At 43.9% G+C, this 240788-nt stretch overlaps 3 protein-coding genes and 1 long non-coding RNA gene across 5 annotated transcripts; 3 read left to right on the top strand and 1 right to left on the bottom strand.

Annotated features, from left to right (window-relative positions):
• Positions 1 to 17904: 17904 nt before the first annotated feature.
• Positions 17905 to 30271, top strand: LOC120239049. The gene is made up of 3 exons (XR_005530347.1): positions 17905 to 17967; positions 29272 to 29378; positions 30122 to 30271. It is a non-coding gene; the product is annotated as an uncharacterized LOC120239049 (long non-coding RNA).
• Positions 30272 to 37607: 7336 nt separating this feature from the next.
• On the top strand, positions 37608 to 41874 carry LOC120239057 (40S ribosomal protein S25-like). The gene is made up of 3 exons (XM_039243156.1): positions 37608 to 37626; positions 40524 to 40593; positions 41484 to 41874. The coding sequence occupies exons 1-3, from the start codon at positions 37608 to 37610 to the stop codon at positions 41872 to 41874; spliced, it is 480 nt and encodes a 159-aa protein (XP_039099087.1).
• A 41469-nt stretch (positions 41875 to 83343) lies between these two features.
• Positions 83344 to 93566, bottom strand: LOC120239060 (phosphatase and actin regulator 4A-like). 2 transcript variants are annotated; one of them, XR_005530357.1, is made up of 3 exons: positions 93457 to 93566; positions 90049 to 91335; positions 83344 to 83371 (listed from the first exon to the last, which is right to left on the bottom strand). XR_005530357.1 is itself a non-coding variant. In XM_039243159.1 (2 exons), the coding sequence occupies exon 2, from the start codon at positions 91066 to 91068 to the stop codon at positions 90298 to 90300; it is 771 nt and encodes a 256-aa protein (XP_039099090.1). In that variant the 5' UTR covers positions 91069 to 91335; positions 93457 to 93566; the 3' UTR covers positions 89743 to 90297. The 2 variants fall into 2 exon arrangements, 1 of the variants encoding a protein (XP_039099090.1); XM_039243159.1 differs by lacking the exon at positions 83344 to 83371 and having other exon boundaries at positions 89743 to 91335.
• Positions 93567 to 94120: 554 nt separating this feature from the next.
• SPRED2 (sprouty related EVH1 domain containing 2) lies at positions 94121 to 205584 on the top strand. Its single transcript, XM_039243173.1, has 6 exons — positions 94121 to 94715; positions 173963 to 174140; positions 182466 to 182634; positions 184902 to 184966; positions 201153 to 201302; positions 202322 to 205584. Exons 1-6 carry the CDS (start codon positions 94690 to 94692, stop codon positions 202985 to 202987), a joined length of 1254 nt encoding a protein of 417 aa, XP_039099104.1. The 5' UTR covers positions 94121 to 94689; the 3' UTR covers positions 202988 to 205584.
• Positions 205585 to 240788: the final 35204 nt, after the last annotated feature.

The following is a 240788-nucleotide window of genomic DNA, read 5'->3' on the forward strand; positions in this document are numbered from 1 at the left end:
AAAGGGAAAACAGAAGGAGGGAGGGAGGAAGGAAGGAAGGAAGGAAGGACGGACAGAGGAAGGCAAAAAAATATATCCTGTGGTGTTTCAAGCCTTTCAGATTAGTATGTGAGAGAAGAAGCATTTAAGGACATTTAGGGACAAGAGGACCTTCCTAGAACCTCTCCCACTACTGGCACCAGTGATCACTCCCTTGCCTTCCCCCTTCCAGCTATGACTTCTTGTCAATTGATCCCACTCATCTGTTTTAAAAGCACCAAGGATTATGCTGATTTATCATCACAGAACCCAAGTCTCAGATATCACAAGGATGCTATACAAGAACAAGCTAAAAACAGAACTAAATTCTGTGTCTTCCCTCAAAATTCCTAAAATTGGGCAGCCACACACACATGCTTGCACTTTGCTCCTCTGGCCTCATTTGCCACTGTCACCAGCAATTCCCAAAGCCTGGCCTAGAGAGTTACCTACACATGGGGCTCCCTGGGGACCTACTGCAACCCCAGTATCTGTAGCTGAGCCCTGTGCCGCCCTGGGGCGCCCTACCAGGACAGAGAGGTGAGGAAAGGCATCCTCTGTTAATGTCATCTGTCCCAAGCCCTAGCTGGTACTCTACAAACAGCATTTAATCTTCCCAACAAGCCTGAAAAAATCCCTTTTTAACACATGAGAAAATTAAGGCTCAGAAAGACAAGGTACTTTGTTGAGAACACAACTAAAAATCTGTCTTTGAAACTACTGCTCTTTTTATGACACCCAACTCCCAACTCATCATTCTAATTTATTTCAAGCTGAAAACACATAGCTTTCCATTCTCCAAAATAAAATTGACTATATTTACTTTACATTGGATAATGAAAGCTTTAAAAAAATTGGTCACAAATAATATTAAAATTGCAAATTAAGGTGAGAAGTTCAAGGGCAAAGGCTAAGACTTTAATCTCAACGTAAAGTGGACCCACGCGGACAGAAGACTGAGCACTTCCACATATTCTCAGAAAGAGCCAGAATGTTATCCTTTATCAAAACCTGCAGTATCCCTGGTTCTCAGCAGGGAGAGAGCAGGCTAGTGTGGCATTAAGTCCTCCACGGTTTATAACAGCAGCCTCCCCACACTAGGCTGTGACTGCATCAGGCAGAGCATGGCAGAAGGAATATGAGAACCTGACAAAACCTCTCATTACCAACTAGAGCAGATTCAAGATTTCCTCCATATGGAAAGCATTCTTTCCCTCCAATGTGCTGCTCTGAGTGGGAGAAGAAAAAGGCACAGGGTAAGGGCAAAAGTTCTGGAGTTGGATATAACTTAGGGAATGCACATGGGGTGGACATCCATCAAATGTCTTGCTCATCAAAAATAAAAAGTTAACAGCCATTGACTCAAGAGATTCCTAGTGGATAAGGAAAGGACCACCCAGTGAATTTTTCACCTACTCAGTGATCCCAGAGATTCACTGAGGGGTTAGCAGGGCTGAAAGATAGTCTCATTCTAGTGAAAACCACCCAGCCTTGAGGGGACACCAGAATGCAAGTATATTAAGTTGCAGAGAGAAACTCAACTCCATGTATGCCCCAATATCCTGTGTTGGTGCCATCTGCATTATTCACTCTCCATGCCAGCTACTTGTGAAGCCAAACCCTAACCTGCGGCAATTTTTTTATTTGCCATGAGCCATCCACGTCACAAAGACCAGAAACACTCAAAATCTCTTTGATCAGCATTTTCCCTGTAGGAGCTCCAGGTGTGAAACCAAATTGCAGCAGAAGATGGACTGGTGAACAGGGCATCAGAGCAAAGGTGATTCGATGAATCAAAAGTTAAATGGCCTCACCCTGGGAAGAGCCTGGTGCAGGTCGATCGCTCAGAGATGTTTTGCCAAGGAGAACAACAACCCGTTTCCTTCCCACTCATGCAGCTCTATTGTAGCCAGTAGTCTGAGGGAGTTTCGTGAAATTCCTCTCCCTTGTGCAGAGCAAGGACACCACTGGCATTTGTCTTCCTCTATGGCTGACTAATCCTGCTTTGAGAACTACTCTTTCCCCAAATATGTGGTTGTTTGTTCTGGGTACAGTGAAGTCCTATGGGCCTATGCACCCTCTTGTCTCTCTCTAATAGCTTGTTTATCCCACTCTTATCCAACACCTGTGGTTCCCAGAGAGCTCATTTAACTTCCTAAAGGGGGGCTTGGGTGGCTCAGTCAGTTGAGCATCCGACTTTTTCTCAGGTCATGATCTCGTGGTTCTTGGGTTCAAGACCCGCATCGGGCTCTGTGCTGTCAGCCACCTCAGAGCCTGGAGCCTGTTTCAGATTCTGTGTCTCCCTCTCTCTCTGACCTTCCCCTACTCACACTGTCTCTCTCTCTCTCTCTCTCTCTCTCTGTCTGTCTCAGAAATAAATAAAACATTAAAAAATTTAGCTTCCTAAATTCAGGGTTCAGATTAGCCCCTCAGGTAGAATACTCTCACATAGAAGGAGAATCTGAAGCAACCTTTGAAAAATGTGTCTGGGACTTGATATGTCTAGATTATCAAAGCAAATCTCCTATAGTTTATCACCTTGGCTTGGTGGTGTCTTTAATGAAATGCTTCAGTGCTACATGAGTTAAACTACAGGCTTGGCTACTTCAGGAAAAAACCCGAGACAATCATGGTTTAAACAAGACAGAATGTCATTTCTCTTTTACGTAACAGTCTGAATATACACAATCTAGGTCTGACCCCATGGTGCCGTTTGGGACGAGGGCTTTTTATTTTGTTGTGATGCCAGTCATAGGCATAGTCTTTGTGGCACCATCTAGGATGTCCACGTCTCTGTCCACTACATCCTAGCTGCAGAGCACACTGGTCTTGCAGTAGCCTTTAGCTGAGCAGCCTTTTGCTCAGCTGAACACTATATATTTACGTAAAAATGAGACAATGGGTATTGTCTCTGCCCAGCTCCTATTATTTCTCCTTTCCTCATATCCATTTAAAGTCCCAGAACTTCTTAATGAGAAATGGTATAACCTACTGTATAAAATTAAATTAGAAATATGCTGGCTTATTGAGAACAAAGCTGTCACATGGGTTTGGACATTATTTTAATAAATCAAAATGCAGTGTCTGTACAGTATCATTCTAAAGTTTGAGCTAGAGGCATTCTTCAATTAACATGTGGGTGTGAGAAGCACGTTTGCTTGAGACATGGTTTCATGTCAGGGAAGAGAGTGAACAGGAAAAGGAGCTTGGAGTTCCACTGGGAAGGGCCTGCACGGACAGACTAAGGAGATTGCTTTCTGTCTTCATGCTGGATTTTCATCTTTGTGCACGTGTTCAGGTTTATAGAATTTCATTGTGTTTCTCTGTAAGTAACTGAGGGTACACAGCACTGGGTTCTCATAGAATCTTCAGATCACATTTGTTCCTGAATGAGGGTCAGCTCCATGCTCAGCTATCAGGGCCTACAGCCTTTAACCTGACTGCCTACTACAGGCCAGCTCCATTATCATGCTTTCTCCATCCTCCATCTATTATCAGTGAAATGTCCTGTCCTGTTTTTAGCTGAAAAGGCAATCTCTGAGCTCTTGAAAAATAAATGAAATGAAAATGAGATATAATTATGTATGGTTGCAACCATAACCACAGGGTTGGTCGGTATAAATGTTGCAATATTTTACTGGTCAGCTTCTGATCCACCACATGAAACATTTCTTAAAATTTCAAACACTTCTCCTCACGTCTATTGACTACATAATCATTCAAATAATTGTTCCCAATGGACAAGAGGTGTGTGTGTGTGTGTGTGTGTGTGTGTGTGCGTGTGTGTGTGTGTGTTTGCAGCATCCAGATAGAAGGGAGGGGGTTAATTAACATATCATTGCCTTCTGTTGAGGAAGGGGGGGCATTTATAGTCAGGTGCTTTAATATTAGTTCCAGCTCATTTTTCTTGCCTACAACACCTCACTTAATAATTAGCTCAACTCTCTGTGGCTTCATATATAAACATGCCACATTTCAAAGTACATGAAACAAGAGTAGTAAAACGTCTATGCAGTTTGAGGAAACTGAATTCCCAAATTTTATTCTCTGGGCCCAAGTGGGTTCCATTAGCCTCAGATTTTCTTTCAACAACAAAACAATCGTCCCTCCCCATTGTAAAATCCACCTAATAAAAATGTTTAACCAAAGAACAGAGAAAATGAGCTCCAGGAGAGAGAAAGAGAGATGTCTGGGTGGTTCAGTCCATTAAGTGTCCAACTTCCACTCAGATCAAGATCTCACAGTTTGTGAGTTCGAACCCTGTGTTAGGATCTCTGTCAGCGCAGAGCCCCCTTTGGATCCTCTGTCTCCCCTTCTCTCTGCCCATCTCCTGCTCATGTTCCTCTCTCTAAAAAATAAATAAACATCTTTAAATTTTTTGAGAAAGAAAGGAGGTAGGGAGGAAGAAATTGATGAGGTTCCCCATAAAAACCAAGCTTGAAGGCTCTCCATGTGAGTACAAATATCACCCTCCCCTCCCATAGTAGCTTCTGAAAATATCCACCTCTCTTTCAAATGCAAACTGTGCAGCCTTTCTTTCAAAAACGATTCCTCCACAAATAACACATGTGCTTGGAGTCAGTCAACAAAATAGATCATTTCTGGGTTGGCCAGCCCATATTTGAAGAATCTGCAGACTGGAAAGACCCTGGAGGCCTAAGGGGGTTACTTCTGCCCCAAGGAAAGACAGAACCCAAGCCAGGGATTCTTGGCCCCTTTTTAATAGCACATAGAAACCTCAGAGTGTTGGGAGGGAAAAGAAAACAAACAGCTGAAAAATTGGCTTTTTCTTTCCCCTCTTCAGAATTTTTTGAGTTAAAAAAAATCCTCCAGTGTTTTTTCATTGGAGTCGTTAGACCTCTAAACATACCACTTAATAATTTTATGAGCAAATCAACTTGCTTGTCACCCTGTAATATATTCTTAAACTAACAATGACATGTTGAAGCTGTAAACTAGAACTTTTTTTTTCATGTTGTGCACACTCAGATTTTCCTAAATTTTACACATCTAGTGATACCTCACATTGTGTCTAGTTATGCAACATCCACTCAATAAAAATGTATTGAGGTCCAGCACTGTGCCAGGTACCATGCCAGAGTGTGAGGATAACACAGTGATCTGCCCTCATAAAGCTTACAGTCAAACAGAAGAGAGGGGCTTTAAGCAATGATAGTTCGGAGAATTCCGGTGTATCTGCCACTGATCTCAAATCCCAAGTCAGTTTGAACGTCCCTGACTGCGAACACGTCACTGTCCCGGGAGACCTCTCTTAGGGAAGCTGCGCCTCTCCCGGGAATGCAGACACGCGAAGGTGTGGAGCAAGTGCGCTTGCGCAGAGCTGCAAGCCACACCCCTCTCCCTCTGCCCGCCATTTCAGGGCAGCCGCCCAACTCCCGCCGCCAACCGACACCTTCTCTGCCTCAAGGCTTCCCTGCCTGCTGTAGCTTGCCCTCCTAGATCAGGAACACCCAGCCCTGCCACCAGCAAAGGTCTTCAAGCAGTGACTGACAGGAGCTGGTGTACAAATACCCCCGCAACCTTGCCTCTTGGGTAGCTTCTGTAGAAGGTACATTTTCTGCGCTGGCCTCCACTGTTCCTGAGGGAGGTCTAGCTCCCTTGGCACATTCGAGCAGCTTGCTTGATAAAGCGCACGTGTTGGCTGCCTTCCCCCTCACATCTCCCTCCCTCCCTCTCCTATAGCCGTTTCCTAGAACCGTCTCCTCAGTAATGTACTTGCACTCAAGTCCCTGCTTCAGGGTCCGCCCTGAAGCAGTAGCAAAGAGCCTGCCTGAAGCATGCTGCGTTATTAAATTAGTCGGCACTTACCCGCAGCTTCTGAGCCCCGGCTGCTTCATGGTTCTTACTCAATTTACTAATTTTCAGTCTCTTTAAGGGAAGAAAGGTGGGAGAGTCTCCACATGGTGAGTCTTTTGAGTCAAGTGCATTTGTTCCTCTGAGCCACCATGTCATGAAGTTTGCCGTCCTGGGCACACAAAATCTCTTCTCTTTGTTCTGACACCTATTTCCTCCTGTTCTGTCCCTTGGTGAACAGAGGTCTGGAAGGGGGAGAAGGATGGGAATGGGGTGGAAAAGTCCCCTGGAGTGCCCTCTCAACAATAGGCAAGGGACTGATCAGTCCAAAAATAGCATTCTGGAGTGACACAGGAACAAAGTACTTTTCAGGAAGGCCATGTGGCATCAGCATTCTCCATTCCTGTTTGGAACTCTCAAGATCTAACAACATTTCTGTTGTTTGCATCCACCAAGAAGCCACCAAAGCCCTCTGCTCTGCTGTTTATTTCAGGATGTCTAAGTTAGCAAGAGTCAAACAATTTGATCAATTTAAGTCAGAGGACGGGGTTTAGGAAGGATGCAGGGGAGTCTGAGGAAATAGCCAAGCTGGGGAAGAGAAGAGACCCAGTTGGGCCTTGGGAGTGATAGAAACCCCTCACAATGGACTCTGCCCCTTTTTTATGCTGCTTTCTGTAAACCGACTTACAGCTTCTCTCCTTTAAAGACTATTTTTCTCCAGGTTTTCTCCCAATTGTTATAGGTAACAAATATATGGTTTCAGGAGACAGGGATGTTTGAAAGTGCCTAGCCGTCCTCAGACACTCAGCTCCCATGCACCCACATGGTCTTACTGGCTGCTCACTTCTGACTGGTCACAGCATCCACTCAGGTGGGGTCAGTGCCCAGCTATGCCACTTACATGGTAAGTGGTGAGCTCATCAAATCATTATGAATGTGGAGTGACAGGCTTTAGACTGAGCTTCCTAGAGCAACTCCCAGATCCCGGCAAAAGAGCAGACCTGATGTAGGAACTGCTACCCACCCCAGAGCCACTCTGGCTCCCGCATCCATCAGTGCCATCAAGATGGAGCCCACTTAGCCAAACTGCTTACTCATGTAATTCCTAAAGTTCCACACAGGATGATCCGGTCGGGATAATCTACACCACCAATTGTATACCCTTTCTGCAGAGGAAGCTAGGAAATGTAGTTTGGTTTGTTTGATCATGGTTTTTGGAACTTGCCTTGAGGTGGCAAGATTCATAAAATATGGCACATCAAAATGTGGAAATATTCACAAGATTTGGGCAGCCACACCTGACAGATGTCCATTATAACCCACAAGGCAGGAAAAAAAATCCCACAAATTATACAGCTTTTAGCATCAACCACCAAAGAAAGACTAGGCTATTTCCATTCTAGTCTCAAAATCCCAGGAAACAGATCATTGGCCCAAACCATCAAGGGCCCCTCTGAGACAGTCACAGGGCCATGGAAGAACATGACTGCTTCTGAGGGAACGATGTATTTAGTATATAAGGGGGTGACAGGGTCGGAGATGGACGAAGGACAGCATTCTGAAAAATAGAGGTTCGAGGTAATTCAAAATAATAAGTAATCACAAGATTAGTTGAATACTATATAAGGGGTTGTCAATGGATTCAAATTCAAAAATATTTCAGTAAACTGGGTGTCAACAAATATGAATCTCCCAATTAAAGGTGAACACTGGGGGATAGAACACAAATGAAAAATGAATACATGCTAAGAAGCTAATCATCATTAGGCATTAGGGAGATTCAGATTAAAGCCACAAGAAGACACCACTACACACCCATTAAAACAGCTAAGGTTAAAAAGCCAAATATTGGTGAGGTGGTGGAATAACAAACTGTCATACTTTGCTGGTGGGAGTACAGATACTTTAAAAAGCAATATGGTGTACAAACTCCCAGTTATAAAATAAATAAGTCACAGGGATGAAAAGGACCACACCAAGAATATAGTTAATAATGCAATAACTTTCATGTGATGACAGATGGTAACTACACTTACCATGGTGAACATTTCACAATGTGTGTTTAAGCGTCAAATCACTGTTACACACCGAAAATAAATATAACACTGTATGCCAACTACACTTCCATTAAAAACATAAATTAAAAAAAATTTTTTAATGTTTAACAATATGACTATTTCTCATGAATTTAAATATACACTCACCATGTGGCCTAACAATTCTACCCCCAAGAGAAATGAAAGCATATGTCCATACAAAAATGTATATGTGAATATGCATAGATACCAGCTTCACTCATGATAATCATAACTGGAAAGAATCCAGATGTCCACCATCTGGTGAAGTGATAAACAAACTGTGGTATGTCCATACTCCGGAGCACTACTCAGCAATGAAAAGGAATGAGCTACTGATATACACTGCAACATGAATGAATGAATCTCAAATGCATTATGCCAAATGAAAGAAGCCAGTCTCAAAGGCTACAAACTGCCTCCCTTTTGTATGGGATTCTTTTTAACAGGCAGAACTATGGTGACAGTGGTGGTCAGGGGCCATGAGGTGAGGGAAAGGGATGGACCACAAATGGGAAAGAAAAAACTTTAGGGAGTGATGGACATGCTCTATACCTTGATTTTGATGCTGGCTATGCAGGTGTGTATACATTTATCAAAACTCATTAAATTGTGCACCTGAGATGGGTAATTTTCATGTTATAAAAATTATACTTTTTAGTTTCCTGAGGAACCTCCACACTGTTTTCCAGAGGAGCTGTACCAGTTTACATTCCCACCAACAGTGTAGGAAGGTGCCCGTTTCTCCACATCCTCGCCAGCATCTAGAGTCCTCTGATTTGCTCATTTTGGCCACTCTGACTGGCGTGAGGTGGTATCTCAGTGTGGTTTTGATTTGTATTTCCCTGATGAGGAGGGATGCTGAGCATCGTTTCATGTGTCTGTTGGCCATCTGGATGTCCTCTTTGGAGAAGTGTCTGTTCATATCTTCTCCCCATTTCTTCACTGGGTTGTTTGTTTTTCGGGCGTGTAGTTTGGTGAGTCAAGAAGATGTGGTTTATCTATACCATGGAATACTACATGGCAATGAGAAAGAATGAAATCTGGCCATGTGTAGCAACATGGATGGACCCTGAGGGTGTTATGCTGAGCGAAATAAGTCAGGCAGAGAAGGACAAATATCATATGTTTGCACGTATAGGAGGATTAGGAGGAACTTGACAGAGGAACAAGGGGGAGAAGAAGGGCGGAAATGGTGGGGGAAAGGGAGAGAGGCAAACCATGAGAGACTCTTGAATGCTGACAAAAACTGAGGACTGGGGGGGGGGGGGGGGGGATGGGCATAGAGGAGGACACTTATGGGGATGAGCACTGAGTGTTATGTGGAAACTAACTTGACAATAAACTATTTGTAAAAAAAAAAATTATACTTTTTAAAAAATGTTTTACTTTTTTTTGAGAGAAAGCACACATGCAGGGAGGGGCAGAAAGAGAAAGGGGCAGTGGATCTGAAGGGGGCAGCTGACAGTGAGGAGCCTGACGTGGGGCTCAAACTCACGAATCTCAAGATCACAACCTGAGACACAGTCCAAAGCTCAGCTTACTGAGCCACCCAGGCATCCCCGTGTTATATAAATTATACTTCAAGAAAGCTGACAAAAACAAAAACAAAAACAAAAAAACCAAACTGCTCACCTTTTCCTGATCTTTCCAAAGTCCTCCTGTTCCTGCCTGTGCTTTGTATGCAGTATGGGGTATCCTTTTTTGAGTTGTGTTTTTTTCCAATTGTTATTCGAATCCTTAATCTTTCCAGCTAAAATGCAAATAACTCGGAGGGAGTTACTGAAACCTGACCTAAGCTAATTTGGTTGTACACAACATTGCTTGTTTTTCATGGAAACAGTAGCTACTGAAGAAGTCAGACGTGGGTGAGGATTCACAGCTTCCCCACACCGTCCCCATCCCGTTATGCTGATGGGAAACCTCAAACCAAACTCTGCCACATATACACACATTTACTAAAAAACACCTTAATTACAAACACAAAGCCTTTCATAAACCCTGTTCAATAAGCCCGGTGAAGTTAGCTTGCTACCCTTTGAAGTGCTTTGACCACCCCCTCACATGAAAGATTTATCTGAGAAAGACAAGACAGCATTTCAGAAGCAAGATTCTGATACCTGCACAGGTGGCATTAGGTAACCAGACATCCTCCTAAAGCAGTAGCTGGACATAAGACCATTTAAGGATCAAGCTCCTGTTGCCTGCTGTAAGGCTGCAGGCTGCAGGCTGTAATCAGTTTTTCTCCCCTGTTTATGCAAGTAGCTCTGAAACATTTTAGCCCATCTACACATGCACCTCAGATATATTCATTTCATCAAATTAAGGCCTACTTTTATTAGGTAGGCTACTAGCTACTACTTTCACCGATATAACCCCTTTTTGACATTCACTATGCTAATTAGTGAAGCATATGGTATTGAGCAAGGTATGTATAGTATTAGTGCTTTGGTAGCCGCCTGAGCTTCCTGACTGGGATGAACCTGGTTGCGTCCTGGACTGTGTGTTCTTTTTTCTTTCTTTTTCCTTCTAAGATTTTATCTAACTTCAAGTTAGTTAACATATAGTGTATTATTGGTTTCAGGAGTAGAATTTAGTGTTTCATCACTTACATACAATACCCAGTGCTCATCACAAGTGCCCTCCTTAGTACCATCACCCATTTAGCCCCCACCCCCACCCCACATCCCCATTTGCAACCTTTAATTTGTTCTCTATACTTAAAAGTCTCTTAATGGTTTGCCTCCCTCTCTGTTGTTATCTTATTTTTTCTTCCCTTCTACTATGTTCATCTGTATTTCTTAAATTCCACATATCAGTGAAATCATATGGTATTTGTCTTTCTCTAACTGACTTATTTCACTTAGCATAATATAGTCTAGTTCCATTCATGTCATGTATACACACACACACACACACACACACACACACACCAACCACCTCTTTTTTATTCATTCATCAGTTGATGGACATTTGGGCTTTACCCATAATTTAACTATTGTTGATAGTGCTACTATAAGCATTGGGGTGCATGTGCCCCTTCAAATCAGAATTTTTGCATCCTTTGGATAAATACCTAGTAGTGCAATTGCTGGGTCGTAGGGTAGTTCTATCTTTAACTTTCTGAGGAACCTCCATACTGTTTTCCAGAGTAGCCGCGCCAGTTTAAATTCTCAACAGTGTAAGAGGGCTCCCCTTTCTCCACATCTTTGCCAACATCTCTTGTTTCCTGAGTTGTTAATTTTAGCCATTCCGATGGGTATGAGGTGGTATCTCATTGTGGTTTTGCTTTGTAATTCCCTGTTGATGAATGATTTTGAGCATTTTTTCATGTGTCTATTAGCCACCTGGATGTCTTCTATGGACAAATATCTGTTCATGTCTTCTGCCCATTTCTTAACTGGATTATTTATCTTGGGGGTGCTGAGTTTAATAAGCTCTTTATAGATTTTAGATACTACCCTTTATCTATTATGTCATTTGCAAATATCTTCTCCCATTCCTTATGTTGCCTTTTAGTTTTGTTGATTGCTTCCTTCGCTCTGCAGGAGAGTTTTATTTTGGTGAAATCACAATAGTTCAACTTGCTTTTGTTTTTTCTTCTGGTGGAGACATGTCCAGTAAGAAGTTGCTATAGCCAAAGTCAAAAAGGTTTTTGCCTTTGTTTTCCTCTAGGATTTTGATGGTTTCCTGTCTCATATTTATGTCTTTCATCCATTTTGAGTTTATTTTTGTGTTTGGTGTAAGAAAGTGGTCTGCTTTCATTCTTCTGCATGTTGCTCTCCAGTTTTCCCAACACCATTTGTTGAAGAGACTTTTATCCATTGGATATTCTTTCCTGCTTTGTCAAAGATGAATTGACCATATAGTTGTAGGTCCCTTTCTGGGTTCTCTATTCTGTTCCATTGATCTATGTGTCTATTTTTGTGCCAATACCATACTGTCTTAATGACTACAGCTTTGTAATGTAGCTTAAAGTCTGGAATTGTGATGCCTCCTGCTTTGCTTTTCTTTTTCAACAGTACATCAGCCATTCAGGGTCTTTCTGATTCCATACAAATTTTAGAATTGTTTGTTCTAGCTCTGTGAAGAATACTGGTGTTATTTTGATAGGGGTTGCATTGAATGTGTAGATTGCTTTGGGTAGTATTGACATTTTAACAGTATTTGTTCTTACAACCCATGAGCATGGAATATTTTTCCATTTCTTTGTGTCATCTTTAATTTCTTTCATAAGTGTTCTATAGTTTTCAGAATCTAGATCTTTTGCCTCTTTGGTTAGGTTTATTCCTAGGTATGTTATAGTTTTTGGTGCATGGGATCAATGCTTGGATTTCTCTTCCTGCTTCTTCATTATTGGGGTATAGAAATGCCACAGATTTCCATATGTTGATTTTATATTCTGTGACTTTGCTGAATTCATGTGTCAATTCCAACAATTTTGGGGGTCTTTTAGGTTTTCTACATAGAGTGTCATGTCATCTGCAAATAGTCAAGTTTGACTTCTTCCTTGCCAATTTGTATGTCTCTTATTTCTTTTTGTTGTCTGATGTGGCTAGGGCTTCCAGTACTATGTTGAACAACACTGGTGAGAGTGGACATTCCTGTCATACTCCCGACCTTAAGGGGAAAACTCTCAGTTTTTCCCCATTGAGGATATTAGCTGTGGGTCTTTTGTTTATGGCTTTATGATGTTGAGGTATGTTCCTTCTTTCCCTACTTTCTTGAGGGCTTTTATCAAGAAAGGATGCTGTATTTTGTCAAACATTTTTTCTGCATCTGTTGAAAGTATCATGCGGTTTTTATCCTTTCTTTTATTAATGTGGTGTATCACGTTGATTGATTTGCAGATATTGAACTGTGCCTGCAACCCAGGAATAAATCCCACTAGTTTGTGGTGAATAATTAATTCTTTTAATGTACTATTGGATTCTATTTGCTAGTATCTTGTTGAGAATCTTTGCATCCATGTTCATCTGCTGTGAGCCTTGTATGTCTACCCTTATAGGTTAAGGATCTTTTGTCCGTAAGCTGCTTTCAGAATTCTCTCTTTATTTTTGTCTTTTGCATGTTATGAAAGCTTGTTACGTTTCCTGCTCCTGAGAGTAATGCTATATTAAGAAGGAGTCGTACACTGTCCAGGGCCTGGCACTTCAGCAAGTGTTTCCAGAGTGTGTTGCTGCACTCTGTTGTTGCGTCTTTGGCTACTTTTCTGACTACTTGCAGCGACGGTTTGGAGATCGGAAGAGCACACGGGGCCTGACACTTCAGGAAGTATTCCTGGTGTATACCGTGTGCACTCTGCTATTATGATTTGGCTGCTCTTCCCCCAGGTCAGTTCTCTGCAGAGTTCCTCCTTGCTTACAGTGGGGAGTGTTTGGACCTTTAACTAGGTGTGCTTTTATTTGTTTCTTAAAATAAGCCTGATTTAAATTTAAAAAAAGAGAGAGAAAAGGAAAAGGAACAAACAAAAAACCAGACAACCAAAAGAACAAAAACTATAAGCCTGATTAAAAAAAAAAAAAAAAAAAAGGAAAGAAGGAAAGAAAAGAAAAGAATTTTAAAAGCCTGGTCCTATTTCCACCAGAACTGAAGCTGATGCTTTGGAGCACTATATGATCAGTAGATGTGGTGTATGCAGGGTATCTGTGTTGGTGCTCTGGGGGCGAAGCCCCCTGCATTGGCTCACAGTCAGACCTGCCCTAGTAAAGATGCCCCTGCAGGGTGCAGAGGGTGGAGTTTGGTGTAAGTGGCTCCAGACTCCACTGGGGGCACTGTGTTGTTCAGTTAAGTCTCACCATTCTGTTGAGGGCCATGGGAAGATGGGCTCACCTAGCTTTCTCCCCGCTGGGGTGGGAGGATCAGACCAGCTGGTGGTCAGGAGACCCTCACAGACAGGTGAACAGTCTCCCCTCCTGTCTACTAGGTTTCCATCAGATCACTGTCCTCAATTTATCTGTGACCTGGCTGTGGACAAGGCAGGCACCACAGCTCTCCTGTGTTTTATCTCTGACAGGTGGCTGGGATTCAACACTCCAAATCTTGAAAAACCAGGCAGTGCACCAACTCACTCCCCACTATGGAGGAAAGGCTTGCAACACTCGCCCTGCTGCCATTCTCTCCCAGAAAAGCAGTCACACAGCTGCCTGGTGCCTGGAGTTTATGGTGAAGTGCAGCTAGAAGCTGTGACCAGGTTATCCACCCTCTGCATGTGCCTCTGTCTTTTGCTGTTGAATAGCTACTCAAAGGCACCAGCTGAGTCTTTTGTCCTTGGAGAGACAGTATACCCTCTTCCAAATGCTCTGCAGGAAAGGAACACCTCTCTCAGTGTGACCCAGGGGATCCCCACACCACACTGTCCACTGTTTGTCTGGGGCCTCCGCCCCCCTTCTCCCCAGGAGCACCACCGCCTGCCCTGATCAACTCCTGCAAATGGCACTAACTTCCAAAACCTCAGAATTTGAGCTTGCTGTTTACAAAAACTTGTGATAGTCCATTCCTCCAGATTCCCCAGTCAATGGTTTTGGGGAAGTGCTTTTCTTGCATGAACCCAACACAAATGTCTCTTTCCCCCTTTCTCCTCCTCTCCACAAAAAAGGCTCCCTACCCTCTGTGGCACCTTGCCTTTTCTCTCCCCCAATTTATCTCTCCACACTGTACTTTCTAGGTTCTCTCTCAAATTATGCAGATTGTTCTCTTAATCCTCAGGTGGATTTCCTAGGTGTTCAAAATGATTTGATGTTGAACTAGCTGTGTTGGAGGGAGCAGGCAAGCCCAGGGTCCCCCTACTACTCCACCATCTCAAATCCCCCCCTGAACTGCTCTGGACTGTGTGTTCTTGGCAAGAGCTGCTACCCTGGAAGTTGGAACTTAAAACAAATAGCACAGACTTAAGATTCTCTTGTCTATGCTGAGCTTTTTGGAAATAAATTATAGCCATCTTTCCAAAAACATATCCTCTCTTCCTTTAAACATTTCATAAAAATTTTTACTTCTAATAGATGCTTAGTAACTGCCAATGACTATAAGCCAAGCAAATTAAGAATGAAGGGCTTTTAAGTAGGAAGGCAGAAAGGCAGGGAGGCAGGAAAGAAGGAAGGAGGGAGGGAAGGAAGGAAGGAAGGAAGGAAGGAAGGAAGGAAGGAAGGAAGAAAGAAAGAAAGAAAGAAAGAAAGGAAGCCTTCTGGCCTCCAGCATCTCCTTGTCTTTGAAGGTGTAGACACTCAGCCCTGGGCTATGCTTCAGTTTCTAGTGTAGCTTTTTGGGAAGCTTTTGGGGCTGGTGGGTTTTTAAATATCCAAAAGTTAGGAGATGATGTGGTCTGTGAAAAGACTAAGTCATTCAGTGTAAATAAAACTGGGGAATTTCTGGAGTGAAAAATAATTTCCAGAGGCTGATTAACAGCCTAAAATTAGTCAGATTAGCCTTCAGAAGCAAGGCTCCTCCAGATCACTGAGTTTGCTGTTTCAAAGAAGCTCCACTCCCCCCACCCATCCCAGTCTCCCCCAAGTAATTTCTTCTACAAGACCAGTCCCAGTGGCCATGGAATTGGAGCCATGGGGGCGCTGAATTCAAAGGCAAGAAGTGATAATGTGACTAGACAGGGAGCCAGGCTTCTGAACCCAAGTACCACCCTGTGCCCTGCACTTCTGATCATTTCTAGTTTATCTTTTTTTTTTTTTTAATTTTTTTTTTTTTATTTATTTCTAGGAGACAGAGAGAGAGACAGCGTGAGCAGGGGAGGGTCAGAGAGAGAGGGAGTCACAGACTGAAACAGGCTCCAGGCTCTGAGCTGGCAGTCAGCACACAGCCCGACGCGGGGCTCGAACTCACGAACCGTGAGATCATGACCTAAGCGAAAGTCGGACGCTTAAGCGACTAAGCCACCCAGGCGCCCCTCTAGTTTATCTTTTTACAGCAGCAGGGCACAAGTTTTGGAATTCAAGTTGTGACCTACCACTCTCTAGGTCTCTAGTCTTGGGCAAATAATTTAGCCTCTGTGAATCTCAGGTTCCTCATGTGTAAAAAAACAAAAACAAAAAATAAACAATTAAAACAAAAAACAAGAAAACAGATAAATAAATAAACAAAGCCCAGTACCTACCTGTCTACAGTGGCCACTCGATATATTTCGTTGCCTGCTACCCATCCCCCTGCTTTAACAGCGTCCATTAATCTTTAGCAGAACAGCTCCTTACCACTCTTGGCCTATGTGGCTTTGATAAATCCACCACCATCGAACTGATTGTCACAGGTCAAGATCTGACCTATCAGCATATTCTATCCTGGTACTGCAGTGAACTTAGTTAGGAATTCATTACTCACTGAGACTCAGTCCTAAAACTTATGTTGGAACCATTGGACCTACATTCTCTCTCTTTGATGAACTTAAAGCTGATAATGATGTGGACCTAGTGGTGCTGGGGTCACCATGTGGAAAGAGGCTGCCTAAGAACAACCCAAACAAGAAAGAAGAGCACCAAATCCTGTTAGCTTGAGCACTTGAGTAGAGCAGGGTCTGAAGCAAGTCCTACCTAAGTACTGTTTGGCTCAAATCAGTTTGTTGTGGGTCCTTTATTATCTAAAAACCAAAATACCATAGACTCTGAATCCTAATGCCTGATTTGAAATTGTGGTTCTTTCTGTGACTCATTAGCTGTGGGAGTTTGGGTTGTTTACTTACTATCTGTGCCTCAATTTCCTCACTAATAAATGGAATTTTTTTAACATTTATTCATTTTTGAGAGAGAGAAAGAGATAGAATGCAAGTGGAGGAGGGGCAGAGAGAGAAAGAAACACACAGAATCCAAAGCAGGGTCCAGGCTCTGAGCTGTGAGCACAGAGCCTGATGCAGGGCTCAAACCCAGTGAGATCATGACCTGAGCTGAAGTCGGGCGCTTAACTTACTGAGACACCCAGGTGCCCCATAAATGGAATATTAAAACACCAACATCAAAGGTTATTGTGAGGATAAAATGAGTGACTACATATAAGGCATTTATAACAGTACCTGGCACAGGTATATTGAAAATATACTATTTTATTACTATAACAATTACCATTATTGCTATTATATAGTAATGACTATGACCATTATTATTTTTTTAAATTGTTATCTCATAGATTTATAGGGTTTGGAGAAATACGGCCAATGAGTTTGAGTGAAATTAAAAATTATCCTGGTTGGGGTGCCTGGCTGGCTCTGTCAGTAGAGTGTGCGACTCTTGACCTCAGGATTATGAGTTCAAGCCTCACACTAGGTGTAGAGATTACTTAAAAAGCGAGAGAGAGAATTCTCCTGGTTAAGGCTCACAGAAGGTAGGAGTCTTGAATTTTATCCAGCTCAACTTAAGTCCCATTTAGCCTTATTGTCTTTTTTACTAGACAGATCAAACTGCTAGAGCAAGGTCAGGCCATAGAGGCATTTAGGATATATCTTTTTTTTTTTTTAAGTGTTTTATTTATTTCTGAGAGAGATAGCATGAGGGGGGAAGGTCAGAGAGAGAGGGAGACACAGAATCTGATACAGCCTCCAGGCTCTGAGCTAGCTGTCAGCACAGAGCCCAATGGGGGACTCAAACCCACACACCATGAGATCATGACCTGAGCCGAAGTCGGATGCTTAACCAACTAAGCCACCCAGGCGCCCCTAGGAACTCTGGGTCAAGTTAGGCATCATACTTGACTAGCCAGGTAAACAAAACTTCAGTAAGAAAATAAGATTTGAGCATGGTTTGGAGTAGAGCCTTAGTCTTCCAGGAAGGGTTTCCTGGGGACAGGCAACAGCTAGTACAAAGGTCTTACCAGGCATTTTGGAGGGACAGCTGTATTAGCGTGGGTATTTGTAGGAGATGAGGGCAGAGAAGCAAAAGGGCCAGGTCATGTGGAAGCCATATTTACTCAGTTTTTTTTTTTTACTCACTGTGAAATAGGGACCCAAAGCAGGGTTTTGGGCAAAGGAGTGACATTTAACTTTTATTTTAAAGGTCACCACAGTTCCTATATTCAGAGAGCAAGAGTGGAAGCAGGGAGACAAGTCAAAGAGCTGTTCAATATCCAGGTGAGGGATAACGCACCTCTCAGGATGTTGGCCCTGTTCTCTCAGACCAGCTTTCTCCTGATGAAGAAACTGTGTCTGCTGGTGGCTTCAAGGCTTCCAACCTCACAGCTTGTGACCAGGGAGCAAAAGCCTCCTCTCCTTTCCTTCTCAATTGCCTTAAAATAAATAAGTAAAACCTAGAGAACACATGCACCTACTCTGCCTTCTACTTGCCACCCTTCCACAGGTCTAGCACACAGTTGGTCTTCACTGAATGCATTTTGGAAAGTAAGTAGTACAAAAACACACAGATCTGATACTTGATTGGTTTTATGGGATGGATTATAATGCACTGTTAGATCCTCTTGCTTTTTCCACCTTACAACCAATGGTCACATGTGCAAATTTACCAGATGAATTTCATAGGAATGGCCAATTACTCTGAGAAGTGTATAGCCATAGCCAGAAAACTGGATTCCTGGCCTTGTTAATGTCATCTTCTCATTGAATTATTCTTTCCTAGATAATGAGAAGAATATATAGTCTGAATCTTAGGCAATATATTTTGAATTTCAGGCAACAGTATGATACCAATGCAAGTAGGAAGCCACTTTCAAATATTTTATTAACATTTTTATTCAAAAGAATAAGGACAGAATCATCAAGTGAAGCATAGAATACATGGAAATGAAGAATACTTAAATCAGACCCTGCGAACCAGTAGCTCAAGAATATGGGGTGCTTGAGTGGCTCAGTCGCCTAAATGTCCGACTTTGTCTCAGGTTCTCACAGTTCCTGGGTTTGAGCCCCGTGTTGGGCTCTGTACTGACAGCTCAGAGCCTGGAGCCTGCTTTAGATTCTGTGTATCCCTCTCTCTCTGCCCCTCTTCCACTCATGCTCTGTTTCTGTCTCAGTCATAAATAATCATTTTTTAAAAAAAGAATCTGATATATATATACATATATATACATGTATATGTATATATATATATCTTACTTGGCCTGCACAGCAGTGGCCCACTCATTGACTTTAATTTTTTAAAATAGTGAGTTGATATGTAAAAGTATGGATTTTCATATGAAGTCAGATCTCTTTCCCATAGTTTAAAATACTAAACTATGTGGCAGTGTTGAGCCACAGTTCTCTCAAGGCCCTGATCAGCTGTGTTTCCTTGAGCAGGATTTATAACACTCTCCACACATGTTCTGTTTCTGAAATTTACCAAATTTCCTTAATGCTCCATTTTAAAAATGGAACTTGCAATCTCTAATTTTAAGAGTTTTTCTGAGGCCCTACACAAAGCAAACTCCAGAATAGTGTTCTAGAACTAACATGGAAAAAAAATTCAAACCATGAAATGTAGAACAGAGTAAGAACAGAGAAGTTTCAAATTGGGATAAAACAGGCTAATGTGTTCATTTTGGCACATCTTCCACAACTGGGGCCTTTAGCCATGCCAAATCACAGAGATAAATTTAGAATCATTCAAAACCATTAGGATTACTAGTTCCTACATAAGAAAAACAGGATTAATAAACTCCTGCTTAAGTAGAAATAAGTTCTTTGGCCTATGTCTGCTATTCTACACCAGAATTGCAAAATTCCTAGTGTGGATACATCATTGCCAGGAATTGGAGGTGACCCAAGCTATGAACCAAAAATTGGAAGGGATCACACTAATTTGTGAAACCCAGTACTGAACTAAAACCAAACTTTTTTTTAATTGTAGACTCACTCAGAAAGATTTCTATGAAAGTCAATAAAATCCAATTAACTAGTATGAACTATAACTGAACCAGTGTTTTCTAAAAACAGTAAAACCAGAATATTAGAATATTGTCTCAACCAAACCAGTGTTTTGTCTGTTTGCATATGAAATCAGGAAAGTATTTTTATTTTTTTAAATTTTTTAATGTTTATTTATTTTGAGAGACAGACAGACAGAGCACAAGAAGGGGAGGGCAGAGAGAGGGAGACACAGAAACTGAAGCAGGCTCCAGTCCCTGAGCTGTAGGCCCACAGCCTGATGCCAGATAGAACTCACGAACTGGGAGATCATGACCTGAGCCGAAGTCAGATGCTTAACCGACTGCACCACTAAGGCACTCCTCCTTGACTAAGTATCTTTAAAGGCAATCATACTTTGGTCCTGGCTACTGTGCACATCAAAACTACAGGAAACACATTTCAATCAGTTATGAACTCTTTCCAATTCTGGCAGACACTCCTAGTTGTCAACCAAATACCCATTCCTCCTATTTCTTTAACAAAACCCAGATTTAGTCAAGAAGACAATCTACCCAACTTCCTTTTCCTAGCCTCCTTTACAACCCAGTGTGCCCACATGTCTTTGTTTCAAACTATGAGATTTAAGCAGACATTATATGGCACTTCCAGGAAACCTTGTTGTCATGGACCCATTCTACATTCTTCCATCCTGGATTTCAGGTACATAGCTAGAGTTCTAATCATAAGACAAATTTATTATTTTTTATATTTATTTATTTGGGCAGGGAAGCACAAGCAGGGGTGGGGCCAAAAGGAGGGGACAGAGGATCCAAAGCAGACTCTGCACTGACAGGTTGACGGCAGCGAACCCAAAGTGGGGCTCAAACTTATGAACCATGAGATCATGACCTGACCAGAAGTTGGATGCACAACTCACTGAGCCACCCAGGCACCCCCTTAAGACAAATGTAAAGATGGAAGCTATACACTAAGGATGACAAAATGGAAATCAGGACATGGAGACATTGTTGATATCCTATGGGTCCTTTCCAGCTCCTGACTTCTTTCACATGAGAGTTAAATAAACTTGATTGTGTATGAGCCATTATTTTGATGGCTTTCTGTTATACATAGCTAAATCTAATCGTAACTTATAAATTAAGTATGCTACCATTATAGAAAATAACTCAGTACATCTTTTTATATAACAAATATTCGCTGAATACCTATTATGCATCATGCATTGGACTAAGGATACTGATATATTTCCAGTTCTCATGGAACACAGAGGAAAGAAAATTTGGCTAGGTGATTAAATCCTAGACTCATCTTCACTGTTGATTAATAAAGTCCTTGAGCTTGGAGAAGCCTCTCCAGTTCTCTAAGCTTCAGTTTCTTCATATGTAATATGATGGAGTTTGACTAAGTTTTTCTAAGGTCATTTCCACCTCTCCCATTGTATGATTCAGTTAGTTTCCACAAAAAGTCAATCATTTTCTCACCATCCAATAGAAACCTATCTCACCCTCAGTCCCAGAAGTCAGTAAATATGATCCTAATTGACCCCCTCCAACCACAGTGAATAAGCCCAAAGCTGGACAATTCTCCCTTCTGAAAATCTGAAATTGGAAGATTTCGACACTGAGTCAAGGCCATGTGGAATGGGGGTCAGAGTAGATGGCATGGCAAACCAGAATCATGTGTGAGCCAATGTGTGGGGAGCAGAGGCACATGAGGAAGCAGGAAAAGTTGCCTGCATAATGAAGCAGGAATCTGCAAAGGAAAAGCAGACGTGAAAATCCAAAAGTACCAAACTAGCAGCCTGATGAGGCAGATCTAGTCCTTAGTTGGCTCACAGCATTTTAAAAAATGTGTATTAGTTGTCAAGATCTTCAAAAGAGGAAGTTTTGCATAAAATTCTGAATTTCCAGCTTTCATGGCTACAAGAGACCAGAGCAGAGATCTCTAAACAAGGTGGTTTATGCCAGTGCCTCAACCTCCTCTTGTCTTGCACCTGTTCTCTGCCTTTGTTTCCTTCATTTCCCTTCCTCGCAGAGCCCTTGTTGGTATGTGAATTTGAGACTCTGTTCCAGGTAATGCAGCCTCATGATAAAATGGCAAGCTCAGCCATGATTATCAAATCTCAGTATCCCCTGTGTTGCCTCAGCTCTACTTTAGTAGTTCTCCTAGGATATTTATAAGATTCCAGAGCCAGCAGTGAGGAAATGGCACAGTGACACCTTAGAACTCCCCCAAAGGTTTAGAAACTGTCAGAACCAGGTACTTCTGAAGTGGAAGGTTAGGGTAAGACTAAAAGGAATATTGGTTGACACCCAGATTAAAAGCAGCCCACAGAGATGTCCACTTTGGCTAAGATGGAACAGCAAAGACCAGATTTACCCTCACAGCAGACAATTCACACAAAAAAATAGACACAATAGATGAAATAATTGTTCTCAAGATGTTGGATGTTAAGCAGCAAAGTACAGCCATCATGGAGAGACAGGAAATAAAGAAGATGTACTCTATGGCTATCCCAGCTTACTGTCTTGAGATAGTTTCTATTTCCACCCAACATTGGCAGAACACACATTCTTCTTTAATGCAAACAAGTCATATACCAAAATAGTCCATATTCTGGGCCGTAAAACAAGTCTGAAGGACTTAAGTCAAAGTATGTTCTGAGACCAAAATGAAATTAAAATAGAAACCAATAAGGAAAACATAGCTTACAAATCCCAAATATTTAAAAACCAAATAGTATGCTTCTTAACCCATGTGTCAAAGAAGAAATCAAAATTAAAAAGTATTTTGAACGGAAGAGAAATGAAAATACAATATCAGAATTTGTGGGATACAACTGAAGCAGAACTTAGAGGGAAATCTATAGCACCAAATGCCTAAATTAGGGAAAATAAAAACAAGTCTCAAATCAGCACCCTCAGCTTCCTTCCAACTTAAGAAACTAGAAAAAGAAGAGCAAATGAAACCCAAAGAGAACAGAAGAAAGGAAAGCATAATACCCAAAATTTTGAGAAATAATACTAATTCTACACACTCTGCAACCAAATTAAAGAGGAGGAAAGGAAACACATGAAGCCAGCCAAAGGCATTGTAAGAAAAGTATGCACCAGTGTTCCTTATGAACACAGATGCAAATTTCTTAAAACAAAATTTTAGAAAATTGATTCCGACAAAATATAAAAAGAATAATATATTATGACCAAGTGGTCTTTATCCCAGGATTGCAAAGCTGATTTAACATCTGTAAATCAATCCATATAATACATGACAGTAATATGTTACAAAACAAAAACCACGTAGCCATCTCAATAAGCAGGGGAAAAAAGCATTTAACAAAATCTACCTTTCATTTCATTTCAAAGTAGGAATAGATAGGAACTTCTGCAACCTGATAAAAAAAAAAAAAAAAAAAAAAAAAAAAAACTATGAAAACCCAACATAGTTGGTAGTGGTGAAAGACTGATTACCTTCCCCCTGACATCAGAACAAAGAAAGGCTGTCTGCTTTCACCTTATATTCAACATTGAACTGGAGGTTCTAGCCAGTGCAATAGGCAAGAGAAAGAAACAAAAGGTGTCCATACTGGAAAGAAAGAAGTAAAACTTTTTATTTACAGATGACATGATTGTCTGTGCAGAAAATCCTATGCAATCTATAAGAAAAGCTACTGGAATTAATAATTAATGAGTTTGACAAGGTACTTGGGTGGCTCAGTCAGTTAATATCCAACTCTTGATTTCAGCTCAGATCATGATCTCACAGTTTGTGAGACTGAACCCCGCACTGGGCTCTGCACTGAGAGTGTGGAACCTGCTTGAGATTCTCTCCTTCTCTCTCTGCCCCTCCGCCACTGGTTGTCACTCCTTCTCTCTCTCAAAATAAATAAATTAATTTTAAAAAGAGAGAAATAGAATTTAAAATATAATACCAGTTATAATGCCATCTAAAAATATGAAATTCTTAGGGATAAATAAGGTAACATATGTGCAATGAAAACTAAAAAACATCATGGGGAAAATTGAAAGAATAATTAAATAGAGATATACTGTTTTCTTGCATTGGAATATTCAGTATTTAAAATTTTTTTAAATGTTTTATTTATTTCTGAGAGAGAGAGACAGCGTGAGAAGGGGAGGATCAGAGAGAGAGGGAGACCCAGAATCTGAAGAAGGCTCCAGGCTCTGAGATAGCTGTCAGCACAGAGCCCAACGTGGAGCTCAAACCCACAAACCGTGAGATCATGACCTGAGCCAAAGTTGGACGCTTAACCAACTGAGCTACCCAGGCACCACTGGAATATTCAGTATTGCTAAGATGTACATTTTTTCCATCATCTATAGGTACAATACTATCCTGTCAAACTCCCAGCAAGATGTTTACATTATGCATTATGTTATACATATATATGTATACATTTACATATATACTACCTTTACATTTTATATTATATTGTTAGCTTTTATGTTAATAATATAAATATGTTTTAAATTAACAAGCTGATTCTATAATTCATTTGGAAATGAAAAAGACCTGGAACAGCCAATTCGACTTTGAAATGTGGAAGACTTACACTATCTAACTTCAACACTTAGTATATAATTATAAAAATCAAGACTGTGTGGTATTAAGTTCAAGATAGACAAGTAGACCAACAAAATAGAAGAGAGTATACCAAACAGACAAACAAAAAAACTTGCAAAAGTACAAAGGCAATTTGATGGGGAAATCAAAATCTTTTTCATAAATGGTCCTCAGACAGATATCCACCTACAAAAAAATGGAACTTTGACCCACGCCTCATACCATATAGAAAAAATTAACTCAAAATGTATCACAGAGGCGCCTGGGTAGCTCAGTCGGTTAAGCGTCCGACTTCAGCTCAGGTCATGATCTCACAGTTTGTGAATTCCACCCCCACGGCAGGCTGTGTGCTGACAGCATGGAGTCTGGAGCCCATTTCAAGTTCTGTGTCTCCTTCTCTCTCTGCACCTCCCCCTCCCCCTGCTCACATTGTCTCTCTCTCTCTCAAAAATAAAAAAATATTAAAAAATTTTTTAATGTATAATAGACCCAAATCTAAACAAGGCCCCAAAATATAAAACTTTTAGAAGAAAACAGGAGAAAGTCTTTGTGACTTTGTGACTTTAAGCAAGGATTTCTTAGGTACAACACCAAAAGCAAATAAAGTAATAAAAAAGTAATAAAAAAGTAATAAATTGGACTTCATCAAATTAAGAACATTTGCTCTTTGAAAGACATTGTTAAATAGACTGGGAGTAAATATATGTAAGTCACACATTTGAAAGAGGATTTGTATCTAAAATATATTAAGAAATCTTAAAACTCAGTAAGAAAACAAAGTAATCAAATTTCTTTTAAATGTTTTTATTTATTTCTAGGAGAGAGAGAGAGACAGCGTGAGCAGGGGAGGGTCAGAGAGAGAGGGAGTCACAGACTGAAACAGGCTCCAGGCTCCGAGCTGGCAGTCAGCACAGAGCCCGACGCGGGGCTCGAACCCACCAACCACGAGATCATGACCTAAGCGAAAGTCGGACGCTTAACCGACTAAGCCACCCAGGCGCCCCTCAAATTTTTTTTAAATGGGCAAAAGATCTGAACAGACAATTCACCAAAGAAGATATGCAGATGGCAAATAAGCACATTCGAAGATGCTCAACATCATTAGCCATTAGAAAATGCAAAATAGGGGTGCCTAGTGGCTCAGTTGCTTGAGCAACCGACTTCAGCTCAGGTCATGATCTCCTGGTCTGTGAGTTCAAGCCCCACATCAGGCTCCGTGTTGACAGCTCATAGCCTGGAGCCTGCTTTAGATTCTGTGTCTCCCTGTCTCTCTACCCTTCCCCTGCTCACACCCTGTCTCTCTCTCTCAAAAATAAACATTAAAATTTTTTTTAAAAATGCAAATTAAACCACAATAACATACTGCTATACACTTACTAAAATTTCTAAAATTTATTTTTTTAATTTTTTTAATGTTTATTTTTGACAGAGAGACAGAGAAAGAGACAGCATGAGTGGGGGATGGGCAGAGAGAGTGGGAGACATAGAATCTGAAGCAGCCTCCAGGCTCTGAGCTTTCAGCACAGAGCTCTACGCGGGGCACAAACTCACAAGCCGTGAGATCATGACCTGAGCTGAAGTTGGACGCTCAACTGACTGAGCCACCCAAGGACCCCTAGAATGTCTAAAATTTAAATGACTGACCAAATCATGTGTTGGCAAAGATGTTGAACAATTAGAACGTTCTCATTCATTGCTGTTGGGAATGTAAAATGGTGCAACCACTTTGGAAAATACGATAGCAGTTTCATTAAAAATTAAACATGCACCTACCCTGTGGCCCACCCAAGAAAAATGAAAAACTATGTCCACACAACAACTTGCATATGAACGTGCCTACCAGCTTTGTTTGTAATAACCCCAAACTGGACACAATCCAAATGCTCATCAACAAGTGAATGAATAAACAAATTGTGGCACATGAATATAGTGAGATACTTAGCAATTAAAAACATGAGCTATTGACATGCTCAACGACATGGATGAATCTCAAAATAATTATACTGAGTGAAAAAAGCCAGAACCCCTTCCCCCCCCACACACACAAAAGAGCACATAATGTTTGATTCAATTTATACAACATTTGAATAGAAAATGCAAAGTGATCTCTAGTAAAAGAAAGCAAATCAGTAGTTGTCTGGGGATGAGGAAGAAAGAGTAGGGGTAGTTAATATGTCCATTATCTTGGCTATGATGATTTCATGGGTGTATACATACTTATAAAATTGTACAGTGTAAATAAATGCTATTTATTTTATGACAATTACATCTTCATGAAAAAGTTTGATCCTTAGGTTCCTTTCCCAAGTCTATGCAGCTAGGCAACTGGTTTTCCATAAAACCCCGTCATTAGACTTAGGTTTCTTCTCTGGAGGAAGTTAACAGTCTGGGGACTAGAGGACAACAGGCACAAAAGATGGCAAGGGAATCTTTAAAACAAACAAACAGGAAAGTGTACATACTAAAGGCTGAGACTTTCAGCCCTCTAGCCCCACTTAGCTCCTGGAACCCCGGCAAGCAGGCTTATCTCTTCTAGGCAGAAGACTGGAAAACTCTTCCCTGGGCAACCTTAGTGGCTCAAGAGAGACAAACATTCTGACACTGCGGATTCCCTAAAAAACAGCATAGCCAGATAACCTACCGTGAAGCTTGTAACAAGCCCCACCTGCAACATCGGAGCTTCCGGTTGGCGTTTTAACATCCCACCCTCACACATGAGCAGACAACTAAAATTAGAATTTGTTCTGAAAACATGAAGGGTTAGAAAAGGTGTTTGAACAGGCCACTAAGAAGCATTATCAGAAAATGGAGAAATTATTGTATTCTTGAGGGAGTAGTCACTAGAAAATGCCAAAAACTTAAATTGCTCAAGAAATAACAATGTAAGCCCATTATTAGGACATGGAAAGATAAATATTAAAAGTAGTTGCCTCTTAGGGGCGCCTGGGTGGCTTAGTCGGTTAAGCGTCCGACTTTCGCTTAGGTCATGATCTCGCGGTTCGTGGGTTCGAGCCCCGCGTCGGGCTCTGTGCTGACAGCCAGCTCAGAGCCTGGAGCCTGTTTCAGTCTGTGACTCCCTCTCTCTCTGACCCTCCCCTGCTCACAGTGTCTCTCTCTCTCTCTCTCTCTCTCCTAGAAATAAATAAAAACACTTTTAAAAAATTAAAAAAATAAAAAAATAAAAAATAAAAGTAGTTGCCTCTTGGGAAGGGAAAGTTGGGAGAGATGAGGGAACTGCTGTAGCAATGAGGATGATATGACCCTTGAATTTATGTGCCTATATAACTTGTAAAAACTGTGGGAAGGAGGGAGTGAAGAAAATCAATTAGAGATGAATAAAGCTCTTGAAAAGTCAATGAATAGGATGACACATGTCCCTGTTTGCCAGAGATATTCCCAGTTTTCATCTATCTGTAGTGCTTGTTCACTCACCAAATGTCTCCATGTGGCTAACTTTATGTGTCAGGCTGATGCCTCCTGAATTCACTCATCAACTTTAACATCACCGTAGCATGAGCCATGGTGTCCTCCTCCTGTGATCCAATAGGAAATACACAGTACCACCTGTGAAATATCTTTGCCAAAGAAACAAATATGAACTTAAATCCCATCAAGTCTCTCACCTGGGTTTCTCAAAACACACATCTTGGAACAGATAGTTCTTTCTTGTGTGTATAGGATGTTTAGCAACATCCCTAGCCTCTCGCCTTTTGATGATAATGGCACCACCCTGTTGTGACAACCAAAAGATTCTCCACACATTGCCAAATGTCCTTGAGGTAAATGGGATTGGGGATCTCCCCCTCACGAAGAATCAACTGCTCTACATCTAACTACCAATTTACAAGGCATGGGATGAAATAATATGTTAAAGGGTACCAGCAGGACACACCCAGCCAAATTCAGAATGTGGGAAATTCTGAAGGACAGATGACCCAGCTTCTTCAACAAACACAAAGTGCCAGGGATGTATGAGAAGAGGGACTACCAGAGTTTCAAAGCCCTTTTTAAAAAATCAACAAATGCAACGTGTGGATTTGTTTGGATCCTGATATAAATTGCAAGAAAGATATTTTTGACACAATTGGAGAAAATTAAGGAGGAGTTAGGTATTATGACACCAAGAAATATTGTTAATTTTGTGAGTGTAGTAATAGTTCTGTGGTTACATTATGTTTTTAAAGCTTTCTGTTAAACATACATATTGCTATATTAATAAAGTGGTGTGAAGTCTGTCTGGTTGCAAAGGAAGAAGGTGGGGAATAGATTAAGCAAGAACATCAGAACAAGGACAATTATTGAAACTGAGCGGTAGGTACATGGGTATTCATGTACGGTTGTCCCCCCTTATCCACAGGGAAAATGTTTCACATCCCCCAGTGGATGCCTAAAACCATAGATAGTACTGAGCCCTAGTCATACATACCTATGATAAAGCGTAATTAATAAAATAGGCATAGTAAGAAATTAACAATAATTGCTAATAGAATAATTATAACACTATGCTATAATAAAACTATGTGAATGTGGTCTCTCTGACTCTCTCAGAACATCTCATTGCACTGTACTCACCCTTCTCGTGATGATGTGAGATGATGACGTGAATGACGCAGGCAGGTGAGGTAGCTTAGGCTACTACTCTTGACCTTCTGATGATTTATCAGGAGGGGCGTCCGCTTCCCACTGCAGTTGACCATGGATCAGTGAAACTGCCAAATCCAAACCACAGCTGGGTGGGGGCACTACTCTTCTTGGCTCTCTACTTTGTCTATGTTTGAAATTTTCCATAATAAAAACTTAAATGGGAGAAATAAAACCCAATAAATGAATAAGGTGTGGCTTAATGGGAAGCACATGGACCAGGAGTCTAGAGTCTGGGGTTTTATTCCCAGCTGCTCCACTAACCAATCTGGTCATTTTAAGCAGGGAAGTCGCTTCTCTGGCTTTTAGGATAAAGTTCATGAGTTAACAGATTTCTACGATCCCTTCCAGGTAAGGCTGTCAATGACTCCAGGACAAGACTTGAAAAAGTGAATTGAATAACAGCCCCAAGGACTCAGCAGTTTCAAAAGTCTGAATGTGCAATGAAGACACTGGCGGTGAGTTCTGTCCCCTGGATTTCCAGATTCCCTCCTAGGCCTCTTAAGTAGCTTAGAAGGAGCAAGATGAACTGCGTTGAAAGGTTGAAAACTTCTGAGTTAGCACCTGCTGAACAAGGCTTGCGTCAAACCCCCTCTTTAAGCAGCTGTGGCTGCAAGTTTGAGTAATTTGTCAGGGAAGTGTGAATTACAAGTCTGTATTACAAAAGTGTTTATTTTCAGCCTTTGCAGAAAACAGTGGGAGATAGAGGGAACCATGAATAATAAAGCAGCAGGCATCTGAGGCAAACAAAAGTTTGCTTTTCCGAGTCTTTAACCACAGGTCAATTTCCCTGCAAACTTGTGTGAAGCCCTCTGTAGGTTTGGGGAGGTAGAGCAAACAGGAAGAGGGCAGGTGGAGAGGGGCGGAGGAGCTCAGAGGGGCAAAGGAACAAAGGAAGACCTGGCCTCCCATTCCTCCCCCCACCCCCACCCAGGGCCAGGCCCTGCTGCAATGAAATGATTCACATGGGACTGACTTTGCAATGCCACAAAGGAAACCCTTATTAGAGAGCTCCCTGAAATACCCTTGGAAACAGCTCCCAAAGATCTTTCTGGCCTTGCTCTGAAGAATGCAGAAAACTTCCCTTGTCCCCATTTGTAGAGCATCGTCCATGGTAAAGGGGAGGGGGAAACTCACACCAGTCCCCCTCCCCTGTACCCCATCCTGGGCCCCAACCATAACATCAGCTTCTCTCCCTCAGCCTGTCACAAGGGGCTCCCAGCAGTCATTGGCCTCCAGGGTGGCCTTCCACCAAGCAAACCTGCCTAAGCCACTGAGCCTCCTCTTTCTGATATTTTCACAAGCCCCCCCTTGCTGTGGAGATGAAATCCAGTGTACAGGACCTCCAGGAGAAGTGGTGAGTACTAATGGTTTAAAAGCATCCTCAGGAATCTCAGGAGCTGCATGACTGCCCTGGATAGACCTAGAAGGAGCTTCTTTACAATATTCCAAGGTCATGCCTAGGGGCAGAACACAGGAATCCCACCCAGACGCTGGTGCTGTTTGCTTTAGGTCTGGACCTCCTGGCCTCTCCAACTCTGCATCTCTCCAGTCTCCCCAGACCTCTTTTGTTACCCAAGGGCAGCCACCCTGCAGAGAATGCTGTGGGAAGGGCAGCCCCAGACAGTGGATCCCCCAGGCTGAGGTGGGGAGAAGACACAGCAGCCCCGGGGGGGAGAAGGAGATATATTCCCCAAGTCTTGTCCGCCTGAGTCATCAATCAAAGCAGTTCAGCACGTAGTAGTGCCGAGGCAGAGGCAAGCAAGGATCCCCAAGGGTAGAGAGAGCCTTAGGTTGCCAGTAGAATGTGAACCAGATCAATTCTGGAGATGAAGTAAAAGGGACTGAGGTAGCATTACAAAAAGTGTTTAACTACACAAGTAGCACAGGAATAAATTCTCCTGAGAAAATGCTTAAACTATTTCAGATGAAGCTACTGGATTTGTTAGGATGAATTGAATTGTAACAGAATGTCCTGCTAACACTGGTGTAAGCAATAAAGGCATTTTAATATCTCAAGTAACCAGAAGTTTGAAGTAGAATAGTATCTGCCTTGGAACAGCAAGAAGATGTCAGGATGCTGGACTGATGTCTCCACAGTTCTCCTGGACTTTCTCTTGTGGTCATAAGATGGTTGTCACAGCTCCAAGCATCACATTTTCAAACAATATCACCCCAAGACAGACAGGAAGGGGAGAGGCAGAACTCAGTCCCACTCCACTCTCTGGTATTAGAGCAAACAAATCACCAGCTGACTGAGTCTCATGCCTACCTGTAGGCCAAACACAGGCAAGTGGAGTGACATGACTGTATTTGGTTTAGATCATGACTCGATGCCTAGACTACCTTCCCTAATCAAATGCTGCTCTTTGATACCTGAACATAATCTGAATTGTTAGCATGGAAGAGTTGGGAGGTGGGGGATGGAAGATGGCTACTAGTAGGCAACCAGCAATGTCTACCACTACTGAAATCCCCTTTGACTGTCTTCCCCAATTTGAACCTCCTCCCACCCTCCCCCCAGTGCAAACCACTATTAGCATTCCAGACTTTATGTGAATATACATATATATACACACAACACACATTAGACAACAGACTCAGGATATTTCATAGACTTGCGTGTGTGTGTGTGTGTGTGTGTGAGATAAACTTGCCATCCTCCTCCAGACATCTTTCTGCAATTTGCTTCGCCATTCAACAATACGTCTCAGTGATCCTTCCATGTCAATATTTATTGATCTATTTTTGCAACTGCCACATAGTGTTCCCTAGTGTACACATATCACAGTTTATTTAGATACTTCCCTATTGATAGCCTCTTGGTTGTAGCTTCTAAACACTTCCATGGATAGATGCACTGGATAGTCTCCATTTGCCCCTCCAGATCCATCCTTCTCTGCTCTGTGTTTGGATTGCTGATCACTGTAAATAGCATAAGCTGGCCCTCTTGCTCTCTGGCATCTGGTTGGGTGAAATCTCTGTGAGTGGCAGGAACCATATGAGAGAGAAGTTGGAGTGTTATTCCCCTGGTTTGCTTCCTGCCACGCTGCAGGTTGGCAGGGCCTATGTTCCTCTACCAAGGCCACAGCTCCTGTCCAGGGGATGCCCCACAGCTAAAGCTCTCAGGGGGTTCCAGTATCTGCTATCGTCCCCTTCCTGCTTCAGGCCCAAGGGTGGTAGCATCTCTCCCTGTTCTTGATAATCCCTCTCTAGTGCTCTTTCCTGTACTCCAACAGATTTCTTTTTTTTTTTTTTTTACAAATAGTTTATTGTCAAATTAGTTTCTACATAACACTCAGTGCTCATCCCCAAAGTGCCCTCCTCCATGCCCATCCCCCCCTCCCCCCCACATCCATCAGTCCTCAGTTTTTGTCAGCATTCAAGAGTCTCTCATGGTTTGTCTCTCTCCCTTTCCCCCACCATTTCCGCCCTTCTTCTCCCCCTTGTTCCTCCGTCAAGTTCCTCCTAATCCTCCTATACGTGCAAACATATGATATTTGTCCTTCTCTGCCTGACTTATTTCGCTCAGCATAACACCCTCAGGGTCCATCCATGTTGCTACACATGGCCAGATTTCATTCTTTCTCATTGCCATGTAGTATTCCATGGTATAGATAAACCACATCTTCTTGATCCATTCATCTGTTGATGGACACTTAGGCTCTTTCCATGTTTTAGCTATTGTGGAGAGTGCTGCTATGAACATTGGGGTACATGTGCTCCTATGCCTCAGCATTTCAGTATCCCTTGGGTAAATTCCTAGCAGTACTATTGCTGGGTCGTAAGGGAGTTCTATTGTTAGTTTCCTGAGGAACCTCCACACTGTTTTCCAGAGGGGCTGAACCAGTTTACATTCCCACCAACAGTGTAGGAGGGTGCCCGTTTCTCCACATCCTCGCCAGCATCTAGAGTTCTCTGATTTGCTCATTTTAGCCACTCTGACTGGCGTGAGGTGGTATCTCAGTGTGGTTTTGATTTGTATTTCCCTGATGAGGAGGGATGCTGAGCATCGTTTCATGTGTCTGTTGGCCATCTGGATGTCCTCTTTGGAGAAGTGTCTGTTCATGTCTTCTGCCCATTTCTTCACTGGGTTGTTTGTTTTTCGGGCGTGTAGTTTGGTGAGTTCCTTATAGATTCTGGATATTAACCCTTTATCTGATATGTCATTTGCAACTATCTTTTCCCATTCCGTTGGTTGCCTATTAATTTTCTGGGTTGTTTCCTTGGCTGTGCAGAAGCTTTTAATCTTGATGAGGTCCCAACAGTTTATTTTTGCTCTTGATTCCCTTGCTTTTGGGGATGTGTCAAGTAAGAAGTTGCTGCGGTGGAGGTCAAGGAGGTTGTTTCCTGCTTTCTCCTCTAGGGTGTTGATAGTTTCCTGTCTCACGTTCAGGTCCTTGATCCATTTTGAGTTTATTTTTGTGCCTGGTGTGAGAAAATGATCTAGTTTCATTCTTCTGCATGTTGCTGTCCAGTTCTCCCAACACCATCTGTTAAAAAGGCTGTCTTTTTTCCATTGGATATTCTTTCCTGCTTTGTCAAAGATCAGTTGGCTGTATACTTTTGGGTCCACTTCTGAGTTCTCAATTCTGTTCCATTGGTCTATGTGTCTGTTTTTGCGCCAATACCATACTGTCTTGAGGATGACAGCTTTGTAGTAGAGGCTGAAGTCTGGGATGGTGATACCTCCCGTCCTGTACTCCAACAGATTTCACTCACTACATTCATTTAAAAGAGCAAGAACCATGAAGACCCAGACTTTTCAATGCATGGCTCCATTTGTCCACTAATTTGCCTCACCGTTCCTCTCAGTCTCACTCCTTCCCAGCCTCTACTTTCATCTCGTCTCTGTCACTAGGTCCCTGTGTAAGCAGCATCCCAGATGACCCCCACCCCGATCTACCTGGCTCCTGGACTCTACTGTGTGTGTGCTCCCCTCCGAGCCCACTGGGTCCTCTGACTGGCCTGTCCTTGTGTGGGGAACCCACAAGATCTTTAACTGGCTGCTGCTTAATAGGAGCTGGAAACCATTCTCAATTCTCACAGCACAGGCCCAGGAGTGGGCACATGGTTCCCTATGACAGGAACATTCCCCCAGGGACATGACAAGAGTCCAAAGGCCCCCTGTCAGTCCTCTGAGCTCCCCCCTTACACCTCACACACCTCACCTCATGTTTCCTTTTATTTATTTATTTATTTTTTTTTTATTTCTAGGATAGAGAGAGACAGCATGAACAGGGGAGGGTCAGAGAGAGAGGGAGACACAGACTCTGAAACAGGCTCCAGGCTCTGAGCTGGCAGTCAGTACAGAGCCCGACGCGGGGCTCGAGCCCACGAACCATGAGATCATGACCTAAGCAAAAGTCGGACGCTTAACCGACTAAGCCACCCAGGCGCCCCTCATGTTTCCTTTTAAACTCAACACAAAGTTCTCTATGCTAGGCTCTGAGATGAGTTTAGAAACCAGTTAGCAAGGTAGAGCTTTCCAGAGCTCCTAGCAAAGTAAGTAGGCGTTGGGCTGTGAAATCCAATCTATTAAGGTTCAAAGTCTGATTCTGCTACTCAACAGCTGAGCCACCTTATTTAACTGCTAGTGCCTATGTTTCCTCGCTGTAAAATTGAAATTATAATATTACTTACCGCTTAGGATTGTTTTAAAGATACATAAATCTAAATATATACCTAAGAGGTTTTAACATAGAGCCTAGTCCAGGGAGAGCCCTCTATACGAGGATATTTTTCGCTCAGTACTATAAGTAAGTTGCCGTGGAGGTAAAAGAAGCCATGGTCCTACCCTCTGCAATCTACACTAGAAGATGAGAATATTCTCATCCTAATGAATGACACAGGTGACCCTGTATTTTTGAGGAGCAAGTTATATGGTGTAAGTTGCAGTGCAATAATTTGGGATGGTTCTTTCACATATCTGACTTTTCATGTTGCCTGACAGATTCTTGATTGTAAGCACCAGGCATTAATGCCTCTTGCATGCCCAGGGCGTGGCACACAATAGACATTCAAACACAGCCTGTCTAAATACCCAAGGAATGCTTAGACCACATGTTAGAACAAGCACCTTGTTCTTTACAAAGCACTTTGAAAATGAAGCACCATTTAATCCCCATAACAACCCTGTAAGATAGTTACTACTGTTATCATCTGGACTTTCCAAAATAAGGGAAGTGTGGCTCAAAAAGCTTAGCATCTTGATTGAGTCCCATAGTCAGTTTAAAGTAGGGTCGGTCTGGGACCCACGGTCTTAGACTGTAAATACAGAGCCTCCTTCTACAAGGGCTACAGAAGCCCATTAGCTGGAAAAGTTTATACTCTGCCAAATGTCTTTTTCTGGCCTCCAGGGTGCTGTCTTTCTAAACCTTTCTCTGCTCTCTCTAGCTGATGCTGGTTCCAGATTCTTCAGTCAGCTAAAGGGAATCCAATTTGTTAGGATTTCTTTTCAGGGAGGTAGAGACTCTCCTGTTTATCCAAGCCCCTATCAGACATATAAATGCATAATTTAGTCATTAAACTCTGAAATACATGACACAGTCATAACCGCACACAAGCTATTAAAAAGCTCATTACCTTCAGTGTGAGATACTCCCCATACTTATGACTCTGTCCTCACAGGGCCAGGACAGAACGTTAGCTCCCCAGTTAGGGCAAATGTTTTGTTTTGCCTAGGAATCCTTCTAAAAGCAGTTGTATTACTAATAAATCCTAGCTTATTTGTATGCTTTTGAATGCATCGGAAGGCAATTTAAAAAAAAAATTTTTTTTTGTATCACAAAAAAACACTGCATGCCCTTTGGGGGGAAAAATCAAGCAAAATGAAGTGTGTAAAGTAAAAAGTGAAAATGCTTAAGGAAATGAAAAGACAAGCCACATACTGGGAGAGAATTTTTGCAAAAGGCATATCTAATAAAGGACTGTTGTCTAAAATACACAAAAAACTCTTACAACTCAACAATAAGAAAATGAAAAACCTGATTCAAAAATGGGTAAAAGACCTGAACAGACATCTCACCAAAGTCAATATGCAGATGGAAAATAAACATATAAAAAAAAGATGTTCAACAACATATGTCATTAGGGGATTGCAAATTAAAATAATAATGAGATACCACTACATACCTATTAAAAAGGTCAGATCCAAAATGCTAACAGTACCACCAAATGCTGGCAGGAATCTGGAGCAATGGAAACTCTCATTTGTTGCTGATGGGAATGCAAAGTGGTACAGCCACTTTGAAAGACAATTTGGCAGCTTTCTACAAAACTATACTCTTACCATACAACCCAGCAATTGTGCCCTTTGGTATTTACCCAAATGAGTTGAAAACATGTCCACACAAAAACCTGCACATGGATGTTTATAGCAGCTTAATTCAAAACTTGGAAGCAAACCAAGATGTCCTTGCCAAAACTTGGAAGCAACCACGATATCCTTCCAATGTGGGTTCATCAACTGTAACAAATGTACCACTCTGGTAGGGGATGCTGGTAGTAGAGGAGGCTAGGGAGGGGTGAGGCAGGGGATATGTGGGGAATCCCTGCACCTTCCCTGCAGTTTTGCTGTTAAACTAAAAATGCTCTAAAAATTAGTCTATTTTTAAAAGTGACTCAGTTTGCCATGCCCTATCCCACTCCCTATGTGTAATTGTTGTCAAATGTTTAGTGTATTTTCTTCCAGTCTTTTTTCTCACGCACACATAATGAAAATGTGTATGAAAGAGCTTTTTTAAAGGTCACCACAAGCTATGGATATACAATCATAGCATCTTGTTATAATAGTAGAAATACTTAAAAGTACTTACTTGTTCAAAATAAGGAATACTCCATTAAACTATGACATTTGGTTAACTGAGCACTGTATAACGGAAACTACTTTGTACTGTAAGGTATTTAGAGGAGGAGGAGGAATGGTAGCAGTAACAGAGTAGTAGTGGTTTGGTATTGGTAACAGTAGTCATAGCTGTAGTAGTAGGAATAAAGCAGTAGTAGTATTTAGAGCAAGTAGAGGGGAGTAAAGTCATAGTAGCAGCAGCAAAAGCTGTAGCAGTAGTAACAGTGGTCATAGTCGTAATAGTATTAGTAGTTAGTATGAAGTAGTAGTAGTAGCAGTTAGCAGTAGTAGTGGTGGTAGTAGTGCTAGTGGTGGTGGTAGTAGTAGAGTCAAATAGAACTGGCTTTAAATTTCTGTCTTGCTATTAAACAATTACTGAGCACTTGCCAAACCTTAATTTTTCATCTGTGCCACCAAAATACTAGCACTTACTCAAAGGGTCGCTAATCAATTAAATTGAGAGAATGTATATAAAGTCCTCAGCAAAGTGTCTGGCACCTAATAGGTGCCCCTATCAGCCACAGTCCCTTCTCAAGGGTAGACCCTTGTCTTGGTGATCAAGCCTAGCACAATGTCATCAGTAAAATAAATGCTGGCTGAGTTGAACTTGAGTAAACCTTTTTAAAATCAATATTTAGAGACATGGTGTGAAATTTAGGATTTCAAGCAAGACAAGATTTAACAGAGAGAATAAAAGGCTGACACAACATTGAATGGTCTGCAGGAGTTGAGGTCAGGAAGTCTACGCTCCCCTGCACAAAGAGGAAGGACCATCACAGGTGATCTTAGTTGATCCCAATACCAAAGAGGCAAGTCCCAAGGAGATGCCCGAATCTGCAGCATGACTGTCCATCCCCCTGGTAACGGGGTTTTCTCTGTGCTGCTGTCACGGCTCTGTGTTGACTGAGTGAGAGAGAACCCAAACCTGTGCCAAAAAAAAAAAAAAAGTCAGAAAAGTAAGTTTTGATAGAAGAGAAGGAGAGAGTGAGCTCATGGCCAATCTATACAACACTGGAGAAACATTTTTTAAAACTAAAAACAACTTTAGTTTTATATTACAAACAAATATGTGTCTATTGTCAAGGAGAAAATCACCCACAATCTTACCAGCAAGTAAAGGCTCCTGTTAAAACCTTGGTCTTATTTCCTGTGGATCTTTTCCTATGCTGCAAACATATGTCATACATATATAATTTGTGTAAAATATATATGTGCGGTGTGTATTTTCCATATATGATATCCTTTTATCATGTCAAAAAACAGTCATCCATGACATCATTTTTAATGGCTGAATAGAATTCCAGTGTCTGGCTAACCCATGCTTTATGTAACCAATCATCCATTGTCAGACATTTGGGTCATTTCCAAAATCTTGCTATTATAAACAGAGCTGCCAGGAACTTCCTTAGAGCCATGCAGTGAACTTCTGATCCTCTTTCACAGAAGGATGAAAGAGAACAATGGGCTATTTGCGAGAGTTGACTTCAACTCCAAACCACCATCCCCTTTTCCCCACCCCTGGTGATACGCTGTCCTCCGGAGTCCAGCTGGAGGAATCCACGGTCAGGACCTTAGATTCTTGAGGATTTGCCCCACACCCAGAAAGAGTGTCTGAGCCTTTCTAAACTCATATAATTAGATGTGAGGGCCCTGAAACCAGGCCAGCACTAGCCCAAACTGGGAAGCAGATAAAAGAAGTCTTGGCTTCCCTTCAACTCCCTCTCAAGTGTTTCCTTTCCCTAGTACTGTCCAGTCCTCCCAAGAGGCAACTGTCCGGCGCCCCAAACCCCTGGGTCCTGCTCTCAGCATCTGATACCCTAATTTCTACAGCTATGACAGCAGCCATGATGGAAAGGACCACACCTTCTGGTGATATGTACTCTTCAAGAAGCAACCTTTAACATCTTGAGTCAACCACCATGCTTTGAGCTAAACCTGCAATAACAAGTGACACAGACTGGGGCGCTCCAAACAACAAGAAGGGATTATCTCACAGTTCTGGAGGCCACCAGTCAGAAATCAAGGTGTCAGCAGTCTTGTGCTCCCTCTGAAGGTTCTGGAAGAGATTCCTTCCTTGCCTTCTCCCACAACAGGCGGTTGCCAGCCATCTTTGGTTTTCATTGGCTTGTGTCAATACCTCTGCAATCTCTGCCTCTGCCCACCCGTGGCCCCCTTCCCTGCATATCTGTGCCTATGCATCCAAATTGCCTTCTTTTTACAAGACACCAGTCATACTGGATTTAGGCCCTACTCTGATTCTGTATGACCTCATCTTGACCAATTACATCTGCAAAGACCCAAGTTCCAAATATGGTCACATTCTGAGGTTCTGAGTGGACATGAATTCTGGAGGGAACCCTACTCACCACCGCCCCCCCAGTTCATGCTCTGATAGAGACAACAATGAATACTTAAAAAATAAAAACTGCAGGCATGAAATTACTATTACAGCTTTAAATGGACCAAGAGGGCTAAAATATGGGGGTATGGGCTTCCTAGGGGTGCCCTGCAAGCACCCCCAAGTCACCCTGTCTTGTACCTCCTAGTCTAGCTATGCCTATGAGCCAGACTTGCACCAGGTCCCCAAGGGACCCTCTCAAACTGCCTGTAGAATAAGAATACTTCTTGAATTCTCTCCAGCTCTGTTCAAAAGCCTGGTTTTTTTCCTTTCCCTTTCTTTTTTTTCCAAATGTTTATTTATTTTTGAGAGAGAGAAAGAGTGTTAGCAGGAGAGGTGCAGAGAAAGGGAGACACAGAATCCGAAACAGGCTCTAGGCACTGAGCTGTCAGCACAAAGTCTGATGCAGGGCTCGAACTCACAGACTGTGAGATCATGACCTGAGCCAAAGTCAGAAGTTTAACCTACTGAGCCACGCAGGTGCTCCTTTCCCCGCTTTTTTTTCTTTTTTCTTTTTCCTTTCATTTTGGAGAGAGAGAAGCAAAGCATGAGCAAGCAAGAGAGGCAAAGGGAGAAAGCAAGAATATCAAGCAGACTCCATGCTCAGCATGGACCTTGACACAAAGCTTGATCCCACGACCCTAGATTGAGCCAAAATCAAGAGTCGGACAGAAGCTCAACCAACTGAGCCACGCAGGCACCCCAAGCCCATTTTTTTTCCTGACCGTAAGTTCTGGAGACAGTTGTGTCAGGGAGAAGAGAGACTGTAATGAAGAACATATAAAGGCAAAACTGCAAATTTTTCCCAAAGTTACTGTGCTTTTTGTACATTTGTTTCCCCTTCCCTCTCAGGTTTAAGAAGTGGGAGGAGGTGCTTGAAGCAGCAGGAGCCGTTTTGAATAGTGAGCTAGCTCTCTCCTGCCTCTGCTGCCTGCTGCTAACACAGCAGGGCCACGGACTTCTGGTGAGACAATTAGCCTGAGCCTTTCTCATGGAGACCCTGGGCAGCAAGCAGTCTCTGCATTTCCAGAGCCGACCTTCAGTGCTGCCAGGATAGGGTGCGGCTGGGATTTGAGTGCCGCCCATCACAGCACATCCCTTGTACAGGCCACAAGGTTCTCTTCAGAGGCATTTGCCCCACAGCCCGATCTTCTCTTTAGACAGATTTAAGGGTAATTATTATGTTTCTCCACCAGCTCTCACAGATGACAAGAGTAACTCACAGCAAGTGTATTCATTGTTCATACCCCACCTACAGTCCCTACATGGTGTCCAGTGGAGACTCTGACCCTGTCTCCAGGCTGTCTTCTGTAGGCACCTTTCACTCTTAGCCTGAGAGTTTTCTTTGACTGCTCATAGAGAACAGGACGAAAGTGCAGGAGAGGTCGGCCTTTGGGAAAAACCCTCAAGCAATGACTAACAGGAGATGGTGAAAAATGCCCCAACTTTCTTGCCCTTGGGAGAAGGAGGGGCAACTCTGAGTTGTCTGTCACCCAGAGGTCCCAGCAGGGCTGAGCCCCAGTTGCCCACAGTGGTAACCTGTTCATTAAAGTATCATAGATTATCTCCCCTCCTCAGGCCCTTCCCTGCATTTCGTGACATCTCTTCCAAACTACTTGCACTCGAATTCATGTCTCCAGGTTGGCTTCTGGGCACTCAACTCAAGATACAGAGTTGCATTAGTGTGCATTTATTTCTCTGTTGGGTAATGAGCTCCCCAGGCAGGCACCATATCTTATTCCTGTAAGCACTCACCATTTGGTTCCTGACAAAGGTTTTATATACATTACTTCATCTCAACTGCATGATAACCCTTAGAGTCCAGCACTATCATCATTCTCATTTTACAAATTAGGAAAATGAAGCTCAGGGAGCTGAGTCACTTGTCCAAGGTCATACAGCCTAGAAGAGGGAGATGGGATTTGACTCAAAGTGGCCTGTTTTTGGAGTCTACACCATTAATGATGGCCATTAGGAATGGTATTCAAGAAATGTCTGTGGAAGAAACAAAGATGCTAGCAAGCAAGCCCTACAAGCATTGGTCCAAAGGGCACAGGACTGGCTAATTTCTTGAACATGTTTAAGACCTGGTAGAAATAGAGGCCATCAGAGTGTCCTTCCCCAAATTTTCATGATTCCTTTTTCTATTCATTTATTGATTCAAGGAGCATTTACTGATTCCTACTGTGTCTAAGGCACTGGACAAGGTTCTGTGCAGGTTACAGAGAAATACGAAGCAAATTCAAGGGGCTTTTATGTCTGACACCTTAGTGAGCCTGCAGTGAGGGCAGCTGTTCTCCGAGCTTCACTATGCTACAGGGACGACAAGAAGAAAGATGCTGGAAAGTCGCCCAAGAAAGACAAAGACCCAGTGAACAAATCTGAGGGCAAGGCCAAAAAGAAGAAGTGGTCCAGAGACAAAATTTGGGACAAGCTCAATGACCTAGTCTTATTTGACAAAGCGACATATAACCAACTCCATAAGGAAGTTCCCAACTATACACTTATAACCCCAGCTGTTGTCTCTGAGAGACTGGAGATTCAGGGCTCCCTGGCCTGGGCAGTCCTTTGGGAGCTCCTTAGTAAAGGACTTATTGAACCAGTTTCAAAGCACAGAGCTCAAGTCATTTACACCAGAAATACCAAGGGCAGAGATGTACCAGCTGCTGGTGAAGATGCATACACAGGTCCCACCAACTGTACATTGTGAAAAACAAAACTTTATTAAATAATAAATAAAGCAAATTCAAGGAGCTCATAATCTGCAGGGAGTGAGGGAGACAAAGATAAGGCAGAAAGAAAATAAATGACAAGACTAGAGCTGCCATTAGGCAGAAGTGATGCATGGCCAAGTGAGCTGAACAAAAAAATGCTATGTTTTCAAAGATGGGCTCTGGGAACTGGAGCAGACAGACAATTGAGCGAAAGTGGGGCTTCAAGGTACTGGATGTCTAGAAGTAGGAACAGGATGGGAGAATGACATGGCAAAGACATGTGAGCAAAGCCACAAAGCAAGGGGATTCCAATTTGCTTCGTCATTCTGCCCTGCCCCCTCCCCCAAGTCAAAGCTAATTGGGGAGGAAATAGTGATGCTTACCAGGAGCAAAACCAAAGTTTAAAAGACAACTGCTGAGGATTATGGATACACGGTCATTTGCAAGTGCTCTTCAAGCTAAGACATGCATAAAGGAATACAAATCACATACTAAGAGGTCACTTTTCTTCAGGTCTAAGGGCTGATTGAGTAAGTGTGACCGCCATGACTCCCGCTCCGAAAACTTGGCACCAGAGGACACTGCATAACTGACTGCTCTCTCTGTTGTGCTTGGATCATACTGCCTAGAGTCCAGAGTCACAAACTTTGGGGATTGAAGATATTTCCCTGAAGGCTTGGCAACCAAGACCTCATTTACAGCTCCTGTTCTGGGAGAGGATTGCTTCTTTGCTCACTTTCACCTTCTCCCCAGTGAAGGAGTGGGCAGGCCACATTGGCACATAGGATGAGAAATGGAAAGAGCCCCGCCAAGGACTCTGCACAATTTGGTAGAGATCAGGCATGGAAAGCATTGAAGACTCTGGGATACCATGGGCAGAACTTGCTCAAAAGGACCTTGCCCTTGGTGGAGCTAAGAGCACCCCCAAACTACAGTCTAAGTAGATGTAATGTCTGCTATGCAAACACAGCTTCAAGATCTACCACCAAGCCCCAACCAGGGCTGCCCCCAGGCCTCTTCCAAATAGAAATTCCACAGCCACCACTCTTGCCAGCTCACATGGGGCAGCTAGAGTTTTACAGTCATGGCAATAGGAAGACAAAGGCCAGATCCAAGCCCTAGGAGTTTCCAGAGAGCTTTGCCGCCTACTCCACAAGAGCCTGAAGCCCTTAAACTAACACTAGCTGTTGTTGAAATGACATTGTGTAGCCAATAGGCCCATGTGGGGTTCATATCCATGGCTTTCCCCACACTGCCACAGACACCAGGAGAGTGCAGGGGTATTAATGCCCATGGGGCTGCCCTTGCCCACTAGGGGCTGAGAGCAGAGGCATAAATGCTTCCCCATTTTCTCTCCCTCACCTCAGAATGTTCCTGAGATGCATTTGATAAAGCTACTCAGAAAGTGGCCAATTCAATAACACACCCTTTTATTGGCTCTTCCCCATTCCCTGTTTCACTCTCAGATAGGTAGCTCACATAGAAGCATTCCAGTCAGGGAAACTAATTTGACAATAAACTATTTGTAAAAAAAAAAAAAAAAAAGAAGAAGAAGAAGAAGCATTCCAGTCAGGTGCTGCTTTCAGGAGAACATGGGCTCAGGCACTCAGAAACCTCAAAAGATGTCACACTTGGCTTCTGAAAATGAGCCCAACAGACCATAGCAATGAGGGTTTTCTCGATCCTTGCTTATGCTTGTGTTGAATGTATAAGCAGTCCAGCATTAACTCTGAAAGAAGTTCTCAATACATCCACCCCAGAGAAGGAGAAAATGATCCCTCTACCTATATAAGAGAGGTGTGGCAGGTGAATTCTTTTCATTAAGTTTTGTTTCATTTTGTGGATTCACTACAACCCATGTTGTAGGAGAGCCAGTGATTTGTCACATAACAATGGAAAGAGCAGGGTCATTGGAAATGGGAAGATTCCCACACTGCTTACATGTACACATCAGGACACAAAGTCAGATGACATGGCTTAGCTGATGCCCTCGACTTGATATAGGGATTTTAACCAAACATATAGCAAGGAGGCTTCCATTTGAGAACCCAACTCCCTCTTCCAAAGCAGATAATGTGTAAAAAGAAGGGAGGAGACTAGGGAAGGGAGGAGAATGGATTAGAGTTAAAATAAACCTGAGAGGAAAGAGGAGACTTCTAGAGAGGAGGGAGAGAAAAACCTCACATATCCCGTTTGCATGCCAGTCTGACCAGAATTGCTTTCAGAGTGACATAGGAAACACCTAGTAAGTAATGTGAAAGGGTGAGTTTTGTTGGGGTGTGAGAACTAAGCTCACAAATAGTAAAAACAGTAGTGTTTAGTTTTTAGCACTTGTCACAGATTAAACATCATGTTTTTAGCTTAAGACTTTATTATGATTATAAAATCATTTTCTTCTATATTAAAAAATGTGAAGACTAGAACAAAAACAATTACTTCTGAGTTTTCTGAAAGGTTGAAAAAAAATCTTTTCTTTATGCCCTCACCCCCCAAAGGAGGGGCTGTGAACATATCTAGGGTCCCTAGCACCTCCGGGCCTGGTTAAAAGCATGGGCTACATGAGCCCATTCATAGGCATTAACCGAAGGGAAAGAAAAACTTTAGTTCACATGAGAACCTGTACACAGATGTTTATGAACACTTATCCATAATCTCCCCAAACTGGGCACCACCCAAATGCCCTTCAACTAGTGAATGGAAACAAACAGTGGTACATCCATACAATGTAACAGTGTTCATCACTAAAAAGGAACAAACAACAGATGTATGCAACCAAAGAAGAAGAATAGCTCTCAAATGCATTTTGCTAAGTGAAAGGAGCAAGTCTCAAAAGGCTACATAATTCCATTTATATGACATCCTTGAAAAGGCAAAACAGACGGATCCCTGAATGCCCAGGGCTGCAGGTGGGTGGAGGGAAGAGACGGACTACCAAAGGAAACAAGGGAATTTTTTAAAAATGTTCCTTTATTTTCGGAGAGTGAGAGAGAGAGAGAGAGAGAGTACAGGCAGAGGAGGATCAAAGAGAGAGAATACCAAGCGGGCTCCACACTGTCAGCTCAGAGCCTGATGCAGGGCTTGAACTCACAAAGCGTGAGATCATGACCTGAACCAAAATCACGAGTTGGATGTTTAACCAACTGAGCCATCCAGGTGCTCAGGATATTTTTGAGGATAATGAGACTGCTCTGTTGATGTGGTGGTAGTCATGTAATTGTATGCATTTGTCAGTGTTCATAGAGTTGTACACCACTGGGGTGCCTGGGTAGCTAAGTCAGTTAAGCATCTGACCAGCTTAGATCATGATCTCACGGTTCATGAGCCCTGGGCTGGGCTCTGTGCTAACAGCTCAGAGCCTGGAGTCTGCTTCAGATTCTGTGTCTCCCTGTCTCTCTGCCCCTCCCCCACTCACATTCTGTCTCTCTCTCTCAAAAAATGAATAAACATTAAAAAAAAATTTTAATTACAAAAAAAATGTACACCACTAACAAGAGTGAATTTTACTCTAAGTTATAACTCATTTTAAAAAAAACAAGAGAGATGGGCACCTGGGTGGCTCAGTCAGTTGAGGGTCCGACTTTGGCTCAGGTCATGATCTCACGGTTCGTGAGTTCGAGACTTGCGACAGGCTCTGTGCTGGCAGCTTAGAGCCTGGAGCCCACTTCAGATTCTGTGTCTTCCTCTCTCTCTGCTCCTCCCGCACTCATGCTCTGTCTCATTCTCTCTCTCAAAAATAAATAATAATACTTAAAATAAATTAAAAACAAAATAACAAAAACAAACAACAACAACAACAAAGAAACCAAGAGAGAGAGACATGAGCTGTGGAGTCCCTGGCCTGGGAAAGAACCTCACTCCACTACTTCTGTGTGACCTTAGACAAGTTACTTAATCTTTCTGCACCTTGGTTTCCTCATCTGTATTGGAGAGTTTAATAGCAACTACCTCACAGTTTTGTTACAAGGAGTCAATGAGTAATACAGTGCCTGACCACTCAGGTATGTCTTAATATGACCATCCAGCCAAGAATCACAGCATCAGTCCCCTCCCCAGGCAGTCTTGTTAATCTCTCTGCCCTGCACTCTACCACCTTCCCTCTGCCCAGCCCGGATTCCTGGGGAGAAATTGATGCAGTCCCTTGAGAACTCTGGTAAGGCTTAGAGCTTGGTGTTACTGAAACCTGGCTTTGAGTCCCAACAAATAAACTGGCATCTCTAGGGGTTTTTAAGTCTCTCTCATGCAGCCTCCAGCTGTGACCCTCAGCCTAGCCAGTAAGCTTATAAATGCCACACCAGGCAAGAGATGTGTACTCCTGTAGGGCTGTGATTTATCCATTCTTATTTCCTGGCACATAGCAGACAGTAGATAAATAAATAGGATGTACCACACCCAGGGCAACTAGCTTCTGGGCATTTTATTGAACTATGCTAAACATTGATGGCAGGGTCTCATTTTTTTCTTTCTTTTTAAAAAAATTTTTAATGTTCATTTTTTATTATTTTTAGAGAGAGAGACAGACAGAGAGAGCAAGTGGGGGTAGGGCAGAGAGAGAGGGAGACACAGAATCTGAAGCAGGCTCCAGGCTCTGAGCTCGCTGTCAGCACAGTGCTTGATGCAGGGTTTGAACTCATGAATCTCAAGATAATGACCTGAGCTAAAGTCGAATGATTAACCAGCTGAGCCACCCAAGCAAGCCTAATTTTTTTTTTCCTTCTTTAGGTGTGTATGTGTGTGTGTGTGTGTGTGTGTGTGTGTGTGTGTGTATGAGTGATTCTCTCCAAAAAGCTAACACTTTCTCTTGCATATTAATGAAAACCTACTGACCAACTGAAGTGTTTTAAAGATCCCAAGCAGACTTTTCTAGACTTAGGACGTTTTGTGAAAGATTCCATTCATTATTTTAAGTAACAAGGTGAATCCCTAGCAGATTTTTGCTGATTAGGTGGAAGTTCAGGGCATGAACTATATATGCACTATGGGCAGGATTTAGCTGCTCATTTGTTCATTAACAGAGGGAATCGTGCAACAGGTGGTTATGGAGCACGTCTCCTATGTTCAGATCCAGGCCAGGGGTGCTGGGGCCCTGGGGAGAGTCATGCCATTCCTTCCCAGCTTCTGTACTTGAGTGTGAGGTTTCACTATACAGACTTGTCACCTATTGGGGTCTTAGTTTTCTCATTGTAACTGTTAAGGCCATTTCAGACCCATTCCAGAACAATCTATGACTTGGAGGTTGTGTTGCAATTTACAGTAGTGGAGACATATTTTATTGCGACTGACGGTAATGGTCCTATTGAAGATAATGACGTTGCTCACCTGAAGAAGACGAAGAAGTTAAAGGGAATGTTTTAATGCTAGTAGCTAATTTACAAGCTTCTGTTTCTCTGACTGCTTTGAAACTACTTCTGATGGAATGAAAGATGCATAGCCCCTCCTATGGCGTAGAGAAATGGAGAGTGAGCACAAGAGGGCTTCAACTGATACTTGGAAGGTTCTATTCCTTAAAATTAAATAAAATTCAATAGGGCTTCATGTTAAATCAGGATGTTAGAAGAGTTCATACTTGTGAGTTATAATGTACTGTGCATTTCTTCATATGTTGAAAGATTTCTGGATAATTTTTTTTAAAGATACACTTCCTTCCTAAGTAATTTTAGAACTGTGTCGTGAGGCTTTTTTGTTTTTTAATCACAGAAAGGGTATTTCTGTACTTAACCTGAGTCATTAATCCTTCCTTGGGAATAACACCCTGCTGCCGACCCCCTCGCTCTGTCTCTCTGTCTCCCCTGTGACTGCTCTACTGGATCCCGCTGACCCGCTTGGATGAACAAACGGGCTGACTACTTAAATCATGACAGCTAAAAGCCCTGGCTGGGACTTCGGTTCCTTTAAACCCTTCCCACTGGCAGGTCTGCGCGTTCTTGCACTCCCGCCAAGGTGGAACAGACACCCTGCTGATGGGGCAGATCTGAGCTTGCTTTGCTCCAGGACAATGCAGGGGCAAACCGGGTGCCCAGGCCAGGCGGGGGCAAAAAGGATTCTGCATTTCAAAGGAATGAGCGAGAGGAGGGGTGGATCAGCCTCGCCTCAAAGACTGAAAATAATGTGGTTTTATAGACTTCTTCCAACTAGTCCACAGAAAAGGAAGAGGAGGAGAGGGTAGGATCTTTGCATCAGTCCTGCTAAACTTGTGCTCATCAGTAAAGAGTGAAGCTGGGAAGCTTCATCCCAGGTTCTCTCCCAAGTCCACATAGAACTAGAGCTCTCCACTCATCTCCTCCATAATAAAAATGTGATTAATAGGAACTAGGTGGGGTTCTGTCTCTGTTAAGAGGCAAGATCCAGCAGGTGGAAATCCAAGGTGGCCTCCCTGAGCCTGTATCCCCAGCATACCTGAGCCTTGGCATTTGGTCTCTCTGGGCAGAGACCCATCTCCGGAAAGGCTGTGGGGGCTGATTAAAAACCTTGCCTCTTGGGGTGCTGAAGCGGCTCAGTCGGCACCTGGGGTGCCGAAGTGTCTGACTTTGGCTCAGGTCATGATCTCACAGTTCGTGAGTTCAAGCCCAACATCGGGCTCTCTGCTGTCAGTCAGTGTGGAGACTGCTTCGGTTCCTCTGTCACCCCCTCTCTCTGTCCTTCCCCTGCTCTCTCTCCTTCTCTCAAAAAATAATTAAGCTAACACACACACACACACACACACACACACACACACACACACCACCTCTTCCCCTAGATGGTGTCTTAACAAAGGAGATACTAGAATGTGCCTTTAGCTTCCTTGAGGAAATCCAGTTGCTGTTCCAAACTACTTGTTTGGATGCTTCTTTTAGCTAAAACATATTTCTCTTTTCATTGTGTTTCCTTTATTCCTGGACTACAAATTCCCTCAGTAAGATAAGGACTTCTTACTGCATGGGATCCTTCTCCCTCAACCGCCACCCCCCCACTGACCCAAATCTGGGTGTTTGCCAACCTGTCTGAATTCTTTCTGCAGCAATGATTTCCTTCACAAAGGTTAAAGGCATCAAGGAAGCCCCACCAGCTGGATGGCACTGGGGAAAGTCAGACTTACAACGTTGGCAAAGATTCTTTGCTGGACCAAACTTCAGTCAACCTCCTGAAACTTCTCATAGGCCTCTCCATCCACTTCCTTGTAAAACCCACTTTTAGCAAAACCCCTGCTAAGTCAGTTTAACCAGAACCACCCTGCCTCAAGCTCAATATCTGCTCTTCCTCAGTCAGGTTCCTCCTCCTCCACAGCCCCCAGGTGATGTCTTATCACCCTGGCCGGCCTTCAGCAAGAATCCTGTGAGGGAGGTTTATCCAGATGCCCTCTTACCCCTGATGTTTCCTCTTAGTAATTTTCCATCCACTAACCCCACATCCCTTCTTGGCTATAAAGTCCCACTTGCGGTCAATCCTGAATAAGATCTGCCTTATCATTTTTAACAAGTGTTATTGAGTTTTTGTTTTCTTTAACATCCTCCTCCTGGGTCCTTGGGCTGGGCATCTTTCCTGGGAGCAGGAAGCAAAGAGTGAGATTCTGCACCAATAAGTAAGCAAACCAGTTCCCTAGAAACTAGTTGTTCTTCGGTACAATGACCTGTGTGTGGACTGTGGCTCCAGTAAGCCATCCTTCAACATAGAAATATGACTCAGCAGGGCCAATATAGCCAATTTTTCTTTTCTTGGTGAACACACCACCTCTCCCCACACACACTGGATTTAAGGTATATCAAGGACCCCACCCCTCTCCTCAACCCAGGTGTTATTACTAAGTATTTACCAAGCCCTCACATGCTGCAGAAACTTCAGCTTTTACATTGGGGTAGAGCTGAGTACAGACAGTTCCATGCAGCTTCTGAAGGAGGTAAGAAGGCCAACTGCCTGGTTGTGGACCCGAACAACGGTTCAGGTTCTGCGCCCTAAAATCCTAAAAGGCACTTCTTTGAATTAATTGTTAGAAGAAATATGAATACCTAACATCTTTTAAGGGATCACTTTCTGCCAGGCCTTGTGCTCAGGCTTTAAATAGAGCATATCATTTTGTCCCTACATTTACGCAGGCAGGGACTAAAGCTTTAATAGGTTGTGAAAAGTTCCACTGTTGCATAGCCAGTAAGAGGTGGAGCTGGGATTCTGACTCCGATCTGTGTCTCTCCATGCCCAGATCTCCTCACCATGGTTTTTAGAAGGGCCCTTATTGAGATGCCTAGTGGTCTAGTGTGGCAAGTGTATGACAACAGACTTTTTTTTTTTTTTGACATTTATTAACTTTTGAGAATGAGCACGAGCAGGTGAGGGGCAGAGAGAGGGAGAGAGAGAGAATCCAAAGCAGGCTCCATTATGTCAGTGCAAAGCCTGACATGGGGCTTGAACCCACAAACCATGAGATCATGACCCGAGCTGAAGTAGGACATTCAATCGACAGAGCCACCCAGGTGCCGTGGAAGATGTGTTCTTGAACCTCTTGGTCACCTAACTTTTTGTGTAACTGTGAAGAATAGTACAACCTCTCAGGGCCTCTGAGCTGCAAAAAAGGAAATAATGGTATTAGGTTGGTGTCTTTCACAAGAGTGGTTGGATGGGTTTTACTGCTAATCTCTAAAGGGAGACAGAAAGGAGATAAGCAAACTCACAAGAGGAAGTTACCAAGATTCCTCAGGCTTGCCACACTTCTTGGAAAGTATCCCTTCTCCTCCCTGAGCTCCCTTTAGATGGTATCAGGAACACAGACCCTGCCTTAGCCTTCTCTGGGTGTCAGTAGCTACCAGGGAGTTCTGGAAAACAACAAACAAAATGGGCCACTTTCCACTTTCAGTGCCCAGGTCTCAAGGGCTTCATTTACATCTCAAGGAAAGTGACAGGCCCCTTTTGTGGGTGCTGGAGGCCTTTGACAGGAAAAGATGTTTTAGGACCTGGCAACTTAGCCATTTTCATTGAAGTAGCTCCCAAAGCAGAAGAAAGATAAATGTCTAAGGCAGATCCCAAAGGGGTCCCCTAACAGGCAGCAAATCTTTGAAGTTTGATCTTCAGTAGTCCCCCCTTATCTATGGTTTCGGTTCCAGTTACTGCTGTCAGCTGTGGTCAGGAAACAGATGATCCTCCTTCCGACAAATGGGCCAATGCTATATCACATGCCTATGCTACCCCATCTCCCTTCATCTCCTCGCGCAGGCAGTTTATCATCTCTCATCATCACATGGAGAAGGGTGAGTACATCACAATATATTTCGAGACAGAGACCACCTTTAAATCACTTACTTGTATTATAGCATTTTGTTACAGTTGCTCTATTTTATAACTATTAATCTCTTACTGTGCCTAATTTATAAACTTTATCCTAGCTGTGTATGGATAGGAAAAAAGTATATATAGGGTTCAGTACTATCTGAGGTTTCAAGCATCTACTGGGGGTCTGAAATAGGAGACACAATTGTGTATCTTTTTAAATATATGCAAAGTTTTCATTCGAGTCCTATCCATGCCCATTTATTTTAATAACAACAACAACAAAACACCTTTTTATTGCTCACATTATCTTTCTCCCTAAAACTTTGAGTGATCAATTATAGTTACTTAGTGGACACAGCACTTGTTTTACAGACCTTGTCTCACTTTATATTCACCATCACCCTAATGTGTAGGTGCTGTGACCCCTTCCACTTTATAGATTGTTGACTATTCTCCAGCTCATTGCTGCCAGCACCATGGAGAGATGCTTAGCTTCTGGCTTCTCCCCACTTGGGTATTATAGATGAGTGCCCTCCCTTAATTAAGGTATATGAAAGAGTCTTTATCATTGTCATTTTTTAAAATATAAAATGATAGCAGTGGCTCAGTTGGTTGAGCATTTGACTTCAGTTCAGGTCATGATCTTGTGGTTCGTGAGTTCGAGCTCCACATCAGGCTTACTGCTGTCAGCATGAGGTCTGCTTCTGATCCTCTGTCCCACTCTCTCTCTCTCTGCACCTCCCCTGTAAAATAAATAAATAGTAAATATTATGATAAACCTAAATTCCTGAAACTATACACTTTTCCACAACTGAGAAGCCCTTCCCACCCCTTCTGAAAATGCCTGAAACAGAAATTTGCCTTGGGTGTTCCATTATTTCCAATAAAGACCCAGTTTAATGCAGTGATTAAGCTAGTTAGACTCAAAGCATGGGCTCAGAAGTTACAAATCCCCACTAAACCGTTTTCCCCTGATGTGATCTTGAGCTAATCACTTACTCTCTCAGCTTCAGTTACTCATCTATAAATTGGAAATAATAATAGGACCTACCCAGAGGTTGATTAGGAGGATTCAATGATCTAATGCATGTACAGCACCTATCACAAAGTTAAGTAATAAATGTCAAACACTTTTCTTATTAAAGAGATTTGGGATGGATATTGCTTTAAGCAACAGCTTTTAGTCAACAACACCTAATACCACATTTCCAAGGTTGAGAAAATGTTATTGATTGCAAATTCATCTTCAGATATTAGAGCAGGTATATTCTCATTTGGCTGTGAAAATGTGATCCCTAAGCAATGTCTTGGGTTCTGAGCAAGGGAAGGGGTATAAGGTAAAGTCTACTGATTCTTGCAATCGAACTGAATTTCTTTAGGGAACCAGTTAGCTAACATGGGGGTGATTCCTCCGAGACCCTGTCAGCACTGAGCCTTGCTGGCTGCAGATCTAATGAGATCACAGCCACCCTGCCCTGCTGGGAAGCAGCCCTAGTCACTCTCAACCCCAGCTGAGCTGACAATATCTGTTCTAACTCTGGGCTCCTCCTCACCTCTAGCCCCCACATTGTCCTCTCTCTGCACGATGAAGAACTCATAGAGACGGGACCCTGCAGTCTTCATATCCATACATCCTTTCCTGGCACACACTACCTGTTCTATAAATCTTTCTGGAATGAATTCATGGGAGGCTGTAAAATTCTCTCCCTCTTCTCTAGGGTATATCTGTGTAACCAGTGCCAGTCCTGTGGAATATCCATCTATCTTCTCTATCATCTATTTCAAAACACATGTCTTCCAGCCCTTGCAATCTTCCTATGCCAGACCTGGTACATATGGCTGCCCTTTCAGCTAAGTGTCACCTCAAAGAGTCATTCAGGCACAAATTGTATATTCTTCATATTTTAATTGCATGAGTACCTTGGTCTCCCTGGTATCTTTCCTAAAATTTCTTTTTTAATTTTTTTTTTTTTTCTGAGAGTGAGAGAGGGACAGCATGAGCAGGGGAGGGTCAGAGAGAGAGGGAGACACAGAATCTGAAACAGGCTCCAGGCTCTGAGCTGGCTGTCAGCATAGAGTGACTTGGGGTTCAAACCCATGAACTGTGAGATCAGGACCTAAGCCGAAGACGCTTAACTGACTGAGCTACCCAGGCGCCCTTTTCCTAAACATTTCTTAAGCTGGACTATTTTAGGGCAATGAAAAGCTAATCTATTTTATGTTGATTCCATTAGCTTTGGTTTCTTGACTTAGTAACTGAATTGGGAGAAATATGGGGAAGGGGGAACCTTCCTATAGCCTCCCAAACCTTGCCTAAAGAAAGGACGTAGGAGTTGTGGTTCCTCTCCCACACTCTCATTTGTGTGTGTCCTTATCTTCCCACCCCAGTCTGATATATGAACATGGCAGAGAAGTAACATACCTCAATAAACTTAATAAGAGTTTCTCCCCATGGACATCATGGAGCCTGGATCCCCTACCCGTAAATAGATTAGTCTGATGTCCTGGCAAGGACTCTAGATTTATAATCATTGGCCCTGCTTCTTGCTGGCTGTGACATTTTGGATAATCACTTAATCTCCCTAGGCCTCAATTTTTTATTTATAAAAGCAGAAGCAGCCTAGGATGTTTTTAGTGTTCTCTGTAACACTAAAAGCTAGATAGTACTAAACAAACATGAGGAATAATTAGTATTCCTGGAAAATGGCTTCCTTGCCCACAAGAGCTGGTGGAGGTTCTAAGAACAAAAGTCCCTCGGGAAAGGAAAACAAGTGCCAGCAGATCACATTCGGAACAAAAGAGAGGCTGCACAACCCCCAGACATATCTCATTTAGGTGGAATATCTCCCAGAACTTTTGTGGGGACATGTGACTCTCTGAAAGTTGCCTTCCCATGGGAATGAATGGAAATTGTCCTGTAGACATATCAGTGGAAGCTTTGGCTTGAACTAGAAGCTCCTAATATATTAACTGATACATTAACTGGCCCTTTTAGAGGACAAAATATGTCAAGAATTGCCTAAAGAACTAATAGAGCAACCCATCCAGGGCTATTTTGGGTTTTATAAACCATAAGCAATTAAAAAAAAAATCAATGCTCTCAACAACTGAAAGTCAATCAAGTTACTTAAGATTTCCCCCAACATATATAGCCATTGACTGTCCAGAGTCTGGCTATAGCACTTTGGGTCTTGTGCAGACACCAAGCTACTTAGCCAGCAGACAAAAATATAGGGAGTTCCAATCATCCAATCAAGAGATTATTAAAATATGGGTCATAAATCTCTAGTTCTGCCACACTTCACCAAAGACAACGTCTGGCAATCTTCCGGCCTTGCTAAGAGCTAATTCTGTGGAGCTGAGTCCCAGTTTTCTCCTCCTCTCTCTCTTAGCTGTATCCAAAGATTGGGGTGCACACATATCCTCAGGGATCTTTTGTTTTCTTGCCAGAAAAGGAGTCTGTTTTCCCCAAATGTACCTGGGAGTATTTCACCAGTTTAGTGCTTCAGCCTCAGCATTAATCCTAAGAAAATTTTTTGCCTCCAGGCTCCCTGTGCCTTTGTTCATGAGCAGGCTCCTGAGGTTGCCCCTGCAGTCCCACCCCTGCCTTTCAGAGCTGTGAGTGTCAGAGGACAGAGGAGCAGTGTCTGCTCCTGGATCTGAGCTCACTGAAGGTCTCTTCTAGGGCCAGGGCACCCTAGGGGCAACTGCTGGGGCTAGAGGAGGGCTCTGTTCTTCTCAGGAGGTGACTGGCAGGATGTTCCAGTCTTGGCATCACTGGGGCTAAGGGGATTGAAAACTCACTGCACATGAGCCATTCCAGCACACCAATTTAGAGGTCTGCTGTAGACCCTTTGATCTCTAAAGTGTGGTTTCCTCATCTGCAAAATGGGAGATTAATGCCAACCACACTGGTGATTCCTCCATGAGATTATCATGGACTCAGGTGCCCAGTACAGTGCCTGACACATAGCAGGCACACACCAATGCTGGTGCTTTCTCCACTTACATCTGAAATCCAACTGCTGAGGCCCATAAGAACCAACGGATTTTCTAACTCTTGAGGGATATGATCTATCAATATCCGAACATTGATAGAGAACTATGATGAAGATTTCCTTTCAACCTTTATTAAGAAAAATTATCTATTGCCCTTCTAACCTTGTATAAGACCATTTCTAACAAGCCCACCTGAGGGATATCTGATGCTCTACAATAGAGGTTTTCAAATTGTGGCATCTGGACCAGCATTTGCTCTTGTTAGAAAGAAAAATTCTTGGGGCACCTGGGTGGCTTAGTTGGTTAAGCATCTGACTTTGGCTCAGTCATGATCTTGTGGTTCGTGGATTTAAGCCCCACGTCAGACCCTGTGCTGACAGCTCAGAGCCTAGAGCCTGTTTCAGATTCTGTGTCTCCTTCTCTGTCTGCCCTCCCCTACTCGTTCTCTCTCTCTCTCTCTCAAAAATAAGCATTAGAAATACAAACTCTTGGGCTGCAACTCAGACCTACTGAATCAGAAACTCTGGAGTTGGGAACCTGTAATCTGTTTTATAAGCTGTCTGGGACTGGCCCACTGGTCTAAGGAAGTGTAACTTTTTGCTGACAGAAGTGCCTGACACAAAGGGCACCTGGGTGGCTCAATCAGTTGGGCATCTAACTTTAGCTCAGATCATGATCTCACAGTTTATGAGTTCGAACTCTGCATTGGGTTCTGTGCAGATCAGAACCTGGAGCAGAACCTGACAGATCAGAGCCTGGAGCTTGCTTTGGATTCTGCATCTCCTCTCTCTGCTCCTCCCCTACTCATGTTCTGTCTCTCTCTCTCAAAAATTAATAAACATTAAAAAACATTTTAAAAAAGAAGTCTTTGACACAAAGTAAATGTTATAAAGTGTTGGCTATCATCATAAATTAGCATACGTAAATATAAGATTGTGATGATATACACTTAGGAGCAAAAGGCACAGTTAGAGAACTGGAGAACTATGAGTGGTCCCTCAGGGGACCAAGAACAAGGCTATAATCAACCAGGCAGGCAGAAAACAGGAAACAGAGAACAGCACCAACTGTGTGTGGTTGATTAGCAGAGAGAAATTATAGGCAGGGTCATGGTAAGACAGACCCAGCTGGGATGAGGTCTGAAGATCATACCCAAGAAGGCTTTAAGCTGCCTGGGAACAACGTTAGCCTGTTAGTTAAAAAGACCTGGTCTTCATTGGTTGATGCTTAACTCTTCAAAGTTGCAGGCCCAACTGTCTATCCGGTTCTGTCTCTACCAGGTTATTGCTTGTGTCCCGTTTCTCATGATGGTGGCACAGTCATTTCCAGGAGTGCAGGCAGTCAAACTAGGGCAGGTGAAGCTGATCCTGGAGCCCAGCCACCATCCTCCTCAGATTTACCTTCCTGACCCCCACAGCCTCACAGGGTTAAGGTCATTTCCTTCTAAGTTCTGGGGCCAGACACCTAAGAACTGAGTTTTTAGTGAGGGCACTGATATTTATGTAAGAGATGACTGATTAAATGATTATCCAGACAGTAGAAATACAAACATGAAGCTTGTTCTCCATCTGCTGGTTTTTCCTGTGGTACTATGCCAGACACAAAAAATCTAGCCCACTCACGAGTGGGCCGATCCATTTACAAATGGCTGCTCAGGCAATAAAAGCTGAATTTGGGTCTCAACAATAAATTAAATTTTTAATGTGTATTCATTTTTGAGAGAGAATGTGTGTGTGAGCAGGGGCAGGGGAGGGAAAGAGAGAGGGAGACACAGAATCCAAAGCAGGCTCCAGGCTCCAAGCTGTCAGCACAGAGCCCAACGCAGGGCTTGAACACATGAACTGTGAGATCATGACCCAAACCAAAGTCAGATACTTAATCAACTAAGCCACCCAGGTCCCCCAACAATGAAATTCATTTTATAAATGCTTGGATTCTATTTGAAACATAAGTTTGAAGAGAAATCACATTAATAAGAGCCACTTTCTTAATGCTGTGAAAGCTCTGTGTTCATTATATTTCATATAATTTCCAATGAATGCAACAACGACAGTAGTGCTACTTTTAACTGACTTTACTGTTCTGTAGCCACTGAAAAGCATTTTTAAGTTTTTAATAATTTGTGTAAGGTACTGACTAGGCCAAGCTGGTAATATGGAAATGTGTTCTAGGTGGTGAGAAAGTGGAGGAAAGAGAGCAGAGGGGAGCAAAGTTGAGAATTCAGGTACTATAGCTGGGTGCATCTGCAATGGCTGCCAGACAGGGCGACTGAGGAATAGTTGACAAAGCTTTGTGGGTTGAAGAGTATCTGCACAAAGCATACATGAGATATATATACACACACACACATATATATGGAGAGAGAGAGACAAAGAAATGGTAGAGATCATGACAATGGTAGGCCTGATTGGCACACAGATATGGGTGTATAGAGCATTCGTAGAAAGATTTTAAAGTGCTTCATAGTTTTCATGTACTTTTGCATAACATTAAGGGAATACTTCGTTAGCTTTTCCTATGTGTGAGGTGTTAGGTTTACAGGGAAGACTTAGGGAAATAGCTTATATTCTACTTATTGGTAGGTAACATCACCTCTATCTGTCCTGTGGAATCCAGAGGAAATGTTTGCTGTGGTCAGTATGATAACATATTGTACATACATTTGCAGTGGGGAAGCTAAGATTGTAAGCTTGGGTTAATTTAATTTACCCTTTATAAAGGGGATGTTGGGGGAAGCAATTAAGAGCACAAAGTTTGAAATCAAATTACCTGGGTCCAAATTCTAGTTATATTGCTTATTAGCTGTGTGATCCTGGGCAAATAATCTAAACTCTCTGTGCCTTATTTCCTCATCTGTAAAATGGGGATTGTAATAGTACCTGCCTAGGAAGGCAATTATTACTTTTTTTTTGGTGCTCTGTTTATTTTATTTTTTAATGTAATTTATTGTCAAATTAGCTAACATACAGTGTGTAAAGTGTGCTCTTGGCTTGGGGGTAGATTCCTGTGGTTCATCGCTTATATACAACACCCAGTGCTCATCCCAACAAGTACCCTCCTCAATGCCCATGACCCATTTTCCCCTCTTCCCACTCCCACACCAACCCTCAGTTTGTTCTCTGTATATAAGAGTCTCTTATGGTTTGCCTCCCTCCCTCTCTGTAACTATTTTTCCCCCTTCCCGTCCCCCATGGTCTTCTGTTAAGTTTCTCAAGATCCACATATGAGTGAAAACATATGGTATCTATAAGAGGGCAATTACAAGGATTAAGTGAATTCATAATATATGTAAGTCACTTTGAAGAAGCATATAGTAAGCATTACATGTGTTCCTATTACTATTTTAACTTTATTTAAATTAGGAGGTCATCTTGAGAGGATATTTCATTCATTTCTAGTTAATGGAGTGACAACATGGTAAGAAAACAGAGATGGGAAGGAGGCAGATTTGCAAGGGCATTTGGTCAATTCATTGCCCTAGAAAAATACATTGGCATCTTACGGGATCCTAGCACATCATTCCTTGGTGAGTCAGCAATTGGTTTTGGCTGGCACCATTCACAAGTTTCTGTTCTGGCACAGCGCCCACACCTTTACCCCTACATAGTCAACATTCCATAGAGCAGTGAATCGATGTCATTACCAGGCCATCCAAATGGGTTAGGAACCATGTTAGAAATAATTTAAAAAACAAAAACAGTCTGATGGAGGAGACCTGCAAATAGAACTTTTAACCTTGTCAGTTTCCCAGAGTGAGCTCTGTGGCTGGAAGCCATCACTTCATCTGATAAGCCATTAAAAAAAAGCACACCATCTTCAGGTCTTTACAGATGAATGCCCTGTCAGCCTAAATGGCCCCAGCTGTGTGCAGAAGCCCCAAGTCCTTGGCCAAGATGCCCCTTCTAAAAGTCATCTGAGGGAGTCACTTAACTACTCAGTTTCCTTATCTTCAAAAAGAAGAAAACATTCTGCGCCTTAACTTCCTACTTGTCTCCCTAGGGAGTTTATGGTATCTACTTGTGTAACTAAGAATCCTATCTAAAGTCTCAGTGTTACAGAGACTAACAGAAGAAAAAAAAAAAAGCCCAATTCACTTTGGATTCACTGATGTTTCAGGAATGTAAGTAACTGGATAATGTGGAGGGTGGGCATTAGGTCTGGCCCGGTCTTTCATGTCTCTGCAAAACTGGAGGTTTAAAAAAAGAGAAAATCATGAACATATCCTTTCTAAAAGATGTTCTTCTCCAATATTATAGTTATCTTCCTGTTCATAGACCTATTCATGGCCTATTCTTGCTCATAAACCGAACTATTTCATTTGCTCTACTCGTGCACTGTAAATAATTAGCGATGAGGCCACTGAAATCAGCCCTACTTGGAAACTATCATAAACCAAATTTTTCAAATTTTGAAGCCTCAAGATGGGTTAAGAGGCACCCACACATGCCTCCTTTACCACTCAAGTTGGCAGAGAAGTTAGCCAAAATTAGAGAATTTAAAGCCACTAAAATTAAAGCTAAAGAGGAACAGAACTGGAATCATCAGAGCATTTGCATTTTGGCTTTATTTACTTACTTACAAGCCTTACATGGACAGTGGTTCTGTCTTTGTCATGCATCAGGGTCACCCGGAGAGCTGGTGAAAATATGGATTGATGGGCCCACCCTCAGGATTTTGGATTCAGTAGGACAAGGGAGAGGCCCGAAAACAGGTCTGTAGTCTTATAGATTCATGGGAGATGCTGCTGCTGCTGCTGCTGGTCCAGGGATCACACTTAGAGAAACACTGGTCTTAAACATACATTCTTAAAGGTGAAAACTCTTATGTTCTATGTCTAGTTAGGGTGAGCAGTTCTGGTCTTGGCATTAAAGGATCTCCTTGGATGCAGGACTTTTCAGTGTTAAACTGGGATGGTTCTGAGCAAACCAGGATGGTTGATCATCCTAAGAATAGAAGAAATGGTGATCTCCCTAATCTTTTAAAGTTTGGGCTAATTCAACAGGCTATCTAGTTAGTTTAGAATTTACTAGTCCCAGGGTCTCCCGGGTGGCTCAGTCAGTTAAGCTTCGACTTGGGCTCAGGTGATGATCTCACAGTTAGGAGTTTGAGCCCCACATCAGACTCTGTGCTAACAGCTCGGAGCCTGGAGCCTGCTTTAGATTCTGTGTCTCCCTCTTTCTCTGCCCCTCCTCATTTTACATACATACACACACTCTCTTTCTCTCAAAAATAAATAAACATTAAAAAAGAAAGAGTTTACTAGTCCCAGAGTCAACCTATGGGTACATTAGACATATTAAAACAAATAAAAATGCTGGGGCGCCTGGGTGGCTCAGTCACTTGAGCTTCTGACTCTTGATTTCTGCTTGGGTCATGATCCCAGGGCCATGGGATCAAGTCCCAAATCAGGCTCTGTGCTAAACATCGAGCCTGGTTAGGGTTCTCTCTCTCTCCCCCTTTCTCTGTCCCTCCCCTGCTTGTGCATTCTCTCTCTCTCTAATATAAAAATAAACCATGCAGAAATATTCTTTACTTTAAAAAAGTAATAAATAAAACAAATTAAAAAGCACAGTTGCAGTTCTTATGCTCAAAGAATTTCCAGTCTGAGTTAGCCTGTCAGTCATTCATTCATTTATTGACTCAACACATTTTTTAAAAAGCTTTTTTTAAGGTTATTTATTTTGAGAGAGACAGGGCGTGAACTTGGGAAGGAGGGGGGGAGGGAGAGAGAGAGAGAATCCCAAGCAGACTCTGCAAAGTCAGCACAGTGTCAGTTCAGACACTGCAGACACTGATGTGGGGCCCCCGATGTGGGGCTTGAACCACAAAACCATGAAATCATGACCTGAGCTGAAATCAAGAGTCGGATGCTTAACCGACTGAGCCACCGAGGTACCCCAACTCAACACATTTTTATCGAATGCCTACCTATGCTGAGCACTGGGGGGTTGGGAACACATCACTGAATAAAACAGACATGGAACGTGCCCTTGTGAAGCTGGCTGCCTAATTGGGAAGACATCGAACCTGTGTGAACAAAGATGAAAGGGAAGTAATTCTCACCTTGAAGTGGAACACAAGACTCATTTACATTAATGTCTGAAGACTTTACAAAAGGGAACTGCATGTTACAATTATTATAATCACATGCCCAGAATCTTCTGAAAAGTCTTGATTATGATCTCACATTTCCCAGGTTTTGCATGGGGTAAGGGTGGAGGGAAGGGTGGAGGGAAGGCTATGAAGCTAGAAGCCAGGAGAACTGAAGCTTAGTTCTGGTTTGACAACTAACTTCTCTTTGACCTTGAAGGACTCATTAATGTCCTTGTTCCTCAGTTTCCTCACACTATCACTGTAAGGATCAAATGTGATATTACTGTGGAAACACTTTCCATATCAGCAAACTGATTTGTTTGGAAGAAAATTTATGTGTAAAGATATCACACCATTCTAACACCACAAATTCCCTACTGCAACAAAAGTGTTCAAATCAGAACAATCTCTGTGACCTGTAGATCTTTTATGGAAACATTTTGGAAATACAAATAAAGAGCCTAGGTTAGTATAAGATTTTCATCTTAGAGGATGGAGCTCCTATAATGTACAAATTCCTGAGGACAAGTAGAAAATTCTTTGATGATTCGGGATTTAAATTTGTGCCACTTCATTTGAATCCAAATTTCTAAAGCCAGGGACTTAAATGAAGACCTAAATAGCATTAGGAAAAAAAACACACACATCTATGGTCACCTCTGTTTATTCATCTTAAAAAAATCCCTTTGTTAAGTTGAAAGCTATTTAAAATTTTTTGAGTCATCCCTTCCCCCCCCCCCCCCGCCACTGGGTATATGTATATGCTGACATCCTAGGGATACAAGGACTATATCTGAATCATGTCATCCCCTGTTACCAACAGTTTAGTAGTTCCTATGGCCCTTAGGTTCATGATCAAATAACCCTAGGCTAATGATTCTCAACCCTGGATACTTTACCTAGGGAACTTAAAGAAAAACAAAACAAACCATTTTTTAGGTATTAAAAAATAAAATGCCTCCTCCTCTAACTGAATCAGAATCTTTGTGACTGGGGCCTGGGTACTAAATTTTGTAAAAGCCCCATGGAGTAGTTGCCTCTACAGTCCCATCTGCCAGCACCCTCCCTTCCCTGGCTCTACTCAGCCTCACTGGACATAGTGTAGGGCATTTGCACATGCTGTTCTCTATCTTAACTTAAGCCTTGCTTCCCTGACCTCCTGGACTCTACTAGATTGCTCCAATGCATATCCTCCTGGCACCAGAGCCTGGCCTCCTAAGCATGTGTCACAGCTGCACTGTACATTTCTTTGTAAGATCCTTGGATTAATGTCCACCTCCCCTCCCCTCCCAGGGGCTCTGAGGTCCTTGAGATCAGAGGCCGGTTGGCATCTATTTACTGTTATCTTTCCCAGCTCCAATGAAGGAAAGGCCCAACAAATATCAGAGGCACTCAATACTTATATTAAATGCAGGAAACAAATGACAGGATGGGAGATGATCCAATATTTTGTGTCTCAGGTTTTAAGAGATCCAAAAAATCTGTGTTTTTTCAAAGTCATGTGTAAATCTAAGGAAGTATTGTCACAAAACATTGAACCCCACTTAATCTTAGCAACAGCTCCTCTAGCCAAGCATCAAAGACAAGCATCATTTGGAAAATAAAATTACAGAACTAATATAACGAGCCATATCCTGTTGAGGGTTATTTTGGGAGGTGCCTACAAATGGAGAGTTGTATGCTGCCTTTTCAATGCCTGGATGGGGGTCCACAGTTTGCAGCCTCCCCTCCAGAAAGAGATTTTCTGAATGGTAAGTGTACGGCAAAACCTGGCTGTGCTCTCACCCTGCTCCCATAGGGGCCTTTCTGTCAGTGGATCAGTTAGTTCATCCATAACATCCGTTCCTAAACCCAGAAATGTACATCAACCATGACTTGGGTTCACATGTTTGTAGCTTGAAACATAAGAGAGCCTGAATGTGCCAGAGAGATCCCTTTTTTTATATAATGTTTGTTTATTTTTAGAGAGAGACACACAAGAGTGTGAGTGGAGGAGGGGCAGAGAGAGAGGGAGACACAGAATCCAAAGCAGCTCCAGGCTCTGAGCTGTCAGTACAGAGCCCAACACGGGGCTCCAACTCATCAACCGTGAGATCATGACCTGAGCAGAAGTCGGATGCTTAACCAACTGAGCTACTCAGGCGCCCCAAGATACCCTTTTTTAAGCCTCTGGATGGTGGGGGGAAAAAGCCCAAAGCAGTAATCTCAAGCAAAGCAGTTTCCAGACTAAACTGAAATGCACAGTAGGTAAATATCATTCTCAGAACAAAGAATGGGCTGTGTAGGGTGTGGTAGAGTCATCAATTTCAGATTACAGCTGCATATAAAGCAGTGCAGACAGGATATTTGTATCTGAAGACTAGGGGCAAATAAGAAAAGTTAACGACAAATTTTAAAGTTATAAATTAGCCCCAGCTCTCTTTTCTCTGTCCTCACCCGCTAAAATGCTCTTGCTTAGGGGGTACTCTGCAGCACAACGGTGAGACTGCAGGGTGCACTGCCATAGCCTCGTCTGCCAGCCTGGCACACAGCGACCTCAGAAGTAGGGAGGTCCCCGACTGCCCTCTTGTTACCACTGAATAAAAACAATGGTTTGCCAGGCCCAGAGCTACTCAAGGCTGTGACTGGCTCTCGCATCCTGCTACTCCCTTCCAGAAAGCTTCTCCATCTTCCTAGCCAGCCAAGGGGCTCCTGGGGTCTTGGAGGCCACCAGGAATATCCAGGGACCAAACTCATGCTCCAACCTCTCTGGAAACCCCATTTCCCTTCAGACATCAAAGGGCGGGTCATTCTTACCCTGCAGGGATGTTTGGAAGGTCCCATAAATATGTAAAATCCCAGTCAGTGCCCAGTAAGTGTTAATTCTGTGTGTGAAATGCTTCCTCTTTAATGTCAAAACTTCTGGTATCTCGGGGCGCCTGGCTGGCTCAGTCAGTAGAGCATGTGACTCTTGGTCTCAGGGTTGTGAATTTGAGCCCCACATTGGGGGTAGAGATTACTTAAAGCAAAAACCAAAAGCAAATCTCTGGTGTCTTGGTGATGTGCTCTCAAGCAGACAGGAAATTATCTAAGAATCTAAGTTACACAGTAGTGTGTGAATGATTGAAAATGGATTTCCCTATCGGCTTCTCAGTGTAGATGGCTGCATTAAACAACAACAACAACAGACAACATTTAGAGAAGTCACTAGTGCAGTGTCTAATTACCAGGGACAGCTATAACATAGTCAATACTGGCCTAGGCCCTAAGGCCATATTTTCTGGGTTCAGATCTTGCTTCTACCTCTAATTACCAGTGAGAGACTTTAGGTAAGTTAGTTAACTCCTCTGTATCTAGTTTTTCTTACCCCTAAAATGGGGTCAATATTGGGATGCCTGGGTGGCTCAGTCAGTTAAGCAACCAACTATCGATTTAAGCTTGGTTCATGGGTTTGAGCCTTGTGTGAAGCCCATGTCAGGCTCCGTGCTGATAGTGAGGAGCCTATTTGGGACAGGCTCCCTCCCTCCCTCTCTCTCTGACTCTCACCCTGCTCATGCTTGCTCTTGCTCTCTCTCAAAATAAATAAATAAGCATTAAAAAATGTATTTTAAAAAAGTATTAATAGTACCATATCTCATAGGACAACTGGTAGCCTAAATGAATGAATACACATGAGATACTTAGAACAGTGCCTGGCACATAAGTACTCAATAGATATTAGTTATTGATGATGGTATTTCAAGCATAGCTGTAGACAAGGTGGGATTCCTGGGCAGCTGCTTTCTTCCCCAAGTCCAAGCCAAGTGCCCACTCAGCCAGTGGCCTCATGCTTGCAGCAAGGAAGAACCATCTGCTTCGTTTGGAGAGACAGGAGCATGGCTCCAAACGGAATGAGATGGCCTCCGGCCTTTTAGCAAAGGGGAAAGTATGTGCCAGAAGAAACGTGTTCTCATTTGTGTTATTGCCACCTGAGGAAGAGGGAGGTGGAGGGATCCTAGGACCTACAGTGGCCCTTATCTTTTAGTCACAGCGAATTTGAAAGGGACCTTGGAAGCTACTTCTCATTGCAACATCAATACCTAGCATTTGTATTCTCCACTTTATACAGAGCAGAATTCTTCTGTATTCTTTCCCTCATTTTGTTTGGTTTGGGCAGAGAAGCGATACCACATAAAGGAGAGGTCACTAAAAGGAAACGGGAGGCTGGGATGATACTCCTAACATGATAGCCTCCTTCTCTGGGCCTCAGTCTCTTCATCTGTAAAGTGCAGGAGATGGACTAAATACACTCCACATAAAAGACTCTAAGACTGGAAAACTTGACGGAAAGAGAAATTGAGGCACTGAGGCATAGAGCTATGATGTGACTTGCACAGTGCTTGGTGACAGGGCCATCACAAACTTCACAAGTCCAAGACTGAACACCCGATCTTCCCCCAGCAAACCTGCTACAGCCACAGCCTTCCACGTCCCTATCTGATACAGATCCATGCTTCCAGTCTCTCAGCCTGAGAACCTTGGAGTCACCCTGGCGTCATTATTTCTCTCCCACCTTACGTTCAGTGTATCAGCAGATCATACTGACTCTGTGTTTAAACCATGTCTGAATCTGAGACTGCTCACCTCCCCCACCACTATATCCCTGCCACCCTCTATGATCTTCTGTCTGCTAAATTGAGAAGCAAGAGGAAGCAGGAATTCTCAGGCTGCAGCCTCTGAGAGCACTGTTTGCTCCCCATATGAAATAACCATAATCATGACCTGGTTGTTTTCCTGTTGGAGTAGCCGTCATTTCCTTGTTGCTTTTGTAGAAGTTCATTCTGCATCTTATTTATATATTTTTTTATGGTTTTCTTTTCTCAGTTTTATTTTATTTCCTCTTAATTGGCATTTTCCACCCAGGTGACCCATGCATTTTCTTTCTTTCTTTCTTTCTTTCTTTCTTTTAAATGAAGTATAGTTGACAAGCAATGTTACATTACTTTCAGGAGTACAACATAGTGATTTTGACAGGGCTATATTGGATGTTATACCATATTCACAAGAATAGCTGCAATCATACAATGCTATTATAATGCTATTGACTATATTCCCTATGCTGCTGATTAATACATTCCATAACTAGGAGCCTGTGCCTCCTACTCCTCTTCACCCATTTTGCTCACCCTCCCCCACGTCCCCTCCCCTCTGGCAACTACCAGTTTGGTGTTCTGTGTTTATGGGTCAGTTTCTGGTTTTTTGTTTTTTGTTTTTTGTTTTTTGTTTTTTACAAATAGTTTATTGTCAAATTAGTTTCCACATAACACTCAGTGCTCATCCCCAAAGTGCCCTCCTCCATGCCCATCCCCCCCCCCCCCCCCCCATCAGTCCTCAGTTTTTGTCAGCATTCAAGAGTCTCTCATGGTTTGCCTCTCTCCCTTTCCCCCACCATTTCCGCCCTTCTTCTCCCCCTTGTTCCTCCGTCAATTTCCTCCTAATCCTCCTATACGTGCAAACATATGATATTTGTCCTTCTCTGCCTGACTTATTTCGCTCAGCAGAACACCCTCAAGGTCCATCCATGTTGCTACACATGGCCAGATTTCATTCTTTCTCATTGCCATGTAGTATTCCATGGTATAGATAAACCACATCTTCTTGATCCATTCATCTGTTGATGGACACTTAGGCTCTTTCCATGTTTTAGCTATTGTTAATATCCAGAATCTATAAGTTTCTGGGTTTTTTTGTTTGTTCATTTGTTTTGTGTTTTAGATTTCACATATAAGTGAAACTATATGGTATTTGTCTTTCTCTGTCTGACTTATTTCACTTAGCATTATACCCTCAAGGCCCATGCATGTTGTTGCAAATGGCAAGATCTCATTTTTTTTTTATGGCTGAGTAATATTCCATCACACACACATATACACCACTTTTATCCATCCACTATAAATGGACACTTGGGTTGCTTCCATATTGTGGCTAATGTAAATAATGGTAAAGTAAACATAGGGAAGTGCATGTTTCTTTTCAAATTAGTGTTTTTGTTTTCTTTGGGTAAATACTCAGGAGTAGAATTACTGGATCATATGCTATTTCTATTTTTAATCTTTTGAGGTAACTCCATACTGTTTTCCACAGTGGCTGGGCCCATTCACATTCCCATCAACAGCGCCTGAGGGTTCCTTTTTCTCCATGTCCTCGCCAACACTTATTTCTTGTCTTTTTGATACTAGCCATTCTGACAGGTGTGAGGCCATATCTCACTGTGGTTTTGATTTGCATGTCCCTGGTGATGCATGATGTTGGGCATTACTGTCTGTTTTAGATATCAATCCCTGGTTTGTTTTAGACACTGTAAATAGCATCCTCTTCCATTTGTCAGCAATCTACGCATTTTGTCCACAGCGCCTTTTGTTGAACAGGTGCCTTCTATGTTCAGGTAATATAATTTATTGAATATTTTGTCTTAGGGTTTGTGCTTTTTATGATTTGTTTAAGAATATCTTAATACTAGGTCACAAAATAGTCTACATTTTTTTCTATGAACTTAATTTTCTTCTATAAGGTAAGCCAACCCAATCTAATAAATAATTCATTCTTTGCCTATTGATTTATGAATTACATTGTTGCAACTAAATTCTCTTACATACTGTCTCTGAATCCTCTGTTTCATGGGCCTATTTGCCTATTTTTACACCCAAGCCATACTGTTTTTATTAGTATGGGTTTAAAAAAAATTTCCCCACAGCTTTACTGCAGAGTAATTGGCCAAAATAGTCTGTGTATTTATGTGTACAACATGATGATTTGATAAACATATACATTGTCAAGTGATTGCCACAATCAAGCTAACTAATGAATTCATTACCTCATATAGTTAACTTTTTCTCCCCTTGTGATAAGAATGCTTAGGCTCTATTCTCAGCAAATTTCAAGTATATAACATTGTATTATTTACTAACTATAGTTACCATGCTGTACATTAGATCTTTAGAACTTACTCATTTTATAACTGAAAGTTTGTACATTTTGACCAACACTTCATGTTCCCCCCTTTTTCCCTCAGCTCCTGGCAAGAACCATTCTACTCTCACTATGGCTTTTTAGTATGGCTTACTATCTGATAGGGCAAAATGCTGTATTTTATTTTTAATGGTTGAAATAATGCATAATATACAGTGTAAAATATGATGATTTCAATATAAAGTTTACTCAGCTGCTCATGGAACTTTATTTCTCCATTTAGAGTAAGATTTTTTTTTAGTTGCTCAAAAAATCTAGCTGGAATTTTTAATGAGATGGCATAGGATTCAAAGATTAATTGGGGGGGAATTCACATTTTATATTATTAAGTCAGTCAATCCAACAGAGGATGGATATGTATGTAGATCTTCTCCTATGTCCTGTACTAGAGTTTTTCTTTTCCTTTTCAAATTTTTGAAATAATCACAACCTTATGGAAAATGGGGATGTATAAAATAAAGAATTATTGTCTTTCTGAGTCATTTGAGAGTCCGTTTTTGAACAGATGGCTTTATCATGCCTTGATACTGCACAGTGTATTTGTTACAAACAAGGACATCCTCCTACATAACCCTCATATATGATCAAAATCAGGAAATTTATACTGATACATCTTCATCTGATAATCCTGACACTCCATGTTTCATCAGTTGTTCCCATACCATTTTACATAGCAAATGATTCCAGTGCAGAATCAAGCACTGCACTTAGTTGCCGTATCTGTTTTGTCTCCTTCAGTCCAGAATAGTTCCTCCATCTTTCCATGATTTTCCTGACCTTGGTTTACATAACCTTATTTTGTAGAATGTCCCTCAGTGGGCTTTGATGTTTTCTCAGGATTAGATTCAGGTTATGTGTCAGGGTGTGCACACTACCACAGAGCTGGTGCCGTGTTTTTCTCACCACATCCTCTCAGGAAGTTTATGGTGTCAACTTGTCCCATTCTGATGATGTTCCCTTTGATCAGTTGTCGAAGGTGGGGCATGCTGGGCTTCTCTTCTGTGAAGTTACTATTTTCCTTTTGGAATTAATCAGGATGTGGTGGGGGGGACTTTGAAACCATATAAATATCTCCTTCTCAAATGTTCAATTTATTACCTTGTTTGTTTATATCTGTATTGAAGAGATATTCTGATTTACTCAAAGGGTTATAATCTATCATCACCATAATTTTGAGATTAAAACTGTCCTCAGTGTGGCCAATGGGGGCTCCTTTAGTGAGAATCTGTTTAACACATCCTCATCATTCTTTGAGCACAATGGAATGTGCCAGAACAACATCTCTCTACATAGATCCTTTCCTCATGCCACCCACATAGAATCTGAATCCAATGCTGGGTCACACACTTGCCTCACTTCACACCAGCTGTGACACCTGACACTTGTTCCTGGCTACATCCCCCAACCACAGAAGCCCACCTTGCTCAGCTTCCCCCCCCCATTAATGGCTAAGGACCAAATTGTGCAAGAAGGAAAAGAACAAAAGGAAGAAGAACCTGGCTTAGAGTTTTTAAAGTTTTATCAACAGAAGTTTTGTATATTCTTGCTGTTTTAATTTGCTAGGGTTGCCATAACAATGTTTCATAGGCTGGGTGGCTCAAAGAACAGAAATTTGTTTTCTCACAACTCTAGAAGTTAGAAGTCTAAGATCAAGATGACCACAGGATTGGTTTTATTAGGAGGCTTCTCTCCTTGGCCTGTAGATGACTGTCTTCTTGTGTCTTCATGTGATCTTCTGTGTATGCCTGTGTCCCAATTTCCTCTTTTTATAAGGACACCAGTCATATTAGGGGTATCTGGGTGGCTCAGTCGGTTGAGCATCTGACTTCAACTCAGGTCATGATCTCCCTGTTTGTGAGTGAGAGCCCCGCATCGGGCTCTATACTGACAGCTCAGAACCTGGAGCCTGCTTTGGATTCTGTGTGTGTGTGTGTGTGTGTGTGTGTATGTGTCTGTTCCTCCTCCACTCACTCTGTCTCTCTCTCTCTCCAAAAGAAACAAACATTAAAAACAATTTTTTTTAAAAAACAATACCAGTCATATTGGATTAGGGCCTACAGGAATGACCTCATTTGAACTTAATTGCCTTTTTAAAGACCCTATCTCCAAATATAGCCACATTCTGAGGTATTGGGGGTTAGAGGCTTCAACATATGAACATATGAATGGGGATACCATTCAGCCCATAAAACTTGGTTAGGCTAATTCCTAGGTATTTTGTGGTTTTTGATAACTATATTAAATATTCTCTTATATTTTTATTACATTTTAGATGATTATTACTAGTATAGACAGATTTTTGATTCTTATATGTTGACTAGCAACCCTTCTGAACTCAGTTATTAAATCTAATTTTTTGTTGATTGTTTCCTTTACCATCAAACAATGATATATTTATCTCATTATCTAACATCCCCTTTCTTGGCCAACTTTATCTCCTGAGGGCTGCAATTTCCTGTAGGAATCATCTTATCTTCTTTAGTTAGATTCCCATAGACAATTCTGTATGGTACGTATCTCCACATGCATGGTATGTATCTCTAGAGGGAGATACAAGGTCAAGAGTGGGATTTTTCTTTTTAAAGATGGAACAGACTTAAATGACCAAAGGGAAAAAGCACTTGGTGAGAAAGAAACTGAAGACAGATGAGGGGAAGGGGTGACTTGGTACACTGGAGATTTGGAATGGAATTTTAGTAGAGATGGCAGGATTAAATATGGACAGGAAAAGAGAAGAAAGCAAAGATGAATGGGGGTGTGGAAGAAATGGTTATAGATTGTAAAATCTCCTCTCTGATGGCTTTACTTGTAGAGTCATCTGTTTTGTTTTCTTTTTTAATTATTTTAATGTTTATTTATGGTTGAAGAAGACAGAGACAGAGCTCAAGTAGGGGAGGGGCAGAGAGAGAGGGAGACACAGAATCTGAAGCAGACTCCAGGCTCTGAGCTGTCAGCACAGAGCCCGATGTGGGGCTCCAACTCACTAACTGCGAGATCATGACCTGAGCCGAAGTTGGACACTTAACCGACTGAGCCACCCAGGTGCCTCTAAAGTCACCTGTTTTAAGTCAGAGGTGTTGGAGGGCATGAAGGAGTTGGGGTTTGGATGGAAGACTGAAATAAAACTGTATAGGTTTGTTGTAATCACCTTGTTTTTTCTTCAACTGACCATGATCTATTATACATGTATAACTTAGGGAATAAACCACTCCCTGCTCTTTCTTATGAAAACTGAGAATAAGAGCTCTTGGCTAAGAATTTAGTCAAATCCCTTCCAGAAATTTCAGGATGAAAAAGAACATCCATTAAGATGTACATGGCTCCTTTCTTATTTCTAGTAGATATGCTGTCTCTGAAAATTCATGTATGTCTTTAAGAGGGGACTGGGGAGTCCGTGTACATATCTGTACTAGCAGATCCAAAAGTTACTCATTGAAATTGTCAAGAGAATGACTTTTCATACTGTAGCTACACTGATGGGAAAACCTAAAAGTCAACTCAGCTTAGAGAGACCATCCCAAACCAACACTCATACCTTATACCTTGGGCCCCAGAATGAGATACAGGGAACAGATCACATGCCCCAGGTAGCCACTGGTCCTGGAGGTGAGAGACACATAAAACACAATCGAATCCAACCTGGAGCTTGGAGTCCAGAGCCAAGAGCCAGCCTCCCTCACACAAGCTAATCTGTAGACCTAGGAGCATAAGAATAAAGGATCATTGCTTTAAGTAATTGAGCATCAGGATAATTTGTTGGACAGCATAACTGTGGCAGTAGCTGACTGATATTCCACTTTATGTCAGAGTAATCCAACTCAAAGGGGGAGAAGGGTAGATGCCGATACTTTTGAGTTATATAAGCAGTGAGTACCTCTATTTTATCTGGTATTGAATTGAATATTAAATTGTATTAATTCACTTCTTCATTTATTCATTCAAAAGATATCTAATGACACCTGTTATGTTTTAGACACTGGGGACAAAATAGTGAATAAAGCATGTGGAACTCCTTGCTCCATGGAGTTAATATTCCAGTATGTGACATGCATTTGCTATAGGCTTCTGTGGATAGAGGAAATGGTTTTAGAATATCTTAACAGCTCACATTTGTTTAGCTACTACAATGCAGGCTTTTAGTTATTCATGTAACCCAATTAGTTCCCTTCTCTACTTCCCTTTTGAAAGGAGTAACTTGCCCTGAGTTCCTGCTATTTGATAAGCACTAAAACTACATTATTTTTAGTCATTACAAAATCTTTAGAGTGGTTAACAGTATTGCCATTCTACATATGAAGAAACTGGGGTGAGAAAGGTGAAGTAATTTGTCCATAGTCACGCAGCTGGGAAAGACCTGGGATTTGAGCCATTTGGGTTCAGATACAAAGCCCTGTCTTGATGAACCATTTTGACTCTCATAAGATTAGCATTGCCCTGCAGGGTTCTAGATTAAAAGAAAATATTCTTTAATTCCAGCTAACTTTATGGTACAATGAAAATGGTGGTTTCTGGGACTTCATCTTTTGCTGCTGAATAAATTCATTTCTTTTTTTTTCTGATTCATATTTTATGAGCATATGTGGTTTAAGCCAACTAGAAATTCTTCAACTGGCTATAGATCTCAGAACATATGACCCTGGTTAGTTCTTTAAATTTCTTGTCCTGGGGCACCTGGGTGGCTCAGTCGGTTAAGCATCTGACTTTAGCTCAGGTCATGGTCTCGCAGTTCGTGGGTTTGAGCCCCACATCGGGCTCTGTGCCGACAGCTAGCTCAGAGCCTGGAGGCTGTTTCAGATTCTGTGTCTCCCTCTCTCTCTCTGACCCTCCCCTGCTCATGCTGTCTCTGTCTCAGAAATAAATAAAACATAAAAAATTAAACAAAAAATAAATTTCTTGTCCAAAATCTAATCCCAAACCCCACTCCAAAAACAAAACAAAACAACAGGAGAAAACAACTGTTTTCAGAGTAACAAGCTTAGAAGTCAATATAAGTAATCAAAAGTTAAAGGCATTGGCTCTACTGGCCAAACTAGGAACAATTTGAGCATTAAAAATAATGATAATAAAGGATTGTAACTGTGATACTGTGATTTATAAAAAGATGAATGCAAAAATGCAACACTTGATCCTTGATTGGATTGAGGAGGTGCTTTAAAATATATTATTGCAGGCACTTGGGTGCCTTAACATTGGTTAAGCATCGGACTCTTGATTTTGGGGCAGGTCATGATCTCACAGTTAGTGAGATGGAGCCCCACATTGGGTTCTGCACTAGAGTGCAGAGTCTGCTTGGGATTCTCTCCCTCCTTCTTTCTCTGTCCCTCTCTTGCTTATGTGTGCACTCTGTCTCTCTCTCTCTTTCTCTCTCTCAAAAACAAATAAATAAACTTTAAAAATAAAATAAAAAATATTTTGGGGACAACTGGAAAAATTCAGACAATACTTTAGATTAACACTATGCACTAACGTTAAATATAGAAGAAAATATAGATATATTTTATATATCTGTATATAATAGAAAACATTATAGAAAATCTTGAAAGTGCAAGATAGAGAAAAAGAGATAGAGAAAGCAAATGCTAACAATTGTTAATCTAGGTAAAGAATCCATTAGATTTCATTACCCTCTTTGAACTTGGTTGTACATTTGAAAAAATTCAGAAAAAATGGGGGAAGAAAAGTAAAGATGTTGGAATACATGCTGTGTCCATTCCTTACCTTGCTGGCATTTGGAAAATGCCAAGATCTGAAATAGATCATTCTTGGAAGATGCAGGCCTATCTGAAGCCTGGGCCTAGTCAACCCTGTTCTCACTGCAAACCCACATTGAGTGTCCAGGCTTTATGTCTGGCACATTCAGGGGATGACCAGATGGGGTGCTGGCTTCCCTGCTCATTCTCCCAGTGTTGGACATGATGATGATCTTGTGGAGCTGGTTTTGATAGACAACAGGATATTCGTGCATTGCTGAAAAAGACTGTGAAGGGTGAGTCAGGAAAAGACTGGGAAGGAGATGAGGGGGCAGAGAGATGGGATGTTTGCAGCTGGGAAACAAGTCAGGGAATGTGTGGGAAATGTGGAGGACGGGAGTCTGGGGGAGGGTGAAGAAGCAGGGGCTTATCTAAAAACACTTTAAAGCAAAAACAACAGGGGAAGGCTTATTTGGTCTTGTTTATTTACCTACCACAGGTTCCCACTGTGAAACAGGCGGGCAGCACTTCCCTGCATTTCCTCATCCTACAAGTGGGCACAAGATCCCTTCATCCTCTTTCATCCATGCCCCTCTTTCCTTGTAAACAGCTGGTTATCTTTAAGTTCATATGCCCGAAGGAAGGAACCAAATATGTGTGAAGTCAGATGGAAGCAGAACAAGGTTAGAAATGGGAAGATCAGTTTGGAAGATTCTATCATTGCCCCAGTGACCACGATGGTGGCCCAGACCAGCAGTTACAGAAGAGGTAGTGAGGTGGTAGTCGGATTCTGAATGCATTTGAAGGCAGAAGTCATGAGTGTTAATATTGCTGCCTGGCCTACAGACCTCACTGGCCCCTCAGATTTCCCTCAGCATTCCCTGTCTCTGTGGTTTATATTCTTTAACTGAAGGGCTTGGTTTCTTAGAGCCACAAGGTAAGTTGGACTATTGAAAAATGAAGACACATCCATCCCTGAGTCAAAGGGCATGCCCTCCTGATAAAGACTGGTCAGCAATATTAAAGGAAGTTGGGTCCAGCTCAGTATCCCAGCTTTTCTAGGAAGTCTTACTTCCTAGACACAGTGTGATATCTGCCTCCTCTGAACTCAAGGGCAGTATTTATCTATAGTAATAATACCCTACTGACATGAGTATAGTACTTTACAGTTGTTTTATAGCATTTGGGGAAGTCTTTTGTGAACCCTAGACTAGATTGTGCCCCCTGATCTACAGTATCTTGTTCTTTTTCTATTATAATTCTCACTATATTTTATTGCATCTAGAATAAAATTATCTTATCTTTAATTATCTTTCTTGTTAGATGGAAAAGCTTTATGAGGAAAAGACATTGTTATACCCCTGCCTCCTAACACAGTGTCTGCTTCATAAAAGGCATTTGGTATTTCCCTGTAACTGAATGAATTCAATGAGCAGTAACTCTTAATTTTCAAAACAATTTTTGACAAATGAGTGTTATTGTCACTACTTCATTAATGAGGGAAAGAGCTGAGATTATGGTCACAAAGCTAATTAGTGGAGGAACTAACTGGGAATGAGATCCCAGCTCTTTCCACTCTATTCTACCTGGAACTTAGAAGAAACATCCATTCATTTAATCGGTCAACAAACATTTACTGATTATTTCTCACATGTCAGGTTTTACTATGAGGCTATATATTCAGGGTGGGGGGAACATACAAAAAACAGTAAGATTTGTGTTCAGATGCTGGTAACCAAAAGTGGGAAATGGACATACAAATACATAATTTCATTGTAGTGTGGTAAGTATCATGGGAACTCCTAGGAGGAATGTCTAACTGCCTGGGTGAGGGAAGGCTCAATTGGGTCTTTTTTTGATATGGGTTTGAAAAAAGGGAAAAAATATTTCTCTAGGAACAGAGCAAGGTAGGTTATTAAAGGATGAGACTGATGGCCGGCACCTCCAAAGCTGGGTAACTTTGTTTCCTATTCTGTTGCTGACACTCCCATCTCACCCAAGCCCCAGCAGCTGGCTTGAGAAAATAAAGGAGTCAGTCTCAGGAAGCCAGGCTTCCTTAATTCAAAAGCAGTCAGTGCAATAGAAGACCCACAGTGTGGAGCCCGGTTGTGTTATAACATCCCTATAGCTTCTCTACCTAGGCTACCATATACAGGCTGAAATATCTGTATGAATGATATTTGGATTTAGGCAACAAGGCTCAACTCTCTATCATGCACAATGGACCCAACACCTCATTTTAATCAACATATAAGATTATTTTTGCTACAAATGAAAGAGCATTGGAAGTCATCTGACATGGAATAATGTGAGAGTACTGGAGCAAGGAAGGCCACTGGTTTATTGGAACTTGGGAGAAGTAGCCTCCTAAGACTATAACAAACTAATCAGGACAGTCAACTATCTCCTCACAGAGGCATGACACAGAAGGGCAGCCAGAAGAAGAAGGTTATTGTCATACCATGTTAGGAATTTGGGGAAGAAAAGATATTATCATAAGCAGTTAAAGTAACAGGATAATTTTAAGTAGGGAAGTATGGTGATCATATTTACATTTTAGAAAGGTAATAGACAATAGTTTGTATTTGGGGAACAGAAGACAGAGGCAGGGAGATTGTTTAGAAGGTTAATTAAAAATACCAGTGAGAGATGATGAGGCATCTATCTGGGTTATGAGAATGAAGAGGAGGAAATGGATTCAGAAACTATTTAGGAGATGGAGTCATCAAGACCTGGATGACTAATTGCATGTAGGGGGTGAGAAATAGGAAGAGGAGAGGATGACTCCTGAGTTTCTGACTTGGGAAAGTGGTTGGGTGGTGGTTGAAAGAAGAGAAAGAGGATATGTGTGTGTGTAGGTGTGCATGTGTGTCTGTCTGTCTGTCTGAAAAAGAAAAATTCAGTTCTGTAACTACTGAAGTGACTGAGCATAGGTACAGGTTTCCAATAGGTAGCTGGATACGTGGTCTGCAATCTGCAATTCAGAAAATTCCAGGCTAGAGATAGTAATTTGAGAGTCATCAGAGTTTAATGGTAAGTAGGAGTAGATGAGGTAATCCAAGGAGACCATATCAAGGAGAGGGCTGAGACCTAAACTTAGGGAACATTAACATTTAAAGGCAGTTGGCAACAATTGCCCATGAAGAAGACTGAGGAGTCAAGCCATACCAATTCCAAACTCTAAACACCGTTGGGAGACTTAGATATTCTAGCTCAATTGGAATCACATTTGGCTGCATATAACCGAAATCTGCCTACAGCAGATTAATCAACTAACGTATCCAGAAGGCAATCCAGGCAGGACTTAATGAAGCCATTAAGACTCATGCTCCTTCTGGCTCTTTTCGTCCTCATGGTCATAAGATGTCTGCTCCACATCAGCCCTGAAGCCCTCATTCCAAGCAGGAAGAAGGAGAAAGGCAAGGAGCAAAAGGCATATGTCAAGCCTTCCCCTTTTTATCAGGAAAGCAATCATTTCCTGAGAAGCGCCATCTACTAAACTAACAACTGCAACGCATCAGCCAGGATTGGGGATATGAATATCTCACTGTGTGGGTACTTGGAAGAGATGAGGTGTTTTCTTTTTTTTTTTAAACCTTTATCTCAAATGGACAGAAACCTTGCTAAAAATAGTACAAAGAATTCTTGTATATTTTTCACCCCGAATTCCCAAATGTTAACACTTAGATTTACCTTATTCTTCTCTCTCTCACATGCACATTTACTCCTACATACTTCAGGGTATGTTTCCTACAAACAAAGGCCTTCCCTTACATAACCATAATGCAGTGATCAAAATCAGAATATTAACATTGATAAAATGCTATTATTTAATCTACGGCTTTTGCTAATTGTCTCACTAATATCCTTTATTGCAAATAAATTCTTTTATTGTGCGTGTGCGGGCACCCATCCAAGATTACGCATTGTATTTTGTTCTCATGTATTTTAATCTACTTGAATCTAGAAAGTTCTTCAAATTGTCTTTATCTCTCATGTCATTGACATTGAAGACCACAGGCCAGTTACTCTGTAGAACCTCCTTTATTTGGATTTATCTGATGTCTTCTTGTGATTCAGGTTATGTATTTTTGGCTAGAATACTACAGATATGATATGGTGTCCTTTTCAGGGCATATCAGCAGGCACATAATTTGGTATATCCTATTACTAATGGTAGCAATGTTGATCACATGGATAAGGTGGTATAGCAGCATTGGTCAGATTTCCCTAGTACAAAGTCAATGTTTTACCCTTTGAAATTAAATTAATGAGAATCTATGGGAGATCTTCACTGATTATACAAATACCATGTTTCTCATCCAACTTTCATCAATCAGTTTTAGCATCAATTGATGATCTTGCCTGAAATAATAATATGGTCATTGCAAAATGGTGATGTTCTAATTCTGTCATTCATCCTTTAATTTATTAGTTTGCTTTTTACTGAATAGAACTTTTCTTCCTCCTCTGTTTGATTGTTTCAGTATGGACTCATGGATTCCTATTCTATTCAATGGGTTATACCCACTGCCACCATTGTTTTGGTGCTCACATTGTGGCAGATTGGCCATTAGGAGCCCCTTTAAGCTGACTTCTGTATCTTTTTGACTTGTCCCCATCAGTTTTTGAGCACTTTTCCTATTTGAGTTGGTTATTTTTAATAGTGCACATTATCTCCTTGATAAAATCAGGCTTCTATTCATAGAAAACAAAAGGAGGAATGAAGATTGTGTGGGCAACCAGTTGTGTCTACCACACCTTGCTCCTCAACAGCCAAGAGCCGGTGGCTTGAATCCAGCTGACAGCCTTGCTTTGTTCTAACAAAACAACGTTGTGCCCACATTCCAAAAAGAGCCTCGAGGCCATGTAATTCATCCATGTCTTTCCTCACTGTAATCCTTTATCACCATTCAAAGTGAGTGCTCCTAAGGCAAGGTCCCTTGTGTTGCACAACTGCTGTGGGTACCATTCATATAGTAGATATGGATGATATACAAGAGCAGGGGCTAGCATTTTTTTCTTTTTTTTTAAGTTTTTAAATTTATTTTTGAGAGAGAGAGAGAGAGAAAGAGAGAGAGAGAGAGGATTCCAAGCAGGATCCTTGCTGTCAGCACAGAGCCCAAAATGGGGCCCAAACCCATGAACTGTGAGATCATGACCTGAGCCAAAACCAAGTTGGACACTTAACCAACTGAGCCACCCAGGCGCCCCTGGAAAACTTTTCCTATAAAGAGCCAGATGGTCCATAGTGTCAGCTGTGTGGGCCATTTGGTCTTTGTTGCCAGTACTCATCTCTGACATTGTAGTGTGAAAGCGGCCATAGAAAATATGTAAATGAGTCAGCATGGCCATGACACCAGAAAATTTTATTTATGGATACTGACATTGAATTTCACATTATTTTCATGTATCATGAAATGTTATTTTTTCAATTTAAAAAATTATTTAAAAATGTAAAAACCAGGGGTCCCTGGAGGACTCAGTAAGTTAAGCATCTGACTCTTGATTTTGGCTCAGATCATGATCTCATGGTTCATTAGACTGAGCTGAGTCAGGCTCTGTGCTGAGCACGGAGCCTGCTTAAGATTCTGTCTGTCTGTCTCTCTCTGTCTCCCTCCCTATACCCCACCCCTGTGCACACCTCCATGTGCACATGCACTTACCTTCTCTTTCTCTCTCTCAAAAAAAGTAAAAACAATTCTTAGTTCGCGGACTTTTCAAAAATAGGCAGCTGGCTAGATATGACCATAGTTCCCCATTCCCTGCCCTCTTCAACCTTAGTTGTCATATATGGTGGCCCTACCTCAGCCAGGTCTCTTGTCCCTCACCTTCATCTCAAATCTGCCATCTTGCTCTGGGCTTTCTCTCTACCCTTTGCCTTCCTCTTTCTCAGATCTTTCCTCTATGCTTCAGGACCTCCATTCAATTATAAACTTCTTTTCACAGTCAACCTTCCAGCTCCTTTCTTGTCTTACTGCAAAGTAAACATATTCCCTAAGGAACGTTCCTTGCTGAATCCTAGAAAGGATGCTACTTCTTTTCTCATGCCCCACGACCCATGGGCATGGGAAGTCTTGTTGACATTCTCCACATTCCTTAATCCTATTTCTAAACCTTTAGTCTTGCACCCTCTTGCAAAACTTCCTTCTCCTTTGAAGCTCTTATCATCAGGATTCTTTGAGCAATTAGCTAACACACATTGAATGATACCCTCACAACCACTAGGAGATAACTACCATTATTATCCCCATTTTGGAGAGAGGCACAGAAAGGTTAAAGTCACACAGCTTGTAAATAGCAGAGCCGGCTTGCCAAGATGTTATATGGCCTTTCTGTATGATCACGTACCACGTGGATAATTACTCTCCATCCTAACTTCACTATCTATTATCAATTAGGTACATGGGCAGAAACAGATGCACGCTCAACTTGAGTCCTTTGAAGAGGATTTAATAGAGGAACTATTTATGAAGGTATAAGGCAGTCTTTCTCACCCTTTTTTCATTATCATCTACCCTAAGGAGAAAATTTAAATTAATTTACTAATTATTTTTACTAATTAAATTAAATTAATTAACAAGACATCCAGCTAACCCTGACCCAATCCATTCTTCCTGCTATAAGTGAAAGTCTTTTTTTTTTTTTAATTTTTAAATGTTTATTTCTGAGAGAGAGAGAGACAGTGTGAGCAGGGGAGGGTCAGAGAGAGAGGGAGACCCAGAATCTGAAGCAGGCTCCAGGCTCTGAGCCAGCTGTCAGCACAGAGCCCGACGTGGGGCTCAAACCCACGAACCATGAGATCATGACCTGAGCTAAAGTCAGACCCTTAACCGACTGAGCCACCCAGGCGCCCCAAGTGAAAGACTTTCTAGCTGCAAACAGTTGTGACTCTGGGACAGGAAGCTAGATGGCTGGAGGCAGGCAGGAGAATGACCTTTCCAGCTTTTGAATGTCCTACAATATGCTTCTATCATCTAATTTTAAAACAAAATGTAACTTTAAAGATCGACCTAAAATGCAAATATGGTCATTTCTTCCCATGCTCAAAACACTTCAGTAGCCCATCTGCCACCAAGTTAAAATCCAAATGTATTCACGTGTCACACAAGGCCCCTGGCATATTGCTTTAGCCTCATCTCCACCACTTCTCATCTCAAACCCTGTGTCCAGCCATGTGAATTACTGAAAAGTGAATGCGTTCCCTAAGCAGCAATCTTCCTTTGCTGCCACTTTGCCCTTAAGGCCATTTTGTATCAGTCTCCTGTTTTCCTACACCTGTAGTTTCTACATCATAGGATGTGAAGCCTCTCCTTCCTCTCTTTTCCCTGGTCCATTCTTCATTCTTCAAGAGTCAGTTTAAAAAGTTCTCCAGATTCTTGTAAGATTAGCTGTGCAACCTTCTCCGCTTTTCCCTGGTCCATTCTTCATTCTTCAAGATTCAGTTTAAAAAGTTCTCCAGATTCTTGTGAGATTAGCTGTGCAACCTTTTCATCTGTGCCACCACTATCCAGTATAGTGATGAAGAGTGCGGGCTCTGACGTAAGACTGTGTGTGGGTTTAAGTCCCAGATTTGTTACTTATCACTTGGTGACTGTAGGCAAGTTATTTAATGTTTATGCTTCCATTTCCTTATTGGAAAATGGAGATTAGAATAGTTCCTATCTTAGAAGAGGAGTATTCATTTACCAAATATTTACTATCTGTTGTATATTAAAATAGACAAAAATTCCTTACCCTGGGGGGTACCTGGAGGCACAGAATTTATATTAGACTTTAGAGCAGAGGTCGGGAAGCTACAGCCCCTGTGACAAATTTAGCTACCTGTTTTATCAATAAAGTTTTATTGGAACATAGCCATGCCCATTTGTTTATAGATCATCTATGGCCACTTCCATGCTACAATGGTTGAGTTAAGTGGCTGCAACATATATCACAGTGCCTGCAGGGCCAAAGATATTTACTTTAAGAAGATACTTATCTTTAAGGAAAAGTTTGCTTGTTCCTGCTCTGGTAAGATTCTGTTCATACATATAAAGTGTTTAAAATTCAAAAACATTGCCTGAGACTTTGTATGCACTCCATAGACACCCGCTTTATTAATATTGTTGCATACCCTTACAATAACACTTTATGCTGGTGCTCAGTAAAATTTTTGCTAAATAAATGAATAAACAGAGGTAAAGAGGAACCAGAAATTGGGGTCACGGAAGCCATTGGAGGAAGAATTTTAACAAGGTGGAAGTGGTCAGCCAAGTTAGGTGACAAATCAATACTGAAGAAAGACTCAGATTTGGCAATCAAATGAAGTGACCTAACCAAGGAGTAACTTGTGTGAAATGGGGAGGACAAAAGCTAGACTACGGTGGGTTTAGGAGAGAATGGAAATGAGGAAGAAATCAGAGATTATATATTTACAATGTGATAGCTGTATGACAGCAAGTATTGAGATAAAAATGAAAACATTTGGTCTGCCACTTGAATTTTTAAAAATCTGCTAACCCAAAATATCAAGTTTATTGAAATATTAGGGTATATGATGGATTTTCTGCTTATCTTTGAGCTATTTAGTGTTGGATAAAATGTCAATGGTTAAAATTCAAGTCCATAACTAACAGAACTTCAGGCAGAAATTTAAAGTCTAGAACCATTAAAAGATTTATGATGATGTTGATGGTAAAGCAGTGTTTGTTTCTTTTGTGATCTTAATCATCGTGTGAACTTAACTGGTTTGAAATGAGAATTTCAGTGCCTACAGCACATTGATTATGACCACAAAAAAACCTATACAAGCATTTTTTTGTTCATTCCATAAACCTTTGCATGTATTACACATTCTGATAGATTTAGATATGTGGGTATAGAAAGATTTTAGTTAATTTGGTCATTGCTTTCCCCATCCTGTCCAGGAATTTATGATTTAGTTGGCGAAGAAGCTAGTTGAGCAAATAGGTTCAATATTTGTTATAGATGCTAAGGTAGAAGTTTAGATGGGCTACAGCAGAGGCACAGAAGAATAAAATATTTTATATGAAATTATTTTGCTGTCACCTATTTTTGCCAATGATTTTTACACTTATGCATTGTGTACATTAAGACTAAACAGAATGTTATCAACTCAGCTGCTTCCTGGAAAACACATATGAGACATTTAGGACTCTGAATACATGCATATTATTACTGAGGTTTTTGGTTTTTTTTTTTTTTAGGGAGTTACAAAGAGTTATGTTTAATATGATCTTATTTTTATTAAAATATACACTGCATATTACATTAAAATATATGCTATATATAGATGAAATCTATAAAGATAAACATTTAAAATATTAACGAGGGCACCTGGGTGGCTCAGTCGGTTAAGCATCCAACTTTTGATACCAGTTCAGATCGTGATCTCACAGTTGTGGGATTGAGCCCTGTGTTGGGCTCTGCGCTGAACGTGGAGCCTGCTTGAGATTCTCTCTCCATCTCATGCTTCTCCTCCTCACCTCTAAATAAATAAATAAATAAATATTAATGGGTTACATCTGGGTGGTGGGAATACTAGAACATTATTTTCTTCACTATACTTTTTTGTGCTTTAAATGTTGGTACAATGAACAGGGCTTACGTTTATAATCACAACAATGGAACAAAACCATGGAGTTTTAACCACCACTTCTTAGAAACATACAATATGTTTACATTCAGGTATGCAGAGGCTAGAGGTTTTTATGTTTTTATAGATTGTCCAGTATTTAGTTGTTACATGTATAGCAACAAAGATTTCTCAGCCTACAAACGTCAGCAGATAATAATATCTCAAAGAGATGTGTGCAGAAGTCAACTCCATTGGTTAGTTCTCTCCTGCAGGGCAGCAAACCAACTAGGCAAGGGTCACTGAAACACTGGGATTTACTTAAAACAGGGAGTGTACACAACGAATGCCTACTGTGTGAATTATTCAGTTTGGCCTCAAGCAACAATACATTGGTAAAAAGTGGCTTAAGCAATAAAGATTTACTGTTTCACAGAACATGAAATCCAGAAGGGGGTGGGTTCCAAATCTAGTTAACTCAGTAGCTCAGCAATTTCAGGATTCTGGGTCAGCTCTCCTTTGACTTTCTTGGCTTCCTCCTTCTGGTTAGCACTGAACATCACTGCCTCACATGAGAACTTCTGAAGGCAGGGAAAGCAGGGCATTCTCCCCTCACTCCATCTCTCTTTTTTCCAGGGATTCAAATCTTTCCCTGAACTGAATTTCCTTACCAGACAGCTTCCTACATTTTATTGGCTACACTGTGACAGTTCTGTGTAAGGAAAAATGGCAGAGGGTTGGGGGGGGGAGGGGGGAGGGAACTATAGTTGAAAGAAAATAGCAGAGCCACCCCTAAACTGAAAATGGAGAGGAGGATTACCATTATTGTCCTAGACCAACAGTGTCCAGTAGAATTTAATGTGAGCCACAATGCAAAATCCTGAGTAGACTTTGACTAAAAAGAAGCCTTCATTTTCTCCTTCATGAATGAGCTAAAACATTGATAAGCAACAGTGCCTCCCATGAGCTAGAATTAGAAGTACCAAGGGTGCATCTGGGAGTATTCTGACAAAGACACCTTAGTTATGGAACTTGGACTTTGAATTCCTAAGTTATGGTTCTAGATATGATCCTGCCTATCTGTGTGGTCTTAATGGAGTCATTGGCTTATCTGGGCTTATCTGCCACAGCTTCCTCATCTTAAAACAGGTGGTTCTTTAAAATGTCCTTTGAATTCTGGTACTACATGATTTTATACTACTATTCAACTGGGACTTTCCCAGCCCTTTATCTGACACCAGCAACTTGGGCCAGTGACACATGGAAAGTTATTCAGAAGGGTACACTTTCTGATGCCATGGGGCAAAATACACTTTTAGAGGGAAAGAAAGAGGACAAGCCATAGTGGCTTGTCATTCATTCATAGTAAGTATTACAGGACACCAAATATGTGCCCTAGTGATTCTAGACGGAATAAGAGAGAATAAGAAGTAGTCTCTGCTGTCAGTAAGCTTACAATCTAGTGGGAAGATAATATAGATAAGTAGATATACAATTACCTAATGCACAGAGAATACCAGGACAGAGGAAGATGAAGCCATATGCTGGAGCACCTAGCCCCACTGAGGGGAGATGACAGAACCTCGCTAGAGGAAGTGATACCCAAGGGAAGCCAGGAAGAAAAGTACTTGGTTGGTCCTCGTGGTACTATGGGAAATTGCCTGGCCTACAGGACATCTCACCTTATAATTTATTTGCTTTTCTTCTTTTTTCTGACATACTGTTTTTCTATTCCTCTCTTCAGTGCATTTGTCCAGATGTCTGTATGTCTGGGACCAGGTGTGAGAGAGAACCACAGAGAAACTCTTGCAGCAAACTGACAGTTTCTATTTCAGATCTTTCTACCACCTCCACTACCATCACTTCCACTACTACCACCACCACTTCTACCTTCATTCTCACCTCTCAACACCACCACCATCATCACTACCACTTTTCAACGCCTCCATCATTACCACCACCATTACCATCGTCACCATCAATATTCTCACTACTACCTCAATGTCTTCATTGTCACCTCTACCACCAAGAGCACCACTTCTGCCACCATCAAAAATATACACAAGTAAGCCTTGTTTTAACTAATCCCAAAAGTGTGTATAAAATCTGAGCTAATATAATGAACAAATTAGGGGATGTTATTTGCTTTTCCCAACTATTCAATGTACAGCAACCTTAAGTAGTTAAGTTTCCCCAGTATTTTTTATATATGCGTGGTTTATAAACTTTTTTTTTTTAATTTGAGAGAGAGAGAGTGCGCAATAGGGGGAGAGGAGCAGAGGAAGAGAGAGAGAGAATCTTAGGCAGACTCCATGCTCAGCACAGAGGCTGATGTAGGGCTCGATCCCATGACTCTGGGATCGCGACCTGAGCCAAAATCAAGAGTTGGACTCTCAACCAACTGAGCCATCCAGGCATCCCAGTTTACAAATATCTTAACTGCCCAGATCTCTTTAGGAATATACTTGTTTTAAGAAGCAAGGCATATCAGAGACAGGGTTTTCATGCTGAGAAAGAGGACACACATAGTAAGCTGAAAAGGTCTCTTTCCTTGTTCACTAAATTATTGAGAAGAATTTTGGGGCACCTGGGTGGCTCAGTCGGTTGGGTGTCCAACTTCAGCTCAGGTTATGATCTTGTGGTAGGTGGGTTCGAGCCCCATGTCAGGCTCTGTGCTGACAGCTCTGAGCCTGGAGGCTGCTTCAGATTCTGTGTCTCCCTCTCTCTCTGCCCCTCCCCTGCTTGTACTCTCTCTCTCTCAAATAAACATTAAAAAATTATTGAGAAGAGTTTTTTAGCATACACAAATCTACTCAACATTAAGCAGTTTTAGTTATTTGATCATATGTCAGTGACTGTAAAGATGGAAGTTAATTCTATCAATAGTACTCCTATATACAAATAATAATCTATATATAAAATTTTGATTCATATATTTATATACTTAACTTACATATTTTATGTGAATACATTTGCATACACAAATATATAATACTTATAAAGGTGATCAGTGTATATTACTATTATAAATATCCTTCCCTAATCATGAAACTTAGGTTATAGACTGAAGTACGCTGTAAAAATGATTACAAATTTCTCTCATCCTTGTGTACACATCCCTTGCACATCCCTTGCTTGCTATATGAATGTGCTACTCTTCTTATCAAGAAGAGTAAGAAGAGTCTATTTCCCCACTCCTTGACTCTTGACTCTGGGTTGGTCGCGTGACTTACTTCGCTATTGGGATATTAACAAATGTGACGCAAATAGAGGTTTGAAAAATGCATGCACTTTGGGGTTTGGCCTCTCTTGCTGATTTGGGAACTCTGCCACCACCACCATATGATCTAATCAGAGCTGGCCTGCTGGAGGATAACAGATCATGTGGAGCAGAGATGAGCTAGTCTAGCTGAGGCCCTTATGAGATCAAGCAGCTCACCAGTGACCAGATATATTAGAGACCATCCTAGACCATCCAGCCCCAGCTGAGCTGACCAAAGCCGAAAGAGCCACTCAGTCAACAGACTACCAACTCATGAGAAACAATAAAGTGTTTATTGTTTTAAGCAAAAAATTTTGTTAGCAAAAGCTAACTGATACTGATACAGGAATCACACAGTATGGAGTTTATTAGAGCCACAGTTGCCCCAAATATGATTTCTTCATTTTCTTCCAATTCTAAGAGCTCTGATTCTCTTTCATTATTAAGCTTCCTTTCTCAGTTATGGTCTTTACAGAAGAAAGGGGGTAGGGAATAAAGGTAGAAAAAATGAGGGATGGTGTTAAGAGTGAGGAGGAACAGGAGATGTGAATTACAGCGGTGATGGTGACACCAAAAAGAGAGGTCACTACAACTCATACATTGGTGGCTAACTTCCTGGGAGAAGTTCACTCTGTAAAATCAGAATCTCCATGAAACTCCCTGGCACTGACCCCAGATGTCCCTATGTTCAATTGCAAACGCACATTCTAAAATTCCCCTTCTGTTCCATTCCTTAGCTCCTCTCAATCTTTTTCACTATCCCAAATATGGTTTTCTATTTGATCTTCAAAGTCCAGATCATCCTTAAGCTTTAGGCAAGATTGAATTCACTTGTTCAAATGATGTCTTCAGGGAACTGTCTCTCTATCTTTGTCTCTAGGTTCTGCTTTCCTCTGTGCTGGCCTCATTGTATCCCTTAATCCCTGACCTATTTTGTAGGTCCTAGAGTTGAGTGGTGACAACTGTCAGTTATGTCTCCTCTTCTTTGGGGGACCAAACCTTCCTCCCCTTCCCCACCATTACCCTAATCACATGAAAGGCACCGAGAGTCATCCAATTTCCCAAGTCAAAAACTTGGAAGTTATCCCCGACTTCTCTGTTAGTCTCCACATCTAACAGATCCAAAAGCCAAGTCATTTCTAGCCCACCTGTGTCTTTGGAATTGGTTTTCCCTCTCCATGGCCATTGCCACTGTGTGTCGTCCTGCACTGTTACATGTCATGGAAGAAGAAAACTTCTTCCTAACCAGTCTTTGTTTTGCTTCCTACAAACCATCCTCCATGCCTGAAGTAATCTAAGAAAAAATGTAAGTTTGAGTGTAGCCTTCCCTGCTTAAAAAATTTGGTTATGGGGGTAGATGGCTGGCTCAGTAGAGCCTGTGACTCTTGATCTCAGGGTTGTGAGTTGGAGCCCCATGTTGGGTGTAGAGATTACTTAAAAAATAAAATCTTAAAAAAAAAAGGTTTGTAACTTTGAATGTACCTTGTATGTATGTATGTAACTTGTATAAACTGCTTTATAAAACTGGGGTACAAACATGATCCTATTTCATGATTTTTCCAGTCAGTCACTTGAACCCCTTGCTGGCTGGTTGGTAGAGAGCCTAGTTAACTTGGGAGTTCCCTAGAAACAGAGCCTGAGCTAGGGATAAGTGTCATTATTTTAGGGGCCTCTCCTCCCCGCCACTGGGGCGTGGCTGTGCTCGCCTTAACTCAGTCTGTCTGGCAGGTCTACAATACAGAGTCTTGGGGCAGGAGATTGGGACTTGGTGTCTTTCCTCCCAAGAGGCCCAGAGCTCCTTGGGCAAATTGCTGTACCCAGTGACAAATGCTGCCTACCTGGGGTCTCAAAGAGGGACCTTAATCCAGTCATAAAAGATTCATGCAGAGGTAAAAAACACAAATCTCTGTAGGAACCTGAAGCCTGACAGACACGGCAGAGGCCACTCAAAACAATCCATTCTTACAAGGCAGGAATTTGGCACTGACAGTTCCCACAACTTTGGAACTCTTCAGGAGCCCAAAATTTTAATTTTTATGTGAAACATTCTGATTTTAAACTGTCAGCTTGATTTTTTTTTTTTAGGCAAGAAAATCAAAACTTGTCTGGGGCCTTATCTGGCCCAGGGGCTATCAGTTTGTGAATGTGGTTTTATGCCCTAAATCCTAGAACAATGAATGCCCCTTGGTCCCATATTTGCATAACTATGGGGCCACTGCAAAGAATTGGGACTGACAAAGATCAGCTGTGAACTGACTACGAAAGGTTCCCTTACTTCAGGACAGTCTAAAGTCCTTTATCGTAGCCTATTGTGGCCTCCCCGACCTGGCTCTAGCCTTCTCTGGGGCTTGCTACTCCCTGACTCCCCCACACTGTCTCACACCTCAGGGCCTCTGTGTTCACTGGGGTATTCCAGAGGCCCCTACTTTGAGTTATCTAATCAACACTTGGACTCTCCTTCAAGATGGGGCTCAAGCACCCCTTCCCCTGGACAACCTTCCTTCCCCCAATCTCCGCTTTCTCACCCGCTTACTCCAGGGTTTAGAGGGGTACCCCACTGCCCTAAGGTTTTCTTTACAGGTCTGTTGCCCCACCCGACGTAACCCCTAGAGGGCAGGACCCTGGGTTTCTTTCATCACCTCTGTATCCTCATTGCCTCATAGAGTATCCACGCTATAGTGCAGATTGGAGGAATGGGCATCCAATTTGAAAAACAATGATGGTTGCCTTTCACATGCCAGAAACCCACTGGCAAAGAACTGGTAATTTATTTTGAGAGAAGTTGAAACTTATTTAAGGGGGGAGGGGGTAACCTCTGCATACTTTCATTTTTAAAATGACCACACATTTGTGAAATATTTGTTGCAAAGAAGTAAGTTTTTATATTTCCCCAGCTTTGGACATAACTGCGTTCTGTGAATTCTAGAACTGAAGAATGGCTAAACTGACTCCTCGCACCAGCCCCCTCCCCCACCCCCCCAAACCTCAAAAGTTCTCAGGGCTCTTACAGTAGGGACTGCTGGCTGCCTCGACGGGGAGAGGAAACCTGCCCCTCTAAATGAAACAGCACTTGTACAGAGGCGGCGGCCTACGTTGGCAGAGCGAGCAGCCACAGTCGAAAGACCCTTTGAATAATTCGCTCTGAAATTGACTGAGGCTGGTAGAAGTGTAAACTGAAACTCCAGAGGCTAACCCTAAGCGGTTACATTTTCTCGACCAAAAGGTTTCCCAGCCCTGTCACTCATTCCTGCTTTCTCTCTCTCCCCAACGCGCACACACACACACATTTGGATGGACCGCTGCACTTGACGTTGAGCCTGTCTCCTACCTGAAGTGGGGCACCTCGGAAAGCCGCGAGGTTGGCGTTTCATTCATAATATACGACCTCAAGGGAGGAGGGAGGCAGGGACAAGAGCCTTTCATCTCTGCTACTTAAAATCCCAGCAGCGCAGCCGAAAAGGAAAATGAGCTGGGAGTGAGCGGCATCGGGGCAAGTACGGCACGATAACGGTACGCGCGAGCGCGTCAGAGGCCCGCCCGCCGGCTATTTATACCGCGTAGATTATGCAATCTGGCTTCAGCCATTCATGCCCGGACTGGGACGCCCCGTGCCGGGGGGTGTGGGGGGAGTATCATTCCCGGGCGTCGGGTCAGTTTCTAAGTTTGCATCATCCCCTTCATTACGAGAGCTTGGGTTTCCATTCCTGCCTGCTGGTCTTGGGGGAGACAGCTGGGCTACAAACTCACTTGGCACACGCGACCGCTTACTTAAACATAATAAAGGCACCGGGACGCTGAGGCGCGGCCGCGCGGCGCGCGGGACTGGGCTCGGGGCAGACCGGAAGGAACTGATAAACCCAGCGCTAATGATACCCGCTCCCTCCCCCGTCGGAAGTGTCCTCCGGGCGCCGGTCATTGACAAATACCGAAGGGGCAGAATGGGGGTGAGGCGAGGACAGGCCTGCGCGCAGCTGCGCTCCTCCAGGGCGGGGAGGGAGAACGCCGCGACGGTGGGGGGTTTCTGTCGCGCGGGTCGGGAGATACAAACCTCAGGGCATAGCAGAGTCCTCCCCAAATCACCCCTGCCCCGCGCGCGCCCCGTGGGGGCTGGGGGGGGTGATTTATCAGATTGCACCCACAACCCCACCGGGGGGAGATCTACACTCGCGGCCCTACCGGACCCGGGTGAGGTGGGAGAACGCAGAGAGGGGGCGAAGGACGCGAAAGAGAGAGCGGATCTTCCAGAAAGATAAAATGTCGGCTTCTCTCGGCGCCAGCGCAGGGCGGTAGGGAGCGGGGGCTGCTGCCGGTTTCCGAGTGAAACCAGACCTGCGGGTCTACTGAGCATGCCCGTCCAGGGGCCTCCGAGGGTCGCTCCGGTTCCGCGCTCCGGGCTTTCGGGGAGGCCGGCGGAAGGACCCGAGTGAGGTGGGGGAGTGATTCCCCGCCCCGGACTCCGGTTTAAGGCGTGAGAAGGCGGGGGTCCGCCTGGGGGCTCCTCTGGGTGTGCGTGAAGTTGTGAGAAGATCGATTCTACTTTTGAAGCTGTACGATCTCGCTCTAAGTCGGCATCATTGAATTGATCGCGTTCCAAGCTATCCGCTCCGTTCTGCTGCTTGTGGGGGGAGAGACACGGATGTGGGTATTTAGCTTTCAGTAATGTCATTAAGTTAAAGCCCTAAATCCATGATACTCTGATAACCATTCTGTAGACTTGGATAGCACCCTGCTATTCAGATCAATAAACACATCTGAGTTATTCGCTCAGTACTGCCATTCATTCTATGGAGCTGCAGGAGTCACAGTTAGTAATTGAGGGGGAGGACCAAGAGGTGACCTGCTGGGAACATTTCCATCAAAAGCCCTTGTGGGTGATGAACAAGGCAGAAGAGAACTGGAAGGATTTCTTTAGAGGAACATGAAGGCCCTTGAGTGAAGCCGGTGGCATTTGGTAATACAATTGGCTACAGAGAAGAAAGGGTTGCCATTGATCTATTTGCAGTGCGCTGCTTAACACGGTACCTTCACTGTATAGCCATTTATTCTTCCCAGCAATCCTACATTGTGGGTATTATCCTGACACTACAGATGCTGAACCCAAAGCTCAAAGAACCTAAGGACCCTGCTGGAATCTGGCATCAGGGCATCCAAGTGGGGACCTGGTGACTCCTGAACTTTAGAATGTTCTGCTTTGCTCCTCTGGCTGCCAGGTCTGCCATCTGGGACAGTCATTCACTGCTATTAGCAAGGAGCTGGATTAATGAGTGGTGATGACACCAATTCACTTGCCTACCTGCAGAAATTAATTCATCTCACCTGCCACCTTGCCATTTGGGCACTCTGAAACTGGAGGGTGGAGCCGCAGAGATGCCCATTGGGTGGACACTTTTGACATGGACAAATGTCTGTTCCTGGAGGTTCAGGAATGACTGAATGGGGTCTCTTTCAGCACCTCCAGGAGAAAAGCAATGATCAAAGGTGAGAACTGGATAGATGTCTTAGCCTTATGGGGATTTAGAGAACAATGAGATCCTCCTTTGTTCAGTGCTTTCTCATAAACTCTCAATGGCCCCAAACCCAAGAAAGACAAGATTGGCCTTGGTAGCCCTGTTTTATAAAGAAACTGAAGAATTGCTAAAAGTCTCACTCAAGGTTTCAGAGCTGCTAGGAAAAAACAGAACCCAGGCATTCCTCCCAACTAGTTCTTTTCAGCACCACACACCAGCACTCAGCATCAAAGGTGGGTAAACAATCCAGATCCACAAAAATCATGGCTGTGATCAGCATGAACCTAGGGTAAACCTCTAGTTTCTCCTTGACTCGGGGTGACACTCTTTGGAACACTTGTAGCTCTCCAAATGCATTTATATACCCCTTAGGTATACTACATTTGAGGCATATATTTGATCTCTTAATTTGTTCCATGGTCGCTATTTACTTAAAATTTCTGCATGTTCTCTTGGCACATTCAGGAGGATGGAAAAGTCTACTGTGCTTGGAGAGCAGGAAGGAGCAGGGGCTGAATCTCTGGCTTTCTAGCAAGACCCTCGGAAGGAAATACTGAACTGCTATGTAATTTCTGGGACCTACTGCAGAGTAAAAATATGGAGCCCCTTGTCACAACACTGTAAAGAATTTCAAAATTGCAACAGCAGAGGGGCGCCTAGGTGGCTCAGTTGGTTAAACATCTGACTTCACCTCAGGTCAGGATCTCCCCCTTTGTGGGTTTGAACCCCACATGGGTCTCTGTGCTGACAGCTAGGTGCCTGGAGCCTACTTCGGATTGTGTCTCCTTCTCCCTCTGCCTTTCCCTGATCGCACTCTGATTCTCTCTCTCAAAAGTAAATAAACGTTAAGGAAAAAAATTTTTTTTAATTAAAAAAACAAACAAACAGCAACAGCAGACACTCAAACCAAGAGCCCTGTGTAACAGGACAGGTTGCATGCCAAGGAAGCCAGCCCTGTCCATTGCCCAGAAAATGCTGCTTTGGAGAGCATGGGCCCACCCAGCCCCATGGTCCCAGGCCAAGGCAAGAAAAATCGTTTAAAGACAAAAGGGGGAGGGGGTGCGGAGGCGGAATCCAGAAGCTCTCCATCTCCCCATCTGTGCCAAAGCCCACTGGGCTGGCACACTCTGTCCCAGTAACTATGGCCTTCAAGGACCTGGGACAAGAGGAATCCTCCACCAACATTCGAGAGGTTTACGAAATAATTTTAAAAATGTATTTGGGCTTACCTTTTAACCCGAGGAAGTCCATCATTTCTATTGAAATGCAAATGTTTCTGGGCTGGGCTGTGTTGGATTTACTTTTTTTTTAAATGTACAAATGATTCCTCAGAAGCGCCCGTTCCTCTAGCAAGACAAAGATCACAAGATTCACGTGAAATTGGAGAGAAAAAAAAAAAGCCTCTGCCATTCAGAACCCGGGCAATAGCACCTGTGCCGCCCCCACCCTCCGGCCCCACCATTGAGGGTACTTGGTCCTCTGAGCCAGAGCACCCCTCGGGGCCTCCCCTGATCTCCACGTCTTCGCCCCCGCCCCCCACTATTTTTAATCCAGGGGTTTAGACATAGGGAGGGAACCAAACCGGAGCCAGATGTGTGCGAGTCCCTGGCTCCCGCCTCCTCCCTCTTCTCGGGCATCTTAAAACCCGGAACGTTGGCGAAAGCGGATCCGGAGCTAGACAGACGCCGCACAAACAACTCCGCTCCGGGCTCCACCGGGAGTGGAAGTCTGGAGGGAGGGGGAAAGGAAGCCGGGCATGCTCAGTGGGCGGGACAAAGTTGTTTTTTTTTTTTCTCCTTTTTTTTTTTTCTTTTGGTCGCAAGTAGGAAGCTTTTTGCACTCCACCACCTCTGGCCGCTGGGAAGACGTCATCGCTTCCGCCCTACTTCCTCCTCCTGTTGGCGGCGGTGAGAATCCAATATGGAGTAAATCGGTGGAGTCGAGAGATGGGGCTCGGACGGGGCGCCCTGCACCACCTCCCAGGCGCACCTCCCCCGGCTGCCGACCGCTCCCCGGAACCGTGATTGGCCCGGCCCCCGGGGGCGACCCTGGACCGAGCCCCCACCCCCGGCCGGCCCTCGTCTCCTCCTCCTCTCAGCAGTCCCCGCCGCTCCACGGCGCGCTTGTTTTTCTCCTCCTCTCCCCCACCGCCGTCCCCTGCCCAAATCTCTCCCCCTCGGCCCGCAGCCGAGCCCCCGGAGCCCCTCCTGCCTCGCCCGCGGCGCTGCGGCGCTCACCCCTCCCGCAGCTTGCCTTTGCACCCCTTCCCCAAACCTCACCTCGCGTTGCTGTCGCCCAGCTTCCCCTTCTGCCTTCTGCGGCGCCCCCTTCATCTCTTGCCGCTCCCCCTCCCCAACCAAATCAGGCGATCTTCGGAGATGTGAAGAAGGGGGGCGAACGGACAGGAAGATGAAGGGAGCAAAGCTGCCCGCCGCGGGACAGGCGTCTAGGTGAACAGGAAAATGACCGAAGAAACACACCCGGACGAGTAAGTTTGGCCGCGGGGTGGGAAGAGGGTGCCCCGCGGGGGCAGCATGGGGGCCGGGGTTGAGGACGCAGGCGGGGACGCTGGTTGGGTGAACTTGGCGTGGGGTGCAGCGACTCGCTGGCCTGTGGGCTTCGGGATGCGAGATTTCCCCTCTTGTTGTTGAAATGAGGAGGGGGCAAAGACTGCTCTGGGCCGGCGGGGGTGCGCCTTGGGTCGGCCGGCTGGTGGCCACGGCGGGGGCCAAGGGCGAGCGGGTGACCTCCGGGCGGTCCCCGCACCCTCTCCGGGGACTCACAAACACCCCCTCCCCCCCGAAATCTTTGGCTGCGGGAGCCCAAGACCTGACACCCCCGCTCCGGCTTCCTGGGGTCAGTGGGTTTTCACTTGGTGACTTTGTGACTCCTGCCCCGCTGCTCGCCCCCTTCCTCCCCGGTCTCTTAGGGAGCCCACTGGGGCCGAGGCTCCGCCATTTCGTTTTCTTGAATCGCTCTCATTTGCATACCACATTTTCATTCATAAAAACACGGCGGAGCGAGGGGAAGACCGGGCGCGGACTGCGCGGGGGTCTGCGTGAGCCCGGATCCCCCCACCACCGGCGGGTCATCGTGCCGGAGCCTCCGGAGGGGTCCCACGGCGCGTGTGAGCGTGTGTGCACGCGCTTGTGGGCTCGGGACAGGCTCCCCGCGGGGTCGGGGCCGCTCGGGGGCGGATCCGAGTCGTGTGCGGCGGGGGCGGGCGGGAGCGTGCGGGGCAACGTGCTGCGGGCCAGTGAGTGTGTGTGTATGTCTGTGTGTGCATTCGTGTGTGTGTGTTTGTGTGCGCGTGCACAGGCATGCGTGCCCGGCCCGCGAGCCCGAGGGGAAACAATGCTCGGGGCGCTCGGCTAGAGGGACTCCGGGGCTGGCCCATCGCCCTCCGCGGGATGGGTGCTTTTTTTTTTTTTTTTTTCCAGCCGCAGGCCAAGGTGAGGCTCCTTCCAGCCTTGCGGTCGTGAAATCGGGTTTGGCTTTCTCCCATCCCCGCCCGAGGCATTTCCAATAGCGGGAGAAGCGGAGGCAGAGCTTCTGCGCCCCGCGCCTGAGGTCGTCCGCTTCGGGTCCGAGTGGTCACCGCACGGTGGCTATTGCTGCTGCTCAGTGGCTGTGCCCGCCACCAGCCACTTCTTTTTTTTTTTTTTTTTGTGAATAAGACGCTCTCCTTTATTGTCACATGATATCCTTCCCCTCCTCCCCTGCACATTCATAAATCCGGAGACTGCCTCGGCTCCTTTCATTCAGAGCTGCCATTAGCCAAGGTAGCAGTGGAGCTGGCTTGGGCGCAAAAAGCCGGTTGGCAGCCGCCCGGACGCGCCCTGGGGGGAGGCCCAGAGAGTGTCTTTGGGGGGAGTAGGGACTTCGGGTAGCTGGTCTCCAGGCCCCGGGTCTTTTGCCCCTGCGAGCATTGACGGTGCAGTGAGGGGAAGTGACTCAGGGTTGGGTGACGGGGAGAGCTTTTCTTGCAGCAGGTGACAGAATGCTGTGCTCTACTCTTAAGAATCTACTTCACTTTTTTTTTTTTTTTTTTTTTTAAATGTCCCTTTATCCTTTGGCGTCTGCTATTGCCAGGCTGGGCGGGAGGGGGTGTTGAGAGGGTTGGTGTTTGGGAAAGGGAATTTCTTTCCTGTGGTCCCCAGAGATCTTTGACTGCAGTAACCCCTGGTCTGCCAGAGACCTGCAGCTAGAGAGCATGCCGCCTTGTGTGCATGTTGCTGCCCTCCCACCATCTATGCTGGTCTTTCTAGTTTAGATATTTTGCTTTGCCTTCATAGACTGTATTCTTGAAACGGTAAAATGAAAAAAAAAAGTTACACTTGTAGGGCTGACATATGGAGGGGAAGAAATATGCTGCTGGGCCTTCCCCCACTTTGGGGCTTGACTAATGAGCAAGTCTTTTTCTGGATCCTCCTTTGTCCTTGCATACAGAAATAGTAGTAGCAAGGAGGGATGGTTGCCTTTCTCTGGTCTTGGGGATTCTTGTTGAAGATTGGTTCTACTTGCCCTGCGTTGAGTGGGTTTCTTGGCTCCGTCTCTTGGGAATACTGGCTTGGGTTCTCCCTTTTCACCGCAGCATGTTAGCTTTGCATTGTACCCCATCTTGTATCCAAAGCAAAAGGATTTGGGGAGGGATCACCAGCAAGAAATGACTACCTCTGGGGCGCCTGGGTGGCTTAGTCGGTTAAGCGTCCGACTTTTGCTTGGGTCATGATCTCGCAGTTCGTGGGTTCGAGCCCTGCGTAGGGCTCTTTGCTGACTGCCAGCTCAGAGCCTGGAGTCTGTTTCAGTCTGTGACTCCCTCTCTTTCTGACCCTCCCGTGCTCACACTGTCTCTCTCTCTCTCCTAGAAATAAATACAAATATTAAAAAAAAAAAAAAAAAGAAATGACTACCTCTATTTCCTGCTTTAGAGAAGCTCAGCAGGGAACTGACTGCCCCCACTGCTGTCAGAAGCCCATTTAAGACTATGGGTATTTGAGGACAGGTTCTGGTTTCAGTTCGAAAATCAGAAAGCTGTGGCGCCTTAGCCCACTGCAGAAGTGGCCTTCACAGGATTACTTTTAATGCAATGACCTTGGCATGAGACATGAAATGTAAGCTTGTCAGAAAACAGGCTTCATGGGCTGTAAACTGCCATTTGTGGACACTGTCCATAATATTGTTCCAGTTCTTATGTAACGACCCAGCTGAAAAATTCCTTTTAAATGTTAGTGCCTAGAAGAAGGTGTCTGGGTTACACAGCTTTGCTGTGATTGCTTTATTGTTATTGTGGGGTTCTGTCCGGAAGCTCCAAGCTAAAATCATTGCTTGATTATAGTAGTCATACTAGCCTAGGTCTTTGCTAGATTTATTTACTCCTCCTCTGTATGAATCTTGATCTTTTATTTTCTCTTCAAATAGCTCTATGTTTTGAGTTCCTGCAGATACCTTTTAGAAGTAGACAAAGTATGTTACATATAAAGAGAATTGGTGACCTCAAACTGGAGACCTATGGGAGATATATTTATGCTTTGGGTAAAATAGATAGTCCATATATATTTCAGGTTTTTCTTAAATGATACATATATATAAATGTTACATTTAGCATCACAGTACAATGAGTCAGAATCTTGCAACTGGCAAAATGGTGCCTGATTAAAAAAAATAATGTTTTGTCTTCTAATGCTCTTTTCCATATCAGTTTAAAACTCCTCTAGTAAATATATGGTAGTTCAGGAAAGCTCGTCCTCTCTTTTTGCAGATTGCCCTAAAAAATAGCTTCTGTATAGAAAATACTCTGACCATTGTCTAATTCTACTCCAGCTGGAAATGCATGTTAACATTTATAGTTCTACCAATTTTTTGTATAATTCAAAAGTAAAAAGCATCAACACATGATTGAAAATGATCTTTTGTACATAAGAGTGGAAAATTTTTTAAGTCATATACATTTTTTCAGTTTCTTTAAAGCATTTGATTATGGCCGTGAATGGTGTGGGAATTCATAGGCAAAATGAAGAAACCCTTCTCAAGCGAGCTTAACTGAGGAGACATGGAGTGCTATTGAGCTATTTTGTTCCTCTCATAAACTCTTCTCTGAACCACATATCTCACTGAGAATGGACTTGTAGTTTTGTCCTTAGTCCTGTTTTTCCTAATATTGAAAGGTCTCTCTGTAAAAGAAAAAAAAAAAAACTTAAATATTTTTGTTGAACCATTTCAAAGAAATCAGACATCAGAACACCTTATATCTAGATATTTTAGCTTATTTCCTAAACGATGAAGATGTGTTCTGTGAAACCACAATACTGTCATCACATTTACAAAGTTAAGAGTCATTCCCTGATGTCTTTAACATTCAGCCCAATTGACTGAAAAATGTCTTTCACAACTCTCATTTCAGCCAGGTGCTGATGAAAGAACCTGAGTTAAATATATTTAATTTATACTTAAGGCTCAAGGCTCAGCCATTTGCTCACTTTCTGATCTAAGGCAAGTTACTTACATACCATCTTGGTTTTATCTGAGTGAATAAAATGGGAGTAAATATTACCAGTCTCCTTGAGTTGTTGTGAAAATTAAATGAGATAGCCCATGTAAAGCTTACCTTCAGCACCAGGCATAAAACAGATGTTTGGTATTGGCTCCTTGCTGGTGCTCAGATAGATTTCTTACAGGCTCAGCTTGTTAATTTTCACAGAGCCCAATGAAAGAATGCATTTAACTGATGAGGAAGCTTAAATAAAGTTGCTTGCCTAAGATAGCAAACATTTTTTATAGCACTTGACTCATTTATTCTTCTCAACAATCCCCTGAGGTAGATATGATATTCTTACCCCCATTTATAGATGGGGAAACTGAGGCCCGGAGAAGTTGAGTAACTTGTCCAAGGTCATATTAGTAAGTGAAGGAGCTGGGATGTGACTCTAGCAATCTGGCTCAGGAGGGGCTGTTTTTAACCATCATGAGGTACTGTCTCAGAAGAGGACAGGGTGGTCAGCCTTAGTCATTCTGACTTCCGAGCTCACACTGTTTCTGTCAGTCTGTCCCTGTTTCTTTGGTATTGGTGGCAGTCTGTCATGCCATAATTTTTTCCACTTCCCTTATCTTCCCTGAAAATGCTATGAGGCACATACTGAATTAAAGTGAATTTAGGCTCACATACTGAGCCTCGGTGGCTCACTCGGTTGAGTGTCTGACTCCTGATTTTGGCTCAGGTCATGATCCCAGAATCCTGGGATCAAGCCCTACCTCAGGCTCTGCACTGAATGTGGAATGTGCTTAAGATTCTCTTTCCTCCTCTCTCTCTGCTCCTTTCCTCTGCTCACGCTCTCTCTCTCAAATAAAACAAAAGCAAATTTAAATACACATGGGCTTGAAAAATCTATGATACACCTTCAGATAATAATATGAATTCAGAGCTGGTTACTGTTGGATGTTAGCTGTACATTTATTGAAATAACAGTTGTGTAAATTATACCTCGTACAATAAGTATTGATCCAGTTTCTTTGCATCAGCCTTAAAAAAGGGATGTTTCAGGATGCCTGCTTGGCTCTGTCCATTAATCCTCCAACTTGATTTTGGCTCAGGTCATGATCTCAGGGTTTGTGAGATCAAGCCTGGGGTTGGGCTCTATGCTGACAGTGCTGAGTTTGCTTGGGATTCTCTCTCTCTCTCAAAACTAATAAATAAATAAACTTTTTTTTTAAAGGGGATATTTCTACTCCACATGAACAGAATCCTTAAATGTTAAAAACATGGAGTTGACTATGCAGATTTGGAGTCTTGGTCCATTCATCAGAAGATCTTGAAAGCAAGACAAACAAAACAAAACAAAACAAAACTTGGAAAGACCTTAACAAGTCTGTAAGCCAAGACATCATTGTATAAAGTTAAGTGCCTACTTTGAGGCCCTCCATCTTTCTAGGTGGTGGGCTTGGACTTCTCTCCATCTGCTAGGCTTGTATCCACAGAGATTTAGCAAGTGCTTTCTCTTTTCTAGCTATGGCTGATCCTCTCTGCTTTCCACTTCCTTTAGCCAAATAAAACATATACAAAGTGAATCAATACAAACACCAAGACTGTTCTGCCTGAATAGTCTGTTTGCTCGTGCTCTTCATTCTGAAATTTTCTTCCTTCCCTTCAATAAGTGAAATTCTGTTCATTGCCACCAACCAGTTCTGTGCCCATTTCTTTTATGAGGTCCTCCTAGACTCTCGTCACCCCGGATCTTCAAGTCAAAACTGAGGACTTTGTAGAGCATTTTCCCCCACACTGTGTGGCAGTTATTACCAGTTAGTGTTAGGCTTATACGCAGCTACATTCTTACTAGGATATGAGCTTTTTGGATTCAGGATTACCTCTCAACTGCCTTGTTTTCTAGCTGTTAGCTCAATACTGTTGGTCACGTTGCTTTGTAAATGTCTGTTGACTTTTAAAAAATGGATTTAATTATTTTAAAATGCTTTGCCCCCACCAACAAATGCAGAATGCAACAATCACAGTCAGTTGTCAATTGTATTTGGTTAACTTGCGGTGTGTATAAGCCCCTTCTGAGAAACACCATGCTCACAGATAGCCCTTGGCTCATTTTGTAGAAATTGGGAGCAGAACTACTTGGTAGTAGTGATCTGTGTTGGATAACTCAAAACCATTGCGATTCCAGTCACTGTTGTAGGAGTTGGGAAGTGGAAGATCGTGGGTACAATAAGCCAGGGCCTGTGTTTCTGCCCCTGCAGGAGAATCTCCGCAGAAAACACAGTAGTAACAGTTTGCAGTCTTGCAGTCACTGCAGGGTCCTGATGGAGTCTTAACACTTGAAGTTGGAGACAGCTGTGCTGATGAACACCAATATTGGCACAGTCCCTGTATTCCCAGGCTGAACACAAATACAGAGTCTTAACAGCAGAATCCTCAGAAACCAATGAGATGATAATAGAGGGAGAGTAGCATGTCTTGGTGTGTGTGGTTATTTTGACTTGTTTTTCAATAAAAATGAGGCTGTTGGTGTTGTTTTGAGATGCAGCCCTATTCTTGTAAATGTTTTTTAAACAATACTTAAGGCTAGAACATTGATGATTTTTTTTTAAAAGGCATTTTCTGGGGCTTTTAGTCACTGGTATAGAAGGAATATTTACACTCGTTCACACAGTGCCCAGTGGAGCAAAATGCATTTTCTGTGTGCTTGCTCTAAGTGGGCTTGAAGAATTGTTACCATGGCTTGACATGTGTCCCCTGTCATGGGAAGGAAGGCAGGCCAGATTCTTAGGAAAACACTTGATAGTAACTGGCATAGGAGTTCAGTAATTAAGTAACAGCTGTTGTATAACTAATTTCTCAGGTGATCTTTGATAGCAGTGTGTTCACATGTGGCATATCACACCCAAGGTAGCGAATTGTGCTTGTGTTATTTATGCTACTCTCAAAGGGTACTTTAATTATTTTAAAACCAAATTTCTGCCTTTGCATTCACTCAGAGTGCAGAGGTAAAGAAATGGATCCTGACTTCATCCTAGCATTGAGAGCTGGAGATTAGAACAAGGGCAGCTTCTAAAATGTATGGCTTTGGCTCCCGTGTGTACTGAAATAATCATTTTTCAAACCTGGTTGTTTTCATTCTTAGATATAGTCCCTTTGGTCCGTTCCTAAGTGCTTAAACTTAATTATCAGGTTAAGTTTTTTAATTGTCTTTCCTAGTTCATCTGGTAATGACATCTTTGTCTTCTCGTTTTCATTACTTATTTCTTTCTTTTTCTCCTTGGCATTGCTGTGGCTCCGGCTCCCAGTATTGATTTTTCAGATACGCACTACTTATTTTGTATTTGCATCCCACCCTGAGAATACACCAAGAAGGTTGGCACGTCTGCCCTTCTAAGTGTGGGAATAATAGCTTATTAACCCTTAAGCCCATAACCTTGCAGAGTGCGAAGCACTTAGTAGGCTTTCTGCAAATGTTTATTGATTGGTTAAAGCAAATATTCATTAATTGAAACATAATTTTACCTTACATCAAAACATAAAGTATTATTCTTACTGTACCTACATCCAAAAAGACTTTGAGGTTGCCTTTTCAAATCTTCCAGGAGGGGCAGAAGAAATAGGGGCTTTGGGGTCACACCTTGCTTCTGCCCTCTACTGACTGAAGGCCCCTGGCAGATGCTTTAAGCCAGGAGCCCTGGGTTAAGGTGAATGAGGCCCACTCTACTATCTAATTCATAGGCTGTTAAAAAGTGGAAATGAGATCGTGAAAGTAGAGCATTTTAGTACAGTGCCTGATAAATTGGGAATTCAGTGAGACTCCCCCATGTCCAGTGTCTCACATCATGTAGAAAGGTACCCTTTATTTTCAGAATTTACAAGGTAGAGGGTATCCATTAACAATATTTTACCTTCACATTTAAAATTTTTTTTAAATTATTTTGATTTTTTTTTATGTTTTATTTATTTCTGAGAGAGAGAGTGACAGTGTGAGCAGGGGAGGGTCAGAAAGAGGGGGAGATAGAGAATCTGAAACAGGCTCTAGGCTCTGAGCTAGCTGTCAGCACAGAGCCTGAAGAGGGGCTCGAACCCATGAACCGTAAGATCATGACCTGAGCCAAAGTCAGACGCTTAACCGCCTGAGCCACCCAGGCGCCCCAACCTTCACATTTTTGAGGCAAAAGACAAGATTCTCACTTTATGCCTGTGAGAGCCAAAGTGACCTCTTCAAGGGAGTTTCTAGCAGGAGAATTAGAGTCTAGAAGTTGTGTTCTTTTATTTGGCTCTCTGGTGCTGTGCTGGTAGGTCCTTCTAGACTAGCACTTTGGTTTTGGTGCTGTAATATCAGTAAGGCTCAGCTGACTATTGGCCCCTTTTACCCAGTGATCCTAGCTGGCTGTTTCCTGTCTTGTCGTAGCTTGCTTTCTCTCTAACTGTCCGTGCACTTACCTATAGGAGCATCCTTGGCTTTTTTGCCATCCTGCGTGTGGTCTAGACATCCTGTCACCAATGTCATTCATATTGTTTCTAAGAGTCCGTAGCCTTGGGATGGGTTGGGGGTGGGGCTGAAGGTTCTTTTAGGAGTAAGTTGGCTTATAACTTGTTTTGTCTACTTGCATGCCATGTTGTTGTTTATGTTTTATATCTTCAGCAAAGAAATGAAGTGAATGCTAGATCAGAGGTTTAATTTGATCACCAGCATCCCAATAATTTTGTTCATTTTTACAGATCTTTTAAAACTGCACAAGTGTGAATATCGTCTTAACGTAGTAATTAAATCTTTGTCCTTCACTTAATAGGTTAAATCAAATCTGTGCTTTTTCTTAGGCCCAAAATTCCAAAGCAGGTCTGTTCTGTCGGAGTCGTGTTCAGTGGCTCAGTGTTCCTTCTGGCCCTGAAGGCCTAATGGTTGCTTTCTCATTAATCTGTGTTTAAACGCGTTTCAGATCTGGAGTCTGCTGTTTTTAAACCAGCTTTAAGGCCCTTCCCATCTACTCTTAGATGTCTTTTATGCTAAGAAGATTCAGGGACACTAGATTATAGGTATCCATCTTGAGTGTGGTAGACTTTGAATCTAAAGAACTTGACTGTAGAAGATACTTGGACTGTAATTGCAAAGCCACGTATAAATTATCTTATTGGATAAAATAACCAGGGCGGCGAGGCACGAGGGAAGGGAGTGACTGGCTATTGAGCACCATTCACTTCCTGCACCTAATGCACCAGACACTAAGTCTTCCAGATGGTACCAGAGCTGTGGCTCAGAGGGAGAGTCTCTGTTCCTAGGGAGCTTCTGTTCTAAGGTGCTGGGCACTTTCATATGCCTCAGCGGTGTGAGGACAGCATCCTCTTGACTTACTGCCCGAGTTGTTTACTCTTTCCTCCCCCTGCTTCTGTAGGGTTCCTCTTAGAGCTGCACACATTGGGATCGCCAAATTTGGGGTGGCAGGACCTCTTAACCCAGATCATTAAGGAGCTCCATGCCTTTCCCAGAACCCCCTAACAGGTTCTTCAAGTTATTTTTAGGGTGTGTGTGCGCTTTGCGTACATGTACTTGTGCACTCACATGTGGATGGAATATGTCTGACAGGCATCCACAAACTACAGACAAGGGAAAGACTCAGTGAGGTTAAGTATACTGTCTGAGGACACAGAGTAGAATTTGTTATTTTTAGTCCAGGTCCTTTGACGTCAGATCTCACATTTGTAGAATATCATTTTATAGAGCTTTAGTTTTCTCGTATAAAAAAATTGTATATACAGCTTGATTTATATTACTGTCGAGCAACTGAAGTTAGAACGCACGTTGGATCCTGAGAACACACCTCAGAACTGTGAGGTGACATTTCTTTCTTGCATTCCTTTTCCACGCTGAAGAGGGAAGCAGGGCCCACAGAAGTGGCCTTTTCTGTACTGTACCTGGGTGGCTCAGTGGGTTAAGCATCTGATTCTTGATTTCATGGATCCTGGTTTCATGGATTGTGGTTTCAAGCTCCATGCTGTCAGCACGGAACCTGCTTAGGATTCTCTGTCTCCCTCCCTCTCTCTGCCTCTTCCCCACTCATTTCTAAATAAATACATACATATATACGGGGTGAGGGGGCAACTCTATAGGTACCTCTTAGGGATAGACAGCTAGCCACCTTATCCTTGGAGCAAAATGGATACCAGTGCACAGTGTTCTGCCCCTGTGTTTTAGCCTAGTTATTTTGAGAGGATGACCATACTTGAACTTGGATTGGGAATCTTGCAAAATGAGGCATCTGATTTAGTAAGGCCTCCGATTCTGCATTTTTATTTTTATTTATTTATTTTTATTTATTTCTGGGAGAGAGAGAGAGAGACAGCGTGAGCAAGGGAGGGTCAGAGAGAGAGGGAGACACAGACTCTGAAACAGGTTCCAGGCTCTGAGCTGGCAGTCAGCACAGAGCCCGACGCGGGGCTTGAACCCACGAACAGCGAGATCATGACCTAAGCGAAAGTCGGACGCTTAACCGACTAAGCCACCCAGGCGCCCCTGATTCTGCATTTTTAATAAACTTTGACTTGCTGCTGGTGCTCCCACTCTGTGGACCACGCTTTATAGTAAGCTCACAGCTGCCAGGTTTGTGTCTGCAAAGGTGACTTCACATACTTAGCATTTTGAAATCTGTTGAAGAAGCTCGTTGGACAAGATGGTGCTGCTTCTAACGGAGAGAGATTATCAAGCAGCCACTTCCCCATCCCTGGCAGGGATGGCACCTTTAAGATACAGCTTGATTTTAGATGGGACTGTACTGGAAGAATTTTTTTCCTATGGCTTAAAAAAAGTTTTTGGTGAATGCTATGAGGCCAAACAGATCCATCACTTAAAAGAAATATACAGAGCCCTTAGCACTTTATCTGTAATGTCTAGGGCCAGCTGGCATGCACCACCTTGCAGACAAATCAGTCTTGTATGGGAAGCCCGCCGTTCCAGGGCGCGCTCAGCCCTAGAAGAAATCACAGGAAGTAATTAAACAGAGAAGGTCAAAGAAAGAGGAAGTGGTTGTGTTGTTTCTGATGCGAATAGCATTGTTGTTCCTAGGGATCCAGATGTTGGTGTTTAAGTCTGTTGGAATGCGACTGCTTAGGGATTTGATTGTATTTAAATTGCAGCCCTTTCAGTTTATTCTTTTAGACAGCAATCTCGTTAGGAAATGAATTGCTTTTAGGTCTTATCAGGAATACTCACGTGCCTAGGCAGAAGTTTTAAGCAGGGAGTTGCTTATAGCTTGGCAAATTGCACCTAAATGAAATGAATGTCAAGACTATTAGAGGTTAATTTTAGGTGTCTGGAGTTCTCCTTAATTCTCCTGATTAAACACTTTAACATAATAGTTTCCTTAATTGGAATAATGATGGAATATTAGCATGCATATTAAACCATTTACCCAAATTTGAATAGGGTTAAAATGCAAATTATCCATCACTTGTCAGTGCTTACTCTTTAGAGATGATTCCTGGTGAGCGATGGGGAAAAGATTGGAATGTGAATCCACTTGAGGCAGCATTGCTAGGAAAGCCCTGAATAGGCCAGAGGATGGAAGTGAGAGACCCTTTGTTCCCCTGAAACAGAAGTATTAGAAACCCCAGCAATGAGGGTAGTAATGACTGCAACCTGGAGGCAGATGCAGTGGGAAGTCTGAAAGGAGCCGACGGTAGATTCACTTGTTGTATCTTCATTAGCCTGTCATAGTCTTCTTTGACAGGAAGGTCATAGGGGACTAAAGAGCTTCCCCTTCCTCCAGCGTTTAGACACCCCACCTGAAGTCTTGATCTGATGCCACCACCCAGCAGTTCCCAAATGAGTGGCTGAGAACCCATAAGTACTCCAAGTGTCTGTGATCCGAATGCATAATATCACCCATTTTCATCCATTACCGTCTTTCAATCTACATAGCTGCATTTATAGAATGCCTCATTAAACTACACCACAATTCCCAGTAGATGTTTGTTGTATATTTTTCTCATCTCACAGTTATTAACAAATACAACTGTAATCCCTGGAGGGGAGCTCGTCCTTGAATTTTCTCCCTTTGAGTCTTTATACATAGAAAATCAGGAATCCTTGTGGCCCTCATTCTAGGTGTAAGAATATAAGTGTGGTCATTCTGTAGAGGACGCACACGTGAGAGGGTTTGTTCCTACTCCAGGGTGGATTGGTTGGAAGACCTGAGGAAAGTAGGGGCCAAGTTTAGTTGGATGAGGAGACATTGAAAATGAGTCAGGACATCTCCCCTAGAGACTTGGCATCATGTTGGGTCTTCTGATTAAAGGAGGGGCGCTGGGGGCATGAGTCTCTCCTCTCTTCCAGTTCTTATCCCTATTGTTCCCACAGTCAGCATTACCCAACCTGTGCTCTGCTGCTCTCAGATAGATCCCGAGCAGCAAAGATGGGTACTGCGCTACCATATGTAGAAAGCTCTGGGAGTCAGGAAACTTGGGTTCCCCTTCCTTCTTTGCCACTAACCTGCTATGTGACCTGAAATGTCAATCTTCTCTGGACCCTGCTTTCTCATCTCTAAAATAAGGGGTTGTATAACATGACAGTATTAAAGGACTCTTCTAGTTCCAGATACTGCAGGGAGAGTTAATGGTAAAAAAAATTTACTCATATTTATTTATAAGCATAATATTCTTTTTCTTTTGTTGAAGCATAGCTGATGCACAGTGTCACATTAGTTTCAGGTAAACAGCATAGTTTACATACTATGTTTCAGGTAAACAGCATACCTTACACTGTGCTCACCACAAGAGTAGCCACTGTCACCATACAGTGCCATTACACTACCATTGACCGTATTCCCTATGCTGTACCTTTCATCCCTGTGACTTATTCATTCCGTAACTGGAAGCCTGTACCTCACCCCACCCCGTCACCCATTTACCCATCGCCCCCCCCCCACCACCACCAGTTTGTTCCCTCTATTTATGGGTCTATTTTTGCTTTGTTTATTTTGTTTTTTAGATTCTACATACAAGTGAAATCATTTGGTATTTGTCTTTCTCTGACATATTTCACTTAGCATAATACCCTTAGGTCTAAACATGTTGTTGCAAATGGCCACATCTCCTTCCTTTTTATGGCTGAGGAATATATCATGTTGTGGGTGCGTGCACATGTGCCACATCTTTATCCATTCATCATGTCCATTGATGGACACTTGAGTTATTTCCCTATCTTAGCAATTTTAATAATACCACAATGAATGTAAGGGTGTATATAACTTTTTAAATTAGAGTTTTTGTTTTCTTTGGGTAAATAACCCATTAGCGGAATTACTAGATTGTATGGTATTTCTATTTCTAATTTTTGAGGAACCCCTTTACTTTTTTCCATAATGGTTGCATCAGTTTACATTCATACCAGCAGAGCACAAGTGTTCCTTTTTTTCCACATCCTTGCCAACACTTATTTCTTGTCATTTTGATACTAGCCATTCTGACAGGTGTAAGGTCATATCTTACTGTGATTTTCACTTGCCTGATGACTAGTGATGGTTAGCATCTTTTCATGTGTTTGTCGGCATAATATTCTTTTTTAAAACAGAAAAATAGAAAGCGGAATGTAAGTACTTTTGGCTGCACCAGTCAGGGAAGAGTTCACTTTTAACAGGAAGGGACTTGAATTTTACAGGATTCGGGTAAGGATGGTGGTGGTATTTTGTGAGGAGGCACAGATCAAGCCTTTTAGGGAGGAAGCATCTCTTGTCCAAAGGTTTCTTCCGTAGGCAGGAAACCCCTCCTCTAGATGTATGCCGGAGGAGCTCAGAGAAGGAGCTGGTTGAGTCGTGGAGACTAACTTTGGGAGGCTATTGAGTACCAAGCTAACAAAGGGTTATTTGGACATTTGTTCTTTAGGTAGGACAAAGCTGTTTAAGGTTTTGAAGCATAGAAATGATGAAGTGATAGGTTGGTAAGTTCAAATTAGCCAGTCTAGTTAGAGGGTGCAGACTAGGCTGGAGTCAAAGAGGCTGCTAATAATTGTTGCTCTGCCCTACCTGGGCAGGACTTTTCTCTCTGGCCTTAATTAAATGCAGAGGCATTGCTATAAAAAGCTTAGTTCCAAAGAGGGTGTTGTTATGTTTATTGGAAGAAGGTCAAGTGGGCTGTGAAATTCGGAACACAATTAATCGAGTTACTTTGTAGATCAGGCTTACAACTTGGGAATAACCCAAGTGAGGTGTTTTTTTGTTTTTGTTTTTGTTTTTAGTATTGTTACTGCTGAAGAAACACAGCAGTGATCTGTTGAAATTGCCCTTGTGAAAGTGGAGGATACATTGCCCTTCCTCGACAGAGTGACATGGCTGCAATTAGACCATAAAATCACAGAACTGGAGAGGATCTTAGGAAAATCCCATCTCAGCTTTCTTCTTTTACGCATAAATTGCAGTCTGGAGAGGTCGAATGCGTGTACTGGGGTCACACAGCCAGTTGATGGTTTGGGATATGTCCGTGAGCAGGTGTCATCCGGCCTTGGCTTCAGCCCTGTTTCAGGCGCCGTGTTAACTATGTCAGTTGCTGCCCTCGAGTTGTGGAATTCTTGGGAGGCAGGAGAAAGATCGGAGAAACAATCCGTTCAGGTAAACATGGCCCTGGTAGACAGTGAACCATCAAGACTGAACAGGCCTTGGCCCCCTCTTGTGCAATAGGGTGCAATAGATGAGCTTGCCAAATGCCGTCCCTGCATGGCTCACCTGCAGATAGCAGGTAGGGGGCCTGAGATCTGGCTTGCACGTGTTTTGTTTCAGGGATGGAAGGGTAGGGAGTAGAGACAGAAGAAGGCCTCTTTTAGCTCACCATTCTGCGGGAGAGGAGATGAGCCCTTAGACGAAAAGTTGAAACCCATGTGATTTTCAAAGGTTTTTGCACCTGGGCACCAGCAAAGAAGTTTATGAAATATTACCTCTGCGTGTTCTTCCTTCCCAGCGCCAATGCCTTCTGTTCTCCCCATGTGTTTGCTTTTGATGTTAACTGCCAAGGCAGTGTGGTCATAGACAGCAGGAAGTACTATTTGATATGCAGGTCTCGTGGGGTGGGGGTAGGTAGATGCCAGGATGGGAAGGGAGGGGGTTTTGGCACATTCATGTGAGAACGTGGCACACTTCTAAGCCAGCAGGTGTTGTTGCAGCTAAGAAAGGGAGGGAAGAGTTGACCACCTGATCATATAGGAGCATGTTTTCTGGTAGCTTTTTACTCTTAAGTTTTTCTAAGGTCACTGCTCCATAGGCTGAACCCAGATAAAGTTGGGATTATCCTTTGTACCAAACACAGTTAATGTTGTGGCCAAGGGCATTTAGAAACCTAAACTTGGGAAAGAATGAAAACAATCTCTAAACAAAGACACAATCCCCAAGAACCAGAGGTGCAGCGGGACAGGCTTGGGGGACCATCCTACTTTGCCATGGTCAGGCCTGATCCCGTCTCCATTCTGGCTTTGAAGCTGCAGTTTTCAGTCAGGACCTTACCTGGGATAACAAGATTCACACTGCTTGTGTAGGATAGGAAACCTGTATTTTTAAAAATTTATTTCTCTTGGGCTTCTATCCACCCCTCCCTTTTGTTTCTTCTTGTTCATCCCCTTCAGCTGGGCATTCTTCTCATCCATAAAGGATCCCCTGTCAGCCTAAAGATTTCAGTGTGTTTTCAGACTCCTACTTCCAGTGGTTCTGGATTATCCAAATGATACCAATCTTTTGGTTGTAAATGACGGATTCCCCCTTCCACATTCCTCTGGTTCCACAGCAAACAGCACCGCAGTGACCAGGGGAATTAGACAGGTGTGGTCCACCCACCACCCCTGGCATGCGCCCTGAAACAGACCCTCTCTCCCCCCACCCTTGCAACTGTTCTGATTATCAATATCGTAAGAGGCCCCAAGGTGCAACATGTCTGGGGTTGGTTTGGGATGCTGTTGAGGAAACAGTGCCCTTCCTACTTTCCAGTCCTACCTTTTTCATCTGCAGATGAATTGAATTAGAATTTCACCTCCACCCTGCATGTCATTGTAAAAATAAATCCAGGAGAGTCTAGTATGTTTTAGACTACAGGATTTGGAAGAGGGGAATGCCCAACCAACCTCTAGAGGGTTGTAACCAACCAGTATGGTGTTGACCAGGGAGAACTTCCTCTTTTTAAAGATCCTGGGTGACAGATGTTAACTAGACTTTTTGTGGTGATCATTTCACAGTATACATAAATATCGAATCATGTTGTACACCTGAAGCTAACATAATGTTATATGTCGATTATATTTCAGAAAAAAAAGACACTTCCCCACCCAGTCTGTCACTGCCGTTAAAGTATCCTGAGTCGTCTGCCATTTTGGAAAGTATTCAGAAGGCAACACACATTTACCCATATCAGTGAACGGGAATGTTCTGAGGAATGTTCCTCCCTCTTTTCCTGCCCTTTCCTCTTGGTTCCGTCTCATTTAAGTTGGATAACAAGTAATTGCTAAGGGAAGAAGATACCAAATTGAACTTACGTGTGAGGTGAGATCATAAGAGATAAGAAATAAATTCTAATTGTTGATCCAAGAGCTCTTTTATTTAACAAAAAAATTCTGAAGCATATGAATATATTACCTACAGTTGTCCAATATTATGACTGCTTTTTATTACTTTTAAAAAAGGTTTTGCTAAAACTTTGAAAGACCTATTAACTTGGTGATGTAACATAGGCGCCTTTAGGATCCAAATTGATCTATTTTAATAGTTAAAGTAGTAAATATAGGTTTTGGTTTTTTTTTTTTTGGTGGAGTGGAACCAGTTATTCTGCAGGGAACAAGAATAGTTCTTGCATTTGATTTTTGACAACCTTTGTTAATGTGGAACTGGTATTTGCTCAAATTTAAAGGAAAACAGAATTATAGAATCATATGTTTTTACCTAGAAATGAAAATACATGGACTTAAAATAGATGTCTCTAACAAAAACTGATGGCCGTGTTTTAAGATTGTAGCTGGTCACCCAGAAGTGAGAGAAAATGTGAAGGGCAGACACTTAAAAATGGGACACAGTCTTGCCACAACAGTGTAAATGTACTTAATGCCACTGAACCATACACTTAAAAATGGTTAAAATGGTAAATTTTATGTTATGCATATTTTGCCATAATTTAAAAAAACAAAAAAATGGGACCAAAGTTAACCAATGACTTAGTAGACTTCCAAGACTTCTTTCCAGAAAAATGGCAGTTGAGCACAACTTTCTAGGCCTGTGCATCTCAGACTCTGAGTCTCCTATTTATTTATTTATTTATTTTTATTTCTAGGAGAGAGAGAGAGTGAGCAGGGGAGGGTCAGAGAGAGAGGGAGACGCAGACTCTGAAATAGGCTCCAGGCTCTGAGCTGGCAGTCAGCACAGAGCCCAACGCGGGGCCCAAACCCACGAACCGCGAGATCATGACCTAAGCGAAAGTCGGACGCTTAACCGACTAAGCTACCCAGGCACCCCTGAATCTCCTATTTAGAATCCTCATTTGTAGATTTCTAGATTCCTGTTGAGCCCTTAGTCCTCTACCATCTCCTCTTCTGCTGCTCCCCTCAAAAAAACTCCCTTCACAGAAGTCTGAGGCAGATGAATTTGAGATTACTCCAGTGGCACTCAGTCATGCATCTCCTACAGGTTCCTGCAATTGACTGTGTGCATTTCTTTCTATGCTTATGTGTCTTGACAAGGGGTTGGAACCTCTGAGAAAGTGCTAAAGGTCCTAACAGCACAGCTGGCCTTGATTAGGGGGTGGTGTGGCGATGAGCCCCTCACAGTGGGGGAGACCAGGGTCGAGGGTTAGCTCATTCAATAGCGACCAACCAGTATGGCCTTGGGCAAGCACTTCACATTCAGACAGCCTCAGTATTTCTCAGGTAGAGGAGGAATGCTAATTCCAAGTTTGTGACAGCCGTGAGGATAATAATGCAAAAAAGTGTGCTAACACACATGTAAAACTCAAACAAGTTGGCCCTTCCTCTTTTTCCCTATTTGGAGACAAGCGGATTACTAAATTGGCAGGTGAAATTAAGAATCACTTAATTCAGACAAACCATACGAGAACAAATTTGTGCTGTAGCGCATGAGAAAACAATCTGCTCCTTGAAAATGTTAGGCCTTTTTTGGTGTTTTTAAGACTTGATGTTTCTCTCTTTAAGTAGTTTTACTAGTAGCATGTTGGTGTAAATTGGGTTGTTAGCCTTTCTGAGGTGGCATACCCCTAGAGTGGGAATACTGGCAACTTTTTATATAGCTTTTGTGAATTTTTCAATAAATTACACACTAACTCTTACCAACAAGTACTCATTCTTGATTGTTGAAAATTTATACTCATTCATAAACTGTTTATGGATTTGACATTTGCTGGCCTTGGGAATACTTAGGTCACCACATTACCACATTTGATACTTAATTTGGTAATCTCTGTGTCCAGTAGGAAAAAGCAAATCTTGTACTGAGCTGCTGTGATAAGCTTTTGAGGATAAGGTTATTCATGGTCGAGGCCACAGTTGCCCATAGGAAAGCATCCCATGCTCCTCCCCCTCCCAGGATTGAAACACAGGATCCAAAGATCTTACCAATTCAGGGAGTGGAGAAGTAGGTCGTGTTCTTTTTTTTTTTTTTTTTAATGTTTTTATTTATTTTTGAGACAGAGACAGGGAGACACAGAATCCGAAGCAGGCTCCAGGCTCTGAGCTGTCAGCACGGAGCCTGACGCAGGACTCAAACCCACGAATGTGAGATCATGACCTGAGCTGAAGTCAGAGGCTTTATCAACTGAGCCCCAAGTATGCCCTGTTCTACCACGCTGGGTGGTCCTTCAGTTTTTGCTCAGACACTTGCGCGACAAGGAGCCCACATGCCCAGCGACTTGAGCACGCAGCTCTGATTGTTGGCAAGCTCTGCTGTGGAACCGCTCTCTTCCACAGCAGCAACACCCAGTTCTCTTGTTCCCACCAGCCTGCTGATACATCAAGGCCGTGCTTGCTCTCTTCTGTGGGCCAAGCATCATCCCAGCCTTCTTAACGGGGTTCACATTCAACCATCTCTCTCAAAATGGGGGCCCAGAATTGGAAGTGCTTTTCCAGATGCAACAGACTCTTAGACATGGTGATGGTTGCCTCTCTCCATGCAGTCTGTGGTGGCTGGAGGTCCGTATCAAGGCACCAGACTGTTTGCATCGAAAATGCATGCTGCTTCATGCTGAGCCTGCACCCTTGAGTTTTCTTTTAGTGGATCTCTTAGTTACCCTCAGCTGCTATGGGCTTGAGAGGAGTACACATTCCTCCCTGGGACGGGGCCAAAAGGAGGCCCTCCTTGTGCCAGCCTGAGCAAGCAGGCATCCTGTTGGTTCTTGGTGTGCTAGGCACAGATGGGGAGGGCACTCCCTCCTTTCCCGAAGGAACTCTCTACTTCTAGGCACAGGACTCTCGTCTTTTGTATTCCCTGGATGGGGGTCTGTGGTAGGGGTGCAGAAGGACAGGCAAGAAGGTGAGGGAGGTGCTAATAGTATTGAAATTGTTGTTTCTCAAAGCTGGTCCTGGGCCACCTACTCAGAGTCAGTACTCAGCGGGGCTTGTTAAAAGTACACGCGTCTGCAGCCCACGCAGACATCCCAGACCAGCCTCTCTGGGGTGTGGCCCGGGGAATCTGCATTTTTCAAGAGCTCGCCCAGGTGATGCCTCTGACTGCAAGCCAGGAGATCCACTTCCTAAATTGTAATTATATCCTTGATGTTCATTTTCGTAAACGTCCGACTGCTGAGTACTCAGGAATCTTAAAGGCCACCTTTGAGCCTTAGTCCAGCCACTCAGTGCTTTTAATAGTTCCTGAGTATGTGTTTACACAATCTGCATTTTATGAAGTCCATAAAGGCATATTTACCCAACAAGTCACCAGCGCTCCAAAGGTCAGTTTTCCTCGACTTGTATGAAAGGCTCTTAACTCAAAGTCAATTAACACCAAGGTAGACGCCAATTAAGGCAAGGAAGTGAGCTGTTCAGGCCAACATTCCATCCGCAACTTTGTCCCTTGTTGTAGCTTAGTTTTACAAGTCCCTGCATACCAGTTACTTCACATAACCTGTGTATGTGTGGCCCATTACCGCATACAGGTAAATGTGCCGTTTGTCATGTCGTCGTGAGGGAGTGCTGTTTAAGAGCATGTAATCTAAGTAACTATGAAATGATGCCATGTTAGCACTTCTGCCTCCGACTGTGTCGCCCTCCCCGTTGCCAGCAGCGGGGCTATCAGGCGTGCTGGGGAAGAAGGGCAGGGCCACCCGCTCTCCTTCAGTGTTGCTCTCAGAGCCTGCTGTTGAAGGAGTCTCGCCTAGATCCAGAGTCAGGATTTCCTCATTTACAGAGAGCAGGTCCTCAAAAGAATTGCAGGAAGATTAATTGAGATAATGTGGATCACATGCTCAGCACAGTGCCTGGTACGTGGAAAGCAGTCTGTTTAAGAATGGGTATCTCCTGCAGCTGCTGCTAATGACAGAAATTGAAAACCCTGAGAGAGATCTAACCCTTTAAGTTAGCAGTTACACTAGGGTAAGAACCTCAGTTGCTGGGTTTTCCATAGTGAAGGCGCAGTGGCCCAGACCCCATCCAGATGCCAGCGGGGCACCCCGCAGTGAGAACCATTCCTCAAAGGAAAGGTATGATAGTGCAACAGGCTCCTTCTGGTTTCTCTGTAGACTCTTCATGACATCTCTCGGCCTAACTTCTTACCTCTAAAGGCCTTATCCTTAGGGGGGAACAAAGCTAGGTCCTCTTTTGATTTGGGAACCATTTTTAGTTTGGAGAAGAACTGGGATGGTGGGTACAAGCCGTGACATGAAAAGAGACTGCCTGAGAAGGCACAGTCAAATGCCATCGGGCATGTCAAAGACCCCAACATGGGCAGGGCGGAGGGACAGCCCAATATAGTCTATTTGCAGGTTCTCTGGCATCAGCACATGAGTTATAACATTACTTTTTCACATTTAAAATTGTTATTAGTTTTCGTCAGGAAACAAAATTCCCATTACTCGCAGTGGGGCTGTTAAGTAAACGTGTTTATTCTGTTTGGTTTTTTTTTTTAAACGTCCAAGGTGCAAATTTCTAAGAGCTGTGTTATAGGAAGGCAGGAGTGGCTTCTTGGTAGAAACTGTAGGATTTAGACCAGTGCCATCCAGTAGAAATATAACGTGAGTCATGTAAGTAATTTTAGATGTTTTGGTAGCAGTGTTTTTTTTTAAAGTAAATACAGGTGAAATTAATTTTAATTTTATTTAATCCAGCACATCTAAAACTTATTAGTGAGGGGTACCTGGGTGACTCAGTCGGTTGAGCATCTTACCCCTGATTTTGATCCCAGGTCATGATCCTAGGGTCATGGTATTGAGCCTGTGTGGGGGCTCTGAACTGTGTGGAGCCTACTTGAGATTCTTTCTGCCTCAGTCCCTCCCCTGCTCTCGCCCAGGCACGCACATACTGTCCCTCACTTTCAAAATAAAGAAATGAACTTAAAAAAAGTTATTAGTGAACTATCCTACATTTTTTCCTATCACACTTTGGAAACGCAGTGTTTTACACTTGTACCACATCTTGTTCGCACAGCTGTATTGCCCGTATTCAGTAGGCATACGTGGCTCGTGCCTGCTGTGTTAGCGCACCACTAGTCTAAAGCAGACTTTGGTGTGAACTCCGCTCTGCTGCTCCACTAGGGATAAGTTACCCACACCTTTCAAAGCCTCAGATGTAAAATAGGGACGACAATACCTACTTTCCTGGGCTTTTTAAAGTATTAATTCATACGATGTATGTACATAAATTGATGGATCCATGAAGAGGTGCTCTGTAAATGTCATCTATGAATTTTGAGATATCCACAGTTTATTGTGTAGGGTGTGATTATGGGCTTGATTATGTAGGGTTTTGATGAAAGCAAATATTAGGGCGATGTTTATGGGCTGAAGAAGAATTTCAAAAAACCTGATTCCTGGGCCTCTGGCCCTGGATCTTGTAGACAAGCATTGGAAGGGGGCTCTGGTTCTGGTCAGAGCAATTTGCTTGGAGCTCTGTGACCAGTTCAGAGAAGAAGGCCTGTAGGGAATTGCTGTGGCATCATAAAAACCGTGTCTGCCTCAGAGGCAGGGGAGGCCGGCTTCAAATTCTGACTGCCCTTCTATTGCATTTTTCAGCTTTCCAAACTTTGGCTTTTTCATCTGTTAAATGGTACTAATAACATGAGGCTTGCGAGGATTCAGTTTGACACAGCACATGACAGTGACTGCTGTGGCGTCTGGCACATCTTAGGTACCCTAGACGTTCTGTGTGAATGTTACTGACATCTAGAATGCAGTTTCATCTCAAAGCCTTGTTGAGGAGCCTGAGAGCTAAACAGAAGGGAAGAAGGATCACACCCCTCTGATCAGCCTGAAAGATGGAACCAGCCAAGAGAGAGGCCCCTAAGACTGGTTGTGTGAGAAACTCTCCAACTCTCCCTGGAGCTGAAAGCAGACTGCTAAATCCTGTCCAAGCCAAGTGAATGGGCATGGAGGATCTAGAACCACTCATCCATTTGGTTCATGGAGTACTAGGATTCTCCTAGACTGCGCAAGGGTTTGTGACTGTACAGGGTTCCAGAGGGGACTCTGGCAAAGAAACGGGAAAGAGGAAGATGGGGGCACGGCGTGGGTTGGGGAGTTACCCTCCACACATGGGCTAGGTCATAAGCTTTTTGATAACGTTTTTTTTCCTGCCCCTTTTAGTTCTCTGGCTTCCTTGCCCAGCTTTCAGTATTTTTTCTTGTTCGTTCTGGAAAACAAAATGACTACCGGAGCATTGCATACTCCCGTGTTATAGTATTTTAAGCCGCTCCCGAGAGCCAAGGGGAGAACTATCCTCGGAATGGAGTTCTGGAGTTACCTGTGCTCCCAAGGTGAAGCACGAGAGGATACAGTGTCTTCAGAGGTATAGGGACAAGGGAGTCAGCCAGCCAGGGAGAATAAATACAAGTTGATCATTTAAGCAAACCAGACCCCAAAATCAAGATTGGCAAAGCACATGAATGCCAGTGTGTATGACAGTCACTGTACACAAAGACTCAGCATAAAATTACTTTATATAGGCACCACCCCTCCCCCCCACCTCGAGCTGAGAGAAATTTTGCAAAGGCCATGCATCTACCCCTTTAGTTACCAGCAATTCTCTTGCGTCTGTGGCCGCATTGCCATGGATGAGAGCCCCTCACACTGCGTCTTTACTTGAGGAAGATCATTTAAATGACCCTAAGGTTACCATTTGATGGGTTTTCACTGCTTATGGTGTTTTATTTGAATTCAGGACTGGTAATAATCTTATTCTGACACCTCCCCCCCCCCATACAGATGTGAGGCCCTATCAAGTTTCTCTTAAGAAGTCGTGATTTGAGAGTGTTCTCTTTGTTAGTTCACATTAGCTGTGAGGTCAGAGACTTTCTGTCTTGGGACTTTGAGCTGTCTATAAAAGAGCCGAGTGCCCCGTTTGAGAAAGACTAAACGTTCCACTGCCCTGAGTGGTGTCCAGTGACTTGGACCAGAAGCTGGTATGAGGCAGGTGGCTTGGTGGAGAGCGCTGCTGCCTTACTTGCGGGTTTGAGCTGTCAGGAAAGGTGGATCTTATCTCTAAGGAAGTGGTGGCTCTCTTTATCTGGCCATTCTGGCGGAACAGGTTTGCTCCCAGCAAAGGAGAATTTGATGTTAACTATTTCTGGCCTGTCTCACACCTGCAGCAAGGAGGGCTGATTTGCCTAGCACAAGGAAGGTGAAATAACACATTCTGAACTTTGTGCTGCTACCTGCCCCGATCTTCCATTCCCCACAAACCACCCCCACCCCCAGCAAATCCTCCCCAGAGATTAAAAAGTCAGGACATTTCAGGTGTGGTACACAGAAAGTATAGTGACTGACTTTATTTCCACAACCGTTTAGGCCCTTGTCACTGCTGTTCTAAAAAGCGTCTTGCAATCTAGGGGGTAAACAGGTGCACAGACAGGAGCAGTTAGAACAGCAGGTCCCACTGAGCAAAACAAGGCTCTTTGATAGCAGGGAAGGGGACACATGGCTAATATTGTTGTTGTCAACATTTCAATCTATTATTTTTTAAAAATTTTTAATGTTTTATTTATTTCTGAGAGAGAGAGAGGGGCAGCGTGAACAGGGGAGGGTCATAGAGAGAGGGAGACTCAGAATCCGAAGCAGGCTCCAGGCTCTGAGCTGTCAGCACAGAGCCCGACGTGGGGCTGGAACCCACAAACCGCGAGATCATGACCCGAGCCTAACTCAGCCACTTAACCGACTGAGCCACCCAGGCGCCCCTCGATCTATTATTCTTGACCTCCATGAAGAGTGAGTTGTAAGAAGAGTGTCAGAGGATTGGAAAGTTTGTGGGTATAGGTTTGGGTGCTAAGGACTAGGAAATCCTGTTTTCTGCTTTTCTCTGGGGGCACAAGCCCAGGTTTTCTGCCTCTGGGATGGTGTTTGTGGCTCCAGTATTTTGCCCAGGGCTGAGGTGCTTGCTCTTCTAACTTAGGGGCAGCATAAGCAGCTCCGAGGAGTGTCCCATCAACAACATGTTGGCCAGAAGTACCATATTACAGATGAGGGTGCTGAGGCCTGGGAGTTAAACCCACACAGTTGGTTAGCAAGAATGTGGTTGACCTGGCCGTTTTCTCTTACCACAGGGTCCATCCGAATGAATCCCTGGAAGAAAGGGTTGGGGATGTGCTGTCCATTGAAGCTCAGCTTGGGGTATTCATTTGGAATTTGGATGATTTCCTGAAGGAAAGGGCAATGGTCACTCAACAAAGAGGCCCTGGGTCTCCTGGAATAGGAGTGCTCTGGGGAGGAGGAGGAGGGTAGATGAGCCTGAGGATTTGTGGAGGAGCTCAGATGTAGCTGCTTAAATTAGTTTAAAGTGAGAAGTGTAATTACTATACTTGCTCCAACCAAATGTCTGAACATTGCTATAAAATGAGGTGTAATCACAGAAAAGAAGATTGCAGCACGACCTTACTCCCACAAAATAGCCTCTGTGTTCTCTGGAGCCCTGTGGTGCTGAGTAATCTTTTGGGTGTGTATTGAAGTCCCATTAAGTTCAGGGGTGTGTATTGGAAGTAATTGGGGAGTTTTGTCCTGCTCATTTGGACAGACATTCACAGTTTTTCATTTATAACAAGTTTGTAATGAAGGAAAAAAAGATCACCATAAAACATTTTAGTGGAATATTTGAAGTCAAAATAAAAAGATCTAAGCCTAAGCCAGAGGAAAACTGAGGACGATATATATGCACTGGCCCTTGTTAACTGCGATTTGCATGACAAAATAAAAGGTGAAAAAGATACTTCAGTAACTCCCCACAAACGACTTCCTCTGTCAGTATTTTGTCCACCCAGCTGAAAGTGCTGTAAGGCAAATGGAGCCCTGATTCTGCCATTTGTTAGTCATGTGTCCTAGAGCAGCAAATCAACTCCAAGCCTTAGTATTCTCTTCCAGAAAATGGACTGATGTATGTACAGTTACATGAGATAGCACCTTAGCACAGAAGAAAGCACAAAGGCTAAATGTTAGCAAGCCTGCCATTATCATAGTTATTCTAATCATGTTTATAACACAAGTATAACCAAAGAAAGTAGGGAAGACAAGGTCTGTTAGGGAGCACATGGCTGGAGCTAAGCAAGTTTGGTCATACAGAGGTTTCCTGTGCCAGTTGTTAGGGAAGGAGGGCTTTATTTGGCAGAAGGAGAGGGTGATGTCCAAGCTGGGGAAGTGGTGCATGGGATGACTGAGCTGTGTGGATTTGTTAGAAAGGGATGTGTGGTTTTGTAGTCTTCACACCTGCATTCTTTGTCTGATGAGTACTTCTCCATGATCTTGTGTCCCAAACTTGAGTTCATCGACTCACCAGCTCACAGAGACCTGAGGGGGCTACTCCGTGCACAACAGGGTCTAGTTCTGGGAGGTCAGGCCATTTGCCTGTTTCGTGCATTGTGTGTAGCGCCCGGCATGATAGGAGCCCGGCAGTATCTGCCGAATGAATGAATAGGGGTAGAGTATGAATGAATGTCTACATTAAATTATATGTGCTCCTTGAGAAAACTTCCCTGAGAAAATTGGCATTGTTGAGACTGTCTAGCCATCCAATAAACAGTGAAGAAAAAGCTTGTCAAACATTTGGTTTGGTCAGAGACGAGTTGTATACGCTTCTGTTTATACCTACTTACCATGCACTTTATTAATAGATTTAATATATGTAATTGATTTTGCAAATACATTTGATTACAGATTTTAACTCCATTTGCCGCTGTTGCCTGCTTGCACACAACCCTTAAAACAATTAAGGGGGACATTATTGGTATGAACATCCCTTTTTCAGAAACTGATGCTCCTGCTGCTTCTGAAAGTCAGGTGTTGAAGATATTCACCTGATTATCGCAGGGACAGACCAGTATCACGAGGTCCAGGCGCCTCTAGACCGGGGCTTTACTGTGCATGTGCATCACCCAGGGGGTTTGCTGAACTCCAGGTTCCCATTCAGCAGGTAGAGGGGAGGGGCTTACAGTCTGCATTTCTGATAAGTTTTCTGATGCCGCTACTGCTGCTCTCTTGGGACCATACTTTGAAGCACAAGACTTCAATCTGTCTTTAGTATTTCAAAGTTTTCCTTTGTGTTCCAAAGATGTCTAGCGTATCTTAATCTAAATGTTGACTTTTCTATACTTAATCTCTTCTGGAAATAGCTGTTTCCCTAGGAGGGCTGTTGTTTGGTTTGCACATGGTTAATACAGCCCTGCCAAAGATAGCTGCTCCTAGAAGCCTGGACAATTGAGAATTCACTGTAAACCCTTAGTGAAGTCTGATGCTTTATATTTGGCTTTGGGGAATGTATTTGGGTTTTTGGATGTAAATCAAATGTTATTGGTGGCAGTGTCGGCAAAAAGTATGGATTGTGCCAATGAAGTTCTTGGGCAGAGGTATGAAATGCGCCGAACACAGATTCATTTTTATTTCTCAGTTTGACCAAATGTGCTCCTTGTTGTCTAACCTTTTTTGGTTTATACTGAATTACCCTTTCTGTAGTCTTGCAGAAGAACCTTAATTACAGTTCTTTGCATGTCTGTACCATGCCTACTGATTTTTAATAATTTCTGAATTTTTAGAGAATTTCCTCAGATGCAGCCACTTGGTAGAACTCCATTACTCTAACTCAGGCAATAATCTAGGTGTGAGTTTAACCTCTAGTTTGTCTTAAGATGCAGTGATTGCATAGTGAACTCTGATAGGAATTAATACTGTTCATTCACTAAGGCTTCTTCGCCTCCTAGGCACTGGAACATGCAGGGGCTCAAACCTGCCCTCTCGCGTGCGTGGCCTGCCTGAGTGGTAACTGGCCCCCTGGCCTTGCATACCATCTGTGTGCAGATGACTCACAGACTCATTTCTCCAGGCTGGCTATTCCCAGAACTGCTGGTTGGTATAAGTATTGCCACATGAATGTCTAGTATGCATCTAAACTGAAATGTCCAAAACAACTTCTTGTCCCTGAAAAGTGGGCAGCCCGCTCCCGTGACCTTCCCTGTCTTGACAAATGACACCACTGTTCACTCAGTGGTCCAGATCCCAAATCTCATGGTATCTTTGATCCCACTTTCCTGTACTGCCTGTTTGCATCTAACTCATCGACAAGATGGTTGTTCCTCCTCAACAAAATAAAATTGTCCCTTTTTCTCTTGGCAGTTACCTTCCTTGGTCAGGCTGCACGATCTCTCCCCTGAAGCATTGCTGGAACTCTGGCATTCCACCTCACTCTTGCCCCTGTATAGTACATTCTGGCAGAGTATTCAAATAATCTTTACAGAAGCTATGTTGTTTCATGTCTCTAGTTCCCTGGGAACTTCTGACCTGCTTTACCAATCCCTGGATTCTTGGCGTCAGCCTGGTTGGATCCTTCTCATCTGGTATCATTCTCTTGCCAGGCCAGTTCTTTTCTTGTCTCAGGGTCTTTGCATTGGCCATTCCTTCTGACTAAACTGCTGTTCCTCCTGCCCTTCCCATCACTGGCTCTTTTTTCATAATTGTATCTGAGTTTGTTTGTTTGTATTTATTTATTTTACATTTATTTATTTTTGAGAGATAGAGTGAGATAGAGTGCGCGTGAGGGAGAGGCAGAGAGAGGAGAAGACACAGAATTGGAAGCAGGTTCCAGGCTCTGAGCTGTCAGCACAGAGCCCGACGCAGGACTCGAACCCACGAACTGTGAGATCATGACCTGAGCCGAAGTTGGACACTTAACCAACTGAGCCACCCAGGCGCCCTCATATCTGTGTTTAAATGGCACCTCCTCTGTGCTGCCTTCCCTGACCCTAGTCACTCTGTTACATCACTCAGTTTTAAATTTGTGCAGGACTTTATTTGACCACTCTCTGTTGAGTTATATGTTCATGGTCTGTCTGCATGTCCATGAGCAGGAGGAACCTCCTTTGTCTTTTCTCTAGTGTATAATAGTGCCTAGAAAGTACTTGACTATAGTAGATCTTACATATTTGTTGACTAAATGAATGCCTTTATCTTGAATGTAAAGCACTTTAGGGTTCTACTAACAGTGGTATTTATTTACTACTGTTGGGGCGAAAAGTAAAATACTAAAATAAACATTTATAAAGTTTTTTGGCTTGGCTTTGTTGCATTACAAAGAAGAAGCTTCCAGAATATGTTAGAAGGTGAGGCCCTGCAGCTACAGGTCTGCATAAAGCAACTGAATCTCTGGTGATGTCGCCTAGGAAGACAGTCTCTGGTGATGGTTCCTAGGAAACCAGTGTGCCTTTAGAATTACCTAAAATCATAACAACAGATGCTTGTGTGTTTTAATACTCTGAGTTGCAATTAATAATCTATGGGTGGTCTAAATGTTAGCATTTTGTTAATTAAAATATTGACCCATCGTTTTTTGGCAAATACTTCCTGAGCTCTTGCTGCTTGTAACTCTTTATATTTGATACCACAAGGGGAAAAAATGGTAGGAGACATGGTGACAGACCTTATAATTCTGCTTGTAAACGTTTAGTTGTTGACTTGTGACTGAACGTAGTAAATTGAACAAATGTATATATCTTTTCTTCCTCCCAAAGCTCTAATAAAATGACAGTAAGGAATAAACACAGTATAAACCCAGAAACCTCCCAAAGAGGTCTCAGCCAAATTTTGCAAGGTGGAATGCCACTTCATGAGTGCTGATGGAGCGGAGCGGAGTGGAGCAGAGCAGAGAAAGCCAGAACCGAACTACTTGCCTGGGTGGGTGGTTCAAGGTTGGGGGTGGGATAGATGGAAGTTTTTGCTATAGAATCCTAAAAGCAGGGATTCTAGATACAGTCTGAACCAAAAACAGGGAGTAGAACAGTCCATCAGAGCAAGGGAGAAAGAAGAAGAGAATACCAATGAAATTTGAGGGAATAGAGTCCAACCCAGAACCCAGAAAAGAAGGGAAGGATTCCCAGTACTATAGCTGCACACTTAGGCCCTAAGAGCAGCCTATCTAGGTGACAGGGATGCAGGACGGGTGGTCCCAGAAGGGATGGCACTGAGAACAAAAATGCTTTTGGTCCTGTCAAGAGAATGCTTTCTAGCTCTGGCCCGGTTGGTAGATGAAATAGTAATTGATACATAGGAAACTAAGCATAAGGAGGCCATGTAGGAATAAAAAGTTACAAGAAAGATGTAACTACCAAACTTTACAAGGTTAGCTCTAAATATATAATTATACCAGTGTATTACCAAATCTTCGTTTAATTAAAATGTCACATAACTATTCAAGAAGGTATGAGGAGGAGAATTGGGTAGGAACCGAGGGTATTAGGAGAGCACTAAACCTGAGAAAGCCAGTAGATGAACGCTAACATTGACCTCAGAAGGGTTGTGCATCTGTGGCTTTATTGAAAAAGCAGTCACACCTGTGTCTTGTACAGTGCCGGGCCCAGCCCTGTCAGGTGCTGCTCCTTTGGAGGAAGTGACAGGTCTAAAGTCTAGCTAAGACTTGTCTTCCATTGGCAATCTAGTTAGGCCAGAGTCTGTGAATTAAATATAATTACAAATTACCTTTATTGTGAGCAAAGGGCCAAAAAAGGTGAGAAGAAACACTGTAGGAATTTGACGGAGGGAAAGAGGAGCTTATCCTGGTTGAGGCAGTTCCAAGAAGTCTCACAGAAGAGAAAGGAATTGAGCTTTGCCTTGATGGCAGCCCCTCAGTAGGACTTAGTAAAAAGGAAAAGAGCTGGATCCAAATCCACTCTCGTTGCCAGTGAGAAAAGTTAACCCTGTCATTTGTTCAAGATGGTGGTCGTGAGGGCTGGACTTCTTATTTGGTGCTATCACTGACTGATACGTGGGAGGATTGGGTCATCTTCAGGATTCTCATCAGTGCTGGGGTTCTGGCAAGGTCCTATAAGATCAGATAAGGCTGGTGAATGGGGTTGCTGTAGTACGCGTCTTTTTATCTATCAGAATTTTTCTACTTCAGTATTTCATTGAAAACAAAGAAAAAAGTCAAGTCTTTTTCCTTTTTTCTTTTCTGATGGCCATGACTGAATTTTTCTTGCATGAACGGTTCTTGTGTTCTTATTTAAAAGAAGAATTTGGCATATGGCAGACCTCTTCAAGCTATCTTTAGTTGGTTGTGGGGTGTAAGTGATTAAGAATGCAGCTGTACTTGCTACCAACACATGCTTTTAAGGAGCGAACTGCTAAGCAGACGGGCCTGGTTAGAAGTTTAGAATAGCCTCTTGGGATCAAAGATCTAATTTTTCAAGTGCATGATATTCAAGAGTCCCTCCCCTCAGGCCTGAAGCATTGAGGGCTGTTTGTGCCCAGAGGCAGCGTGACTTATTTGTTTAAAATGGCGGGCACTCTTGGCTCTGGAGAGGCAGCCATGCTTCACTTGGAGTAGACAGGAGGAGGCTGACTTCACTTTACTTTGTATAGTTTGGCTTCAGTGCTCCTTTGGAATAAAACATTCTTTACTTCTCTAGTGTGTCTCAGGACAAATCCATCTCTGTCCTTGTTGCTCAGTTACACTGGTGCTGGGTCCTTAGTCTTCAAAGCTTGGAACTCCCTCTTGCCTTTCCTCCAAAAATTTGTTCTTTCACTTAGCAAATATTTACCAACTTTCTGCCATATGCAGGACTGTGCGGAGAGCACAAAGATGAATCAGACACGGGGCCTGTCCATAAATGTCGTCAGTCAAAGAGAGGACGTCTTGCATTAGGGCAGCCACGCGGGAGCTTTTACTGTGAAGTACCCAAGAATAGCACCATATGCTATAGGTGTTTGGAAGGGCAAGGAGATGAGTTAGATGGGTGGCTTTCAAGTAAACCCCTCTTGGAGAGGGTGACATTTGAGTTGAACCTTGAAGGACAGGCTTAGCTCTGCAGAGAGGTGTTTTAGGCAGAGGTATAGAACACGTGAGCCACAAAGCAAGAGGGTATTTGAGGACTGGAAGAAAGCAGTACATGCTTACTCCATTCTCACTGTACCCCAGGCACTTGGCTGAGGTGTCACCTTGGTTATCTCATTTAATCCTGATAGCAACTTTTTTCTTGCTAAGAAAACTATGGCCTGGAACATTTACATCAGTTGCCTGACGAAGCTCATAAGTAGGAAACGAGTGGGGATTTGAACCCAAGACAATCTGATTCCAAATCTAAACTGTTAGCTTCTTAGATGGAGCAGGCATTAGCTTAAGCAAAAGATAATTTGAAGGGAAAAGGAGTGGCTTGGGGCAGATGGAAGAAAGAACCTTGAATGCTGAGCTAATTACTCTGTAAGCAGCAGGGAGCCATTGAAGGCGTTTAATGGGGTGTGACGAGGCCCCAGCAGGACTGCCAACTCTAAGGCAGAAAGACCTGAGTTCCTCACTGTGTGCTAGACACCATGCCAGGTGCCTGATACCCCTAATGCCATTTAAGGGCCCTAACAGCCCTATGGCATAGGTGCTGTGGATGCCCCCTTCTCCCCTTAAGGAAACAGTTAAAGTTGAGTGAGTGGTTAAGTGACTTGCTAGAAGTGAAATAGAGAATGGTGTGCAACATAGACTTGAGGTCAGAGGCAGGGAAACCAGTTAGGCCACCACAGGAGCCCTCTGGAGACGGAGGTGATGCTGGGAGGGGAGGAGAGGGAGCAGTGGGGGTGACAGGATGGGGGTTCAGCTAAACGCGGTGAGAGCTGGTATAGTCATTTTCTCACTTCCATCTTGTGGCGCGCACGTGCTGGGGAGATCCCTAGGCCAGCGGGAGCAGAAGAGGGAGCCAGTCACCTTCCTTTCCAAACCCACAGGTGATGTGAAGGGTCAGGTTGGGACAGTCTGCCCACAGGAGAGGCAGAGGCCCCTGAGGACTGAACTTAGTGATGGTAAAGTGCATAGGAATTAAAGATGGTAAGGGAGGCGTGTGGAGGACGGGTCGCTGGGGCTGCAGACTGGCAGTGCTGAACACTTAGATCTGAGGCTGGAGAAGGACCTGGGACAAAATGAAGGAAGTCGTGGAGGGGCAGCCAAGGGTGGGTATCTCAGGCCGGTAAGGGGGAGAACTTGCCGAATGTGGCAAAGGCCTGGTTCTAGACCTCTCTGTACCTTTGACACTTGCTGCTAGAGTCAACCCCAACCCAAGGCAGTCTGTCATTTTCCTTGTTCAGAAAAGAAATAAAAATCCTATGATTGGTATAGATGTGCCTAAGAAAAAGACATGGAAGTAACTTAATGTGAAAATGTGGTGCTTCAGAATTTTTTTCAGTTCGTACAAAGGGAAGAAAGCCTGGGCTAGTACTTGAATTTTGACTCCTTTGTGTTCTACTTTCTTTGAGTCTCACTGTGATCAGAACGGGCTTATTAGTGTGCCAGAAAACTGAGATCACGAGCAAGGTACCTCAGGACTCCTAGCAATCCTGGTTTGGGAAACACACAAGTACAGCGAAGTGTGGGACTGAGGCGCGCACATGTAGGAAGGGAGACCTGTGCCCACGTGTGTTTAGTACGTGCTGGGGGAGGGGTAGAGGGGTGTGCTCCTCTCTTCAAGTTGGGGTCAGTGTTTCATCGCATGTCTGTGAAAGAAATCAGTCTTGTAAATATAGTTTGTGTTCCTCAGATTCGGTCCAGAGGTAACTCTTGGTTTGGGTGTTTATTAAGGCTTCTTTGAAATAGAAGGTCTGTTAAGCCCTTGTTCGGGACCCATCACGACGGACTCCAGGTTTCCGTCAGATAGGAGGCCTGTGCAGGGTATCCACAGCCACCCCCTGTGTATGACCAGCCTGTAAAAGCAGCAGTCTTCGCCAGAAGCCTGTGAAATTTAAAAGCAGGGATTTATCTGCAGAGTCCTCTTTCCAAACCTAATGACGTGTAATTGCTTAGTTGAACTGTGGCTGATCTATTTCTAGGAGATTAGCTACCTGGAAGAAATGAGAATTTAAATTGTTTGCTGGACTTGAAAATTTTTTACATACGAGGAGACCTCTCATGCCCTGGTACATACGGTGCAGGGAAAGCTTTGTTTGCGAGAAGCAGGCACTACTGGTGGACATTGTGCAGTTTGCCTCCCTGGGTACTTGCCACACACTCTAAGTCCTGACAACAGTTTTTGGTTCCACACCTCTTCTAGAGATGAAGAGCCCAGGTTTGGAGGTAAGTAGCTTGCTCAAGATGCCCCAGCTGGTAAGTGCCCGAGCTGGGGTTGGAACCCACATTCCTCTGACTGCACCATGGCTTTCTGCTTTTATTATCAGGAGTAGTCTGAGAATTGGCAATAACAGTTAATTGAATGAATAAATTCTCCAAAAAAGAAAAAAATAGCTTATATGCCCTGTAGTATGAGAGAATAGTTGAGCTACTCTTTGGAGAAGGGGGGCCACAGACCAGGAGACACCAAAAAATCACGCTTTATCTGGTAAATCCCTTTATTACTAAGTTTATTATTGCAAAGGAAAAGAAAAACAAACAGTGATTATTCAGCAGATAGGGATGGGTAAAATTGCCCTCTTCTTTGGCTCTGGGTTTGGGAAAGGAGGCAGGAGGCAGAGATGAAGCCGAAAGAGCAGGCTGGGGAGAGGGGCTGCCTTTCCCACGTATCACCACAGTAGTACTGCAGCTGTGTGCGTGTGTCTTGGAGGTGGGGGAAGGCTTCGTTCAGCATTACTGGGGATAACATGCTGCCTCGTTTTTAGCTCTGTAGCAATAACTTTGTGTAAGAAAAATAGCTAGTTCTGCTCTCTTGCCTTTTGAAAAGGAGGCGGAGAGATCTGTTCTAAACTCTTGACAGACCCTTCGCTGTTCCTTATTTCCTGTTACTTAGTGGCAGAGGTAGACTCCCTAGGGCCGGAAGTGCCTGAAGGACCCCAGTCTCCTGGGCCGCCCTCTGCTTTTATGCTCCCCCCCCTCCAACCCCCCACATCCTTTCTGTTCAGCTCCCAAGAATCCACCAAAACAACACATAGGAAGACTAGGTAGGGCCTGGGGTAGGAAGAGGATTGAGCGTCCCTGGCATGTTCTGATTAATCCTATTCATTGTCAAGTACAGCGATTTATTGAGCTGATTCATTACTGAGAGTAGGTCTCATGCAAATCCCCAGTTTGTATCCTGTGGATTTAATTTCTTAACAATTTCCTCATTTCAACACAAGTCCATTGTACCATGGGTTTTATGATTTCCTTCAAATTGAGAGCCTCACCTCACATTTTATTTCAAACCTATGAGGTAAATAGAAAAGAAGAAGCTTAAAAAAATAAACTAGAGGAATACATTGGTGGATATTTAACTCCTGTCTAAAGGAAGGGTTGCTCACACATCAAAGTATAGGAAGGAATCACAGGAGAATCCCTGATAAGTTTCCAAACTCCTGCTTGTGTGATACCATGGACAAACAACAGATACGAAAAAAAAAAGTTTGCCTCAATTGTGATTTATGGAGTTAATATAAAACTGAAAAGTTTAGGAAATGACCAAAAGAAGACACTAAAACAACCACTAGAAAAATAGAAAACTTAATACTTTAAAAATGCCAGGCTGGCTGGTTAAAAGAAAAATATAGTTGGCTAAACGTGAAATAAAACTGTTAAACCCACAAATTATTAAAGTGATATAATGAAATGATAATATTTCAATTGCTATTAATTATCAAATAGAAAAAATATTTTTAAACGCTGACATGGCTTTGGTGAGGGGACATTTTTCATACACTGCTATTGTGAGTAGATTTTAGTATACTTTTTTCTGGAAAGCAGTTTGATCATATAAATTTTGAATTCATCTTTTTTATTCAAACATTCTTCTAGAAACTTGAAGATCATAATTAGGTGAAGACACATTTCTGGGCAGTGATGTTTAGAGTTACAGAAGTTGAAAATGTTGGTAAGAGCATAGGGGATGGTTCAGCCGCATGGGTCATCTGTACGACCATATAGTATGCGGCTTTGGTACTTTCTAGGAATTAGTAATCCTATGGAGAATGCAGCATTGACCGAAAACCAGGCACAGAACACTATCTACATATCCCTGTCCAAATTTTGCCTACAACATATGCATAACAAAAGGACCAGAGGGAACTACATCACCTTGTTAGCCCTGGCTATGGTCATTTCTGAGTGTGATGTTACAGCCACATCTCGTTTTCTTCTTTATTCTTTTATGTATATATTAAGGTGACCAGCTGTTCCAGTTTGCCCAGCTTTGGCCGGTTTTAGCACTGAAAGTTCCACTCAGGACAGTTAGTCACTCTAGCATACATGGATGGATATTGAGATGAATTTGTGCCATTTGGCAGGAAGGGCCAAAGATAAAGTGACAAGTAACAAGCTGATGGGCCCTGTGTAGGAGGAATCAAGCAATAGATTCTCTGGTGATAAAATTAATAGAGCTTATTTTAGAAAACCTCAGAAAAAGTAGATCTGCAAAAACTTAAATGGTGCTTACATGTGGCCTGTATTGTGCCAAATGCTTTTGGTGGTTAACATTCTTTAATCGCTCCCACCCTATGAAGTAAGTACTGTGAACACATCCGCTTTTACAGAGGCATAGAGAAATTGAGGAATTCACCCAGGGTCCCACAGCTCTTAACGGCTGGGACCTGCGCTCAGGCATTCTGAGCTGTTAGCCACTGTCTGCGTCTCTACAGAGCCCCTACTCCAGCCACTTCTGTTGCTGCCCTTCTTGATGTTTATGTCGTTCTTGCCCATACCAGACCACTTGAGTTGGCCATACTCGACTTCTTGCCGTTCATTCCAGTGCGTTGTACTAGGACTGCCATTGACCTCAAACAGAGGAAACACCTTCCCCGTCCGGAGCCTGGGGTGGGGATTTCCATAGCAGAGTTGCTGGCCTCTGGTGATAGAGCTCTTTCAGTTTTGCCACATGATCTTGTGGCACAGGGCTGGGTCCAGGTGCAGCTTTAGTTATTTCTGGAAACACTTCTCCTTTTCCTTGACTTTGCTGAGTCTGGCTCATCAGCCGTTCTCTCTGAAGGCGATTTTGGCTCCTCTGCCCAGACCATCAGATATTTCTGTATGTGCTGGGATCTTCCATGATGGTTCTGGACCTTATGCCCATTTCCAGATGAGTCTGAACATGGAGAGGGGGTGAAGTATATTAGGATATCCATCCTTTGTTTTGCTCAACTAAGATACCAGTCAGTGCATGTTGCTTCGTTAGCTGTGATGATCTCTGGGTGGTGCATCATAGGTGGTATTTATTATTTTTGCTTACTTGCTTAATTTTTGAGAGAGAGTGTGAGCATGAGTTGGGGAGAGGGGCAGAGGGTGGGAAGGAGAGAGGCAGGGAGGGGGAGAAAGAGAGAGAGGGAGAGAAAGAATATCTTAAGCAGGCTCTTTGCCCGACATGGGGCTGGATCCTGCGTCACTGGGGTCATGGCCTGAGCAGAAATCAAGAGTCAGACACTCAATCGACTGAGCCACCCAGATGCCCCTGCTTGCCCGTTTTAAGTATTTCTTTAAAAATTTTGCTTTGCCGTCTAGATTTTTAAAATGTATTTCAGTTTTCTTCTTATAATGCAGTTTACTCCTGCAGAATTTCCAGCTCCTTCAAAATCCATACATGGCCAAGAACATCCTAACCCTCATTCAAGTTAGAGCAACTTCATTTCTTTACCAAAAAGAAATACCTTTAGCTATTGTTTGAACTTGTACCTTGCTGAGAACCCTGCCAGAGTTTCTGGTTAATTGTTTGTTTTGTCACATTAATGGAACAATGAGAAGGCACTGGCACGCTTCACTCATGATGTGGAAGCACAAAATGTACATTGCTTTTTAGGTGTGGGGGGGGCAAGGCAGGGAGTGTTTTTTTGCCTGTAAATCTTAGAAATCTGTTATTTGACAAAGTTTTAGGTACTTCTTCATGGGGACAGTGGTGTTTAAGCTCAAATGAAGTTTAAATTTGGACTTTGTGTATGATATTTTCAATGAGCCTGTGTTTCTTTATCTTCTTTCTTCCAAAAAGTTCAAAAGTATGAGTCACCTTCCCTTCCCTTAACGCGCTTTTTTGGGAGGGAAAAGGGAAGTAATGTAGCAAAACTATTCTTTCTAAATTGTAAAAGAGTATCTTCAGAATTTTTAGTGTTCAGAGGAAAGACCATGCTTCCCAAGGCAAGATATTCCTAAAAAAGAAAAAAAAAAGGACTAATATATCTTTGTACTGCTGTCTGTGCTGTCTCTGAAAGGGTGGGGAGGCATCTGCTGGAGTGAGAACAGGGAGAATTGCCAGGTGGATTCCTGACACTGGGGTAGAACCATAAAGCAAAAGCTCTTTCATCCTCAGAGGTAGAAGAGATGGAGGCCTGAGAAGCTAGACAGAAGGGGATGGGCTGGGCCAGTCAGGATTTCCAGAGCCCCAGTACCCATGTTCCCTCCTCAGGGCCGGCATTCCCGGAGCAGTCTTTAGAAATGCAGAATCTCCCCTACCCTCCAGCTAGAATCAGCACCACCCCCCCACCCCCACCCCACCCCCCCGCAGGGAATTCACCAGCACTGCCTGTGGGTGCTGGCTGAATTGGTGGCTTGTGTGGCTACCCAACCGAGCAGTTTATCTCTAAACCAAGGACAGTGGGGGAAGGTGAGCTAGGAGCTAAGCTGAGAGTGATTATTTAATTGATAATGTATTTTAAATATATAATAATGTAATGTATAAATTTGTGATAATTGGACCACACACTCTGGGGTTAGGTTTTGTTTTGGGTGCTAGGAAACGACCAAGAACACAGTAGGGAGTGTGTATATGTTTGGGGAGGATGAATTGTCTCCCTTCTCCCCAACCCCCAGTGGTTTTGGTCTCTCATCTTGCTGAGAGCGTCTTTGGATGGGCCTGACTGACTGCCTCATTGGTAACAGACCCTAAGAGCACACGGTAAACACCCCAGTGAGAAGACTTGTCACCCTCATCAAGGCAAACAGTAGAGATTTTCATGAGGGTCCTCACTCTGTGGGCTCCAGAAGTCACTGGAAATGGGACTTACAAGCCCCTGGGCCTTGGCTGATGTAGAGACCTTAGTTGAGAGGCAGGCATAGGCTGGGCGGGGCAGCCTGCCCACATGGTGCCCTGCGCTGGCATCACCTCACCCAGCCTTGTTTGTCAGGCACTGATAAGTCTCTGGTTCTGCCCCTGATGGGGGATGTGTGATACTTAACTCGAGGGCTCAGTTCAGAATTCTGTAAGTTCTGGATTCACTCAGGTTAACTTCTCCCTCCTAAACACATATGGAAATAGCTCACGGGTGAGGCTCTGGCCTGGTTCTTTTTTGGCTCTGTCCTGTACCAAACCTGGCACTGTCCATAAGACAGGAGCCTCACAGGGGCGCCTGGATGGCTCACTTGGTTAAATGTCTGACTTTTGCTCAGGTCATGATCTCATGGTGCGTGGGTTCAAGCCCTGCATCTGGCTCTGTACTGACAGCTTGGAGCCTGCTTTGGATTCTGTGTCTCCCTCTCTCTGTCCTTCCTCTGCTTGCTTGCTCGCTCACTCACTCGCACTCTTTCTGAAAAATAAATAAAAACATTAAAAAATTAAAAAAAAAAAAAAAGACAGCCTCATTGCTAACTCATGGTGGTTTTGAGATGTTTGCACTCCCTAGTTTTTCAGAGTTTGTAAGTTCCCTTTTTACATAAATGTGTATGTTAAAGTTTGCATTTTTAGTTAATAGTCTAAATGGTTAGCTCTAAATTGGAAACAAATACGCGTTCTTTGTGTAGGGTTAATTATTTTAATATTTCTGATTTTGTTTAACCAAATGCTGTAGTATCTTCCCTCTGGAGTTCACACGTACACAATTACCTAACCTGGCAACATAGGTCCTATTTACCTCAAAAATAATTTTGAAGCATTTACCTGGTATGTTTTGAAATTTTTGTATTTTTCACTCATAGTATCAGAATTGAATATATTTAGCTGTTGTTCTTTGCTCAGTAAACTGAGACTAAAAACGAACTGTTTAGGGTTATAGATTATTAGATATGAAAATTAGAAGCCTCTGGAGGGAGTTTCTACTTCCTTTGCCTTGGTCCAAAGTGGAGAACAGTGGCTGTATTCCTGAAAGAGAAAGCACCGCTGAGAGCCGTGAGTACAGATTAAGGAGGAGACTGCTCTGGTAGCCATTTGGACTTTCATCTCCTGTGTTCTGTGACAGCAAGTGGGGGAATCAGCATCAATTGAGTTCCTACCACATAACCCATTCTGCATGAGGTTTTTAGCATACTGGCCACAGAATCATTCTGTCACAGGGCAAGAGTCCCATCCATGCCCCCACCTTGGGGTTTTTAGATATTCAGGGCATTTGCTGCGTGCCTCACAACCCAAGTCTTTTTCTGTAACATGAAAACCAGCTTTAACTCGGAGGGGGGAAAGTAGCTCTAAAAGAACTGTATGTGGGAAACATTTGCTGAGTGAAATGTGGCAGGGAAAACGGGTCTGTCTCTACAGTGAACGTTGGAAAGGATGCTTTAATGCCCGGGACTTCTGAAACCGTGTTCTGAACATACAGAGTGATAGCTGAAGGGCCAAAACCTGGAATGTCCTCCCTTAGACATCCTGAGCGTGTTACTTGATTTCTCTTCTATTGAATGGGAACCATACTGGAAAGATGGGGATCGTCTATTTTTGACAAATCGGAGATCCCATTCAGACCTTAGTAGGTTGGCAGCACCGTTCTGGGTCTTGGGTTTTGAGAGATGACCTGACATTCTTACGGGGGAACTGCACAGTAAGTGGGGAAAGCAGTAAACAAGAAAAATGCAGATTGTCCCCAGCGCCAACAGAGACACCATAGAGAATAACTGACCCAGCCCTTACTCACTGGCTCAGTAAAGGGCTGCTGGTGCTGCTGTTGTTATTGGATGGCCTGCTGGGAAGGATGTTCCTTGACTAAATTTGGGGGAGATCTTCTAATTTTAGAGGGCACACAGTTTAATGCCTGTGCTCTTTCTGATATGATAGCATCCCTCCTCTTGGCCTCACCATCTCCCATGAGTATGGTCAGTTGCCAATTGCTGGAAAAATCAACTTTGCCTGAATGTTTAGGAAGCTATTTGGGATTTCCAGTGTTTTTCTTCCTCTTAAAGAATAATAAAGCAAGTTCGCATTTAAGGGGTAGTGGTGGTATCTCCTCTCCCCACCTCATTTTGCTTCTTTGCTTAAAAAGAACTTATGGGCTCACAAGCATTTTCCCTGAAGAGGTCATCATTTCAAGGGAAATGAGATCTCATTTAAAGTTTCTAGATAGGAAAAAAAACAACCCAAAACTCAAGGCTTTTGCCTTTCTTCTACTTCCCAATGGCAGTTGGAAGGGAATGAAACATTGATCACCTTCTTCCTCTCTGGGCTGTGCCCACCCCTCTGTCACATGGGGTAAAACAAAGGAAGGCAGCCTTGGCTCTCCTGTTTTCCATCCCTCTTCCGTGCCCTGCGTGGCGCTGGCAGCAGCCAAGAAGGTGGTGAGATTTCTGCCACTGTGCCAGCTGGGCCACCTGTGAAGCCACTGCCAAAGTCAACATGTGCAGCCTTTGTGTCTGGCCAGTAGGTTTCATAATGGTAGTTAATGGAAGTTCCTGTTCAGACGCCCTCAAGCTTGTTGTGTAATTCTGTCTCCAGAGGGCCTGGGCATCTTCTCTTATGTAAAAGCAAGATCTTCGGGGGATTTAAAAAATTTTTCCTCTAGCTGGTCCTTTGGCAAGGTCCTAGGAGGCTCCATAAGTGGCCATTAGAAGGAGAGGGCAATATTACTACTGGCCATTCAGTAGAAATGTATTGGAGTCCTCACGTGTACCAAGTCTTGTTCTAGAAAGGTGGGGAGGGAGGACACACAGGTGACTAAGCCGTGAACTCAGAGCCCTGAGACTGTTGGTCTGATTCAGGTGTAGAAAAGAGACTGGTAAATAATAACCGTACTGTAAATGAGGACCAGAGAGCTCAGTGCACGGGGTACGTGAATGGGTCACCTACGTGGGTGGCAGCCGAGGAGGGGATTGAGGAGGGCACTTGAGATGAGCACCGGCCAACGTATGGAAGTGTTGAATTGCTATATTGTGCAGCTGAAACTAACATTACAAATAAAAACAGACCGGGAGCCAATTTCCTTGTTTTGAAGTCTTTGAGAGGAGGGATGAGTTTCAGGGAGGGTGAAGAGAAGTGAGGCTCTTTTCGGTAGTGGTGGTGCCTTTTGCCTTCTGGGGTGGGTGTGAAGGAGACACGGGAAGGGGCCTGAGGGCCTCGCACTTACAAGGGCCCCACCTTGCTTGTCCTAATGTTCTGCGGTTGCCATCCTGAAACTGTTTATGTTCATATTTTTCCTTTTGTACGAGACCCTGCAATTCATGTAGTCCGTCCTGCATTTGGAGACCGGGCTGTAACGCTGGGTTGAGCCAGACTGAAGAGCCATGTCTGTCAAACTGGAGAATATTTGGCTGTATTGTAGAAGCATGGTGGGAACCATGCAGGGTGTGGTGACCGGGTTGTAGGAGAAACCAGAGAGGCTGGTGAGATGCCGGCAGTCCGAGGAGGGAAGCTGCCCCAGTGGTGCTGAACAGACGTGGCAGATACGCACCGCTCCAGTTGGCACAGCTGGTGGAGATGGGCTGCCTTGAGGCACTGGGGCCGAACATGGAGCGGGTTGTGGAGGATGGCTGGGCTCTCTAGCTGGGCTGGAGAGTCCACTCCCCAACGGGAATGCAGGAGAAAGGAATCCCTGAGCCAGTGGCAGCAAGGCAGATGTTTTGCAGGAGTGGGGTGAGGCCCTTTCCAGAAAGACCCGGAAATCTCTGGTGGGACAGCTTGTGGAAACATGCACTGCAGCTGCTCAGCTGTAGCAAATGACCTGCAGATCAAGGTTTTTGTCAGTATCAAGAGCTTCACTAGAACAAATATTCATCCAAAAATAAACTTCCCGTTCTTCCTGTTTTTATAACTTGCCTATTTCCTCCGAGTTTGAGGCTGGTCTCCAGTTCCGTGGGTTATTAATCTTCAGAGGATCAAGACCTCTATAGAAGTATTTCCTGTACATGTTTATCTACCCAGCCCTAAATTATTTTCTCCAAATGATAAGAGAACTTTTCCATACTGGTGTGTCAGACTTTTCCTTTGAGAGGTTTCAATTAGGTACCCCAGTGAGTAAGGCTAAAACCAGAAGGGCTCACCCCAGAGCATAGGAAACCTGGGTAATGGGGAGGGGGAGTGACCTGTGGTGGGTGTTCATAGGCATCCTCCATTTGCCTCCTCCGCATTCATGGGGCTCCTTTCTGGCCAGAGTTTTAGGAGATAAAATGATGGCTGCAGAGGGCTCGATTTGAGGGAATTTGAAACACCCTGCTGCATATCCACAGGGGAATAATAGCCCCAGAAATCTTTCTGCCCCTTGGAAGAATTTAAAATACCCCTCATTGGACCATAATTTGTGCTTAAAACATCTTCCATCTTGATGCTTTCAAAGACCAGGGGGAGAGAGTGTCCTTGGTGCTCTGACTATGCACAAAGAAACAGAAAAGCCATGCTGAAGCTGGGGCCAAGTTCATACCTGACAGACAAGTGGACGAGCTCGCATAAGGAAGGGAGGGCATTTTAACTCACTGGTCCAGTAAGTCCCTCTGCCCCTGGGAGATATTCTTTGGTCTTCTACCTCTTTGTGCATACAGACCCCAAGCCAGCATGCTGGTGAGTATTTTTTAAATGGAAGCCTTGTATGACTCTTGCAGAGAGGCCGTGGGGACTGGGCTGCATGGGTGGCAGCTTGTGCTGCAGCAGAACTTGGAGGGAAGCCAGCTGCCTTTTACTGAGGCCTTCCCAGGTGGGACAGGGATGCCATATTTTGCACAGGGCACCAGCCCTCCTCCCTGGCAATTCAGGTGGCCGGACTGGGAATTTCTGTGCCAGAGCACGGCCTGCTGCTCTAGACCCACACCCTCCAACACCTTAGCCACTAGCCACTAGCCACTAGCCACGTGGGCTGTTGTGCACTTAAAACGAGGCTGGTGTGAACTGAGATGTACTATAAGATAACACATTGGATTCTGAAGGCTTATCATGAAGAAAAAGAACATAAACTAATTCCTCATTAGTAAATCTTCCATTTTGATTACTTGTGGAAACAAAAATGTGTCCAATATATTGGATTATGTCAACAATATTATTCTAGTTAGTTTTGCCTGTTTATTACTTTTTTAATGTGACTTCTAGAAAATTTTTAATTTTTTTTTAATGGGGCTTGCATTACATTTCTATAGGACAGTGCCACTAATCTGTGTGTTGAGATCAGCTGCCAGTTGTGGCTTTGAAGGCAATACGTTCCCGGAGGCTGAGAGGGGAGGGGAGGCCCCTCTCTTCCTGGCAGCCTGGCTGAAGGGAGACCCACCTTAACTTTAGACTGCCTAGGGTGGTGGGTGGGACAAAGAGTTAATAACTTAATAAGCAGCAGCAGCAGGAATTTTTTTTTTTAACGTTTATTTTTTGAGAGAGAGAGTTCAAGTGGGGGAGGGGCAGAGAGAGGGAGACACCACATCCAAAGCAGGTTCCAGGCTCTGAGCTGTCAGCACAGAGCCAGGGTAGGGGGGCTCAAACACATGAACCTGTGAATCCTGATATCATGACCTGAGCCGAAGTCAGACGCTTAACTGATTAAGCCACCAAGGCACCCTAACAGCAGCAGGAACTTTTAAAAACCCTTGCAAAAACACACTTGCTGGCTTAATATTTTTTTTCTTAGCCTGATTTGCAGACCAGCCTCCTTTCTGGAAGCTTCCCTTCCCCACCTCCAAATTCAGAACTCTATCTATAGGCATAGGACCTGCAGGGATGGTGTTGTCCATAGGATCTTATTGTTTTGTTTTATGCTCTTGTTTAGATTATTTGTCTGTCCCCAGGTCAGGCTCCAGAAGCTGCCAACCTAGGAACTACCCAGTTAGGCCTGAGAAGCCACTATTTCAGACCAGTCCCCCCTACCCTCTCCTTTGGAATGGTTACTTGAATGAAAATGTCCACCTCTGTCCATTGAACTTATGCTGGAGTAGTCAACACAAGAACCGGCGCAGAAAGGGCAACTCCATGGCTGGCTGGCTGACTTGGTGACATTTGGAAATAAGCAAAGGGGCTAAGAGCTATAAGCTCTGGGGTCAGGCTGTTGGTTCTACCCGTCAGTGGCTTCATGGGTTGAGTTCTTCGTTCTTCAGGTGGCAGTCTCCCCAACTGTACAACGGAGGTACTTGGTACCTGTCTCAGATGACTGCTGTGCACATTCAAGGGGACGCACAAAGGCATAGTTTCTTGGCACATCACTTAAATGTCTGCTGTATGATGGATTAGAGTCCTATACAACATGTACCAGAAAATATCACATGGCCCGAGTTTTTTGTTGTTCTAAGGCAAACATATCAGAATATATATACCTAGGTATCTGAATATGTACCTTTGTACTTGAGTGTTGTATCTTTCAAAGCTATGACCTCACCTCAGGGAGTAGTATGCATACCTGGATCTCCCAACCATTTGCTTGAAACGTTTTGAGAATCCTTTCCTGTTTGGAACCCTCAGATGGGGTGGTGGTGGGGAAGATGGTTCTATTAAGTATTTAAATTGTGAAAGTAGATTTCATGTTTGGAAATGGCCTGAAGTTCATTCAAGCTAAGTTTGGGGAGTAAGTCAAGAATAAACTTTGGTGGTAGATCTGCTCTAAGTTAAAAAATGGTGTTTAAACAGTAAGGATTGGGTTTGTTCTGTTTTGTTTTTGGTTTTAATGGTTGGCTCCTTTATTGTAAGACTAGCCTTGAAGGCAGCCCCAGACGAAGGATTCCAGGCAGCTTCAGCTCGAGGGTTGGAACAGCATCTTTGGAACACTACTAGAGGCCCCGAGGAAGGGCTTGGGGGTGAGTGGGGCAGTATTGACTCAGACCTGTAAGTGTGTATTTTTGGAGTACAAGTTCGACTTTATAGCTACTGTATTAAGCAGCACTTGTAGCGAAGTTGGCATTTGGGGCTTGTGTAGCTGGTCATGGGGACAGGAGCAGAAGATTCCCTACATCCAAGGAGTAGAGGCCAAAACCTGGCTTTGGATGTTGACTTGGATTCCAGGTCTTTTCTCCCTTTGTGATACACAGAATTCAGATCTGAAAGTGTGAGTATGTGTTAAGGGAAGGCCCTCAGGTCAGTGTCTTTGACCAGGACTTTAAAGCTGAGTGTGGGGGAAGCCCTCTTCTTCTGTATTGCCATGGACTAGTGAGTAGCTAGAAAGCACCATTGAGCTGGGGTTCACTGGGGGTGGAGGAAAATGCATGTCCCTGTGGAAAATGATGGATGAAAGTTCAAGGGTTTCGTGTCCTCAGGTTCACGATGACTAATAGGTTCATCTAAAAAGGGCTGGGCCCCCAAGCAACAAGCAACCTTTGGATTATTTCCTATAGGTGGAAATGAGAAGTGCCGTGTTCATTATATCCTAAAGTTTATCTTGGCTGTGGAAAGAGCGTAGGGCTTTGGAATTTGGCTGGTAGAACTCCAGCATTGCTCTCTATTGCTGGGTTAAGTATGGCATCATAACTAGAACTGCCTAGGCCTCATTTCTTTCATCTATACAATTGGAACTTCCTCTTTACGGTTGTTAGGAAAAAGGGTCATAAGAGTCAGATGCAAACCCTCCACATCTCCCAAGGCCCTCAGAATGACACGAGAATGAACCCCATTGCCACACAGAGGCCCACAGTTGTATATCAGAATATGCTACCTGCTGCAGCAGAATGTCCTCAATCTTTTGTTGAGATGAGGCCTGTACTCCTAAGAGAATTGCCAGTTCCTCCCTTCTCTGAATAAGGTCAGCTGTTTAGGCTCCAACACTCAGCAGCCCTAACAAATTAAGCTGCCTAAGACCCTTCGGCCTCTTAAAACTAACGTAGGCAGGCCTCCACAGGATGCACACTGGCACTTAATGCTCAGGTGAGTAACAGGAAACACTTAATGGAATGCTCAATTCGAACTACACTCTTGATATTGATAACAGGTCATTTCTTGTTTGGATGTAAAGGAGGCCTACTTTCAGGTGTTTTTCATCTTTGTCGAGTCCCTAGTTTTTACTATACTTCTAGTGTCATCCCTGATTGCACTTATAATTCAGGGAAGCTTGGCCAGGATCCCTGCCTGGGGGACCCTGGTGAGACAGAGAATTAGGCCAGCGGGGCCGGAGGCAGGCTCCAGCAGAGGCCACACTGCCACACTAGCCTCTCACACTTAACCCGGACTTTGAACCGTCCTGTTAGGTGCCGGGAGCTCTGATTCTCAATTTTTGCTGAACATTAGAATTACCTGGGGAACTCTGAAAACTCTGGAAATCCATGCCGTGCCCCGATGAATTAAATTAGGCACTGATGTTTGGGGGGGGGGGGGGGAGGCAAAACTCCCAGGCGATTCCAGTGCGCAGCGAAGTTTGAGAAGCAGTGCCTTAGGTGATGACATGAACAGTCTTGTGGCATGGTTACTTCCTGAGCTAACTTGTGTTGGGGAGGTCATTAACTCTATCCTTTGCAAATCATCTGGGGCCAAGGTGTCACCTCTAGGCGTTGAACTGCCTGTTCTGGTTAGTAGTAAGGTCTCCGTGGCAAATAGCTATTACAACCACCTGTTTTCTTACGAAACATTTTCCACATTCACAAAGGTAAAGAGAATAGTATTAGCGATCCCCATGCCCTCATCATTCAGCAATCACTCCTGTTTCCTTTGCTTCACCACACACACATTCTGGGGAGATGGGAGGTGGGCTGGAGTCTTTTAAAGCAAATCCCAACATCGTTTCATCCATAAATACTTCAGTGTGTATCTCTAAGCAATAAGGACTTTAAAAAAAATAACCATAATACCATTATCACACCTAAGAAAATTAACAAGGATTAATCTCATGTAATAGCAAAGCCATGTTCAGTTTTCTCCCAGTGTGTCACAAAAACAACATTTATACATTTGGTTTGTTCCAATTAGGGTCCAAACAAGTATAATTCATTTTTAGTAGTTTGACTTTAACCCTAGAGTAATTAAACCATCATTGTGTACACACACAGGTAATGATGCATATGCAGGTCCGATAAAAGTATAAATGGCATTCAGCGCATCGGATGTTTACATGATGGTCTCTTTGTTCTTTACCTTCCTTAGCCCTTCTGGTGAGACCTTGACCTTTCACAGAGGAAGTGCTCATTGAGGCCCTGGTCCCAGCCATTTCTGTGTAGCTCTTCTTCTGCCTGAAGGCATATTCCCTTCTGTGAACTCAGAATAGAACCTTAGGCTGCTTGTAGAAAGAGAATATGAGTCAGCTCTGTGGACAGTTTTGAATTTCCTGCTCTTTTGCTAAAGGCGGTTGTTGGGAAAGGCTGGAACTGCCTCTTGGGCTCCTCTCTGGGCTCCACTGAGGGGTCCTGCCTTGTTGCTTATCTCTGGGGATTCACCTGGGGCTTGTGCTCTGACTCAGGAACTAGGCAACAGCTCAGTCCCGCTTCCCTAGGGTGTAGATGGCTCTCTGAGTCTTTACCTCCAGCTGGACCTCTGGATTCAGGTCCAGATGATGACCAGGTGAGGAGAGGGTTATTTTATGCCCTCTGAGGGCAGAAAGACTGACAGTCTTGCCAGTTACTGCTTTAGCAGTGTCTCTCCTCTGTTCACTAGAATGCTGTCAGGATTTCTTAAAGAGGCAGATGACTGGATGGCCCCTGGAATGAATGGGTGGCAAGTCTGGGGGGAGTGAGCAGGAGAAAGATCAGTTTGGAGAATGGGCAACCTAAATAATTGAACTCTGGCTCCTTCCACAAATATCCCTTTGTGTGCTTACTCCATATGCATCATATCAAATCAGAGTCTCATCTTCTGTTTCCCTAACCATATTCTTTTGCTTTAGAAGGGCTTTGCTTTATTTCACATGGATTTGCGGTTACAAGGCTTTTATTCCTTCTTTCTCTGTATCAGGATCAAGTTAGTTACAGAGCATCTTTTTTTTTTTTTTTTTTTTTAAACAAGCATCTTAATATATAAAGGCAACCCTGATCTGCAAAGTTGTTCCTCACAGGATTGTTTTCAGTAGAAAAAAGTTCAGGGAAACCTAAATGTTCTTTAATAAGGGACTGGTTAAATAAATTATAGTATGTCTATAAGTGGAATATTGTACAGATGAAAAAAGTGGATGAATCCAGTCTGGGTTCCTATATGGAAAGATCTCCAAGAGACACGAAGCAGGGTCCAGAACATGTGAATAATATATTTGCATAAACCCTGGAATGATACACAAAACAACTTTTAAAAGATGGTTACTTTTGTTGGGTAAGGTAGGGAACACGGCAGACGGGATGTGGTGGGAGTATACCTTTTTATATTCTGGTTTGTGAATCCTGAATGTGTTACCTATGCAGCACAATTAACTAAATATAAGAATAAATACATCTATACCTGTATCGTGCAGATAACCTGATGGCTTATCATGCCCTAGCTAATCTTCTACAAGCTTCTGATCCCTTCTTACCTATACTTAAATACTTCAGAACCTGTTGTGTTCTGAAATAGATCAGTGAGACTATGGCCAGCCCATGGAATGTGTGCCATTTTCTCCCATGATGCCTTGCTCAATAACAGATTATAAATATTTGCTTCTTTTCTGAAGCCCATGGGCTTTTCCCCTTCCTCACCCTGAAATGTAAATTGAACTAACATCTAAAGATTAACAAGAGGGGACAGGGAATTGGGCTGTTCCCTGTTTCTCCCAGTACACTTAAGTTACCCTCTTAGGAGGAGGAGGCATCATGGGAGAAGCTGCAGGCAGGGGTGGGGAGATTAAGATGGCTTCCCTTCCCATTTCTCGGCTATCTACGCAGTCTTTTGCTTCTCCCTTGGCATCCCATGCACCATATTGTCTGTGTGTTTGTATTTATTTTCAGCCTCTACTGAGTGGCAGCAAAATCCCTTTGAGCTGAGCTGGTCCCACCCTGGTAGCTAGGAATGTTCTAACGTTAAGACTTGATCTTCACATTTGGCACATTCTTCATATTAGGAACAGTCCCTCTAGGGCTCTCAGGAAACAAACAAATGGAATCCATAGAACAATTTTCTCCCTCTTGAGTGGAGAAAGAGGGGTGGAGAGAATCTTTGGGGAGACTTGAAGCAAAGTAGGAGTGAACTTTGTTTAAAAGTGTTTTGAAAAGTAAAATTCAAGGACACTCAGGACCTATTCTTAGCCCTGCCACAAATATACCTTTTATGTTTTATTCCAGTTTGTACATTTGGCTTACTCTTTGATTTTGCATCTATAAACTAGGTGGGGCCCGTATTCATTCTCCATTCTCCTCAAGGTTCTGTTTCAGCCATCTGATACTTATTTAATAAAACTTGAAAGCCGTCCTTGTAAATGGCAACTAAGTGAAGAGAGTGGGTAAAAAGCTCCCCTTGGCCCCTTTTCTTCCTTAAATGAGTACTACAGTGAACACTGTTCTAGGGATGAGTACTAGTCAGGTTGAGGTTTGATCAGGGACTTGTTATCTCACCTATAGGTCTCTTCCTCTTTTGAGTACAGCTGTACACATAGTGAAAATTTCATGTTACAATTACCCTTGACAGTTCTATAGGAGGCCAGCATAGAGCCTTTCACCTCTTTTTCCAGTCTTGGGAAGGATCACTGTTTTTGTGATGGAGCACAGAATGAGTTAGTTGGCTGGCATTCTCAGCCCATGCTGACAGATGAGTGTGTACTTCATTTTTAAATGCCAGGGTCCTATCAAGGGTAGCAACAGACCAAGAGAAGCACATGGTCCCCAAATCTTGACCGACTCCAGGGTACATGTTCATGGAGAGGAAGAGCCTCGTCTCTCTTTAAATGTAGTCAGACTGCAGCTTCTGTTCTCTTGCTGACTTTGGAAAGTTAACTATGCATATAAGAGATTCCTCTGTAAGGCACTTCCTAACTACCACAGAGAGCACTTGGTGAGGTACTTTGGATTCTCCCTTTTCCTCTCTTTTCTCTGCACTTAGGGATTCCTGAGAGGGAAGATCCTTGAAGCAAGTTGGATGCTCACCAGCCATGCCTTCCCTGGGTAGGATTTGGGTGAACCAGGGGGAAGAAGGTGACACTGAAGTCAGTAATCTGTAAGCCTCATTTGACAGCCCTCTGTTGACCAGCGAGCCCTAACTTCAAATCGTTGGCCCATTTTTAAAATCTGATATAACTAAACCGTGTATGGCAAAATCAAATAATTTTCAGAGTACTCAGTAGCTTTGGCTGCACTTTTGATGATTCATTTAACCTGGCAACCTGGGAATTCTAGTGCAGATACATATTCTGGACACCATCATCCACTTCTCTTGCTCTGGAATCATCTCTGATTGCCTTTCAGAAGCCAAAAGTTAACAGTGTGACAGAATTTAGGGATGATTTTGGTTTTAGCTAATTTAGTCAGTAATGTAGACTCAGAGTCAAAAGCTGTGTGCCCAGTTCTGGCTCCTACAACTAAATTTGGTTTTTTTTTTTGTTTTGTTTTAATATTTTTATTTATTTCTAGGAGAGAGAGAGACAGAGAGACAGAGACAGAGACAGCGTGAGCAGGGGAGGGTCAGAGAGAGAGGGAGACACAGACTCCGAAACAGGCTCCAGGCTCTGAGCTGGCAGTCAGCATAGAGCCCGACGCGGGGCTCGAACCCACGAACCGCGAGATCATGACCTAAGCGAAAGTTGGACGCTTAACCGACTAAGCCACCCCGGCGCCCCTCCTACAACTAAATTTGAACAAGAAATTTGGCCGCTGACCTCAGTTTCCTCATATTTCAGCTGTGATTAGTCTAGAATTAGCTATCTCCTAAGGTTCATTTTAGGATTCTGGGCTGCTGTTGTAGTTTTTTAGTTAATATCTAATGTCCATAAGATGTGAAACCTATAAATTATTTATTTGCCCCCCTGGAGTATTGAATTAAAGAACTAAAAAATCTTGCTAAGCCTTACACACAGTACCTTTTGTTTTTATCAGAAATGAATAAATAGAAAAATGGGGAGATATTTTCCAATTATTTTTTAATGGACTTCAGATGGTTACAAAGAAGACATTAAACTAGCAAATATGCATCACATAACTGTGGATGCCTGAAATGCTCTTAAATTATACCACCTACGTGTCATTTCAGGTGAATGTTTTCCTTTGCATTTTCTAAGTATTCTACTATGAACTTACCACATTTTGTAATGAAGGGTAATACACATTACAAAAGTTTGCTACCACCTTTCTGTCATTTCCTCCCTCCATATAATTTTCATCTCCACCCCCTGTTTAAGTCAATAAAGGTTAATCTGTGTTTGTTGAATGAAATGAAAGAGGCTCAGGTCTACCAAGGACTTACCATTTGTCAGACACAGAGCTACAAAAGTGAAAAAGAAAACTTTTTTTTTTGAGTCTCAAGTCTAAAACCAAAGGGGACACGTAAGTCGCAACAAAATCTGTAATTGTGGCATTGCTTGCCTTTAAGACGGAGAAGAGACTGCATTTCCTACCTCTGGTCTCTGCAAGGATAAAAGCTCTGTGAAATTGCAAGGCTCATTGCTTGCATATGATACAGCCATAGCCAATGTTGACATTAACTGCCATTGTTGACCAATTTGTTTGTAAGGAAAAGACAGTTCTAGCTTTGGGGTGAGATCCGCATCCTTTTAAACTGATGTGTTAGTTTAGGCTGGCCTCTCAGATCCAGGGTCAGAACATAGTCCCCAGTCCATTGGTTTTGATCTGCCAGCACTGTCTCCACTCCTCTCTGTTCCCTGTCCACTTGTACTAGTAGGCAGGTTTCTCATGTAGGTGTTACCAGTCCATGCCTTGTAGAATTCTGGAGATTCGGGGTCTGGGCCAGTTTAAGCCCTACATATTCCAGACAAGGAAATCGAAGTATCAAGAAAAGCAGCTCTGCCCAAAGACACATAACTAGTAGTGAAGCCAGGCCCAAACTGCTGCCTCCCAACAGAGTGAATTTGCAGGATTTCTACCTGTAGTTATGTGTGCTATTTACATAGGTGAACAATTAGAGGATTGCTGAGTGTTCTCAGAAGAGATTTCCATTTCCACCACTGAACAGCTGTGTAGCCATATGACAGAGGTGGCTTCCACATGGAAGGTTTGCTTAGCTAGGATGCTGCTTCTGTCTTGGATAAATTTTTTGTAGCCAACATCATGGTAAGTGGTAGATTTAAAACTGCTCCTAGAATTACATAGCCTTTCAGTAGCTTCCGACATTAATTGTGGCCTGAAGTTGGGGAAACAACAGAGTGAACTGGGCCAGGCTGAAGGCAGATTTGGGTTCGGCACACTCGGTCCGTGCAGTGATCCTCATGGTGTGACGATCACTTGAGGAATGAGCTATCCAACCTCAAGCAGATTTCAAACACAGACCTTACCTACCACTCAGCGTGGCAGATGTTAAATACACTAACTGGTCGCCCATTGGGCACTACCTATATTCCCTTTTCAGATCTTGAGGGACCCTCATCCCTTGAACTTAAAATTCCACCCCAGGTTGAGGTTTGCTTTTTCTCTGCAGCCCATGTCTCTGAGGCCAGGTCCTCTTGCCCTGTTTGCTCTCCAGGCCTGAAGGGCTAAAAGTAAGGCATGTTCTTCATTTTTCTGGGTTGGCCCTCAGTCTCTTTACTGGGCTCTTGTCGGCAATGATGTTATGGCAGCCCTCCTTTCTGAAGGCTTTTAAGTCCTTGCTCATCAAGCCCTTGGCTTCTTCCCTCATTTCCCAGAGTGACTTTCCCATGTTTCTGATCGAGTTTGGATTCCTTCTTCCACTTTTACCAGTCTTACCCTTTTTGTGTAACATCTTCTGCTGGAAAAACTTAAACTCTCTAGAGTAAATTGACCCAGTAGTTCAGCCCCCCTGTTTTTCCTCCACACAGGCCAGGCACAAAATTTGTGGGTATTGATACAGCCATATGGAATGCCCCGCACTGAGTGGGCACTGGGTGAATGTGAGTTCCCTTCACTTTTCTTTAAAGAAATCTTGCCAGATACACAAGCCTAGTACTGAAAGGTCCTCACATCATAGGGTCTCTTACCTTAACAAAAAAAAAAAAAAAAAAAAAAACCCTGCTTAGCATAATAACTCATGTGCATGTTATTAGTGCAGGTCTTCCAGCTCTAACCAAGCTGAACATCCCCAAAGTAACCATGAGCTTGGGAAAGAGCCTTCTTTTACCCCTGTGCCAGACAGTTACATTTTAAGGAACACGGCTGAGAACCGTCTGGGCCTCAAGTAAGACTTGTCACCGTGTGTACATCTCTGAAACCCTGCTCTCAGGTAACAGTAGAAGTTATCTGCTCCCCCTTCCCTTTCTTGAACAGCCCCAGCTGTGAATACCAGATTCACTTTGGTATTTAACATAGGCGTGTTTCTATTGGATTGACTTTGTAAACAAGTTGATATTTGCCAGTAAGGCAACAAGTGGCCATCAGAAAGGCTGTGTATCCAGATATACCTCAGATTTCACTCTGTCTCAACAGCTGGCTAAGACTTCTTTTTAATAAGAGAGCTAACTGAATGCAGTTAGAATGGTTTCTTTTGTTCAGATTTCCTCTCCCAGAGACCAGTCCCCAGGACTCCCTTCACCTGCATTATCCATTAATGCAGTGGGTTCATTTTCCCCAAATAAACAAGTTTTCCTGCCAAAGAAAATAGGCGGCACTATTGGATGCAGGGATGTGTCTTGAGACCTGCATCTAAGGCATGCCCTTCATTTTTCTGGGTTCGCCCTGTCTCTTGACTGGGTTCTTGTTGCCAGTGATGAGGTTATAGCAGCCCTCCTTTCTGAAGGCCCCTTGAACTGTATTAATCCTGCCCGTGGCTATCCAGTCCTCTTGAAAGCATCCTTCATTTCTGTTGGCTCACTTTCCTGAATGCCTCTTTCAGATCATCTTTCACCTCTTGCTTCAAGCTCTGGGGACACATGTGGTTTTGACATAATGTACAGATGTGACTTGGGGGAGGGGAAGCACGGCTGTGGGCTCGCATACATCAGCTGGACTCAGAAACAGGGAGATCATCCTCTGAGTGGGCCGCTTGGGAAGGAGTGGAGGTGGAAAGACCAACAGGCAGCCTCAGCCCCTCTAGATTTCCCCTCCGAACATGAGACGGAGTGCTGTGGTATGTGTTTTGCGTTGCGAGGAGAGAGCATGGGCTCAGCTCATGTGGACCACATCACCCTAAATAACGCTTGTGTGTCTGGTTTCTAAATTGAGACCTATTAAATAATAAAGAACCAATGACCAAAACTTCTATAGGGAAAACCCAATGATTTCTTTATCCACTCCATTGTTGATCACCAAGGTTGGCAAACTTTTTCTTTAAAGGTCTAGTTAGTAAATATCTTCGGCCTTGGAGACCATGAGGTTTCTGTCATAACTGTTCAGCTGTGCCTTTGTGGCTGTAAAGCAGCATAGATGATAAGTAAACAGGCCAGTGTGGTAGCTGGTCACAATTTGCCTCCTCTTGCCAGTCTAAATTTATAAAGCTTACAAAGGCCTCCTCATCATTATTGTTTGCATAAATTAATGAGTGCTCCGTATGTGGCCAGGCCTTCTGCTGAGTACTTGGGAGTGATCACATTTATCCCATGCAGAACAATTCTGTGAAGTCACTGATAATATTATACCCATTTTACTGATAAAGAAGTACAGAGGCATAGAGAAGTTAAATAATGTAAAGTTAGGGCCGGGCTGGATTTTGAACCGAAGCAGCTGACTCCAATTGCATGCTCTTTCACCACTACACAGTATAGCCTTAGGTAGCATCATGATACCTATATTTGCCTTTGGATCTTGCCATTAGCCAGTATTTGGACTTTGACCTCTCCACGTCTCTCCCTAAAAGCCAAAAACATGCAAACAGATTATTGCTAAAAATTCACATACAAATTTAAAAAATAAAATAAAATAAATTTAAAAAAGGTTTAAATTAAAAAAAAACAAAAATTCACGTACAAATTAATACATGGCAAAAATTTTAAATGAGTCCATTAACAAGTTACAATAAATTGGAAGCCATGTTCTGCTATGCTTCCTGGCTAGTTTTGCTTGGTAATACCCAAGGGTCATGGAAGATGAGGATATAAAGGCCTGGGGGGTCTCAAGCCAGCTGCATCCACACTGGTTTTGAGGTTCTAAGACCTAGTGCTCTGAAAATGTGAAGGTGGAGCTGGGCCTGAAGCAGTCTGCTCCTTGGGATGGCCTCACCACGGGCCTTTTGCCTCTTAACACCAACACTGACGTGAGCCTACTATACACATGGGGGCAGGCTCCTCAGTTACCACCGATGGTAAAGATCTAATGTGGTCAGGGGATGGGGCGCCTGGATAGTTCAGTCGGTTAAGTGTCTGACTTCAGCTCAGGTCATGATCACACAGTTTGTGGGTTCGAGCCCCGCATTGGGCTCTGTGCTGACAGCTCAGAGCCTGGAGCCTGTTTTAGATTCTGTGTCCCCCTCTCTCTCTAGCCCTCCCCTGCTCATGCTGTCTCTCTCTCTCACACAAATAAATAAAACAGTAAAAAAAAAAAAGTTCTTTTAATGTGGTCAGGGGAGACTGGGTATTGTGTATGGCAAGTTGTTTTCTAACTAGTGATGGTCATTTACTTGCAAGTTGACCAAATAGAAATGTTTGTTAAAGATGGCTGAAAGCGGGACATCTGTATGGCTTAGTCGGTTAAACATTTTACTCTTGATATCAGCTCGGATCATAATCCCACGGTTCCTGGGTTCCTGAGTTGGAGCCCTGCATCAGCCTCCACTCTGACAGTGCAGAATCTGCTTAGGATTCTCTCTTTCTCTTTCTTTGCCCCTCCCTGGATCACACTGCATGCTCCCTCTTTCTCTCAAAATAAGTAAACTTAAAAAAAAAAAAAAAAAGATGGCAGAAACCAAGTTTGGGTGTCTTTTGTTGTTATAAGTAAGGTGTGTTCTGAAGAAAGCTTAGAAAGAGTAAAAAAAATCAGGGAGGAGGGAAATCCCGTATCCCATCACCTACAGCAATGCTTCCCAAAGTGCTCTCTTCAGGTTAAAGGGATGGCAGTGGGGGAAAGGGTACCGTGGTCAAATAAACTTACAAAATGCAAGACTAAACAAACAGTATTCTGGAGGATATAGTATGTAGTTTTCTCAAAATGTTTATTTGGTTGTTTTGTTTCTGGGTCCTCTTATAAAATTGTTTACAAGGAACACCCTTTAAGAAATCTTAACCCAGGGACATTTCCTAATGTTTACATTTTGGTCAATTTCCTTTATGGTCCAAGATTTTTTTTTTTAAATGGATGGAGTAGCAGCAGCAACAACTGATAGTTATTAAATCTGAAAAAAAAATTTTTAAACAAAGGTCATGTATTTTCTTTCTTTTTTTACATGTGTGTTTACCTTTATTTTGAAGTATTTCATCCTCACAGAGGAGTTGTAAGAATAGTATGAAGGAGTCTTCTAATCCAGTTCTCCATTTGTTAACATTTTACTCTAATTGCTGTATTCTCATTCTGTGTGTATGTGTGTATACATTATTATTGCCATTGCTTTTGTATTTTTAACTGGTTAAATTTGAGTTATAAATTATTTAATAAACGACACATCCATTTCTTGAAAATACTTAGAGAATTAGGCTACAAGTTTATTAATTCCCCCTAGTTCAACCTGTTGCATTAAGGCAGATTATGCTTTGCCAGTGTGTGGAAGGTTTTCATTATATTGCAGGCGAACATTTTGATGTTCCTTAGGCTTCAATTCAGGCCCACACACAGTCCTAACCAGTTTGGATTTGTGGAGTTGTCACTTGATACCAAATGGGGACCATAACAACCATTTGCTGCATGTTTTTAGTCCACTTGGGCAGTGTTCTTTGAGGACTGGCCTTGTCTGTTAGCTGAGATGGGAGCCTGGACCAGACACCCCCTTCTGTCCTTTAGTTTCAGAACTAAAGGGACCAGTCAAGAGGTCCTAGGCTCTCATAGGACCTCTGTATTTAAAGTGTCCTACAGCAACTTGTCACACTTTCGGAACATCTCTACAAGGACGATTTTTTTTTTAAATGACATCTAGTTTCAGTAGTGCCTTTATTTAATATACATTGGTGCTTCCATATCTGATTTTTTTTCCCAGCTGTGAAATCAAAGCTGTCTTCGTCCTTCCGATGGTTTAAGTAACCGAGTTTGCACATAAAATGAGTCGAGCCAACAATGCTACCTTACAAAGGGATGTGTTGGTGTAAGGGGACTATGGATGTGACACAATGTAACCTCCCACAGAGTATTTCCAAAACCATATAACGAGGTTGGAAGTAGTCACCTCATTGTCAACACTGAGCTCATGAATGAGGCTGGAGCTTTTATCCCCAAAGGGAGCGTAAGGAACAACCAGCAGATAGTATTGGGAGGAGAGAACACCCGGCGTTTGTTCAGCGGGTGGATGCGGCCCTCACAGTGGCCTTTGGACCCTGGTGTCCTACCTTCAAGCTGGAAGCTCCCACGCCCATGGTCGCTGATTGCACTATGTGAATGGTGCCCATTCACACATACGTAGGTTCATACCTAACTGGAAAAGTGCCTTATCTGGATACACATTAGACCACAGGGAGTGAAAAAAAATGTTTTTTAGTTTTTAAAACTCTTATTATGAAAATTTTTAGACACTCAAAAGAAGAGACAATAAAAAACCCCCATATTACTTACTACAGATGCAGCAATGATCAAGATTTTACCACATTTCATTACCCTCCCTTTTGTGTCTAAAATATTCATAACAAATCCCAGATATCACATCATTTGATCCCTAACAAATTTTATCTAAGAAGTAGACATTTCATAAATACAATGCCATTCTCCCACTTGGCAGAATTAACCAGGACCAAAATTTTGACAAAGAGTTTTTACAGAGTTCCCACAACTAGGTCACCTTGCAGCCTGAAAATCAACAGGGTCCATGCCAATATTAGCTTAAAAGAAGGGGATCCTTGCTCTTAGCTCTGAAAAAAATTACTTGGATTGGAGAGGGGGCCAGTAAGCAGTTTGCACTTGTGGTTCTATGGCTATAATCTCAGGTATTGAACTGTGCTATTTGCTTCCTGGGCATTTCACAGTATCATCAATGATTGATAATCGTAACTTACAGGAATTTTTTTTAAACAATATTTTAATTGGAAAAAGCATCTGTCAGCTGTCAGGCTTCCAGCTTCCACTTTTGAGAAGCAGGATGTTGAATGTGAGTAATGACACAACAGGCCTATAAAATGCGAACTAACCCTCGGATGACTCATCCAGTACGATGCGGTATATTTGTCAAGGAGACTGAATCATATATGGGGGAAACCACTTTTCAGGCAGCCAGCTGGTTCTCAGGTCCGCAAGAGACAATCCATTTTTATTGGAAGCTTTATAGTAGCAATAATGCTAATATTCAGCACTTGGGCTCTACAATGTAGAGGAAATGGCATCACCCGGCAGGTATGTGCTTACTGTTTACATGAACTTTATTTTCTCCTTGTTCTCATCTGCCTAACCTTTCTGATAATTTGACATTTTTTGAGGGGGAAATTTTTTCTAATTGGAAAGACTAACGTGTGTGTGTCTGTGTGTGTGTGTGCGCACGCACATACAAAGACAGAGAGGTAACCACTGGTCTTTGGATGGACACAGAGCTCTTGTCCACTCATCTCCCTCTCTGAAAACAAATTTCTCATTAGATACTTAGGGAAACTCAGCCCTGAGTTTAAAAGATGCTGCCCAGGAAACAGCTAGCAGATGTTGTATACCTTTTGGGTGGGTAGTTTACAACTTTAATAAATAAATTTTAAAAAGGGAAGAAAAAGCAAAGGCGGGCTAAAGGATGTGGTCTAATAGTAACTATTGTGTCTGTTATGTTGGATTTATTTTCAGTGTTGTGCTTTTTCTTCTCCCCAAGACATATGACTTAATGCAAGAAAGCTTTATTCCCCTACAGAGGGAACATGTCTAATTTCTGCAAATCATAATTTGCTCATACTGAATTCATGCATTAACTTTACTAGGTGGGAGAAAGGATAGTGGGGGGTTGGTGACAACATTTAATTATAGCTTTCACGTGATCCGAAGGATTGTTCTGCATCATTGGGAAGCTGTGTTGCCTGTCTGACCTTCTCTCTTGCTTCACTCACTAAATTTAAACCATGCCCGACTCGTTAAGGCACAGATCTTGTTTATTTGAGTATATTAAACATTCCTCTGTGTGTTGACAGTCCATTCAGTGTCTCCTCATATTTAAAAAAATACTTTTTGTGTCCCGCTTGTTAGGGACAGATGCTATAGTTAGTTTATAGTAGTACTATTTCTGTTTTTATGGTGGGTCTGTCCAGAATGGCTGGGTCGAGACCTATAACACAACGGCCCACAAATTTGCCAAAGATTTAGCATTTGTGGAGCAGCCTGTCTATGGTGGTAATTTGTGTTATCAGAGAGAGCATTAGACAGATCTAGGCTTACCAAGCCGGAAAAGTAGGCAGTCTTTGTCTCTCTTCCCCTTTCTTGTAAAGCCCATAATAATGACCTCTGTTCCTTGAGGTCCATGTCTTCTAAACTGTCTGTAAATGTATTAATTTGACCTATTTAAATACATTCAGAAATTCAGCTAATAGGAAAGCCAGCCTGAAGGGCATCTGCTTTGTTGCTGTTCTGTAGATTAACAGATTAAGAGATATACTTTTCTTTTTTTTTTTTTTTTAGAATAGCCAGTTTGTTTTTGGAGACAGGACCATCTCCAAATTTCATTAATTTTGCATTCTATAAATGAAAGCCACCTGTTATGCTGTAACATGCTAATTATGGTAGAGGCCAATAATGAAGAAGAACAGTATTTGAAATATGTGGGGGTTTTGCTAAGAATTTTCCTGCCCACATCTGTAGTGCTTATTTTTATATGTGTATGTGTACATATGCATATATAGTGCATATTTAATTATAGCATTTGGTGGTATTAAAAAAATACTTCAGATTCAAAGTAAACCTTCTTTTTATTCCTCCTCATTAACTTTTTTTTTAAGCGGTAGGAGAAAAGCTACTTTGAAGATACTAGCCTGAACTAAAACCTGAATTTTGTGATCTTCTAGTAGATGGGGTTCCCTCTCGCTGCTTTGTCAGGTGCCATCAGTTCAAGTTTCATTTTGTCAGAAGTCAACAGAAAAATAGTGACTTCAAAATGTGAATTAAAGGCAGAATAGGTTATCTGCTCTGATTTCACTGAAATCTTGGGTTCCATTATGTCATTTTTTCCCCTTAAGTGTTACAAAAAATGGTTCCAGGCAGGTATATAAAAACATTTTGTCTAAAGTTCTTGATGTCTTGGCATTTTCAGGGAAAAATGTCTTGCATCCCCTGAGATTTGTGTAGTTGAGACTAACCCAGGTCCTGTCCACATAATTTTAGGGCAGCATGACTTCTGTTCAGGGTACACTCAGGGCATCTTGATGACTGATTACACAATGACAATCCTCCCTGGGGCTGTGGCCACTGCTCCCAGAGGCCCCTGTGCTGCTAAGCACCATGAGCCATTGGTCCCGAGTGACCACATGGTTTTTAGATAACTTCTTTGCCTTTTGAGGGAAAAGGATTATAGAGCCACAGCCAGTACCAAGGGTCTTCTATCGTTCAACTTGGAAACGATCAGTAGGTATTGAGTGAGATGCTACCTATGTTCAGAGCTATGTGCTGGGTAGTGTTAAATGGGAAAAAAAAAAAAACAAAAAAAAAAACCTGTGATCTGGGCCCAGTCCTGTCCTTGAATTCATTCCTTCTTCAGTGGGGATTCATCGTAATTGCCAATAGATTCCTCTTGGGCTTTCTTTTACTCCTAGATCTACTGGAGTCTATAACCTGGAGCCATTAATTGCTCTGTGTAGAAGCAACTTTTAGCTATTCCCTTTTGGTCCTTCAGAATCTAACTCTTCTTGGATGGATATCAAGAAAGAGGTGCTCTACTCAATTCAATAGTTTTGGTGGCTTTTTTTTTTTTTTTTGAGCCAAGTAGAGTGACAACCTCGGACAAATGATTTATTTACTTATTCTTTTGCTTTCTTCCTTGAGGAGAGTGGCAGTCAGGGAGAGCATTTGAATCCTCAAGGTTGATAGAGTCCAGGTTATTGTATTGGAACAGATTAGTAATCATCAAGGACAGTTTTTCCATATCTTTGAGAGTTAGAGACCCCTCCCTCTTTAGCATCTATTAAAATTATATTTAATGACTCAAAGCTATAATGAATTAAGTAACTAATTTAAAAAAAATTTAGTTAAAATCACTATAGATGTGGACATCTGGCTGGTTCACTCAGAAGAGCATGGGACTCTTGATCTCAGCAATGTGAGTTTGAGCCTCATGTTGGGTATAGAGAATACTAAAAAAAAAAAACTAAATAAAGTCAAGTCACTGTAAATTATCTATCAACATTTAAAAGTACTTACTTGTATTTCAAGAGACCTGTTTAGTGAGTTTATGACCTTTTCTTGCTATACAGGTAGGTGATTTATGGATGAGTGGCAATAAGTATGGCCCCCGGGAAGAGCTGAACCTGTCCATTGCCTGTTGTCCATTTCATACTGTTCGTTCTGCTGTTACACTGCTCTCCCCACATCCAGGATTTATGGTCACTCTGTCTATGTACTGGGTGGGATTAATAGCACTTGTAGATAAATCTCGAATCATTATCTAGAAATAACAACTTTCCTGTGGTATCTCAGAAAAGCCAGAGACATGCAAGGAACAGTCTTCTTAGGACATAAACCCCACTCTTAAGGATACATAAGTGGAGTGAATGACCACTCTTTTAGCAAACCAGCATCAACTTGTATTAGTCCTGAGCATTCTTTCAAGTACAAGTTTACCAACAGCTCGTTTGCATTGACATCTGTGTCCAGATTGTCTTTAGGGTAATGTAGGACAGTTAGAAAAGCCATGCCCGTTCCCATTTGGATTCTTAATCACCAGCATTTCTTTGTAATTAATGGTCACCATAGAGAAAGCAAATGCTTGAGAACCAAGCTGGCCCTTCACCCCTTCCTGAAAGAACTTGTGGCTTACGTGACCACTCTCCCTTCCTTGCCGCACACTCTGAGAGCGGCACAGGGAGTTAGCTGCGTTGTCCTCATACAGAGCTCAGTATGCTTGGAATCGCAGCAATCCAGCTTTCTCTTTCCAGATTTCAACCCAAGAGATGACTTTCGGTTTTCAGTGTTATTAAGTCATGCAGTTGCAAAGATTTTTCAGATGGGAGGTGTCCAAGCTGGGTTTGGCTTTTTTTGTGGTTTTCTTTTTAAACACATGTTCCTTGTACCCATCCAATGAGAGATGGTTTGCCTACCCTCACTGTTGCCCCGTGAGGCCCGCTGCTTGACTGGGCCTCTTGAATTCCATGCAGTGAAGCGCAGACAGCGTGTGTCATAAAGGCTGCTTGGGAAGGGTGAAGAGCAAAATTAGTGTCTGTGGGTGGGCATGTGTTCTCATCACATCGCCAAAGAGCTGCAATGTGCAGAATGTGGCAGGAGCTGGTTCCAGAGAAAAATAAAACAGCCCCTTTTTCTGCTTTGACAAATATGAAAACACATTGTTAACCCCCATGTTGAAGAATGGAACCATTAGAGAATCTTTGTAAGTGTGTGTGAGTGAGTGTGTGTGTGTACATGTGTGTGTCTGTTGGTAATCTTAGAAACAGGGATTAGTAAAAAGGGACTAACCATATAAAATAGTTTGGGGGGGCTTCTGTCACTTCTGTTGTAAACATGATCAATGTTCTGTTTGAATCTAATTGGTTAAGGTTGAAGGGACTTTGTTAGAGCTGATAATTAGGGGAAAGTCTGTTACATTTAACTTTCTCCTGTTCTTTGATGTGATTTTGTAAGAAAAGTTATTTCTATCAGTAAAATCAATTACAAAGGAAAGGTTTGTGTCTTTCATATATGTGATTTGCCTTGTATTCAAAAGAACATAACATAGGCCACATTTACATTTATATTTGAGGCATCAGATTTTCCTTTTATAGTTACCTTGAGAAGGTCTTTAGCATAGAATATCTCATAGCTTAAAGGGTGGTCATGATGTATATAGTTTGCACAATGGACATATGCTGACTTGATAATTAGGGGAGAGTTTTGTGGGTTGTTTTTGTTTTAAAGAGTTTATTTTTAAGTAATATCTACACCCAACGGGAGGCTCGAACTTACAACCCCGAGATCAAGAGTCGCGTGCTCTCCTGACTGAGCCAGCCAAGCGCCCCTGTTGTGGTTTTATTTTTAAGTGGCAATGCTTGCTTCTTAAGGACGACAGAAATGTTCCCTTAGCCAAAGACCCAAATTCCTGCATTTGGGGTCTTTCTTGAGTATGCTTTTGTTTTGAATGTCCTCTTTCTGTTTCTCAAATTACTTGTCTTTTTTTTTTTTTCTTAATCATGGCCAAATAAATAAAATTGAGCATCTTAACCATTTGTTAGTATACAGGACATGTGTGTTCATTATGCACATTGTTGCACAGTCTCCAGGACTTTTCCATCCTGCAAAACTGAAACTACACCCATTAAACAACTCACATTCCTCCCTTATCCTAGACCTTTATAGTCCCCCATTCTACTTTCCTACTTTCTGTTTCTATGAGTTTGACTACTTTAGAAAGTGCAATCAGGCAGTATTTATATTTTTGTGACTGGCTTATTTCCCGTAGTCTAATGTCATCATGCTTCAACCATAGTGTAGCAAATGACAAGATTTCTTCTTTTTTTTAATCTAAAATATATTTTATGTATACTACATTTTCTTATCCATTCATCCCTTGATGGACATTTAGGTTGTTTCTGCCTCTTGGTTGTTGAGAATAATGCTGCAGTGAACATAGGTGTGAAATTAATTACCATTTGAGAAAGGAATTGACTCTCAATAAGTGTTAATCCTCTTATGCAAACATAAGAAAAAGTGCCATTGTGTCATATCACCTTATGTTTATCCAGCCTTTTCATTTTATACAAAGCTTCCATATGCCAAGTTACTCACTGTAGGAAATTACTGGGTCGGTAGCAGTTTTTGGTCTGGGATGGTGTATTTGCCGTGCCTTTGGGAATCGTGACTTTCCTAGAGGTGAGCTTGGTTCTAGAAGGTGGCTGAAGCACACTGGTGAATGAAATGAGCTGTGGGTAGTTCTCCTTGAAAGACATTAAGACAGGGGCCCTTTGATTCTTTCTTCCAATATTAAATGGCAGCCACGAGTGACAGCATGACTTCAAGGTAGTATAATTACATCTGCTTGGCCATACAGACCGCCAGCTTGTCAGGAAAGCTTTCTGGGTGGTTGGCCATGGCCACTTGGTTGCCCTGCCTCAGGCAGTGGTCTTTAGCCACCCCTGAATGCATGACCCACTGCCTCGCTGGGCTCCCTGAAGCCCAACGCATGTTGGTGATGGTCAGGGAAGTCCAATTCAGCAACTCAGCCTCCAAAGGTCTCAATTATCTGTGAAGGTCGTGAGTCTTGTAGTAAAACAGCTTCCAGCCCTTCCACAGGCTGATAGACTTTGTCATGTGGGGACAGTTCTTGTGTTCCCTGGAAGTTTTTTGAACTGAAACTAGAATACTCTCCTATAAATGAAATAATATTTTAAGAATACTGGGTTAAATGGGGAGCAAGCTTGGCAGCTAGTTGGTGTTCGCGTTCTTCTTTTTGCCCTGTTCTTTTATGGCAGAGTAACTTAAGAGAAGCACGCGTACTGAGTGGACGGCTGTTTTGTAATAACTCGGAAGGAAATTGCCTCCGTAGGTCAAATCCTGTCTCTGTTGTGGTGAAGAAGTAGTCAAGAATCTGCTGCTGCACGATCATCCTGTGAGCCTGAAATTTGCTTTGTCCCCGCCCTTCTGATTGTTCACCAACAGTCACTGCCACCAGGGAAGGAAAGAGCAGTTTCCCCAGTAACACCTAATTTGGAATTCCTAAACTATAGTGCTGATACTGATACGGTTGTTTCATTTGCATTTAAACCAGTCATTGCGAGCTTGGTTAACTTAAGTGCTTTCCTTTTGGTTTGTGTGCTGGCTTGCTTAAGGTGAAAGATTTCTCAGTGGGTTATTAGCAAATGATCATCAAGTTGGCCCTTTTTAGGGTTGGTCATGGTCCAGTGGTGCCAAATTCCAGGGGTCACAGATGAAGCCTAAATCAGAAGTTTAGGGATTCCTCCTTGCTTACCCTTTCTCCCCTAGCCCACACCCAGACAGGAACTGTCTTAGCTCCACAGCTAAATAGAACTGGCCAGTCCCGGGGCACCTGGGTGGCTCAGTTGGTTAAGTGTCTGACTTCGGCTTAGGTCATGATCTCATGGTTCGTGGGGTCGAGCCCCGCGTCGGGCTCTGTGCTGACAGCTAGCTCAGAGCCTGGAGCTTGTTTCAGATTCTGTGTCTCCCTCTCTCTCTGACCCTCCCCCGCTCACACTGTCTCTCTCTCTCTCTCAGAAATAAATAAAACATTAAAAAATTTTTAAAAGAATTGGCCAGTCCCGCTGGAGGTTGGGAATGAGGCTTTTTTTTTTTTTCCTTCTTTTCCTTTTAAGTTTATTTATTTGAGACAGAGAAAGAGCGAGGTCACATGGAAGGGAGTGTCGGAGAGGAGAGACAGAATCCCAAGCAGGCTCTGTACCATCAGCACAGAGCCTGATGTGGGGCTTGAACTCTTGAACCTCGAGATTATGACTTCAGCTGAGATGAAGAGTCGGACAGTTAATCTTCTGTGCCACCCACGTACCCCAGAATGAGGCTTCAGTTGAGACTCTTAGGGGGCAATCAAAACCATTTGGGAATATAACTATGATTCAGGTATTTTAGGAATTGATGAGGCTGTCACGGACTGCATTGGAAATCCTGGTGCTCAACCAGTTTTGGGTTTCCTTGTGGGAAAAATATATTCCAGTTGCAAAAACCTCATTTACAAGAAAATTTTTAGATCAGAACTCTTCTGTGACCTTGAAGGAGCCTGGACTAAACATGAACCTTGAAGTGTACAAGAGTTGCTTTATCAAAAGTCTGTAATAAATATCTCTCCCTTGGGTGTTATATGGAAACCAACTTGACAGTAAACTATTTAAAAAAATAGATCTCTCCCCATTTTTAAATTAGGCAGTTGCTTCATTAACTTCCCTAGCATTCATTCCCTTTCTCTCTAAAGGTAATAAGGATTTGGTACCGAGCATCTGTCTTGAGTCAGTTGATAAAACCTGTAGGATGAACTATTTGGGAGAAAGGGAGTACATCCCTTGTCTTCTCCTTGCCTGCATTTGGTCTGCAAATATGTCTTGAGGATTTTCTTCCGTGTGGCTAAAGGGAGTCTCGTGTTTGTGGATACATATACCCAGCCAGATGGCTGCGTTGTGCCTATCTTATTCAAAGATCTTATTAAACGTCTGAAAATAATTTTCGTCATTTTCTTGTTTTTTAGAAATACTTTGATGGACCCATTTTGCTCCTAGGAAACTTAGAATTGCATAGGAATACTTGTACCAAGAAAACGTCCGTTAGTTTGTTGTGGCTTCAGGTCTTTGTAGTTTGGAGGGGGTTTTTTCTCCCCCAAATCAGAATATACGTTCAGTTGCATTTTGCTGCTGCATGATTTCTGATCTGCTTTTGTAGAATATTTGGGTGGTTTAAGTTTGTTAAGCCCTCTGTTTTTTTTTGTCTGTTTGTTTCTTTTTACACAAAGTTAAACCGGGGCCTAAGTTGAAAAGGGACCTCAAAGGTCATTGGACTCCTCCCCCTCGTTTTACATATGAAGAAACTGAGGCTCGCCTGGGTGTCTCCCCCAAGAGGGTGAAGAAGGAAATGGTCATGTCTGCTGACTTAGGAAACTAGCTAGACTGGCCATCTGAAAATGAAGATTGCCCCTGCTGCTGGGAAGTGTTGCCAAGCCAAGGAGGACTTCCCAGGCCCTCTCCCCAGCTGTGTCATTTTTCTCACGTGGCTGTGTTGTTAGTGATGCCTCCTCCGTTTCTCCGACAGTTGCGTATATATTAAACTTGAAGAGACCTATGAGAATAATTTATATCCTCTAGATCACCTGAGTTAGATGTGGGAAACCTTTGCCACAACATAGAACTTTTCTTTAATAAGTGGAGGCAGGGCTGTTTATAGAGATGAGATCTTAGTCCTTTATCTGTTCCCAATGCTAATGACCTTCTGTCTGAATTACAATTTTTCTAAGTGAGGGGTCTAGAGTAGATGGTTTCTGTGATTTCTTTTTCTTTTCTTTTCTTTTTTGCTTAAAAAAAAAAAGTGTGACTTGTGGCTCTTTGCTAATCATAATTGAAGACTTAAACTCCACCTGCAGGCCCACCTGTATCCAGGGCTCTGCCTGGGAAAGGAAGAGGTCCAGAATCCTCCGGGGAGAACAGATACCTTGCATGTGCTTTGTTTGTTTCTTTGTGTATTGAGCTTTTCATCTCTGTTGAAGGAGGTGGCAGAATCCTAGAAGAAAGGGAATAAATGAATTGGTAATTTTTGCCGCCTAAAAGGGTATCCATGTCCAATAGATCTGTCGGGGACAGAAGCAGGGAGGCTCTTAAAATCCAGCCAGCACATTGTTAGCTCCACATGCTGACTTCCTTTCCTCCTTCTGGGCTAAATTATCACCTTCTTTTGCATGAGAGCAGGTTTTATTAAGGACTGGCTCGTAAAGGATTTTGTAGATTTAAAATTTGGTAGTAACATAGTTTGGTAAAGTAATTTCCTGACCTTTTGTTTTAGGGTGGGCAGTGGGCAGGGGGGCGGTGGTTAGCAGGTAAAAAGTTGGAAATGTGACCTGGATTGCTTGAGGAGAGATAACCTGACTTTTTACTACCATTATAAGCAACTTCCGGTTGATCGCCATTTACAATAGTAACTACGAATGTTCTCTCTCATCGTCTTTATGAAAGTTTTCATTGTTGAGAAAAGTTGAAACAAGTATACCAACTCTCACTATCTCCTGTCTGCAACTAGCATTTTACTGCTCTTGCTCTGTCGCACATGTATGTATCTGTCCATCCCTCCGTTTAAGATGCTGTGTTATTTTTTTATGTATTTCCAAGTAGTTGCAGATACTAGTGCATTCCTCCCTAAACATTTCAGCACGCTCTTCCTTTCTTCAGTTCAGCGAGAAGGCAAGCAAGGATATTCTGAGAAAGTCAGACTTGGAAGTTCAAGGGCTGTAATTTAAAGACCTGAATTGGAGATTATTAACTTTAAACAACTCCCTTTGCTGTTTGTGTTTTGAAGTGCCAGTTTTTCTATTACATGTGTACTTTAATGTGGCGAGAGTTCATTTTCTGTAGTAATCGAACATCTCCATTAGCTGGCCTTTGGGGGTTCAAATGTGGATTGTAAAGACCACTTTCGGAAGGGTGTGTAAAACAGAGGGAAATTCAAAGAAAATTCTTGCTTTCAGAGTAAAAAGTAGAAGAAAGGGATCTTCAGGGGTGGGTTGTTGTGTTTGTTTTAAGCTGGCAATCCTTTGATCTTGATTAATTATGAACTCCGGGCTCGGCAGAGCAGCCGACAATAAAAGCGAAATCATAAACCTAGATTCAGACTTGGGCCTCTCGCCTCCCAGGCCTCCCTCACCCCCCCTTCACACTGGGTGATCACCCAGAAACTCAGCCCTTCAGGACAGAACCTTCAGTCTGTAAGAAGTAAATTCATTCTATTTGGGATTGAATACATTTTCTTTTTCTTAAGTAATTTACCCATGTCCAAGTTGTCCTGCTCTGGTGATTTTTGACAAAAACTCCGAAATCTTCAATAGATGCCTAGAATGTTAGATGAACTGTTGTGATAAAATCTTCCCATAATTTGCTAAAATGTTTTGTCTGACCCTAAAGTTCCCATGTTAACCATTTAAGAATCTGTGTGTGATGTGTGATAGAATTAATGTTAAAATCCGTGTGTTATGTTGTCACTTCAGTAACCAGCTGTTACAGCAGATGAGATTCCTAGGCGCACAGGTTGAAGGAATGAGGAGAGGAGGCCAACTGGTGACATGTCCGGTTGGGTTTGGAAGCCTTGTCTGGTATTGATTTGCCTTGAAAACAAGAGTCTAGATGTGAGTTATACCCTTTGTGCTAATATAATCCTCACCTGTGACAGGGCAGAGACTCATTTGATGCTAGGTTTTACAAAAGAAATCTTTTCCCCAAAAGAACGGCTTTGACTTTGTTGAATTCTATGGAAATGTAATTTTTTTAATTTAAAAATTATATTTACTTTTTTCGTTGTTGGGGTTTAGTCCTGAAACCAGTGTTTTAAAACTCAAATAATTTAAAGTGTATTACACAGCCTGCTATTAAGGTAGTTAATTAGCCACTGCATAGATACTTGACAGATAAGGATACAAAGGTCCCAAGTGGTTGACCAGAAAACCCGCCTTGGGACTTAGGGCTCACGCCCAGGAAACTCCAGTTCCCTGATTTCCCCAGAGTAGGAAAATTAGGATTTCTGCTTTTGGTAGAGATTAGAGCAAATAGTTTTCAAATTCTAAGAAAAATGATTCCTTTCTTCACTGATTGTGCATCCGCCCTGCAATAAACTACCAAGCCTGTCCTGCCCCATTACTTCAGGCTTGACCTCATTGGGGCCTTTTTTCTAGTTACGTGCATTCCTCACCTCAAGAGGTACTTGCTCTGGAAAGTTCTGTCGACACAGGGAGAGTTGCCAAAGAGCCATTTAAAAAAAAAAAAAAAAAAGCCTGTCTTAGATACAACTTCTGAAATTGCCTTTTCGGGTGCTGAAGTTAAGATTTCCTTCAGCAAGCACTTCATTATCCAGGTTTAAAACTGCTTCGTGTTAGGGTTTGAGGTTATACATTAGCAGCACAGCCCTAACGCCTTATCTTTTATTGTGCGCCGGCTGTAAGCAGCTCATCATCGCAGATAGTATATATTTAATATTCTCGTGGCTTCTGAATTTAAGTGCTGAATTTAAACGTTGGGAGGAAAAGTTTTGTTTTCTTTAAAAAACTACAATTTTATCCCTAAGACCTTTGATATATTAACTAAGTTAAATCAAAAGAATTTTATGGTAGGAAAAAAGAACCCCTACGAGTCTAAGTAGAATCCAGCTGAATCACTCTTTTCCTGGGTAAGATTTATGCTTGTTCAAACTACAGGCAATAAAAGTCAGAGGTGAAATGAAAAACTTCATTTTGCACACGGTCCAGTGGAATGAGTTTAATATAACTCTGTAAACCTTGCTGAGCAAGAGACTCACAAAGGTAATTGCTAACATGGCCACGCACTGCTGTGAGCATGGCCACCTTCTGTTCACAGACCACGAAGCTTTGCGCCTAGAATTGGAGCTATTGCCCAGGTAGGGCACAGAAGCCCTAACTTGGCTTGGCCGGCTGTAGATTTTTCTGGCCCGTTAGAACTGTCTGTAGTGCTCCCAGGTCAGTGCTCCCAGGCTGCAAGGACATCGGAGGATCCCTAATTGCCTCTGCTATTTCCTCAACTATTTCCTCAAAGGCCTCTTTAAGCCTCTGTAAAGCTTATGAATTTAACTTCCAGTCCTGATCTTTGTTCCTTTTTGTCTTTGCTTCATTTCCTTTTCTTGGCTATTATGGGTCACAGGACACAACAGCAAAGAAAGAGGGAGCAGAGTGGTGAATGGCACACTGCCCGGTACCCTCCACTCGGCCAGCCCTTCAGAATGTCCACTCCCAAGGACCTCTACAGGGCAGGTGCCTTGGCCCCATGTGAGAGACAATGTGCCAGAATGTTCAGTGCACGTGCTGCTCTGGCTCCAATGGCCGGAAAGTGTAAAGCAGCACTTGAGATTAGAAAATGTGTCTATTTACATAAAGTGAATTGTAACTTAAAGGAAGATACTATAGAGGCACATAGCAGGCTAAAAACCAGCACTCCTTGGTAAACATTGTACGGGTATTTATTTTGTATCCTAGAATCACTGGCTTATAAACTACAAGTTTGTGGTAGTTTTTCTAAAGGAGTTTTTTGTTTTTTGTTTTTTTAATAAAATTTCAATAGGAAAGGGGCGCCTGAGTGGCTCAGTCAGTTGAGCTCCTGCTTCCGCTCAGGTCATGATCTTATGGTTCAAGCCCCGCATCGGGCTCTGTGCTGACAGCTCAGAGCCTGGAGCCTGCTTTGGATTCTGTGTCTCCCTCTCTCTCTGCCCTTCCCCACTTGCACTCTGTCTCTCTCAAAAGTAAATAAACATTTAAAAAATAAATTTCAGTAGGAAAATAAAAATACTAGTGGCCATATCTAATTAACTTGTTAGCATTGGTTTTAAAATTACTAAATGCAGGGGCGCCTGGGTGGTTTAGTCTGTAAAGCGTCCAATTTCATTCAGTTCAGGTCATGATCTCTCAGTTCATGGGTTCGAGCCCTGTGTCAGGCTCTATGCTAACATCTTAGAGCCTGGAGCCTGCTTCAGATTTTGTGTGTGTGTGTGTGTGTCTCTCTCTCTCTGCCCCTACCCGTTTGTGCGCACAACCACGTGCGCGCTCTCTCAAAAATAGATTTAATTAAAATCTTTTTTTAAAAAGTTACTAAATGTAACGATCATTCCTCTTTCAAACACCAGTCTTACTGGCAGTGCCCTTCACGATAGTGGGAAAAGCTACCCTTTGTGTCATCTGCAGTAGAAAATGGTGTGTGGGTGAGCGGGTCTATTTATATGCTTCAGTGTAGCTAGGTAGCATAAACAACAAAGATGCTGGGTTTATACGTGGCATTTGAGGATGAGAATGGACATGGCCCATATCTCCCTCCCTGAGTGAGAGTAGGACTTGGACATGGAGGGCTCTAGGGACCTTGCCTTACAGCAGAGTTCACTGCCTTATGATGCAAGACTATAGTGGGGATTCCTGAAACATTGTCTCACATCTTCAGTCAGGATTCTGAGCCCGGAACACAGTAAAGGAGGAAAGCCTATTCCTACCCCCATCGCTGCCCACACCCCCACCCCCAGCTGCTCTGGGTCTCCCACAGGACTCCCGGCTTTCAGTCTTTTCTGAAGAGTACGTCCTCAGTCATTGTTAAGACAAGCACCTACTACCACCATCACCCAAAAGGTTCTCTTTATGAGCAAACATTTGATGTATAGAAAATTCATTCTGTGCTTTGTAGTGCCTGCTCATCAGCGTTTGAGAGGAGAGCTGGTGCCTGTATCAGAACTGGCTTCTGCCAGATTTAGCATCTTTAGTGGGCTTTGCTTATCACTGTTTTCTGTAATAGCCCAACTGTGCAAGCAGTACACACTTTGGTAGACCTGTAAGTGGTCAGAGGAAGTGACCTACCTTTAGTGGCTGGTACAGAGCTGAAAATCTTATTACCACCCAGCATAAACCTATATTATGCACAGCCTCCTTGCCTATAATTCTGGAATATATACATTTCTAAAACCAGAGCAGTCCACTTTAAAAAAGTTCTGAAGTAGTTGATACTTCATGAAAGAGCCACTCATGAAACCTGCTTAAATAGAATATGACCAATATCTGGCTTCTCAACATATTTGAATCTAAAATACTTTGTTGATTCTTTGTTTTTTAAATGACTAGACCTATATTTCATATATACTATATGTTCTACATACATACAAGACTTGATATACGTATATAATAATGAAGTCAGAGACGTAAATCTGTAGGCCCAAGGGTGACTGGTGGGATGGGGTGCAGGGTATGATCACAATAAAGAGTGTGCCTGGCTCCCATGGAGGACTTGGATTATATTTGGCTCTGCCTTGGCCAGTGATTCTACCGCATGGAAGAGGGAGCCTGAGAGGCTAGGATCTTGGTTAATCCCTCTCAAGTTCTGGTGAAGTAGTGAAGGGTGGAAAAGAGAGCTGAGAGGAAGTAAGCTGTAATGTTTAACATAATGGAGAGATAAAGAAACCCAGTAATCAGATGAGGGCTGGCCCAGAGGAGGGGGCTGGGAAGTCGGCGGGTGGGGGGGGTGTAAAACCCTGGAGCTGAGTGGGGGTGGGAGCACAGGCCCAGTCCACAGATGACAGATGGAATTATTTTCCGCTGCAGGTGTGCCTGAAATGTAGGCTCCAACCAGGTCTTTATAAATCTGACTTGCACTGATAATAGCTGGAGGTCCATTTTGGATTTTTCTTCTGTTGTCAAGGGCCTGACAGCTGAAAAAGGCAGGCAGTCTGGAAACCTACTCTTAGTGGCCAGGGGAGCTGGTCTTTAAAGGACCTGTTTTGTAATCAATGTCAGGCTTTCAGCAAAAATAATTATGCTGGCTACAACTTCCCAAATTTGTCTGTATCAAGCACTTGACCTCTAGCACTACTTTTAACCCTCGGGACATCCCAGCAGGGTAGATCCTCTCTCTGCCTTTTGCAAATAAGGAAATCTGAAGGTGCTCTAAAGGATTCTTCTACTGAGAAGGTCAAGGCACTGCTGGACCTGTCTGGCTCTGAATGTTGCCTCATCACCATTCCTACAGCTCCTTTGTTTGTTTCCCTTGTTTACTTCTGTAACGAGGTCCACGCAGGGTCCACTTTGAATCTGGAGCGAACTTTGAACATAAAATCCAGAGATCTAACTCTTGCAGTGCCACCTCAGAATCCGCACCCCCAAATAAAAATCTAGTTTTGGAATTGTCCTTACTCTGCCTCCCCATCCTACCATAGGATGTCACCTACCTCTTTTGCACATGGAATCATCACAGAACAAGTTTTATTTTTACAGCTAAGCCCGTATGTTGGGAATGCAAAGCTTTTTCCTTAAACCACGTTTAAGTGGCTGATCTCCAGTTCAATTCATAAAGCCACTTTTACTCCTGATACACCAAAAGAATATGGTATTGTTTGGGTTAATGGTAGTCAGATGCCATATGTAATGACACTGAGTGTTTGGGGGCAGTTTAGTTCAAGTTCAGATGTTAGGATTCCATTCAATGGGTGTTTGGATCTGCATGTGGGACTTCACCAGGTCCTAATCAGTTACACTGGTTTAGTGGTTGCCGCTTGCAGAAGCCTTTTTAAACTTTCTGTTATTTTTGACAATTAATAGCATTTTTTGAAATTTTTCTCAAGTATACCACCACCATTTTCCTTGTGCAGATTAAAAAACTAATCTGCCCTTGTCCTTCCTGCTCCGTCCTCCCCCAAACAAACCCAACATATGGCTTAAACATGTTGTTTAATTCTTTACAGAGAGAGAGGAAGGTGGGAAGGGAGTTTTCCTCCTTTATACCTTTGTGGTAGTAGAGTTCACTGTCACTCTGTTCTGGGTGGGGTGAAGTGCCTGAGTTACATAAATACACCACAGATAGGAAGCAGTTGGCAAGGGGCCATGCAGCTGGATTACCCAGACATCCTTCACAGCTTTTAGTGCAACACTTTATCCCCTGCCTTGTTTTAAATAGCCAGATGCCTCCGTTAATGCCGTCGTTGATGGGGTCGTTGCCAGAGGGGCAGGGCGGCTGGGCGTTCTGTTCCCCCACTCCCAGCGTTCAGACACCCCATCACAGACAAGCCTGTGCTCTGGGGAAAGGCCATGGAAGGACTGAGGGCAAGACAGAGGATGCTGCAGACTGCGAGCCAAGGCCAAAATTAACAGCCCCTGTAGACGAGAAGCCAAGGGGTGAGGGATTCTTCTTAGTCTCTAATAAATGAGTACGTTTTGGAAATGAGTTTATGGCACCAATATAAGTAATGCAAACTTCCCTTTCTCGTGTTTACTTAATCTCCTCAAAGGAAGGGAGAAGAGCACACAGCTGCAACACACACAAAAAAGTAAAAAACATGAAGGTGTATAGCATTTCAATGATTCACCTTGGCCATTTCCTATTGGGGTGAACCCACAGCACACTCCCAGAGGATTTGAGAAAGCTGTGTTATATACTGGAGAATGACAAATTCTGGGGACCCTTCATTTTGCTAGAATAAATGGGGGAGGGGGGAAAGGTATATTCTCAAATTGTATGTAACTAATCTAAGCACATGTTGTCAAATGTTCCTAATGCCTTTGATCTAAAGGAATATGGGTTTGGATCCTGAGATGAATGGATTAGTGATAGAAAACATGTGATTATTAAATTTAGTTTTCTTGTTAAGGAAATCTTTATCCTATCCCAGTGAAGCTATCATGGCTCATAAGCAAATGAATATTGAGCACTTTATTTTTCTCAGAGATTTTTGTCAGCTGCAAATAATTTTTTAAAAATCTGTTTATAAAGCGTGTTTCACCCATTTGTTCCATAGCCTACTACACATAAAGCAGTTCTGTAGGTTCTAGGGATATAGCAGGGAACAAAAGGGCAAAAGCCCTGCTCCCATGGCATTTACAGTCTGGTTGGGAAAAGTGGGCAAGTAGGGCAGATGTTGTTTTAGTAACATGCAGAAAGACAAAGAAGGATGAGAAGATTTACGAGGAATGGAGGGTGCTACTTTACATAAAGTGGACAGAGATTCTTCTCTGATCAAATAACCTTGGGCACAGAAGTGAATGAAATAAGGAAATGAGCTGAGTCGGTAGGGCGGGGGGAAGAGTGAGGAAATAGCAAGAGCAAAGGTCCTGAGGTCAGAGGGTGCTCGATGTGGAGGATAAGGGCAAGGAGGAGAATGATAAGGGCTTGATTTGGATTTTGACTCCGAGTAATGTAGAAAGCTATTGTATAGTTTGAGTAGAGTATCATAACCTGACTCACCTTTCTGTTTTCTTAGAAAGTTGGGCAGGTGTGGAAGGAGGGCAGTTAGGAGGCTGTTGGAATAGTCTGAAAGGTGTTGGCAGCTGGGATCAGGACAGTGTCGAGGGAGGTGGTAAAAAGTAGATTCTGGATATATTTTGAAGGGAGAACCAACAGGATAAAGGACTTGGGAATGAAGAGTTCCATCTGAATCCTGTTGATTGAGATGCCTGTTAGATGCCCAAGGAGCGAAATCATTAGGCACTTGATCTGCTCAGGGAAGAGGTCTGGGTGGAAATGTGAATTTTGTGCACTGTTAGCACCTTTAGAAGGTGCTTGGCTTGGGTCATGGGTGGTTTAGCCATAGTTAGAGGAGAGGCAGAGAATACTGGCACCGAGTAATAGGCGTGCTAGTGGGTGCAGGTGCAAGGTCCCTTCTGACTGCCTATTTTCACAGGGAGGTTAAAGGAAGCTCATCCATCGTCTGAGAGGGACAGGGTAGGTGGACCTGTGAAATGATCTTCTTGTGGACGGATCAGAGAAATGTAGCAGGATACTGGGGGGCACTTAAGAGGCCCCCACCTGAGGTTAGTGACTAAAACTAGACCTATGAGCAAAGTAGTATTCAACAGCCTGGGTGGGGGCATGGAGTTAGGTAGACAGTAGAATTTCATCAGGATTGGGGTTCACCAGGCATTACATTGGAGAAAGAGAGGACAACGTGTTACGTTTTTGTACAGAAGAGTGTCGTGATAGACTGTGGAACTTAAGTTGAGTAGTGAATCAAGTGAGAACGTGAAGGATGTGGGGTAGGGGGAGAAGGGAAAGGGGGTCAGAGCAAGAGATGTTCCCAGGGGATGAAGAATGACAGGGATGTGGAGGGAGGGAGCTGCAGAGTTGGTAAATGGCAGCTAGGGAGCAAGATGCTTAAAATGGAGGTTAAGGAGGTTGTGCAGATATTAGTAATGAGGTCGTGTGGGCGACCTAGGCTTGGGTACCTAAGGTTGGGTGTGAGAGAAGGGCATTGGAGAAGAGTTCCAGAAACTGAGAGGCCAAGGAATTGTGTGGATCTTTTGTGTGAGCAAGGAAATTTTCAAGAATCACGGCAGGAATCATGGTGGAGAGATGGAGGGACAGTGAGCCCATTTGCCAGCATCTTCCAAGAATGAGAGAAGGGATGTGGCCTAGAGGTCTGTAGAAGGGTGAAGAAGGGTAGTGCAGGCCTGGCCAGGCTTGTGAGCTTCTGAGAAACTGGAGAGCTGGCCAGTCGCCAGCAGCAGAGGTGACTACCCTGCCCCACATCTAGCCTCAGCATGGAGAGATGTGGGAGAGAGCAAGTACCTTCCTGTCAGTGGGTCCCGGGAGCTCAGCGCACAGCACATTTACGTTCAGGTTAAGAAAGTGAAAAGAGGGGCGCCTGGGTGGCTTAGTCGGTTAAGCGTCCGACTTTCACTTAGGTCATGATCTCGCGGTTCGTGGGTTCGAGCCCTGCGTCGGGCTCTGTGCTGACTGCCAGCTCAGAGCCTGAAGCCTGTTTCAGATGCTGTATCTCCCTCTGTCTCTGACCCTCCCCTGCTCATGCTGTCTCTCTCTCTCTCTCTCCTAGAAATAAATAAAAAAATATATATATTAAAAAAAAAAAAAAGAAAGAAAGTGAAAAGAACGTCTGTGAGTACCTGGAGCAGTCAAATTCATAGAGACCAGAGTATTGTGGCAACTGCCAGGGGCTGGGCACAGGGGAGAACGGGGAGTTTCGTGTTCAATGGGTATGGAATTTCAGTTCGGGAAGATGAGAGAGGGTCTGGATTGGGACAGTGGTGACAATTGTAGAACAGTGTCAATGCACTTAATGCCACAGAAGCGTACGGTTAAAACGGTAAATTTTACCTCGCATGTATTTTACCAACTTTAAAAATAAAAGGAATAACCTGAGGAAGGGATGTTGGACCTTGAGGGCAGGGGCACTGTGGAGGGGAGTTGGGGCACAGTTGAGGCTGAGCCGCAGGGAGTCCTGGGAAACCTGGTGGCTTCCCCTTTGGGGGTGAGCGCGGTGAGCAGGGGTGGGGGACAGTCTAAATGGTCTCTGGTAGACTTGAGATGTAGTGAGTGGCCAGGCTCTGCCTGCTGGGGTGGGGGGACAATGTTCCCTGAGTCCCGAGGAAAGAGGGGTTCTGTGTTACTCTACATCTTTGTTTCCCTAGAATCTGGCACAGCGCCTGGCATATAGAAGATGTGAATATATGTTCGAATGAGTCAAAGATGACTACTATCCAAAGAAAGAAAATGGCAAAAAAAAAAAAAAAAAATTTAAATGGCCTTGTGAAAAATCCAAATACATTTCCCCCAAAGTGGTGAAGAATGAAAAGCTAGAATTGGTCTCTGGAGAAGAAAGAGGATTTTTGGCAAATGTGCAGAAGAGCTTATTGCGAAATTGAAGTTTAGACTGGAAAAAATAAAATCATAAACAGAAGGTTGCACATGTGTAAAGGGTATTGGAACTGAAACATGTTCCCACCTTTGCAAATGACTGCGTGGTGAATTTGCGATTTGGAAGTGAACTTTCCTATTCTTGTGCTAAATCAGAAGCTTATTAGTGAGCTTTATAAAGTGTTAAACATACGTCATGCATTGTAAACTAAGTTTAAAGTGTTGAAACTGTAAAATAGCCTCTTAAGTTAATCGGTTTATCTTTCCTAACTTATAGATAACAAATTATAACAATTAGCTCATTCGTTTTATTATTAATACTTAGACCCAGATTCTAGAGAATGTTATGCCTGCATACATCTTCAAAGACTCGTAGATATTTTTTAATTACCGGGTATCTTTTTTAAAATGTGCTTTTGTAGCATATTCAGTTTAAGTGTGGGGTTTTTGTTTTTTGGGTTTTTTTGTTTGTTTCCCTAAAAGCGGAGAAGGGTTACCTTTGAAGATCGCTGCCAGGCATAGATTTTCTTTTGAAGGGTCCAGAAGAGTTCTGGCCGATGGTCGTCTTGCCTTGTGAACATGTCCTGCAGCTACCAGACCATTGTCATACCCCATTCTTCTTGTTGTTGTCGTTTTAGTGACAGCTATATTGTGCGTGTCAAGGCTGTGGTTATGACCAGAGATGACTCCAGCGGGGGATGGTTCCCACAGGAAGGAGGCGGGATCAGTCGCGTGGGCGTCTGTAAGGTCATGCACCCCGAAGGCAATGGACGAAGCGGCTTTCTCATCCATGGTGAACGACAGAAAGACAAACTGGTAATGGTAGACAGACAAACTGGTAATGGTAGACATGCAATGCACAGCGTTAAATCAGCAACGACTGATTGCTTTCTGTTAATCATGGCCCTCTTCTCATAGGTTTGTTTGTCTTCGCAAACTGTCCCCCCCGCCCCCCCCCTTATTTCTCTGACTTCAGACTGTTTTGAAAGCTTCAGAACTTACAACTCTGGAGCTGATGCCAAATACCAAACGTAACCCTGGCTTTGCAGCGAAGTCCCTTTTTACCACAGCAGATAACACAGATGCTTAGTATATTTGGCCATCTTATTTGCGTCTTTGATTAATTCAGCTGTCTTCTGTCACTATAACAAGATATTGAAAACAAAAGTGTGTTCTTTGTCCTGAATTACATTCTAGTGAGCTGTGGAGTCTGGGTTTTTAAAAATGTCGGGTTTATTCATGGAGCATGCCATCAAGGTTTGATGGTTAAAGGTCAAATGCAAAGGCAGAATGTCACCTGACATTTGTTTACTTGTAAATACTGTTGATCTAAAAGATACCGTTGCTTTTATTTCCTATATAATGAATAAAACATGTTTGGAAAAAGTGGTGGTATCACACGACTATAATAATTCTACATGCTTATTAAATACATACTTTGGAGAGTAATCCTCATTCTCTCACGTGACTGGAGCATTGGTAGTTCATAACATATAGTTTCATGAAGGAACTTGGATGTCCAGTTCTAAGTTATGAAGGAATCCATGATATGAAGAAAAATTGATATTTTTAATTGGTGGCCTTGAACCTGAAAGAATGTTGCCCCATCTGTATTTGATCATGGAGGTATACTCAGAAGCCAACTTTTGCTTGAAAATGTGCAGGATCTTATTAGATCTCAACAAAAAAAATATAAAGACACCACAGGAAATGTCACTGTGACATTTGAGACCCTTAACAGCGAGCATGTCTGTTGAGTTTTATATGTTAAATGTACAAATTTAATCTTCTTTTGCAACCACTTCTTACTGTTTAAAAAAAGTTACCAAATAGATAAGACAGTACAATTTGTGTTATATATAGATTAACAGAAATGCTATTTTCACACTTGATTCATTTCCAAAAATGAAATGAATGAAAGTTTAAAGGGAGAACATAGCTCATTTTAAGAAGTGTGTCCATTCAGAAAATTCCCTACATATTAGTCAAATAACTAAAGCATTCTTATTTACAGTGTAGCCACACTACCAGGAAAAGTGAAATAACCCCATTTAGCTAACACTGACCATGTGCTAAAGGCAATGCTTGTCCTTTGGTTAGGTTACATCACTGTGTTCTCACAATAGCCTGTATAATTATAACTGAAAAAACTAAGATTTTTAGATAGACTCCTTGTTCTTGGTGACCCATCTTGAGGGCCTGTAACTAGCATTTGGTACTCCATCACTCCAACCCTAAAACCGAGCCAACCCAAGGTGCACAACCACCTATTTAGCCCTTTAGTGTAGTGCATATTTCCATTTTTCCATAGCTCTGATCAGAGCTTGTCAACAATTTGGTGTCTCATTTGCTTTGCTGGAACAGTCTCTAAGGAATTTTCCTCATTGCTGTGTAAAGCTGATATAATACTGTTTATTTGTTGATCTCCTTAGGATTATTATAAATATTAAGGTTCTTTCCTCCTCTCCCTCTCCCCTGCGGCATTACCTACCTTCATTTTCCACCTTTACCCTTTTCTTGGAATAATTTAGGGGGTCAAATTTTTATGACTTTTGATACTTCTACAAAGAACTGCTACCAGCATATATGAGAATTTCCTGTAACACCTTAAGTGTCATATATTTTAAATACTTTTTTATTTCTATTTGAGAGAGTTGAGAGCACGAAAAGAGAAAGAGAATCAGCCCAATGAGGTTGGGGTGGGTGGTAAATCCCGTGACCCTGGGATCATGTCCTGAGCCAAAAATCAAGAGTTGGACACTCAACTGACTGAGCCCCCTAGGTGCCTGAGGGTCGTATATTTTCAGTCTTTACCAATTTGACAGAGTAACAGTAGTATCATGTTATTAATTACCAATGGTATCAATGTTTTTCTGCTCGTTAAATAGTTGTTTAACAGTTGTAACTGAATTATCTATTAATGTCATTCGTTTATTCGTTTATTCGTTGGGGCCTTATTTTTCTCCTTGATACATATGCCCTCTTATGTAAGAAAGCTATTAATCTTCATCTGCCATATTTACTGCAAATACTTTAATAATTCGTTGCTTGCCTTTTTATTTAGTTGGTGTTTTCTAACAAAAATGTTGACAAGGTTTTTTTTTTTCCACTTTTTTTCTTTCTTTTTATTATTACTTTTGTGTTAGCAAATTATCTTGCCTGAGCAGTTAAATCTTTTTAGATCTATTTTTTCTTGGTATTTTCATGGTTTGTCCTAGAATATGTCAACTTAAAATGGCCTTTAGATTGTCTCATGCAGCCCCTTCATTTTAGAAATCTATTTATAAACTTGTATCTTAGCATTGACTTACATAATAATTGTAAACTTTCACCATTTTGGTCAAGGCAAGGCCCTCTGTTAAATTCCTGTAACATTCTTAAGGAGGAAGATAGTCTTATATTTACTTGGCAGTGGGGAGACTCAGTGCTCCAAGAAGTGATCCATTTCCTCGGTCCAGGGCATGTGGTCATTAGCAGAACCAAAATGGGCAACTATTGCATTGTGAAGCCAGAACCTGGTCCCTTCATACTAATTCTGCATAGTAATAGGGTAGTCGTGGTTGTGGACCAGCTTCTGTAGTTTGTTGCTGTTGCACAAGGATTGTGTGCCTTGGCCCATTCCCCTTCCCACCTCCCACCCCCGTCATGTTTCTCTGTCCCTGTTTCTCTTTCTGTCCCCTTTATATTCTGTGACTCTACTTAAAAGACTTTTATATGCACTAGTACTGACGTCACACACTCATATATGCAGTTGTGCTTTTCCATCTTTCCGTCCCTCACACTCTGGGAAATTCTGGACTCTTCTACGCAGTGCTGCTTAACCCTGACCCCCCTGCCCTGTCCCGCACACATACCCTTTGGAGATACAGGGACTCCAAACTTCCATAATACAGCACTCCTGCCCCCTGGAGGGTATGAACCCACATGGGAGCTTGCAAATAGGATAGGCTGTTGAAGGACCCTCTATCTAAATGGTGGAATAGTAGGGGAGGGTGGAGATCATTTTTGAAACATGGTGGATGGATAGTACCAGAGTTCCTAGTATTCTAACTAGTTAGGACAAGAAATGCTTTTTCTGGTAGAAACAGTGTTTTCTAAAAAATCACTAATTTTTCCAATGTAGTTCAGTTCTAGCATTTAGCAAGTTGTTTTTTGTTATTATTTGAATTCTGTATTGAAGCCTGTGAACAGAATTTCCATTGTTTCTATAGGAAAAATAAATGTTCCAGAGACATCCATTAAGAAGTCGTTACTTGAATAATTTAAGTTGGAGACAGTCAAATTTTCTTGAGAAATTATGTGTAAATTCAAAATTTCTGAGTTGAATCTTTTTTTTAAGTTTATTTATTGAGAGACTGAGTGCAAGTGGGGGAGGGGCAGAGAGAGGACACAGAATCCAAAGCAGGCTTCAGGCTCTGAGCTGTCAGCACAGAGCCCAACGTGAGGCTTGAACCTGTGAACCATGAGGTCATGACCTAAGCAGAAGTCAGATGCTTAACTGAGCCACCCGGGCACCCCTCTAAATCAAATCATTTTATTTTATTTTTTTAATTTTTTAAAAAAATTTGTGAGAGAGAGACAGCGTGAGCAGAGGAGGGTCAGAGAGCGAGGGAGATACAGAATCCAAAGCAGGCTCCAGGCTCTGAGCTAGCCGTCAGCACAGAGCCCAACGTGGGGCTCGAACCCACAAACTGAGATCATGACCTGAGCTGAAGTCAGACGTTTAGCCGACTGAGCCACCCAGGCGCCTCTAAGTCAAATCATTTTAAGTGAATTAGAGAAGTTTACTCCTTAAATCCCATGGGAAAACAGATTGTAAAGATGAATCACATAATCTGAAAGATTGGTCATTCTATTCATTGTACATGAATAGAACACACATTTGGTAGGAGTTCCACCTGGTAGAGCTCTTTAATAGCAGTTTGGCAGGATATTCATTTTAAATATACATACTTTTTAACCTGGCAGTATCGTATTTAAACCCTATCCTGTAAGAGTAGACTTCTACACAGTGATTTAAGGAAAGCAATGGTTTTCAAACATTTTTAGTCTCAGGATCCCTTTACACTCTAAAAATTTCTTGAGGACCCCCAAAAGCTTTTGTTTTATGAGTTACCGCTACTTATTTTTACCATATTAGAAATTAACACTGAAATGAAAAAAAAAATATTTTTGACAAATCTTCTAGAACTATTTTCCAGAATAATAATAATGGAGAGAAGAGTAGCATTGTTTTATATTTTTGCAATCCCTTTAAATATCTAGCTTCAGAGAAAATAGCTGGATTCTAATATCTAGTCCTGCCTTCAAGCTGCTGCAGTATGGTTTTTGGATGAAGTGTATAAAGAATATCCAGCTTCACACAGATGAGTAGTTGGAAAAGGGGGAAAACCTTTTCAGGTAATTATAGATGTACTTATTGGATACAACACCAAAATTAGGCCTGTAATAGTTTCTAACATATGGAATCTGAAGCCACATTAATGAACTTTTCATACTGTGCTACCTTAAAAAACTACTAGTTTTCTTTCACTTTGAATGGTGGATCTTTTGCTCATTCCTGATTTTTTTTTTTTTTTAACATTATGTCACTTGAAAAATAATGGTTTACTGAATTCAGGTCTTCCAAATGTTGATAACGTCTAATTCTAATAATGAAAAAGTCCCATTTCTCAACATCATTAGAAAAGTCATTAAGTATTGGGAAGCTGTCCAAAATCCTAATTTCACTTGAAAGTTCAGATTTTATTATTGGCAACAAACACCTCCAGTTGTTTTCTTTGAAGTGACAGGCTCACTGTGTTCATTTTCAAGAAAGTGCGTGCCGAATACCGGGTCTGAATAACCATCGTTCATCTGTCACTTGCTCTTTCAAGTAAACCTGGTGATCCACGAAAAAGGCAGTTAAATTCAACTCACAACTGAAACCGTCACACAAGTACTTTTCTTAGAGACAGGCGTCATTCTTCTGTATGCGGCAGAAGTGAAAAGGCTGTTCGAAATGCCCTTCCCTTTCCATCTATGCATTTGTGCAAAGCCACAGTTTTCTTCGTCTGCCTCAGCCCAAGCAGCATATTATGGCAGATTGAACGCAGAAGCAGATAGGAGAATCCAGTGGGCTGCACTTCCCATTTCACCATACAGGATAAAGCTGTGCACTCAACGGTCAAGATTTAATGATTTTTAACTGCTTCATCAAGGGCCATTCTACACAGCACTGGCATTTTTCACTTTGTGTGGCGGTGATGATGCAGGTGACTAGGGTACAGTCTGGTGTCACCGCACCTCCTCGACGCATGCCACAGCCCAGCAGTTTTACCCTCCCGTCCCTTTTGCGGCCTCAGTAGAAACAGCAACCCCATGAAAAGGCAAAATGTCCTACTCTCTGAAAATAGTTCTGCCAACCTGGAGCCCCTGAAGTGGGTAGAGAGGGAGGGCTTCCCAGCGCTCGCAGAACAGAATTTGAGAACATGTGTGGAGGGTTCATAGCAGCACTGTCTCTAGAAGTGGCTGATGAGCGATAACCTGCATGCGTTAGTAAGTACGGGAATGATTGAGCAACTCCAGCGTATCCACACTGAGCCATTAAACAGAACTTGTAATTCTTCTCCATCTGTCTCTAAGACCTGTCGTCTAGGAAACAGCAAGTTGGGGGGCCTTTTGTAGGTATGGCCATGTTTAAAAACACAAACTTGTGTGCGTATATAAAGAAGGCACGGAAAGGAGCGTGGCATTGTGTCCACCATACTGATAGTAGCTGACTCTAGAGAAGCGGAGAGGCGTTGAGGCTGGGGAAGGAGAGGCAAGAATGGAGCCTTCATGTATTTGTGTAGAGTACTTCAGTCTTCGACAATATATAATTCTTGGATCTATTTTTTTTAAGCTTCCAACGAGAATATATAATTACTTTTTTCTCCCTGTGCATCTCATTAAAAAAATACATATTTTTAAAGCCCTTCTTAAGTTTTAAGTTAATGCTGAGGTGTCTGAGTGGCTCAGTTGGTTAAGCGTCTGACTTCGGCTCAGGTCATGACTTTATGGTTTGAGTTCAAGCCCCACATCGGCCTCTGTGCTCACAGCCTGGAGCCATTTTCCAATCCTGTGTCTCCCTCTCTCTGCCCCTCCCCTGCTCATGATCTGCCTCTCTCTGTCTCCAAAATAAACAGACATTAAAACAAGTTTCTTTTTAAGTTTTAATGCCAGCCTCAGTAGGGGTTTATACCTGTGAAGATTAAAACAGCTATCATTAAACTTAGATATGTAATTATATTATTTTGCTTAACAGGACATAAAGAGATGGTATCTGATCCCCTTCCCCTCACTTATTTTAGGTGGCTGAACTTGACTTTTCTTAAGAATTTTATAACTTCTTTAAGAAAATTTACCATGGGAGTAACCTTAAACTTGGAAAACGTCAACCAGAAGCTAATTATTTTCACCCTAAAACTATGGAGAGGGGTGCCTGGCTGGCTCAGTCAGTAGAGCAAGAGACTCAGGGTTACCATCTCAGGGTCACCATCTTGGGGTCGTGAGTTTGAGCCCCACGTTTGGGGTAGAGTTTATTTTTTTAAAAAAAATACGGAGAAACTAGAAGTCTTTGTTTTTACAAAAAGTTTATTTTGAGACTCTGAATTGAGACTATTAAATTCTAAAATAGATAACATTTGTTGGTTAAAGCCTTGGTTATTTGGATTTCCCCAATTTGGAATGGGGCTGGGCTGACATTTAATCATTGCACTATTCTTAGAGGAAAATGGCCATAATAAGCAATTTAATCATAAATAGAACTGTGTGAGGAGACTGTTGTCTTCTTTCAATACAACGTAATAAAGTGAACTGCTGGCGACTGCTATTTGATATATACCAGTTTGACTATTATCTATTTATTAAGTCAGAGAACATTTATTGGCAGCACTTAGTTTCTGTTTGCTTAGATGTATATTCTTGAAATTTGTACTCATTCGAAGTTCTTCTCTAATTTGAACTTAGTCTAATTTCAGAAAGCTTTACTCTTTCCCTTCCCTTAGTCTAAAAGTAATAAGATCTTATTTTGTTAAATGTGGAGCTTTGCCAGAACAAAATCAAAGCTATTAAAATTTAGCAAAATCATTTTGGTGCATGTAATGAAGCCACGGGAATAAATATTGTCACTATTTGGGAGGGGTTTTTTTTATGAATAAAGAATAAAGTTTACATTCATGTAGTGGCAATGCTTCTTACATTGTGTAATATTAAACTCTGGTGTCTATCAAACCAGCACTGTGCTGGTCATGGAGTTATTTTGTAATACCTCTTGATCTTTTTACAGTCAGGTTAGGTACCCAAGGCTCGTCAAACTTAGACAATACTGTGAAATCAAGTACTAATACAGGAAGAACGCATAGAACAGTCTACTCCAAGTTACAGCTTAGTAAAAGGCATTTCTGGGACTAGATCAGTAGAAACTTAGAGGCTGTTCTAATAATCCAGATAACATTTTGATAGATCAGGTTGGAAGCAACCGAAATGAGGTTGATCTAAAAGATGTTCAAGGAAAACTGAAGTGGACCCTGTGGTTAATAATACAGGCGCTAGAGAAAGCAGAAGAGATAAAAGACAACCATGGAGATTTTGAGATAGAGAGCATGAACAGAGAGGGGTTGGCATTGCCACTTACAGGAAGTTGGGAGAGGAAACGAGGGGCAAAAATTTCAGAACAGGTTAGTTAATTTTTTCAACATGTTGCATGTGAGGTCACTAGGAAACACCCATCAGGACTGAGGAGGGAAGATTGAGAACCATTAATACAAAGGTCCTAACATAGAGGCAGTAAACTTGAAACAGAGCAAAGCCCCGAGACCTGGGCTTCCCCTTAGTACCCTCCAGTTGGGGGCAGGAGGAATTAAAATGACTGAGAACCAGGGTGGTTAAGAAGTACCGTGAGGGTCACCAAAGGTGAGCAGGGCAGGGTCAACGAAGAATGGGTGGTCCACAAGGCAAGCAAAGGCTTCTTTGGAGATGGAGAGACAGATATGAGAAGGTAGGGATGGAGGGTTTTCATTAGTTGCCAGCAATGACAGATGGTTCCTAGTAGGGTTTTTGTAACTGGACACCATCACGGCTATTTCACAAGTAACCAGCCTGTGCGTTTCAATCCTTCAGGTGGTATTGGAATGCTATGTAAGAAAGGACTTGGTCTACACCAAAGCCAACCCAACCTTTCATCATTGGAAGGTCGACAATAGGAAGTTTGGACTTACTTTTCAAAGCCCGGCTGATGCTCGAGCCTTTGACAGGGGAGTGAGGAAAGCAATCGAAGACCTTATAGAAGGTACTGAATTTTGTCACTGCGTTCTTAGGGGTACAGTGGGAATGTTCCAAGGTCTTTTTTATTCCAGTTGTCTGCCATCATAAATTTGTGGTTTATTTGAGGGAGGCCTGGGGTGGGCAGGTCAGTAGATGCCAAAACTTGAGGAACATCCACAAGAACAATTACAAAGTGCCAGTGCCAGGGGAAAGCCGATGGGTTTCAGACTAAGGAGTGATCCCAGCTGGTTGTTAGACTCTGCTCTGGAAAGACAAATTCTGGACTTCCACATCAATGACTCCTCGAAAGATTTCCCCTTTCTCTGACTATTGAAATGGCTTTGGTCTGGTGTCTCTTGGCTCTGAAGGTGCCAGGCCTACCAACCACCTTCCTATATCAGAGCCCAGGGTGTATGGCTGCCCTGAAAAAGAAGGGGATCTGTAAGTCCTGGAGCCCTGGTTCGGTTTTGGGCTTAGTCTATGGGCGAGTGGGTAGTGCTGCGTCACATCTGAATGTGGCCTGGAAGTCCCTTGGGCAATCAGTTCTCAAGGGCTTTTCTAGAGTCCCCAGATGCAAACACATATTCTTTACTTCAACACATTCAGTTATCCATTCAGAGAGTTAAAGTTGCCAGAACCCCGCAAAAGCAAAAGCGAGGCATGTGAAAGCCAAATCCAGAATGAGGGGAGACTAATTTACAAAAGAATGTATACTTCATTTGTTTAAGAATTAGAGTGTTCTGAAGTCCTCTTCCTCTTTGTGGATTGGGGGGAAGAGTGAAAAGCAAATCTTAAAAAGGAAACTTGCTTAACATAAGTAGTAAGAACATGAATCTGTTCACTACAACTGTGTGATAGCCAAAAAGGTAATGAAAAACCAATGTTCACATTCTAGGTCTGACATAAGGTGGCAAATATTTTAAAAGTTATTAAACATGGCTTTTAAATGTTGAGAGAGAAAATAGCTCCCTTATTATTGATAGAATTGTACAGTATGTCCACTTGGCGAAGCTTCACACAAAATTTTATTCTCTTGTAATATTTTTCTCTGTATATACTCCATCTAGTTGTTTCTGTCAAACTTTCCTCAGTTGTTGATGAACTGGAATAATGCAGCTAGTAGAGAAGAATCCTGAAAGATCAGCAGTAATTGTGCAGAGGACTTATTTTTTCCTCCTGCAATCCCCCGATAGTAATTTAAATAGTTCTCATTCCTTTCTGTGCAGTTTTTTTTTTTAATTTCAGCTTTATGTAATAGCAAAATATTTTCTAAATGCACATTTTTAAAGACCTAACCAAGAAAAGGAGATGGAGAGGAAATTTGCCTTTTTGTATATCTATCACTTAGGCAGAGATAAATGTTTTTCCTTTTGGCCATTAACCATATCCTTTAAGTTGGTCCACAATTATTGGGTACTGTTAGGGGGAAAGGAATAAGGCGCACAGGTTTGTGTACCAGAATGAAGAAAGGGAGGAACAAGTAAATAATAAATCGAACCCTAAATGACCAAAGAATTCCATAATGGAATAAACTGGGTTTTCTGACAGGAGCCCCAATTTTGGCCTGCAGAAACAAAACCTCCCAGATGCCCCAGTATTGCAAGAGAAAACCTCCTTGCATGGGTATCCGCCTAGAAGGCAGCTCCTGCCGCCTGGGTGTTTGAGTCCAGTGTCTGAATTTCAGAACAGGAGGTGACCAAACAAGCTGTTCAGTCAAACCCTCTTATTGGCGGATGAAAAGACAAGAAACTGACCCTGAGATTGTTGCAGGTGTCCCCTGGGAGCCCTTCATCTGGTGCTTTCCCTACTACGGCAGAGGGGTGTGGGGGAACACTGGCCGAGGTGGGTCTTCGGCACGTGTGTTGGCGCAGTGGGCTGGCTCTCCTCTCCAGCCAGGTGCCCCTCCGGGCGTGTGTTCGCTAGCGGCCCGTGCAGAAGTTCGAGGGACTGGGAACAGCAGTCGGCAGGGTCGATTTAGGGAACGGCCTAGCTGGAGTCCATTAATGATGAGTACGTTAAAAACCTCTCATTCCCAGGTTATGTATTTCTGCTGATGATTCACATTTGAAAGGAATGGAATGTGGTTTTCTGAAAATGTGGTTTTTTTTCTTTCTTTCAGTTTATTGTCAGGTTGGTTTCCATATAACACTCAGTGCTCATCCCAACAAGTGCCCTCCTCCATGCCCATCACGTCCCCCTCCCCTCTCCTAAAATATGTTTTTTAAATGGTTTGCTTTGACTTGCCCTCTGTGGAATCGCCTTTTATCACCTTTTTCACCTTTGTCTTTTTAGGCTCCACCACATCATCTTCCACCATCCATAATGAAGCAGAGCTTGGCGATGATGACGTTTTTACAGTAAGTTCCCTTTGTCCTCTGCTCTCCGGATGAGTTGGTGAATAATCAGAGAGCTTCTGTTTAAGGGTGTGAGAGACACTGCAATTTGGCATTTGCTATTATTGTTGGGTCAGTTTCTGCTGTGCTAGGTTTGCCCATGTTGTGGGGGTACCATCACCCACATGACACAACTGTGGCACCTGTCCCCGACCCGTCCAAGGTTCTCTCACAGTATTCCCCAGATTTAGGGTGACCAGCGATCTGGCTTGCCTGGGACTGCACTACTTCTAGTGCCAGGAGTCCCTAGTCTGCAAAACACCTCAGTCCCACACAAACCAGGACAACTGGTCACCCTACTCCGAGTCCTCTGTTAACACAACCCCTTCCCTGGCATCAGGGGAAAAGCCAGAGTAGCTTTTCTGGTGAGTAATTAAACATCTGATAAGAAAGGCCTGGAGGCTGAATTGAAGTCGGGCGCAAGTATGCTAAGGCAGGAAAGGGCTTGGCTATTTTGACACAGTGTGAGTTAATGAGATATTACTGGAAACAAAATGATTTCTCAGCTTGCATCTTCATTGAATTCCTGTGCTTCTAAAAGTTAATTAACAAATAGCTCATCACACACCTGCTGTGTGCTTGGTGCAAGGAGGAAGCTGTGGGGCAACATTTTCAAACTCTTGGCCCTGACGCCCAGTACGCAGGAAATACATTTACATTGTAACCTAGGACACACACACCTGAAACCAGATCATATTTCATGTTCTGCATTCTGATTTTTTCTCTTCTGTTTCATTTTCTTCTACTTTTTATTGTGAAACTTCTAAAGCACACAGGAAGATTTAAAGAATATCACAGTGAACATGTACATTCAGCATTTGAAATGTTTTGCCCTGTTTGCTTTATCTGTATCTGTATATACTGAACACATGCACGCACATACGTGTTTGTTTTTTGCTGATGCAGTTGAAAGTAAGTCACCTCGATGTTTTAATTCTTTTAGTACTCTAGCATGCATCTCCTAAAAACAAGGCATTCTCTTCCACAAGCACGACACCATTATTATACCTAGGAAAATTAATAGGAATTCCCTAATACCATCTAATAGTTTCCCACTAGTTCCTCCCTTATCCCAAGAGTGTCTTTCATAAGCTATTTTTATTTCATATTTTTAAATACTGGCCGCAGCCCTTTACATGTGTTTCCCAGTGCACTCATCATGGAACCAGTGATTTGAAGAACGCTGCTTTGGGAATAGAGAGGTGTAGAAACCGTGCTTCAAGCCCTCATGGAGATAACAGGGTGGTTTGGAGAGAGATGAGATTGATCCACGGAAGGCCTGGGGGATGGCACGTACCGTATAGTCCTCTAGTCCAGGGTACGTTACCGGGTGGGTGGTGTCTGGGGATCAGAGAAGACTACACTAGGAGGTGAGGCTGACTTGTTCCTTGGTGGCATTTGAACCAGCTCGGGAAGGGGGTTCAAAGCTGGGAAGCACAGGGTGAAGGTGGAAGCAGGGATGTGCGCGGCGGGCTGCCTGGGCACTGTGGGTCCCAACCTGACGTGAACAGAGAGTGCGTAGGGGTGTCAGGAAATGAGCTCCCTTGTCTTTCTATTGAGCGGCTGGTGTGATTGTGGCTCGGAACAGGCTTCCTATAGTGCTCCGAGCAGATCCTCTCAACAGTTGGCATTTGCTTACATCTGTTCCTTTGTCACGTTTTTCGAGAGACAAACAACAGCAGGCGGGTTAAAAGGTGGCTTCCTGTGCTCCAGAGCAAAACTGTCATTCGCAGCTGCTTCCCAGCTACCTGCCAGAAGTGATTTATAGAATCGTGAGAGGGCAAGAGAGACAGGGGTGATGGAAGCCAGCATCCCTCCTGGTTTTGCCCTTTAATCCACAAGGACTCAACCTGCTGCTCGGGGGTAGCGCAGAATGCCTGCAGGGAAGTGTAGAAACAGCCCTGGTGTTTGCACACACTCAGCGGAACTCGGTGGAGCAGGGGCTGCACGTAACTGCATTCCGCATAGGCCCTAACCCACAGTTGCCTTCATCCCATTTGTTTACCAGCCAGGGCCTGTAACAGTAGCACCTCCCTTCCCCAAAGCCAGCCCCTCCATTAGGCCATTGCCTGTTAGGAACTTATCCTGTGTAAGGACAGGGAAGGCTCAGCGGGGGCTTATGCGCCACGTTTCCCTTTTGTCACTAGACTTTCTGTCCTCAGATGGTAAGTGAGGTGTCCGAAACCTGGAGCCCAGGACGTGAACAGCTGCATTGACTCCTGTGTAGTCCATAGCTTCCCGTATCTTGTCATGTTCTAAAACTTTTATTCGTAGGACAGATATTTAGAACTTGGAACTCATTTAGTGTAGAAAAAGAGTATAAATAAATGATGGGGCGCCTGGGTGGCTCATTCGGTTAAGCATCTGACTTTGGCTCAGGTCATGATCTCACATTATCTCTGCCCCTCCCCCACTCACGCTCTGTCTCTCAAAAATAAACATTTAAAAAAAAAAGAGAGAAGAGAAAGAATGACAGAAAAACAAAGACAGAAGGAAAGACAAAGATAGAAAGAAAAGTAAGAAAGAAAGCAAGAAAGAAAGAAAGAATCAATGGTGATAAGACCTTGATAACAGCTTATGATGGACCAGAATTATGAGGGCTTTCTGGGAGGACAGCAAGGGTATGGTTAGAACTTGAGGAACGAGAAGTATAACTTCTGTTTTTGCCACGAGAGCCAGGGGCTTCCCTCAGTTTCAGGGGATTCCTTGGGGCTGGCAGGAAAACAGGACATTGTGGACAGTATGTTGATGCACGTTCTACATGGGGAATAAAGTGGAGGAAGAGACACCTAGCTCCCCCTGGAGCTGTTGGGCGCTCACCAAGCATGGGCTGTCTCTGCTCACACTTCCCGGCTCTCATGGCCATCCCCCAACCCAGCTTCCTCCTGACCTCCCCGGATTGTGAAACCTGCTCTCATTCCTCAGAGCAAAATTAGCGTCCTGCTTGGCATGTGCACCAGTGGATGCACGCGCACACCATCGCACACCCTGCCCGCGCATCTGTGACCGCGTGCCAACACCACTGCCCCTCCGTCTTCCCATGCCTCTCCATTCCGTTCCGCTGCCCCCGGCCAGCTAGCTGTGTGTCCACATCCCTCCTGCCCCAGCCACCAGCAGAGACTCCTGATGAGCACTGTTCTGATTTTCTGAGTTTGGATTGTTTATTCATTCGTGGGTCCTAGTATTTCTCCCTCTGCCAATTATGATTGTTTTCTCGCCTTTAAAATTCCAGAGCGCTCTGTTGATGATTTCTGTCTTGTCACTTGAAAGCCTGCCCTTTTTCTGTTTTTACTTTTTTTTTCTTTACTGAATGAATGAATCTTTTTCTAATTAGAAGCAGGACATTCTTCATTATAGTCTCTGCAACCCTGTAAAGCTTTGCTCTCAAGGTGCTCAATAAATGGGTGGTCTGAGCCTCACATATAGTGTGTAACAGTCATAGGCTTTCATACTTTTATTCATCTGCTTTGTTGTTATCCTGGGGGGCCATGTAAAACTGAGTGATCTTGCGGGATTCTCAGTAGCTTCGTGTCCCGTTTCTCTAGCTGTGTCTTCTGCTGCGTCTACAAATGGGAGCTGAGCTCTTGCATCGTCACTGCGAGCTCTTGACGGCTCACGCAGCTTCTCGTCCTTCTGTGCACTCTCTCCCCTTTGCAGTACAGTCTCTTCCTGGGGCCTCAGTTATAGTGACTGACCCAGGTGAACACAAATACCTACATGGCAAGGGAGCGCCCAGCAATGAATCTGCAGGTATGAGGCTTGAGCCATTTGGTACAAATTTGTTGGATGAGTAATGCAAAAAATATAAACAACAGCAACCAAAGTTAGCGTTCTGTTTAACAGGAGGGGTTTTTTTGTTTGTTTTTTGCCATTGCTAAGAGTTGGCACACTCATGGGGCACCTCGGTGGCTCAGTTGGTTAAGCGGCTGATTTAGGCTCAGGTAATGATCTCGCTGTTCATGAGTTCAAGCCCTGGGTCGGGCTCTGTGCTGACAGCTCCGAGCCTGGAGCTGCTTCAGATTCTGTGTCTCCCTCTGTCTGTGTCCTTTCCCTGCTCACATTCTGTTTCTTTCTCTCAAAAATAAACAAACAAACAAAAAAAAAGTTGGCACACTGGAGCCTCTGACTGACAGCTTTTGGTTTCTTTCATTTCAGGGCTGGGGAGACTTGGAAGGGACAGAATGGAAAGACCCTCGCGTCTGTTCCCTCTGTTGTGCCTTTGTCTTGCAGAGAAGACGTGCTTTTATCTTGTGGAGGAGGCCCCTTGACAGTGTGAGATAGGAACAGTCCAGCTCCCAGTGGATAAGCTGAGCTGGTTTGCTCCCCAACTTAGGACTCTCTCCCGGCTCCCCACAGTTGAGGACCCTGAGGCCAGGGTGTTGGGAGCATATATTCCAAAATCCTGTTTCATAGGTTTGGGCTCATTAAAACCTGGTAGTTTCTTTACTGCTGCCAAATTCTAAAACCATGTTTTAATGGTTACTAGCATCTTCATAGATAGACCAGGATAGTTTCAACATGATGTTGGGAGAATGCAGCTGCAGTGTGTATGTACACACACTTCTAGAGCAGGCCTGTCTAGAATCTGGTCAAGTACTGTTGCCGCCTCAGCCATCATTGTGCTGAGGGGCTGGATTCTGGCTCTAGAACTTGGGGATTTGGGAAATATTTGCTTTATAGACAGATACCTGGGGGTGTATAAAATAGCTAAGTCTTCATCTTCAATAATAAGAAGTCCTAAAAGAATATATAAATCTACACATCGGGAAATAGTATAACCACGTGGCATTGAAAAAAAAATGGAGAGAAGTGCAAGAAGGAGCCACAAGAATTGGAGTGTATGTTTCCCTGACGCACGAGCTGAGATGGGGAGGGGCAGAACTGCTGTTGAGATACTCAGTGATACACGTGCATTGATTTTTGTTAAAGAATGTGACGGTTTTCTCAGAATGGGGGCGAGGGGGTCAAGGGAGAAGGCAGAATCGGAGAGACACCTTAGTTACAGCAATCCTGGGTCCTCTCCACAGGGGGTTTAAATACCTTAAAGAGACACAGCAGAGGCTGAGGTCCGCGGGCTGCAGGGTCTCTTCCTCCCGCTGTTTGCTCTGCCTGGTGCTGGGAAGCGGTGTGTCCACCATGCAGATAATCAGCTGCACATGTCTGGCTTGCGGGGAGACGGGGTTAGCTGTAGACATGCCAGCTCCGTGGAATCACAGGTCTTGGCATTGGAAGGGATTTTGAGTTCCTGTCAGATGAGCCAGCCTGCTTCTTTCTGGCAAATGAAGTAGGATTCGCCTCCTTTCACAGCCTCGGCTGGGAAAGCAGCTCGGAGTCCACTGGGTGACTTGCCGAAGGCCAGTTCACAGCGGAGGTGCCAGGAGCAGACCCCCAGCCTTTCTGGCTCACCACTATTTTTCTCTTCCTCTGCTGAAGAATTCTATGTGTGGCATTCCAGCCGTTCTATTTTTTAAACAACAACCAAATACAAGCATTATATTTTAGGGTTCTGTTGAACCCAAATTGGAAAGGGGAGAGAAATTTAAGAGCAGTGCCCTGTGTGGCCCATTCATGTGACAGACTTCTGCAGCCCAGGGTCCCCAAAATAGCAACTCAAAGCTTGACCGTAGGAAAGCCTACCCGTGTATAAGGTTGGGGCTTTTTTATGTTTATGTGAGAGAGAGAGAGAAATAATTTCCAAGCAGGCTTCACACTGTCGGTGCAGAGCCCGATGTGGGGCTCCAACTCCCAAACCGTGAAATCAAGACCTGAGGCAAAAGCAAGAGTCGGACGCTCAACCAACCGAGCCACCCAGTGCCCCTACCCTTATATAAGGTTTTGGTTTTGTTTTTTCCCTGTCTTCGAGGTTTTTACTACCATGACCTAAGGATTGGTTCTGGATCTGGGAGGCCCTTCTCAGTAGTGACTCCTAATTAAGCCCTAGTGCCTTAAGGCATCCATCCTGTGTAATGAGATCACCACTCTCCTGTGCACCTAGAATGGCATCAAGCTGTGTACCGTCCTTTGGAGAACTGAGCAGATTTAAGTCACATCATTTTGTGTGGGTCTGAATTCTCTCCTAGAAGCCAGCTGAAGAAGGCTGGTATGTAGATTACATTTGGCATGTCATCGTACCCTAGGCAGGCAGCCCTCCTTCACAGAGGAAAAACGTACTGTCTTTTAAACCGTCGTCAGCTTCCAGCCATGTTTTGCCTGGACTGGAAGAACTTGGTCCTTCCTTGTGCCCTATGCTTGAACCCTGGACATCCTGTTTACTACAAGCTGCATTTTATTACTTTCTGGCTGTTGAGAGCAGTCGTCCCTAATGACATCCCTGATGCCTCTCGCCCACCCCAGGTGTTGTCTGCGAGTATGGCTAGAGCAAGTGTTTGAAACCAGAGGACTAAGAAGCAATTTGTTTTGTCCTGGATGGGCTTTGGAGCATTTACAAGTTGTGCTTATCTTCATTCCTTTTTTTTTTTTAAAGTTTATTTGTTTACTGTGAGAGAGAGTGTGTACACACATGCGTAGGGGCAGAGAGAGAGAACCCCGAGTAGGCCCCATGCCACCAGCACAGAGCCCAACGCAGGACTCAGTCTTACGGACTGGGATCATGGCCTGAGCTGAAACCAAGAGTCGGACGTTGAACCGGCTGAGCCACCCAGGCGCCCCATATACTTATTTTTGTTCCTGATTAACTAGGAAAAAATGAGTTCATTGAATTTTGTAATTATCAAAGTTTCATTTACAAAAGCAGAAGAGTACAGCCTGCAGCACATTTCCCTTTTTTTGAAGTTTTTTCCACCTAATCCATCCCAACAAACATTAAAACGGAAGGCCAATCTACCAGTTTTGTAATAAATGGGGCTCATGTACTGATTTTCTAAGAAGTGGCGTGTGGCTGCCAGGTATGCGGAGTTTAGGGGCTAGGGAGGCATGCTTTCCACACTCGGTATGGAACTGTGATCACCAGCCTTTGGACTCTCAGTCTTCTCAAGGGGAATGTCTTTCCTTTGAGCCTCCATTTGCCAACCCAGGGGAGGGAAGGAAAGGCACTAGTGTGGCGCTACCCCCGCACCACGCCCTGCACTTCCACATACGTGACTGTACTTGGTCCTCACAACACCCTGTGAGGGACAATATTGACATGCTTCCACTTCTGCAGATAAAATCACCAAGACTCAGAGTGGTAAAGCAACCTCTATTCTGTGCCATCCTCTGCCCACCCAGAATGCAAACTTCAGATCTGCTTGCTGCCTTTCAGAGAAGTTTAAGAAAAGGCAGTATGTATTCAATAAGCTTCACTTATTAAATATATCAAATTCCTTTCATTGCAAAGTAGCTTCCTAAATGATGGCCTGTTCAACTAGTGCGTTGGCTTAAAACTACTTCAGTGGAGGGATGCCTGGGTTGCTCAGTCAGTTGAGTGTCCTACTCTTGATTTCGGCTCAGGTCATGATCTCATGGTTCATGGAATCCACTGTCAGCACGGAGCCTGCTTGGGATTCTCTCACCCTCTCTGCCTCTCTCTCAAATAAGCATTAAGGGGGAAAAAAAAAAAAACCTACTTCAGTGAAGGTCTGAGGTTACCCTTGTCCCTGCTTGAAAGTCCCAGTATCATTTTAGATGATCAATTGATCAAAAATGTTTTCTAGGGCACCCGGGTGGCTCAATTGGTTAAGCATCTGACTTCGGCTCAGGTCATGATCTCACGGTTTGTGAGTTTGAGCTCTGCATCTGGTGAACACGAGCTCCACTTCTCTTTATCTCCTACTCTCGCCCTCTCTCCCTCCCTCTCTGCCTCTGGTGGGATTCTTTCTCTCTCTGCTCCTCGCTGACTTGTGCCCTGTCTCTCTCTCAGAAAAAAATGTTTTATGTTTTCTATGGTCTCTACCTTTGGAATCTGGGGACTAGGCAGAGTGGGGTGGGAAGAAGCTAAGTAGAAGAGAAAATAGGTTGAAAATGTAAGCTGCTTCTACAGAGTGTAGTGAAACTGATCTGTGGCAGCTTATTCAGAGAAGCAACAATGTTTTGGGAGAGGGGCGGCCCTGCACTTGGTGGTTGACACCAGGAAGCAGCCTCCTGTAACTGCTGCTGGCTGAGACCCAGCGCCACCCTGAAGATGGGCGGGAGCCGCCTTATCTTCTAAATGACAATAATTATCAAGCTCACATTACATAGTGAGGGGAGGATTTTTTTATTCAACATGGAATACCTACAGTGGCTAAATTAAAGCAATAAATATGTCTAAGGCACAAACAAAAGCTTTGAAATGCTCTCAAATTCAGGAAGCCCAAAGGCATTTTGGTAGCCCTCCCAGTGTGTCTTTCTTCGTTTCCATGCATCTCACTTCATCTTTGTAAATTGTGGATAGTAGGATACTGTGCTTTTCATTTTACTAGTTGATCCAGAGTACATATTCAGGGCTACCTGAAGGCCTGCCTTCCTCCTCCCAACCCTTCAGCCCTTCCAGTAAGCCAAGCTGTGGTGTATCGGAGTCCTTTCCTTCCGTATGAAAATTTCATCTAACTTAAAAAAAATTTTTTTTAATGTTTATTTTTGAGAGAGAGAGGGAGACAGAGTGAGAGCAGGGGAGGGACAGAGAAAGGAGACACAGAATCTGAAGCAGGCTCCAGGCTCTGAGCTGTCAGCACAGAGCCCGACGTGGGGCTTGAACTGGGGAATCGCAAGATCATGACTGGAACCGAAGTCGGATGCTTAACCGACTGAGCCACCCAAGCACCCTTCACCTCATTTTAAAATTTAGGAACATAAGATTTTTTTTTTCAATGAGTGGGATTTTTGTTTTTGTTGTTTGCTTTACAGTGAAAGCATGCCCACTTTATCCTCGGTTCCCAGAAAGCATAATGTCTTAGAGCCTAAGGCTAAAGTCCTCTCTTCCCCCTGTTCTGCAGCTGCCTCTTAGACCCAAACCCCCTGCTAGCTGGGCCAGGAAAGAGCACGTGCCTGGCTGCTTGCTTGCCTTTTTGAAAGAGGACACCTGGAACCGGCGCAGGCCCTTAGGACAGGTGAGCCAGTGCTACCTGTTCCCAAAGACCTATTGACAAAATGGGTGACAACTTCCTGTTTACCAAAAGAGAAAGGTCTAGCAGGTTCCAAGGAGAAAGGAGCGCTGCACTGAAGAGTTAGAAACAGCGGCCCATCAAGCCACCCAAGCCAAGCGCCTCTTGAGGCACTTAACTGTCCAGTTTGCTGCCTTCTGAGGAGCAGAAGGTGCCCAGAGTTGTGTGTCCTCAGCCTCGTTGCCAGGCCCAAGGTAGAGAGGAATGGTGTACATTTATACTTAGTGTGTGTACATACTTTTTAAAAAAACAAAATGAAGGGCGCCTGGGTGGCTCAGTTGGTTAAGCTTCTGACTCTTGATTTTGGCTCAGCTCCCATGATATCAAGGTTCATGAGATCGAGTCCCATGTCAGCAGTGTAAGAGTGGAGCCTGCTTGGGATTGTCTCACTCTCCCCCTCCCACACATGATCACTTTCTCCCTCCCTCCCTCTCTCAAAATAAAGAGTAAAATAAAACATTAAAAATGAGAAGCCTTGCAATGGAAAGAAGATGGATATTGGTGTTGGTTGCATCAGCTGTTGAGATCTAGTTTGGTGGTGGATTGCAGTAAAACTAATACAACTTGTGGTCATAACTACTAGGTAGCCTCCTTTAACAATGCAAAGAGCAGCAGCACCTGCAGACGACAGAAAAGCTGCTTAATGAATCCGAAGGAATCCTGTCGCCCTCGAACGAGCTAAGCAGCAGTCTTCATCAACCCCCTTGGATGTTCTTAAGAGGAGGGGAGGAGGGTTATGCATGCCATTGTTAGAGCACAGACAGACCTTGGAAACCACTGATTGTCCTCCCCCCCTTATTTTACACATGAGGAAACTGGGGCCCTTAGAAGTTAAACAGCTTGCCCAGCACCTAGGACCTAACCTGGCCTGGAATCTGTTCTTAGTGCAGTTTGTGTTTAACGTTGCTGTATGATTTCCAGATGTGACATGGTCTGGCTTCCTAAGCATTTCTTAGCTTGGTTTACTATGCCTCGTTTAAAACGTGTCAGCCTGCTAACCTCCTGATGTGGTCGCTCAGAGTGGGCTTGGCTCCTTGCGCTGTGTGTTGGCTTCTATCAGCTCGTGGTTCCTGGGGACACAGGAACAATGAAGTGACTATATGTGTTTGCCTTACTGAAGGTGGGCTTCGTCCCCAGTGTCTCCATCCCCAGGATGGAGAAGGAAATTGCCAGTTGCCAACCTTCTCCTAGTCATTGGATCTACTGAGGAGGACATTCCAGGTGCCCCTCAGGAGGTCTCAGTGTCCTGGAAAGAACAGCCCTGGGCACCTCTTTGCTTTCCTGTAGGCACTGTTCACCCACTGCTGCTGCCTTTGTGCTCTGCCTTACCCCCTTGAAAAACAAAGATTTAGCAGGAAAATCCAAGGGGAGTTGAAGGGATGCACATAGCCTTGAAGACACGTGTTTCACTTTGAAATGCATACTCTGACCCACCCTGAATGCCCCAAAAAGCCCTTGGTCAACAGCCAGGATTCCATCCCAGGATGGGTAATTTAAGCAGAGTGCCTCCTCAGCTGCTCTGACTTCTTGGTTCTTTCTCTCCTTCCTTTCTTGAGCTTCCCTTGGTCAAAGAGGTTCACCTTCCAATTGAAGAAGGCTCATTCCCAGACCGAGGGCATGCAAACAGATGCATGTGATTCTTTAATAAAGAGCTTTCAGGGAGACCCAAGGAGAGGGAAGAATCCTTTTCTAAAATATGCCCAGGCACTAGGAGAGAGCCAGCTACAGGTTTGACATGAGACCTCCGTCTTCTGGTCTCCCTTCCCCATTCAGTCTGATTTCCACCCAAACCAGGCAGCATTGACCTTAGGGAAACAGGCAGCTTCAGCCCAGTATCTTTTGCCCTTCAGATTTTGATTTATTGTCAGATATCATAACATTAAAGCCAGCTATTCAAAAGGAAAGTCTGTATCAACTTGTGAAGCTCTGGTGTTTTTCTCTCATTTCTTGTTAAATTCTGGGGGAATTATAGGAAATATTTGAATAAGTAGGTCTTCAGAGTCTGGCCCTTGGAAGCTTGCTCTTTGTGAAGAATTTTATTAGATGTTCACTGGAAAACATGAACCTCTTTTTCTCTTCTTCTGAGCCTAGTTCTGGCTTATCCATCCATCTAGAATGGAAGCCCCCTGGCCTTGCCTCTGCCTGTGTCACCCTGTATGTCTGAACCCACATCCCACAGAGCACCCAGCCCAAACCCAAAAACCTTCCAGGGAAGGAATGAGTCCCTCTACTATCAAAGTGGATTTGATGAGGCCACTTGTGTCTGTATTTTCCTGATTTTAAGGCTGGCAGTGCCCACTCTTTCATCTCAGGACCCTTGGACTCTTCCTCCCACCCTCCCCTCCTTCCTTTTCTCACCTCCCTGTTCCTTCTGGGTTCTTCCTTATCAAAATCTCTTCTCAGCTTTCTGCCCCATCAGAGGGCTTGAGAACCAGGCCACACAAAGCTTGTGACTTTGAACAAACTCAGCATGACTTTTAGAGAACAATTCACATCCAGTCTTCCTGAGCTGAGACCTTACCATATAGCATTAGAATACGCAATTGCATTTCTGTCGTTCAGTGTCTCATATTAGGTTGCAAACTTTTATGTTTTTATTTCTGAGGAAGAGAGAGGGAGAGACAGCATGAGCAGGGGAGGGCCAGAGCGAGAGGGAGACACAGAATCCGAAGCAGGCTCCAGGCTCTGAGCTGTCAGCACAGAGCCCAACGCAGGGCTCCAACCCACGAACCTTAAGATCATGACCTGAGCCAAAATCAAACGCTTAACCAACTGAGCCACCCAGGCGCCCTGGTTGCAAACTTCTTAGCTGAACATCTTTTTAATAATGGGCACTGACACTGATTCAGGGTCCAACCCAAACCCAGAGACAGGGTTTTCTCGATGCCACGTCTGCCGGTGGCAGTGATTGTGCTCACCGTATCATGTTGCACAAGACCTCCCCCGAGTCCGTAGCAGCGCCTGCCCTCACTGTCCACAGTGGGTGGGGCTGAAGGCTCGCTGTCCCTGGATGTGGGGAAGCCTATTGCTGAGGCCTCCATAGTTTTTCTTCTTGAGCTCAAACCCACAACAGAGACAACCCCTGGAGAACAAGGTGAGTTTAAAACACAGCAGAGTCTTTATGGGTTGAAGGTGAAGCTGTCAGATTGGAAGGCTGGTAGGTGTCATTAGCTTGTGCATATGAATAACAAATGTTCAGGAATCTTGAGAGTGTGTGTGTGTATGCGTGCGTGTGCATAGCTTAGGCGTGCTGCTTTTCTCCAGTGTGTGTGGAAGCCGCAAGTAGAGTGACGGGAGAGTCCGTCAGCAGTGCACATGGATTGAGAGCCTGGCTAGCTCAATTGGTGACTCTTGATCTCAGCATCATAAGTTCAAGCCCCACGTTGGGTATAGAGATTCCTTAATAGGGCACCTGGGTGGTTCAGTCAGTTAAGCATCTGACTTCAGCTCAGGTCATGATCTCATGGGTCATGAGTTCTAGTCCCGCCTTGGGTGAGCTCAAGCCCCACCCAGGCTCCACACTCCTCTCTCTCTCTGCACCTCATGAGATTTTCTTTCTCCCTGTCTTTCTGCCCCTTGTGTGCACCACTCTCCCTCTCTATATGTAAATAATTTTTTTTTTTTTTTAATTTCTAGGAGAGAGAGACAGCATGAGCAGGGGAGGGTCAGAGAGAGAGGGAGTCACAGACTGAAACAGGCTCCAGGCTCTGAGCTGGCAGTCAGCACAGAGCCCGACATGGGGCTCAAACCCACGAACCACGAGATCATGACCTAAGTGAAAGTCAGACGCGTAACCGACTAAGCCACCCAGGCACCCCATAAATAATTTTTTTAAGTTCATATTTCCTTTTAAAAAAAGAGATTACTCAATAAAAGAGGAAGAAGTACATATGGAAAAAAGGTTTTTCCCCTTGTTTCTGGGAGATTCCATGATAGCGCATTGCTTTTGTTTGTAGGTCACACCGCATGGCAAGATTTGTCTGCTAGTACAGATGTGGTGGAATAAGCCTCAGCTTTAACGGAGGCTGTCCTGCACGCTCTCCTTCTCAGAGTCCAGACAGACCCAGAGCAGTCCAGGCATGGACATTGGCTCTGCCTGCAGTAGGCAATGAACTCTGGACACGGTTCAGAGCTTTTTGACCTTTTTGCTCCCCCGTACAAATTTGCCATTAGCTTAGGAGATCTTTAACAGCTTTGCTCATTCTCACGTTCTCTGATAATGTCCAGGAAGCTTTGCACTTCACTGTGCAGTGGGAAAAGACTGTTAAGGTTTAGGGAGGTAGGCTTGTTAGGTAATGAACACTCGGAAAACATGGGCGCGCCGCGCCTCATTTCTCAGAATGACTTTCTACACATTGTTAACCTGGACATAGTTCACAGAAAATAGGGTGGAGAAGGGTGAACAGATGATTAACACAGAGGTGACCATGATGCTGAGTGCGTATTACAGTGTTCGATACAACAGTAGCCTCTAACCAGAGATGACTGTCGTGTGGGGCGCTGGTTAAGAATTTAACCCTTGAGATTTGAATCACACTTAAGGGCCCTTATGTACTCATTCAGGAAGTATTTATAGAGATCTTCAAACCTTTGTATTATGAGACACCCATCCCTTTATCTCCTGGGTTTGTATAAAGCAGGGTGCACCTTCCTCGAGAAACTGTACTTGTGTTAATCACAGCAAAATACCTCTCAGAGTAGCCATTGAAAGGGCTTTTGTGAGGGGCGTCTGGGTGGCTTAGTCGGTTAAGCGTCCGACTTTCACTTGGGTCATGATCTCGCGGTTCGTGGGTTCAAGCCCCGCGTCGGGCTCTGTGCTGACTGCCAGCTCAGAGCCTGGAGCCTGTTTCAGTCTGTGACTCCCTCTCTCTCTGACCCTTCCCTGCTCACGCTGTCTCTCTCTCTCTCCTAGAAATAAATAAAACATTAAAAAAAAAAAAAAAGAAAGGGCTTTTATGAGCCTGAAAAGCTGCAACGATGGGTACTGAAGTCCCCCTGGGCTTGGTGATCAGGGGCTGCATTTCAGGTGGTCTGCAGTGGCTGCCTGCCATGGTCTGGGTCTTGGAAACAGTATTCTACCTGCACCTGTGTCCCCGTGTAGCCAGGGTCTGGCACACGGTCCACACCTGCACAGTCTGAGAGGACTGAGAGCTCCTTGCTTTATTGTTCTGTCTGGTCTACAACCCCCCGTGTGTTCAGTCTGTACCTCTGAAGACATGAGGAAAGGGCGAGTGAGAGATGGAAGACAGGCCAGGCTTCAGAAGAAAGTTAAAATCCTTGTGCATCAGTTTGGTTTCTTTCAGTTGCTGGGATTTGAGGGGTAAATAGCACTTCTTCCCCGAGTTCCGAACTACTGAGGGGAAAAAAAGATGAGAGACCCTTAATGAGCATTGATGCCGGTCCTGGCTTACCTCTGTGGGAAGCGGACGTCTCAGACCAGGACCTCACGATTAGACAGAACTGTCCCGCCAGGTACAGGCGCTAGACCCAAAGCCTCCCACAGTGGGTTGGGCCCTTGGCCTCCAAGCGGGCCGCACAGTCACCATAGCGGTTGGCAGCACATGCTGTTTGCCAAGCAGGTGGCTCCCAAGAGGCAGAGCAGAGAAGGAGGGGACCCCACGTGCCCAGGCCCCCTTGCGTTGTGGAGAGGAGTGAGGGCTGGACACAGGCAGGAGCGTGACACAGGTGGAACTGCCACAGACAAGTCACAGTGAGGGGAAAGCACACCCACGTGATGAATCCTACGTGTTCACGCTTATGTTACCAAAGGGATTCGGCTCACACCATTGGGACATCCTAGGGTAGATCACAGGCCACAGTGTTGACTGGATCCAGAAGCTTGAACGGGATCCGAGGGGGCTGCCTTCTTAGTTTTGCCTTACTTTCTCCTCGGAAGGTTCTTTTCCTCTGCCCTCGCCAGGATCCCAGGCTTTTAGGACCCTTAGCTCTTAACTTCAAAGATAAACACGGAATCTCTTCTGACCTCTCTATGAAAAGTCTCCGTATTCCCTCAGAGAGGACTGTGTAGCCATATCTGAATGAGTCACTCTGGCTGGAGGGATGAGAAACGGGCATCAGCTCTGCCTCACTTGGACCAAACAGAATTGGAGAAAAAAAAAAATCAAGAGGGTTAGGTCCCCAAAGGGATGCCACACATGTCCACTAAGTTTTTAAAATCAACAGTAGTCGTGCTACATAATGGGAATATGGGTGTCTTTGTCCTAAATACTTGTTCCATTTTTCTGGGCATTCATTACTTAATAAGTTGGGGGAGAGGGTGTAAAAAAGAGAAGCAAATGAGACAAGCGGAATATAAGATTATGAAATAAGAGCCAGGAAGGAGTTTCTTGATATTTGCCAAAAATAAGATACCTAGGTACAGGAAAAAACCTTTTCGCTGGTGTGGGGAAGGAAAGGATCTGGGACTCTAAGGATGCAGAGGATGGGTGGGTGGTTCTGAGGATTCTTGGTTTTAAAGGCGGTGGCTTCTGAACTTGTCTGTTCAGACGGGCGCCCTCATTCTTTGTGCAGCTTTCCCCCTCCCTCTCCCCCGGCTTACAGTGACCCCCATGGCTTGCCTTCAACCCAAAGATTACAACATCTCTTCCTGGAAAGCCAGTGCCCGCGATACCCTTGAGGTATCCTTATTGCTGATGCTTTCCCAGGATCGGCTCCACAGAAACACTGGGGTTTGATCTTTGCTTGTTTGCATGTTCCCTGCTCACCAGAGTCCCTTGCCACCAGGGCTACCAGTGGGGTAACTGTTCGTTCTTGATCAAACTGGGCTGCCCCCCCAGGAGGCCTGATGGCTGCTCCCACATTTGAGAAACCAAACCCAACTTTCCAGGGTCTGGAGGCTGGCATTCTCTGCCCTTTGTGCCCGCTGCATCATGTGTAGACAGTCTGGCCCTTCAGGGGTCCTTCTGCCTCCCACGGCCAAGATAAACTCCAGATTTTGGGAAGGTCAGCAAGACACCACAAGTGGAAGGAGACAGCGTGTTAGGTTTGCGTATACGGGTTTGGGTTTTGTTTTTGTTTTAATTAACTCTTCGTTACCTCCCCCTGAACAGACAGCTACAGACAGTTCTTCTAATTCCTCCCAGAAGAGGGAACAACCTACTCGGACAATCTCCTCTCCCACATCCTGTGAGCACCGGAGGATTTATACCCTGGGCCACCTCCACGACCCGTACCCCACGGACCACTATCACCTCGAACAGGTGGGCAGCAGTCTGGTTCCTCTGAGGGCATGGGGTGGACGGTTCCTGATTCTGGAACAGCCGCCGCCTCCTTCCACGTGGCCGGATGCTCAAGGCCAGGCGTCCTCTGTTCCCCATATGGGTGGTGATGACAGCTCATCCTTACTTTGTTTTCTGTGTGCCAGACCCCTTGCTAAACCTTCCATGTCTGCTTCTCGCTGAAGTCCTCAGAAATTATCCCCCAGGGCAGGTCTTCTGCTTCCACAGTTGATGGAGGAGAAGGCTGAGGCTTAGAGTCCTTGATGGAACAAGTCTCAAATGCAGGCGTGTGTTCACCCAGGGTGCTATGCTCTCTCCTGAGTTCCTCTGTCTAAAGGGCTTCCTGGCTTTGTGTGAAAGCCCAGAGCCAGGGTCAGGATTCAAGAATGTTGCCTGCTCGGCTGGGGCACCCTGGCATCTCAGGCCACAGGTCCAGGCTTGCTTGGGGAGATGGGGCTGGAGTCTGGAATTCAGTAATTCAACAGATATTTACCAAGCGGCTGTTTTGCAGAGCAGGTTCCCAAACTGCTGGGCGTGCACTGGTGACTGGAGGGGGGGTCTGCTTTGGAAAGAAAGAAAGAACACAGGGCAATGTGGGTTGCTTTGGTTTGGTTTTTTTAATGTACAGCTGGATTTATAGCAAATCAGGATGGCAGTCCCTGGGCACCTTAGGAATAGAGAACTCAAGGGAGGGGGCCAGGGTCCTAGGGGGGCCTCTCAAGTTCTGCTTCTTGATCTAGGTGTGTCCAGCCGCTGAAAATCCAAAGTGCATTTTTCTGGCACACATACTTTCCCCCATATAGGGCAGTACTTCCACAAAAGGGAAAAAAGATTTCCCGACCCAGGAATGGATGGCGAATTGCAATTTGAAATACACCGTCAACCCAGGGGATGTGCGGTAGTTACGGGAGGGGTCACGGCGAAAAGTAGAGGGTGGAGGGTTTTCTCCTCCTCCTCGTGGCACCGCTATAAAACCATGTCTCCTTCCCCGCCCCGGGCAGCCGATGCCAAGGCCTTACCGTCAGATGAGCTTCCCGGACGACGACGAGGAGATCGTGCGCATCAACCCCAGGGAGAAGATCTGGCTGACGGGCTACGAAGACTACCGGCACGCGCCAGTGCGGGGCAAGGCCCCCGACGCCTCGGAGGACGCCGACTCCTACGTGCGCTTCGCCAAGGGCGACGTCCCCAAGCACGACTACAATTACCCCTACGTGGACTCCTCGGACTTTGGCCTAGGCGAGGACCCCAAAGGGCGCGGGGGCGGCGTGATCAAGACCCAGCCGACCCGGGGCAAGTCCCGCCGGCGGAAGGAGGACGGCGAGCGCTCCCGGTGCGAGTACTGCAGGGACATGTTCAACCACGAGGAGAACCGGAGGGGCCACTGTCAGGACGCGCCCGACTCCGTGAGAACTTGCATCCGCCGGGTGAGCTGTATGTGGTGTGCGGACAGCATGCTCTATCACTGTATGTCGGACCCCGAGGGAGACTATACAGACCCGTGCTCGTGCGATACTAGCGACGAGAAGTTTTGCCTCCGGTGGATGGCTCTTATTGCCTTGTCTTTCCTGGCCCCCTGTATGTGCTGTTACCTGCCCCTTCGGGCCTGCTACCACTGCGGGGTGATGTGCAGGTGCTGCGGGGGGAAGCACAAAGCAGCCGTGTGACTCCGTTTCCCTCCCTCCTCCTCCCACAGGGGAGCTTGCCGTCTCTGACATACTCTCACCTTCTTTCCTGCTCCCTGGTACCTTGAGGCGCTATTCCAGCCCGGGGAGCCCGCCTGGTGAACTCTGCACTTTCCCCTCTCCCCCCACGATCCCCGCCCGCCACCCACTCTGCATCAACCACACACCCATACACACACGCACACGGTGTTCTCGGGAAAGGAACTTCCGCACGGACACTCGTGTATTATTAACAATCTGTAATCAAGCTACCTGTCTTATACATGTGTTGATTTCATGTCTTTCCTACCCATCTCTTCCGGTGCAAAGGCACCTGCTGTCAGAACTGCTGATTTGGGGTGGGTTGTGTAGTTGGTTTTTCCAAGACCTTCTTTTCTCTCAGTTTGGCTTGCCGGTTGCTGAGAGCAGCTGTTCCCGTGGATGGGTAATGTCAGAACGATGAGACCCTCCCAGAAGTATCGTAACCTGCAGTCAGATTAGGTACAGGAGGTGAGCTAGTTAACAGACTCCTACCACAAACCAAGATCGCTTTAACTTCCGTAAACCCAGACCTCCCAAGTAAGCCGCAGTTTCTGTTCGGAGCCCATCGTCATTTGCTGTGCCCTCCCCCCAAAAACCTGTCAATTATTTACTGATGCAAAACTTTCACCCATAAAATGACTGAGAACTGAGCCTTAACTTCAGATTAACTTGTGTGAATCAGGAAAATTCCATAAACTGCATCGCATCCTCTTGGACCAGGGCTAGAAAAGGGGGATTTCAGGTTTGTCTGAGCTTCCCCAGTTACCCCTAAAATAGAACTTTTTAAAACCATCACCACCACTTCTAAAAATTGAGCAATATTAGAAGAAAATACTAATGAAGAAGTTTTGCTCATTGTTTTGCAAACAAAATAGTCAATTCGCATACAAACCAGTGTTCTCCAAAGAGTTCCAGTTGAGAAACACTAAGGTTGTGGTAAAGAAAATTAAAAGGAGCTTCCTCCCACACTGGCTATTTTCTATTAACGGGGGGAAATTTTAAATGTCATAAATTTCAAGAGTGGTGGGTTGCATTTTGTTTGTGGGTTTCTGTTCTTATTTTCATCCTGGACTGAATTTCACATCACCAAATTCTTTGTTTATACTTGGGGGGAACAAAAACAAGGCCATATATAAAAACCCTTCCAATGCCTAAGTGTCTTTCTCCTGCATCTCCAAACCCAGACTTGCCCATTTGGGTGCACAGATGGTTAGGTCAGCAGTCTGGGTCTACCTGTCGCCTTGCCACGTAGGAGGCTTCTAATTAGCTGGAAAAAAGTATTTTTCTAATCTATTGCAAGGAGTAGCCAAATCTTGTCGCAGCAAGAAAAGTGAAGAGTGAGTGGTACCTAGCATAGTACAATCAGAACGTCATGGAGACTGGAGGGGACCGGCTTGTCAAAGCTGGCCATTCATCCCGCCATGATCTTCCTGTGGTAGTTGCCAGCTGAGGGCACGGCCTGCCCTCTATCTCTGCATCCCTCATCCCGTCTCTGTTGCACACAGGACATCAGTCTTCAAGGAAAGGGACTTTTCTCCAGTCTGCCAATCATATTGGGAAAGTACAGAGCCATGCTTACCTTCATGGAACGTTTTCAGCTCATCCGAGTGCACTTCTTTGGTCAGACCGTCAGTGTAAATACCCAGTGTGCTTACGAGTTAGTTGGTAGCCGTTTTCGTTTGTTGGAGTGACTGGTGTGGCCTTCCGGTGTGGAAAAGTTGCAGAGAGCCGTCAGTCTGGTGATGGAAGAAAAGAGAACTGCTTCCCCGCCTGCAAAACATCTAGAAAACCTTCAGCCAGCCTCCAGACGCTGTCGAGAGGCCATTGCCCCCACCCCCCAACCCTGAGGTATCTCCTCAGGTCCTTTCTCAAGGTCTCCTCTCTACAAAGCACAACACTAATGTACGTTTTGTTAGACCTCCGTTCAAGTGCTCCTATTTATTTCACTAAGAATACACATGTCCCGCCGCTTTTGTTTCTAGTCTCTATTTAGTTGTTGCTTGTTTCTATCTTCCTTTACCCCTTGTCCTTTTCTACCCTTTTGAAGAGTTATGCTGGTGAGTCTTCGCATATACGTTTTGGTTTGTGAAGGCAGCGGTTAAGGGCACAAGGACAGCCATGGGGACATTTATGTAAATACGTCTCTAATTGCCACACTGCAGCTGAACAGTGTGTAGTATTTTCCCAGTCAGCTTTGCCATACTGACGTCAATCATTTGAGAGAAATTATTCAGATTTTATTTTTGTATCTGTGGTAACAAAACATTAACCAAAAGATTTGTTTGGAAGCTTCCTCTGACCACCCCCCACCCCAAGCTATTTGCTCACATTAACAAATTAAAGTGCCTGAAGCATAATTCATTCTTTACCTGTATACTAAAAAAAACCCTGTTGTATTGATTTTTTTATAAGCCTTTTTACCTCTGTGTAAAAAATATATATACAAGTGTATGATGTACATTTTAGTTCTTAACTTTTTTTTATGGTTTCTAATATGTATGACCTATGTAGCCATTGCTTTAAGATGTACCATGTAAATATAAACACATCCTACCAGACCGTTGACTGTGGGGTGTTTGTCTGCCAGCAGAGTGGGAGCGGCGGTAGGGGCTTGGCACACACGACAGTTCTCGCACAGGGGCAGGGACAGGGTTTCCTCTGCAGAAGGACGCGTGGACACTGCTCTGGTTTTGAGAGGCCCTTCCCGGCCGTGGCTATGTCATAGTCCCCAGGGGAGACTGCAGCTTCTCGGGCTTGGATGCCTCAAGCGAAAGGAATGCTGTGTGTCACAGCCCCGGGAACACCTCCTCTTCCCCGGCCTGGCCTCCCCCACGCGTGCTCCTCAGGGGGAACAGCTGCGCTTCTTGCGAGCTGTTTTCCACTGCTTCTTGCTGAACCACGGGTGGGCATGTGTGGGGTGTGGAAGACCGTTTCTTACCAAAAACAGTTGTTAAAACGTCAAGACCCCCGGTCTCCTCAGAGTGATTCTGCCGCAAGGACACTTGGCCCATGTTCCCGTCCAAATGGGCTCTTTGGATGCTCCAAAGTTACGGCGGCGATGCCCTGGAGGAAATAAAGTGTGGGGGCTTTTCAGGGTCACAGAGGAAAGTCTCAGTTCCTCTCTGGAGAGCCAAGTAGGGGCCTTAAAAAGACATATCGAGGGGCCCTCTGTCTTAGTTTTAACCCTTCCAGGCCACCGGCAGAGGTAAAAAACAGGAGATGATGGAAATTGGAAAGCAAGAGGAGAGAAACGGTCTGTAAAGATGAGTAATTGAGAGATTAATAGAGAACATGAGAGCTATTTGGAATGTGAGAGGCATAAAGACTACATATAGTGGGGTGAAGAGCCAGCATGGAGGAAGTAAGAACAGCCAGTGTAAACCAGGTTTTCAAGAAGTTTGATGATAAAAGACTAATGGGGTTGCTCTGGAATAGAACTCAACTAAGAAAAGTTACTCTGCCAAGACCATATTTACTGGTTGTGAAACTCTTGAATAAATTGTTCTTTTTTTTTTTTTTTTTTTTTTTAGGGGAGAGAGAGAGAGCGTGAGCAGGGGAGGGTCAGAGAGAGAGGGAGTCACAGACTCTAAAACAGGCTCCAGGCTCTGAGCTGGCAGTCAGCACAGAGCCCGACGCGGGGCTCGAACCCACGATCCGTGAGATCATGACCCAAGCGAAAGTCGGACGCCTAACCGACTAAGCCACTCAGGCGCCCCAAATTGTTGTGATTTTTTTTAAAAAGTGATGAAAAGAACTGGGACGTCACCTCCAGAGCCGCAGCAGGGACTGTAATCTTATGTGACCCTCACGCCTCCTCATAAGGCACATGCCTCCTATCATTCATTCATTCATTCATTCGAGGAACTGAAGGAGTAAGTAACAGAAACGCACATGACTGGTCATTTGGTACAAGGACTGAACCAGTCCTGGCCTCGCTCTCATACCTCTGCTCACCTCCCTTTCTGGGCTTGAAAAGGGGTTCAAGGGCCAAGAGTCCTCCCCGCTCCCTTGGGCCCATCAGGAGGAGCTGGTCACCGGGCATCCCATGTTCTCAGCCACTACATGCATCGGCTCCCCTAAACCTCCGCAGAGAAGAGGGATCCACTTTGCAGGTGTGAAAGCAGGCACAAACTCCATTAAATCCATCATGATTGTTGGACTGTCTTCCTGCCGTTGTTCGCCATTAGCCCTTGGGCGAGTGACCACTTTTCTGAGCTTTGGTCTCCTCAGGTGTGACAAGTGGAGTAATAGCTGTCCTTGGCAGGTCAGGAAGGTCAAATGATGTACTGCAGTTACAATGCAGTACAGAGGAGGCCCTTTGAAATCCAAGTCTTTTCCCGGGTTCCTCCTGTATTCCAGAAACCTGTGGCAACAGCAGAACTGCAGAGGACTGCCTCTTGAAGTGCAGGAAGCTGAAGTCACGGTGGCTATTTTCTGAGTATCTAGACCTACCATCTCTAGGTCAAGATTTCTTTCCTTAACCTCTCTGCAACTCTAAATTGGGTTCTGATCCTTGTGGGCCCTCCCTCCTACCTGCGGGTCAGTTAATGGCCCAAGTGATGGCTGCAGAAGCACACAGGGCTGACTGCTTTTCTTGGGAACCGAAGTCTGTCACTTGCCCGAAAGTCGGTGGCCTCGGAGCAGTTCTGCCAAGAGGGCTGGAGCCGGCCCAGCGGATTCGACCAGGATCGGAGCGCGTGGCCTTGCAGAGCGCCGCTATCCTGAAATTCCCAGCCCCCTTCGTTGGCTGTGACCTCGGCAAGTCCGGGCCCTCCTCTCCTGGACCCCTGCTCCTCCACCATTGCTGGTTACCACCCCGACGTCCCCAACAGTCGGCACCCCCGACCGAAGCAGAAGGGTTTCCCAGGGGAAAATTTGCTGGAAGAAGTCTGTTTTACAGGAACTTCCAGGGCGGTTATTCCAACACGGCTTTTAAGCGCTGCCGAGCCCGCCACGTGAACGAGGGGCCAGAGCTTGCACAGGCGCACCAGCTGCTTGCACCCATTCTCACTGCAGGCTTGTTGGGCTTTCGGGTTGGTTGCGGAGGACAGAAACACACTTGGCCTGTTTGTCTAGGCTTGAACCAGAAGTGTGGAATACAGGGAGATGGCCCTGGTGACATCTTGCACACCAGACCCTAGTGGTGACCGAGCAAATCCGGGCCCACCGGTCTCCTCAGCTGGAGCAGCCACAGGCTAGGGGTCCCCTCAAGGCAAGCTGACCACACAGGGCAGGGTTGGGTGGAGGTGGAGCTGAGACCGAGCAGGCGGCAGGAGGGAAGCTCCGCACGTACTAATGAGGAATAAAACCAGTGCTGTGATAGCCATGCTTCGTGAGTGGCCATGCCTTGTCCTCCCTCTGTCTCTTCTCTCAGTGATTTTTTCAAAATCAGAAATTGGAGGCAGGTGCTCTGATTATAGAAGTAATCTACATAGTCATCATAAAAATGTCATACACTACAAAGATATAAAAAAGAGGGCCTGTGTATTGGTCCAGGTTGACATAACAAAATACACACTGGGTGGCTTAAACAATGGAGAGGGAGAACTTAGTCAATTAATGTCTTCTTGGTAGGTATGTACTCATTACCATTTGTTCACTGTTGTCTGGCTGTTTTCGGTTCCTTTATTCCTTTTTCTTCTCTTGCTTTCCCCCTTTGCGATTTGATGGTTTTCTATCGTTGTATACTTCCGTTCCTTTTTCTTGTTCTTTTGTGTATCTACTCTAGGTTTCTGCTTTGTGGTTACCATGAGGCTTGCATAGGACAACTTAGAATAACAGTCAATTTTAAGTCGGTAACAAGTTGAGTCTGAGTGCACCCTAGAGCTCTATGTTATTACTTCCTCTACTACACTGGTTTTGATGCCACATTTTATCTTTTATCTTGTGTATCTTTTAACTGATTCTTATAGTTAATGTTAGGCCACAAAACAAGGCTTAATACATTTAAGAAGTTTGAAATCCTGTCACAATCACATTTTCTAATCACAGTGGTATGAAACTAGAAGTAAGTTACAAGAGGGAACTGGAAAATTCACAGGTAATGTGGAGATTTAAAAACATGCTAGGAAACAACCAGAGTTAAAGGGGGAGAAGAGAACTTCACAGAGAATGAATGCATGTATTAGCAAACAACTCATATTAAAAGCCATACTTTATACCTCAAGGAACTAGAAAAAGAACAAACTAAGCCCAAAGTTGGTAGAGGAAGGAAATGGCATAGATCAGGGTGGAAATGTATGAAAACAAGACTAAAAAGACAATAGGGAAGATGGATGAAACTAAAACCTGGTTCTTTGAGAAAATAAATGAAACTAACAAATCTTTAGCTAGACTCACCACGGAAAAAGAGAGGACTCAAATAAATAGACTCAAATGAAAGAGAAATTACAACTGATATCACAGAACTACAGAGGGATCTTAAGAGTCCACTATGCACAATGCTATGCCAACACACTGGACAACCTAGAAGAAATGGATACATTCCTAGAAACATACAAGCTACCAAGACTGAATCAAGAACTAGGAAACTTGAACAGATTGAATCAGTCATCGCAAACTTCCCAGGACCAGAGAATTCTACCAAAATTTAAAGAAGAATCTATACCAATCCTTCTCAAATTCTCCCAAAGAACAGAAGAGGATGGAACACTTCGAAACCAGCATCACCCTGATACCAAAACCTGAAAAGCACACCACAAGAAAATTATAGTCTAATATTCCTGGTGAACACAGATTCATAAGTTCTCAACAAAATTTAACCAAATTCAAAGAAACATTAGAAACATCATAAACCATGATCAAGTGGGATTTATTCAGGGGATGCAAGGATGGTTCAACATCTACAAATCAACAGGACATACCACATTAGCAACATGAAGGATAGAGATGTTGTTACCTCAATAGATACAGAAAGAGCATTTGACAAAACTCAACATCCACTTATGGTAAAAATTCTCAGGGTGGATATAGAGGGAACGTACCTCAACAAAATACAGGTCATAATGACAAGTCTACACCTAAACATCATACTCGGTAGTGAAAAGCTGAAAAGTATGGAATTGGCATAAAAATACACATAGATCAATGCAGCAGAACAAGGAATCTGGAAGTAAACCACTTCTATATGGTCAATTAATTTACAACAAAGGAGACAAGAATATAAAGGGTTCTGGGAACACTGGACAGCCGCATGCAAAAGAATAAACTGGACCACTCTTACACCATACACAAAAATTAACTCAAAATGGATTAAAGACTTGAGTGTAAGACCTGACCTGAATCCATAAAACTGGAAGAAAACTAGGCAATGAGTCTCCTGATATGCATCTTGGTGAGGTTTGTTTGGATTTGACACCAAAAGCCAAGGCAACGCATGTAAAAATAAACAAATGGGACTGCCTCAACTAAAAAGCTTCTGCACACTGAAGGAAACCATCACAAAATGAAAAGGCAACATACTGAATGGGAGAAAATATTTGCAAATCATATCTGATAAGGGGTTAATATCCAAAATATATAAAGAACTCATACAATTCAATAGCAAACATACACACACACACACACACATATGTATATGTGTATGTATCTGATTAAAAAGTAGGCAGAGGATCTGAACAGACATTTTTTCCAAGGACCTGCAAATGGCCAACAGACACAAGAAAAGGTGTTCAACATCATTCATTATCAAGGCAGTGCAAATCAAAACCACAATGAGATCTCACCTCATGCCTGTTAGAATGGCGAGTATCAAAAAGATAAGAAATAACAAGTGTTGGCAAGATGTGGAGAAAAGGGAACCTCACGCACTGTTGGAAGGCAGCTATACTCACCACCATACCACCAACACCAGCCCTCATGCGCTGTTGGGAATGTAAGTTTGTGCAGCCACTGTGGCAAACAGTGTGGAGGTTCCTGTTTAAGTTAAGAATGCTACTCCCATATGACCCAGCAATTTCACCTGTGGGTGTTTATCTGAAGGAAACAAAAATACTAATTTGAAAAGATATATAAAAGATATGTACACCTCCATGTTTATTGCAGCATTACTTACAGTAGCCAAGATATTGGAAACCACATTAGTGTCTACTGTAGGCGGAGTGGGTAAAGAAATGTAGTATATATACACGTTGGGGTATTATTCAGCCATTAAAAAAAAAAAAGGAAATCTTGCCAATTATGACACCATGGATAGACTTGAAGACCATTATGCTCAGTAAAATAGGTCAGAAAGAGAAACACAAGTATCTTATAATCTCACTTATATGTGGAATCTCAAAAAACAAACCAAAGGAACACCCTAGACACAGATCAGAGAGGTAGTTGCCAGAAGTGAGTTGGGGGCGGGGGGTGAGGGAGGGCGAATCTAAAGTACAAAATCCTGTTATCAGTTAAGTTCTGGAGATGTAATGTATCACATGGTGGTCATAGTTAATAACATTATATTGTATACTTGAAAGTTGTTGAGAGTAAATGTTAAAAGGTCTCATCACAATACTTGTAACGACATGTGCTGATAGAGCTTAACTAGATCATTATGATCACTTTGCCTTATATACATGTAGCAAATCAATGTTGTACACCTGAAACGAATACAGTAATTATAGCTCAAAAAATAAAGCAGGGCGCCTGGGTGGCTCAGTCCATTAAGCATCCAACTTTCAGCTCAGGTCATGATCTCACAGTTTGTAAGTCCGAGCCCCACATCAGGCTCTGTGCTGACAGCTCAGAGCCTGGAGCCTGCTTCGGATTCTGTGTCTCCCTCTCTCTCTGCCCCTCCCCTGCTCGTGTGCTGTCTCTCTCTCATGCAAAAATAAATAAGCATTAAAAAAAAATTTTTTTTAATAAATAAAGCAGCAGCAATGAGTAGAAAACTAGCTTCTGTTTAGGTAGACATTAAAACAATCTGCAAGAAGCCTGTGACTCTCTTCTCATTGAAAAATTTTAAACATGGTTATTTTTCATTAATGTTATGTTAACATGCAAAGGGTTTGCTATTGTTTTCAAGTAACTTTTTAATAAATATTTAAAATTTTCTCCATTTTAATTTCTTCTATAGACACAGCAAAAGCTACTAAAGCTTTTTGTCATCCTCAATTACTTTCAAGGGGCCAAAGGACCCTGAAAACAAGAAGTTTGCGGCCTCTTCTTCTTGGTTAACAGGCTCTTTCTTAGTCCTGCCCTTACTCTCTTCAAATGCAGCTTTGATCTGGCTCTTCTCTTTTTTGGGTACATTATACTATCTGATTTTAGCCAGCTGTCTTTGTATCTCCTTTCTCAGCTCAGACTATTTCGTCCTTCTAGTTCCTTCTTTAGCCAGTTTCAGTGAAGCTGTATCTTCTTGCATCTTTCCAGAGACATGGGGCAGCCACTATCTGAGGTTAGCATCTGTTTCTTATAGAACAGCAATGTCCAGAGAGATGTGCTGCCCAGAGTCTGGAGGGTGGTTTTCCTCTCTTTCAGGCTCTACCCTCTTTTCATTGGCCCCTTGCTGGTATTTGCACAGAGAGCCCTCTATCCAGGCTCAGCCTGGTCCGTCACACAAGGTCACTGTGGCGTCCTTAGCCTCCCACTTGGGTACTGGCCAAGCTTCCTCTGTGGAGCTAAGCCTGCTTAGCTCAGGTGTTCGTGCCTGCTGAGCATCACCTGGGCTATTTCTGAACCAGCCGACGTTTCTTCTGCTCCAGTCTCATACTCTAGTGAGGCCGGGGAGCCCAGGGTGGCCTGCAGCCCTTCAAGCAGCCACTCCCCACCCCCTTACCTTGTGTACCAATTGAGATTCCTCCAGTGATTAAACATCTGAAGAAATGATGCACATCTTTACCCTTCTTTCACTGTGGTGCATGCTGGAAATCACAGTCATTGTTGCTTTGGAGAGAGAGGCAGAAAACGGAGGATGACACGAGGCTGTGCCTGACCGGAGGACGGTACCTGCCCGCCTGGGTGGAGGATCACCACTGACAAAGGGGCAGAGTAGAACGAAACTCTTTCTCTCCCTTCTGGGGGCTGTCTCTCCTGTTCTGGTTCAGAGGGGCCAACACAAATGGTGTGAAATCCAAGAATGTTCTTCTAAACACATCCCAGTGGACAACGTGGTTGGTGAAAACTCTGCCTGGATTTTGGCTCTCAGCCTCCGTGTGGTCACAGGGCTGTTGCCAGTTTTCACGTTTGTGTGGGATTTCTGGGAGGTGCGGGTGACGCTGCAAGGGGGTATCAGGTGCGTCTGGGCCACTCTCCCGCTCACCTGGGAGTCTTTGGAATTAATATTTGCAGCTTGATGCAAAAACCATCCCATGTTCTTCTTTTTGTCAAGCCTGAGTAATAACTACCTCTGTCTCATGCTTTGCCATGCTCCATTAGTAACTACGGTTGCCTTTTGAGTGTCTTCCAGAAAAGCCTTCCCCTGCCAAGAGAGAGAAAACTGATCATGTCTGCCCAGCCCTGAAAGCTGACATTGTAAGCCATCACAAACCCCTCCCCCCAACCCGTGCACTCTGCAGCAAAGGAGAAAGAGCGAGGAAAAGCAACACAGGACCCCAGGCTGTGGTCCCTTTCTGAGTCTACCTTCTGGGGCCAGGAAGTCGTGGTGTGGTTCCTGCGTGCTGCTTTTGAATGAACGTCTTTGCACCCTTCCTGGCTGGATTTGATGAGCAGAAGCCACTTTGAAGATGCCTCGCCCCAGCAGAGCCCAGCTATTTACATAGTGGCCTTTCATTCTGTGAGCAGAGTGTGTGCCTCTGCAAATATTTTAGGCCTCCCTGCGTGCTTGCGGGCCCCTAAGTGCCATTCACCAGCTTTTAAGTTTGTTTTGCAGGCAGCAAGCCGCCGAGAGGGAGGCCTGACTCAGAGCGCAGGGGCCGGCTGTCTGCCGCCGCCGCCACCGCCGCCGCCTCCTACCACGGCAGACCTAGAGGGGAAGGAAGCCGTGGGTTTTACAGCTGGTGTTTTTGGTTTAGGAAAAAAGAGAGAGAGAGAGAGAGAGAGAGAAGAATTTCTTTAAAAATACCTCACACATGTAAAATGCCACTAAATGGAAGTATCTGTGCAGTGTTTGGGGACGAGGGAAATCGCGTGTTTCGAATGATTCATACTTCCTCCTGTGACAGCAAAGGAGGTTCATACTGAGCCTCTGGTATTTTGGGAGTTTGTTCCAAACGCTCTGAGTGGGAAGGCCTAGGTTCCTTGGCCTTGCTCAGAAGGGGGTCACGGCTGCCTTACATTAAGGCAGCACCGTGTTTGCTTCCCCTCCTCTCATCTGACTTTGCACAAAGATCCTCCTTTTCCCATCAAAAACCAGGTCAGCAGCTTCATGGGTGCAGGCGACCAGGGCGTGGAGAGGGGAGAAAGCCATACTCGCTGGAGTCTGACCTGGGCCTAGAAATATGTAATGACAGATCTAGATGGGGGAGGGGGGTCCCCCATCCAGTGCTGCCTCCCAGCAGGTGCGGCAGGCTCCCTGGAGGCGGGGCGAGCCAGCCGCAAGGAACATGCAGTCTTTCTAGGATTAGGCTTTTGCAAGTTACCAAAACATGGAGTGCTGCTTCTAGGCTGACACATCCCTTGGCAGGGGTAATGGGGCTTCTGCCCGGAGCTGGGAGTCCCCTGGGTCAGGCTGACCTCCAGGCTGCATTTGGGCCCTGAAGGAGAGGTCATGTGGTGGGTGCGGTGGCCTCTCAGGGCACATGCATTCCTGGGGGGCACTGGGGCCACAAGCAGCAGGCTGACCCAGGAACCAAGTGCACGGTTAGGGCAGACGGGGAAAGTCGGGCTGCCGTCACCCGGGCTGCCGGCCGGCTGGCCCCAGGCTCCCTGCACCCCATCCACACATTCCTGGTCAAGATTAGACAGCCTCAGCATAAAGTGGAGCACTGTACCTCTGAAATTCAAAGCTCCATTTTTCTGAAGTTCCATTAGACTCAGGTTTGGTGGCATGGAGTGCAAAATCCAAAAATTATTAACAGTGAACTCTGTTCTGTTTCTTGCCTTGGGAGGCAGATTCAAGAATATATTATATATATATGTATATACACACCTTATAATGAATTTACCAAAGTTAAGTCTACATTTGCTGGGTGGAGTTCTCCTCACATGTGTTTTAGGTGACAGGAAGATGATTAAGAAAAATAAAAGTCCTCTGCAGATGAATTAGCAATTGAGTAGCACCCAGAAGCTACCACTGGTCCCCAAAGCTATTATTAACAATTAGCCTCCACAGGGCTGTGGTCATGGCCCTGCTTAATGCAGCCCGTGCTCACCACCTGCCACCCACCCCCAAGCTGCATACTTGGCGGAGACATGTACTGCTCAGGATTATCCACTTGACACCTCCTCTTCCAGCACCCTCCCCCCCCCCCCCCCCCCCCCCCCCCCCCCCCCCCCCCCCCGACGCTGCCCAGGCCCTTGCAACTGGTGTGGCCACATGCCTAGTTCTGGCCAGTGGGCTACGAGTGGAAATGACCGAGAGAGGCATTCAAGAGTCAGTGTGCGATCTTCCCATGCACCACTCCCCTCCCAGCCCTGCACCCTGCCCCAGGGCAGTCACAGAGGCCACACACCGCGGTGGTAAGCCACAAGATGAAAGTGCATGGGGGCACTGAGTCACTACAGGGAGAACGGCTGGCATGGGGAGGGGCCAGAGTCAGGGAATACATGAGTAAGTACAAACTGAATCCTGGGATGAAGCCAGGATAATTTGGGGGTTGTTTGTTACCACCAAAGACGTCCTGACTAATACGAAGATAGAAGCAGTTTCTATACAAAACGCCAACCTCCTGAGACAAAAAGCCAGCTTCACCCTAGTGAAGGGAAGGCAATCAGGTGCCAAAAGGGCAGCCGCACCCTCTTCCCCAGGCCCACAAGTGGCTTCAGGAGCTTCTCAAGACTTAGGATGAGCTAGAGAAGAGGCAAAGCTCTGTTCATCAGAATTTGTTGAGCCAAGTTGGGGCAGAGGAGGGAGCAGTGCAGACAGAAGCCCCCCCTCCAGCCCCACCGCGCCATCCTCCCCACCACGTTTATGGTGTGGCCTGGGGCAAGCTGCTTCATCTCTCTAGGTCTCAGCCCCTGCCTCCTTAAGTGAGCCAGGCCAGGTGGGGCCCCACCTGTCTGGGGTGGCAGGCTTAACACATGACACTTACAACTCCTGGCTGCCCCAAGGGGGCTGTGATGAGATGGTGGCTGCAGAGAGGAACCCCTGTGGCCACATTCTCATTCTCATTCAGAAATGCTCCTAGGGCACAGGGCGGTGAAGTCTGCCCCATCAAACCTAAAGTTGTACCTATGGGATGTCTCTCCGCCAAGAGCCTATACGGCTCCCTGGTTGCCATCCCCCATGCCCTGGAGAGAAGTGTCGTCTCTGAGCCAGTGACTCCTGAGTGACCCCACTGTCCCTGCAAAGCATCTTGCTCTTGTGATCAAAAGTACAATGTTGTTCACACACGTTTGCGGAGCCATTTGCCTGAGGATGCGTATCGCAACATTGTTACCCATGACAAAACATACATAAAGGCCAAAACCCCAGAAAAGCCTCCAAAATCCTAAATGTCTCTACGGAGCCAAAATAAAGAAAACAAGGCACAGATAGGGTAGGTAGACACATGTGTAGACATACAAACACATACGTATCTATGTGTGTAATCTGCACAGCTGGAAGGCAGTATAAGAAGCCGGCAATGGTGATGCCTCTGGATTGGGGTCGGGATCGGTGGGACGGAGTTAACTCATTGTCAACCCTTGAAGCACTACCATTTACTGTATATGAACATATTCCGTTTTCCTGTAAGTTTTTTACCAAAGAAGAGGAAAGAAAACACTGGTGTTAGAACCTCAATCCTAGATTTCAAGCCACGCTTCACTACATCACAACTGTGCGATCTTAGGCAAGCCTCAGTTTCTCTATCTGTAAAATGGGGACAATAACAGTGCCTCCCTCATTGGATTGTTAGGAGGATTAAGTGAGATAATGCGTAAGAGGTTAGCACAGGGCCTACCACCCGTTAAGCATTCTTGGCATCCACTCATGGCACCCATTAAACTATTTTTGATAAAGCCCAAAGCTCACTGTCCATTTGACCGCAGAGCCCAGATCTCTGACACAATCATTAAGTCCATTCCTTGAAGAGCGAGTGTCGGTATTGGTTTTAATATTTTATCACCTGGCAGCGTCTTGTGGAACCTACTTGTTCGCAGCCTCTTCCTGCACCCTGCCCAGCCTGCTATTAACAGTCCCCAAAGCCTTCTTAAAAAGTGTGCTTCTCCATATGGTTTCCCAAAACTCCCACTCAATAGACAGAGTTGATATATAGCTGGGTGAACATCCTTTTCTCCTTGAGCTTTTATGGAGGATGTGAGGGCAAAGGCTCTTCTTACCAAATGAAGGAGAAAAGACTCTCGAAGCCATTATGTGTCTGACACCAATTCAATTACCTGATCCGTGGCCTTTTCAGCTAAGCACTTCCTAAACTTCATTAGTGCCGCAGGACTGCTGCCAGCCAACGTCCAACCCTTTACTCAGCATGTCGTATGGAGGAGAGGACAAATGTCCGCTGTGGCGGGTCACTGCGGCACTCCTGCATCCTGGACAGTGGAGACCTGGGGCCTTGAGGGCTGAGTGTAGGGCCCAGCTGAGGTTGGGGTCCACTACAAACCTACCCCAGCCTGATTCCCATCACCGAGTTTAAAGTGATCTTTAAAACAAAACTTAGAGGGGTGCTTGGCTGGCTCAGTTGGTAGAGCATACATACAACTTTTGATCTCAGGGTTGGGAGTTCAAGCCTCATGTTGGGTGTAGAGCTTATATTTAAAAAGGGGCACCTGGGTGATTGAGTCGGTTGAGCATCCGACTTTGGCTCAGCTCATCATCTCACTTGAGGGAGTTCGAGCCCTGTGTCGGGCTCTGTGCTGACAGCTCAGAGCTTGGAGCCTGCTTCAGATTCGAGGTCTTCCTCTCTCTCTGCCCCTCCCCTGCTCATGCTCTCTGTCTCTCAAAAAATAAAGTAAAACATTAAGAAAATTAAAACACACCCCTACCTAAAGAAATATGAATAAATTATTTTAAAAAAAGATAAAACACAACTTGGAGCTTCGGGTAGGGAATGCATGCACATCTGGGGAGGGTTCCTCACCCCAGCTCACAGGGACTGAAGCTCCTGTGCTCAGGACCCTTCCAGACAGTACCCTCCATACCTCTTTCTTTACCCAGTTATTCATCTGTGCCCTTAAAATATCCCTTGTAATAAGCAGGTAAATGAATAGAAAAGGAAGAAAAAGAAAGGAGGAGGGTTCGAGAGTGAAGAAGGACAGAGAAACTTCTAGTAACTAGGGAGTGAAGCCAAGTCAGGACCTGCCGAATCAGACAACTGACATTCTGTTCAACCAGTGATTGCTTCTAGAAAACACTGGCTGTGATATAGGGCACATATTCTTTGAAGTATAAAACAAAGAGATGGGGAAACTATGGCTTGGAGAGGTCAAGGATGAAAGGTTAAAGACAAAATCATTTTTTTCATCTCAGCTAAATGATACTCGAGAGCCGTTTAACCTCCAAGAAAAAAAACTTCTTCTATAGTCATAATGAATTCAGAATCTTTCACAAGAAACGGAAGGTGCCTGCTGCACACTTTTTTGCACAAAACTGAAAAGGAGTAATTTTTGTGTTAATCGTATTACACACACACACACACACACACACACAACTATAGGACGTGGGTTTTACAGTCTACTCTGTGTCATTCCTTGTAAGGCCAACAGCTCTAGAGGCTATCCCACTGTACAGGCCCAGCCGAGCTCACCTACCCTAAATGCTGGTACACTTGGGTGCCGAAGCAAGGGTATTAGAGGCTTGAGTGAAGGTTTTGGGGCCTTATGCAACCTTGCACCAACCAACAGTACCCTGGTCACTGAGAGCAGTGAGTGGACAACAGGGAGACTGAACTCTTAAAAACTGTGATCCTGGAACCAGGATCTTGGGAGTGCAGTTTGGTACGAAGAGACGGAGCTTCTTGCCTTTTCGAATACCACCAGGCTTCGGTCAAAAGCGCCTCGGCATTATCCCTGACAGAATGAAGACCTTAGGACCTTCCCCTGTCATGCACCTGTGATTTACTGGATTTGTACAGAACCACAAAGGAAAGGGAAGACCTCCACCTCCTGAAATATGACTGAGATGGAACTCCATGCCACCATGGCAAATGGGAGCTTGAAATTCTATTTAATTAGGGGAGCAAAGTAACTGGTTTTTTTTGTATCAAAGGGTGGAAACTAAAAGTCTTATCGACTACATGGGGCACCTGGCTGACTCACTGGTAGGGCATGTGACTCTTAATCTCTGGGTTCTAAGTTCAAACCCCACGTTGGGTGTAGAGATTCCTTAAAAGTGTTTTAAAAACATATGAACTATGTTTTTAAACTGAATGTAGTTCATATGAACTACATTTATATCCCTAGTACCTAGCATAGAACTTGGCATATGGGAGGTGTTCCATGAGTATATGACATATGCATGACCAATCCAGGTGGCTTGTGAGATCTTCCCTCAGTTCTCAAAAGAAAGCCAATTACTTCTCACAAGTTCTATTATTTTCACAGGCAAAGGGTGGGCTCTTACCATTTAGAAAATTATTCATGCCCATTAGAAAGCAGAAATTCTCCCTTATAATGCATGTCACTCCTCTGCTCAATTCTTCTAGTGGCTTCCTGTCTCACTCTGAACAAAATCCAAAGTTCTTACTGTGACCTTTACACAGTCCTATAAGATCTGGTCCCCACTATCTCTGTGACCCCATCTTGTACCACTCTCCCCTTCCTCTCCTCCCTGAAGCCACACTGGCCTCCTTGTTGTTCCTGGCTCAGAACCTTTACAGTTGCTCTTCTCTCCACCTGAAATGCTCTGCCTGGAGAGTTCCCCGGCATTTCTTTCTTGCTTATATCAGGTCTCTGTTTAAAGGTCACCTCTTCAGAAAAGCCTTCCCAGATTACCTTATCTAAAATTACATCCCCTCAGGGCACCTGGGTTGCTCAGGTAAGCATCCAGCTCTTGATTTCGGCTCAGGTCATGCTCTCACAGTCTGTGGGTTCGAGCCCTATGTCCAGCTCTGTGCTGACTGCATGGAGTCTGCTTGGAACTCTCTCTCTCTGCCCCTCCCACTCACTCACTCTCTCGCTCTCACTAATAATACTCTCTCTCAAAAATAAACACTTTTTTTTTAAAAAAAGAACAGTGTTCAAAAATAAAATTGCAACCCCTCTTATTTACAATAGCCAAATTAGAAAAGCAACTCAAGTGTCCATCAGTAAATGAATGGACAGAGAGGGGAGAAAGAAAAAAAGAAGAGAAAGAAAAAAGAAAGAAAACGTGATACACACACGCACACACGTGCACACACACACACACACACACACACACTGGCATATTACTCAGCCACAGCAACAAAATCTTGCTATTTGCAACAACATGGATGGAGCTAAAGTGTATAATGCCAAGCGAAATAAGTCAGAGAAAGACAAATACTGTGTTTTCACTCATATGTGGAATTTAAGAAATAAAACAAGATAACAAGAAAAAAAGAGACAAACCGAAAAACAGACTCTTAACTCTAGAGAACTGGTGGTTATCAGATAGGAGTTGGGTGGGGAATGGGTGAAATAGGTGAAGTACACTTATCATGATGAACACTGACTGATGCAGAAGTATTGCATCACTATACTGTATACCGGAAACTAATATAGCACATATGTTAATTATACTGGAACAGACAGAACACCCTCGTATTGGATCACAAAAAGTTAAAGTAATACCCAAATGAAATTCATTAACCCAACATGTTTCTATTAATGAACAAGAAGCCCTGTTAAGGGAAAAGTTAAATAAATTAAATAAATAAATAATAAAATAGCATTTCCTATCGGTCTCCCTGCCCTGCACCCTATGCTTACGCTACTTTATTTCTCCTCAGAGTCCTGAAGTGACTTATAAAACAGCTTGTTCCCCCATTAGGGCAATAAGAGAAAAGTTCTTATTCACTCCTCGATCCCCAACGCCTTGAACAGTAACTGGCCCATAGTAAGAACTCAAGAAACATTTGTTGAGTAAATGACTGACTTTAACACCCATTGGGTATTCTCTGGGCGGAAGAGTTGATGGTCATGAATCTCCGGGACGGAACGGGGGAGCCGGAGGAGTCCCTGAGAGCACGGACTTCTGCGCTCCCAGGGCCCCAGCACCTGCGAGGCCGGGGCTTTCCAGCGCCTGAAAGGAAGCTGCCCTGAGGAGGGAGGCCTCCCGCCCAGGGCCGGGCTGTCTTCTCCAGCACCACTGGGCCCTCAGCAAGAGGGAAATCCCATAGAGAGTAAGAGCTCTTCTGAGAAAATCATTTGGGAAGCCCTGGGTTAAGATCCTCTTTCTTCTCAGGCCCACAGGTAAGCTTCTGTGCACCGGGATTCTCCAAGGTAGGGGGACTGTAGGTCACATTTCTCCAGCTTTCTTTTAACCCTTTTTCCGGAGAACACTTTCGTGGGATTTGTGTTCCCAGGGACGCATTTTAGAAAACACTGGCTTCAGGGCACCTGGGTGGCTCAGTAGGGTTAAGCGGTTGACTCCTGCTCAGGTCAGGATCGTGTGGTTCCTCGGTTCCGGCCCCGCCTCTGGCTCTGTGTCTGCTTCATATTCTCTCTCTGCCCTCTCCGACTTGCACACACACGTTCTCTCTCTCTCAAAAATAAACAGTAAAAAAAAAGAGAAAGAAAAACCACTGGCTTCATGCTTTCTTCGTGGCTTAAGTGCATGCTGAATAGGTGTGTGGGAAGCGCAGGAAAGCCGGTTGCTTTGGTTACCTAAACGACCCAGAGAAGGGTCTCTGCTTCCACAAAGCCGAGCTCACCAGCTTCTTCCATTGCCCCACAGGAGGGCTGAAGCACAGCCCTCTCTACCTCCCCCCCCCACCCCCTCCAGGGTCCCTGAACCTGAACGTGCTCCCTTCAGCATCTCGCAGCACTACCCTGCAACGCTCACTTGGATCATCTCTTCCCTCCAGGCCTCACCCTCACCCACCTCCTTCCTGATGCCTTGCTGGGGGGCTCCCTCCCTCCTGGAGTCTGAGGCTGCCGGCAGGGGCCGAAGACCAGCCCGGAAGCACCCTCTCCTCCCTGCCCAGGGGCAGCCTCCTCTCAGGGAGCCATTTAAATAGTGTGTTGTAAAGGAGACAGGGTTCCAGAGTGTGTGTGCAAGGTCCAACTCTGTAAAATAAGGGCACGTGCTGGGGTCATGTTCGTGTACATTCGCATGGAGACAGGACCTGGGAAGGGATGGCGGTTCTCTCTGGGCAGTGGGTTTTGCGGTGGTTTTTTCTTTTTTGCTTAGTGATACTTTTAAATTCTATTTTTCTACATGTGTTTAAACAGAAAAGCAGCTCACATAAGTGTCACAGAAGCCACAGCTGTCGTTTGCTTCCTCACTAGCTGTGCATGACCTCAGAGTACTTGCCCTCTGGGGTTCCTCATCGCAGACTTGCCCCACCTTATTCGAGATTGTCCGGGAGGCAGCGGTGATCCTCAGCTGGGTTGCAGGCAGCGAGAGAGCAAGCCGGGGGCTCCGGCACCTCCTCTGCGTCTTCCCGGACGCCCACGCGGTGCCGTGCGCGCTGCAGCGTTCGTTTTTATTACTGCAGGTGCTCGATAAATTCTCAGTGACCGAGCCTGGAGCCAAACACATTTATCCTTGTCATCGCTCCAATTCTGCGCGACTGGGATGGAGCCCCAGGCGCAGGAGACGCAATAAATCTGCTCCTTGGGCCCCACCCATTTCTCCACCAAGCGGACGCGGTAGTGGGGAGCCCAGGGCCGGGCTGCCGGGGGCAATGAGCACAAGGCCCCAGGAGCTGAGTCCTGGAGAAGGGCTGGCTGGCTTCAGAAAGCCTCCCCTCCCACAGGTGGTGTGAGTCGGCTTTTGGCAGGGATTTCTCCAGAAGGAAGGACGGGGACCCTGGCCAAGTGCAAAGGCGGCAGCTAAGAGCCTTGCCTGGGCTTTAGTCCTGCCTTGGCCGCAGGGCTCCTGCCACCCGGAGCCTGGACACATCACTGCACTGCTCTGGGCCTCACTTTCCTTGTCCACCAGAGAGAACAAGAACACCTATTTTTTTATTATGACAATAAAATGAGATTCTACATGTATGGTCTGGCATATAGCAAGCACTCATAGTGACCAAGGGTTGCCTTAAAATGGTTTGAAGGTCTAATTGAGTAAGTGCCACCAAGAGGCTCAAAGTATACAGCTGGCTTCATGCCAGAGGCCCTTCCCCAATGCCAACCACTCTGCCACAGGTATAACTCAAAACATGCTCTGATTTTGACCTGGGTGGGGTCCATCTTTCCCTTATACTGTACAGCCTTGAGTGGATTTATGAAGCAAAAGCAGCCCATGATGTATCTTTTGTGTGCCAGACATCTGCTAGGTGCTTCCTATCCCTTCTACAGAGAGGACATCTATTGAGACCCAGAAGAACAAAGTTATGGCCAAAGTCATGCAGCATGACAAATGGTAGAACCAGAGTTCCAATGCTGCCGTGTTAATGCGTGGAAAGAGCAGGAGAATCCCCTAGAAAGTCTGCTCACTCCTATTTTGTTTTGCAGACTCTGGAATATTCCATTTCATTTGTTTGACGCCATTTGTAGTGAAGGCTTCCTAATGCATCTTGGGAAGGAATGTGCGAAATGGTACCATATACAAACTCACTTCTCCCACATGTTAGCCATAAGTGCCACCCCTTTCAATCATTCTGGGACATTCTCGAGAAGGTATTTGTGGCACAGGGAGCAAGTGCCTCTTGCCTTCTTGCAGCTGTGCTCGTCCAACTAGGAAACTGTGACAGAGACTGAGAGCTGGGCGCTGACCGAGAGGGAAGTGTTTCTGCCCAATCTTGCAGGAGGACTTAGACCCTCTCCAGTGTTTTTAAAAACTCATCAAAACAGGAGCGGAGGGGTGGCTTTGTTGGTCGAGCATCAGACTCTTGATGTCGCCTCACATCATGAGCTCACAGTTCTTGAGTTTGAGCCCCAAGCTGGGCTCTGTGCTGATGGTGCAGAGCCTGCTTGGGATTCTCTTTCTCCTTTGCTCTTTTCCCCTACTCTGCTCACACTCTCTCAGAATAAACAAACTTAAAAAAAATAAAATTAAAAAGCAAAACAGAACAGGAGGGGAGAAGACTGTGGAGTACAGCTACTGAACAAATGTTTCCCAAAACAAGTATGTTTGGTGACAGACGTCGGAGAAATACAGCTGGAAGGATGGACATTCAGCAGTTCAGACACCCTGGAGTTTCACATGTGACCTTCGGCTTCCACGTGAGATTAGGAGAAATTTTTTCAGAGTCATTTTTTACTTATATAACTGGTTCAAGGCCTATGGTAGAGTGGGGAATCCAACATCTACCCAGACTATTTCCTCTTATTTTGATTTATGCCAGTGGTTTACAGCTTCTTTGAATGACAAATATTTTTATAAAGTCCTCTTAATACCCTAAATGAAATTGGTGGATATAAACTATCTATGCACAAATTAATGTAATTAATAGAATACCCTAACTCAACATGGGATTTTTTTAACCAAACTATTGGCATGGGGCCACATGACCCCTGCAACACTGTCCTGGACACTGCACGGTAGCTCGTGGCATCCCAGGCCTCTCCCCACTGATGTCGGCGGCACATTACCCCCAATCACAACAACCAACAATGTCTCCAGATATTGCCAAATGTCCTCGGGGGGACAGTCACCCCCATGAAGAACCACTCTTTTAACAAAAAGGATAAGGGGTGCCTGGGTGGCTCAGTCGGTTAAGTGACTGACTTCAGCTCAGGTCATGATCTCACAGTTTGTGAGTTCAAGCCCCACATTAGGCTCTGTGCTGCGAGCATGGAGCCTGGAGCCCACTTTGAGTTCTGTGTCTCCGTCTCTGCCTCTGCCCCTCCCCTCCCCCTGCTCACACTGTCTCTCTCAAAAATAAACATTAAAATAATTAAAAACAAAAACAAGGATCAATAAAAAGATAATATACAATAAAGTAACATGGATTACAAAATCTAAAGGCTCAGGCATGGGGGCCCTGGACGGTACGACACAGCAGCCCACTACCTGCACCTACTGATGACGAAGAGGTTTGGGATTTAAGAAAAATCAGAAGCTGTTTATACAAGAAGAACAGAAAAATGAACGGGCAGAGTTATGGGTGGATATCAGAACAAAAACTAATGCTATGCTAATATCCGGCATTGGTATCAGGAGGGTTACGAGCAGTGGTATCACTCTAGTGACAATCTCTAGTGCTTCAGAAGAACTTGGAGCTCTCTCCTGTGAGGATGGAGACAAAGAGGAAGTGGTGGGGAGGACTCTAGAAAAGGAATCTGAATAATGTTCTTGAAAAAGAACAAGCAACTGGGAAATAAGTAATTTTAGAATGTAATCGCGCAACCTAGATTTCTTGTCATTGCGCTATTTAAAAAATAGAGAAAATGTATATAGATGGCAATATTATAACAGTATTTTTAAGTTTTTTAAAACATTAGTGAAATTCAGCAAGATCCTTTTATTTCATGAATGTGTTATTTAGAGCTGGCCAAGTCTGTTCAAGGAAATCTCAAATCTGTTACGGATTTTCAGTTGGTTTCACTGTGGAGTTAACTGCCCTACAGCCTTGAAACCCTTTTCAGGAGAATTTGTAGTTAGAAATATTTACTGCACCTGGCTGGCAGCCTGCACAACACAAGTAAATAACACGGTAATTTCCAGACAAAGATCTTCCTTCCATTTAAGCTTCTCTGTATGGCATGGTCTTCTCAATTACTAGGCTCTTCAAGTAACTTCTTAGGACTTAGTTTCAGGATGACTGTGTTCTAAGTACGGCCGATTTGCATTTGCAATGCGTTTTGTCTGGAAGAACACTCAAAAGCCATGTGGGACAGGAGACATTTTTTCATCGTATGGGACTGTTCCAAACATTCTCAGACATCCAGCTTCCACCCAGCCCCAAATGCCAATGGGAACATCAACCAGAAAGCACACCCACCGATTTCCAGCACGCCTGTTCTGGGCACCGCAGCTCCTGTCGATTACTCCACACTTACACGACAACATCCCAGATGTAGGTCACTGCTGCCCAAGATGACATTGACAAGCACCCACTTTTGAGGCACAGATTCATAGGTTCCTGCCACCGGCTGGTGTTTCAGGCACAAAATAGGGGGACTTCTTCTATCCACTACTGTTGTCTCCACCACCTCTAATACTTCTATGCCAGGTTAATTAATCAGAATTCAACGAAACCCTCAACAAATGGGATTAACAAGAGTTCCCGGAGCATCACACCCTGGGTCTTAGGTCTGTGGTTTCATTCCAACTTCACAATAGCCCTGTGAGGTAGATACTATTATTAGCCACATTTTACAGAAGGGAACTTGGGTAACTTGCCCAAGTGACTGACTAGTAAGTAACAGGATCAGAATTTGAACTCTGGCTCCTACTCGAGTTGCTGTGGGATCTCCCCAGAACTGGCTTCTCTGTATTCAGTTTGAGTAAAGGCAGGGGCACCCGGGTGGCTCAGTCGGTTAAGCATCTGACTTCGGCGCAGGTCATGATCTCATGGTTCATGGGTTTGAGCCCCACATCAGGCTCTGTACTAGCTCAGAGCCTGGAGCCTGTTTTGGATTCTGTGTCTCCCTCTCTCTCTGACCCTCCCCTGCTCATGATCTCTCTCTCTCTCTCTCAGAAATAAATAAAACATTTAAAAAAAAAAAAAGTAAAAACAGTAAATGGCAGAAAGCATACTTTTATAAAAAGCTGCATGTAATTATACCCAAAGTTTATCCAGATTCAATATACATTCAGCACAGCCCCCCAATACCACCAGTTGAGTAGTCTTGTGCATTTGGAGTTGGAGTGAGGAAGGGCTATTTGGAATCCTGCCTGTGAGCCCTGAAAGATACTCCATCATGAAATACATATTGAGTTAAATTTCCCATTCAATGGCAAATAGGGGTCATCTCAAGTGGCCACAGCTGCCTAGAGTTGAGAAGGACTTTTTTTTTTTTTTTAGTACTGAAGGCTATTTTAAGGTTTTGTTTTTTTACAGAATTTTTTTTCTTCAAAGTTTATTCATTGTGAGAGAGAGAGAGAGAGAAAATAAGCAGGTGAGGGGCAGAGAGAAGGACAGACAGAATCCCAAGCAGGTTCCGTGCTGTCAGTGCAGAGCTTCATGTGGGGCTTGAATTCATGAACCATGAGATCATGACCTGAGGTGAGATCAAGAGTTGGATGCTTAACCGACTGAGCCACTCAGACACCCCATCTTTTTTTAAGTTTATTTATTTTGAGCACGAGTAGGGCAGGGGCAGAGAGAGAGAGAGAGAGAGAGAGAGAGAGAGAGAGAGAACCCCAAGCAGGTTCTACACTGTCAGCGCAGAGCCTGATGCTGGGCTCAAACCCAGAAACTGTGAGATCATGACCTGAGCTGAAACCAAGAGTTGGATATTCAATGGACTGAACCACCCCAGCACCCCGGGTTGAGAAGGATTTTTAAGGTAAGTTGGTGATGTCATCATCGATTAGTAAGGTCTGTCCTGGCTGGAAAGAGAGCATCTGGCAGCTTCCATCTTATGAGGTTATTATCCTCATTTCCCTAGGTTGGAAACTGTACACTTTAGAAATATTTTCAAAAGTAGAAGTAAAACTGAAAAGGAAGTTTGGGTAGAATTCTAAGTTAACAGAAAACACCAGTTCCTCAGAATCTGTTTCTCATGTAGTCAGAGAAATATTAAGATAGGAATGACCTTCAAGATTATTTAGATTCACCCATCTATAGATGGATGGATGAAGAAGATGTGGTATGTCCATGTGTATATGTGTGTATACATATACACAATGGATTGTTACACAGCCATAAAAAAGAATGAAATCTTGCCATTTACAACAACATGGATAGAGCTAGAGTGCATTACACTAAGTGAAATTAAGTTCATCAGAGAAAGACAAATACCGTATGATTTCCCTCACATGTAGAATTTAAGGAACAATAAAAATTAACAAAGAGGGGGAAGAGATAAAGCAAGAAACAGATTCCTAACTATAGAGAACTGATGGTTTACCAGACTGGAGGTGGGTGGGGGGATGGGTGAAATAGGTGATGTGGATTATAGAGGACACTTATGATGAGCACTAAGTCACATACGGAATTGTTGAATCACTAGATTGTATACCTGAAACTAATAGAACACCATGTTAACTACACCAGAATTTTTAAAAATAAGGCATTTTAAAAAAAGATTTAGATTTATTCACTTTAAAGGTTTTTTTCTTAATGTTTGTTTATTTTTGAGAGGGAGCGAGAATGAGTGGGGGAGGAGCAGAGAGAGAGAATCCCAAGCACGCTTTGAACTGTCAGCACGGAGCCTGATGTAGGGCTCAGACTCACGAACCAGGAGATCATAAACTGCACCAAAATCAACAGTCAGATGCTTAACCGACTGAGCCACCCAATCACTCCAAGATTTATTCACTTTAGAAAGGTCTTCAAAAATAGGAATAGAAACAAGAAGGAATTTCTGGTGGTAAATTCTAAGTTCACCAGAAAACTCACTTTCTCAGAATATTCCATTCATGGACTTGTAGAAACTTAAGGAAGGACATTTAAGAGTATTGAGACCTGTGGTTCTCAAATTTGGCTTGCAGTAGAATCACTTGGGGAACTTTTGAAAAATTCTGGTCTGGGTTCTGATTTAACTGGTCTGAGGATAGGCTCAGGAATTGACATTTTCTGAAAATTCCCCTACTGGTTCTAATGCTCAGCCTACAGGGAGAACTATAGATGTGGTCAAAACCCCTCATTTTACAGATGCGCAAATGGAGGCTTAGAGAAGCCTGGTGGTTTTGCTGGGGACAGAGAAGATTCTGCCCTGAAGCCTCAGCCTCTGGTCTGGGCCTGGGATGAGTTCCCTGGGTCCTTGATGTTGCAGAAGTTGAGTCCAGGGGTGCATGGGTGGTTCAGTCAGTTAAGAGTCCGATTCTTTTTTTTTTTTTAATTTTTTTAATGTTTTATTTATTTCTGAGAGAGAGAGAGAGAGACAGTGTGAGCAGGGGTGGGCCAGAGAGAGAGGGAGTTACAGAATCCAAAGACAGGCTCCAGGCTCTGAGCTAGCTGTCAGTACAGTTCGATGCGGGGCTCGAACCCACGAACTGTGAGATCATGACCTGTGCTGAAGTCGGCTGCCCAACCGACTGAGCCACGCAGGTGCCCCAAGAGTCTGATTATTGAATATGGTTCAGGTCATGATCTCTCACAGTTTAAAAGTTCAAGCTCCATGATGGGCTCCCCGGCTGGCCATGTGGAGCCTGCTTAGCATTCTCTCTCTTTCTCCCTCTCTCTCTGACCCTCACCCGCTCATGTAATCTCTGTCTCTCTTCAATTAAATAAACTTAAAAAAAAGTAGATTCCTGGAGCCCACAACCGTCTCAAAAATCTGTGTCCTGTTGGCCATTTTCCTTACAGCTAACACTCAAGTGGAACAAGACCACATGCTTAAGACGGCCATTTGGTGGGACTCTCACTCCCGGCATTTTCAAAAAGAACTCTAAGCCTCTCCCATTGACCTCTATTGCATATCTGATTTTTCACAGCACTTGCTTTAGGTGTTACACTGGATGACTTGCTTGCCCTTAATGTCCCTTCATGGCGCTAAAAACAATAGTAAGAGATCAACAAACTGTCCTCCAAGTAACTTTAAAAAGGTAGAGGAAGAGAGAACATCAAGTGGGTTAAATTTGTGGAATGCCTTCTATGTGCCAAGTACCTTATATATTTATTTATCCTCTCAACAACACAGAAGGGAAATGTTATTACAGGTGAGCAATGGAGGATCTGAGAGGTCAGGTAACTTGCCCAAGGTCACACAGCTCCTGAATAGGAATTAGGATTCAAGCCAGTTCTCACTACTGCCTTCTGTAGACTCCTCCAGTAATAAGGCGTGTCCTGAAAAGGGTCTATCTATCGCCCCAGGGATTGCTTATTAGTTGTGAGGAAAAAATGGTAACGACGCAGTGGAGGAATGGGATCACACATTGACCAGGTGATCAAAATGAATGTCAGCAGATGGACATCAGCCAACATCACCTATGTTGTCTTCTGGCCAGGGCCACATAACCTGAACCTACTCATGGGGAACCTGAATTGAGTAACATTCTGTGAAATAACTAGCCTCTGTTCTCCAGACATTTCAATGCCCTAACAGAGAAAGGCTGAGGAACGGTCCCAGAGGAAAGAAAGCTAAAGAGACGCTGGTGGTGCTGGATTGGATTCTCCACCAGAGCAGGGCAGTGCTTTGAGGCCCTACTGGGCCAATAGACAGAATGTAGAACGTACAATAGAAAAAAAAAACAAAAAACAAAACAAACACTGTAACAGCATTTCTAGAATCTGGTAACTGTTGTGGCTATGCAAGAGAATATCCTGTTCTTCAGAAATACAGGTATGAGGAGAGAAGGGGTGGGACATGGGGTCTCAAGCTACTCTCCAGTGACTCCGAAAAAATAAGCATTGCTGCAGTATTTCTTCTGGCAGCTCGCAGAGAGCAAAGCCCATGGCAGATAGGGAATTTAAAAATCTTGGTTTTTTATTCAATTAAATAATCCCATGGTTTCCTGATATCAAGGAAAATACTTTTCAAAGTGGCTTTCTTGGTTGAATGCTTCTTTGGATTTCAGAGAATGAAATGCTGATCCCTCCCTAACCCCCTCCCCACTGCACCCTCAGCTCCTGGAAGGGGAAACCCCTACTGTGAATTTGTCTTACTGTGTTATCATTTGTATGTTCCTCCATATTTCTTGAAAATGTATCTGGGATTTTATCACTCTTACCATATACATAGGGTGGAAACAATGAATTCAGCAGGATATGGCAGAGTATGTTCTTTGCTTTTCTGACCTGCTATGAAAATCTCAAGTCAGATTCTCGCTCTACCAGATGGAGAGGAAGGACAGAGTCAGGCCTCTTACTTGAAAAAGCTGTCTTTGATTTGGCAAACACTGAGCCAGCCTCTGCTACGTGTGGTATACAGAGCACTTCTCCCAGACATTGGACAGAATAAACACATTCTAGGCTATGGAAATAAATGTTTGCAAACTACGTCCAGGGTCCTTCATTGCTGGGCACCAGTTTTATGAAGACAGAACTGCATCCTAACCATTTTTGGCAGGACGCGCTTCCGTTAGTCAGGCTCTTAGCTGCAAACAACGTAACAGGCCTGGATGGATGAAGCAGAAAAGCAGAGCAATAATTCCTAAGGGATCCTCGGGAGCTCAGAAGCTCTAGGAAAGGGCAGAGTCCAGGCAAAGACAGTTCAGGAAGGAGCAAGGCCCGCAGCAGAGACTCCGTCACCTCCCCTCCCGGTAGAGACTCTCATGCTCACATCTAACAGTGGGCAGTGGGTGCCAGGTGCCCTGATCGTGCCCCAAAGCCTTAGCCAGAAAGGATTCCTTGGAGTGTCTGCTTCCCACGTGGGAGCTAGAGTCCGGTGGGCAGATAGATCTCCACTGCCGGAAAGGCTGGGAAGGGGACTTAGGGACTTCTGTCTTGAGGAGGCGGCACTTACAATGCAGAGAAGTCCCTACCTGTGGGAAAAGAGTTCAAAAGCTGCATGGTGGCCTCAAGCATCGTGACTGACCCTCACCAGTACGGCACCGACGTGGCCCAACGAAGCCAGGGAAAACTCCCAGTTGCCATGTTTTCTCTGCATTCACTCGTCTCTTGTACTTGTTGTTTTCAGCCACCGGGTCCTTACTCCTCGGCAACTGCTTGGCATTTTAAGGCTTATTTGAGTATGAAAAAAATCTGTAAAAGGCCCAAATCTTAGTTCTAAAGTGAACCTTTGGGAAGAGACTAGAATAACTATTTCAAGCACCTTGAAACAGGTCGGTTTCAGAGGAGGAAATGGGCCACGGCTACCGTGTGTGCGCTACTGGCCGGGTCCAGGATTCGCTGGGCTGTGCCCTGCATAGTATCAACAGCTGGTGGGCAGGAAGAAAAGGAGGTGAGGATTAAGAGAGTGACGTTGCACCAGATAAGGCCCTCTTGGGGTCCCTCCCGCAGGAGTTCTCGGAGACTTTCCTATGCGGCAATGGAGAGTTTTTTCCCTCCGTCTACAGACCACACTTGGGTTGCAAGGCATCTTGCTGGGACTTGGGTTTCACAGAAATACCCTTGGGGACATGCTGTTACCCCATGCTGCCTTAGGACCCCACAGAAGGTTTCTTTAGATTCACAACTGTTGGAGATTCCCATGCAGTTACAAGTGATTTTAAATGTCACTGGTTTCAGACCAATTTTGAGGGGTGCTTTAAAAAGGGAAGGTGTGGGCAGCAGCAGGGGACGGGACACTGTGGAGTTCAGTCTCTTTCAAATTCTCTTGACTTTCTCGGGAAGTTGCTTTACCTCTGCCACCATCTGACTTAGGAAACACAGTTTGCGATCTTTAAACAATGGGACCCCTCACCTGACATCAAGCCTGAGGTTAAAATAACTGATTTACAGTTATTACAGAACATAATAAAGTTATCCAAGGAGAGGAAAAGAGCTTTTCTACAAAATCAGTTTCATTTCAAACGTGTTTATTTTGCACAAACTGAAACACTGTCGTGCGTTGATTTCTGTTTTGTTATTTTTTGTTTCATTTTTCTGGTTCACTGTCGAGTTCAACTTCACATTAATTTAACACACATACACGTACAACACTTGTAAAAACTTTGGCTCGCACTCAAGCAGGCCCTCAAACCCCTCTCCAGAAGAGCTGCACAAGTCTGACAACTTCCAACCGCACTTGGCTTAGAAATCCTTGGCATAGTTTCTATTGAGATAATTGACCGGCCTATCACAAGGCCGTTCAATTTTTTTAAAGGCGTTTCATCAAGATGTTGAAAAACCCTCAAAAAAAAAAAAAAAAAAAAAAAAGGTGTTGAAAAACCCTCAACAATGAAATCTCAAGCCATCTAGTCTTTGATGCCATAAAGGCACAGAGTTGTGAAGGTTGCCAGGTGTCAGTTTATCCTAAACTAGCTAGCATGTGATGGACACTCCTTCACTTGGAATGGGTTTTGACAAACATTCAATATAATTTCACACTTGTTGTTAGTATATTCACTTCTTTTAAAGCAGTTAAAACAATTTTTAAAATATTGGGGGGGGGGGCGGTTAGACACAGAATCTGAATCTGAGCTGTCAGTACAGAGCCCAATGCAAGGCTCAAACTCACGAACTGTGAGATCATGACCTGAGTGCAAGTTGGACATTCAACCCACTGAACCATCCAGGTGCTCCAAAGCAGCTTTTTCTTAAGTAATGAATTATTTTCAACAAGATCATAAAACCTATTGAATCCTATCATGAAAAACTAAGGCAAACTGACAATATGAAGGCCCTTCTGATAAAACTTGCCACGTAGATATAAAACGAATTTACGTATAGGCCTTCTTAGGTCTAAACATCCAGAAACAGAAGAGGAATCTGTTTCCAGGCCGTCTTTAGACCAAGCCAGGCACTCCACACTCTTGGTTGCTTTTTTCTTGAGATTCCATTTCATCTGAAAGCATTAACTCCAGGTCCTAACCCTCAACTATCCCAGGAGTATGTGAATTACAGATTCTTGCACATCTGAAGTACTTTCTTGTGGCTGTTTTTGGTTTTGCTTTGTTTTGTTTATCCTACACAACTTCCTTCCTTCCTTCCTGCCCGTGGCTCCCCAGGGCTTTGAGAGATAGGCTAACCACTAATCCTGTCCTCCCTCAGCAGCAACAGGAGACCCAGATCCAGGCTCCGCCCTCTGCTCCTGGCCAAAGGGGGATAGAAGCAAACAATGGCCATTTTGAACAACACTGCTATTCACAGCACAGAGATCAGGGGGACATCCTTGAACTCGGAGAGCCCATCGCTGCTGCTTCAGTGACACACAGCTGCTCCACAGGGGAACAGAGTGAGCAAATGCCAGACAGCCTTCCAGCAGGCTGTCCCGCTTGGCCACAGTCACTCCGAGAGCTTGCGCACCCACTCGCCACTCAGAGCATTCCACACGGGGCAAGGTCTTCGCAGACTTAGAGATTCAAATGTTTCCTCTCCAAGTGTTCTTTTCAAGGGCCATTTGGATTCCAGGGGCCACTGCTAACCCTTAATAATTGACATTCTTTCCATTTCTCGCCTTCCTGTTTTGAGTACAGATTCTGAAAACTCCACGGACTAATTTGTCAAGTTGTGCTCTAAATTCGGAGCCTTGGACCAGAATGAACACCTGCTAGGCAAAAATTAAGCCTATTGGGGAAAAAATTGTTTTAAAACCCACACTAGATAAATCCTAAAAGGGTGTCAAGCTCCTCTGGACTTAAATGCCTGTGCCCAGCAGACCATTCGCTTGTTCACTCCCGGAGCTCCCACTTAATTTTCTTCATGGGAATGGTTCGCTATAAACAGAAGAGCAAGCTCTTATGGGGCACTTCATATCAAAGCACTTTTCTAATGGCACTTGGGACGTCAACCACTCCAGGCTGAGGACACTCTACTCATCTGCCTGAGTTAAATTAAGGCACACCAAAGACCAGTGCTTTTCCCAAGGCCTTTGAGTGAGGGGGGTGGAGTCAAAATAGGGTCCTGAGCTGATCAAGCCTTCGAGAGGGAGTGAGCCAGACACGGGTGACCCCCACACAGAACCATCACAGGGAGCTGAAGCCAAGTTGTGTGGCCAGAGACCCCAGAGTTAGACTCTGCCTCTACAACTTCCTAGCTGCGCGTCCTTGTGCTGGTTATTTTTCTTTTGTGGTCGGTTTCCTCATCTACGAAGTGCAGAGAGCTATCGCCACCTGCATTACTGGAGAGTGCTTGGCCAGCGCTGAGGGTGCGCAGCGAGTACTCAACAGTGAGCAGGTACAGCTTTCTGTGGGATCATAGTTGTTACCGCTTCTAAGGGACCCCTTTAATTCACGTATGGCCTGATGACCCCTGTTGGCTCAGCTCACAGAAAGTCAAGGAAATGTAAAAGTTCAATAAGCACTGGTTCGAGATGCATTCTTTTTCTCTGAAAGGCAGTAAACCAAGGCAGGAAAATGCTCTCCTTTTCCAAAAGGGGTTTGAAACAAAGGCCCTTTGAAACAGAGGAGACTGGCAACACTATGGAGAGTAATAAAGGAAGCCGATTTTCACAAGGCACACAACGGGAATGAGAGAGGAAGAGAAAGACACAAACCAGGAGTCCAAGGGCCCCGGGAGCTAAGTTCTAGGCAGAGAGCACAGGTGTTCACTCTTAGAAAACAGGCGAAACCTTTAGGAAGACAGAACCAGGCTTTTATCATATAGGCTGCAACTGAAGCCGCTACAAAACACCATAGTTTCCGATTTAGGTTTTTTCAGGTGCAAAGGAGCCCTTCTAAGACCTTCACCTCAATTCCTGGAAGCGGGGCCCGGTACCGATGCTGCGATGCTGCGGTGGGTGTCCCCAGCATGGAGAGCCGCGGGCCTGGGCGCTGCCGGAAACACTAGGAAGGGAGGGTCCAAGCGGGGGCGGGAACACCTGGGGCCCTCGGGATGGTCTCGGTGTAAATGAAAATAGTTTACACCGACACTGTCACAAGTCCAAGGTATCTGGGGCAAATGGGTTCCTTATTTCTCCTCCGTAAATCAGTGTGTATATTCCTGGCAAGCTCGGTTCCCAGGGTGGGCAGCTGGGAGTCCCGGGAGGGGCGGGTCCCCTCCTCCTCTCCTAACGTCCCCCCTCTCGCCCCCATCTGCCTCACAGCTAATTGTTTTAGCAGATGAGCTCTGAGCCTGAAGAAAACAGGACCTATTCTTTAAAGTAGTAAACTGTACTGACATTTACTGGGAAGAGTCTCTCCTGCGGTCCCAGCTTCCGAATGAAATCAGCTAGCGGAGCGAGCTACCATTTGGTTTAGTTTGCTCGAAAGTTTGCCAGCCTCGGGGACTTGACGGTGGGGCTGGGGCACCATAAATCCAAGCCTCTTTAGACTCTTAAACACGGGAATTTCATTCCATAAATCTTTCCCCTCATGTATTTGTTCAAAAGGCCCACAAACGCAACAAGACAAAGAAAACTTTCACTTACAACATTCAAGGAAGTCTTTTTTGTTGTTTTGAAAGCACCGGAGAGAGGATTTTTGGGGCTCACATCACAGATCTTCATTTCTTTTGAATGGTATGAGAACAAAAAAGGTTTAAGGCATAAAAGAGTGCTCCATATATGAAATGGAAAAGAGAAAGATAATTTTCAGCCAACTCTTCTGAGACTGGTAGAATTAACCAAAACCAAACATGGCACTGTCACACAATTTTAAAAAACTGTTTTTTAAATGTTTATTTTTGAGAGGGCGCGAGCAGGGGAGGGGCAGAGAGAGAGGGAGATGCAGAATCTGAAGCAGGCTCCAGGCTCTGAGCTGTCAGCACAGAGCCCAACACGGGGCTCAAACTCCCAAACTGTGAGATCATGACCTGAACCCAAGTTCGACACTTAACTGACTGACCACCCAGGCGCGCCCTGCCACACAATTTTTAAAAGAACAGTGGCTTAAAGTCTCAGAAAATTGTTTTCCTAACATCATGTCCGCGTGTTTGAGAAAAGGCCAATAGTAAACACTAATAACTCCAAACATACCACATGAACAGCATTCTGCTTTAGAGGACCTTGTGATTTTTCAGTTTTTAGGTGGTAAGAAATGGATTTATAGTAGTCATTAAATGACTATCGGTCATTATGAACAGTTAAGCACTTCCACTTTGGGACAAGTTTCAGGTCAACATTTGGAACATATGAGGCTCCTAAACATCTGATAGGCATTTTTGGCTGTGCCATCAGCGGTACTTGAAAATTTGGTACTCAAAAAGGCTCGAGGCGATTTGTTGTGTGCTCTGGAGCGAGAAAGAAAATTTAGGAAAAGCTTTCATGGTGAAAACACCAGGAGATATGCCTGTCGGCAAACAGCAAGAAAGCGCCCCCACCATCAACGCACACTCTCCAGCTAGCGGACTCTGAAGCTTTCTTGTATGAGCTGTAGAAGAATTAGGTTCAGAAGGGAAAAGTAACTTTCTACTCACCCAGAGAATCCATCAAATGCCTTCTCAGAAAGGGTTCCTACTCGGAAAACTAGCCACCTCCCTCACCTGCAGCCGGTTATTTAATTTTCCTCGTGCATGCACTCACCTGCAGCTACTGAATTTTAATGTCTAGGAGCGGCCTGCCCCCCTCCCTCCTCCTCTTCCTCATTCAAATCTCTGGCTAAAATTATCCTTGCCTACAAGAGCAAATGCAGAGGTAAGCTTTTATTTCTCTCTCTAGCAGCTAGCAGCTACAGTAATAGAATTCCACAAACTTCCAAATTTTGGAACTGGGTTTATACTTTCAAAACAAAACAAAATAAAACTTAAGTCTCTCTCTATATAGGGAGTCTCCAAGCTGCATCCAAAAGTTCATTTGTATGTCAGTTGCAAGGAGCTTGAAACAAATTATTTTCTCCACATAAGTAAAGCTACATCTAGTAGGTGGGTTGCTTGTCCAGTCTACAAATCATTTTAATCCGTCAAATGGCTGACTTGTAGCACTAGCTGGACTAGTTGAGTTCAGGGAGCTGGAAAACGTCCAAGTCTGAGTGAGGAGAAAACCTCTCGAAACAATGTTGACTAAACAGTGTGCTCTGGTTATTTCCCCACTTCCAGCACCCAGCTCCCATCTACACGGGACCCTGAAAAATTATCAGCTAGTAACTTCACATTTCCTTGCCGTCGGCCCGTTTTTCTCCAAGTCACTCTTTGGGCCAAACTTGAAGACCTAGCTTGTAAATCACAAAAAGCTGGCAATCTTCACTAGGTGTCAATCTGGGTCACTGGGCTTCCTTTTAATTCGCACAAATGTGTGAATGGCTAACGGTGCTTTAACCTTCCCAGGAGAATTTCCATTTTGAGGAAAGGCTACGCAGGGACTGAGGGGTGGGAATCTGTCTGGGGGAGGGGGATGGAAATCAGCACACTGGTTTCCAGGGCCTGTTTCCACGCACTTCAGAACCCATCTAACAGCTGTGCGAGGTGTCAGGCGGAGAGCCAGGCAAGGGCACACAGGTGTACGCGGTGGGGGGCGGGCGGGGTCTGCGGTACCACTCACATCCTACAGCAGGGGACTGACAACTTTGAGGAGGAGCAGGCCAACCCTCTGCCCCAAATTCGGTAGGCCCAGAACCTTCCCTTTTTTTTTTTTTAAATGTTTTATTTATTTCTAGGAGAGAGAGAGAGAGAGAGACACTGTGAGCAGGGGAGGGTCAGAGAGAGAGGGAGTCACAGACTGAAACAGGCTCCAGGCTCTGAGCTGGCTGTCAGCACAGAGCCCGACGCGGGGCTCGAACCCACGAACCGCGAGATCATGACCTAAGCGAAAGTCGGACGCTTAACCGACTAAGCCACCCAGGCGCCCCAGAACCTTCCCTTTTAAACTCTTCATTAGATTGACTTTATATGAAGGAAGACCTGAGGGGGGCGGGGGGCGGCAAGTAATTTAATTATTTTTGAAGTTTAGGGAATTGTACTCTAGCTACATAATTTCCTACAGTTAAATCCCGCCTAAAGCTCTAAGTACAAACAAAACAAACCAGCAAAATGGCCCTTTAATTGATCACCGAGATCTGCGTTGTACCTTAGTCATCATGGTTTTAGGTTCCAAACCTACATTCTGTTCAACAGTTCCTAAAACTTAATACCAGAGGCTTTTGATCTAAGAAAAAAAACCCGAAAAACAAAAAACCACACACGTGGAGGTCACACTGGAAGTTTCAAATCAAGGGGTCAAATGTATGTCATCAGCTTATTTTTGACATTTGAGCCTCAGGGAAGGCCCAAATTTCTTTCTCCTCAAAGACCAAGTTGGCACGAGATAGGAAAATACAAGAGCAGTTAATAGAAGTCTTCCTCATTCAGGAAATCCTTAGATTTGGTTTCCTAAAGGAAGACAGGCCTTGTAATTTCCTTGTGCATATTTTATGATGCGCCTGGGAAAATAAAAAAACGAAAAAGAAAAACCCCAACCCCTGCACACAACATCAAGGCAATCACTTAACAAAAAGATCAAATTAATACTGTGGCAGGTCTTAACATCAGTTTCCTCGCTTAAAATGTCGACTTAATATTAATACCTTTGCATTCAAATGCTTATAATTGCTTTTTTAGTCCATAGAACTCTGAATTCTTGAGAGCTGGGGCCCTCTTTTCCAAACCCACATTCAAGGAAGAGTAGAGAGGCTTGGGAAGAGTATCTTTTCAACTAATCTTCATCTGCCTGAGGAAAACAAAGCATTCATCAGGCAAAAGCTCAACTTGATGTTCACGGCCAGAGGCAGTGTTCTTGGGAGTCTACCTGGGGCTTAAAAACCGTACTTTATTACCCTGGGACTGCCTTCTGCAAGCCCAAAGCCTTCGGGTGGTACACGTCAGCACAGCTACAATACTAATGCTTCCGCTTGAAGGACGTTACCTGCTGTCCTTCCCAGTCCTTCTCCTCTAGTGGCTGGGGAGGAACTGAGGGTGGTTATGAGACAGGACCGGAACTCTTCTCCCAGAGAATCCCTGGGGTTCCCCCTACCCAGTCACAGATTTTACATCCAATACAAAATGAGATGCTGACAATAGGCACAAATAACACAAAATAATGTATTTTAGACAACATGAATTGAGATACTTATAATGAGGTACAAAGCATTATCTGCCATGGTGCAGAGGATTTAAACCAAGGTAACTATGGTTTAATAGCTTCTGTCTTCCTAACTTCAGACGCTATTTAAACAATGCAAAACAAGATGCTTTAGGAGGCTTTTAAAATACTTAGTACAAAAATCAGTGGAATTTATACAACAGCTGTGTTATTTACAACCCCAACACGAGTTTTTTCTGTTCTATAGCTAAGGTAACTTGCTATACAGTGGTTAAAGTCAGTAAGTTGGCCTTTACAAGGTATTCGCGCTTCTGACAGGTCAAGGAATTTGAGCTGGAGGAAGAAAGTGACCCTACAAATACCACAGGTGGTGTGGGTAGTTGGCCAATTAGTCTAAGATTACATTACGTGTTAAAAATTGAGCTAAAATCATTTCTTGAACTTCTGGTCCACTGTGTTGGGTGCCCTTTCTAATGGTTCTAAAGTTAGCGCAGTCCCACACGTAATTATACAGTGGTCAAAGTTCATGGTGAAGGGAAACAAATGAAGAGCACTAAAACACTCCTTCTATCACCAAGAAGACCAAGGAGCAGGGCCCAGGAACGTCTCCCTCTATCACACACGCCGATAGCTGTCCCATTATTCTGGCACCTAACGGTTCGGACAGACACCAGAGGCAACCCTCAGGAAGTCCTGGGGGAGCGTGGCCATGAAGCAATGAGATTCAAGCGTTCAAGTTCATGAAGAAGGATAAACAAAAATTCTATCCTCTACTCCTCAGCCCCTGTCCTCAAAGGCAAGTATGAAAGCAAGGGAAGGGGAGTTTCATAAAAGCGCAGCCTTTAGTTGTGTTGTTAAAAATAATATGCCAAGAGTCTGCAAATGAGCTAAAAGGTCCTTGAAAAGGGGCAAGTTACATACAGGTCTGACTAGCATTCCTAATGCTGCAAAAGCCACCGTAAGTCTTGGAGGCAACACAGCAGTTTGCGTGAGGGAAAAAAGCCTCTAATACAGTTGAGCTGTGATTTGCTCTTATTGCTAGTGTTTTGCT

Source organism: Hyaena hyaena, unplaced genomic scaffold (genome assembly GCF_003009895.1).
Source record: "Hyaena hyaena isolate Hyena2069 unplaced genomic scaffold, ASM300989v1 scaffold_224, whole genome shotgun sequence".
In the NCBI taxonomy this organism is placed as follows: Eukaryota; Metazoa; Chordata; class Mammalia; order Carnivora; family Hyaenidae; genus Hyaena; species Hyaena hyaena.

Excerpts from the sequence above, each read along its gene's own strand:
- LOC120239060 (XM_039243159.1), bottom strand. The coding sequence starts at position 91,068 with ATGCTCAGTAGACCCGCAGGTCTGGTTTCACTCGGAAACCGGCAGCAG.
- SPRED2 (XM_039243173.1), top strand. The coding sequence starts at position 94,690 with ATGACCGAAGAAACACACCCGGACGA. Across the intron at positions 174,141-182,465 it reads AACGACAGAAAGACAAACTG|GTGGTATTGGAATGCTATGT; the intron begins GTAATGGTAGAC and ends TCAATCCTTCAG. Across the intron at positions 182,635-184,901 it reads AATCGAAGACCTTATAGAAG|GCTCCACCACATCATCTTCC; the intron begins GTACTGAATTTT and ends TTGTCTTTTTAG.
- LOC120239057 (XM_039243156.1), top strand. Across the intron at positions 40,594-41,483 it reads GCAATGACTAACAGGAGATG|GGACGACAAGAAGAAAGATG; the intron begins GTGAAAAATGCC and ends ACTATGCTACAG.